Genomic DNA, 266,453 nt, shown 5'->3' with positions numbered 1-266,453 from the left:
ACTAGCAGTTATGTGTTACGTGTCGGTGGTGAGTTAGCAGAAATTTTATCTTTTCTTGTTACTTTTCCATGCTTTCCCAGTCTTCAGCAATATGTGTTACTTTTATATTTAATTCATGGCTGTGTCTCCAGAGCCTAGAAGAGTAACTGGCACATCATAGCAGCTCAAGAATATTTGCTGAATGAATGAATGCTTTTGTGTACAAACCCTCAAAATACTCTCTGAGCTAATTTTCATTCCCCTTGCTCACCTCACTCTAGCCACTTAAACTTCCTTGCCATTTCTCAAACATGCCAGGTACACTTCGCTCTTGTAGTTTCCTTTATAGGAAGCTGGCCCCTGCCTCCATCCAAATGGTCCCCTCTCCCTCCCTTATGATCTCTCCTCAAATATTAGCTTATCAGAGAGAATTTTAGTAACCATCTATGTCAAATGGAAACCATCTACCTAAACACCATCTCCTTTACCTTGGTTTTTTTTCTTCAAATCAATCATCATCATCTGGGACAGTTCTGTCCACCAAGTGTGTCTGATTTTCTTGAACATACAGTATGATTGCACCTCCTTATCTTTCGAATTTAGGTGTGGCCGTGTGACTTGCTTTGGCCAGTGAAATGTGAGAAAAAGTGCCGTGTGTGAGTTTCAGGCATAAGCTTTAAGAGCCAGTGTACAATGCATCACTTTTTCTTCTCCCTCTCCCACAAAGACAAGCCATACTCTAGACGGTGACTCTCCAGGCAGTCTGGGTCCCAGAGTGAAGCTGCACAGAGCACAGCCCCCAGCTGACCCGCAAGGAACATGCAGTGTAAGTGAGAAACAAACTTTGTTGTTTTAAGCCACTGAAATATTGGGTTGTTTATTGCCACAAAATAACCTACCCTATCCTGACACATTCTCTGACATATTGCATATTTATCTGGTTACTATCTCCCCTTCCTCATCTCTAGACTATAATCTCTAAGATGGTAGAACTCTATATGTTAACTGCTACATATCCAGCGCCTGAAACAGTGCCTGGCACGTGGTAGGTATTCCATATTTTTTGGTTGACCTAATGAATGATCAATTGATCACACCAACTGAAATAGGAAGATTCAACAATGGCAGGGAAGCTAAGTCTGGCCTTATCTACAAAAACATTCATTCTGCCTGATCTGAATGTGAACAAAATTGTTCCTGATTCAAGATCAGAAGTGTGGCTGCTTATCTCACCGGACACAGTTTGAAAGCACGAATTGCCTATGGGTACATAACATAGCTAGTCTTGAAAGCACAGAAAGTAGCTGAAGTTACAACACAAATGCAAATCTGGCATGCTGCTGAGGGGACTCGGTGACAATCCATAAATAAAAAACATTAACAATGTTTGTGTCCACGCTGAATGCTGATGTGGTTTCCTTTCCCTGTGTGGACATTAGCATTTGAAATGAACTGAGCTTCAGAGGTCTGGGATTTTATCTGTCTTTATCATAAATTGGTGTATGAGCTCCTCTAAGGACTTTTGCAAAAGCTGTGTGTGCTTTTATGAGCTGCTTTCTTTTCACGTGCTTCCTCCTGGTATGCCTGAATTTGGATGGGGATAATGCATTTCCTGTATCATGTGGCACAGTACAAGGAAACTCATTGTGCCCCTACAGAGGAAGAGTACATCTGTAAGTAGTTTTTAAGAGTGTACTGACGGATCTTGTTAGGGTGACTTATTCTCCCGGTTCCATTTGGTTGATGAAGTGGATCACGTGACAGATGTGCATAATGCACTGCTTCACTTGCTGCCAGTGGGAAGCTCAACCTATAAACTGCGAAATCTCACGGAATCATTGAGGGCATAGTAAGCTGATCACATAAGAGAGAAGCTGGCCTCATTTTGAGTTGTCATTTCTTACTGCCACATACAATGCATCAGTGTTACTAGACACTTTTGCATTTGCTTTCCTCCTACCCTCCCCCCCACAAAGTAACTGCCTTTCCAGTGTGTTCCTAATTCACACTGGAAAGGCAGTTATTTCTGCATGTAATTCCCCAAAGAGCAAACATTATTAAGATGTGCAAGTAATCATCCATTAAATGCACTTGCAAGGAGTCTTTATGTTTTGTCATAAAAAAAAGAAACATATATTACATCAGAGAATAGGATTATTGGTTTTTTGCCTCTTTCCCATCTCTTTTCCTCTCACCCCTTCTATATTTCTTTTCTTTCTCTGTTCCATTAGCTTATGTATTTCTTTTTATACTCATTGGTAATTTTCTAATGACTACAGTCATAAGGGATATAATTTGTCTCCCATTTTGCATGGGTGGTATGGAACAGTGATGTCCAACCTAAAAAACACAAGTTGACAAACCTATTCCAGGAGTGGTCCAACTTGCAGATCACTCAGGCCACTTCTGGGTCACTAAAGAACAGATAATGAATGAGAAATAAAAAGGAATAATACAAACCCTAGTCCTAGATATGATAATTTGAATAATGATGAAAAAGGCTACAAGTCAGTTTAATCCACTTCTACCATGGAGCTTCAATACTTACTCAGCGCCATGCTAGGCACCGTGGGAACACTGCAGAGGCAGCCACATCGCCCTTGACATGTCAAGCAAGTGAATAAATGATGGCATATGATGACATATCCACATGCCACAACAGCTGCACAGATAATACAGCTTCAGGTGTGAAGAAGCCTGAGAAGGAAGATCTTAGTAAGAACTTAAATTGTCAGGAAAGGCTTTGGGCAGGAGGCAGAAGCTGAGCTAGACCTTGAGGGGCAGGTAGGTTTCAGATGCTGCCAAAAGAGCAAAATACTGTGTTAAAGAGGTCAGTGTGCGGGACATCTTGATTGAATTCAGCTGTTTGGGGCAATGCACTTCACAGCCCCAGTTTCCCAACTAAACCATACATGTCAGTCACACAGGTCATCTAAGGTACATTTTTTGAAATATTCATCAGATGTTAGGATAAGGCAATTAATCACAACATAAAGTGCCAAAACATCACACCTGTATGCCTTATTTATTTATTTATTTATTTATTTATTTATTTATTTATTTATTTGAGATACAGTCTCACTCTGTTGCCCTGAGTAGAGTGCTGTGGCATCAGCCTAGCTCACAGCAACCTCAAACTCCTGGGTTCAAGCAATCCTCCTGTCTCAGCCTCCCGAGTAGCTGGGACTACAGGCGCATGCCACAACGCCTGGCTCATTTTTCTATTTTTAGTAGAGACAAGGTCTCACTCTTGCTCAGGCTGGTCTCAAACTCCTGAGCTCATGCAATCCTCCCGCCTCGGCCTCCCAGAGTGCTAGCTGTATGCTTTAAATTGATTATTAAGACAGTAGAATTATTTTTCTTATATACCAGTGAGTGTCATGGATTAAATGCTCCTGAATTTAAGGAAAATAGAAAATATAATCTGGGACATCAGAGATTAATCTTCTAATAGCAAACAGATAGTTCATGGAACTTCTTTTGGAGACTTTAAAATATGTCCGATTTGGTTTCAGTGAGTCTAGTGGATTTTCTTTTGTAGACAGAAAGCTGACACTGGGGCACTATAGAGAGCCCGCCGGTACCTCGGCATCCTCTTGACTCTGATGCTGGCTGGCAGCCTCTGGTGAAAAATCCCTGGCTCTTTTCTGCAGAGAAAGTGCAAGGCCTGGCAGCAACTGTTCAGTTCACACAGAGATGGGAGTGACTTGTTCTCGGGGTCAGCAGGGGTGGAGGTGAGAGGCAGCTCAAGGCCAAGTATTTGACTTCCTGACCCTTCCAGGAAAGTATAGCACTCTCTAATTTATTCCTAATTGGAATACTGGGCTGTGGTTTTCCTGGCCATGAGATGTGCTCTTTTAACTATTTCCTCTCAAAAGACTTTTGTTAGATTTGATGTAGTATTTTCAATACCAAAATAGCTACCACATAAAACTTATTACCCAAAATATCTTGTATTCCTTTTTCACATACTTCAGTAATGTGGTTTCTGAGGTCTTGAGCCTGGGGCTATGAGTTCTTTTGATGGTGAAGGGTTGGAAGAAAATATTAAATAGAGTTCATGAAAAATAGAAACACTTTTGGATCGTCTTCCTTATTCTGAATGCCATGAATACTTGAATGTAGGTGCACAAACACAGGGTATACATGTGCACAAACACACACATTCTCACACATCACCTATTTTACTGAAAAATATCATGATAGAAAATTTTATTATTTTAGTTTAAGTCCTGATTGTAGTCCTTCAATGATGAGCACTTGAGAGGCATACGTTTGCAAGTAGTTGAAGGTACAGCTAAGTGGTGTGCCTGAAACCTAAAATTTGATGAGTTGATGATTGTACTAGGAGAGGATTTTCCCTTAGTGTTTTCACTTCCAAACTCTGCTACCCTCACTTCCTGCAGGGACTAAAATCATGGCAGATACTACTCAAAAATAAGAACTCTTGAGGGACTCTGGAAAATCAGCATGCAAAAGGCAGTTGGCCCTGGAAGCCAAGGACTCTTGGCTACAGCAGTCAAATGTTAAAGTCCCAGGACAGTAAAAGGAATCTAGTTAACTATATTTTAAAATGTCTATTGTTTCAGCCTTAGCATTAGTGAAATCAAAAGAAATGAATTAATGATTTTGCTTTTAGAGCCTTTATTTAAATGAAATGTTTTTGTTAGTGTTCCTAAAAGATGATGAAAACTAGATGCTGAAATTCAGATGTCATCTGAAAATGACTTGTAATATTAATAATTATATTTGTTAAACTGAGCATCCCTGATATTGTATGCTATATGAATCAACTTCCATTATTCTTTAATGACTTTTTATAATTATTTTGTTTAAAACTTTGCCAGTTTGACTTATGTTCACCTTGCTGTGTAATGTTTTAAAGGGCATTTCATTTAATAGCAGAGGAAAATGATAAATTATAGATGCCAAATCATACAGTAGTGATTTAGATAATACTAAAGTTGTAGGCAATAAAATAAAAAATTTCTCAAGCAACCTTTATGTTAACAGTAAAAAAGTCATAGCTGTTTGCATAATTAAAGAGACACATCAACATACTTGTTAATGTGCTAATCTGAGGGCTTTAAAAGTTTTGAAATCATATAGCAAAACACTGGGAATTTTTATCAGTTTAAATGAAGAAGTTCTGTATTTATGAATGAGTATGAAGTAATTTTAAGCGTGCTCTAGAAATGAAGATATCAAGAAAGAAAAAAAAAAAAAACCCATCTCAGTCTCTTAAGCATTTGGAGAGTCAGACAATGAGGTGGTTAAGAGTTTTCCTAGGTCTCAATTCTGCCCAAGTCCTTCCTAGCTGTGTGATTGCAGGCAAGTTACTTAACCTCTTTGGCCTCTGTTGCCTCAGCTGTAATATGGGAAATATAGTCATGAGGTTATTGTGAGGATTACAAATAAAGCATTTAAAATCTAACAGAGTAAGCACTCAATAAAAATGGGTTACATAATATCTTATCACTTCTCTGCCCAAAACTCTCTGGTGGCTTCCTCTTCTTACTCTGAGGGAAAGCCTGAGTCCTTACAGTGTCCTGCAAGGCCCTATACAACCAGCCTCTGTTTTCTCTCTGAGCTGATCTCAGACCACCTTCCCTCTCTCTCTCGGCTCTGGTACTCTGGCCTCCTTCCTGGCTATTCCTCAGACACACCAGGCAATATGTTCAATAGCCTCTGCATCTAACCACAGGACAATGCTGGGGTAAGAAGAAATCAGCCAGTCCAACCTCCACTATAAACATGGAGACTAAAGCCTAGAAGGGCTATGCGACTTGTCCAAGGTCACAAAACTGGGACCAGAACCCTAGTTTTCTTAGTTCCTTAGTTCTTCATTATACTGCACTTCCTCCCTTGTGTTTGTGCAGAGGGGTACTGTGCAGAGGTATGTGTGTTGAAGGTGCTTTAAAAAAAAAAGCCATCTGGTAAAAGTTGGTAAGCAATACAGGAGCCAGTGAAGACTGCAGGTGGGAAAGGATAGCAATAGTTCAGGAAATAAATAGGAATCACTTTAATGAGGTTGGTAGTAGCCAAAATGGGGAGGAAAGTGTCAAAGGCACAAAACATTATGATAATGGACTTGATAGGACTCATAACTGATTTAGGGAGATGAGTTGAGGGATAAGGGAAGGAAAGTCAAACTGGAAGCAAGAGCAAGTGTGGTGGAGTGGTTAAGACAGATCGCATGTTTGTCGTATGACCTTTCATTCATTCAGTCAATATTTATTGAATACCAGCATGGGTCAAGCCCTGTTCTAGGCAGTTTGGCTATAAAATAGACAAAGATTCCTTTTCTTCTGGAGTGTATATTCTTAACCTTGTGTATGTCTTAACCTTGCTAAGCCTCAGTTTCCTCATAAATAAAATGGATAGAATAGAATCCATTCATAAAGCTGTTGTGAGGATTAAGTACTCAACGAATATTAGAGATCATTATGCCCAAATTTGAGTCTGGGATTCTAGGATAAAAGGGATATTAACAGAAACTGTGAAGTTGGAAATATAAGATAGTCTTGAGGCAAGATTCAGTCAGTGTGAGTGTATTGCGTTATTAGTGCTTTATCACCCCAAGTTTCTAGTAACATGTATGACCAAGATTGTTACAGAATTTGGTCTGTATGGTTACCTTGGGGAACAGTGATCTGGAGTCACCTATGTGCCCTGATGTCCTTTAAATGAATAAGTGGAGACTGTAATCATATATCCCAGATTCATGAGTTTGACCCATGCAAGGGAGGCATGAGAGGCCTGCATGGAATGGAAGGGCAGTTACTCTGTGCTACTGGATCTGGGCTCTGGGTCACTATGCGAGAGCCTTGGGGGAACAGGGAATGAGGTGCTTTGTGGCTGGTCAGCAGGCAAAGATGGAAATCTAATTACTCTCTGAAATAAATTATGAATTGCTACTGTTGGAGCTTAAGACTGTACAACAAGCAACCTTCAAGGGGCTGAAAAAAGTGCAATTCAAGACCGGAGGCTGAGAAGAGACTGCTGAACAGAAACCAGCACTCTAGTCTACGGCAGTACCTAGGCCATCAGGACAGAGAGAGATTTGGGGGGTGCCCACCAACTCTGCATAGGTACAGATGGGAAAGCAACCTAAACAGCCAACAAAATCTAAGAATACCAGGTTACCAAGAACTACATGTTTAGCTACCAGTAGTTCTCAAAGTGTGGTCCCTGGACCAGCAGCATCAGCATTACCTGGGAACTTGTTAGAAATGCAAATTCTTAGGCCCCATCCCAGACCTACTCCCAGAATCTCCAAAGGTGGGGTTCAGCAGTCTGTGTTTTCCCAACCAATCAGATGATTCCCCGATGTGTGCTAAACTGAGACAGACTGTTGGGCTAAGAAATAACTTTCTAGCTAGAGGCCTCCAGCCTCCATTGCCCCCCTCCTAATATGTATCTCTCTTGAGGCAGCCAGGCACATCTTATATTTACATATTTTGTTTGTTTGTTTTTTAATAAGGCTCTGTGAGTTGGAGAAATGATCATTAGTAAGGTCCTGTAGGGGCCTGAGTCAGTGAAAATCCTGAACTTTATTCCTTCACTCAAGTTCTGGCAAGAAGGTGGCATATAAATATCCCAGAAGATTTCTCAATATTTTCATGTTCATTAGCAAGATATTTCTGATTTTTCAGTCTTTTCTGCAGGAGTGTGAACAGCATTGAATATGCAATGTAAATTAAAGGAATTATGGACAATAATAATAACAGTAGCTATAATCAAACACTATGTCATAGGCACAGTGCTGTGATTTACATGACTTAATCTTTTAACAACCCTATGCTAAACTCTTATTATCCCATTTTACGGATGAAAATATTGAGGCTCAGACAGGCTAAGTTATTGTCCAAGGTCAAATACCACTAAATAGTAAACCTAGAGTTGAGCCTAGTCATTTTGACTCCAGAGCCAAAGTTTTAATCACTATGCCATTGGTCCTCAACATTAGAATCAGAGGGGAAGTGTTCAAAAAATATTCATGCCTGGCTGGGTCCCACCCCCAGAGATTCTAACTTAATTGGTCTGGAGTGGGGCCCAGGCAGGGATACTTTGTAGAAGCATCCAGGAGATGCTACTGCAGCCAGTTTGAGAAACAGTCCAATACACAATATAGTCTCTATGCTTAAGTATATTATCCAAGGTCAACTGCTAGTAAGTAGTGGAGCTGGGTTGTGGATTCAGATCTGCATGGGTCCCAAGTTTGGTTCATTCATCATCAATATCTTGACCACTACTTTCACAATTTCCACTCCAGCACCACATAACATTTGAGGGAGATTCACAACTTTCACAGCACTTTCAAAGACAGAAAAATAAAGATTCTCCAGACAGTGGATCTTATGAAAAGTGTTGCTTTCAAGAAATATTTTCATGAAATAATCTAATGTCCTTTTTTGTTTTTTTTTAAGGGTTGGCCTCTGGAAAGTATTCCAAGTATAATGGCCAAATATCTACCTTTCCTATGAGCTTAGAAACTGAAGTGGTTCTTCAGGGCAAACAAAAAACCTTTTCATCTAAAATTTTAATTGAGACCAATTTCAGTGCCCTGGGAATTAGTTCCAATGTTTGGCTCAGGTTTTCTGGCACCGAGCACTGGGCCCTGGCCTCAGGCCTGCATGGGTCACCTTACAGCTGCACCTCAGGGCTACTTGCCAAGAATCTGGTTTCATGGCAGCACTACACTATGGCTTAACACCAGAACATTGAGCCTGGATACCCAACCTGGCTGAAAGCAATTCATATGACTGCAACTCTATCTAGCAAACAACTTGGAGGAGCCATCTCATGTGGCATTGCAGCACCCTCTGACATTTCTGGGAGAAAAATAGGACTGGTTTTCATTAGTTTGTCTAGGAGTGGATATGGGTGTTTCTCAAGGTTTAATTTATAGCTAAAAAGTTATAGATTGACATAACTATTACATAAGAGAGGAAACACGCGTCACTTCTGTTGGTAGCCAAGTTTGTAGCAGCTCTTTCAAAAAAAGAGAAGGCTAGAGACCAGCTATCCTGGCTCAAGTACCAGAGAGCTCAGGATTTGAAATCTGGTCTTCCCACTAACCAGGTGGGGTGTTTGGGAAAATAACTTAATCTTATTGTGCCTTAGTTTCCTCATATATAAAATAAGGTTTGGGCTCATGAAATGAATCCTAAATCTCAGTCTTAAAATTTTATTATATGCATGCATATATATTTATAATTTTCCTATTTTGATGTAACCACTTAAAACTCACCCTCTTATCAGAGAAATGTAAATTTCTAAAAATCTGAGGTTGACATTAAAGATGGAACTTAAGAACAAAGAATTACAGAGTTTTAGCTGTAAGAGGCTATTTAGATAATTTAGTCCACCTTCCTCATTTTATCTTCTTCCCTCTTCTTCTTCACTTTCCTTTCTTCTGTTACTGTCCAGCCGGGTTGTATTGCCTGCTGTTCAAAAGAAAGCCAACACACTGAGACAGCAAGGGTTGCAGCAGAGAAAGAGTTTAATATTGCAGGGCACCAAGTGAGAAAATGGGAGAAACCTCTCAAATCCATCTCCCTGAGAATTTGGAGGCTAAGGTTTTTAAAGGTAGTTTGGTGGACAAAGGGCTAGGGAACTGGGTCTGCTGATTGGCTGGGGATGAACTCATAGGGTTGGGAAGCAGAAATTGTGTTCGTGCACTAAGACCGTTCTTGCATACACGGTTGCAGGACTTGTTAAGTCAGTTCCCAGGTGTGGCCACTGGTCTAGTTGGTGTCAGTTGGTCACCCCGAATGCAGAGTCTGGATGATTTCTCAAAGACCAGTCTTAGGTTTTACAATAGCAATGTTATCTGTAGAAGCAATTAGGGAAGCCACAAATCTTATGCTCTTATGCTAGTCAAGGATATGACTCCTAAGCAGTAAGCAATTACAGGAAGGCAGGCTAGGCAACAATGGTTGGTTATTTTTTTAACTATGCCTATACCTTTGCAGAGTTCAGGCCCCTACCATAGTTTCTACCTTGCAACCCTTTATTAATTTTATAAAGGGTGATTTCACTTCCTTTCTTCAACAAATATTTTCTGTGTACATGAAGCATTAAATTAAGTGCTAAGGACTAAGACTGAGTTCTTAGCCTTAAAGAACTTCCAATACAGTAGAGACAGACAAGTAAACAGGTAATTAAAATACAATGAAGTAAGTGCTACAAGAGAGGGGAGCATAGGGTGCAATGGAAGACAGAGGCCAGTCTGGGGCTGGGGGCTGGGGGTCAGGAAAGAGTTCCTGGCAGAAGGACACCTAAGCTGAGGCCAGGGGACAGAGGGCACCTTCCTAGGCAGAAAGGCATCATCAGAGGTCACAGAGGGACCTCTGGAGCAGGAAGGATTGCCCAAGGGCATGCAACTGGCCAGTGGCAGAGCTGGCAGTAGAACAAAGCTCAAGGCCCTCACTCTAAAATCACAGGCTCAGTTGAATGTCAATGACATGAATTAAAAGTTTTTGTTTTTATTTTTTGGTGCAGGTGAAATATCACAGCCCCTGTCTTTGCTGCCACCAACTTAATTAAGACTTGGGGCTCATTCCTGGGCTCCAGTGCCTTCAGCAGTAACCCACCAACACAGCACAACCGCACCACAGGCTTGTCATCTGAGAAGCACCACCGTCAGTCTACTCTAGGGATGGGGATCTTTCAGTTCCTGAGTGGCATGGATGAATAAAGATCCTGACTCTAATTGGCTTAGGAGACAAGTTTTTGTTAGTGATGACTCAGTTATAGGACATAATGAGATGATTGTCTTCAAACATTTGAAGGATAGGATTAGATCTAGTCTGTGTACATTGGAAGAGAAGAATAAGAATGAAATGGATATATAAGTTACAGGTAAGTATATTTTACCTAAATAAGAACTCAAGGCTGGTTGTATTGGTAAGTAATGTGTATGCCTATACCAAAAATATTTAAAACAAAGGGAAAATGACCACTTCACTGGGCTGGTACAAAGGGGATGGATTCATGCCTCAAATAAGATTTGGATTGTAGAGAACTGATCAAATCCTTCCAGCTCAGAGCTTCTGTGATTCTATATTTTCATAGTTGAACTGAGGTCTAATTGCTCTCATTTCTCATCAATTCTTCACGAAGTATTCAGTTCTGGTTAATTAGCATTTCAAGCGCATTATTTTTACATTTCTAAGCAAAGATACACTTATTGTATATTGTGATATTTAAGGAGACAATTTAGTGAGGTTTTTTTTTCACATAATGCATTAATATACTTACTGCTAGGTAGCAAAACTGCTGTGCTTATGTGAGAAAATGGGCAGTTTGGCACGTACACATGTGTACACAGTACACTCATATACCCAATCTGGCACACACATATTGCCTGTGTTTACCAGCATCTATCCTCGCACACACCCAAAGGAATTTCATAAATTCTTCTTTTTCTTTCTTTCATCTTTTTTTTTTCAGACAGGGTCTCACTCTGTTGCCAGGGTGCTAGAGTGCAGTGGCATCATCATAGTTCACTGCAACCTTAAACTCCTGGGCTCCAGCAATCCTCCTGCCTCAGCCTCCCAAGTAGCTGAGACTACAGACATGCGCCACCACACCTGGCTAATTTTTGTATGTTTTTGTAAAGACAGGGTCTCACTACATTGCTCAGGCTGGTCTTGAACTCCTGACATCAAGCAATCCTCCCACTTCAGCCTCCCAAAGTGCTAGGATTACAGGCATGAACCGCCACGCCCACCCTCACCTCTGTTTTTTATTGTGGAAACTGTACTGCTGAAATATCTGTTCCATTTGTGTAAAGATATGGAGGGAGTGAAGGGAAAGTATAGTCAGTAAAATTGAAGATATTACTGGAAGTTCTGGCAGGTACAATTTAGATTTTGTAAACTCCCAATTATTTTTGGAGAGCAACAGTAAAAGATGATTTATATTGTTTTGTAAGCCAGACTACTTTGTTGCCAACATAGTAAAATAAAATATATAACTTCTTTTTACCTGCTCTCTATGCTTGGTGCATGTAATATATTTGTTATAAATCAAATATATTATATAATACTTTGTTTTAAATTAGTATTTGGAAAATATATTACCTGAAGCCTAAAATATGTATGTTTTAAAACAATATAATACCTTTTTAAAAAAGAGAGAAAAAATGGAAGCCTATTTTCTGAGTGTACAAAATCAAACATTAAAAGGACCAGTCAAAATGAGCTGGCTCTTCCTTAAAACTCATGGAACATAAATTCCTTTAACATATTGTGCAAAGGAACGTATCCTGCACTATCTTCTATATTCTACCTTAGAGAGAAGGTTATGCTCAACTATACTTTTTTAAAGAAAAGTATCCCATAGCTGTGGTTATAACAGTTTATTGTGCACTGAGAGAAATGCTGGGGGTGGCTCAGCGAGCCCCTAAGCACTTTGTGGAAAGTTATGGCAACTGCCTCTGGGATAGTTGTTTACTATCCTTTGTGCATAGGATGAATAAAACATTTTTCTCCAGGTAACTCTGTGAAGGGCTTCTCCTCAAAGAGTCATAATCATCTGGCCTTTGCATGTAAATGTAAAATTATAGTTTTATATTGTACGGACATGGTAGAGAGCACTACCAAAAACAAGCAGAACCTGTGGAGGCAGCAGCAAGAAGCTATGTGTTAGTTAATAGACTTTTTTTTCCCCTTCCAGTTTTGTTTCATAAGATACAAATGTTTTCAGGAATGATCTTTTTACCATAAAGAGTGGTAAAAGCAAGGGGACCCCAGGAAAAATGTCCTGAAATCACTGCAGGGACAGAGCCAGAACCCAGGTGGGGCACTGAGCAGAAGAGGGCAGTGGGCCATTTTGAAAGGAAGAAAAGGACAACTAGGAGCAGAGGATGGGGACAAAGTCTGCAAAGCAGGAGAGCAGATGACATAGAAGATGCCACAGCTGCTTGCTACAGCTGCTCTAATAGTCTCCTCTGCTTCAGAGTGGGGCAAATGTGTTTAGAAATGAAAGGCAAGAGGGAATAAGAAAACCGTACCTTCCATTTCTAACCAACTGGAATGTAATCTTCACAAAGCTCATCCTGTTCTTATAAGGTCATTATTTTTAGGCTTCAAATATAGGCAAATTAACTAGCAAACCTATTTGCTTCTTAGCCGCAAGCACAATTGGGAACTCCCAAATTACTGGCAGCACGTTGTAATTTCTAAGGCAACTTCTTTTTTTTTTTTTTTTTTGAGACAGAGTCTCGCTCTGTTGCCCGGGCTAGAGTGAGTGCCATGGCGTCAGCCTAGCTCACAGCAACCTCAAACTCCTGGGCTTAAGCGATCTTCCTGCCTCAGCCTCCCGAGTAGCTGGGACTACAGGCATGCGCCACCATGCCCGGCTAATTTTTTCTATATATATTTTTTAATTGGCCAGATAATTTCTTTCTATTTTTAGTAGAGACGGGGTCTCGCTCTTGCTCAGGCTGGTCTCGAACTCCTGACCTCGAGCGATCCACCCGCCTCGGCCTCCCAGAGTGCTAGGATTACAGGCGTGAGCCACCACGCCCGGCCTCTAAGGCAACTTCTAAAGGCAAACTTGTAGTTGGAGCCTTGAACGTTAGAAATGGTACCAATTTAGTAATATGATAGTTTATGGCCCTGCCCACTGTTTCTGAACTCATAAGATGGTTTGTCACTTGTAACCTCAATGTTTATAATGCTTTAGGCCATATGATGGCTCTGGGTCATTATTTCTTGCTTTAAACTCAACACAAATAAGGGTAGTTGATCCATCCACTCTGAGATGATTTCCAGGAACTCTGAACCCTATTGAACTCTGTACTGTCCTAATGATTGGCACTGGTTGACTTGAAATCCTACCTTGAGGAAATAAATACGTGGTTGGGGAGAGGAAAGGCAGGAACAGGCCAACTCCACTGATCCCATGTTTTCTTCAGGATCCACAGGCATCCTAAACAGTATGGTTTTCAGCTCCTTGAGAGCAGAGAGCATTTATGATTAGACAAAAGATGTTCTTCAAATATATCAGAAAAGGGGAGGAAGAAAGTTAACAGTAATTGCATAGTTACTGGGCTGTTTTATAGATTAACAAATAAAATGGACTCAAAGATTTAGTAATTTGGATGGGCACGGTGGCTCTCGCCTATAATCTTAGCACTTTTTGGGAGGCCAAAGCAGGAGGATTGCTTGAAGCCAGAAGTTCAAGAACAGCCTAAGCAACATAGCGAGATCCCTATCTCTAGAAAAAACAGGAAAATTAGCCTGATGTGGTGGCATGTACCGGGAGTCCCAGCTACTTGGGAAGCTGAGGCAGGAGGATCATTTCAGCCCAGGAGTTTGAGGTTGCAGTGAGCTATGATGAAGTCACTGCACTCTAGCCCAGGCAACAGAGTTAGACCCTGTCTCAAGAATAAAAAAAAGATTTAGTAATTTGCCTAAAGTCACACTGGAAAGTCAGACTTCAAATAAATGTTTATGAGACTTCAAAGCTTCTTTCTACTACTACAAGATGGCACGGGGGTCTCAGAATTCTATAGAGCTTTTTCCTCTTAAGGTTTATAAAATGCGGACAGAGAATACATATTTCACTGATTCAGAAACGTTTAAGCGATTTCCTAGGCTATGTGTCTTCAGAGGGCACTCTTCTGCAGACTCCCGTTAGCCACTTAGAACCACTTAGGCTTGCTCCAAGGCCTCCCACTAGGCCTCAGTGAAGGCTTAAGGCTAACAGCTGCAAGATCTCCCAGCTCATTTAGGCATGACAAAACTTTGAATGAAGAATCAGGAAGAGGCAGTGGCCCAGAATATGTTGTGGTCTGAGCAGCCTTAAGGATAACAAACACACTACTTAAATGCAAACTACTAGGTTCTGTAGAGATGTATTCTTACAAGCATGCTTAGAGAACTGAGATAATTTCACTGAGCAATTCAACTAACAGAATAATAATGCTGGCCCTCAGTATGAAGACGGATTGATAATCTGACCCCACTGTATCCACTCATAACGTATATTCCATTACTACCCCAAATCTGTCTGTTCCAGAGGTGATCTCTCCTCCTTTTTTCCACATGCTTCCCTCATTCCTGCCTTCACACCCCAGATGATGTTGAATCCTCTGTCTAAAATGCCTTTACTTCTTTCTATCCACCAAACCCTACCCCACCCTCCAAGGCCCATATCAAAACCCTCCTTTTCTACATCAAGTTTGCCTTGGTAACTCCAGTCACTAGTGGTCTCTAAAATCCTAACCACCCATAACAATGTCTCTACTCAACATTTTCATATTTATTTTCAACTTAGAACTTGGCTATGACCTCTGTAAATATTCATGATCTCATCTTTGTAAATTCCCCTAGTCACCAAACTGCAAGCACTTCGAAGGCAGAGGCTCCACTGATGCACTAAAATGACTGGCAAAGAGAGAGCACTATACCAGTGTTTCCTAGCCCCAAATCGATTATTTTTTTTTTTTTTTCCACTTTGGGTTAAACTAGATGAGAGCTGAGGAACACTGTCCTTTGGTATTCAACTAAGTTGCTCAAATCCCATTTCTTTGTGCAGGGGGGCCCTATATTCCTTCCTCATTATTTGGGGACTTTGGGAGGGTGTGGGGATGGTTTATAATTTTCCTAGTCACCTCTAGGTCCAACGTCTTACTTTTGTAGCCTTAGTTCAATGACTAGAAGGAGCATATTGCTATTCTTTTTTTTTTTTTAAGGTCTTCATTTTATTGAAAACATAATCCAGCAATGGAAGCAAGAGAAACATGAAGTAAAGTGACTTGCCCACCCTCGTCATACAGGGGCAGTGGCAGAACTGGTATCACGACTCTTACCTCTTCTGTCAGCCCTAAAATAAACTGTTATTTTTGGCAGCAATGGAAAGTTAGAGTGTCATTCACTAAGGAGACAGGACCAACACAGAGGCTGGCTTTTTGTTGCATTTGCTCAAGCAAGCTCTGTGGGTCTTGCTTCCTGACTGTCTTGCTTCACTCCACAATCTCTTTTCATGGTCCATCCGCGGTCCTACATTTAACCACACACGTCAGTCAGAGGTCTAGGGCTTTATTACAAATGGAGTTGACTACTGGGCAGACCCCTCTCCGATCTTTCTTTTGTACCCTCTTCCCTCCCAACACATCCCTCCAGGGGAGGTCAGTAAGCCATTATGGAAGAGTTGAAAAGGGCCAATGCTTTCCCCAAAGTCCTCTAAAACAACCTCTGTAGTCCTTATGGCTCCAGCTGAGAATCTCCTGGTGAAAAAGGTAAGAAATTCAGCTCTCATCTTCAAGGTCCTTCATGTCTACATCCTGGGGGGATTTGTCTTCTTTTGCCGTTTGGGCTGTGCTTCACTAGTTCTGGCTGGCTTTGAAGGAGCTTCCACTTCCATGGCTGCCTTCTCTTTCTGGGCCAGCCGGATCTGCTGGAGGAGTTTCCTGCGCTTCTTCCCCGAAAGAGTAACGTTGGCCCGCGCATGGGACGCCCGCTTCTTGAGGTGGTGCCGCGCGATCAGCCCCTCGTCTATCACAGCCCCAACCACCTGGTGCTTCGGTCGCCGCTCCCGGTTCAGCACCCGCCGGCGCTTGAACAGCTTTTTCTTCAGTCCCGTCGGGGCCGGTTGATCTTTCCCCCAGGAGCCCCCACGGTCTCCGCATATTGCTATTCTTGAGCCAACATCTCCCAGACAGGGAACTTGGCTCCTTTTTCTGCTTCAGTAAAATGGGCTGAAGCAGGAGTGAAAGCCACTTTAGGGGAAAAGCCAGAAGTGAGGCATGTGTGTCCTCAGTCTTCAAATATTAAAACTTAGCTACGAGTACTATTTGTTTTGAAGTTTCAGAAGAATTCTTTGTATTAATTAATCCTTTATTACATAGAGTAGAATGCTGGAAACTTACTTAGAATTTTCTTTTGCATTTTTTAAGTGACTGATTTATTACTTGTGCCGTAACAAAGGAATGAATGAAAGCTGCTTCTTTATTTCTCATGTATGACAGCCTAGCAACTGCTAATTAAACATAGACTTTTCAAGTTAGTCATAATTTTACCTTAAATAGATATTACTCTTTGGTCCAAACTGGATGTTTCTTCTTTTTGAGAGGGGCAGTGTAATGTAGCAGATAAGAGTATGGCTTCTAGAGTCAGACTGCATGGCTTCAAATCCTGTTCTACCACTTACTGGTAATGTGACCCTGGATAGACTACTTAACCTCTGAGTAACAAAAGGGGGCAAGACTAGTACCTAGCCTCATATAGATTAAATATGTGTAAAGTGTTTTGAACGGTGTCTCACACATAGGAAACAGTCAATAAAGGTTAGGGACTCCTTTATTTTCACACGGTTTATGCGATATATGCATTGTTATGGGCTGAATTATGCCCTCCCCAAATTCATGTGTTGAAGCCCTAATCCCTAGTACATCAGAACATGATTGTATTTGGAGGTAAGGCCTTTAAAGACATAATTAAGCTGAAATGGGGTTGTTAGGGTGAGGCTTAATCCAATAGGAGTGGTGTCTATGTAAGAAGAAGAAATTAGGACTCATACAACCCAGACAGAAGGACAACCATATGAAGGCACAGCAAGAAGACAGCTGCCCTAGTCTGCTCAGGCTGCTATAACAAAATGCCACAGAGTGGCTTATAAAAAACAAACATTAATTTCTCACAGTTCTGAAGGCTGGGAAGCCCAATATCAAAGTGCTGGCAGATTCTACGTCTGCTGAGGACCTGTTTCCTCAGATAGCTCCTTCTTGGTGTCTCCTCACATGGTGGAAAGGGTGAGGGGTCTCTCTGGGGCCTCTTTTATAAGGGAACAAATCTACTCATTAGGGCTTTGGCCTCAGGACATAATCATTTCCCAAAGGTCCCACTTCCTAATATCATCACCCTGGGGTTAGGATTTCAACATATGAATTTTGGGGGGACATAAACATTCAGACCATAGTAGCAGTCATCTGCAAGCTAAGAAGAGAGGCCTCAGGAAAAAAAAAAACCTAAACCCGTCAACATCTTCATCTTGGACTTCTGGCCTCCAGAATTGTGAGAAAGTAATTTTCTGTTGTTTAAGCCACCCAGTTTGTGGTACTTTGTTATGGTAGCCCTAGCAAACTAATACATGCATCGAAATTAAATATGCCCAGAAAAAAATAAGTATGGTTAAAAACTAATGATTTGTCATTATATTCTCTGACAGCATTAAATTAGTGGGATATCTCTAAGAGGTTTTAATTTTTGTGAGGCTGAAATCATAGTGGTTAAAAGCACTGTGCTGTACAGTAGTCTGGTTCTATCATTTCTTAGCTATGTAACTTGAGGCAACTAAAGCCTGAAGACATATATAAGGAATGTATATGCTCCAGTACTTCATGTGTGTAGCACAATGCCCCACACATAAAATGGTTAATAAAATTCTGTCTGTCTAGCTATCTATCTAAATGTCTTCTGATGGGGGATGTGGGTGGTGGAGTAACATTTTCTCAGCACCTAACATTTCCTGCCTTTTTTTTTTCAACCAGATAAGGAAGCTGAGGCCCATAGAAATTGATTTTGCCAAGGTTATACTTAGAGTATGGTGGAGCTGGGCTTCACAGGCAGGTCTGTCTAACTCAAAGACTCATTGTCATCCCACTATAACACATTACCTTTCCCATTAATCTTCTAAAACCTATAGGTTCTAGTATGCTGTTGACAGTACTCACCCAATACTTCCTTCCTAACACATACATGTATTTTATGGGTAAGGGGTCACAGAGGCCAGGACATTAGAAAATTAAATATCATTTTCAAAGGGTCTTCCCACAAAAGAAAGAAAAACAAACAGGAAAAAAACAAAATAAAACAAAGCGCAAACATTAAAAAGAGGTAATTCTAGCTTTGGAAATTCTGCAGACCTGTAATGAAGATAGCCATGGCATAAGTGATTTATATTCTCACACTGCAGTGTCCTGATTTGAACCAACAGACTACAGTTTCTAAAGGATTATAACTTGTGCAGCTATTGGACAAACCCCAATATCTAATTTTAGCACAAAATTGCTCCTGCCATATTTAATTCTAGTTAAATAAGCAAAGTGTGTTCTCAATTTAATTCCCAATATCAATTGCTAAATGATAGCTTTCTATTTCATTTTATAACTTTCCTACACCCCAAGTAAAGAATCACAGAACAGCTACCTGTGAAGTTATTTTAAAATATCCTAACAAGGCATTTTTCCAAGTAGTTTCTTTAACAAAATAAACAAACAAAAACCCAATAAGATAGTCATTTCTGGAATCATCTGGTCTTTATTAAATTACCTCCCAGAAAATGTCTAATTCCTTCATGTGAGCCATTAACTTCCATATTTATTTCCTTTTTGTTAAAAACAGAGTGGCTCTAAAACAGGATGATACTATCTTGATACCAGTTTTTAAATGTCTCAAAAGAATGGTCATATACGTATTTCTACCACTTCACATAAAAACAAAAGACCAAAGCTGAGTGATAGGAATGTATTTTCTATGTAGAGCTAAGACAGTTATTGTGAACTACTTTGCTCCAGCAAGTATTTTTGCTACTTCACTAGTTTTATACTCTGACAGCAGCTTGGTTTGTATGAGATTTGGATATTTGGGTTTGAAATATGAAATGCTCTACATTCATAAACTCTAATCCAGTAGAAATATTTAAAATGCCTACTGTAGAATACAATGCAAGTCTGCAACACAGTTAATTGGATTGTTATTGGCAACAGAATTGAAGCACAAAAGACTGAAAATTGTTTTTAGAAATCTTTGTATCTAAAAGAATATAGATAGAACATAATTTGAGGCAAATAAACAAGGAAGTAGGAAAGCTTTTCTTGCTCCTCTTGTGCAAGTTCAGGAGTAGTAACTCTCTGGAAAGGCTCAAAAGTTATTACAAAAGGTCTGCAAATCCACACATTCTCCACGAACATACTGAGAGTTGCATAAAGAAAGGACCCTCATCTTCTAAAAGGTTGGAAACCATTGCCCTAGCCCCCTTTGACTTTGTTCCTTCAGCCTCTTCAGGAATGGAGGAATAAGAAAAGGATAACAGGCAGAAGTGGAGGTGGGGAGGATGGTAAAGCCCTGTCTGATACCATTCTCATAAACCAGAAGATGTAGGATGAAGTAAAGCTGGGATGCTATTTCTCCCTCTTCTATTCTAATTCAAGTACTGAGTTATGCTGCCTCCAAAGAAAGAATGAAACCACTATGTGGAAAATGACTACATTTCATCTGAATTTGTGTGATTTGAGATCCTTCAAAATGACTAGGAGGGCTGGGAGGGTTTCTGAATAAAGCAGGCTGTTAAATTACATTATTTCCCAAACCAAGACAATAACAAATTGAAAAAGAATCAGTAGAATTTCCAGTCAAATTGACATAGTGAATTCATGCTTCAACTCATCCTGTATGCTCTAAACACATGGTAATGATAGATAAAATTAAAAAACAGAAAACCAAAAGGCCATTGCTGGACTCAAAAAACAAAACTAACATCTTTGTGGACTAGAAACACAATACAGAGCTGGGCTAGAGCTGCACAGCCTATCAGGGTCTGGATCTTGAAGCAGCTAGTGGCAACTGGAAATTCAGCTCTTATGGAATACATGGGCTAAAATGCCACAATAGAAACCAAAGCCAGTCACGTTACTGGAAGCCAGAAACTGGGGCAGCACTAAGGTGACCACCCATCCTGGTTTTTCCAGGACTCCCTTTCTGTTTCAGCTCTAAAAATCCCGAGTCCTAAGAAACCCTCTAGTTCCAACCAAATAACAATGATTTGTCACTATTTTCTCCAGCCCCATGAAAGGAGACTGAATAAAACTGCTGCTGATACTGCCTGGGGCTGCACATTTATGGGAAGCTTTGGACCCAGGAAGACAAAAAAAGAAAAAAAAGAAAACATCACTACAGCAACTGAGAAAACAGCTGGCTTAGTTACTGAATTGGCCATATTCCCAATATCAATAAGGAACAGCAACCCTCTAAAGCCATTTTAAGAACTGGTTCTGGACTGGGGTGTAGAATGGAGATAAGGCAAAATGGAAATATTCATCAAACTTGGAGATGGGCCGGGGGGGTGGTGGCTCACACCTATAATCCTAGCACTTTGGGAGGACAAGGCAGGAGGATTGCTTGAGCCCAGGAGTTTGAGATCAGCCTGGGTAACATAGCAAGACCCAGTCTCTATAAAAAATTTTTAAAAATTAGCGGGTTGTAGTAGTGTGCGTCCGTAGGCCCAGCTAATCAGGACACTGAGACAGGAGGATTGCTTGAACCTAGGAGTTTCAGGCTGCTGTGATCTATGATCTTGCTATTGCACTCCAGCCTGGGCCGCAGAGCAAGACTCTCTCTCTTAAAAAAAAAAAAATAATAAAATAAAAAAATCCCCAAACTTGGAGATGGGGTAAGAAAGGATAACAAAAATATCTCCACTCAAAATTACTGCACAAATCAAAATCCTGAAACACATAAAGAAGTTAATGCTAAAAAAGACAATCAATGATGGAATAATTGGTATGGGATTAGCTCTCCTGCTATTAAGAAATGATAAAAATAGACAAAATATATAAAACAACTATTTTGAGAAGTTGAACAACAAGCAGTGTAGGACTGTGATCCCTGGGAGAAAGAAAACAAATGAGCTGAGTTCCACAACTGTCCTAGCTTTCTGTCTGGAGGCACTCTGTGGATTGATATATAAAGAGGGAGAGACTAAGCAGAGCACAGTGGTTTTGCTGAGCTTAGGGAGGTGACTGCAATTTGAGAAACAGTATCAGAGAGGTAAAAGCTGTGAAGAGACAGAGCTCCAGAAATCTGCATAAGGGTCATCTTGAGTCTTTGCTTGAATACTAAGATGCACATGCATAAGGTGGGACTCCATAAGGCCAGGCAAAGAACAACTACTGGGAGAAGAACAACTGAGAGAGAAAGAGCTACTACGGAGCTGAGACCTGAGCAACACTTTCATGGGGCTGGGAAGCATCTGAGTTACAACCAGTGGAAAGAACTCTTGAACCTGTGGGTGCTGAGAGACAGTCATCCATGGCAATTCTACATGTCTTATAACAACTTTTGTTCCAGATTATCTTTCCAAGGCCAGCAGCCTTTGGAAGGTATAGTGTCACCCTCTAGGACAGAGGGCAGATTTGTTTCCTGACCAGGATAGTAAAGAGAATGGCTCCTTCATGATGAAGTTTGGCAGATTGACTAGCAGTTATCTTACAACACTAGAGGTTTTCTAAGTTCAGGGCTCTTCAGATGTGACACAGTTCTACTGCATGTGCAACATTCACCTGGACTCACTCTACATTATCCCCATGGGGTTTGGAGAACAAGGGAAATAAGTGAGAATATGAAGAAGCCTATGCTATCTGCTATGCTGTGAACAATAAGGTCCTTTGTTTCTAACCTACGAGTATCATATCTTCTGACAGCATCTCTCAAACTGTGGCAAGCTCATTTGCTGGCTTACAAGTAGAGTAAAATCTCAGACCCTGAGTAGCTCCTGACTTGACAGAGGAGCATTTAATAGAGACCTCAAAAGGGCTATACTATAAAAGTATGGCTAAAGTAGTCCTAGAGTAAAGAATTCTTTAGAACAAGAGTTGGCAACTCCAACCTACAGACCAAATGCAATTCACAGACCGGTTTTGTATGGCTTTCAAGCAAAAAATATTTTTTACATTTTCAAAGGGTTTTAAAAAACAAATATGCAAAAAAGACTATAGAGCCTAAAATACTATCTGCTCCTTTAAAGAAAAACTTTTCTTCTGCTTTAGAACCATCTTAACAACACATAAAAACAAGCTTGAAAACATCAACCGATCTTCAAGTAAATTAACTACCTGCTGGGACAAACACTCTTGGAAGAAAGATAAGAAAATGCAGACACACAACTAAAAACATGGTAATCACAATGTTCAACACCAATAAAAAATAATCAGACATATAAAGAAGCAAGAAAACATAACATATAACCAGGATAAAAATCAATCAGTAGAAATAGACTCAAAATTGACAGAGATGATTCAATTAATAGAATAGGACTTTAAAATAGCTATTATAAATATATTCAGGGTGTAATAGAAAATATGAAATGATTTGGAAACAACCAGGTATCTCAGCAGAGACAATAAAAGTTTTTTAAAAAGAATTATATACAACTTCTAGAGCTAAAAAATACATTATCTGCAATAAAAATTTCACTGGATGGGCTTAATAACAAATGATTAGACACTACAGAGCATCAGTGAACCTGAAAAATGGGCAATGGAAATTATACAACCTGAAGCACAGAGAAGAAAAAAAGAAAACAGAGCCCCAGTGACCTGTGGGACGTCATCGAGGAGGTCAACATATGTGCAATTCAGAAGAAGAGAGAAAGAGTGGCACAGGGAAAAAACATTTGAAGAAATAATGGTAGGAATGTTCTGAGATTTGATGAGACCTATAAATTCACAGATCCAAAAACTCAATGAACTCCTAGTGAAATAAACACAGGATCACCACACCAAGGTACATTATAATTAAATTGTTGAAAACCAATAATAAAGAGAAAATTCTAAAAGCAGCTAGAGGGAAAAAAGACATATTACATGTAAGAGAACAAAGATAAGAATAACTGCTGATTTTTCATCAGAAACAAAGCAAACCAGAAAGACAAATATAAGACAAACAAACAAAAACCTATCAAATTAGAATTCTTTATTCAGAAAAATAATCTTCAAAAATGAAAGCAATAGAAAGAAGCTTTCAGAGAAACAAAAGTCAGAGAATTTGTCACCAGCCGAACTAGACTACAAGAAACTGTAAAGTAAATTCTTTAGGCCGATGAAAATAATACCAGATTGAAAATCAAATACATACAAAGAAATGAGCATTGAAAATGGTATATATGTGGGTCAATAGGAAATACTTTTTTGTCATTTCTTAATTTCTTTAAAAGATAATTGTTTAAAACAAAAATAATTACAATGTATTATGTGTATATAAAATATATATGGAAGTAAAATATCTGACAATAACACAAAGGATAGGAGGACAGAAATAGAAGTATACTGTTGTAAAGTATAATATTATTTCAAGGTAGACTGGATAAGTTAAAGATGCATGTTGTAAACCCTAGAGTAGCTATTAAACAAACTACAACAAAGAGGCACAACTAATAAACAATAAAGAAAATAAAGTAATTTAAAAATATCCCAAAAGAAGGCAGGAAAAGAAGAAAGAAGAACAGAGGAGACAAATAGAAAATAAATAGCAAGATGACAGGCCTAAACCCAACATATCAATAATTACATTGGCTGTCAATGGACTAAGCATACCAATTAAAAGGTGAGAATTAAAAGGCAGAGATTGTCAGACTAAATAATAAAACAAGACATAACTGTACATAATCTACAAGAAATACACTTTAAACATAGAGATAGAGTAAAAGTAAAAAGGTGGGAAAAGATACACAATGTAAACAGTGGTCATAAGAAAACTGAAATGGCTATATTAATATTAGACAAAGTAGACTTTAGGTCAAAGAATATTAGCAGAAATAAAGAGGGACATGATGCTAAAAGGATCAATAATCAGGAAGATATAACAATTCTATCTATGTATGCACTTAATAAAGCTTCAAAATACAAGAAGTAAAAACTAATATAACTGAAGGGAGATATAAGCAAACTCACAATAATGGAGATTTCTTTGATTGATAAAGTGATAGGACAAGAAGACAGAAAATCAACAAAGATATAGAAGACTTCAATAACACTATCAACCAACTCAGCCTAGTTGACATTTATAGAACATTCTATCCGACAACTGCCAGATATACATTTTTTTTTAAGTGCACATGCAACATTCACCAAGAAAGACCATTTGCTGGGTCATTAAAAAGTCTCAAAAAATTTAAAAGAATTGAAATTACAAAAATACGGTTTATGGCCAGGTGCGGTGGCTCACGCCTGTAATCCTAGCACTCTGGGAGGCTGAGGCGAGAGGATCGCTCGAGGTCAAGAGTTCAAGACCAGCTTGAGCAAGAGTGAGACCCCATCTCTACTAAAAAGTAGAAAGAAATTAATCGGACAACTAAAAACATATAGAAAAAATTAGCTGGGCATGGTAGCACATGCCTGTAGTCCCAGCTACTCAGGAGGCTGAGGCAGTAGGATTGCTTGAGCCCAAGAGTTTAAGGGTGCTGTGAGCTAGGCTGATGCCATGCCACTCTAGCCTGGGCAACAGAGTGAGACTCTGCCTCAAAAAAAATATATATATATGGTTTATGACCATAAAATGAAATTAAATTAGAAATCAATAGAAAATATACCTGTAAAAGTCCCAAATATTTGGAAATTAAGCAATTGAAAAAAAAAAGCCCATCAGTCAAAGAAGAAATTATAAGGAAAGTTACAAGACAATGTTTTGAATGAATAATGAAAATACAACACATCAAAATTTGCACAATGCAGTTAAAGCAGTGCTCAGAGGGAAATTTATAGCAGATCATGTCTGAATAGGGACCATAAAGAAATAAGTATAAATATCTGAAGGTCTGAATTGAATTAAAATAACTTTTAATAGAAAGCTATTGAAATTATAAAAGTACAAAAAGTATTATAATACATACTTTTTTCAGGTTACAGTTCTCTTAAAATACACTTGAACCTTGGACAATGTGGGGGTTAGAGATGTACCACTCAAGCAGCCAAAAATCTGTATATAACTTTTGACTCCCCCCAAATTTAATTACTAGGAGCCTACTGTTGACCTGAAGCCTTATCAATGACATAAACAGTCAATTAACACATATTTTGTATTTTACAAAAAAGTGCTAGGCTTTCGCACCTGCTGGTGTAGTCACAGTGACAGCTTCATGAATTTCCTTTTCTTTTTTTTACAATGGTCCTTATGCTATATTCATTTATCTAGATATGGTGGGCAACTGCAGCGGCAGACCTCAATCTATGGTATCTATCGAGCAATTCAACTTTTTCTTATAATTTCATGACTTTTCTCTGCTTCTTGGGAGCACTTACAGTATCACTAGTGGCACTTTGTATGAGTCCCATGGGGTTATTCAAGGTTTATAGCATTGCACTAAACACAATAAAAAAATACTCAAGGACTGCGAGAGATCACTTTTTATTGCAATACACAATTTACTGGAGAGATGAACTGCTAGAGATGATGACATCACACTGCATTTTTAGTGGATACTCGCAACACTTGAGCTCACCCCAATAGCAATAGGAGGTGGCTACAAAATTATTACAGTAGTACTGTACACACTATTATATGCACTATAGTTAATTTCATGCAGTTATGGTTTAATACTGCATCTTTACATTGTTTAATTTCTCTCAAGTGCAAATGGCACCATGTATGGTCTGTAAGTGTTTGTGTAAGTTTTGATAAATTTTAACTTTTTATAATAGATTTATGTATATTTTATGGGAGTAAATGATAAAAATAGACTAGTATCTATGTATATTTTATGCATTCATGACATATCTTTTTCTTAATTTTTTTGCTATTTCTAGGCTGTGTGGTTTGTCCACAAGTTTTTTCAATTTGTTGAAAATCTCCAAAGAATTTTCCAATATATTTATTTGAACCTGTGCAGTTCAAACCCATGTGATTCAAGGGTCAACTGTATATAAGAGAAGAGTCCTACAATTCCTAGAAAGAGAAATGCCTATAGAGACCTAACTGAAGGTAAAACTATTTAAATTATGTCTATAAAAGAGAATTGGTGAAACAGATAAAAAAATTCAGCCTGTATGACTGATATTGCCAGGTCATTTTCTAGTTTTACTCTCATAAATTCGTTCTTTCAACACGTTTATTCAGTACTTACTATGTTGCAGGAATACACCAGTAATACATGAGTTGGGTAAAAAGGAAAAAAAAAATATCCCAACTATTCATGGATCTTACTTGGCGTAGGGGATTGGTGGTGGTGGTGGGGGGGGGGGTGTGACAGGCTATAAACAACAAATTAACAAGTAAAAATATATAGTATATCACAACATGGAGATAAGTACAATGGAGAAAAATAGAGCAGGGTAAATAGGGGGAGTTACAATTTTAAAGACTGGGCAGGAAAGGCCTCATTGATGATATCTGAGGAAAGATCAAAGGAATTTGAGGGAACAAGCCATGTGAAAACCTGGGGACAAGTGGTGGGAATGTGCCTGGGTTTTCTAAGGAAAATAAAGAAGTCAGTGTGGCTGGTGCAGGAAGAGACCAGGGAGAGGAGTAGGATATTAAGTTAGAGAGGTAAGAGGAGGTAGAGGGCAGGGAAAACCAGAGTTTTTGCAAGGACTTTAACTTTTACATTCAGTGAATGGGAAGCCTCTGGAGGGTTTTAAGCAAATGAGTGACAAGATCTTCTTGGATTTTAACAGAATCATTCTGGCGGTTGTGATGACACTAGATTGAAGGGGAACAGGGCTGAAAGGAAAGCAGCCAGGAGACTACTGAAAGAATCCCAGAGAGAGCTGACAGTTGCTCCCACGAAGGAGACTCCTTCAAATGGAAATGATCTGATAAAAAAGGTGGGAATGATGATGCAGGAGAGAGGAGAAAGTTGCAGAATCACTCTCTCTGAGTAGGGGAAGGGATGGGATCTAGTGTACAAGTTGCAGGGATATAAAGCTAGGAACGTTTCATTCATAGGAACAGGATGGAAGGCAGAGAATACAGGCACAGGGGACTGTATATGGTGGTGGTGGGTAGATGGTCAGTGGAAGTTTTCTGATTACTCCTATGTCTCAGGGAAATAGGAAGGGAGGGTTGAAAAGGAAGATGGGGGAGCAAGTATTGGTGGTGTGAGGAGAGGTTATGAAGCAGTGGATTAGGAGAGTAGGAGAGTAAATAGATTTGCCATGGTTGATCTTTTCAACCTAAGATACATTTGAAACAATTTTCTAATATTTTTCTCTTAAATCTATTGACACAAAGAAAGTATCAATTTGATGCGAGTAATTATCAATGTCTGTTCATCTTTATTACACATATATTACTCCGGCGAGATGGCAAATCCTGCCATCTAATAAAGATAGATATGTCTCAGAAATGTATAGCTAAATGTGGCCGGTTTGTAGCTTTCTTGTACATTCGCAGAGCCTCAAACAGTTTCTCTGTTTTAAATTCCTTCTTTGTTACAAGACTACCTTCAAAAAAGAATCAGTGCATTAAAAATTTAAATGCACTTATTATTACGTGTATTTCCCATTTACCCTAAGATTACTGCTGAAGTGAAAACTTCAAAGAGAAAATTAATATCGTAGAGGGGAGAATGCTTATTTTAAGAGGTTGGGATATTAGAAATGTTTTCAAAAATACCATGAAGCTTTCTAATGACTACATCACATAGAAAGCTTAGAAAAGTGGTGTTTTTTTCCATAGCCTGTAGGTATCATTTAATAAAATCATCTCAAATAAATAAGGGTGCAAGTTGTGTCATAAATGTGCTATACATCAAAATCTGATGAAGTGAAAAGGAGACTAATTATCATTTTATGTTTTTTCTATTGATGTAACTCAGGAAAATAGAAAAGTAATCATAGTGCTTTATAAGACATGAACAGTATGTTGATTCTCCTAAATCATCTTATTCCCTAAAACTTTGTATTTGAGAAAAAGTAAATGATACCTAAATTACATTATTGGACTACACTTACATGTATGTATTTTTCCAGAATCTAAACCATTTGTAAATGTCTCATGATCCAAAGTCTTCCTATTATGGAATATTTAGGGAGGTGTTCCAAGACAGGAATTTCCAGCACCCCACAACATGTTGATTCAAAGGACAGGTATCTTTACAACTGACACATTTTTAAAAATGTGTGTGTGTGTGTGTATGTGTATGATGGTAGATTAATATTTAAGAAAATTAGGCCACCTCCCATAAAAACTGTTCATGTATGGCAATGAGATGTTAAGAATAATCATTAGGCTGGATGGAGTGACTCATGCCTGTAATCCCAGCACTTCGGTAGGCCAAGGTGCGAGGATAGCTTGAACCCAGGAGTTTGAGTTTGCTGTGAGCTATGATGATGCCACTGCACTCTAGTCTGGGCAATAGAATGAAATCCTCTCTCTCTTTCTCTCTCTCTCTCTCTCACACAGACACACAGACACACACACACACACACACACACAATCCATTAGGAATATTCAAAACCAACCAAAGACTCAGTACACTGTATTTTTTAGTATGCATGAAGCAAAATTAACCAAACTAACTCACTGGTTCCTAGGAAACATTTAGGGGTCTAAAACTGTAGTTCTGATTCCTCTCAAAAACAGAGGAAAGCCATTAGAATTCTTAGGCAGAACTGTTTATTCTACTTGGTTCAAGTTTTGGTTTTGAATGGATTTAGGCAGTTTTTCACTCTCTGGACAAAGTCCATGCAGCCATTCTCAGGTAGGTCTGATCTTTTCCAAATCTAGATAATTAAAAAAATATCAGCTGAAAATGAATAATACAAATGTTCAAATTAGATCCAATCCATGATCAGGAGGGCTAGGAGTCTGCATGTGATGAGAGAGGCCTGTTTCTCTACAGGTTAAGAATGCCTACCAAAGAAACCTGGATCCCTTTACTAACATATTATAAATGGATCAAACATTATGGGATGGGGGCATATTTTAACTAAAATATGTTTTAAAGGGCCATTCATATTTTCAGCTGATTCTACCTCTTAAAGTAGTAAGAATTTTCATAATCACATGCTTTATTATTTATCCTGAATTTGTCTTTTCATTCCTTCACAAAAGGGAAATATAACTCAAGAACAAATTTCAGTCATAATGCCTGTGGGATAAGATATTCCTGATGAATAAGTCTTTAAAAATAATAGCTAGAATAAGCTTTTTGTTTTATTCATAGCTTTTAATCATCTCAGCAATTCTTACCCCTCATTTGCACACATAATTGAAGGTTGGCTGTGCTACTGCTACACTCCAAATTTTATTCTGGTACCATCTGTACCATCAACCCTGTTCAAACATTCAAAGTGTCTCAGGTCTAAATCTCTGCTTTCCGGTAATAGAGGGTGTATCTATTTTGTGTGTGAAAAGAGAGGGGAGAGCTTGTCTCACACTGATTATTTAAATAAACAGTTAATCCTAAAGGCTTATTTGAGCAATTAATGTGAAACAGAAGCTATAAAACCTGGGGAAACTTAAAGCCAGCCCAAATAAGTCCTCTTGAGTGGAGCTAGCCTGATTCTTCTTTTAAGAAAATGGAGTCTGTGTTTGCCTCCACCTCTGTGTTGGAGGGCACTGCTGTCAGCATGCCTCGGGGGGTGTTGGCCCAATACAGTCATTCTTAGCTTCTTCAGGGTAGGCACCTGGCCTTACTCACTTACCTATCACCTAAGTACCTATCCTATACTTAAATATACTGTATTAAGTACTGAATACATCTTTGTCAGATTGATAAATAATTCTATAAGATGAGGGGTTTGAACATAATGACCTCAAATTTTCTTTCCAAATCAAAATTCTATGATTTCTATTTGTCTCAACCGCCACTTATAGATTTTTAGAACTCCTAGGAATGTTTATGTTAATATATAGAAGTTGTCAATTTGGTCATTAGCGGGGTGCTAATCCTTCTGCATTTTGTTGGTGATTTAAGACCTAGCATGAAGTTTATACAAGTAAAATCCTGTTAACAGTTATTCGAGACTAGTGCTGTCCAATAGCAATACATTCCAAGCCAAAAATACAAACCACAAATGTCATTTAAAATTTTCTAGTAACTACATTAGAAGAGTACAAATAAATGGGTAAAATTAATTTGAATATTCTATTTAACACAATATGTCCAAAAATGTCATTTCAATATGTAATCAATATAAAATAATGATTAAGATACTTGTATTCTTTTTAAAAAATCTTCAAAATACGGTGTGTACTCTATACTTATAGTACATTTCAATTTGGACCAGTGACATTTCAAGTGCTTAATAGCCTTATGTGGCGAGTTAGTGGCTGCTGTATTGACAACAGAGTTTTACAGCCTTGATGTTCAAAGTGTGGTACATGAACTAGCAGCATTGGAATCAAAAGGAAGTTTGTTAGAAATGCAAATCCTAGCCCAGCATCTGCACTGCACTGGAGTGCAGTGGCATCATCGTAGATCATTACAACCTCAAACTCCAGGGTTCAAGCGATCCACCTGCTTCAGTCTCCCAAGTAGTTGGGACTACAGGTGCACACTTCCATGTCCGGCTAATTTCTCTATTTTTTGTAGAGATGCGGTCTCGCTATGTTGCTCAGGCTGGTCTCGAACTCCTGACCTCAAGCAATCCTCCTGCCTCAGCCTCCCAAGTTGTTGGGATTATAGGTGTGAGCCACTGTGCCCAGCCTAGTCTTATAAATCTGCGGTCCCCAACCCCCTGCAGTCCCTGTTAGGAACCCAGCGCACAGGCTCCACACCTCTTCCACCCCCCACCCCCACCTTGTGGAAAAATTGTCTTCCATGAAACTTGGGAACAGGGTCGCACAGCAGGAGGTGAGAGGCGGGCCTGCAAGTGAAGCTTCATCTGTATTTACAACTGCTCCCCGTTGCTGGCATCACCGCCTGAGCTCTGCCTCCCCCACCCTAACCTGATGCCAAAAAGATTGGGGACTGCTGTTATAAATAATTCCAACAGCAACCTATAAACTAAGGTCTCCTTAAATCACTTCCCCAGATTCAGTCCTCTCCTTAGAGGTAATTGTCATTATGACTTTGAAGTATATTCTTTCAAATCTTGTTCTAGGCATTTAAATACAGTTATATAACCCACAGACAAACATGAACATACACACGTATATTTGTTTTGTTTTTAGAAAAACATCATTATATATTGTTTTGCAACTATAATACCTTTTCACTCACCAATATATCAGCTATGTCCTACCATTATTCAAAACACCAATTTTTTAATCTTTAGTATAGTTTTTTAAAAAGTATATTGAGTATACACAATATACTGTATATTGGGTATATACAGTAAAATTAACCTTTTTTAGCATTCAGTCCAATGAGTTTTGATGAATGTATAGTCATATAATCAGCACCACAATCAAGATACAGAACAGTTCCATGACTCTCAAAAATTTCCTTGTGCCCCATGGTAATTAAGAGGCACTTACTCCTTCTCCAGTAATCATTGATGTATTTTCTATCCCTATTGTTTTGCCTTTTCTAAAATGCTATTAACACATAAATGGTATCATGTATTTGCCTTTTGAGTCTGGCTTCTTAGCCTTATGCACTTGCAATTCATCTATATTGTTGCATATATTGGCAGTTTGGTCCTTTTTATTGCTTAGTAGTATTTTATTCTATGGATGTACATTGTATGATTATTGATCTATTTACCAGTTAAAGGACAATAGGCTTGTTTCCAGTTTTTGGTGATTAGGAATAAAGCTGCTATGAGAATTGACTTTCAGGTTTTTGAGTAAATATATAGGAGTGGGATTGGTATTAGAAAACATCTTTTTTAATGGCTGCACTATACTTCAGGACTTGAATGTATACATACATTAATGCATTAATTTAATCAATCAATATTGAATATTTACACTATATTGGACAATCAGAGTATAATGAACGTAGTATTGGTCATTGTTGGTCCTAATCCTCATGGAATTTGTTTTTAATCAAATCCCTATTAATAGACATATAAGTTATTTCCAATTCCCCTATCATAAACAATGAATTTTTTTACTTCAATTACCACGTGTCATCTGCTATCTCCCAGCAATTTTCCTAGGAGTTTTCGAGGTAAAAAAATGAGCAACTAGGCAGTAGTCTTGGTTGGAAGAGCTGCTTAACTCTAACTATGGCACTATGTTGAAAAGGGGGTGTCAGAATTTAGCTTCAGGAAACTCTTGCAGGTTTAATATGGGGAACGTGAGGTCATCCTTCATATTCCCAGGCCAGTCATTTTCAAAATTTAGTGTACATCAGAATCATCTAAAAGCCTTATTAAAACACAGATTTCTGGACTCCACTTCTGATTTAGTAGGTCTGGCATGGGGACCAAGAATTTGCTTTTCTTTTTTTTTTTTTTAAGAAACAGCGTCTTGCTCTGTCACCCAGACTTGAGTGCAATGGTGTGATCACAGCTCATTGCACTCTTGAACTCCTGGGGTCAAGCCTCAGTCTCCTGAGTGGCTAGGGCCATAGGTAAACACCATCACGCCCAGCTAATTTTTTAAAAATATTTTTTTGAAGAGATAGTGTGTTGCTATGTTGCCCAGGTTGGTCATGAACTCCTGACTTCAAGCAATTCTCCTGCCTCAGCCTTCCAAAGCACTGGAATTACAGGTGTGAGCCACATCGCTGGCCAAAATTTGCATTTTTAATGAAGTTCCCAGATGAAGTTAATGTTGCTAGTCCCAGGAACATACTTTGAGAACTGCCTTAAACTATTTCTGGCAGTTTTTGGCTTGATATCTTAAATTTGGAAACTCCTTCATCTCTTGTTAGGAATTTGGAGATAGATAAGTAGCTATTCTTGAAATTATTGGAGAAGTTATTGAAGCAGAAGAAACACTTGTGGGCCAGGGACGAGTCTGTAGGATCACCTGACAACTCCAGTTCTTCAAGATCTTATTTTCACTTCTCTTGAGTTATTGTCTTCAGGAAGGTTCTTCCTTGAGTTGCGTTAGTTGGCAGGGGAGCTTGTCCTCTGGCACTCTCAGCACCACCAGTAGCAGGGAAGGGCTTCCTGCTTGGAGGGTTCTATTGGTGTAGTGTCTTAATATCAAGTTCGAGAGTTACCTCCTCTGGGTTAGAGGTGGCACAGGAGCCTATGAAAGTTCCAGGGCATTCACCTGAGACTTCAGAAGGGCTAGAGGGAACATGCTTACCCTGGACTTGGGGGTGAAGGGAGAGTCTTGGGGACATGAACTAGCTGCAGGGGCCAGGTTCCTCAGGAGAAGAACCAGAGTTGCTTAGAGTTGTTGGTGAGTGTAAAGCTAACTGTAGTAAAGGCTTTTTGGTTTCCTTCCCTTAGCTAGTTTGGTGGGCAGGTTCAATTGAGGGATCCTTTGTTTCACTTCACCTGATAGCAGGTGTAAAACCAGTTTCAGCATTCACTAGCTCCACCACTAACTAGTTCTTAGGAAATTTCCTCATCTGTAAAATGAGGACAACACCCCTACCTCTCAGGGTTATTGTGAGGATGAATATAGTAACATATGTAAAGCATCTAGTTAGAATGGTACTTGACACACAGTAGGCCCCTCTTTATCTAATTGGAGCATGGATTCATGGGGGAAGCTGTGCTACACCATGCCGTGGGACCTTTAGTCTACTCATCATAAAGTATCCCTGATTTTTTTTGTATATAAGGGTGCTGGCATTATTCCCTCTGGAAAATGAAGCTAGCTGGCTTTGCGGGGGCCTGCTGTTAAGTCACTCACAAGCATACACATTCTTTGGAAGGTGTGTAAGACTACAGCCTACAGCAGCTGACAGGTTAACGGCCATGCCATGCTAGCATTTGAAGATCTAGGATGACAATTCACAATGTGGAACTTGTTTTTAGAACTAGAAGGAACAGGGCTGACTTATTTCAACCATTCATTTCACAGATTATCCTGGGAGGTTAAGTGACCTGCTCAGGGCCACAGAACATTGTAATTTTTAGGGTTCCTATGAGCTGGACTTATTTTCAGCCAATCCACTCTTCCTAAATCTTGCCCGCTTTACTCTGTCCATAAAGCACTTGATCTAATTACCCTTTTTGTTTTATATATATGTACCGAATGAGGAGAAATTCATGAACACAGTTCTGTGGCTCCAAAGTCTTGCTCAGAAAAAGATTTTAGAAGAGTAGGAATTTAAGGTCAATTTGGAAGAGCAAGAATTTAGGTTGGCGTGACAGAAGCAGTGGAGCTTATTTTTCTGTTTCACTGCTTCCATCTGTCATTACCAGATACTCTAAAAGGTTATACTACTTACAGGTTCACTATGAGCGTTATTTCAACAACCTGATTTTAGCTTGTTGGCTGTTTAGTATCTATGTTTATATTCCAATTTTATATTTTACCAGTCAGGAATCTTTTCTTGTCTTAGGCATGCTTTAGCCACTGCAAATGATTTTTTCCCTATGTCAGAAACTTACTCAAAGAAGAAAATAATCAGAGGCCTACTTCTGAAAAAGTCTGTAAAACATCAACTTTAGATACATCATAGCGCATTTGTTTTCTATAGGAAGGTTTCTCGTTTTTTTTTTTTTTTTGAAAGGCCTTTAAAACAAAGGCACAAAAACAAACTACTAGCAGAGGAAGTGGTAAATAATTTGAGAATGGTATGTACAGAGTACACTCTGAGTTCATGCTACATTTGCTGACAGCTACGGACTCTTCACAACAAGATACCTATTACAGGACAGCTTGACTCCTCAACTCTGACTAGGACAGAATAATTTCAGAATGATATGTACAGCGTATACTCCTGTCCCCCCGCCCCCCACTGTCTTCTCTGAGTTCTTGCTACTTTTCCTGAGGGAGCTAAGGACACATCACAGACATAATCCCTATGACAAGACAGCTTGACTCCCCATTCCCTCATCCCCCTTTCTTAGCAGAAGGGAAGATGGGTGGTGGTGTTCCTTAGTATTCCAATTGCAAAGGAGGCATTTTCTCATTGAAATGATGTTAAAATGGTGGGTAGGTTTCCGTAAGTATGAATTAGGTAAGTTACTGAGAGCTGGCCTGAAAAGCTAATAGTTATTTTCAGATTATATGAAAAACACATTTGTAGATCCAAAAATTGGATGACCACCAACAAGCTCTTGAAATACAATCCAGAAGGGCATTGTGGCTCATGCCTGTAATCTAAGCGTCTTGGGAGGCCGAGACAGGAAGATTGCTTGAGGCCAGGAATTAAATACCAAGCTAAACAAAATAGTGAGACCCTGTCTTTTGAAAAAAAAAAATATATATGTACATATATAAAAAAAAAATTAGCCAGGCATGATGGCACGCACCTACAGTCCCAGCTACTTGGGAGGCTGAGGCAGGAGGATCACTTAAGCCCAGAAATTCAAGGTTACAGTGACCTATGATCATGCCACTGTACTTTAGCCTGGGTAACAGAGGAAAACTCTGTCTCAAACAAACAAACAAACAAACAAAAACCCAAAACAATCTGTCATAGGTTAGGAAATGATTGGATATTTTTATAATTTTGATTTACACAAATTCTTTCAAGTATGCATTAAGCAGCAAGCATTTTGAGTTCCTGAACATCTGTTGCATCAACAATCACAGTACTTGTACTATTACTAAAAGTTCAAACATAACTTGGGGGTTCATCATACTATGTGCTTTACTTTTATAAACGTTTAAAAATTTTCATACGATTATTTAAAAAATCCCTTCAAACATAAATTTCACAAATTCCCAAAAAATCAACCTAGGTCAAAATTGGCTGGCAATGTAAGGACCCCTAATAAGAAGTAAAAACTAGAATTTTGAATTGCATCTACAATATAGACAGCAAACCAGCTATCAAAATGTTGAAAAAATTAGAAATATTATATCTATTTTGGATATTCCAAAATCTCACATCACTGTTGTTTCCAATTAAGAGTGTCTTTCAAACTTAAATCTAAGACCTGAAACTATGAAACTACCAAAAGACAACATTGGGGAAACACTTCAGGACATTAGTCTGGACAAGGACTTCCTGAGTAATACCCCCAAAGCACAGGAAACCAAAACAAAATTGGACAAATGAGATCACATGTCAAGTTAAAAAGTTTCTGCACAGCAAAGAAAACAATCAACAAAGCAAAGAGACAACCCATACAATGGGAGAAAATATTTGCAAACTACCCATCTGACAAGAGATTAATAACTAGAATATTTTATTTAAGGAGTTCCAACAACTCCATAGGAAAAAATCAAATAGTCCCATTAAAAAATGGGCAAAGGATCTGAATAGACATTTCTCAAAAGAAGACATACAAATGGCCAAGTATATGAAGAAATGCTCAATGTCATTACTCACCAGAGAAATGCAAATCAAAACTACAATGAGATATCATGTCACCCCAGTTAAAATGGCTTGTATCAAAAAGACAGGCAATATTGAATGCTGGCAAGGATGTAGAGAAAGGGGAATCCTTGTACACTGGTGGTGGGAATGTAAATTAGTGCAACCACTATGGAAAACAGTATAGAGATTCCTCAAAAAACTGAAAATAGAACTACCATATGACCCAGCAATCCCACTGCTGAGTATATGTCCAAAGGAGAGGAATTCAGTATATTGAAAAGATATCTGTACTCCCATGTTTATTGCAGCACTATTCACAATAGCCAAGATATGGAATCAACCTGTGTCCATCCAACAGATGAATGGATAAAGAAACTGTAATACATATACACCATGGTATATAGCCACATAGAAGAATGAAATCCTACCATTTGCAACAACATGAATGGAACTGGAGAACATTATGTTAAGTGAAATAAGCTAAGCACAGAAAGACAAATCTTGCATGTTCTCACTCATATGTGGGAGCTAAATATTAAAAACAATTGATCTCATGGAGACAGAGCAGAATGACAGTTACCAGAGGCTCAGAAGGATAGTGAGGTCTGGGGAGATAAAATAGGTCAAGGGGTACAAAAATATAGTTAATTAGATAGAATGAACAATATTTGATAGCACAACAAAGTGACTACAAACATAAGATAGGGTATACTTTAAAGTAACTAAAAGAGTGGAATTGGATTGTTCCTAACACAAAGAAATGTTAAATGCCTGAGGTGACAGATACCCCAATTACCCTGATTTGATTCACACTGTATGCCTGTATCAAAATATCACATGTATCTTATAAAGATATACAACTATTAATATTATATACCCATAATTACAAATAAAAAATATATATATTTTAAAAAGAATGTCTTTCAAATGCCTAGGTATGAAATTAAAAAATCAATATGCAACATAAAACTGAATTGAGGTAGATCTCCTTATTAAATTTGGCACAAATGAAGGATCTTTGTTAAGTTTCAGACGAGATTATTTTAGATTTTACTGTTCTAATCTTAACTCTGATATTTTATGATTTGATTCCACTACCAATTAGCACTTTCACAATCATACAAGCAAAATATATATTCTCAATTTTTCAAATAAAATGTCTCAATACTGACCATGTTTATATATTTCTATTTTGTTTTAAAGTATCTAAAAATCCATTGCAATTAATATATAAAGGAAAACTCACCTTTTAAAGCATCTCTTTTTAGTACATTTATCTCTTTAATATATAACTTAATAAACGTCTACTGGGCTTCCTAAGATATAATTTTATTAAATTCGGAGTTAAAACTTTTATTCTTTAAATATCTACAGTCAACTAATAAGTTTTCTATAACATAGTTTCATATCTTTTTAAACAAAATATCTTAAAAACCCACAATGGCATGATATAAAAGAAAGCAATAATTATAGTAGACAAAATAATAAATGAAATATGATATGCCTTCTGCTATGTACCTATGAGTTTTACAGAATAATCATTACAACAGATGTCCTTAGAGAACAAAGGAGAATGAGAAAGTATAAAGGTGGGGGGAGCCATGGAAGATATTTTCTGTTATCTTCTACTGTGTGGTCTTTCACTGCTCTATTCTTTAAACAGAAAAAGGTCTCCTCAAGGGCAAGTCCTGCTTCAAATGTCCCCTTACCCTCTTGACTACAGAATAATGTGTTTGTGTAGTGTATGATTACACCAGACAAGACTGTGAACACAAGTGATTTACTCAATGATCCTATTCTGCTTCCTTTTAAAGATAAAGAATGCATTTAAGTAGATTGTGTATGACAGTGAGGTTATTCCTTAGAAGGTTCCATTCAAACAGAGAACAATATTACCTTATTTTAAAATATTAAGAACACAGGCCATTTTCTTGTTTTTCATTTTCCTTCTGGACAATATCAATTAATACTTTCATTTATTTTAAAAGAAAAATATAACACAAGTAATTACTTTAAAATAGTTTAATTTTTCTTTATATAAGCAAAATGTCCAATAAAATATTCACTTCTCAAAAACCTTTATATGCAAATAACTTATAAAAATCTGTGTAAAATGAAAAGAAACAATTAAAAACAACATAATCACCACCACCACCACCACCACCACCACCACCACCACCACCGCTCCTAACAGGAGGGCATATCAAGGTGCGGATCTCATGAAAACAAGCTGCTCACATTCCCAGAACCACAACCCCCTGGGAGGAATCTTGTCTTCTTTAACTTGCTGGGTGGCAGAGCCCATAGGAATTATTCAAACTATGAAAATCCCAAAGCATGGTCACCTAGGGGGAAATGAGACAGATATGACTTGAGCATGATAATTATTTTCTTATAATAACAGTAAAGAAAACAACCTTAAATGGTAAAGGTTGTGTGAGCTTCAACTTCAACAGGTAAATAACTGTGTATTTACCAAACACAGCATTTGTTAGCTAAGGAGGAAAATATACAAATGTATACTTGCCATTTTTTCTTTAAAATAATATTCTCTAAGCACTCATATATATTGATTATAGATGTATTTAAGTGGTATTTAAAATAATAAAAATAGCAAACATTTGAGGGCATACCATGTACCAGAAATATTGTTCTAGGTATTTCACTTAACTTACTTCACTTAATCCCCACAATAACCCTATGAGGTAAAAACCATTATTATTCCTGTTGACAAAGCTCACAGAACTAGAAGTCAAAACCAAGTATCGTGCCTCTTGCTTTTAATTTAGCTCTAGTTCTGTAATGTGAAATTGGATTTTTAACCTCATTATCATATAGAAGTACTCCTTCAAGATTGTAAATTCTGAGTCTTTTCTCAGGGAACTTCCACCTCTCGGACTCACTGTGACTGCCAGACTCGCAGTCCCTCCCAATTCATCTTCTGGTTTCACCTGCTTTACTGAACACCCAGACCCTAGTCATTTCAATTATGCCCAAATCTCCTGACCAGGCCTCTCCTGCCGAAGTCAAATCAAGGCGGTCCCCTCTTCCAGCAATCTCTGTTATTGCTTCTTCCCAGCAGTAATTTAATCCAAGGAAAGTCATGCTGCCTGTTTTTAAGTGGGCCTTTACTACCGCTCAGCAATCCTTTCACTGACATTTCATAGTATCCATAGCAGCTATTCCAAACTTTTTCCAGGACTAAATCCACAAATGCACCTATTTATCCTTTTGTAGATTACCTTACCATGGATTTATTTAAAATGCACAGTAGGGTTGCCAGATAAAATATAGCATGCCCAGTTAAATTTGAATTTATAATAATCAAGGAATATTTTAGCATAAGTATTTCTCAAATATTGCATTTATAGAAATACCTAAATGGTATTTAAGATAATAAAAAAATAGCAAGCATACTGAGAGCCTACTAAATATTGCACGAGACATACTTAATACTAAAAAATTATTCATTGTTTACCTGAAATTCAAATTTAACTGGGCATTCTTTATTTTAATTTGCTAAGTCTAATCCAATCAAATTCCCTCTTCCCATTTCCAAAAGTGTCCTTCTTCTTTTCAAAGGTTAATTCTCTGACCTATGTTATTGACCTTCCTTCTTACTTTCCTTTCTTTCTCATTCTACAGATTGCTTCCCTTCTACTTTCAAGCATGCTCAAGTCATCTCTGCTATGTAACTAAGTGTCCCAATTCTAACCCCCCACCCCCATGAACCTATGCCCTTTGCCATGCCAGTTTGCAATTCTCTAAAGAGGTGAATTCTATTTCCCCACTCCATGAATAAGAGCTTGGCTGTGTAAACTGGTTTAGTTACTAGAATGAAGCAGAAGGGCCAGTGTCAGTTTGGAGTCTAGGTCTCAAGAGGTTTTGTGTGTTTCTGTTTGTCCTCTTCCATCTCCATGAGAAAGATATGCACAAGCAAGCCAGAAAGTCCCAGGAGGAAGATGACAGATAAGTGAAAAAGAGTACCGCCTAGAGCAAAGCTCCCAGTAGGCTTGCAGATGTATGGGAAAGCCCAGCTGAGAACAGCCAATCCTCAAACATGGGAGCTATAATAATAATTATTGTCTTAAGCCACTGTTTTAGAGGGTTCATTGTACAGCAAACGCTAATACAAACACCCACACTGAAAAACCTCATCTTGACTTTACTATTCCAACTTTCTTTTTTGTATTTCCAAACTGGTGCAAAAAGTATCCTTTATTTTTTGCATTTATTTCCTTGCCACTTATTCTTGTTATCTGTACCACTTGTCTTTTAATTGACACCAAAAACCTCCTAATGGTCAGTCCTATAGCCTTGGCACTGTCCTCATCCCTTGGCCTCCGCATGACACCTGACACTGTAGATCACTTACCACCACTGTCAAGTTTCTCCTCCTTTATTGTACTTCACTATTCTTTATTTCTTTGATTGCTCCATCTACTTCAAGGGCTCATCTTTCTTCCACTCTTCTGGGAGTTTATTCATTCTCCCAACAGAGACTATCATATATTTGACTTATACATTTTTATCTCTACCCCTAATCTCCCTTTCAAGCTCTAGCTTGGTTGGTTCTCAAACTATAATGTGCCTCAGAATCACTCAGAGGCCTTGTTAATATACAGATTGCTGGGGCCCTGACTCCCAGAGTTTTATATTCAGTAAATAAGTATGGCGTAGGCCCCAAGAATTAGCATTTCTAACAAGTTCTCAAGTGATGCTGATGCTGTATCAGTGACCACCCTTTGAGAACCACTCTTCTAGTTCCACACTTCCAACTATCTAGTAGTTTCCATCTGGTTATGCAAAGGTGCTTCAAACATCACATTCAATGTCAGTTAGGGTTTTTGATTGTAAGCCCTAGGAAGCAATTTGGGCTAACTGAAGCCAAACAAGAATTTACCAAGTAGCTCACAGAATTAATATGAAGGCTGCAGAACCATTCTCCAAATAAAAAAGGAATCAGAAAAGAGACTACTTGACAGTACGAGCATTACTGAAGAAGTAAACTGAGTGTTTCTTGTGTTTTTGAGACCCTCTGTTCAAGAGTCAGTTCCAAATGAGAGTCACCTACCCATCCCTTAGTTGTACCTGGGGAGTAATAGAAAAGATTATGGTGGAAGTAGCCCCAAGGACTCCTCTTCCCTTCATACTGTTTTAGTTCAGGCCCTCATAATGAAGCAGGTGGGGATTACTACTACAGCCTCTTAACTGGTCTTCTTGCCTCTAACATAACCTCCACATTCCAATTCATTCTCCACATCATCTTCACTTATCTCTTTAAGACACATGTCATTTTCTTCTTTGCTTTGTCTGGTGTAATATTCATGTCTTTTCTTGTTTTAAGTAATAAATTGCTTTTCTTTATATACAATTGGTTGAGATACTTTTGTCTCAGCTGACTCAAAAAATGCAAAAGTAGTTTTAGAGGTTAGAGAATATATCCCACCGTAAAATGAGGGCCTAATCCCCTAGTCATTAGGCAAGGGTCAGAAGTGGAGCATCAAAATTTTGCATAGAGACCTCTCTAGGAGCCTTTATGATATCAACGTCTCTCACTAGACTAAAAACTCCCTCATGGCAAGGATCTAGTCCTCATTGTATCCCCAGCACCCAGCACAGGGCTTCACACATAACAGATATTTAATGAAATGAATAAAGTCTTCATCTCCAGACCTGCCCTACTTTAACTGACTAGTCAGCAGTCCTTGTTTATTGCCTTTTATCTGTTTATCGTTTACCACCAAATCCTTCCTCTATACTTTGATAAATCAAGCCAATTATCATTTCCTGCTCAAAAACCTTCTGACTCTCAAAACATGCTCTAAACTCTTCAGTATTCAAAGCTTTCCATTACATGGTTCTAATCAATTTTTCTAAGCTTTCTTCTACTCCTCACTTATACTGTCAACCGGTCTGGATAAATAAGGTTTCTTTAACATAACTTAATTTTTCTGCTTTGGTTGGTTCCACTTTTTGGAACATTTTTCTCCCATGGTGTCTCCCCTACCCTACCTTCAAAGTTTAGTTAAGATGTCAGTTTTATCAGTCTTTTTATTATAAATCCATGACCTACCATTCCAGGTTCTTACTGGTAATATACAATCATACCCTGTGATCCTTAACTCTTGGTTAAGGATCTATTTGAAGCTTTTGTTAATTACTGTCCTGTTTGTACATATAACTTCATAATAGTTGACCACACACTATCTTAAATTATCATTATGTATTTATGTTGTTTATCCTAAAAGACTTTAAGAGCCTTAAGGAGCTTTCTGTAGCTAATTAATCTTCTGTATCTCCCAGAAACGTCTATAGTGCCTTACACGTAGTGGGTCATGAGTAAAATCTGTTGAACAGAAGTATAAATGGATGTTTACAATACAGAGCTAGTATCTGAGGACAGTACCCTTGAGGTAGCCAGCCAGTGGCTGTGCCAGGAATTTCTGAACTGCTGGAATCAGGGAGTATAAATCCTAGCAGCTTGGAATTGCAGAGTGAGTCTAAACCAAAGATGATCGGGTTGAGCAGAGATTCAAATACCAGGAAGCCAAACAAAAGCACCAAACAAAAAGGTCCAAAAGACCAAACCTGAGATGAAATGTAGAGCAAAGGGTATGGAACCAGGCAGACACACAGTAAAAGCAATAGCAGTTGAATAATAGGTTGATGAGGATCTGGAACCGTGGACATTTTAGAGGGCCTGTGCATAGATTTGACCAAAGTGAGTGGTTCTTTGGTAAAATGGAGTTGCCTAAGAATTACAAGTTAAGTCGGCACCCATTTCCATTTATCATCTCTAGCAAAGAAACACATACATGAAAATAAAAAATTTACAATAGCAAATATAGAGAAATTAAATAGAACCTGCTTTGAGAGGTAGATTTCATTTGAGCTCCATTTTCTTACTTCTGCTCTGTCATCTTAATTTGTTTCACACATTTGCACAGATTCACATGCAAGTTCTTTTTTTATTTTTTGAGATAGAGTCTCACTCTGTTGCCCAGGCTAGAGTGCTGTGTTATCAGCCTAGCTCACAGCAACCTCAAACTCCTGGGTTCAGGCAATCCTCTTGCCTCAGCCTCCCAAGTAGCTGGTACTACAGGCATACACCACCACACCTGGATAATTTTTTCTATTTTTGGTAGAGACTGGGTCTCACTCTTGCTCAGGCTGGTCTTGAACTCCTGAGCTCAAGTGATCCTCCTGGCTTGGCTTCCCAGAATGCTAGGATTGCAGGCACATACAAGTGCTAATGTATTTTTTTATTCCTTTATCTTATGGATAAAGAAAAACATATTTTAAGAGAGAGAATACCATAGCACCCAATACCAAATATAAAAACTCTTAACTTTTTTGCTATATTTTTTAGATTTTTAATCTACTGATCAGTAAAGCTACAATAAGAACACTGTACCTATTAACCACTGATTTTTCTATATCAACTGTTCATAGACTAGAAAGTTCTAAGAATATTTTACAAAGGCTAAAAAAAAGCTTAAAAATATTTTTTAAAACCCCTAATTATAAGAAGTACATATTTTATTAGTGAAAGCTCTAAAGAGTTTAATTCCTTTAGCTACCTTTCCCTATAAAACATTTGTTTGCCTGTCAGTCTATGAGGGTGGGTTGAGCAGCTCTCTGCAACACATAGTATTTTTTTATACTAATTAGCAGCAAGTATTGTGGCAGACTAATGTCCACATAAAAAGCACAGCAAAATTTACTACTTTAAATTCTTTTGTAAATGTGCAATAGTTATCTGCATGAATTGTAAAATAAATTTTGTTATTTTGAATTAAATTAAATGCTGAATAAAGTACAGTTCTGAAGCCTATATTCTTGATATTACTGACTCCCATACTAGTTTCTTTAAAAGTTAATATATTTGGCAAGCAACATAAAAGAATACAAAAATCACTTACCAAGGAACTAGGTGACCTGGATCTCACTTATCCTATGAGGTCTTGGGTAAATCATTTACTCTCTGAGTCTCAATTTCTTCATCATAAAATCTAAAGACTTGATTCTTGACAGGAAGACTGCATTGGAATTGTCTGGGGACATTCTGATTTGGTAGGTGTGAGAAGGGAGGGCCTGAGTAACTGTATCTTTACAATACCTCATCTGTGATTATGATGTATATTACTGGTTAAGAACCAAAGGTATAAATAATTTCTTGGGTCTTTGCAATTCTGAGTCTACTTTTTATGTCTAATCAATGGAATCTGAAAATTCCTACCTTTTATTATTACTCTTTACTTGTTGAACAAGTATATTTTAGGAAATAGAGAACCTGGCTCTAAATTATGAATAATAATTTGTAGTTATTGAGTACTTACCAGTCTAAGGTATTAATTCATTTAATATATATAATTCAATTCTCACAACAACACTGTGAGGTAGGTACTACCATTATCATCTATATATTACAGATGGGAAAAATGAGGCACAGAAATTTGCCCCAGTCATAGGGCAGGTATGAAGGGAAACTGGGTTGCAGAGCCTAAACTCCTAACCAGTATGCTACACTGCCATTCAGTGAATGACTGATGCATATAAATAGTAACCATCACTATTGCCCCCACCCAAGTAGTGCTGCTTTCCCTGCTACTACAGGGGAAAACAACAGTGTGTTTTTAGAAAATCTTTGGGATCAAAAATGAAGGAAGAGGGAAGCTGGGAAAGTCAAGAATAAAATGGCTCAAGGAACCTGGGCCTAAAGCCTCTGACTCTGAATTACAACAACTAGAGACTACTTAGATTTACAAAATCCTCTCTAAATAGGGTAATTATCCTTAGGAATGATTCTTCCTTCAGTTATTATTTTATCCCATAATGTCAAAGACATGTTCCTTTTGACTGATCAAATATTGATTTTGAAAAATATTAGAAATGTACCTTATCAGATGAACTGGACCCAAAACTGTAAAGTAAAACAGGAAAGTAAGCACAAAAAGCTAAGTTAGAGAGTCAGAGGATAATGATAATCAAATGATTTAGCCTATTAATTTTGAGTATACAACGGAGAATTTATCACACTATACTTCAGCATATATGAAGATATGAGGTTCAGATAGTAGAGACTAATAATACATTACAAGCTCTAACCTTCCCTTCCCAATAGTATTAGATGGGCTGTCAACTTGAGTGATGAATTCACTCAGGATGAGGGCAGGAGTTAAGATAAAGGAGGAAGACTGTAAGCCAGGTACCAAAGTCTTTAATAAGTCTTGAAAGACTTTGGATATGGTTAGTATAGGGGAGATGTTATAGAATGGAGATTCTTCCTCCTTCTCTATCAGCTTTCAGTCTGAAAACAGTTCATACAAATGCAAAGGTAAGCAGCTGCAAAAGAAAAATGAGTAACGCTTCTGTTCATTCATAAAACTAATCTTTGTTCCACTTTTCAGACTTGCCAAGAACCTCTGGTTCACATTTTCATCCTAAGGCTAGACTTTCTCTGCTAAAGAGGAATGGAGAACGAAATTACCTGCTAATTCAGGCAAGAAAAATCTCAGTTCTTGCTCTTGTAAATTTGTGAAGATAAATGTGTAAAAAAAAGAATTACTACTGAATTGCTCCAGTTCTCATTTGAAAACATCTGGTGAGACCACTGGTACAGTTTTCCACTACTCTTCTTTTTTTTTTTAAGTGAAAAAACACACATATACAAAGATTTTTTTATAATCTTGAAAGAACAGGGTGGCATGCTATTTCCTGACAGCTTTCCCCCTTTACATAAAGAACCTCCACTTTTAACAAGCTGAAAATTACTGTTACTGATGACTTCAAAATATCATTGTCTGCCTGAGAAAGTTGCATGTTTTGTCCAAGTCATACAGAAGTGAGAGAGACACCATTTGGACACCAAATGACACAGTGCACAGGGCAGGGGGAAATTATTTCTGCATTACCAACTATATGCCTGATACTGTGCAAGGAAAAAAAGAAATGTCAAGTATGATTCCTAATGTCAGGAAACTTACAACTTAATCGGTCAATTACATAATACTTGAGTCCAGAGCCATGTCTTACTTTTTTTTTAATTATCCACATCATCTAACATAGAACTTTATAAATATCAGTAAGTTAATACAAAGTTAAAATAACACAAAAGCTTAAAATTAAGTCATAAAATGCATGTTTAATACAGGTGACTGAATGAATACATAACAGTTGAGTTGGTGTCATTGTAATCTATCAAACTCAGCTACAAAAAATCTCACTCCTATTGTAATTTTTTTTTTTTAGACAGGGTCATGCTCTGTCACCCAGGTTGGAGTGCAGTGGTGCGATGATAGCTCACTGCAGCCTCAAACTCCTGGGCTCAAAGCAATCCTCTTGCCTCAGCCTCCTGACTGTAGGTGCATGCCACTATGCTCTGCTAATTTTTAAAAAAACTGGGGTCTTGCTATGTTATTCAGACTGGTCTAAACTCCTGGGCTCAAGTAATCCTCCTGCCTTGGCCTCCCAAAATGCTGGGATTACAGGCAGGAGCCACTGTGCCTGGCCCTATTCCAATTTTATAATATATTTTGAGTACACATAGTAACACAGAAAGGTCCTTCCTCCTACTCATTGAAATCTTTAGGAAAGAAAAGAGCCAGATCACATTTTCCTAGAGACAGGAATTAGAAGTCAGGCTTATCCTGTGCTAGGGCATCAAGGTGGCTGGGTTTCATCTGCATCCTTTCCCAAACAGCCAAGGAAACCAGCAATAACTAAAGCAGCAACTCTTTTAAGTATTCAAACCTACTGACCAATCTGTTATTGGAATTTTTCCCCCATGGTTTCTTTGATCTTATATATTGCTATCCTTCTATTCATTTTATTGAGTACCTATCATATCAGCAATGTGTTCCTCTCTGTTACTTTGCTGATTCCCTCATCACCTCCTCATTCTCTACACTACCACTCCTGCTCATCCCTTAGCTCTATTCTTCTTTCTATATATATCTTATCTTTCAGAAAGTGTGTTAGTTCTCTAAGGGTCCCATAACCTTTAGGCTAATATTTCCCAACCTACATATTCTACACATACATAAATGTTCAGTCCAAATGAAAGAGGCCAGAATGTCTGCAAGGTCTTAAACTTCCTGCTACTGCTACGTATCAGTAATGGGTCCTTCTTAGTCTTTCCTGTTGGTATCTCTTCCTCTAGGGAAGCATTAGGTTCTGAAAATTCCTAATGCTCTCAATCTGTATTTTCCCTCTATATACTATCCTTACACAAGTTCATCTCCCTCTATCAGTCATCAAACTTAAGAATGAATTTCTTTCTATTCATGCTCTTTCATGCTTTAGTTCTCAGAGTCTGTTGCCCTTAGTGTTATCCAGATAACTCCTCCTTCAAATTTTGTTTAAAGTCATTTTCCTCAGGGAAGCATTTATTCCTCTCCCTATACCAGATTTGGCAGTTCTGTGATGTGACTTCATTGCACCCTGTCCTTTTCCTTTGAAGTATTCATCATCTCAATGATCTGTTTAATGGCTGTCTTATCCACTAGACCATGGGTGAAATTCAGCCTGCTGCCTGTTTTTTTTTTTTTTTTTCCCCCTGAAACAGGGTCTTGCTCTGTTGCCTGGGCTAGAATGCAGTGCAATGATCACACCTCACTGCAACCTCAAATGCCTGGGCTTCAGTGACCCTCCTGTCTCAGCCTCCCAAGTAGCTGGACTATAGGCATGCACAACTATACCTGGTTAATTTTTCTATATTTTGTAGAGATGGGGTCTCGCTCCTGCTCAGGCTGGTCTTGAACCCTTGACCTCAAGCAATCCTCCTGCCTCCACCTCCCAAAGTGCTAGATTACAGGCGTGAACTACCACACCCAGTTCCCGCTGCCTGTTTTTTTAAATAGTTTTATTGGAACCCAGCTACACTCTTCTTTATGTATTGTCTATGCATGCTTTTATATCACAACAACAAAGTTGAGTAGTTGTGAGAGAGATAATATGGCCTGAGAAGCCTGAAATATTCACTATCTGTCTCTTTACAGGAGAAGTTTGCTGACCTCTATGCTAGCCTATAAGCCACATGAAGGCTGAAATCATGCCCATCATTTTCACTTCTATATTCTCAGCACCTAGCATACTGCCTGGCACATAAATTTTTTTTGACTAATTATATTTCAATCTCAAGCTTTAACCCATCTTGTCACAGTGATACAAATGATATCACATTAATGGGCCTGTCTTTACAACATAGCATTATAGTTGCTGCTTATCCAGATAATGATTGCAGTATTCTAGTCCAAGGGAAGAAACAGAAATTAATCAAATAATAGATAAATGGATTATTACAACCAGAGGTAAGTGCTATTGAAAAAGGGAACACAGTACAATTAGAGATGTAAGAGAGGACCACAATCAAATATAGAGAGTTTGGGAAGGCTTCCCTGAGGAAGTAACTTCTGAGCTGAAATCTTAAGAGTGAGTTAACTGGACAAAAAGAAATGGGGAAAGGAAGAGCAAGCCAGGCAGAATGAATATCACATGCAATTCTCTCTTCTGCAGAGAAGGATCACGGCATGTACCAGGAACTGGTGTTGTCAAATAATGAACCATAAAGTAAGTTCCTTGAAAATTTAAGGATAGGATCCAAAATGAAGCAAAGTTTTCAGCCTAAAAATACTCAGTGTGATATTTACAATAATGTAAAATTTGAACCATTGTATTCTTGGCCAACAGAGAGAAAATGATTAGGTAAACTATTATGTCCATAGCACAGCATATTCTGCATCCATTAAAATAATGTACATGAAGAGTTTTAATCTGCATGGGAAATGCTTCTGGTATAATACAAAGTGAAAAACTAGGACACTATTTCCACTATGTAATATATTCATACAAAGATTTTCTACAAAAAGATGGATTAGAATGTTAACTATGACTGCCTCTTGGTGGGACTGAATGCTCCACATTTTCTTTATGGTTTTCCATATTTTCTATGCTACGCATTTAAAACTTTTAAAATTGGAAAAATACATTTTATTGAGAAAATAAGGAAATATAAGGATAGATCTATATTTACACATCTGAGAATAGTCTTTCCTGGCCTCTGGAATGAGGATGTAGAATAAGGATCAAAATCCAGGCCGGGAGCAGTGGCTCACGCCTGTAATCCTAGCACTCTGGGAGGCCGAGGCGGCTGGATCGCTCAAGGTCAGGAGTTCGAGACCAGCCTGAGCAAGAGTGAGACCCCATCTCTACTAAAAAATAGAAACAAATTATCTGGCCAACTAAAAATACATATAGAAAAAATTAACCAGGCATGGTGGCACATGCCTGTAGTCCCAGCTACTCAGGAGCCTGAGGCAGTAGGATCGCTTAAGCCCAGGAGTTTGAGGTTGCTGTGAGCTAGGCTGATGCCACGGCACTCACTCTAGCCAGGGCAACAGAGCAAGACTCTGTCTCAAAAAAAAAATAATAAAATAAATAAAAAAATAAAAATAAAAAAATAAAAATAAAATCCAGGAGAGTCCAGTGTTAATAACAAAGATTACTAGTGAAAGTTTTCCTGTAATACGATTTAAGTTATGAATATAACAGTGGGGACTTTGGGGCCAGGGGAAACTACCCTGAGCTATGCTGCTCCAAACAGACACCTTGCTTCTGAGATTTTGTATCTTAATTATTTAAATTGGAAACTTAATCTATTCTTATTCTGTGTGTGTTTGGTCTCTTCCTGCCTATCTGTAATCCATTGAAAATACTCCAATATCAATTTTGGATATGTAATTTAAATGAGGGTCATGGAAAACTCAAGCATCAGTTCTAATATTACTCTGTTCTGAAAGTTTCTTTTATTTTTTCTTCCTCAAAACATCATCTTTAATTTATAGGCTCAATGGTCTCTCCCTTAATACTATTACTGCTAATTTACAGAAGTAGGAGAGTCATTTTAGAAAAGTTTTGCTTCTCTGAGTAACTGAGTAGATTAATTGGTTAAAAAGACAAGAACAGACCTAAAAAAAAAAATTGATCTTAATAAGTTGTGAATAGAATGGTGGCTACTAGAGATTGGTAAGGGTGGTGGGAAGGGGTAATGAAGAGATGTTGGTGAAGGGGTAATTCTGTTTAATAGAAGGAAGAAGTTCTGATGTTCAGTAGTACAACAGGGCAACTATAGTTGACAATAGTTTATTGTATTTCAGAATAGCTAGAAGTCTTCAAATGCTCCCAACATAAAGCAATGATGAATGTTTCAGGTGAACCTTGTCCCAGTTACCCTGATTTGATCATTGTATGTTGTGTGCTTGTATCAAGATGTAACATGTACTCCATGAATATGTACAATTATTATGTATCAATAAAAAAAATTTAAAAAAAAGACAAGACCAGAGAGATGATCTTTATTCAGGAAATTCATCTCTCACTATATGATTAATATGACTCCTTTTGGTTTAAACACAGAGAAATAAAATCCCATTCTTTTGGCCAAAAAATATTTTATTAATCATTTAGGCAATTAATATTTACGTGCCTACCTTGTACCCTGGCAGGTGCTATGGATAAACTGAGGAGATCTGCAAAAAGCCTTTTGGGACTGGGGAGAGTTGACAGCAATTGCCTTCAGAGTTTGCTATAACTTAGGGCTTCCAAATCCTTCTGGGAGCAGATATCTTTCTTTTCCATTGTGGTTTCATAAAGGCAAGAGACTGGATGAAGGACTGGGTAAAAATTTCCTTTAAGCTAGATCATGGTTTTTCAACATCTGCACTATTGACACGTTGTGTTGTGGGGCTGTCCTAGCATGGTAAGATGTTTAGCCACATCCCTGGCTTCTCACCTTGATACCAGTAAGCACACCCTCAGATGGGATAATCAAAAATGTCTCCAGACATTTTGCCAAATGTCCCCTAGGGCAGCAAAATCAGCCCTGGTTGAGGCCCACTGGACTAAATGCTTCAGACATTCGACCCCACAGTAGTTAAGAAAACTGAGTTCTGTGAGGGTAAAAGAAAGGGATAGTACAAAAAATAATTCAGTATGAATTTTACTCAATTTACCAGAAAACAAATAGAAGCAGCCAAATGACTGAATAAGGAAGACAATATTGTTAATCTTATGAAATCATTATGCCCTTCTAGCTATTCCCTAGATAAGAGATGAATGGAGGCCGAGCGCGGTGGCTCACGCCTGTAATCCTAACACTCTGGGAGGATTGCTCGAGATCAGGAGTTCAAGACCAGCTTGAGCAAGAGTGAGACCCTGTCTCTACTAAAAATAGAAAGAAATGATTTGGACAGCTAAAAATATACACAGAAAAAAATTAGCCGGGCATGGTGGCACATGCCTGTAGTCCCAGCTACTCAGGAGGCTGAGGCAGAAGGATTGCTTAGCCCAGGAGTTTGAGGTTGCTGTGCGCTAGGCTGACGCCATGGCACTCTAGCCCGGGCAACATAGCGAGACTCTGTCTCAAAAAAAAAAAAAAGAGAGATGAATGGGCAAACACTAACAAGATAGTCTGTTTCCTACGATAGAAATGACTTGTATTAATATAGAGATGCTATTCAGAAGATTCTTTACAGCTGTGCTCCCCAACCCCTGGGCAGTGGCCCAGTACTGGTCCATGATCTGTTAGGAAAACAGGTCACCACCTGAACTCTGCCTTCATCCTGACCCCCATGGAAAAATTGTCTTCCATGAAACCGGTTCCTGGTGCCAGAAAGGTTGGGGAACAACTGCTCTACAGCATAGGAGTAAAAGTAATAGTTAGGAAGCATGGGTTCTCACTAAATAGCTTCATTTACTTGGGCCTCAGCTTACTGATCTATAAAATCGAGGTGTGGTTGGAAGGCAGTAGAGAGGGTTGTAAATAGATTTTTAAATTTTTTAATTCAACAAATGTTGATGACTTATATTCTAGGCACTATCCTTGGAGCAAGTATATAAAAGATGAAAAGACAGTCTCCCTTCAAGGAGATAACAGTCTATTAGAATGACAACCAACCAACTATAATAACATAAACATTATAATAGAAGCATTACAAAGAGCAGAGGAAGCCTAGAAATAACACCTAATTTGCTTGAGGAAATTAAGGAAACCTTTAAAAGGAAGTGGCATTCGAGCTAAAACATAAAAGATAAATAAGAATTTTGCCAGGGGACAAGAAGGGGGAAAGTATTCCAGTTAGAAAGGTGAATGCATAGAGATTTGATGGTTTTGCAAAAAGAATGGCATGTTTAAGGAACTAGAAGTATGTCAGTGGTGCCAGAAGATAAATGGAAAAGGAGAGAAGAGATGAAGCCAAGTAGCTAAGCCAAACATGAAGTTGTATGCCATAAAAATTGTTTTTATACTATATACGATGATTTCAAATTAATGTTGGAGACAGATCACCCTTGCAGTTTTGTGGAAAATTGGTGAGGAATAAGCCAAGAGACCAATCAAGTGACTATTTCAATAGTCCACCTAAAGGTAGTGAAGGCCTACAAAAGGACAATAATTATGCAGACAGGAACGGGGAATATTCAGGAGACAGAATGGGCAGGACTTAAAATCTGAATGTTGAGGGGTTTATTGGAAATTTTGCTAAGCACTTTTTTTGGGCACTACTTCATTTAATCCTTATAATATACTTAATAGGAATGAAAAGCAGTTCAATTTGCTAAAAGCTAATTTGCCAAAGAATCAGTTTGCTACATTTACCAAATACTTGTTTTAGGGAATATTCATCCTGAATAGATTTAATAAATGTATTTTTAGTAAACTTACTTTTTTAATGAATTGGCTTTTGATGAAATGACTTAAAACCTAAGGTAAGTATACTATTATCCATATTTTGTTGAAGAGAAAACTGGTTCATAGAAACTGAGGTTCACAGTTAGCAAAGGCAAGGCCCAGGTCTATAGAGCTAGAGTTTTTAATCCCTACATGGTTTATAGTTTAAAGGAAACAATGATTTGGGAATCTTGTTTCAGCTGTAATATGCTACAATGTTAATATTCTTAAATCAAGAACTAAACCTAAACAAAAAATAGAGACACAATGAAACAAAGTTCAAAATCTCATATAATAAGAACAGTGCAACTTATTATGGCAGCATTCTTAGTTTTTCCCGGGGACTTATCCCCTCCTGCAGCCAACTCAGGAAGATAATGAAGGTAAGATGGTTCTTTTTGCCTAGGGTGGGGAACCTGTGACCTCTAGGCCACATGTGGCCCTGCAGATCCCCAAGTGCAGCCCCTCAACCAAATCCAAACTTCACGGAACAAATCTCTTTATTAAAAGGATTTGTTCTATAAAATTTGGATTCAGTCAAAAGGCTGCACTCAAGAAGCCAGAAAGAAGGACACATGTGGCCCCAAAGACAGGGGTTCTCCACTCTCTAATCACTGTGAAATTTTCATCCCAAATACTTGTTTCGTCACCAATGTAGGTGATATTATTTTTCTTACAATAAAGGAAAAACCATAATTCTGCTCTCCTGGGTATGAGAATTTGAAATCTTTCTAACTTAACTCTGTAGTGGTCATAGTTCTTAACTGCAAGCAGTGGAATCCATTCTAGTTGTTTAATGGAGAGCAGCAAGTCTTCTTTGGGGCCATTTAAAAATGTATGGGGCATTTTTGATTGTCACAGTGGCACATAGTGCTCAGGGGCCAGGGATGTTAAATGACCTGCACAATGAAGAACTGCTTCACCCAAAATGCCAGAAGTGTCTTGGAGAAACTCAGAGCTCCAAGTCAACTTCCCCGGTACATGACCTGTGTAATTACACTGGGCCCAGTGCTTGGTTTAACGGTCTGCAGTCACCATCTTGAAAACCTTAATACTTTTATGTTTAAATGTCTGTTTTGTAAGTGAAGTTCAGTGGTACAATAAAGCATACATGCAAGCAGAGGAGACTGTATGTTTCCTTTCTTCCTTGCCACCCCATTTGTATATGGTCTTATGATGCCTCATGAGCAAAGGATTCTGGTGGACCTATGAGTTAGAGGAACTCAAGACAGTAACAAAGTGAGTACAAGACAAGCATGTTACATCTATGACTGAGTTAGTGGAGGCACTGATAGTTCCAAAAGGCTGTGCTTTCCATTCAAACCAGAACTTGCTTCAGATACAGAAAGAAGGGAATGGCATCCTAAGAAACACAGGTGACCAAATCATATCCTTTCTTACTCATGTGTTAATTCCCTGAAAATGATGATACAGAATCAAAGGGAAAGGTAAGGCAATCCACAGCTCCCTTTCCTTTCCATTCTTCCTTGCTCATCAGTAAGCAGAAGATAGAGAATGTTGGCAGAATGTGCGCATATCAAGAAGGAAAATAAAAACAGTTGAGTTAGTTTTATGCAGAGTTTACACTGTTCTGACAGCACAAAATACATATGCATATACAAGCTATGAAATACGAATTGTGTAATTTTGGTGATTCCACATACAAGTGAAATGCTCTTATATTTGCATTTTAAAATGGCATCACACTATAAAGATGAATGGTAAAATTCATCCTAAGAATTAAAAAATTTTTCTTTACTTAGAATGACATTAAAAAGCAAATTTAAAAACACTATGACGGCTGGGCTTGGTGGCTCACGCCTGTAATCCTAGCACGCTGGGAGGCCGAGGTGGGTGGATCATTTGAGCTCAGGAGTTCGAGACCACCCTGAGCAAGAGTGAGACCCCATCTTTACTAAAAATAGAAAAGAAATTAGCTGGACAACTAAAAATATATATAGAAAAAATTAGCCGGGCATGGTGGCACATGCTTGTAGTCCCAGCTACTAGGGAGGCTGAGGCAGAAGGATTGCTTGAGCTCAGGAGTTTGAGGTTGCTGTGAGCTAGGCTGATGCCATGGCACTCTAGTCCGGGCAACAGAGTAAGACTCTGTCTCAAAAAAATAAAAAAATAAAAATAAAAACATTATGACAAGTGGAGGGAGACAAGGCAGAGGAAAGAAAAAGCTTTATATTTTAGGACAGGTAATGGCATATTCCCCTCTGCTTTCTGAACAAGGTGCCTGACATTTTCATTTTGCTCTGGGCCCCACAAATTATGTACCTGGCTGTGACTGGGCTAGTTTAAGCAGAAAGGAATTAAAGGATACTATTTAGCTCACAAATCTCTCAGAGGGCCAGAAAACCAGGCTTGAATGAACATAGCTAGAAACAACATGCAGGAAAAACCAAACCAGGAAGAATACCCAACCCATATCACAGGGCTATTCTAGCAGAAAACCATCCTAGCACCACCTGCCAGCCAGCACCTACAACTCCAGAAATGGATGCCAGAATTCCTTCCTAGCTACCCAAATAACCAGATACCTCCACCATGGTGTTTGCCACAAGATCCCATCTCTCTGAGTGCAGGTGAAGCAACATGTTGCTCACTGTCATGTCCATGTCTTGAGTGGGTGCATCTGATTGCTGAAAACCAGGTCATATGCTGAAGCCAGGTCCTGGTTATTAGCATTCTTTCCAATTCCACATTCAATGAAGTCACTCTGGTGGCTTAACATATCTGCATCATGAAAACTGGGCATGGTGGCCCAAGGCTGTAGTCCCAGCTACTTGGGAGGCTGACGTGGGAGGATCCCTTGAGCCCAGGAGTTCGAGGCCAGCCTGGGCAACAGTGAGACCTGGTCTCTAAAAAAAAAAAAAAGAAGAAGAAGAAGAGAAAAAAGAAAATTGCCTAATGCTACAAATCAGGGTTTCCCCCCTTCTCTAGCCATTGTCAAACATTTACTGATCACACTACTGATCTCATGCCAGTACTCTAGCTGCAAGGGAGTCTGGGAAATCTTTTTGATTTTCTAGCTTCTAAAGTACAGAAAAGCAAGATACAAAGGGTATGGATGAGTACTGAATAAACCATCTAATAGTATCCACCACAAAACTATGGTAGCCATTGCCTTTTGCTCTAGATTATAAATTGCTAACAGTTAGATGTTAGATGTTGAACAGTATTGGTATAGAAGGCTAGGCAGGCTTTTACTAAAGGCATGACATGATGAGTATACGTCAGTGAACTAGAAGAGATGATGTAATGTTAATTGATATGATTAAAATACATTTTTATGATGTTAAACTATAAACCTCATAACAATAGGGACCGTATCTGTTTTGTTTCTCACCATATCTCAAGTCACCTGGCAAAAAGTAGCCACTCAAACAAAAAAAGATGCTTTAAGGATATTAAGTACAGAGTTCAATTTTTGCATTTCTCATATTGTATGTAGGTAAGGCAATTCCAAGTGATTTTATTTTTTCAAGATGAGTTAGATTTCTGGATGTGGAAATTTTCTATGATATTTTCACATACATTATCTCACTTGAACCTTATAACATCCTTATAAGTTACAACAGGAATTACTATCCATTTCATAGATGATGAAATAAACTCCAAAAAATGAAAGTGATCTGTCCGAACTCAGCCAGTAAATGATGGGTTAAAATTCTCATTCTTTGACTCAAAATTCCAGAACTCTTTTTTACTTCAGGAAGAATATTATTTATAAAACACATTTGATAGTGGTTATTTAGGGGACTATTGTCAGGTTTTCAATTTGAGCATCAGCTTAAACTAAATTACATGCAATGAACACAACATTTTAAATTTCATGCTGCAAATGTTTTCTTCAGGAATGAAAATTCTTTCTTGGAATTATAGAAGGATTTGAATTGTTGCAACTGCCTTTTCTTAAATAATGTTGATTCAAGACGTAAAGGGAAAGAAACCGTCTTGTAGAAAAGCCAATCTGTTCATTTGAGGCTTTTACCATTTTCCAGTTTGATATAGTATAAATTAAATATCCCAGATATACTTGATTATAATACAGTACAAGGATTCTCAATTTTATATTTTTTAAGAATCATGGGAGTGGCAGGTAGGGTTGCTAGCAATACAGACTTCCAAGCCCCATCCCCCAAAATGTAATTCAGTAAGAGCCAAATATTAAAATTTAAAGAACACCCTAGGTTATCATAGAACACTATGAGAATCACCGGTATTGTGCATCTGACATTCGGCTTATACAAAATATTTATTTTACCAAAAATCATTTTAGCATGGTAGTTATATTTTTGAATCACTTCAAGAGCCTTCTAAAACTTCAAATCAATTTAAGAGATTTTGCATCTTTAAAATATTATCAGGTAATATCCTATATATTAGAAATCTTGCCATCTATATGTTTATAATCATGCTCTGAGGTTAAAAACTGCAGGCTCATTTACTGTGGTAATCAGTCTCAAATCCCTTGGAGCCTAAGTTCTTACTAGCATTTACATGTTAGGGAATTTATACACAGCTTCTTTCCAGTGACCTGTCCCTCTGGGACTTTTGATTTCCCAATTTGAAGATCCACAATGGTTCCAAACAAGGAGCTCTCACGCTTCAAATATATGGCACCTAGTAACTATTAAAATGCACCTGTATAATACATAAGCATGAAAGAATAATCTCTACTTTGGATAGGTTGCAAATGACTGCCAAGAGTCCCAATTCAGTGGCAAATTTCGAACTTGAACCCACGGTTTCTGCCTCCTGTAGCTTTAATTTTTTGTTGGGAAGAAACCCACAAGAATTAATTTTTAAGAGAAACCCTCTCGTTTTACAGATGAAGAAACTGAAGCCCAAAGAAACCAAATAATTTGTCCAAGGTCACGCCCAATATCAGTGACTAAGTCAAACAAAAAAACCACGGGTTCCAATTTAACCGCCAACCCAGCCGCATCTGTTATCGACCCTTTAAAAAAAAAAAATCCCTAACTGCACCGCTTCAACGAACCCTCTAGCTTTTTGAATAAAGTTGTTTTGTCTAATGCTCCTTCCCACACCCTTTTGCTTTTATGCCTTTGGGTAGTAAAACCCTTGCACAACGTGTTAGCGAATAACACTGGGAGTCCGTGTCTAACGCGGTGACTTTCACGGGCCTTTTTCTTTGGCTAAATTTTTCTGAGAGGCTCTTAATCTTACATTCCTCTGGGGGAGGAGGGGAGAAGAGGGAGGTCACTGGGAGCAGACAAGTCCTTACATGTACTTGCACGTGCCCGGGACGCAGCCTGGGGCCAAGGAGGAAACCAAGGAAGGGTATATTGGGGCGAGAGGGAAGGAAGAGGCGGGAGAAAAACACGGTGGTGGGAAATCCCTGTGCACTGGCTCTGCCAACCCCTGGCAAAGCTGAAAAGACCCGTGCGTGAATAAATCTCATTAAGTGGCCCAGCGTAGACACTGCGGTAGTGCAAGGGAGGGTGCGCGGAAGCTTGCGCGGCACGTTCAGGAGGGGGGAGAAAAACGTCGGGGCGGCCCTTTTATAGGCCGAAGCCCGCCCGCGCGCGCCCCCGCCCTCCGCCCCGCCCCCGGGCCACGCGCGGAGCCGCCGCGCTACCTGAGAAGGGCCGGCTGCATCCGCGCTCGGCCCCGCCCGTTCCGCCGCCCGCCCTCCCGTGAGGCCGCGGCGGCACGGGATCTGCGCCTTCCCTCCCTCCTCCCGCAGGCGAATTTTCTTACCTTGTGAAAAACCTTCTCCGCGCTGCCCCCGCCTCCTTTGCAGGATGTGAAATGGCGGTCGCCGAGGCAAGCGCGAGCACCGCAGCTCCGGCCAGTTCGCTTAGCCGCCAAAGCGGCCCCGAACACCGAAGCCCCCCCTTCCGCTAGTCCTTCTGAGCCCATCCATGATATCGGTGCTCCGCCGCCCCCTCCACTGCCCCTCACCCAGGTGGCCGTGCCCAGCGGCCGAGTCATCGATCCTTCGCGCGCGGCGCGGGCCCTGCTTTCCGCCAGCCTCCTCCCTCGCTGCGTGCCCAGGGGCGGGGGAGAAAACACCTCGGCCCCCGCCTGAGGTGTCCCGCCCGCGCGCTCGCCCGCTCTCTCCCTTCCCCGCCGTATCCCTCCCCCCAAGTACTCACAGCCCTCCCTTCGCCCCACACACACCCCTCCCCTCCCCCAGTGGTTGCGTCCGTGACATCATCATCATGGCAACAAGAGCTGCAGCCTGGGACCGAGGAGCCCGTGTGATTCCCGGCGGCGGCGGCAGTGGCGGCAGCACCAGCACCGACGAAAGCGCGAGGGCTTCTCTCCTGCTGCCCTTCGCCGGGTGCTCCTGAGGAGGAGGCGGCAGTAGCGCCTACCCCGCCCCGCCCGCCGCCGCTGCTCACGGAGTCTGTGTGTGAGGGGAGGGGGCGCCGCCGTCGCCGTGGGGCCGCCGCTGCTACTGCCGCTGCCGCTGCCAGGTCGCCAGTGAAGGGGAGGCAGTGGCGGCGGCGGCGAACATGTTTTCAGTGAGGATAGTGACTGCCGACTACTACATGGCCAGCCCGCTGCAGGGGCTGGATATCTGCCAATCCCCCCTCACCCAGGCCCCTGTCAAGAAGGTGCCGGTGGTGCGAGTCTTCGGAGCAACCCCGGCAGGTAAGCGGGCGCGGGCGGGAGCGGGAGCGGGAGCCGGCGGGGCGCCCGGGCCGCCCTCCCCGCCGCGCACACGCGCGCACGCCGCCGGCGCCGGCCGTCTCCGTGGATCGCTGCCGCGTCTTCCCTCCCCTCCGCCCTGCTCGCCTTTCCTCTCGTGCGTGACAAGAGGCGCAAAAATGTGGGTCCGCGCGAGCGCCGCGCCCCCCCCCCCCCGCGGGCGGGAGGCGGCGAGCGCCGAGTGTTTACAGTGCGAGCGGTGGCTGGGAGCTGCGGCGCACACGGGTCGCGAGCAGGGGGAGCGAGCGCCGCGGGCACCGCTCTGGCCCGGCAGGGCGGGCCGGGCGGCCGCGCCATGTCCATCCGTGGACGGGTTGGTAGGGCCGCGCGCTGAGGCCGGTCGCTGCTGGAACCCGGCACACCTCTTTGGTCTCCCAATTGCCTCTTTCTGGAAATGGCTTTAAGAGGAGAGGGGAAGTGTCAGCTCTGTTGTCAGTCGCTCTCCGTCGCCGCTTCTCACCCTAGCTCTCCTCTGCCCCTTCCGGAGATGCAGTGGGCTGAAGAGAGTGGCGCCTGGGGCCAGATAATCTTTCTCATTGAAGTGACCATGTGGCTCTGCTGTGAGTGCAGGTCGTGACTCCTTAGAGTTTAATGCCTCAGCGTCTGGGGACTGGGCAGCATCCTCAGGTGCAATGCTTTCAGGGAAATGTGCATCCATGCGTGCGTGTTTATGTTGCCCAACGAAAAAGATCATACTTGATAGGGAGAATTTATTAGGAATCACAGCCAAACTCAGCAATACCGACATTTTAAAATGCCCCTAGGCTGGGTTGTAGGATTGTGTTTTAAATACAGGTATATTAAAAAAAAAAACTATGTTGAAGAAGGGGTGGGGTGGAGAGAAAGCAGTGACAGAAGCTACGTTCTCAAAAACTCCTGGGGATTTACGATAATATAAATAAGATAGAGGCCAGATTGACACGACGTTTTAAAAATTGTTTTGCTTTTCTACATGCTTTGAACTGCTTACATGAAATAATGGAGCTGCCTCCTAGAAAAGGATGCTGTTACCTCTAGCTATGTATTGCCCTATGGGATTTTATCTAGCATTTCCCAGTTGATGCTCCTTGCCCTCATAACCATTCATCTTATTACTACAGTCAGATTCTGTGGACTACCAAGATAATAGCACTTTCCCAAACACAAGTACTCATTACAAGCAGTTATCTTTTAATGTGAATTCTCTTTGTTAAAAATGTCAGTGGCGTGAGATTTGGTAGCGTATTCCTTTTTAAAGTAGTGAAAAAGATTTTGATGATATGAACCTTGAAAGATAGGGAATTTGAGTGCTGTTAACAGTGTGTTTAAATTGTAGGACTTGAAAGTTTGGAGGCTGGAAAGAGAAGCAATAAAGTGTTCTGAAGGATAGGTTTTCTGCCCTTTTAAATGCAGTGTTGCTGTCTTTGTTTCTAATTGGAATTTCAGTGTAATATTCTGTTTGTTTTCACTTTGGATGCTGAGGAAGGATAAGATAGTGAAGTCGATATAGCTCTGTTGAGCCAGATTTCTGAATGATAAAGTGACATGCTAATAGGATATACTGTGGCATTTGTGTGTATTACAGCTTGTATGGTTTCAGTTACTTTCTACACATAGTTTTTTCCTCCTCCACACGAGTCATTAAATATGTAGTATCTCTGAGTGATTTTCAGGCTCTGTTTTATAGGAAAGTTTTGTTAGTGGAAATAAATGAATTTCACTATGAGCTAACAGCAGTTTTACTATGTGAGATAATATCCCTTAAAACAAAGAATATCATATGGTATACTTTTGTGTTTCTGAATATTTAAAAAAAGACACATTAACTATTTCACGATAAGAAATATTTATTTCTTTCCTCCTGGACATCTTACAATAGATTACCATCCCCTTCCTTATAAAATCTGTTTTTTTTGGCATGCACCTTGAAATGTATAGTGTAAATAAAAAAAGTAAGACTTTTTTGTACATACATTGAAAGATGTAAAACTTGATATAGAGGACCTTAAATTTCAAATTGTTAAGGATTATCAAACTAACTTTGCTGTATAGTTCACAGTTTCAAACAAAAATTTTTGTTTTAATAGAAAAAATTTGAAGTCATTGGCATATGTTTAGAGTTTACAGCTTTTATAAATCAAGCCAGCATTTTTACCATGTCAGAAATTCCCAGTGAATTAGTATTAATTAAATGTAAACAAAAACTACAGAATTATCTGCTTTTGAGTTCTCTCCCCAAAGAAAACTAGTCCAGACCATCCAGGAAAATAAAACTTGAAAATTATTAATATAAAAGAGAGGCCAGTCTGGCTTAGTAAAAGTCTGAATGCTAGAATTTTGAATGAAGATGGATTTATTTAAAAGAACAAACTATGTTTATATCTTTGCTAATAAGTAAAATAAGTTAATGAAAATTTGTAATAAACCTATGCTACTTAAAGTGCCATAAATATACTTATTTCATGTGTAGCAGTTAATTTTGGAAGTCCTTAATTCTTCTTCTTGGTTTGGAGAAAAGATGTTTTTAAACTGAGTTTGCTTTCTAGTGAGATCTTGAAAAACAGCAACTAAACACAATTTTTTCTCAAACCAAGTTGCCATTTCAGGATTATAAATTCTGAGCTGATTGGCCTAATACATTTTTACTAGTTCAGTTTTTCTATTATTGTATGAAAGTATTTTTCTGCTTTAGAAAACAGTCCAGTTGACTTTTGATGTGTTTTGAGGACATATCTTGAGAAATTTAAAAAATAAAGTGTTTGGAGTTTAAAAATGCACATATCTTGATTTGGTGAAATTTGAAAAGACATTAAGAAAGTGAAATATTCAAATTTGAATGTTAAGTCCTGACTGATTTAATCCCTTGCTGACTGAGGATATTGATTCTGAGAGAATTACTTAAATTTTCTTCATCTGAGTGATGGAATTATTTTTTTACAAAAAACAAAACCTCTTCTGCTTTTAACTCATTTTTAAAATGTCTCGAACATTGTTTTGACATAAATATGAATTGAGCAATATCATTTGTAGGAGAAATGGTTAATTTTTCCTTTCATATCAACATTTTGGCCACTTGTTTTAATGGAGGAAAGCAAGGTTATGAATAAAGTATAGGACAATGCTTTTTCACTTAAATTTGAGTATAGGTGTGACCAGTCAGAAAATTCTCTTGATGTACAATCCTGAGGCTTCATGGTAAGGAATCTCACTCAAGTGAACTTGGGAAGCTGTCCAGTTTCCACATCTCAAGTCTTGCTTTGTTGCTTGATGTAACTCACTTCATGCTGAGTTTAGACAGCTCTCGCAGTTTCCTCAGCACCAGGTTACACAGAATTATCCTTTCAAAGAGCTTCCCTGCTGAGATGCAGAGTAGAAGTAAATAGAAGAATGTGAGGTGTCCACCAAACAAGTAATTAAACAAAGTAGGCCGGACTGACTATAGAGGGAGCTGCTTGTCTTTCAGATTACTGTAAGAAACTCTGCCATGTTCCCCTTTTAAGTCTTCTTGCAGCTCGGTGAATATTTTGGTAGACTGTTACAGATGCTAACTGTTAAACATGAAATCAAGTCTTTCAACATAAGAAATTCATAATTCTGAAATGCTATGTAAGTATATATGGATGCTTATTCAAATTATAAATACATATTTCTATTCTTTATATTATAAAGTTAACTACAAGAAACTACCAGAGTAACCTCACTTTTTTTTTTTTTTGGTAAATTGGTGGATTATCACATAAATTTGAAATGAATATAATTTTGGAAACTGTAGCATTTGTCAACAACTCAGTTTACAAAAATTTCTCTAATAAAAGTCCAGTTCATAACCTATTTTTTAGTAAGCCATTTAAAAATACTTTAAGCTCACATAACACCTATTTAATTATTAGAGATTTTCAGGAGCACCTCAGAGATTTATTGACTCATCACAGACAAAATTGGTCACTTTATTTAGAAGGTATTTGAAGCCTGGAGTAACAAATTTTATTAGCTTTTTGTATTATATTTGATTAAAATCATAATCAGTTAATTAGAGGCTTAAGTAGGAGCCCTCTTAAATCTGTGGGCACAGTGGAATCTGGTAAGATGTGATTCAGTTCATTCATCAGACACTTAATGACAACTGCTATGTATGTCAAGTTATTTTTTAAGTGCCTTCTTTAAGAACAACTTTACCTTACAGAAGCTTACAGTGTAGTAGAGATGATAGGCATATAAACATAAGTCAGAGTATGATTAGACTATAGAAATGTGTGTAAGATATACCAGGGACTTAGAGGAGGACACGTTCAACGACCAGGCAAACGGGGGAGTCAGGGAAGGCTTCATGAAGGAAGTATGTGTTAAGTCATTTTAAAGGAATTTTTAAAGAACTTGAAAATTCTGATAGAGGAACAGATACAAGGTAATGACAAATGATGAAAACTGCTCTCTGCAGGGCAGCTTGGCAATGTATATCAGAGTCCTTGTAATGTTCTTTTTTGACCCAGTAATTCTAGTTTTAGGGATTTTAATCTATGAAGATAAATCTTTTGGTAAATCTAATTATCTTTTGAATCCATCTACTTCTTTTCATAATCCATTACCACCCTAGTGTAAGCTACTAGCATTTTTGGACAGATTACTACACTAGCCTCCTAATCTTGGTTTATCCCAGTCCATTCTGTCCCCTTCGAATCTGTTTTCTACATAGTAATCAGAGGGATCTTTTCAAAATGCAAACCTGATTACATTACCCTACTACTTGATATGCTTCAGTAGTTTTCTGTTGCATTTAGAATACGGATAAAACTCCATATCTTATGTGGTGGCATCTACCTGTCTTACAAGGTCTTGGCATAGTCTGGCCCCCCTACCTTTCTGTCCAGTCATGGCTTGAGCCATGTTCTTCTTGCCTTGCTCTTTGTGTTCCAGCCATATTGGCCTTATTTCAGTCCCTTATTCTTGCCATGCTCCCTCCCACAATGAGGGCTTTGTACCTGCTGTTCCCTCTGCCTAGAATGTTTTTCCTTTTCTGTCACCTAAATTCCAATTTATCTTTCCTTTAGGGAAGCCTTCCCTATCATAGACTCTCAAAGCACCATGAACTCTCCTTCATAGCACTTGATATAGTTGTAATTTTATGTATGTTGGAGATTAATGTCTGTTTTTTCCCAATAGATTGTAACCTCCAGAAATGCTTGTAATGTGTTTCTTTTTGCTCACCATTATAAAGTTAATGCTTACCACAGTTTTTGAAACTCAAGCATTTGTTGTAAGAGTTAATCAGTAGATGATAAGTCATCACAGAGAACAAACCCAAATGTCCAACAGTTGGGAAATGGTTGCATAAATTGGGCATTTCATATAGTGGGATATTTTGTGTTTAAAATCATGTCTTAGAGTAATATATAACATGGGAAAATGCTGTCAGTATACTATGTGAAAAAATCAGTATACAAAATAGTCACTTATTAAAAATGCAAAAAAGATACACCAAAGTGTAAGAGGAAAAAGGTTATCTCTGGAAGATATGTTTTTTATTTTTAAATTTGCTACAGAAAACTATAAAAGTATTGCTTTTATAATTTGAAAAAAAAACTATCCATGTATAAAATTAAGAAAAAACTGGTTTTCTAGATGTGGTTCAGAAGTACAGTAAAAAAGACATGAGATTTATAATGGGCTCCAAAATATCAACCAAAATGCATGACTGCGTGATGATAGTATTGAACTTGGTTATGTAAATTCCATTTAGGAACTGCAAGACAATTCTTATATTAAAGCAAGCCAGTAATTTCTGGTTTTGTTGTACTCATTTATATGCAAAGTGATTTTAATTTTAAAATGTTTTGAAAAGTAATATGGTTTTGGCACATAAAGCAGTAAAACAGAGTAAAGGCCAGAAATTAACTCAAATATGTATGAGAACTTAATATAGGTTGAGCATTCCTCATGTAAAAATTCAAAATCTGAAGTGCTCCACAATCCAAAACTTTTTGAGCAGTGACATGACACTGCAAGTGAAAATTTCACACCTGACCTCAGTGTGATGGGTTTTAGTCAAAACAGTGAAAACATTGTTTCATGCACAAAATTATTAAAAATTGTATAAAATTACCTTCATACTATGTGTATAAGGTATATATGAAACATAAATTAATTTCATGTTTAGACTTGGGTCTCATCTCCAAGATATCTCATTGTGTATTTGCAAATATTCCAGAATCTAAAAAAATCTGAAATCTAAAACATTTGTGGTCCCAAGAGTTTTGGATGAGGGATATTCAGCCTGTCTGTGAAGGTGGCCACCTTCACCTATCAGTAGGGAAAAGAAGAATTATTTGATAAACAGTGTTGGGATAGCCAGCTAGTTATCTGGAAAACTAAACAGTTGGCTTTCAGAGGAATCAAAGATTCAAATGTAAAACAAAAAACATAGTGTAATTATTTTTTATATAATCCAGGAATGGTGAAGGCCTTTCACAATATGAAACAGAACTGAAGCTAGATTGCTGAATTTTATGATATAAAGGGAAAATTTTGTATGGGAAAAAAACCACAAAATTAAAAGAGAAACAGAGTACTAAAACTTTTTGCACACTTCACAAAGGACTAATTTTTTTCTTAATATGCAAAGAGCTCCTAGAAAATAATCCAATAGCAAATGAGCAAAGAGAATTCATATGAAAAGATGTACAATTTTATTTATAATAAAGATGTAAATTAAAGCTACAGCATACTGTTTATCACCTATCAAGTTAGCAAAGATTGGTTGCATAGTATAACTTAAGAAGAGTGAGAAGAAGGGGAAATGGGCAACCTCATACATTGCTGGTGGGAATATAAAGTGTTCATGTTCTGTGGAAAGCAATTTGGAAATCGTTTTCAAAATTACAAATGCATATATATTTTGTTCTAGCAATTCCATTCTAGGGTTCTATTCTCTAGATTTTTGCATGTGTGTCAAAAATATGTGACTGTATTTGCAGCAGTATTATTTGTCATTGCAAAATATTGGAAACAGCATAAACATACATCAGTTGATATGTCTATTCAATGGAATACCAGACAGCCCTTAAAAATAATGAGGCAATACTATGTGTACTGCTATGGTGCCATGTCTAAGATAATGAGAGAAATAAAAACCAACCCCAAGATGTAAGACTCCATGTGCAGTATGCTCCTGTTTGTGTGGTTTAAATATATAAATGTAGGTAGCTACAGAATGTAATGTGTATGTACAGTTATGTCTAGAAGGATACACGAGAGTTTGGTGACAGTGATTGCCTCCAGTGAGTAGAACTAGTTTACATACAAGACAAAAATGGGTTAACTTTTTTTGGAATATACTGTTTGGTAATTTTTTAATATTTTTTTGCCACGTGCATGTAATATTCAGAGTTAATATTTTTAAGTCATGTTTACAGGAATTGGTAAGGAAGAAAAAAAAGGCCATAATAATTGTTGTAAACAGATATTTACTGCAATATGTGTTTAATTTTAGGTTTTGTTAGAGGTCTTCTAATTCAGAGCTTTCAGTTGATGTTACATGGCTCACTGGAGAGTAGCCATGTAGATGGGGACTGAAGAAAGGCTCTGGGGTTCCTGTAAACAGCAGGATGAGTGACAACCAGCAGTTACTGCTCCTTTTGATACTTCAAGTGCATTAAAGGAGGTGCTTTACTACTTAGAATCTACTTCAGCAACTAGCCGCAGTGTGCAGCTGCCTCTTGTGGGAAAGGGATCATGGAGCTGCTGTTGGAGTTTGCATTCAGGGTACCACCCAGTGCAAGGTGCAGCCCACTGGTGATGAGAGGACAGGGAAACAGGGGGGGTGCCCCTGGGGGGGGGGGCCAACTCCAGGCCTGAATCTCTGTATACATCTGTATTGAATCCTGCTTGCCAAGTGTGTTTGATGTGCCATTTTAGCTTGCTGTGACTGCTTGATAGTGCACGTGTATTCTTCAAAAATAAAGCTACCATTGTCATTTTGAAATGCTGCTCTTGATGTGAAAAAATTTGGATTGGAAATTCATTCATATTATGAATTTCAGCATTACGTATGTCAAAGAATATCTCTATGAATTTAAATTTTTCTTCTATAATTATATAAAGAAAATATGGTAATTTTTTTTCACCAGGCACCATGTAGATGCCTCCAGACGCCCTCCTGTTGTCCAGTGTGCTCAACAAATTTTATTTATGATGTGGAACAGGTTGGGAAGCAGCATTCTAGTCAAATCCACTCATTTTATATAAACTGAAATTTAGTTAGGCAGGCTCAGGGATTTGTCCATTATCCTATAGTTGGTTGGTATGGGGCTGGATCTGAAAATTGAGGATCTTGATGCTCAGCTCTCACTGCCTCACCCTGACCCCTCAAACCTGATGGAATATTGGAGGAAGGCATTCATGATAATTGAAAGATGAAAATATAGAACGTTGGAGGAATTATTAAAAGAACTGCACATAAATAGCTTAGAAATCTTTGAGGGCTTAATATGTCTAATGGTATTTAGAATCTTTTTGTAGAATATAATCAATTATAGTAGGATTTTTGTGATGGTTTTAGCTATATCCTTTAAGAAAAGGATAATAAATAAAAGTTAGACTATAGCAATCTAGGAATATAGGAATTTAGGACAGATGTAAACAAAAATTGATACTAAAATTATATGTATATAGTTTCTCCCAAAAAGCAGGGAGGGAATGTATGAGGCCTTTCAGGTCTCTGGTGTTATGATTAAATTTTCTCTTGCTTTTGGTTGGATTAAAATTTACTCAAAAATAATCTAAGTGAACAATGATTCAGGTTTTAAGTAGGTTGGGTTTAAGTAGGTTTCAGAGGATGTTGCCATTGGCCCTAGATATTTCAAAGAAATACTTAGAAACTTATAAAATGAGAAAAGGACTATGGTATGAGGTATATTACTTTGGTACCTGGCTACCATTTTAACACCATACTGGTACTAAAGGAGGAAATGATAGGATGTAAAGAACAGTGGACTTTGGATAAAATTGTTTTAATTTATAATTTCCATGTAAATAGAGATAAGGCAGGAGTGGGTGTCTTAGGCAATTAAAAAGAACTCTACCGTCCAAACATGATGTGGATGCATTTTGGAGACCAAAACAAATTATAAGTGAAATTAAGACTCTCTTAATGATAGTCTGTTTAACCTTTTGGTGTTTTTTTGTTTTGTTTTTGGTTTTTTGTTATTCCTTTTAAAGCTTTTCAGATCATCTGTTTTTTCCAGTTCTCTGTAGATTTTTAAAATATTTTTTAATGAAAACTATTTTGTTGCTTAATTAGTAGTATTGGTAAACTGGACTGTTTTCTGCAGCAGAAATTGAATATATGCCTAGCAAAGTAAATTTTGAGAAAAATGGGTAGTAATTGTCAGTGGAAAATTTAAACACTCCCCCTTTTTTGGCCAATTTAATTTTCTTTTTAGATGATAGTTTTCAGAAATACTAAGAATTTGAGGTCTATTTACTTGGGGACAGTTACTTAATTTTCTTTGGGTTTAGAAAGCATTTAGTATATTAAACTATTCAAATAATAAAAGAAAGTGTGTTACCTCAAAAATGCCTTGTGTGATATATAACAGTTCACAAGTTTTCTGTTTTCTTCTACTTATTACAATTACCAAGGAAATAAAACAAAAATTAAAAGAAATACCTTATTTTGCATATATATATTTACACTTAAAAGTAATTTATATATTAAATTAGGTTTTGTTTGAGATGGTGAAATGAAAGACTTTGTAAATAAGAATACATGTTGGTATGTGAAAGAATGTAAAGTTAAAACATGTTGGCATACTCCTAGTTTCTCAGAACAAGAAAATGACTAATCTAAATTTCATTTCAGAATAAAAACCAAGACAAGCCACATAAAAGCAACCTAAAAATTAAACTGTCATCATATTATTTGTTTTAAAACTATGGAATAATATATCTGAGGAAGATTTCTCTCAAAATTGTTTTTCTCAATTTCAAGTAAGTAATTTATTTTGGTTAATATATTGGGGGTGAGGGGTGGTGGGGGTGAGCCTTGGTATTGAAGTTGGTAAATCCTGCTCATCCTTAAAGTAACAACTCAAATATCAACCTCTTTAAAGCTTCTGTGACTCCTTTGCCCAGTCCCAAAAGATTATCTCCTTGGTTTTCCAAGTCCTGTCCCCCTTCCATATTCATGGTAAAAGACTTCTTACACTGAGTATTGTGTTCATCTTGTAAGAATAGTCACCTGGTGCTACCCTTGTGTGCTCCCTCCGCCATACCCCTCCACCCCACTGCTTTCTGCTGCTGAGAGACCCTGAACAAGTTATTTTACTTTTATGAGCCTTAATTTCCTCCTCTGTAAAATGAGTTTTAATAATTTCAGCCACACAGGATTATTATGATTGAATAAGATAACCAGCAAATATCTGGCATGTATAGTAACATGAATGTTACTTTCTTTACCCTTCTATCTCCAGAATCTTGCCACATTGCATACTCAGATATACTAAGCACTCTTTAAAATGTGTGAATTGAATTGAAATGAAAAATGGAATTTTTGTAGCATTTATTTATTCCTCACAGGACAAACTAACACACCTGAACATTGTGGTGTAAGGCTTTTTATAGTTGGTCAGTGACTCATATGTCTATGGGCTAGGCAATTACCTGTTTAAAATGCTTTTTAAAAATTTGGCTGTTTTATTTTTTATAAGTACCCCATCCAGGCCTGATTTTTTTTTAACTGTTGATGTGTGCATATATAGACAGAGAAGTGTCCATGCCTGATCTTGCCTTGAAAAATGGGCAGTGTTAAGCCGTTGATCAAGGAGTAACATCAGTTTTTCAGTGCTGTAGATTAGGTTAAGTACATTTCTTCTGAAAAGAGCATTATTTTCCAAAGCCTTATTTTCAGTAGTGCCTTCTTTTTTTAAAATATGATAGAACATGTTGAAAATATGTATGCCAGATGTCACAGTAAACGTGACATGTCAATAGGATTTATTACTCTTTTCTTGTTTTTGCCTTTTATAAATTTGTAACACACACACAAAAATTGAGGCCTTTGGTTTTTAAACCTATTTAGGATTGTGGAATGTGACCAAATGATTTATTATTGCCCAGAGGTTCAACTCTCTTCACCATGTATTTTCTACATTCATTCCCAGATTTTTTTGTTTTTTAATAGCATTGTCTATTAATTTTTTAATGAAATCATTAGAAAAGTATCCAAATTAATTATGTCTCACACCTTAGTTGATAATGCTTAGTGTTTTTAAAATAGAAGCTATGTTAAAAGACCTTAATTTTATGTCATTTTACTGATAGAGGTGGTAGACCATTTATTAAGGACTATGTGCTGTGTGTGATTTAATCTTTACAAGAGCTCTATAATATAGGTACTGTTACCCCCATTTTACAGTTGAGGAAATGAGGCATGTAGAGGTTAATTAACTTTTGCCTAAAGTTATACATGATATTTACCTCATAGCATGTGAAGATTAAATGAGAAAATGTGTGTTAGGCCAATATCTGCCTAAATAGAAAAAGCAGAGAAGTAAAATCTGAGATGAATGTTTCCTGACACTTCCAGCATTTGATAATAGCCATTATTAAAACGTGACGGTGACCATGAATATATTCTTATTCACAATTTTTTTGTGATAGTATACCCTGATACTCTGTATTGACTCATTTTTTTCTGAGCAATATTAATGTCTCCTCCCAAATTGATGTTCTCATTTGGATGGAATTATTTTGTGTATGTGTGTTTATGAGGTGATAATAGGACTTTACTATAATATCAATCTGATATGAAATATTTTTGTAAGTTTAGTGTAATTAAACAGTATTATATGAATATATTCTCATTACAAAATTTAAAAAACAGAACAGGTAAAGGAAATATTTTCTTTGATCACTAGTCCTATTTTCCTCCAGCTTCTATCAGCTTTTGCTATGTAACAAACGTCCCTAAAACTTTGGGCGATAAAACAATAGCCATTGCTAGCATACAATTCTGAGCCGGGCTCAGTTAAGCAATTCTGCTACTGCTTATGTCTGGGCTTGCTCATGTGGCTGCAGTCAGTGGGCAGATCAGCTGGGAGCTGGTTGGTCTAGGATAGCTTTACTCTTATGTCTGAAAATTGGTGCTTGTTATTGGTTGGGGTGATGGTGGGCCATGTGTCTCCAGTAGGCTAGCTATGGCTGTTTCACCTGGAGGCAGTAGTTGGGTTTACAGGAGCAACTAGTAAAGGCAAGCCCCATATATTTTCTGTTGTCTTATTGGCCAAAGCAAATCACATGGCCAAGTCTAGAGTTGGTGTGGGAGGGGATTCCTTAAGGGCATGTGGAATATAACCTAAGCACATCCTCTTGTATAGTACCTTAAATCATCTCTAGATTACTTATAATACCTAATACAATGTAAAGGCTATATAAATAGTTGTGATACTGTATTTAGGGAATAATAACAAGGGGAGAATCTGTACATGTTCAATACAGATGCAACTATCCATTTTTTTGCCATTAGTGCAAGAATCTCTTATATAACTGCTGCTGACTAATTTTTCAGGAAGCATTTGCCAGTGTGACATTGCCGCTTTTTTGAATAAGTAGTATTTATATAAGTAACTTATTCATCTATTCAGATAAATTTAGTTAATTCCTTGTTCTTGTTTTTATTCCATTCCCATCATCCTTCAGCATCATTCCTGATCCCATTCACTCAACAAATATTTACTGAGCCCCCACTAAGTGCACAGTAAGGTATCATGAGGTGAGTAGCAGATGAGGCAAGACCACTGTGTAAATCATCCAAGTTGCTTGAAGTTGCTTGTCTGCTTCATTATATGAACAGAATTCTGTAAAAGTAGAAAATTACAACACTTTTTTGAAAATGACCAACAACCCACATCAGGCTGAATATGTCTTATGTGCTGTATTTTTTAAACACCTTACAAGGATTTCTTCAAATGAGAAAAACTATAATACAGAGGTTGTTTTGATCTGTACTCCCACCAGCAATATGAGACTTTTTCCATGTCCTCACCAAGATTATATTCTCAAATATTTTAATCATTGCCAATCTAACAGATAAAAACATAGATCTCAGTGTAGTTTTAATTAAAATTTTTTTATTATGAGTGAGATTGTTTTTCCATGTGTTTGAGAGGCATTTATAGTATTTGTACTATTTGTTTATCTTTTACTCATTTTCCTGTTGAGAGTCTTGGTCTTTTGCTTATTGGTTCCAAGGAGCTCTTCATATATTAGGAAAATTAGTCTCTGTCTGTGAATTGAGTTCCAAATATTTTCCCCAGTTTATTCTTATGGTAAATACTTTTCATTTAGTGTTTTTTCATTTTGTAAAGAATTTTAAACTCTTAAATGAGGATTTTATTTTATTTTATTTTTATTTTATTTTATTTTTTTTTGAGACAGAGTCTCGCTCTGTTGCCCAGGCTAGAGTGAGTGCCGTGGCGTCAGCCTAGCTCACAGCAACCTCAAACTCCTGGGCTCAAGCGATCCTACTGCTTCAGCCTCCCGAGTAGCTGGGACTACAGGCATGTGCCACCATGCCCGGCTAATTTTTTGTATATATATTTTTAGCTGGCCAGATAATTTCTTTCTATTTTTAGTAGAGACGGGGTCTCACTCTTGCTCAGGCTGGTCTCAAACTCCTGACCTTGAGCAATCCACCCGCCTCGGCCTCCCAGAGTGCTAGGATTACAGGCGTGAGCCACTACGCCCGGCCCTTAAATGAGGATCTTAAATCACATTTAGATAAAGTTAGTTTTAAATATTAGGCAAAGGAGAGGAAGGAAAAGATCTTGGTATTATCACATCTTATTGAGAGAACTTACCTTTGAAAACTTTGACTTGGAAAGAAAAATTTCAAAGGATCCTATCTTTGATTTATTTTTCCTCCTGTAGGTTTGGTTCTATCATGAGACCCCTGCTTTTGACAGGTCAGTTCAAGTAGGATATCCTTTGGAGGGCTGTTTTTAGGTGATCAGATTGTATAGCATAGGTAGAAAATACTTTGTGTCACTTGGAATAAATTGTTAATAACATTACTTTGAGTTTTATCTATTTGTGTATGTGTGTGATGTGTACAAAACATACATATGTAGTTGTTGTGGTTCAGGCAGTGCTTTACTGTGTGTAAAGTCATCCCTCAGTAAAGTCATCCCTCAGCATCTGTGGGGATTCGTTGCAGGACCCCTTGAGGATACCGGCATCCACAGATGCTCAAAGTCCCTTGTATAAAATGGTGTGGCATTTGCATCTAACCTAAGCACATCCTCCTGTATAGTACCTTAAATCATCTCTAGATTATTTATAATACCTAATATAATGTAAATGCTATGTAAATAGTTGTGAATACTGTATTGTTTAGGTAATAATAAAAAGGAAAATCTGTACATGTTCAGTACCGAAGCAACTATCCATATTTTTTTTGAGTATTTTTGATCCACAGTTGGTTGAATCCACAGATGTAGAATCCATGGATATGGAGGGCTAGCTGTATAGTCCTTTGTCTATTCTGGCACAAGGATATGTTAGGGTGGCTAGATTAGGCTACCCAGTGGATCACATAAAAGAAAGACCAACAGAAGGCAGCCTTTTTTGAGAAAGCAGTAATGCTACCTACTACCCAAATAATATCCTAGATTTTTTTAATAATATTGTGGGGAAGCTATGAAGAGGTGGCAGAGGCATCTGTGAACCTCCTATGCAGCATCTGACATGAAAACTTTTTTTCCCCTTGACTTCTGTATAAAAAGGGATTAGAAAACTGCAAAGCTGGACAGATTAGCTTATTTTGAGTAATTTAATATACTTTTAAACATTTTTAAAGTTGCCAAACCCTTTTTTTCTTTTTTTTTTTTTTTCATTCATTTGTTTGAAATAGTCTTGCTCCAATGCTCCAGCTAGAGTGTGCAGTGGTGTCATCATAGTTCACTGCAGCCTCAAACTCCTGGCTTCTGGCAATCCTCCTGCCTCAGCCTCCTGAGTGGCTGGGACTCGGTACTTGCCACCATGCCTGGCTAATTTTTTTTTTTTTTTTGTAGAGATGGGTCTCACTTTTGCTCAGGCTGGTCTCAAACTCCAGACCTCAAGTGATCCTCCCACCTAGGCCTCCCAGAGTGCTAGGATTGCAGGTATGAGCTACCACATCCAGCCCCTTTCTTTGTATGTCATTTTACCCAGCAGCATCAAGAAAACCCAAATAGGAATCCTGAAGTGATTTCTTGTGGAGCATGGTAGAAAGCCAATTTTTGCCATGCTTTTTACACAGTTTTTCAGAGTTATTGAGGTATTCTTTAGGGTCTGTTTCATCATTAATGTCTTTATAAATGTTTCACTGAAAATTAAAAAGTTTCCCATTCCTTGATACCAAATTATTGATATACTATTATTTCCTTGATTCTTTTAAAAATTTTTTAACATTTCTGAGGTTGTAATATATCTCACAATGAGTATATTTAATACAGTAATTTTCCCTCCTGAAAAGCTGATATTAAACTGATGAGACATCTTACAATAGATGACTTCTTAAAGAAAATATGACATTTAAAAATTCTTCTATGTACTTATTTTTCTAAAAATCTAATCTGTCATGGAATGAGTTTGTTTCCCAAACAAACATTTTGTTCTTCATTTTTGCCTTGCATCTCTAATTGTTTTAATTTCATATATTTTGATGTTATGTTGTTTGGCACGTAAGCTTCATGAGTAATGTCTTTTATAGTTGTACTTTTCGAACTATTTGTGGTGAAGAATCAATTTTTGTTTTTTTTTCTAATACTTCTTTAAAGTACATTAAAAATAAATTACTAGAAAAATGAAATGAGAAAGAAAAACCAACAAGCAAAATATAAGCTCCACTTTTTAAATTATTCTATTTAGCAGGTGTAGTATTGCCCATCAGATTGCTATAAGAGTTTCTAAATGCTAGTTTTTAAGTTTTATACTTGTTGCAGACCTGTAACAAGTAGGCAGTTTCATAGATGACATTTGAGTAGCATTGTAGATATCTTTTTATCAATATGAAGTGACCGTTTATTTCCTCTTGAGTCCTACTTTTTGTTCCATGTCAAAATTATCATTCCTGTTTCCTGTCAGGATATATGATATAGGTCATTGCCTGCCACTAGTTTTAATTCTTCTATGTCACTTCCTTTTTTGGACCCATCTGAAGATCTTTATAGTCAGGGTCTTGCTCTGTCACCTAGGCTAGAGTACAGTGGCACAATCATAGCTCACTGCAGCCTCGAACTCCTGGGCTCAAGCAATCCTTCTGCCTCAGCCTCCTGAGTAGCAGGGACTATGGCGTGCACCACCATGCCCAGATAGTTTTTCTTATTTTTTGTAGAGATGGAGTCTGGCCACATTGCCCAGGCTGGTTTGGAACTCCTGGCCGCAAGCGATCCTCCCTCCTCAACCTCCCAAAGTGCTGGGATTACAGGCGTGAGCCACCACACCCAGCCCTGAAGATCTTTTTAATAGGGAGATTTTAAACAATAAAATTTTGTTCTAATGTTTGATTTTTTTTTTAACTGTTGTGATTTTATACTTTTAAAATAACTTTACTCTTTCCTTTAGTTTTTGGCTTTTGTAGCATAAACTCTCTTTCATGTGTTTTCTTTTTAACAAGCATACATACAAAAATCATTTTAAAAGTGTATGCATCAAATGTTCTACTTATAAAATACAGTAACAAAACAAAAATGTTATGTTCTTTTATGAATGTAAGAAATTTAGCTTAGTTTAGCTTTTCAACCCTCCCAGCTTTCTAAGCTAATGTGTAAGACTACTTATAAATATTGACTTTTTAAATTGTATCTGTTTTCTGTCAAATAAATTTTACCTTATGTATTAAATTTAAATAAAACAATTTGGTTCAGCTCTGTATTTTGTTATGGAGTACCATCACAAATGTTTTTACCTTACTGTTTATACCCATTCTTGAATTTTAGTTTTTATGATTGCCTTGAATAATGTTTTCAAGTACTATTTTTCAGGAGATATATATGTGGGTTAATTTTCTGAATCCTTGAGTATCTGAAAATGACTTTTTGTTGCGTGTACTTTTTTTTTTAAGAGACGGTCTCTGTTGTCTAGGTTGGAGTACAGTGGCACGATCATAGGTCACTGCAGCCTGGACCTCCTGGGCTCAGTCTTCCTGCCTCAGCCTCCTGAGTAGCTGGGACTATTAGGCATGTGCCACTATGCCTGGCTTGCATGCACATGTTAATGACAGTGTGGCTCAGTATGGTGTTCTTGTGTTCCAAGCTTTTCCCTTTAAAATTCTCGAAACATTATTCTAGTGTCTTTTAAATTTCACTAGGACAAGAAACTCCTTTTGATCTTGAGAGCAAGAGAGAGAAGTGCTTTTCATTTTGGGATGGTTCTGTTATACCTTTGCTTGTGGCTTCCATTCCATTTGTTGTGATTTTTTTTTTTTTTTTAAAGAAATACCTGTTACTTATAGATTGTATCACATTTTTTGTACCTGTTTTCCCTCTTTTGTTAAGTTTGTCCTTTCACATTCTTGGCAAACATTTTTATTTTCATCTTCTACATTACTGATGTATTTTTCTGCAATATTGATCTATTCTTTCTTATCTCTAGTGTGGATTTTAGTTTTGCTGTTCCTATGCCTTTCTTTCTTTCTTTCTTTCTTTTTTTTTTAAGTCTCTTAGCGTTCCATGATATCTTAGTCTGCATATAAGTCTTTTGTCTTTTTATTCCTTCCTGGCCATTTTAATTTATCTTCCCTTACAAAAGATGTTTCACAAAAACCTTATTTTCTTATATGTTATTGAGAACATACAGCAGATACTGTCTGCATTTCGTCTGTTTCTGAATGTAAGTGATCCCAGATTCTTTTCTTCAGCATTTTTAAAATGTTTTATTTATGCTGTTGAATGTCTATATAGGTCTCATCCCATGCTCACCTGTCTATGAAGAAGCTATTTATCCAGGTCTACTGTTTGCCAGTATGTATAGTATGGCAAGTCCACTTAGTCATCTTCAGTTTCCACATCTAAACTGATAGAACTGCCCTACCTAAAGAACTAGTGATTATGTACAACCCTCTTAGATGAAAACATTTTTCTAGTGTACCTCTACTGGATTGAGGTTTTTTCCCCTGTTATCACCGTACTGTTCTCTGACATGTGGACACTAACATATGGGTAATCTGAGACAGTATGGTGTTGTTTTTTTTTTTTACCAGAGCATTACATGAAAGCCTCAAGGTTGTAAAGGGCCTTAGGACTTTTAATGATTTAATCAGTGATGGGAGCTAACTTATTTATCTTTTTGGACACTAATTTAACATCGCAGGATGGAGAGAGCTATGCTCCATCAATTATGTTGATACTGGGTGTCATGTTTTTAGAACAGATGAAGAGGGGTATTAAGTCAGAGAATACAACCCTAAAGATCTTGGAAAGTTTTTGGTATGGGACTGGTTTCTGTTGGAGCAGACCATGTCTCCAAGGTAGAGAACAGAGTTTTACAGTAAATCTTTACTTAATGTGAAGGTTCTTGGAAACTGCAGCTGTAACCAAAACAACATATATAACAAACCAATTTTTTTCCATCAGTGTTACAATGAAAAGACATTGAACAGAACGACGTTATACTGTGTGTTGTTTTGCTTATAGTCTTAGTTTCCAAGAAGTGTTAAATAAGGATTTACTGTATATCTTAAATATTTTAGTGAAAAATAGGGAGAATGATTATTTTGCATTTCATTAATTCTAAGAAGTATATTCCTCCCCCACCATTTTTACATCTCAGTAATTGGGATATGTCTTACAATGAATGGTGTACCATATTTAATTGGAAGCACTTCTTTTTCTTAGCAGTACAAAAATTAATGATGTCTTTTAATCGTTGACATCTTAGATTCAATGAAATATGTTAATAGATATTTAGCTTAGTACAGTTGTAAATTTAATCTCATCTGTTGTGAGTAATTGAGTAAAGGGTTAGCCTTTCTTCTCTTTGGACAATTTTGGCCTTGCGTGAACTTCCTAGCTTTATTCACTTGGAAACCTGATAAGGTAGAATGTCAGTTGTGTAATCAAGCCGTATTGATTATAGTAAAAATAACTCATGATTAGTTTATTTGCATGTTGCATATGTAATTTACTATGAATGAACTGTGACTACCAGAGGGAGACTAGAGCTTTGGGCTTCCCTGAGTGTGATAACTGTTATAACTGAGCAAGTCTGTTGGACTGGAGGTATTGGTTGCTGTTTGGTACTTCTAAGCTATAGTAGCTACTGCACTGACCTTGTATTTTCATTCTCTTATACTTGACCTGCCACCCAAGGGGGCCAGAGAATGGTCTGTGAATTGTGGTGAGGACTCCTGCCTGACACTGCCCTGCTGGCATGTTAAGTGTAACCAGTGTCTAGTGTGGCCTATTTGGGTTGTGTGAGTCTCAATGTCTGCTTGAGCTCAGTGGGGTGTTTTATCTGTATTTTGTGGTTTTACTTATTTATTTTGTTTTTAATGTTTGCTGAATGAATCTGGATTTATTATTTATTCTTCATAAGAATTTTAAATTATAAAATATGTATACATCTCTATTAAGTAACATCAAATTGTCTTCCAAAGTGATTGTACCAACCTGCACTCCCACCAGCAGCGTATGAGAGTTCCTAATGTTCCACATCTTCACCAACATTTAGAATTGTCAGACTTCTTAAGTTTTAAATTAAGAATTACTTTAAAACGTAATTTAAAATATCTCATTGTGGATTTGTGTATTTTTCTCTCACTAGTGAGAGAGTGAATTTTTCCATGTGTTTATCGCTTGTTCTATCAAATACTGAGAGAAGAGTGTTGAAGTCTCCAACTTATAGATGTGTCTATTTCTCTTTCCATTCCTATCAGTATTTGCTTCATGTATCTTGAAGTTTTGTTATTAGATCCATACATATTTAAGATTATTAGGCCTTCTCGGTGAAATGACATCTTTATCTCTGGTAATATTACTTGATCTGAAGTCGTCTTTTTCTTTTATTAATATAGCGGCTTCAGCTTTCTTTTGATTAGTATTTATGTGGTATATCATGTCATGAACTTTGAAGTTAGCTTGCCATGAATTTCTTAGAGTCTGGCAATAGACCTGAGATTTCTGTCTTTCCGTTTTATTGCCTATTAATAAGGAATAACTGGGGAGATGGTTGCAAGCCAGATACTGGGAAGTAGGTTCAAAGACAGCTAACTCAACAGAGACCCATGGAGAATTGTCTCCCAATGTAGTTTTTCCATTCTTTTACTTTCAACCCATCTTTATATTTGAGATAGGTTTTTTATAGACAGCATACAGTTGGGCTTACTTGTTTATCCAGTGTGATAATCTCTGTCTTCTACTTAGTATGTTTACATTGTTCACATAGTTGGATTGAAATCTACCATCATGCTAGTTCTTTCTGTCTCTTCTTTTTTCCTCTTTAAGATTACTTGAATTTCTAAAAAATTATGCCATTTCTCTCTACTATTTGCTTTTTTATTTATACCTCTTTTTGAAATTATTTTAGTGGTTGCCGTAGAGTTTATAGTATATATCTGTAATTAATCACAGTCTTCCATCATGTAATAATACATAGCTTTATCTATACTTTAAGGACCTTAACAACTGTATACTTCCAATTCCTTCTCCTTGTCCATTGTGCTTTTGTTGTCATACATTTTATTTTGTATATGGTATCAGTTATGTGTTGCTTAACAATGGGAGAGGTACATTCTTGAGAAATTCATCGTTAGGTGATTTCATTGTTGTATGAAAATCATAGAATATACTTACACAAAGCTAGATGGTATAGCCTACTACACACGTAGGCTATATGGTATAGCCTCTTGTTTCTGGGCTACAAACCTGTATAGCATCTTACTATGCTGAATATGGTAGGCATTTGTAACACAGTAGTATTTGTGCTTCTCAGTACAACTAAACATAGAAAAGGTACAGTAAAAATATAGTATAAGAGATGAAAAATAGTACTACTGTATAGCTCACTTACCTTGAATGGAGCTTGCGAGACTGGAAGTTGCTGTGGGTGACTCAGTGAGTGAGTGGTGAGTGAATATAGAAGGCCTAAGAGATTAGAGTACGCTACTGGTAGACTTTATAAACATTGTATACTCAGGTTATACTGAATTTATAAAATTTTTCTTTCTCCAATAATAAATTAACCTTAGCTTACTGGAACTTTTACTTTGTTAACTTTTTAATATTTTTTAACTTTTGGACTCTTCTGTAGTAACACTTAGCCTAAAACACAAACACACTGTACAGCTATATAAAAATATTTTCTTAATATCCTTATTCTATAAGCTTTTCTGTATTTTAAAGTTTTTTTATTTTTATTTTTACTTTTAAACTTTTTGTTAAAAACTAAGATACAAACACACACATTAGCCTAGGCCTACATAAGGTCAGGATCATCTGTATCACTCTTTTACCTCTACATCTTGTTCCACTGGAAGTTCTTCAGGGTGAGGGTGCTTCACAGTTAACTTTCTTTTTTATATAAGTAGAAAGAGTACACTCTAAAATAATGATAAAAGGTATAGTATAGTAAGTACATAAACCAGTAGCATAGTTATTATCATCAAATATGTGTTGTACATAATTGTATGTGCTATACTCGTATACAACTGGCAGTACAGTAGGTTCGTTTATACTAGCATCACCACAGACACATGAGTAATGCATTGTGCTTTGATGTTAGGGCAGCTACAATGTCACTAGGCGATAGGAACTTTTTAGTTCCATTATAATCTTATGGAACCACAGTCATATATGCAGTCTGTGGTTGACTGAAACGTTGTTATGCAGTGCATGACTATATTTTTGCTTTAGACAGTTATCTTTTAGAGCAATTGCAAATAAGAAAAAATGAAGTTTTATATTTACTTTCATTTATACTATTTCTAGCATTGTTAATGTTTTTGTGTAGATACAGGTTTCTGTCTGGTATTACATTCCATCTGCCTGAAGAACTTCCTTTAACATTTCTTACAGGACAACTCTGCTGGTAATGAATTATCTGATTTTGTGTCTCTGAAAAAATATTCTTGCTGCCAGGCACAGTGGCTCACGCCTATAATCTTAGCACTTTGGGAGGCCGAGGGAGGATTGCTTGAAGCCAGGAGTTTGAAACAAGCCTTAGCAATATAGCAAGACCCTGTCTGTACAAAAAATACAAAAATTAACTGGGCATGGTGGCTGGTGCCTATAGTCAGGAGGCTGAGGCAAGAGGATCCCTTGAGCCCAAATATTTGAGGTTACAGTGAGCTATTAGGACTCCACCGCACTCTTCCCTGGGCAGTAGAGACCTTGTCTCCAAAAACAAAACAGAACAAAATTCTTGTTGAGTATAGAATTCTTTTTTTTTTTTAATCCAGCACTTAAAGATGTCACTCTATCGTTTGTTGTATGGCTTTTGCATATTTTTGCAATTTATCTTTGATCTTCTGTCTGTAGTATCCTTTTTTCTTTTTCTTTTTTGGGGGGGAGGGGGAGCTGTCTTTAAGATTTTCTCTATCTTTGGATGTGATGTACTTTATCTTTGAATACAATGTGTCTGTTTTGTTTGGTGTTCTCTGAGCTTCTTGGTTCTGTGGTTTGGCATCTTTTGTTTACTTTGGAAAATTCTCAGCCATTATTTGTTCATATATTTCTTTTGACCCATTCTCTCTTTCTGTGATTTCAGTTACATGTATGTTAGACCATTTGATAACTGTCCCGTGGCTCTTCAGATTATTAGTAAAATGTAAGTTTATAATAATTTTTGTCCCAATTAAAAGCAGTCTAATTAGATTTTGAGACCATGAAATATGGCCGAGGATTGTGGTTGTTATTGTGAAGATAGAATGTAATGTAATAATTCTAATGACTTAAGAACTAAGCTATGTTTTTACTTTTATTTATTTAGTTTTTGTTTTTTTGGAAGGATGGCAAAGTCACATGTTTTTAGTTTTATATACCAAAATATTTTCTTAATTTTCTATCTCTGTAAATCCCTTGTAAGTCATTGGATTTTCATTATGAATTATGTTCCAGTTATTATTGTACTATTATATATTTAACTTGAAATAAAGAATATGACATATTATCAAGTAGCTAGACCTAGATGTTTTTACTTTTCTCTCCTAGAACTTTGTAGAAATTAAATAGACATGAGATATAATACAGTTAAGATGTTAATAACGTTTTGTTTGTGTAGTGTGTTAATTTACCATTATAATTGTTGAGAAAGTCATTTGGAACTGTAAATGGGATGCCTTTTAAAGGAAAGATTTTTTTAATGCATAGAAGATTTAAAATCACTAAAATTAATGAATTGATGAGTGTAAATAAAAAAACTAAAACTTGGAAATTTTCAAAGTGTGGAAAAATCTTTGCGTAAATACAGATGCTATCAAAAATGATAAATGTGAGTTACCGAGTTTTCTTTTTAAATTGTATAGTAGTTGAGTAGAAAGGAGTGTTATCTCAAAAGGACAGCCAGATACGCCTCTGATTTTTTTCATTTACATCAATTGGGGTATATCAGATTTACTAAATAAAGATCTTTGGTTATGTCTGATTCAAGTATCTAAAAGTTTAATCATAAAAAACCTTACATTTGAAATCTGAAGCTTAATATTGTGGAATGGCTATTAGTATTTAAGAAAAAGTTGTTTGAGGGAACTGGTTATTATGAGTATTTTTATGTGATCTCTGCTTTACATAGTAGGATTCCTTGTTGTGATACATTATACTCTTTTACACAGAGCAAAGTGTTTTGTTTGACCGGTGTTTCAGTAGCTGGCAGAGTTTGATTCTCCAAAGTTGATGTTGGAGAATAGCCACATAAAAGGACAAGGAGCCAAATGCATGAAGCATTTGCTTTTTTGGCAGAAAGCCTCAGTATGTACAGATTCTTTTAAAAAATTGGACTAAACCTGATCGTAGACAGTTTCTTGTTGTATGTGTTAAATTCCCACTGCATCCCCAGCACACACTTGAGAACAGAAGGTCAAGCTTCTGTTGACAACTTTGACTCTGTCTGGCTCTACTTTTGCAGTTGTAGAACAGGAACAAAGAATTGTTTTTCCTCTGGTACAAAGGAAGACTATTTCTAAATTACTTAACTGTATAGTGGTGCATCGCTTAGTGACAGGGATGTGTTCTGAGAAATGTGTTGTAGGCATTTTGTTGTATGAACATCATATAGTGTACTTACACAAACCTAAATGGTATATTTATTTTTATTTATATATATTTTTATATAGAAAACCGAATGCTCCAGCACCATTACTGAATATCAGTCATTTCCCCTACTTGATCTGCCAATATCAATTGCCATATATGAGGTTTCTATATATGCTCTATTATCTTAAGGGACCACCATCATATGTGTGGTCCATGTGACTGAAACACCATTATGTGGTGCATGACTGTAATTGGAACACTGATTCTACACATCCACATGTATGTAAAAGAAAAGTGAAAATGCATTGCGCTCTTTTATCTTAATATGTTTTTCTCAGTAATTATTCTTTAATATATTATATAGCTTTGGTAAATACTTACTGAAGAGGAGTAATTATTTATTTGTATATAATCTTAAACAGATAATAACCCCTTAAATGTAGATTGTGGGCTTTCAGATTTATTCTCTGTCCATTTCACTTGTTACTGCTTTAATTGAGGTCTCATCATTTCTGCTTGGACCATCATAGAAACCTCTCAGCCTGCCTCTAACTTTACCTCTTTTCAAATTTAGCCGTTTATTGTCATTAGAGATCTTTCTAAAACCCAGATTTCATCTGAAGGTTGACATGCTGACAGTGATAACAGGAAAATAGGTAAAAAATTACCAATAACATCAGTGTTCAAAAATGAGGGGTAGTGACATCTATATTTTATGTATGCTGTCATCAAAAATCTTACTAAGGAAGAATGGAAGGAGAAAGTGTTTACTTTCATGACTAAATGAAGAATAGGCTTCAAAATAATTTGTACATTATGATTTCTCTTTTTAAAAATGTTTATAATGTAAACATGGAAAAAATGAAATATACCAGAATTTGAAGTATAGTAATAAATTAGTAAAGCAAAAATATAATTTATTCACATTATTCTCCTGCTTGAAGCCATCATTAGCTTTCTGTATTCTAGCAGTATGTCCCAAAATGTAGTCCAGGATATACCTGCCTTAGAATTGTATAGAGTTCTCATTGAAAATATATTCCTTGGAATTACATTATCTGACTTCACATTATACTACAGACCTGTAGTAACCAAAGCAGCCTGGTACTGCCATAAAAACAGACACGTAGACCAATGGAACAGAATAGAGAACCAAGAAATAAATCCACACATCTATAGGGAACTTATCTTCAACAAAGGTGCCAAGGACAGTCTGTCAATAAATGGTGCTGGGGGATGCCTTGGCTCACCTAGCTACTTGGGAGGCTAAGGCAGGAGGATTGCTTGAGGTCAGGAGTTTGAGACCAGCCTAGGCAACATAGTGAGGACCTGTCTCTAAAATAAATAAAAAATAAATAAATACAAATAAGTGGTGCTAGGAAAACTGGATATCCATATGCAAAGAATGAAACTAGACCATATAAAAAATCAAATCAAAATGGATTAAAAACTTAAATCTAAGACCTGAAACTATGAAACTACCAAAAGAAAACATTGGGGAAACACTTCAGGACATTGGTCTAGGCAAGGACTTCTTGAGTAATACCCCCAAAGCAAGGCAACAAAAGCAAAATTGGACAAATGGGATCATGTCAAGCTACAAAGCTTCTGCACAGCAAAGTAAACAGTCAACAAAGTGAAGAGACAACCCACAGAATGGGAGAAGATATTTGCAAACTATACATGTGACAAAGAATTAATAACTAAAATATACAAAGAGTTCCAACAACTTGATAGGAAAAATCAAATAATCCAATTAAAAATGGGCAAAGGATCTGAATAAACATTTCTTAAAAGAAGACATACAAATGGCCAAGTATGTGAAGAAATGGTCAACATCATTAGTTATCAGAGAAATGCAGATCAAAACCACAATGAGATAGTATCTCACCCCAGTTAAAATGGCTTTTATCAAAAAGACAGGCAATAACGAATCCTGGCGAGGATGTGGAGAAAGGGGAACCCTCATACACTGTTTGTGGGAATGTAAATTAGTGCAACCACTATCGAAAACAGTATAGAGAGGTTCCTCAAAAAACAAAAAATAAAACTACCACATGACCCAGCAATCCCACTGCTGGGTATATATCTAAAGGAGGCAAATTCAGAATATCAAAAAGATATCTGCACTCCCATGTTTATTGCAGCACTATTCACAGTAGCCAAGATATGGAACCAACCTAAGTGTTTATCAACAGATGAATAAAGAAATTGTGGTACATATACACAATGGAATATTATGTAGCCACAAAGAAGAATGAAACCCTGCTATTTGCTACAACATGGATGGAACTGGAGAACATTATATTCAGTGAAATAAGCCAAGCACAGAAAGACAAATCTTGCATGCTCTCACTCATATGTGGGAGCTAAATATTGAAAACAATTGATCTCATGGAGACAGAGAGTAGAATGACAGTTACCAGAGGCTGGAAAGGGTAGCAGGGAGCGGGACATAAAGGGGATGGTTAGTGGGTACAAAAATATAGTTGATTAAATAGAATGAACAATATTTGATAGCACAACAAAGTGACTATAATCAACAGTAAGATAGGGTGTGCTTTAAAATAACTGAAAGAGTGGAATTGGAATATTCCTAACACAAAGAAATGTTAAATGCCTGAGGTGCTGAATACCTCAATTACTTCAATTTAATTATTCACATACTATGTCTATATCAAAATATCACTGTACCTTATAAAGATATACAATTATTATGTACCCATAATAATTGAAAATATTTTTTCATGATCTGGCACATGGGCTACCTTTTTAGCCTAATCTTCTACTTCTTCCTCAAGCACTTTGCTCTTCAATATCAACTGCTTGCTCTTGCTCAGATGCATAGTTCATAGCTTTGCATATGCTGTTAGCTTGAAGAAAGCAGGCTCCTTGGCTGTTCTAGGTGTGCAGAGTGTCTGGCATAGTGTCATCCCTCATTAAATGTTTGAAAGAGTGAATGAATGTCATTCCATCCATAGGTGAATTCCTTTGTGCATTTGGTGAATCCTTTATGCTTCAAGATTGTCATGGGACAGCATCTCCATTGTGAAGCCTTTTGTGACTTAATCAGTCCTTTTTGCCACTGTTGTACTTTGTACCTCTGTGAAAACAGTTGTCACATTGACTTGCAAGTTTTTTACATGTGTTTGCTTGTTTTTAACTTGTCTAACTTCCCTCTTAGAGTGTGAATTTAATGAGGGCAGATCAGTATGCTGCCGGTCTTTGTGTCCTTAGTGCTTGTTACCTAGACATGCATTAAAAATTAGAAAAATCTCATGATAGAAGGACAAGTAGATGATTCCATTTATGAGACCCACAGTAGTCAAATTCATAGAGAAAGTAAGTAGAATAGTGGTTACTTGAGTCGGGGCAGGGGGAATGAATATTTATCGTTTAATGGGTGTAGAGTTTCAGTTTGGGATGATGGAAAAGTTCTGGAGGTGGATAGTGGTGATGGTTGTACAATGCCACTGAATCATACATGCGGAAAGGGTTAAAATGGTAAATTTTGTGTTAAGTATATTTTACCACAATTTTTAAAAAGACAAAAATTCGTGAAGACAGATAGGGACCATGACCTATTCACTCAGCTTTGTTCTCTACAGTTCCTAACACTGTTTCGTTATTAAATTGTATTTTCATTTGATATGGTAGAACTTGATTTTTAAAGATGTTTGAGACTAAATTGAATGTAAACCCATAGGAAATTCTGCTAAAAAAACCAATGGAATATATAAAGAAAAGGAGGAAACACAGCATATAACTTTTAAACATCACATATTTAAAGAAAATATTTTTGTGATATTATAAGTAGTAATTAAAATTAATAACTTAAGTTACTACCCCCTGTTACTAATTAGTATATAGTGGTAAAACAGGCTATGGCATCATGGGACCTCAAACTTAGGTCAAAAAGGCTTTTTTCCTGCATAGAATTGTCTTTCTATCCAAATCCAGGATGATTTGTAAGAAATATAACATTGAGTATATCCTTGAGTATCTATCCTAAGTGTTTTTATAGATCTCATTTGAGCTCCTAACATCTCCATGAAATGGAGATAACTATTTTCTTGAAATGGAAAGCATACTATTGGCTGCAGTCATTATAAACCCAGTCACTGTATACATGTACATTTGGACTTCTAATACAGTGGTTCTATGAGACTCTGTTTGCAAAAGAATTTCTTTGGGCACACTTTAAAAGGTAGATATGGAAACTTTTCACTTAGAGTATCTGATGGATTGGATCTGGGATGGTGCCCAGAAATAGTTGGTGCCTGTGATTTAGGTAGCCCTTATAACTTACTGTAAGAAATACTATTTTGATGAAACAGATATTTTAGACTGCTCAAGGTCTTTTTTAGCAGCAGATTATTCTCATTATTGGAATGGTTAAAATATAAGAATGGCATATTATTTCTCCTTTTGACTCCATCATTCCTATCAACTCCATGTTCATTCTTGCCAATGATCTCCAAATCTTAACTTTCCCACTAATTGCTATTTTCTGTCAGGTGTTGATACATCTTGGTGAGTGACAGGTAAGGTGAAGGACAAATATGTTCATTCCATTGTTCTTTTTCTTTAGTAAGTTTTATTAAGGTAAAATTTGCATACAATAAAATTAACCAGTTAGATGACCTATGACAAACATATGCAGTTGTGTAACCACCATCACCACGATCATGATATATAAAACATGTCTATATTACCCTAAAAAGTTCCGTTGTGCCCCTTTCAAGTCAAACCTCCCTACCCACCCCTGGTCCATAGCAACCACTGGTCTGCTATATCACTATAGTTTGCTTTTTTTTAGAATTTCCAATAAAGGAATCATACAGTATGTAGTAATTTGTGTGTTCATCCACATTGTTTTATGTATCAATAGTGGTTTGGTTTTTTTATTACTGAGTACCATTCACTAGGTGGTGGACATTTAGATTGTTTTCAGTCTGTGCTATTATAAATCTGCCATGAACATTCTTGTATTAATACAAATCTGTGTGTAATCATATATTTTCATTTCTCTTATAAATAAGAGTAGGATCATTGGGCCATATAGTAAATTTACTTCATAAGAAACTGCTAGACTCTTTTTTCCCAAAGTAGATATACCATTTTGCATTAGTTCTGGCAACATATGGAAGGTCCAGTTTCTTCACATCCTCTTCAGCATTTAGTCATATTGAATCTTTTTAAAATGTGTCCTTTTTAGTGGGAGTTTAATGATACCTCGTTGTGGTTTTAATTTTCATTTCCCTAAGGACTAAGAATACTGAATGTCTTTTATGTGTGTATTTGTCATTCATATATCTTCTTTGGTGAAGTATCTATTCAATTGTTTTTTTAAAATTTGAGTTGTTTTCCTTATTGAGTTGAAAGAGTTCTTTATATATTCTGGACTCAAATCAGATATGTTTTGCAGGTATTTTCTCCCAATCTATAGCTTGCCTTTTTATTTTTCTAGTGGTATATTTTGAAGAGTAATAGTTTTTGGTTTTCTTTTTTGAAACAGCATCTTGCTCTGTTGCCCAGGCGAGAGTGCTGTGGCATGATCATAGCTCGTTGCAGCCTCAAACTCCTGGCTCAAGCGATCCTCCTGCCTCAGCTTCCTGAGTAGCTAGGGCTACAGGCATGCACCACCATGCCCAGCTAAATCTTTTTGTTTTTTATAGAGATGAGTTCTCACTATATTGCCCAGGGTGGTCTCAAACTCCCAGCCTCAAGTGATCCTTCCATCTTGGCCTCCCAAAGTGCTAAGATTGCAGGCGTGAGCCACCATGCCCAGCCTGAAGAGTAAACATTTTTAATTATGAGGCAGTCCAATTTATCATTTTTTAAATGATTCATACTTTTTCTGTGACTTAAGAAATCTTTGCCTAACCTAAAATCTTAAATATTTTCTCCTATGTTTTCTTATAGAAGTTTTATGCTCTCTGTTCTTAATAGATTGTAGTTTAAAATATTTGGAATTCTAAATTATCATTAGGAACCTCTTTTAAAAAGTATTAATGGAGATTATTTTGGTCAGATTCTTCCTAGCTTTGAGATAGTTTTATAAAACTTCCCTCTAGTATTTGCCCCCAAATTTGGTTTAAATATGAGCCGAGTATCAGTAGAAGCCAACACAGAACTATTTTGTTCCCTAGAATATTAATTTCTGACTTCTGGTAATCATTGGTATTTGTCCAGGGATAGGCACCCTTTCAGTCATTTTCTGAGTTACCAGTGTGGCCATAGGTTCTGTGTGAATCAAACCTGAGGGGAGTATGAATGAAACAGAATGCCTTTTATTAGGGAATTTACAGCCCAGGAGAAGTTAGAAAGTGACAAATTTGCATAAATATGAGTGGTAAAACCAGTTAAAATGTTTATTAACTCAATTTGCAATATATTGGACCACATAATAAACTTGTAAGATTTTCTGAACTAGACCTGACTCTGCTGTGGCTTTTCCTCCCTTGTAATTCCATTAGTTGGTCATGCTCCATTTTTTTCCCTGTGGCCTCTGGAGATCTGGCTCCTTACATTTAGAACTTTCCATAATGAGAAACTACTTAATAGGTATGATGTATGTTACTCAAACGTTGAATACCCTAAAAGCCCAGACTTGACCACTACACAATCTAGGCATGTAACAAAATTACACATGTATCCCATAAATTTATACAAAAAGAAAAAGAAAGAACTTTCCTAATTCTCAGCTCCGATCCAGTGCATCTCTTTATTGTTCATGTAGAACTGTGAACCTGTAATGTTATATATGGGAATTCTTCATGATTCTGTCTTATCACCCATGTGGAATAAATTTAATAAATAGCTTCTCTGTTCCTCTTGTGAGCAAACAGGCATAGTTCTTAGGTAATATCTCATTCTATTCTTCTACATAACACAGGCTGGTTGGTTGTCTTTCCCAGCCAAAACAACATAAGTACTAGCTTGGACAGAAGCAGATAGAAGAACCCAAGTTTCTCAAACCAGACATTAGAGCAATTTACAAAACAATTTCTGTCTACTCACTAATTTTTTTTTTTTATGATCCCAATGTACTATTTCTTTCCTCTTCTCCATAGTCTATAATAGTTTACTCTTATGTACCATTTTAAGCCCATACTTTCCTACCTTTTCTTTTTCTTTTTTGGCATCATATCTAACACTTATCCTCCACTGCAGGGACTTAAATTACATCTATACAAGTTTGCTTTAAGTTATCACATAGGTTACTAATGTTCTGTCATTTTTTTCCAGGCTTCTTTCTGTGCTTCAGTTTGGATGTTTTCTACTGCTGTGTCTTGAAGTTTATTAATCTTTAAATCTGGCATTTCTGATATGTTCTTTAATTCTACCTATTGTGTTTTTCATCTTTTTTTAAATTTTGGTCACGTGCCATTTTTTAAAATTTCAAAGTATTATGGGAGTAAAAATATTTTTGGTACGTGGATTGCTTTTGTAATGCTTGAGTCAAGGTTAAAAATGTGCCCATCACCCAGATAGTGTTCATTGTACCCATTAGGTAGGTTTTTGTCCATACTCTTCTCTCCCCCCCACAACTTGATTTCTGTTGAGTTATAGTTCCCTCTATGTACATGTGTGCTCATCAGTTAGTTTCAGTTCAGTAGTGAGTACATGTAGTGTTTGGTTTTCCATTCTTTAGATACTTAGGATAATGGTCTACAGTTCCATCCAAATTGTTGCAAAAGGCATCAAGTCATCCTTCTTCATGGCTGTGTAGTATTCTGTGGTATACATATACCACATTTTGTTAATCCACTCATGAATTCATGGGCATTTGGGTTGATTCCACGTCTTTGCAATTGTGAATTGTGCTACAATAAACATTCAAGTGCAGGCGTCTTTTTGATAAAATGACTTCTTTTCCTTTGGGTAAATACCCAGTAGTGAGATTGCTGGATCAAATGGTAGGTCTACTTTTAGTTCTTGGAGGAATCTCCATACTGTTTTCCATAGAGGTTGTACTAACTTGCAGTTCTACCAACAGTATATAAGCATTCCTTTCTCTCTGCATCCATGCCAGCATCTAGTTTTTGGATTTTTTGATAAAAGCCATTCTGACTGGGATAAGGTGATAGATATCTCATTGTGGTTTTAATTTGCATTTCCCTGATGATTAATTACATTGAGCATTTTTTCATCTGTTTATTGGCCATTTGTCTATCTTGTTTTGAGAAGCTTCTGTTCATGTCTTTTGCCCACTTTTTAATGGGATTGTTTAATTTTTTTTTTTTCTTGCTGATTTGCTTCAGTTCTTTGTAGGTTCTGGTTATTAGTCTTTTATCAGTTGTATAGCTTGTGAATATTTTCTCCCATTCTGTAGGTTGTCTGTTTGCTCTGTTAATTATTTCCTTGGCTGTGCAGAAGCTTTTTAATTTAATTAAGTCCCATTTATTTATTTTTGTTGTTGCTGTGATTGCCCTTGGTGTCTTCTTCATAAATTCCTTGCCTAGGCCGATATCTAGAAGAGTTTTCCCAATATTTTCTTCTAGAATTCTTATGGTTTCATGCCTTACATTTAAGTCCTTTATCCATCTTGAATTAATTTCTGTGAGTGGTGAGAGATAGGGATCCTGTTTCATTTTTCTGCATGTGGCTATCCAGTTTTCCCAGCATCATTTATTGAATAGGGCTTCTTTTCCCCAATGTATATTGTTCTCTGCTTTGTCAAAGATCAGTGGGCTATATGTAGATGGTTTTATATATGGATTTTCTGTTCTGTTCCATTGGTCTGTCTCTATTTTTATGCCAATACTATGCTGTTTTGGTTACTATATCCTTGTAGTATAGTTTGAAATCTGGTAATGTGATGCCCCCTGATTTGTTTCTTTTGCTTAAGATTGCTTTGGCTATTCAGTTTCTTTTCTGGTTCCAAACAAAGCATAGAATTATTTTTCTAGATCTGTGAAATATGATGTTGGTATTTTGATGAGGATTACATTGAATCTGTAAGCCACTTTGGGTAGTATGGACATTTTAACAATGTTGATTCTACCAATCCATGAGCATGATGTCTTTGTCCACTCGTTTGTATCATCTGAGATTTCTCTCCTCAGTGTTTCATAGTTTTCTTTGTAGAAATCTTTCCCCTCCTTTGTTAAGTATGTTCCCAGGTATTTTATTTTCTTTGTAGCAATTGTCAGTGGTATTGAGTCTTTGATTTGACTCTCAGCTTGACTGTTGTTGGTGTATAGGAATGGTCCTGATTTGTGTACACTGATTTTGTAACCTGAGACTTAGTTGAATTTATTTATCAATTCCAGGAGTCTCTTGGTGGAGTCTTTGGGGTTTTCTAGATATCAGATCGTATCATATGCAAAAAGTGATAGTTTGACTTCCTCTTTCCTCGTTTGGATACCCTTAATTTCTTTCTCTTGTCTGATTGCTCTGGCTAGGACTTCTAGCACTATGTTGAATAGAATTGGTGACAGTGGGCATCCTTGACTTGTTCCAGTTCTTAGTGGGAATGCCTTCAACTTTTCCCCATTCTGTATGATACTGGCTATGAGTTTGTCATGTATGGCTTTTATAATTTTAAGATATGTTTCTTCTGTGCCTAGTTTGTTGAGGGTTTTTGTCATGAAAAAGTGCTGAATTTTGTCAAATGCTTTTTCTGCATCTAGTGAGCTGATCATATATTTGTTTTTGCTTTTGTTTATGTGGTGAATCATATTTATTGATTTACATATGTTGAACCATCCTTGCACCCCTGGGATGAAGCCTCTTGGTCATGGTGAATTTTTTTTTAATGTGCTGTTGAATTTGTTTTGCTAGTATTTTATTGAGGATTTTTGCATCTATTTTCATAAGGGATATTGATCCGTAGTTTTCTTCTTTTGTTGTGTTCTTTCCTGCCTTTGGTATCAAGGTGATACGGGCTTCATAGAATGAGTTGGGGAAGATTGCCTAATTCTTGATGTTATGGAATAATTTCTGCAGAATAGGTACCAACTCTTCTTTGTAGGCTTGATAAAATTCGGCTGTGAATCTATCTGGTCCAGAGTTTTTTTTTTCTTGGAAGATTTATTATTGCTGCTTCAATTTCATTGCTCGTTATTGGTCTGTTCAGGAATTCTTTCTTCCTGATTGAGTCATGGGAGGTTGTGTGTTTCCAGAAATTTGTCCATTTCCTCTACATTTTTGAGTTTGTGTGCATAGAGATGTTCCTAGTATGCACAGATGGTATTTTGTATTTCTGTGGTAGTTGTAATATCTCCTTTTTCATTTCTGATTGAGTTTATTTGAGTCCTTTCTCTTCCATTCCTGGTTAATCTAGTAAAAGTTCTATCGATTTTGTATTTTTTATCTGAAACATGTATTTTTCATCCCTAATGAGATGAAAATGCTGATTTATGTTCTTTTTATATTGTCCACATCTCTGCTTACCATGTTTAAGCATCCCTCTACCTTTGAACGTATAGATTATAGTTACAATAACTATTTTGATATCTTTGTTTACTAATTCTATCATCTGTATCATTTCCTGGCTTATTTCTGTTGCTGCTTTTTGTTCTCATTATGGGTCATATTTTCTTGATTCTTTTCATGCCTGGTAAATTTTCATTGGTACCAGACACTGTGTATTTTACCTTGTTTCTGGGTTTGTTTGTTTTTGTGTGTGTGTGTGTGTGTGTGTGTGTGTGTTTAGAAATATTCTTGAGCTTTATTCTGGGGTGTTAAATTATTTGGAAATAGTTTAATATTTTCAAGGCTTATTTTTATGCTTAGTTGGGTGGGAGCAGAGCAAACTTTATCTAGGACCAATTTTGCCTCATGACTAAGCCAATAACCCTATGGTTTTTCTACTCAGTGTCTTAACAAAATATGTGGTCTTTTCTTTCTAGATGAAACAAAAATTATTCCTGCTACTGTGCAAACCCCTGGGATTGTTCCCCATGGCCCCTTTTAGTTGCTTCTTTTTCTCCTTCAGGTAGATTCCTTACAAGCATGGGCTGATATTTTCAGTAAGGACTTGAGGGGAATCCTCTGCAGATTTACTCCACTCTGTCCCTTTGCAATTATCTCCTTTCTGGTACTCTAGTAGGCAAATTCTAACAAGTTGACTTCTCAAGTTTATATTCTCAACTCAGGGAGATTGCCAGGCTCCACCTGGGTTTCTTCTCCCTCTGCTCCCTGGAAGCTCAAGCAGGGAAATGTTGGAGGGGATTCACGTTGTTTGGTTCCATTCCTTCCGGGATTACTGTCCTATGCTGCCCAGTGTCAATGTGTAAAAATCATTGTTTCATGTATTTTTTTAGTTGTTTCAGGTGTTTGTATGTGGGAGGGGGTGCCAGTCCATTCCCTATTACTCCATCTAGACTATAAGCCCTCTCTACTCATTTTTTAAAGATTTAGCTCAAGCATTAAGTCCTCTCCAAAATGTTTCATGTTCCATATTCTAGTCAGGAATTCCTTGTTTGCAAAGAACACAGGCTCTTTCAAAAAAAGCTCTAATATAAAGGGGGATTTATTACAATATAGAGAAATCTCACAGATCTTCATTGCTTGAGGTACAAACTGGACTTCTCTTCCATTTTCTTCACTGTGTACCAGTTTCCTCCACTGGGTTCTTTCCATTTGTCTTTGGCTCTCACTTGGAAGGTACTAACACTGGCCTTAACTCAGCATGACCTTTCATTTCTCATCCTTATCCCAGATCGTCAGATTGCTTATTTATGTGAATAGCCCTGAGGAGCCAGAAAATTAATGTTAATATTGAGTGAGCAGGGTTCAATACTGCCATGACAGTGCTTCTTGATTAATAATACAATTAGAATAAGAATTTTTAAGCCAGGCATGTTGCCTTATGCCTGTAATCCTAGCATTCTGGGAGGCCGAGGTGGGAGGATCACTTTTGAGGTCAGGAGTTGGAGACTAGCCTGCACAAGAGCAAGACCCCATCTCTACTAAAAATATAAAAAATAAGTTGGGTGTAGTGGTGCACACCTGTGCTCCCAGCTACTTGGGAGGCTGAGCCAGGAGGACCACTTGAGCCCAGGAGTTTGATGTTCCAGTGAGCTATGATCACTTCACTGCACTCTAGCCTGGATGACAGAGTGAGAGTCTGTCTGGGAAAAAAAAAAAAAATTTTTTTTTAATTAAAAGAAAAATTTTAAAGTAAGATTTTGTTTTGAGAAATATCAACCTTTAAATTCTAATTTAGGAAGTTAGAGTGTCAAATAATACTCAGTAAACACGGTGTTTATACCAAGGTAGCACAGACATTTTACTTAAGTTTTTTGATTATTAAATAATATGATTCACCTTATAAACATTTATAGACCTTTACATACCAGGCCCTGTCCAAGGCAGGAGGGGTACAAAGGAGCTTACAGTCTAAAAGAGGGGTTGACAAACTGCAGCCTGGGAACCAAAGGCAGCCCGGCCACCTGTTTTTGTAAGTAATGTTTTATTGGATGACAGCCCCTCCCATTTATTATGTATCATATCTGACTGTTTTCATGCTTCAGCAGGAGGTGAGCAGTTGCAGCAGAGAGACTCTGTGACTCACAGAGCCTAAAATATTTGGTATTTGTCTGTTACAGAAAATGTTTACCAACCTCTGACATAAGGTGAATTTTTAAAAACATGAAAATGTTAATTTCTTTTTGCAGTGTTAAGATCTTCTTTAATTAGGTCTTAGACTTTGACCAAAATAGTTACAAAGAGATTAAATTACTTTCCCAGAATCCTGGTATTAGATTAGAAGTTCTTGATTTCGTTGTCTCATTAAGACCATAGGATTGTTTTGTCTCTCAGTTAATTTCTGGTTAGTGTTAGTGAGATTGCATCTTTCTCTGTAAGGATTTTGTAATAGCAAGCATTTGAAAGTTAGATTTGAGATCTCTCACACAAGGGCATCTGGGTTTACTGGTGATTCAGAACACATGTGGTATGATATTTGGCAAGAGGCTAAAGGATAAGCGTTGCACCCACCCATGTAACAGTCTTTTGCAAACCGTCAACTGTGTTCTGGAATTTTAGTAATAAACACAGATTATTTCCCTTAAGTGTGTTTTTAAAAATTAATATGTTTTAGAATAGTAGCTATAGTTGAAAATTAACTCTTTCAAATGCAAAAATTAAACACAGAAGCTCAAGAAATACCATCTGAATCTAAATGTGCTTGTGAGGTTAGTAATCAGTATATAGTTCCTCTGTCTTCATGGTTGTCATTAGTTAAGAAGTCTTATACACATTTACATGAAGTTATTCATCCTTCAAGTTTCGCTACTATAAAAAGAGTAGATTTATTATTCATTTTTAATATGTGCCTATCTCTTTAAAATGCCGTAGCCACTAATCTCAGTATCAAATACTAGATTCTCCTATGGCTTCACAGTAGGAGATTTCTACTGAAGGAAATCTAAGGAAGAAAAAGTAGTGAGTCCCTGTGATTTGGGAGTTCTTATAACTAAGGTAATCATTCATTTTAGTTTGCATGGGATGTTCCTAATTTACACTAGCATAGTTATTAATTGTGTCCCCCTTTAATCTCAAGAATCCCAGTTTAACCAACAAATCATATGGTCACTCAATTTATCTGTAATCACATTTACCATTTAGCATCTGGGTTTGCTTAAATTTAGCATTTAACCAACCTTAGCATTTATTTTGATTGTTAATTGTTAAATCTCACAGGAGGTGGTGAATTAATGATTATAGACAGCACAGTTGTTAAAGTGAAACTTAACTCGTACACAGACCCATCTGATAGTAAGAGCCTAGATTATATATGTCTCTACAGCACAAAATCATTTGAATCCCCACTGCTAAAAATGAACTTTTTGTGTGGCGTGACTTCCTCTGTCTCCACTCTTCTTTTCTAGTCTTATTTCCCATTTTTCTGTCTCTTTACCGTGAACCCTATATTTCAGCCCCACTCATATGCTTAGAGTTTCCTGAATATATTCTATACTTTTTTCTAGCTCCCATACCTTTGCTTAAACTGTTCAATTTTTTTCCTACTCTACCTTTTCCAGTCTTCTTTTCCTATGTCTGTTAAAATTCCCACCCATCCTTTAAAAACCAGAGCAAATATCACTTCTTATGAAGCCTTTCCTGCCACGCTGCTTCTGATTAATTTCTGTTTTCTCTGGGCTCCCTAAGCATTTTGTTTCCATCTCTGTTATATCGTGTAGTGTAACTTAGTGCCCCAACCCCATCCCTAGTTCTTTAAAGGCGGAGACTATTTAATTCATTTTTTAATCCACATTACCTATATAAAGCCTTGCACATACTTAGGTTTTGAGTAAAAATATATGGTGGACTGCTGGTATATTTCCCTAATTTCTTAAGAACAGCTAAGCCAGAAAATATTTTAAAATTTTCTTTGTAAGCTTTGTAAGAATAACTTTAATATGCCAATTTCTGAATTTATTTAATAATTTTCACTTTCTTTATCTTATCTGCATTCTTAACATTTTTTTCTTCAGATATATTCTTAATGACACTTTAATTTGGCCCAAAAGTTTTTGTTGAAAATCATGAGATGATTAGTTGCTTGACTCCTTGGGTTAATTCTCTGGGTTAATCATTGCCTTCTATAAATTTTCCTCACTTTGGCCACCATATTTCTGGGAAAGAAGTAGGATAAAAGGTATTGAATTCTCTTTGCCAGTTGAGGAAAGTATACCTTAAATATTAGCCTGCTTTATAAAGTTTTTCTAATGGCAAAAAGGAAAAATGAGCAGATGATATTGTAGCCCTGGCATTTTTTTCTTTCAAGTAAGTCCATTTCATTAAACTTGAAATAGGGGAACCCTGCAAGTAGCCCTTTAGGCATATTATCTTGGCTATATCAAAAAGTTTTGTTTGGGGTAAAAGCAGAAGTTCACAGGAATTTTCAGAACCTCACACCTAAAGGTAAAGCCAAATTCTAAATAGCAGCCTTTGCCATAGCTGTTGATAATCAGACCATCATTTGTCCTTGATGTAGCAACTGGCGCTTGGGAAATTTTGTTACAAAATTCTATTCAGTGCTCTGATGACATCTTAAACTTTTAGCTTTCTTCACTCAGAATAATAATTGGCATTTTATTCCCATAAATTATAAGCTAAGGATTATGACTTGTAAGTGAACTAGGATAAATCAGTTGATCTCATCCTACCTCATTTGTGTTATAGACTAAGTTCTTGGGTCATGATGTGTATGATAGATTAAGTCTAAAGTTAATGTGTTCTTACATTAGGAGAATTAGGACCTTGGCTCAAAGGGTATACTCACTTACCTGATTGGTTATGGGAACGTTTCAAATTAATATAGCATCTTCAGATGTCCAGCATTTCCCAGGTAGATACTTTGTATTTCATTGTGTCCTTGTGAGATAGGTGGTCTTTTATTAGGTTAATTAGGTATGAAATGTCCAGTTTCCTTAAGTACTAAGTTAGCTGATACCTCTGACTTTTTACTTTGACACTTCTTGTTTTATTTTTATTGTGAAGGTACATCTTAATTCTTTCAAACACACAGTTTGGCTTGTGATTATCTTTCAAATTTTTTTTAGAGCAATTTTTGTGAAACCATGGGTAAGTCAAAAATGCATGTTATTTTCAAATACGAGTTGTGTCATAGAACCAATGTAGCGCAGACAGCTCGAAATATCAATAAGATATCTAGGTAGCATGTGGCTAATGAACGCACAGTACACTGATGGTTTAAGAAGTTCTGTTCTGGTGATTTTAATCTTGAAAATGACCCACGTGGGCAACCTGAGACCAAGGGGGATAATGATGAGCTGAAAGCTGTAGTGGAAGTGAATCCATCTCAACCTATGCGTGAATTAACAACAAGGTTTGACTTGACTATTCCAACAATATTGGACCATTTAAAATAAATTGACAAGGTAAAGAAGTTGGATAGATGGGTATTGCGTGAATTAAACAAGCGTCAGAAGAGAAATCATCTCCAAGCTTGCCTTTCTTTGCTGTCATGACATAAAGGCGAACTATTTCTACACCACGTTGTTACGTGTGATGAAAAATGGGTTCTTCTTGACAATCGCAAGCGTTTGGCACAATGGTTGGATAAAGATGAAGTGCCAAAACACAATCCAAAATTGAATATTCATCAAAAAAAGGTAATGGTGTCTGTTTGGTGGTCCACCGCTGGTATTATCCACTATAGCTTCATGAATCTTGGTCAGTTGATTACAGCAGTTGTCTACTGCAACCAGTTAGACGAAATGATGAGAATGCTTGCGATTAAGCAGCCAAGATTGGTCAACAGAGACATGACAGTCCTCTTGCAAGACAGCGTTCGACCACATGTTGTGCAAACAATGCTGCTCAAACTGTAGAGGCTGGACTTGGAAACTCTCTGTAATCTACTGTATTCACCAGACCTTGCACCAATTAACTACCACTTTTTCCAGACTTTGGACCACTTCTTGCAAGGAAAAATATTAAATTCCCAACAAGCTGTGGAAAACACCTTTCACAATTTCATTGCCACTCACTAATGACCTAACAGAATACCTCGGACCTTTGGAAACCTGTTAAAGGGGAGGCTTACCTTGGGATGTACATCAAATATAATAGATACATAGATTTTCTTTTTGCCTCTGAGGAAGATACATCAAATTCTTCCAGTTCCTTCAGCTTCAGAAGTTCATCTAGATTGGGCTGAGGGGTAGGGTATGCATGTGTGGCGAGGTGGGGAAAGTGGGGGGAGAGTCCAGCTAAATGACGATTTCACTTACTGTTCCTTTACTTTTGTCCCTTCAGTTTTATTGTGCTGACTTGGGAACACCTTGAATGGTGCCACTACAGGCTTTCATCATGGGGAAAAGTGGTAGTACGTTTGATAGTACAGAATAGTTCTCATCCTTAGCTCAGAATAACTAAGTTAACTGTGTTCTGGAAAGGAACATAAAGATTATGGGTTGAAGAACTGCCTTTTATATTTTAAGAGGAGATGGTGTCTTAGTCCATTTTGTGCTCCTGTAATAGAATACCTGAGACTGGGTAATTTATAAAGAACAGAGATTTTATTTCTTATAGTTTCAGAGGCTGGGAAGCCAAAGTTTGGAGGGTCCACATCTGATAAGGGCCTTCTTACTGCATCATCACATGGTGGAAGGTGGAGAAAAGGGCGAGAGAGCAAGCAAGAGAGGGCTGAACTTGCTTTTTATTGATATGGCTAGGCTGAGGGTTTTCCATATCCTTCCATTTTGCTTCTGTTTTAATTATATATTTCATGTTTAAATTATTTTTCTTCCATCTTACTATATGCAGTTAAAAGTAGCAACATAGTTCCTTCAATATTTTGGTTAGAAAATTTCTTCCACCAGATATCCTAGTTCATTGCTCTTAAATTTTGCTCTCCATAATGCCCTAGGGCAGGGAAACAACTCATCCATGTTCTTTGCCAGTTTATAAAATGGGTGGCCTTTACTCCAGTTTTCAATAAGATATTTCTCACTTACATCTGAGACCTCATCAGAATGGTCTTTACTGTCCATATGTCTATCAACATTCTGATCACAACCACTTAAGTAATCTCTCAGAAGTTCCAGACTTTACCTACAAATCTTTTCTTGTGGGCCCTCACTAGAATTGCCCTTAACACTTTGTTCATGAAAGTTGCCCTTAACGCTTCATTCTTGACAATCTAGGCTATTTCTAGCCTGTTCCTCCAAATTCTTCTAGTCTCTACCCCCTACCCAGTTCCAAAAGTCACTTCCACATTTTCAGGTATTTGTTATAGCAGTAGTGCCAGTTCTCAGTACCCATTTTCTGTCTTAGTCTGTTTTGTGCTGCTATAACAGAATACCACAAACTGAGTAATTTATGAAGAATAGAGGTTTATTTGGCTCGGGGTTCTAGAGGCTGGGAAGTCCAAGATTGAGAAGCTGCATCTGGTGAGGGCCAGATGTGTCATAATATGACAGAAGGTATCACATGGCAAGAGTGTGGATGAGAGAACAAGAGGAAGGAAGTCGAACTCATACTATTATCAGGAACCCACTCCCACGATAACAGCATTAATCTATTCATGAGGGCAAAATTAGCCCTTGTGACCTAATCACCCATTAAAGGTCCCATCTCTCAACACCATTGCATTGGGGATAAATTTTCAACACATAAACTTTGTGAGGCATATTCAAACCATAGCAGATAGATTGGTAGGTTTTCTAAATAGAGGATTAGATATGGATGATTTGACAGACTTGAGGAGACTTGGAAGGCTAAAAGTTTTCTATGAATGCTAAATTTAGGGAGTATTCTTCTTGACAGTTTATAAGGTTAAACAGGAGAAATTGATAAATACATAAATTATTTTTGTGTAACAGAATATATAGGGTAAATGCTTGGGAGACATCATTTGAGAAATGCCAGGTAAATTTGGAATTGGCATTAGCGAAAGTAAGGATTAGAAAGGACCATGGATTATGGAAAGTCTGTGTTATTAAAACTGTACAAATACTCTTACAGATTTTTAAATGTTTGCATTAAATTCAGTTACTTTGTAATTTTGAATGTTTTTCCCTGTCCTTTTAAGAATTCATTATATAGTATCACAGTGGTTATTTTAAAAAATATTAATATATCCATGATGTGACTATAAATAGAATACTTCTTTATAAATTACTAATTTTATTCAATAAAAAATATATCCCTGGAGGATTTTTTTAAAGCTTGTTTGAAGTGGGGTGAGAGAGTGGGAGGGTATGATGGGAGGTTATTTGGTGGGTACAATGTGCCATTGGTCCAGTCATGGATGCACTGAAGGCTCTGACTTCACCACAGTACAATTTATTAATATCAAAATAGCAAAATTGCACACATACTCTCCCATATATATATGAATAAAAAACAAATAAATAAAAATAACTTGTTTGGAGTGGTGTTTTGGTGTAATGAAAAGAACACTAGACTTACGCTTCAAGAGCTTGAGGATCTTCTAGTCCTGACTCTCATCGACTTAACTGTGTGACTGTAGGTACTCTCAATCTCTTATCTCATATATAAAATGAGTGGTGGGGAAGGGCTTCCAGTAGTTAAATATTTGCTGTGCACAATTTTCCTAATTGTAATTTATGTATCCATTCTTTTCATTGATAAACATCTATGTTATCCCCCCTTTCTACATTTTTGTAATAGAAAATAATACTGCAGTGAATGTTCTTGGACAAGTCTCAAGGACATATGCCTAGGACCATAATTTCTGGGTCATGGTGTATATACTTCTGAACTGTATTTGATAGTGCCAAATTGCTCCTAAGAATAATTAGACTTCCATCAGGACAATGAAAGCTCCTATTTCAATACTTCCTTACAAACATTTGGCACTATTAGTTTTTAAAAATTTTTGTCGACAAAATGGTATCTCTTTATTTTAATTCATATTTTCTCAGTAAGCAGCAAGGTTGATCATCTTTTACTATACTATTGGTAATTTTTTTCCTTTTTTGTGGAAATCGTCCCATCATATTCTTTTGTCTCTTTTTCTTTGGAGTTATGTTATTCATTCGTAAGAGTTCTTTATATGTTCTAGGTACTCGATCATTTGCTGGTTAAATGCATTGGAAACATCTCTTCCTAGTCTGTGTTTTTCTTTTTACTTAGTTTATGATATTTTTGGCCATTTTAATTTAAACAAAGTCATGATTTTTTCTTTTGTGGTTATGCTTTTTATGCCTCTTTTTAAAATTCTCTTCTAGACTGATGCCTTAAAAATATTCTTTTATATAGTTTTTACCCTTAGATTTGAATCCATCTGGGTTTGTTTCTTCGACAGTGTGATATTGGAAATTTTTGAAGGCCTCTGTACATGGTAGATTTCCAGGTCAGTCACAATTACTGTATACTTTGTTCACTCACTGTTATCTGTCCATATTTTACACAGGGAATGGAATACGAATAATGATGGGTACTGTTTTCTGTTTGGTTTGGAGTACTTAAAATCAATTCTCAGTGATATTAGAGCTTTGGGAAATAGCTTTTTATAAAACAGTTAAGAATTCCTGGCCTGTACTACACATTAAGGTCGTATATCAGGCTGAAAGAAAACACTGAAGATAGTCTTTTACAAATTCCCTCATAAAATGAATAAGTGAACAGTCTTTGGCTGAATGCTAAGCTGTGTATGGACAGGTTGAAACTCTACGAGGCCAGGCAGAGATTTCCAGGGAAAGAACAACAGTTGGAAAGCTTAAGTTAAACAACTACCAGAGTTTGCAGAGTTCTGCGAAATATGCAAACTTTGTCCATTCAGAGTATTGGGACCTTTTTGAATACTCCAGGCATTCAGTAGAAACCCCAGAAAAGCCACACCTTAGGAGTAGGGTTAATGTAGTTCTAGAGTAAAAGTTTTTCTGGACCTGCATTAACCAAACCTAAAAATGAGGCTGAAAACAATTAGGTTGATCTGCAAGTAAATTAGTTGCCTGCTGGAACAAAGCTTAACACTCTTGAAAGAAAAAGACAATTAAATCCACATACAAGCAGGTATCCACAATGCCTAGTGTACATTTAAAAATTACTAGATATATAAAGAATTAGGAAAATGTAATTTATAAGTAAGAGAAAAATCTATCAATAAAAACAGACCCAGAAATGAAGTATGTGACAAAATTCACTGAAGAGGACTTCAAAACAGGCATTGTAAGTATGTTCAATAATTTAAATGAAAACACAATAAAACCTATAAACAACACAAACCCTAAACAGGACATGCACATGCATACACATGCACCAAGGCACATCATGATCAAATTCTTAGAAACCAGTAATAAAAAATTTTTAAAGTAGCCAAGAAAAATTTCTCAAACTGCATACAGAGCAACAATCATAAGAATTACTGATGACTTCTTATCAGAAATAAAACAAGTCATTTCTAAAAGAAAACTCTAGAATTTATATTCAGCTAAAATATACTTCAAAAATTAGGGAAAAATAAACACATTTTTGAACAAAAGCTGTAAGAATTCATCATAAGCAGATTTGAACTATGAGAAATATTAAGGATGCTCTTCAGGCTAAAGGAAAAGGATACTGTATGGAAACTCAGATCTGCACAAAGAAATGGAGAACTCCAGAAATGGTAAATATGTAGGTAAATATAAAGTACTTATTTTTTTCTTAACTTCTTGAAAAGATAATTGTTTAAAGCAAAAATAATGCCAGTGGATTATGGAGCTTGTAGCATGTAGAGGTAAACTTTACGGGAACGAAAACCACAAAAGATGGGGAGGAATGGAAGCATATTATAAATCCTATAACAACCAGTAAAAGAGGTATAGGTAAGACAAATAATAAGATAAAATTGAATCTAAAATTTTTCAGGCCAAAAGAAAGGAGGTTAAGAAGAAAAATGAACAAAGAATAAACAGGAAAAATAGAAAACAAAATAGCAAGATAATCCTAAACCCAACCACTTAAATAATTACATTAGATTTAAATAGACTGATTATTCTAATTTAAAAATCAAAGCACAGCTATATGCATCTTATAAGAATCCCATTAAATATAAGGATAAAGACAGTTTAAAAGTAAAACAGTGGAGAAATGTATATCATGCAAGAAGTCATAAGAACACTAGAGTAGCTAAATATTAAAGTAGACTTCATGGTAAGAAGTATTATCAGAATTAGAGGGACATTTCAAAATGATAAAAAGTTAAGATGAAAAAGGCATAAAAGAGCTTCAAAAAACTTGATGAAACACTGACAAGAAGGGAGAAACAAAGAACCATAAATCCAGCATTATAGTTGAAGACTTCAACACTGCTCTTTCAGTATTCAGTAAAACAGGTAGATCGAAAATCAATAAGGATATGAAACACTTGAACAACACTGTAAGCCAACTCAGTCTAATTCACATATATAGAACCCTACACCTAATAACCTCATAATATACACTATTTTCAAGGTCACATGGAACATTCACTGAGATAGACTATATACTGACCGTAAAATAAGTTTCAGTAAATAGAAGGATTGGAATCATACAGGTTATGGTTCCTCACCACAATGGAATTAAATTAAAAGCCATAAACAAAAATATATCTATTTACATATTTAGAAATTAGATAATAGTCTTAAATAATCTTTGGGTCCAGAGAAATGAGAACATATTCTGAACAAACGGTGAAAACACAGCATATCAAAATTTATATGATACAGCAGAAGTAATATTTAAAGGGAATTTATAATTAAAAGCCAATGTTAGAAAAGCTTTAAAAAACCATTGGTCTAAGCTTTCACTTTAAGGAGTTAGAAAAAGAAGCATAAATTAAATCCAAAGTATAAGGAAACAGGTTAAAAGTAATGATGTAGAAAATGGACAAGCAATAGAGTTAAAGCAAGGAAATCAAAAGTCGTTCTTTGGAAAGATTAATACAATTGATAAACTGACAGTCCCCTACTCCTACCACCTTTCTTCATGGTACCAGCCAGTGCAATAAGACAACAAAAATAAGGATTCAGATTGGAAAGGGAGAAGTATTAATAGAAATGTTCATTTGCAAACAAGATAATCATCTGCATAGAAAACCCTATGAAATCTTAAAAGCAGAAAAACCAAGCAAGAACCTACCAGATAAAATAAGTGAATTTAGCAAAGTTACAAGAAACAATATTCAAAAATCAATTTTATTTTTATACAATAACAACAAACAACTAGAAAATGAAATTTTAAAAGTACCATTTATAGTAACACGGGAAAGTATAAAAGACTTAGGGATAAATTTAACAGAATATGTGCAAGATGTGTATTCTGAAAAACATAACATTGCTGAGAGAAAATAAAGAAGACGTACATAAATGGAGAAAGGTACTTTATTCATGGATTAGAAGTATCAATATTGTTAATATGCCAGTTCTTAAATTGTAGATTCAATGTCGTTCTGATCAAGATACCACAAAGTGTTTTGGTAGCATTTGACAGATTCTGACATTTGTGGAAATGCAATGGACCTAGAATAGTGAGAATAGTTTTGAAAAGGAATAGCAAAGTAGGGCTTGATATACCTGGTTTTAAGACTTACTATAAAACTACAAATCAAGACCCCATGGATTTAGCATAATGACAGCCAAATAAATGAATCGAACAGAATTGAAAGTCCAGAACTAGATCCTCAGTTAAATGACTAATTGATTGTTTTTAAACAAAGGAACCAAAGCAATTCATTAAAAGGAAGGGAAGTCTTTAAAACAAATAGTTTTGAACACTTGAATATTTATATGAGTCTAAAAATAATTTTCAACAAACAACTTGTCCCAGTCACAAAACTTAGATCTGCATCATAGACCTAAATGTAAAAGCTTAAACTATAAAGCTTCTAGAAGAAAACAAAGAGAATAGGTGTAGGGGTGAGAGGAAAGATAGAGGCAGTGATTTCTTAAGACCAGGAAAAATTTAACCATTAAAAAATTAATAAAAGTGACATCATCAAAATTAAGAACTGCTCATCAAAAAATATTAAGAAAATGAATAGGTAATTTGAATAGGTAATTCAGAATTGGGGAGATAATATTCCCAAAACACATTTAACAAAAGACTTGTGTCTACATATATAAGTAACTCTACAATTTATTAATAGTAATAAAAAGACAACCCAATAAAATAAATCAGCAAAAGACTTTATAGGCATTTCACCAGGGAAGATATACAAATATCCAATATCCAATGGAAAAGTGTTCAACATAATTTGGTCATAAGGGAAATGCAAATTAAAACCACAGTGAGATAACACTATGCGGCCACTAAAATGACTACAATCAAAAAGGCTGACAACACCAAAGATTAGCATGAATGTGATGGTGCACCTGAAACTTTCATGCATTGCTGGTGGGAGTATAAATTGAAACAATCATTTGGAAAATTTGAATGGAAGTTTCTCATGAATTTAAACATAAAACCCAGTGATTCCACTCACACAAGGGAATTTTTTGGGTGATGGAAATACTTTATAGCTTGATAAAGATATACACATTTACCAAATTAATCAAGGTATGGTTAGTATCTGTGCATTTCACTGTAAGGAAATTTTACCACCCTTCTCCCTACAGAAAAGAAGAAACAAATTTTGATTTCTAGTTAGTAGCTATGCTTTTCTCAGTGGTAGGGATTAGTAATTCTGAAACTACTTTTTGTGTATTCTAGGCTTGTGCAAATGAGTACATATATCTAGCATAACGGGAGCCATATTTGTCACTGTTAAACAAAAGGGAGATACGGAAATGGAGATGATGAGAATGTCTTTGGGTTGTTGGTTGGAATTGGAGGTATCCTTATGAACTCATAGTTTTTCATATAGAGAGAGAAGGATAAATACAGAAATAAATATAGGGGTGTGTGTTTATATAAATGTGTAAATTTTCTAGTTCTGTGTACCTAGAGGTCATAGAAGTAATGACATCCCCATGGCAATTAGCGTGATTAGCGTCGAGATGCTGATTTCTAAATAGCATTCTCCACTAAAAGGAACCAAGACTCCCTTGAGAAATTGCTGACTACATGGCAGGGGCAGAGAAAGTACAAGATGAACCTGGAACATCTTACTGTTCCAGAAAATAAGGAAGAAATTGAACAATGATGGAATATATCAAAAGAACAGAGGAATTCCCAAAGTTTTGGCCCACACATGTAAAGAATTGGAAGGTGTGATTCATGTCCTCACAACAAGAAAAAAGCTTAGCATTCTGAAAAGCAATAACTCTTCTTATTTCCATCAGAAAATTGAGGTCACAGGGTAAACTAATTCCCCCCTAGTGAAACAGGCAAATACAGAGAATTACAGCTTACCAGGAGCAGAAGGCAGTGGAGCCAGAAGCTGATAGGAAAACTTAAACTGTAACTAATGAATTGGAAACTCATACGTGTGCATTAGTTTTACGGTTAAAAACTCCTGGGGAGCCCAGTCTTAGAAGGATTCCCTCTCTTTTGTGAATTTTCTGCCAGGAGCCCTAGCAAGTTCACACAGTGAAGACTTGAAGAAAAAAAATACTCTCAAGCCCCTGACAAAGGGGTGGGAATAGTAATCATTCTGAAATGTGCCAGAGTATTTTGTTCTCCACCTACCCACAAGAGAGGCTACCAGAGCCTAACCAACTTGGGGAAAGGGAAATATCTAACTCCAGACCCATCTAGCCTTCCTGTTTCACCTAAGGGGTGGAGAAACCTGAAAAGCACCTAAGAAGGTCACAGCCCATGGGCATAGGCCCACTTAAAGACTAAAACCTAATCATAGAACTATAACATATCATCTCCCCCTACATCAGTAGGCTCTTCTCTTCCCCCATATCAACAGGCTCCTGTATAATAACAACATTATAGTTGAAAGAACTTCAAGGCATATACTCACTCTATTTAAATAGTTTCTGGGGAAACCTCAGAACAATAAGAGACAAAAAGAAGGATGTTAAAAGAAATGTAGTTTCTAATACCTATAGCTACAGCAAACGATAAATATAACAGTCTTAACTCTTAGCTAGATGTGACAGAGATTTTAGAATTGTTAGATTGGGAATTTAAAATAATGAGTAATATGGTAAGGGCTGTAATGAAGAAAGCAGACAATATACAAGAACCAGATGGGTAATGTAAGCATAGGAATTGAAATTATAAATATCAAAAGGAAATGCTAGAAATTAAAAAAAAACTAGTAGAAATGAAGACTACCTTTGATGGGCTCATCAGAAGGAGAAGAGCAAAAGAAATATTTGAAGCAATAGTGGCTGAGAATTTGCCAAAATTAATGACAGACGCTAACCACAGATCCAGGAAGCTCAGAGAAAACCAAACAGGATTTTCAAGAAGTACACCTAGTCATATCATATTCAACCTACAGGAAACCAAAGACACAGAGAAAATCTTGAAAGAAACCAGAGCAGGGAAAAATACCCACCTTACCTATACTGGAAGAAGGATAAGAATTACAACAGCCTTCTCTTCACAAACCAAGCAAAAAGACAGGGGAGTGAACTGTTTAAAGTGTTGGAATGAAAGGAAAAGGCCACCAGCCTAGAATTCTGTGTACAGTGAAATTATCCTTCAAAAGTGAAGGAGAAATAAACTTTCTCAGACAAATAAAAGTTGAGAGAATCCCTGTTGCCTTGCAAGAATGTTAAAAGAAGTTCTCCAGAGAAAAATAAAATGATATAGAAATGATCAATAAAATGATAATAAAATGATCAGAAACTCAGATCTACATAAAGAAACAAAGAGTGTTAGAGAAGGAATAAGTGAAGGTAAAATAAAAACATTTATTTTCTTATTGATAGTTAATTGTTCAAAATAATAGAACACATTCAGTGATTATACTTTATGGATACATGAAATTAATGACTGCAATGTTATAAGGGACAGGAGGAAGGAATTTGAAAACACTGTTATGAAGTACCTGCACTACCTGTGAAGTAGTATAGTATTATTTGATTTCTAGTTTTATTCTATTGTCAGAAAAGATACTTGGTGTGATTTCTACTTTATTGAATTTGTTCAGACTTGTTTTGTGCCCTAAGATATGGTCTATTCTGGAGAATGTTCCATGTGCTGATAAAAAGAATGTGTATGCTTCAGCAGTTGAGTGAAATGTTCTCTAATTGTTAGTTAGGCTTATTAGATCTAGTATGTAATTTAACTCTACTGTTTCTTTTTTTTTTTTTTTTTTTTTTTTGAGACAGAGTCTCACTCTGTTGCCCGGGTTGGAGTGAGTGCCGTGGCGTCAGCCTAGCTCACAGCAACCTCAGACTCCTGGGCTTAAGCGATCCTACTGCCTCAGCCTCCCGAGTAGCTGGGACTACAGACATGTGCCACCATGCCCGGCTAATTTTTTTCTATATATATTTTTAGTTGGCCAGATAATTTCTTTCTATTTTTAGTAGAGACGGGGTCTCACTCTTGCTCAGGCTGGTCTCGAACTCCTGACCTCGAGCGATCCAGCCGCCTCGGCCTCCCAGAGTGCTAGGATTACAGGCGTGAGCCACCGCGCCCGGCCTAACTCTACTGTTTCTTTGTTGATTTTCTGTCTAGATGCTCTGCCCATTCCTGAGAGTAGTGTGAAAGTCCTTCACCATTATTTCATTGCAGTTTATCTCTCCTTTTAGATCTATTAATGTTTGCTTTATATACTTGGGAGCTACAGTGTTGAGTACATACATATTTATAATTGTTATATCCTCTTACCAAATTGACCCTTTGTTCATTATATAATGACCACTTTTGCCTCTTTTTGTAGTTTTTGACTTGTAGTCTATTTTATCTAATATAAGTATAGCTGCTTCTGGTTTTGTTTGTTTTGTTTCTAGTTGCATGGAATTTCTTTTCCACATCTTTACTTTCACCCATTGTGTGTGTCTTTATAGGTAAAGCGGGTTTCTTGTAGGCAGCATATATAGTGTTGGGTCTCATTTCTTTATCCATTCAGATACTTTATGCCTTTGAATTGGAGAATTTAGTCCATTTATATTCAGTGTTATTATTGATAAGTAAGGACTTAACTACTGCCATTTTGTTTGTTTTCTGGTTTTGTAACTCCTCTCTCCTTTTCTTACTGTCTTCTTTAGTGGTTAGGTGATTTTCTCTAATAATATGTTTTAATTCATCACTTTTCATTTTTAGTGAGTCTGTTATAGGTTTTTGCATTGTAGTTGCAATGGGGCTTACATAAAACATAGATGTAACAAGTTACTTTAAGAAAATGACAACTTAGAACACAAAGAAAAGACCAGAAACAAAGAAAAATGAAACAAAAAAAAACCCTCTACACTTTAACTCCACTTCCTCTCATGTTGACTTTGTTTTCTCAATTTACATATTTTTATATTGCCTATCTCTTAACAAATTGCTGTATTATTTCTTTGATAGATTTGTCTTCTGGGCTTCATATTAGAGTTACAAGTAATTGCATACCACCATTACATTATTAAGAGTATCCTTGGTTTGTCTGTGCGCTTTATTTTACCAGTGGGTTTTATACTCTCATGTGCTTTCTTTTTGCATATTAGTGTTCTTTTCTTTCAGATGAAAGAACTCCCTTTAGCATTTCTTGTAAGATAGATCTGGTGATAGTGAATTCTTTCAGCTTTTGTCTTTCTGCGAAAGACTTTATCTTTCCTTTTCATTTGAAGGACAGCTTTGCTGGATACAGTATTCTTGGAAAGCAGGGTGGTTTTTTAGGTTTTTTTTCTCCAACACTTTGAAAATGTCTTCCCACTCCCTGCCGGCCTACATGGTTTCCATTGAGTAGTCTGTTGCCAGACAAATTGAAGCTCCTTTATATATTATTTTCTTTGGTATTTTCTTCTTTTCTCTTGCTGCTTTTAGGATTCTTGCTTTGTCTTTGACTTTGAGAGTTTGATTATTATATGCCTTGGGGCAGTCTTATTTGGGATAATCGATCTCTGATGGTTCTCTGATCTTCTTATGCCTAGATATTTGTCTCTTAAGTTTTCTGTTGTTAATTCTTTGAAGAAGCTTTCTACCCCTTGCTCTTGTTCAACTCCCTCTGAAACACAGTAATTATAATATTTGGTCTTTTTGGGTAATTTTCTATATTTCATAGGTAGTCTTCATTCTTTTTCATTCTTTTTTCTTTTTCTCCACTGATTGTGTATTTTTAAGTGGCCTATATTTGAACTCACTGATTCTTACCTCTGTTTGATCCTTTCTGCTATTGAGAGCCTCTAATGAATTTTTCAGTTCAGCCAATGTATTTCTCAGTTCTAAGATGTGGGGGTGTTTTTTTCCCCCAATCTCTTTGTTACATTTCTCTCACAAATTTCTGAATTACTTTTCTGTGTTGTCTTGTAGCTCACTCACTGAATTTCATAAAAGTGCTGTTGTGATTTCTTTTTTTTTTTTTTTTTTGAGACAGAGTCTCACTTTGTTGCCCGGGCTAGAGTGAGTGCCGTGGCATCAGCCTAGCTCACAGCAACCTCAGACCCCTGGGCTTAAGCGATCCTACTGCCTCAGCCTCCCGAGTAGCTGGGACTACAGGCATGAGCCACCATGCCCGGCTAATTTTTTTGTATATATGTTTTTAGTTGGCCAGATAATTTCTTTCTATTTTTTTAGTAGAGACAGGGTCTCACTCTTGCTCAGGCTGGTCTCGAACTCCTGACCTCGAGCGATCCACCCGCCTCGGCCTCCCAGAGCTAGGATTACAGGCGTGAGCCACCGCGCCCGGCCTGATTTCTTGACCAGAAAGTTCACATGTCACTGTCTCATTAGGGTCAGTCACTAGTTTTTTGCTTTGTCCATTTAAGGAAGTCATGGTTCCCTGTTTTCTGTTGTTTCTTGTAAATGTACATCTGTGTCTTTGCATTGAAGGATTTGTTATTTATTCCAGTCTTCTCTGTCCAGCTTGTTTTGGTTTTTATTGGATATATTTGCTTAGAGATTCTTTGATATTTCCCAGTTGATTTTCTTTTTTTAATCTAGTAGGTCACTGCCTCCTTTGTGGCACTAGATGGCACCTTAAGCCTAGGTTTGTCTTGGTTCTAGTAAACAGAGAGCCATGCCTCCTGAATGGGGGAGGTCCTAAAGGGGGTATCCTGGTAGTGTGGGAAGTCTGGTTAGAGGTTCTTGCCCAGGGGACCTGTGGAGGGAACCTCCTACAGCATGGTGCTGCTGAACAGCCACTCCAATTCAGTGCCTCTTTTGGCCAAGTTACAGACTAGAATTTTCAGGGCTGGGGATGGTAGTCCCATATCCCCCCTTTGTCTCTGGCTGTACCCAGGGATATTCCTCCCTTTTGGCACTCTCAATGCTTCCCATAGGTTGGTACAGGGATGCGTCTCCTGCCAGGGAATGTAAGATGGTGGGGAAGTTGGTTGTCCACCTTAATGTCATTTTTTTCTGCAGTAGAAACTGTGAGTCAGGGGGCAGTTTTCTGCATGCTGGTGGTGGACAGATTTGGAGGAGGAGCATTGTAAATATGCAAGTCTTATTCTCTTAGCATCTGCTGAGAGTTTTTTCACTTGTCCTGTGGTCTTGGGAACCATCTTCTGATATTTGAGTTCTGTGATATTGTTGATGATGATCTTGGTACTATAGATTTGTTGTTGGTTTTCTGTTGGAGGGAAGGAAGCTAGCTTGCTTCTATGCTTCCATTTTGGAACTGGAAATCTCCACCCATTTTTAAATTGGGTTGTCTTTTTATTAATGTATTATAAGACTTGTTTATGTTAGATATAAGACCCTTACTAGATATATGATTTGCAGATACTTTCATCCATTCTTTGGGTTGTGTTTTCACTTTCTTGTAGATATGTAAAAGTTTAAGGTCCTTTAGTATTCAGCTGCCATAAGGTATGTTTGAATAATTTACTAGACTTGCATATAATGTTAATTACCCTCTATATTTTATTTGTTTTTGAGAGTAAATTAAGGCATTATATACAAATTTGATCAGACAGTAAGTTTATTTTGATTAACTATGAAAATCATTGCTTCAGTTTGTCTGAGATGAATTTTCAAATCATAATCAGAATATTCATTTTACTTTGAGACCTTGGTTTATTTACCTTTCAGTTGAAATACTGCAAGCCTGACCAGTGTGGCTAAAATATCTGAAACTAAAAAGTATTTGTTTTATAAGCCAGAATTTTATTTTTAGCTAAGGTTAATAAACACTAGTTATTTTTATGACATTTAAGCTGAAAGGTGAAGAATTTCTTAGAGATTCAAGCTTAAAAGCATTGTTAACACTTTAATTTTTCAAGACTAGGCTTTTTAGGCTGGGTGAGTGGCTCACGCCTATAATCCTAGCACTCTGGGAGGCCGAGGCAGGTGGATTGTTTGAGCTCAGGAGTTCAAGACCAGCCTGAGCAAGAGCAAGACCCCATCTCTACTAAAAAAAAAAAAAAAAAGAAGAAAGAAAGCAATTAGCTGGACAACTAAAAATATATAGAAAAAATTAGCCGGGCATGGTGGCACATGCCTGTAGTCCCAGTTACTCGGGAGGCTGAGGCAGGAGGCTCACTTGAGCCCAGGAGTTTGAGGTTGCTGTGAGCTAGGCTGAAGCCATGGCACTCTAGCTCAGGCAACAGAGTGAGACTCTGTCTCAAAAAAAAAAAAAAAAAAAAAAAAATACTAGGCTTTTTAGAAAAAGACCATGGTATAACATGGTGTGGGCCTTTTGAGCAATACCCATACTGAGTTTCATAGTCATTGAAAATCAGAGGAATTACTGACTTACTTTTTAAAATATTATAATTGCAAATTGAATTACATGTGAACTTTGGATACATCATTTCATCAGATTCTTGACATATTAATCATAAAAGAATCATGTTAATCATAAAATTAATGCTTGTTTTCTGTGTTACTGTTAATTATGGAAAGTTGGGTTTTTTACATATTGACTGCCACACTAGAAGTTCTCTGACATCAACTGTGAGTGTTCTATAGTTCAATTCAATTCTGACACTAGTACGAATGCATGCCCCATTAGGTAAAGGCAATACTACTCTCACTTCAGACACCAACCACAAATGGAATCTCCAGGCTATCTGTACTTCTGCCTGTCCAGCTACAAATTTGGGGGTTTGCTAAACTACCATCCCCTCAGGTGTGATAAATTGCTAGAGTGATCATAAAACTCAGGAAAGTACTGTACTTACAGTATATTATAGAGGATTCAAGTGAACATTCAGTGAAGTGGTACATGAGCAACCTCTTGAGCTAAGGAGCCTCTCTGCTCCATGGAGTCTGGGTGTGCCATCCTCCCAGTACATTGATAGGTTCACCAACTAGGAAGCTTTCTAAAACCTTTTTCAGGAGTTCTTACCAAAGTTTCACTACAAAACCATGGTTGATTGATTTGCCTTGGTGACTGATCTAAATCTTGAACTCCTCTCCCCTCTCGTAGGCAGGGTAATTGGGTTGAAAGTTCCAACCCTGTAATCACATGGTTGGTTCCTCTGACAACCCGCCCCTGTATAGAAGCTATCTAAAAACTTGACCAAGAGCCACATCATTAAGCCAAGCGTGGTGGTGCGTGCCTATCATACCAGCTACTTGTGAGGCTGAGGCAGGAGGATCGCTTTAGACCAGGAGTTTAACACAAACTTGGGCAATACGGCACTCTTCTCGCTCAGGAAATTCCAAGGGTTTTAGAACCTTTGTGCCAGGAACTGGGGATAAAGATCAAAAATATATTTTTTTATTATACCACACATACTTATCCAACATGTGTCGAACACCAGGCTCTCTGCTAGGATTGCAGATAGGATAAATAAGAAGACATGATGCATGTATATAGGAAACTGTAGGTGGGTAAACACAGTGAAGTTGCTTCTGACGTAGGTCTGAAGCCAAGGTATAAAATTAAACCCTCATAGGCAGAATTTCCCTTGCAAACCTCTTAAATTTTACCTTAATAAAGTGGGAGGGAAATATGGATTTTTTTCCCTTAGATCCACGTGTTACCTAGTAATAGCCAATGTCCTAAATCCTTCAAGAATCCAAAATCATTTAGTAGAAGGTTTCAAAATACCAGAACTTTCACTAATTTTATAAAAACATTCCTAAAAGTATCTTTTATGTGGAACTCCGTGGAGTATAGTAGAAAAGTCTTTGTACTAAAGTCACAGGTTTTTTTTAACTAGTCCACTGACTAGATGTTGAATAAAAGCTGAGTCTCTAGTACCAGCTACCTACCTCTGGACTTCTTTTATGAGAGAGAAGCCACTAATTTTAGGGTGTTTTCTCAAGGCTGAACTTAATCTTAACTGATGGGGGTTAGAGTAGATTAGTTTATCTCTATGGACTTTACAGCTATGTGGGGTGGAGCTGGCAGAGGGAAATAAATGGAAATGGTCTGTATCTTGTCAAACTAAAGCAATGCTATTACAGAACTACAAATTTTACAGTAATAAAAGACATACTGTTGTCAAAAAGAAATTGACTTTTGTATTCATTTTTACACATTTTTCTTTCCTCACTTAACTTTTGGGTTTCTTATCTTGTTTCTTATTATTTTTCATGACACTTATTCTATGTTAGAGCTGTTAGTGCCATGGCAAGAATTCTTTGTGTTGTGGTTGCTCTTCAGAAGGTTGTTCTTGAGGAAGGGTGGTGAATAAGTCACTGAGCCATCCATACTTGCAGGAGTACCAGAGAGAGAGGTATGTCTGTGTTGATGTGTGATTACAAATTTGGATGGGACTTCAGGTTATTCAGCATAGGAAAGTACAATAAACTGGGGACTCCACTCAACCCTGTGCACCCCTGTCCTTCTGTAACTCTGATTGAAGTTACCTTAGTTGTATCAAAGTCCTTCTTTTTTCATGGATTTGTTTCTTTGAATATTCAGAGGCTTTCATACCATTCCTTTTTTCTTTAAGCATTTTTCTATTTTGCTGAGGGTTCTTTCGTTCATTTAACTAATGTTTATTAAACACATACTGTGTGTTTTATGTGAGTGCTGGGGATATTATATCCATTTGAACACAGTATCAGCTCCCAAAGAATTTGCCATCAAATGGGAGAGTCAGATAAGGAAACAGGCAATCACAATACAAGATAAGAACTGAGGGATTAAAGATCAAGGAAGACAACATGAACTTTTTGGTTTTTTAAATTGAATCAACATGTTTACGCAAAAAGAGCGCTGGTTTTTTATTTTATCTGTTTTCAAATTCTGATTTAGTTGCTTGATAGCCGTGTGACTGGGGAAATTAACCTATAATACTTACAAAGTTGTTCTAAGTTTTAGAAATAACTACGTATATCCCAAAATTGTAATTCTGAAGCCTGTAAAAAGGAAAATAGTTTTTCTGGCCTATAATTCACAGGAGATGTGAAAAGTGGATATAAAATTATTTTTAAAGAAATACAAAAAAACCCAAAACAAAAATATTTATTTTTAAGATACTTTGTGAACACTCTGCCCATATTAGTAGAAATCACATTTTATAATTGTTTCTTGTAAAATTCACCCAAAATTTCATTATTAAAGATAATTGACTATAAAACTAATATTTTAAGAACTTACAATATTGCTTGTAAAATTTGTTGTACTAGTAATTCTGTAATCACTGGTCTTGAATTTATTTGCCAATTTACGAGGGAGTACTTCTGTCTTCCTACCTCCTTCACTCTGGAGTTCAGCACACCAGCTGCTCTTAATCAAATTGTAGTTTATGTCCAGAAGGGTAATCGTTATAACCTTTATTCATAAGAAGTTTAAAAAAGTATTTCAGTAAATCATCAGTAAATTGATTAAATATATTTTCTTAAGATTCACTCATTGATACAGTTTGCATTTTCTCTATTTAAAGAATTTAAAAACTGCACTATTTGGGAAATACCAAATTGTATTTGGAAATGAAATAGCCAAAGAATTTGCTTTTAACTGAAAATAATTTTTTTTCATTCCTTTGAATTAAATAGTATAACTGCTTCTAAAAATAGAAACTGAAATTGGTATAACAGCAATACAATTTGTAATTCTTCAGAAGTGTGACAGTAGGTAGAGTTGGTAATTCAAATCAGAATATTACAGTCTGGAGGACACAAATCTTATTCCATTATGTGACTGATCTTTCTAATTTTGCTATACTTTATGTAATAACTATTCCAGATTTATTTGTTAATTCCGTTATAACTGTACCTTAAAAATAAGACAAGCTAATGTTATTCCTTATAAAAAGTGTTAACATAAGATATCAACTAAATATAGAAATAGTTTCTACATATTTTATATAAATCATTCTAAATCATAAATGGGAAAAAATAATCAAACTAATAGTTACTTTCCTACCAAAAGGAAAGGCCCACTGAATTAGAGTGAGAAGGGAAAAGGGGTGGGAAGAAGCCTGAGGATTGCGCTGGCAGGAACAGCACAGTGATAGTGAGTGACAGCATGAGAAAAATGCATGTGTTCTTCCATCACTGCTGTTCTCTCTGTTTGAATTAGACAAATGGCACATACCCAGGGGGAACTAGGGATAATGCTCTGAAGACAGGAACCACTTCCATACAGCCCTGCCAGATTCATGAAAGTAGTGGTGCATCTACTTTGTTGCTATTGTTATTACTTAACCTTGTCATGGATACATTACTGTTCTACAACACTTCTTTTGTGGGTTTTCACTCATATTACTTTCTTTATCATGGCTAAGCTGAATTGTCTGTTGGCAAGTCAGCACCATTTACCCCTTCTGTACCTGACTGATAAATTGGCTTCCGGAGAAGTTTGCATGCTTATTTTTTTCCCTCTCATTGTATCTCCCCCTGTGGCACTCCACCAAATATAAAATTGAGATATCCAGAAGTCTATTACAACTGATCTATAGGGGTTTTGTTTTGATTCAGTTTTGTCTGGGTTTTGTGTTTTGTTTCGGTTTGGTTTTTTTCCCAATAGCAAAATTTCATTTTTACCTTCCTTCCCACCCCCAATAGCAAGATTCCACACACTGAAAAGGAATTGCTTTTACCTTCTCCTTTCTCCCAGAGCTGCCTCTGTCTTAGGGAAGTCTCTTGTTTGAAAACATTAATGTTAAGTAAAGCATTCATTTTATTTAGTAAACTTTCAATGAATTTTTGTAAGCTTCCTAACACTGCTAAGTGGTATTATAGGGTGTTTCAGTGAAGTATGTAAAGCTAGTTGGATTGTGAGTGTAAAACAGTCAAAATTATTTTCATTGAAACTACTGTTTAAATCATACTACAATGCTCATATTTACAAAATGCTTCCAAATGTTCTGTTGTAAAATGTAGTTAATACAGGTAACTTTAACTGTGGGTTAATTTTCTTCAACTCGTACCTTAGATAAGATGTGTTGGCATTAGAACATTTAAATGACTTTCATTCTGAGCTTTGTATTGTTAAAATGTGTCTCAAGACTAAACTTTGTAATGTGTTACATTTTAGGTCAGAAGACATGTCTTCATCTACATGGCATCTTTCCTTACCTCTATGTGCCATACGATGGTTATGGACAGCAACCAGAAAGCTATCTTTCTCAGATGGCATTCAGTATCGACAGAGCACTTAATGTGGCTTTAGGCAATCCATCTTCCACTGCTCAGCATGTGTTCAAAGTGTCATTAGTATCAGGAATGTAAGTATATGATAATATATTTTAAAATTTCTGTTTATATTTCTATTGCTATTCTACTTAGAGGAAAACATATCTGATTGAAATATACTCTGTTCATATTTCTTTTTCTTACAGTCTAATGGAACACTGAATTTCTTGCTGTTAACTTTCTAAAGTAAATTTTGATTGCAGTGAAAAATAGAGATGGTCAACAGTGATTTTTGTTTTAACATCTTCCATTTCTTTGCTTCCTAGAACAGTAGAAATTCATGTAATTCATTCAGCGAATATTTATTAAGTACCTTTGCTGTGCTAAGCATTGTTCTAGGTGCTTGGAATACATTGCCAAACAAAACAAAACAAAGATCCCTGCCCCCATGAAGTTTACATTCTAGTGGCGGGAAACAGATAATAGCCCATACATATAACATGAAATAAATTTACTTATTTGCCATATGATAATTAGTGCTATAGAAGAGAAGAAGATGTAGAGCAGGATAAGAAGGCTCAATAGTGTGGGGTAATCAGGGAAGGTCTCCTGGTAAATGACATTTGAGCAAAGACCTTAAGGAGGTAAGGGAGTAGGAACAGAATGGAGGCCAGGTGGCTGGAATGGAGGGAGTATAGGAGAGTAGGATGAAATGAGGTTAGACAGATACGAGAGAATGGAAGTCATGAAGGCCCATGGTTCTCAAACTATGGTTTCCATACTTTGGTTTCCAGTATAACCAACATTAACTTTACCTGGTTTGACAGCGATGAGAATGTACCTCTCAAATCTCCAAATACAGGGAGTATGATTGAATGGCCTCAGCTACTGCATGCTGCAATCCAACCCATCACTCCAAAGCAGCTGAAGCTGCTTTCCATAGGTTATTCTTACCCAATGACCGAGCATGACAAGGATCCTAAGGCAGGTCTGTTCGTGAGAGATTCTTGAAAACTTTCCAAACTATATTGGTATACTTTACTTAAAATTGTACTGCAATAGAAGACACTTCCATGAATCCTCCATTCCTTTCTCCTTTGCTTGGGATCAGGTCTGGTGACTGTTCCAGCCTCTTCTGGCTCCCTCCTCATTTTCTCTCACAGGTGTTTCCCCTAATAAATTTCTTGTACATTTGGCATTCACTTCTCAGAGGACTTAAATACATTTTTGGGTCCCACCTCAGACCTACTGAATCAGAAACTGGTAATAGGGCCCAGCAATTTGTGTTTTAATAAGACTTTCTGATGATTCTGGTGTATGCTAAAGTTTAGAAATCATTGCAATAGGCTATTCTAAGGACTTTGACTTTTACTCTAAGCTATTGTATGATTTTGAGCAGCCAATGTCTGACTTGAACTTAAAAAGTTTACTTTAGCGACTGTGTTAAGAGTAGATTAGAGGCCTGGTATGGTATCTCACACCTGTAATCCTAGCACTCTGGGAGGGCAAAGTGGGTATTGCTTGAGCTCAGAAATTCAAGACCAGCCTGAGCAAGAGCAAAAAACCTCATCTCTACAAAAAATAGAAAAATTAGCCGGATGTGGTGACACGCACCTATAGTCCCAGCTACTCGGGAGGCTGAGGCAGGAGGGTTGCTTGAGCTGAGGAGTTTGAGGTTACAGTGAGATATCATGATGCCACTGTGTGCTAGCTGGGGCGACAGAGCGAGACTTTGTCTCTTTAAGAAAAAAAAAAAAGAATAGATTGCAGGGGGACAATGGTAGAAGCAGGAAGTGCACTAGGACACTGTTTCATTAGTCTGTATAAGAAATATGGTGGCTTGAACTAGGGGAGTAGGAGGGAAGTAAAGGTGTGAAGTGCTCAACTTCTGGGTCTATTCTGAAGGTTGAGTCAACAAGATTTGCTGTCAGATTATATGAGAGTTGTCAGAGAATCAAGGATGCCTATAAAATTTTGAGTTTGTGCTTCTAATAGGATGGAAGGTGCAAATGGAGCAGACAAGTTTTTATTTATGTCTGCATGAAATCCATGTAGAGACCTTAAATTTGTCTGCTTTCCTCTACCTTAATCTAGGCTTTCCTCTGGACCACTACAGTACCCTTTTGATTGAATTTCCTTTTTCTATTCTTGTCTCACTCCAGAGCAGCAAAAGTACTCTTTCTTATACTGTAAATTTTAAAATCATTTAAAATCCTTGAGTGGCTTCATAGTGTTCATAGAATAAAATTTAAACTTCTAAGCACACTTTATGTGATCTGACCCCTGTCTACATCTGTAACTTTGTTTACTATGTTCCATCCAGAAACAGTGGTCTTTGAGTTGCTCTGATATGCCAAACTTTTTCCTACCTAAATTCTTTATACATGCAATTTCCTTTTCTGAGTGATACACTCTTTTCCAATCCTTCAAATCATTGACCTCTTCAGAGTTTTCTTTGACTATCTCACTTAAAATAAGGTATTTTAAGTGCGGTATTATTATTATTCTGTGTCAGCCCAGTCTTTGTTTCCTTTAGGACTTAATATAGTTTACAATTATTTTAATTTTGTTTATTTACTAAATTTTTATATTTTTCTCCCACTAGCATGTACATATGCTCCATGAGAAAAAGGACCATGTTTGTCTTGTTTATCATTATATCCCTAGCACTTCGTATGGTGTGTTGGGCACTTAATAGGTACAGCTCAATAACTATTTGGTTGAATAAATGAATGAGGTGAAAGTTCACACTCATCCTATGACAGCAATAATTATGTTAGAGATAATCATGGACTTTATCTTCTAATTTTTTTATTCTTGACAGTTTCCAAGAACTTTCCTAAACATACTCTCATTTTAAAGTTGGATCTCCAGACGGCCCAGTGAAATAATCACCAATCTTTCTATATTTTTTGGTATGTGTTTGTTAAAGGCATCTCCACATTCTGGAGAGAAATTTACTTAGAAATCTGGACACATGAGGGTAAAAGATGAGCTGTTCAATCTAATTTTTGGTTGCCAATCTCTTTTTTCTTCTAATTAAAAAAATTTTTTTTCTTACCTAAATCCCTTTTTTCCTTATGATCCATTCTACCTTCTCTGATTCCTTTACTCCTTCAATTTTTACTACTTCTTTAAAGTGAATAAGGTGGTATTATATCTAGCTACCGAATTAAAATTTGTACAAGGTTTAACTCTGTTCTCCCTAGCCTTTCACTGTTTTGTGGCTGGGTTAAGAGATAAGACCATGACCTCAGGCCAATTTTGGGGATTCCTTGCAACTCAGCTATCATGATTCTAGACAACATCCTATAAAGAGAGTCTCGGTTCATCAGAATTAATTAGCTGAGATTTTTCACCATCCATGCTTATTTTCCTCCCCATTGATATATTAAAAAACTAACTCTAAATATGAGATATATTTTAAGCATTAAACATCTACTTGCAAACTCTCCTCTGTTTTACTTTTTTCCTCCCAAAGTGTCTCTCTGATGAGGAATTTTGTTGGCAAAATCAACTAAAGCCAATACCAGGAGATAAGGGTTGCAGGTAAAATTACATGGAGTCTTTCTTGGCCAAAAGCAGAAACCTGAATGTATAGAATTTCTATGCTATACTTTAGGGCAATAGATATGAAAACAGAATCCCAGATTTTAATATCCCAGAGGTTTAGTAGTTAAGACTTACAATTGTGTTCTAAAACTATGAAATTCTAATTGTAAAATATTGTTTTTTTAACACTCCTAAAGGTTGTTTACAAAACCAGAGCAAAGATAACATAGACCCACAAATGCAGATTTAATTCTTTTTTTTTAATTTATTTATCTGGCTAAAGATAACCCATGTCTCCAGACAGAGAGCTACATTTATATATATGAAAAATGCCACACCAGGAGGGAGGGCTATAAATAGAGTTGAATTTTGCCAATGAGAGAGAATGAGATCATTTATATAATGTGTCTTTCTTTCACCCCTTCCTTCCTGGCAACAAAATGGGGCAAATAGCAGCAAACTAGATAGGAAGTGGTAAGTGTTATAAAAAAGTAAAAAAGTGGGCTGGGCGCGGTGGCTCACACCTGTAATCCTAGCACTGGGAGGCCGCGGCAGGTGGATCGCTCCAGGTCAGGAGTTGGAGACCAGCCTGAGCAAGAGTGAGACCCTGTCTCTACTGAAAATAGAAATTATCTGGCCAACTAAAAATATATATAGAAAAAATTAGCTGGGCATAGTGGTACATGCCTGTAGTCCCAGCTACTCAGGAGCCTGAGGCAGTAGGATCGCTTAAGCCCAGGAGTTTGAGGTTGCTGTGAGCTAGGCTGACGCCACGGCACTCACTCTAGCCTGGGTAACAAAGTAAGACTCTGTCTCAAAAAAAAAAAAAAAAAAAAGTGAAGGGTAAGAGTGATGGTCAGAGAAGGCTTTTCTGAGGAGGAAAATTAAGCAGAGATCTGAATGAAGATTATTAAAAGCAAGCTACGCAAAAGTTCACAGCAGAGCTTTCCAGGCAGAGGGAATAGAAAGCTACAAGGGGTCAAGTTAGAAGGGCTGAAAGATTAAGAATGGCCAGAAGAAAAGAGAATAGTGGTCTGACGTAAGATTGGAGTGAGAGGCAAGGATGAGATGATGAACCTTTTAGACCTTGGTAAATAGTTGGATTTTTAAACAGAAGTTTCTTTCTAGCAATCATACCATTGGCTTGAAACAACTTTTTAAAAAGTTGTTTAAATATACCCCAAATAATGACTCTACTACCAAATTAGTCCTTTATTTGGTATCCTCCATTCAGACAGTACAGAGAGAGATGGTGTCCTATTGAGAGTAAATTCTGTCTAGTGCCAGTCAAAAGGGGACAATATTTTTAAAATGAAGAGTTATTGGGTTTATTTAACCATTTTTTAATTCTTTTTTTTTTTTCAAGTAAAGTAGGACACAGATAACCACTTATTTTTTATTTATTTATTTTTTTGAGACAAGGTCTTACTCTGTCACCCAGGCTTGACCATTTATTTACAGACCAACTGTAGGCAGATACAAAGCCTTTTATTTCATCTACAAATTCATATATTTATATATTAGATATCATATATAATCTATTTTTATATATGTTTCTAATTACATCATCTTTGAAAACGGTGGTCTGTATATTAGAGGTGGTAGTGTGGTTTCAGATACTCCTAAAAATGAGAGCCCAGCTTATTTCATCTTGCATTGAGGATTTCTTTTCCTGTCTTGTGGTCTTTGCTTCTCCCTTTCTTCATTCCAGATGGTGCCCTGAGAAAAAACCCAACCACAGCATAATTAGGGTCCATAAGAAAGTCCGTGGTCTTTTTCAATCTCTAAAGTTTCTGTCTACACAGTTTTCACAGGCTACACTTGATATGGATATGTGTTAAAGGCTTATTCATATCAATTGCTGAAATGTGTGCTATGTGTCTGTGCATATAAAATACATAAACCATCTCTGCCTACTGAACTTGTAAAACTAATAATAAACAGAGCTGCATAAGGAAAGTAATATAAGTGTTGGTGAAGAACTTCGGTTTTTGACAGAAAAAATGTCCTTAAGAGTAAAGAGAAAAGAGGCACTTAAAGAGTCATGATAATTGAGATTAAGGTATAAGTGGTTTGCTGCTCCTTTTTGTCTGTAGTTTTTTCAAAGTGGTATTATTTTAGCATTTTTTAAAAGCTTCAGTATTAACCTGTGGTAGGTTTAATTGAAAGGATCTTGGTTTATTTTAATTGTTTGGGTTTTGGATAATATTAAATATAAATAAGATTGAATTCAGCCTGCTGAGCCAGGCAACATGTTGCATTATTTCATCCCTAAATGATGAAAATAATTTGAAATTTTTTTTTATATTTCAGGCCTTTTTATGGTTACCATGAGAAGGAAAGACACTTTATGAAGATCTATCTTTACAATCCTGCAATGGTGAAAAGGTACAAAGATAAATGAAACCAATGTGAATAACTATCACCTAAGTATTTTAGTAATAAATACTTAAGAAAAATCTAGAAGAAAGGCCTCTATAGTTTGTAGCATTATTAAAGAAAGAGACCATAAAATATAGATGAATATGTATAGAGAGAAACCCATGGCTTGGATTCTAGGAAGGATATTTTAGAGGTGGAGGCCCCCAACTGCTTCTTTCCAGTCTTAGATTTAGAAAGTTTGTAGAAATAGGTATGGAGAGATGATGGCTGCCGTGCATGATGTTAGTGCCCTGCTGGCCAGACGAGATGTTTAGTACTAAGAGAAACTTGCTCTTTAGTTTCAAAACAAGGAGAAATGTGTGAGAGTAGGGCCAGGGTGAGAGGGCTTCTGAGATCTCAGAATCCTTTTGACTTTTTACTAGATGTTAATCGAAATTTTATATCCTGGGTTTTTTTATTTGTTTTGATTTTGGTTATTTTTTCCTTTCCTCAGTCAGTCTCTAGCCCTCTAGCTTATTCTCTGAATCATCCTGGAGCCCAGGTTATTGAGGGCAGGAAGGACACATACATAGAAGATTTTATTCAAACTTTAAAATTCAAAACAAGGATTTTCACTGTATATAGTGACTAACTAGGGTAAAAGTGGCCTTGGAGGAGTGCTGAGTATTGTTTTTTTTTTTTGGGAGGTCCTCTCTGCCAGGAGGTACTGGGTTCCAAAAAGTAACATTTTGGGAAAACACAAATTGTATGTTTCCCCATAATGAATTAAGGTATAACTACCAAAATAAGAGGTGCACTCTGGATTAAACCAATTAGCACTTCACTGACTCTCAGCCCTAATCCCATTGGTTATTCCCTTCTCTGAGTAATCAGTGAAAACTAATTTTCCTATAGCTGGCCCCTGAATCTACCCAAAATCACTTCTGTTATGTAGTGTACCAAAATAACTTTCCAGAATAGGCACTTACAGACAGTGATGTTTCTTCTTATAGCAGTTCCCTTCTCCTCACACCTTCTTATATTCATGAAATACAAAAGAGCAATCCCTATGGACTCTTAACCCTCTCTCTCACATGTACAAATTGGTAAGAGAGTAAACGTTGGTCATTTTTTCCTTTCTCAAGTTGTACTGGAGTGGGAGCCATGACTAAAAGTTGTGTTATGTCTTTTGTTAATATAAATAACCTATAAATTATAATTCTACTTAAGTGTAGATATAATCCATTTTTTCCTTGCAACTGTAGCAACTGGATGCTTATTAAACGATTCTCAACAAGTTTATATAGTCAACTTATGACAGTGTCCGTCTAAAATCCCTAATTTATTAATGGATTCATTTTTTTTTTTTAATTTCTTTTTTTTTTTTTTTTTTGGAGATAGCGTCTTACTCTGTTGCCCGGGCTAGGGTGCCGTGGCATCAGCCTAGCTCACAGCAACCCCAAACTCCTGGGCTTAAGTAATCCTTCTGCCTCAGCCTCCTGAGTAGCTGGGACTATAGGCATGTGCCACCATGCCCAGCTAATTTTTTTTCTATATATATTTTTAGCTGTCCAGATAATTTCTTTCTATTTTTTAGTAGAGACAGGGTCTCGCTCGTGGCTGACGCTGGCGTCGAACTCCTGACCTTGAGCAATCCTCCCGCCTCGGCCTCCCGGAGTGCTAGGATTATAGGCATGAGCCACCTTGCCTGGCCCCATTTATTCATTTTTTATAAATACTTATAAAGTACCTACATTATTTGATACTCTGTGAAGTTGCTTAATAGATACAGTGAGCAAAGTTTGCATGGTTCCTGCCCTCAGGTAACTTATAGCAAGTAGGGGAGACAGACAGTAAACAAGAAACCCAAACATATAAACAAAAATTGTCATACATGCTATGAAAAAAAAGAATAGGAGTTGAATAAAAGAAATACTTTCTCCTTTTTTGTTATTTTTTATTATACTGTTACACGTTCATCATTTGCATTATAATATTTAACTAATATTTAGTGTAGTGGTTAAGATCCTTGACTCTGAAACCAAATTGCCTACATTCAAGATCTGGCTCTGCTACTTACTAGCCAGGTAACTTTAGGCAAGATATTTAATCTCTCTGTGCCTTAGCTTCCTCATCTTTAAATAGGGTTGCTGTTGGTACCCGTTGTTTTGATGATTAAATGTGTTGATATCTGTAAATCACTTAGAACAGTGCTTGGCATATTTTAATTGCAGTGTAAGTATTGGCTGTAGTATACATGTAAAACGTTAAAAGTGCAACTTCTGGACCTCACCCTTACTCCTAACTCTCTTTCCTAGAGACAGTCACTTTCAGGGTTTGGTATATGTCCTTCTATTTTTAATACATACATAGTTTCATATATGCACATACTCTCTTTTTAAAATTTCCATATAATGTTGGTATTACACTAGGATGTAATCTCCGTAATAGCAAAGATTTTTGTCTGCTGTGTTCACTGTTGTATCTGCAGAGCTTGCAGTAGTGCTTGGCACATAGTAGTCAATAACTATTTGTTGAATGAATGAATGAACACTATACATATCATTTGGGGACTAGCCTCTTGATTCCTCTACTTACTTACTTATTTCCTGTAATCTTTACTTCCATTCTTCTTAAACTACCTACTCTCTTGACTATTCCTTGGAACTTGTCCTACCTCTGAGATTTTAAATGCAAATATCTTGGGTTTTGACTGCAATCTTCTTTCTTTAAATAATTTTTGAGGTATAATTTACATGACACAAAATACACATATTAAGTGTGTATAATTCAAGGATTTTTAGTAAATTTACTGAGTTGTGTACCTATCACTTATAATTAAGTTTTAGAACCTTTTCATGGCTTCAATAAGATCCTTTATGTATGGTTTTTGTTTCTTTTTTACCCTGTCCCTGAGTTATCCTACTCTACCTGTTTTTAGGCTTCAAACCCCTTGGCCCCAGTATTACTGCCCCATTTTGTAGACTTCTCTCTCGATTCCATCTTATATTCCATTCTTTATCTGCCCTTCTGTCTGCCAGGTAAAACCATCAATTCTAAATTAATCCATTTATGTATTTCTCTCTACTACGCCCTAATTTCTGATTACTGCAAGATAAAAAACAGTCACAGATTGGTGCCACCATAAATTCATGGTCTTCAACTTCTTCTGGACCCTTCCCTGCCTTCCTTTACTTCTCCTTTTGTCTGATTAATTATCTCCTTACCATCTCCAACGTCTCAAATGTTAAGTTTCTACTGAGCTCTTGCCTTCTTAATTTAAAGAGAAAATAGGCCGGGCGCGGTGGCTCACGCCTGTAATCCTAGCCCTCTGGGAGGCCAAGGTGGGTCGATTGCTCGAGGTCAGGAGTTCGAGACCAGCCTGAGCAAGACCCCGTCTCTACTAAAAATAGAAATAAAAATTATCTGGACAACTAAAAATATATATAGAAAAAATTAACTGGGCATGGTGGCGCATGCCTGTAGTCCCAGCTACTCGGGAGGCTGAGGCAGTAGGATTGCTTAAGCCCAGAAGTTTGAGGTTGCTGTGAGCTAGGCTGACGCCACAGCACTCACTCTAGCCCGGGCAACAAAGTGAGACTCTGTCTCAAAAAAAAAAAAAAAAAGAAAAAGAAAATAAAACCCATCATTCCAGAACAGTGGTTTTCAAAGTATGAACTGGGAATTTCTAAAACCCTTTCAGGGGATCTCTGTGGTCAAAATTATCCATGTACTAAGATGTGATTTGCCTTTTTCATTGTGTTCACTGATAGTAAGTTAAACTGCTAGCACCTTGTATGAAATCAAAGTAATGGCATCAAACTAATAATCATTGTATTTTCTACCACTTAGCACTTACCACCAAAAAAAGAAAAAAGCCAGTTTTACTTAAGAGTATACCTGAAGACATGGTAAAAAGAAACTTAATTTTATTGAATCTTGACCCTTGGGTATACATCTTTGTAATATTTATGTGACAAAATGAAAGTAAGTGTGAACACATCTGTGTGCTGAAGTACTATCATTGTCTCAAGGAAAGAAGCTCTTACATAATTGCTTTTAGTTGCAAGCTGAGCTAGCTACCTTTATTTTTTTTTATGGGACACCATTTTTATTTGAAAGAATAACTGATAAAGTTCTAGTGATTTGTATATTTGGCAGATACATTCTTGAAAATGAACAAAGTGAGACTGTCAGTTCAAGGATAAGAACTCAAAGTATTTTGTTGCCAGTTAAAAAATTTGAGCTTTCAAGCAAACATTAGGATTTTGGAAAACTTTGTTTGCTACTGTGAACTTAAAAGTTCTTTCTAGTACAGAAAGATTTTTCTGATGAGATAGATGATGACAACAAAGATGATTTTCATATTGTTTAATGAACATTTAAAAGATCTATATAACTTAGTGGATTCATATTTTCTAAATGACCAGTGCAAGACCTAAATCATCATGCATGGGTAAAAAATATTCAAAGTGCAAGATAGACCATATAGATTTTAATGTGATCAGAGTATAAAAAGTTCATTGATTTGGTTTTAGATTGTACATTGCAACTGAGAAAGTGCACTTTCTTGAATAAATTGCACAGAGTATTGGCAATTATCTGAAAAGTCCTTTAAATTATTCTTCCTTTTTCCAGATACATATATATGTGAGGCTAGATTTTCTTCATATGCTTCAACCTAAGCAATATATTGCAACAGATTGCAGATGCAAATGTGATAATCCAGCTGTCTTCTGTTAAAACAGAGATTTGCAAACATATAAAACAATGCTTTTTTTCTCACTAAGTTGTTTTTGTTTTGGAAAATATAGGGTTTTTCCCCATAAATATGTTATTTATGGTAACATACGATGAGTTTATTGTTATTTTAAAATTATTTAAAAAGACTTTTACTTTTCTAATGTGGTAAATATCAATAGATAAAAACTGTATAAACAAAAGCTCTTTAGTGTTCTTAATAATTTTTAAGAATGAAAAAGGGTCCTGGAACCAAAAATTTTGAGAACCACTGAAATAAAGCTCTCTTAATTTCCTATCAAAGGCTCTTAGACTGTATTCACATCCATCCTCTGCTTCTCCCTGCCTATTTAGTGAAAGAGATTTCCTTCTCTCACCTCCAAGGCTCAAGATCCATCTTCTTTGACCTTTTCGAGGACCTCTTCCATCTATCAGTTATCCCCATCTTCCTCTCCTGCACCGTTTAAATATTAATAAGACTCACACAGATTCATGTTCACAGACATGCCATTCTCCTTGAAGGATTTATACTTTGTGTACTCAATTTCTTACTTCCCATTCACTCTTTAACTTATTCCAATATGGTTCTACCCCAACCATTCCGCTGAAATTGCTTTCACTAATAACCTCTGTGTTGCTAACTCCAATGTTTTGTCCATACCTTTTGACCTGACGGTAATGCTTATGATGCCTTAAAGCAATCTTAATGTTGGCTGCTGTGATATAAACCTTCTTTAGTCTTCCTCATACCTATCTGATCATTTGTGTTTCTGCCATTTTGTTGGTTCCTCTTTTAACATCTGTGGTTATTTCTTAGTGTTCTGTGTTAGACTTTCATCTTTTCCCTCTATACTTTCTCCTCTCTCTGTAGCCTTATCTACTCCTGTGGTTTGGTTTGGTTTTGTTGTTTTTGTTAATCTTTATGCATTTGACTCCCAAATGTATATCAATAGCCTAAATTTCCCTCTAGAGCTCTTAATCAGTATTTCAAACCATTTGCTGTATAAATAGAATAGCATACCATGCTTAAGAGTTAGGGCTCACAAGTCAGAGAAAATTTGTTTTGAATCTTCCACTTTTTATTTGTGTGAGTCTTGGTGACTTTTTAAATCTAAGACTCAATTTCTTTATTTGCAAAATGGGGATGATAGGAACACAGGTTTGTAATGAGGATTACTTGAGATTAAGCATTTAAAATACTTAGCACAGTATCCAGTATATAGCGTTCAAAAATATGTTAACTACCTCTGCTGTATTAATTAGATTATTCTTCATCTTTATTATCATTCATTTCTAATATTATCATAGAAATCTGCCTTGATACCCTACTATATGTAAACTCCAGTATACGTATATATAAGGATAAAGCTGAGTTTATCCTTATTCCCCCTCCCAAGAAACTCCAAACAAACCTATTTCTATTACAACCCTTCCTATTTCAATAAATAGCACCACCAACCAGCTGCTTAAGCAGGAAATCTGGGCATCAATTCTCAACTCCTGTTCTACCTCACTCTCCATATCTAGTCAGTCATCAAGGCCCATCCATTTTATCCCTTTAATGTCTCCTGAATGAATACATTTCCATGATCTTTGTTACAACTACCATCATCTTAGTTTTTCAACATTAGCCTCCTTACTCCCTACCTATAGTCTTGTGCATTCTCTACTAATCTGGTCATATGACTTTTCTGGTACTCACTTCTCAGGCAAATTCCACCACCCTTCAGATGTCTTAATAATAGGCTCTGAATGATCTCACTTCTCGTTACTTCTCTAGCCCCACATCTCACCACAGCCTCTGACACTAGGTCACAGTCTTACTCAGTGGTTTCAGTTCCTAAATAAGCTGTGTTTTCTCATGACTTTTTACATGTGCAATTTTATTTACATAAAATACTCTTCCCTCGCTTCAGAAAAAAAGTAATTAATACCTCTAGTTCATCATTCAGTCTCCTGTTTAGAGACTTCCTCGAAAAAGGCTTTGCAGAAACTACCTCTGCACCCATGTCTGATTCTAGATGTTTAATGTACTTTTGCATAGTACTTATTATGCTGTATATAATTGTCTTATTGTTTATATTCCCCATCATGAAGGGGAAAAAAAAAACCTCAGGAAAGAAAAATATTAAAATGGTAATGGTTACTCTGGGGGGATTATGAGTAATATTTCCTTTTCCTTTTTTGAATTTTTATTTAATCTTTTCACAATTTTTTCTGTCATTTTTAAAGAAAAATCTCATATTTTAAAAACCTTTCTTAACATTTTGATTTTTTAAATATAATTATTAAATTCATTTAAGACAAATATTCTTTATCCATGAAGTTTTTTGTCATTCAAAATATGCTGCTTACTTTAAAACTTGATTTAAGCTTTTAATTACTAACCAAATACAAATTTCCACTAAAACTGAAATACAAATTTGTGCACTAATATGTGTTTTCTTCTCTATATTTGTGTAATCATTGTTTCATTTAACATTTTAGGGAACATAATTTTATGATATAACTTTTTTTTTCTGATTTAGGATATGTGAACTTTTGCAAAGTGGAGCCATAATGAATAAATTTTACCAGCCTCATGAAGCGCATATTCCCTACCTCCTACAGCTCTTCATTGACTACAATCTTTATGGAATGAATTTAATAAATCTGGCTGCTGTCAAGTTCCGAAAAGCAAGAAGGAAAAGTAAGGTTAATTTTCAAGTTCAAATTAAGCTTCGAAACCAGTGTTATATAATCGGTGATTTATAACATAAGTATGTATTTAGAAAGTAAATGTTATGTGAATAAAGTATAAAAAAGAACATATATGCAGAGTGGGCTTAGAGATTATCAGGAAAAGCATCTCGGGAAAAATTTGGGAGAGAGCACCTTTATGAAGATATAATTCACATATCATATTATTTACTCATTTAAATAGGAAAATTTGATGGCTTTTAGTAAACAGGCATACCTTGGAGGTATTGTGGGTTCACTTCCAGATCAGATCACCTTTACATTGCTCAGAAATTGATATGTATTATGATTTTTTTTAACCTCAAACTTTGTTACTTTTCATATTTTAGGTATAGTATATGATATATTAATAAAATTTCAAAAATCTCTATAGTTGTTACAGCCACATTACTTTTAGTCACTTTCCAGGTGATGTGAATAGCTATAGGTTAGCAGAGATGTTGGTCCCTCAGCGTTCCTGCCATTACCACAAATATAGAACATTTCATCACCTCTGAAAGAAACCCTGTACCTGTTAGCAATCACCCCCAAGCTTCCCATGCCTTCTACCCCTAAGCAACCACTAATCTACTTTCTGTCACTGTATATTGCCCAATCCTGCACGTTTCATATAAGTGGAATCATATAATAATATGTGGGTTTTTTTCCTACTTAGCATAATGTTGTTAAGGCTCAGCAGTGTTGTAGCATGTATCAGTATTTCATTCCTTTTTATGGCCAAATAACCTGTCATTGTGTGGGTATACTACATTTTGTTTATACCTTCATCAGTGGATGGACATTTTGGGTTGTTTCCATCTTTTGGCTATTATAAACAATGCTGCTATCAACATTCATGTACATGGCAACTGAATGCAACATGTTACCCTAGATTGGATCCTGGAACAGAAAGAGGATATTAGTGGAAAACTGGTGAAATTTAAATAAAATGTGTGGTTTATTTAAAAGTGATCTTCCAGTGTCAGTTTCTTTGTTTTGACAAATGTACCATGGTAGTATAAAATGTTGGCAACGAGGGAAACCAGGTGACCCCTATGTGGAAACTCTGTATTATCCTTGGAACTTTTCTGTAAATCTAAAATTATTCCAAACTAAAAATGTTACTGAGGGAAAAATGCCATTTTTATTTTGGAATAATTTTAGATTATTCCAAGTCATCACTGTCGAGTATAGCTGAGAAGTTTAATAAAGAATGAGGAATGGAAAAGTTTCTAGAGTATGTACAGTAGGAAGAGGAGGTAATTTTCACAAAGGTTTTTTTCCAATAGGTGAAAAAGCACAAGAATAATTTCAATTTGCAAAACCCAAAAACTATTTTATTTATAACATTGTTAGAATGGCAATTAGGGATTTTTTTCCAAAATATGGAATGCTTTTAAAAATTTGAAGGCAATATAATGTGAAATTTATCTGGTGGAAATTAAAAGCAGGGAAATTACAGTAGGATGAAGTAAAAATTGACATTTTAATTCACCATAGGATTAGCCCCCAGTTTTTTGTTTTTGCTTGGTGTAAGATGAAAGGTTATATTGAAGTCATGGAAGGAATAGATCAGTAATTTCTTGTGTTTTATTTTTTCATGTTATCTCAGACATATTAAACTGACAGTAAAGTTCTTGTGGTAAATAAATATATGTATTGCCAGGCTCAGTGTTATATACCTGTAGTCCCAGCTACTTGGGAGGCTGAGGTGGGAGGATCACTTGAGCCCAGGAGTTCGAGACCAGCCTAGGCAACACAGTGAAACCACATATCAAAAAAAAAAGAAAAAAAGTGTGTATTTTATATATATATATATATATATATATATATATATGCCTGCATAACTTAACATTTTATCTTATAAGATGAGTTAATGTAATACGTAATGTTATTGGAGTCTTACTTTTGAAAGTGGAATACATTAAAATTGAAAAAGATTTATAAATTTCAATATTATGTGTGCATATACAATTTTGTCTCAGTGTTCAGTTATATAATCAGTTTTCAAATGAAATGGTGGTAATTATTATAGTTGTCAAACTGTATAAAAGTACTTAAATGGACCAGATATTTTGAGCACCACAGAGGCATTTTATATTTTAACCTTTATAGATGAAAAGAAATTATTTGTATATATGATGTATATTATAAATATATATTTAAATTAGGGAGTTTTCATGTTCTTTAGGGAAATATGCTAAAACAGTACATATGTAGGTAAAATTTTATATGATTGGTAACTCTGAATCAGTAAACTTGTATGGAGTCTTTAGTTACATAAATTTATTTGAAAATATTATTTATGTTGTAATTTACAACTTGGAGGGTAATTTGTTATAAATGCCCTATCCATACTGTGGCAATGCCTTTTAAAAATTCTACATGTGTATAAGACCAGTTGCATGTTTTGGCTTGTGTTTTCTTAAAATAGCAAAGATGGTAATACCGTATCTCATTCTAATTATACCATTTTGTGACTGAACTAACCAAACAAGAAAATTAAAGTATTAGATTTAGCTGGAGAGAATTGTGAATTTAATGTCTTTCTTAATGTTAGGATTCTTTTTGATGCCACTCATTCAACTTTCTCTTATTAGAAAATTTAATAAGAAATCACAACAAAGGTGCTAAAATTTATAGACTACTTCCAAAGCATGACACCAGGACTCAGTTTCTCAAACTGGGACATCTGAGCAGACATGTGTGTAGTCTCTCTTCTTCAACTTCAGGTCAAACTATTAATATATTTGCATTTGACCCAACTTACTGCTCACTGTTACTGCCATTACTTCTAGAATGCAGTGTATATTTTCTTTTTGTTTAGTAATTAGTATTAAAGTATGTTTTGAATTTCATGCGGAATTTCCCTAGAATTTTAGTTGAGGCTCATGGAGTACCTTAGGAATTTACATTAAAGTCTATAAAAATTTATAATTCTTCTTTTTTTTGTAAATAAGATGTTAAGCCTACCTACCACAATAGCACATTTAAATGTATCCTACTTTTTCTACTGTAAAGTATTGTAGCCATTTTCCCTTATGTCCCTATATCACAAATTTTTTTTCTCCTCTTACTTTGGAACCATTAGTCTCTCAACTGTGTATATGTATTCCTGTGTGCATATGAATGTTTAGGACACAGTTTTAGTAACTAGTCATATAGGTTACACATTATTTTACTTCAAGGGTAATTAGAGACTGTACTTTCAGGGATCATTTCTATAGTTTATTACTAGAGAAGTTTCTCTAAATGTGTAGAACATAGGGAGGATATAACAATTTTATGTGTATATGTCATTAAATATGAAATGTCCAATTTCAAATCAAAGGTATAGTTTATTATATCTCAAACAAGAAGCAATACAATTAATCAAAGTATGTACCTAAACTATCAACACAGTTCTGTCATCTTAATGGTAGCTTGCTCATGCCAGCAGCGAAGAAGCCTAGAGTGCGAGTGGTGATGAAATTGCGAAAGGCATTTTCCACAGCTTGTTGAGAATTGAATATTTTTCCTGGGAAGAAGTGGTCCAAAGCCTGGAAGAAGTGGTAATCGGTTGGTGCAAGATCTGGTGAATACGGTGGATGACAGAGAGTTTCTAAGTCCAGCTTCTGTAGCTTGAGCAGCAGCATTGTTCTTTGTAACATGTGGTCTTGCAAGAGGATTGGCCTGTCTCTACTGACCAATCTCGGCTGCTTAATCACAAGCATCCTCACCATTTTGTCCAATTGATTGTGACAGACATCCACTGTAATCAATTAACCAGGTTTCATGAAGCTGTAGTGGATAATACCGGCACTGGACCACCAGACAGCATTAGCTTTTTTTGATGAATATTCGGTTTGGCCCTTCCTGTTTATCCAACCATTGTGCCGAACGCTTGCAATTGTCAGAAAGGATCCATTTTTCATTGCACGTAACAATACAGTGTAGAAATGGTTCACCTTTATGTTGTGACAGCAAAGAAAGGCAAGCTTTGAGACGATTTCTCTTCTGATGCTTGTTTAATTTATGTGGTACCCGTCTATCCAGCTTCTTTCTTTATCTTGCCCATTTGTTTAAAATGGTCCAATATTGTTGGAATAGTCATGTCAAACCTTGCTGATAATTCACTTATAGGTTGAGATGGATTTGCTTCCACTACAGCTTTCAGTTCATCATTATCCACCTTGGGCTCAGGTCACCCACATAGCTCATGTTCAAGATTAAAATCGACAGAATAGAACTTCTCAAACCATCGACATACAATGTGTTCATTAGCCACATCCTTCCCAAACATTAATATTTCAAACTGTCTACGCTGAGTTGGTTCCACGACAGAACTCACATTCAAAAATAACATGAATTTTTGACTTATCCATGGTTTCACAAAAATTGCTTGAAAAATTTTTTTGAAAGATAATCACAAGCCAAAACGTGCGTTTGAAAGAATGAGGATGTACTTTCACAATAAAAAAAAATAGTGTCAAAGTGAAATGTCAGAGAAATCAACTGGCAACCTTAGTACTTAAGGAAATCAGACATTCCATACTTTAAAACCTAACATATATATATCCAATATATAAACCAATATTATTAGATCTAAAGGGAGAGATAGACTCCAATACAGTCAATACAGTGATAGTTGGGGATTTCAACACCTCACTTTCAGGATTGGACAAATCATCTAGACAGAAAATCAGCAAAGAAACACTGGATTTAAACTGCTCTTTAGGCCGGGCGCGGTGGCTCACGCCTGTAATCCTAGCACTCTGGGAGACCGAGGCGAGTGGATCGCTCGAGGTCAGGAGTTCGAGACCAGCCTGAGCAAGAGCGAGACCCCATCTCTACTAAAAATAGAAAGAAATGATCTGGCCAACTAAAAATATATAGAAAAAAAATTAGCCGGGCATGGTGGCACATGCCTGTAGTCCCAGCTCCTCTGGAGGCTGAGGCAGTAGGATCGCTTAAGCCCAGGAGTTTGAGGTTGCTGTGAGCTAGGCTGACGCCACGGCACTCACTATAACCGGGCAACAGAGCGAGACTCTGTCTCAAAAAAAAATAAAAAAAAATAAACTGCTCTTTAGACCAAATGGACTTAATACACATTTATAGAACATTTTGTCCAATAGCTGCAAAATGCACATTCTTCTCATCAGCACATGGAACATTCTCGAGGTTAGACCATATCTTAGCCCACAAAACAAGTCTTCACAAATTTTTAAAAATCGAAATTATATCAAGTATATTTTCAGACCACAAAGGAATAAAACCAGAAATCAACAAGAGGAACTTTGGAAACTACAAATACATGGAAATTAAACAACATGCTCCTCCTGAATCTTCACTGGGTTAATGAAGAAATTAAGGAAATTTAAAAATTTCTCAAAACCAACGAAAATGGAAACAACATACCAAAACCTATGGGATACAGCAAAAGCAGTGCTAAGAGAGATGTTTATAGCACTAAGCACCTACATCAAAAAAGTAGAAAGGTTTCAAATAAACAAGGTAATGATTCACTTCAAGGAACTAGGAAAGCAAGAACAAATCAACCCTAAAATTAGTAGTAGGAAAGAAATAGTAAAAATCAGAACAGAACTAAACAAAACAGTGACTGAAAAAACAATATAAAGAATCAATAAAACGGGAGGCTGAGGCAGTAGGATTGCCTGAGCCCAGGAGTTTGAGGTTGCTGTGAGCTGGGCTGGCGCCACGGCACTCACTCTGGCCCAGGCAACAAAGTGAGACTCTGTCTCAAAAAAAAAAAAAGAATCAATAAAACAAAAAGTTGTTTTTTCCAAAAGATAAATAAAATCAGTAAACCACTAACTAGACTAACTGAGAAAAAAAAGAGAAGACTCAAACAAAATCAGAAACAAAAAATGAGACATTACAACTGATGCTATAGAAATATTATAGAAAGAATCATCCAAGACTGTTATGAACAACTATACGCTAAAAAATTGGAAAACCTATAGGAAATGGGTAAATTCCTGGACACGTGCAACCTACCAAGAGATTGATCCAGGAAGAAATAGAAAACACAAACAGATCAATAACAAGTAATGAGATTGATTCAGTGATAAAAAGTCTCATAAAGAAAAACTCAGGGATAGATGGCTTTACGGCTGAATTCTACCAAACTTATAAAGAAGAACTAGCAATAATTCTTCAGCTATTTCAGAAATTTGAAGAGGAGGGAATTGTTCCTAACCCATAGGCCAGCATTACCCTGATAATAAAACCAAACAAGGATACAACAAAAAAAAGACTATAGGCCAATATCCCTGGTAAACATAGATAGCACAAATCCTCAACAAAACACTAGCAAGCCATATCCAACAGCACATTAAAAAAAAAATACACTATGAGCAAGTGGGATTTATCCCAGGGAATTAAGGACAAAAACCGTATGATCATTTCAGTCAATGCAGAAAAAGCATTTGATAAAGTTCAACATTCCTTCATGATAAAAACTCTCCAGAAATTAGGTATAGAAGGAACATACTTCAACATAATAAAGGGCATATATGACAAACCCACAGCTAACATCATATTGAATGGGGAAAAGCTGAAAACCTTTTGTCTAAGAACTGGAATAAGACAAGGATGCCCACTATCACCACTTCTATTAAACATAGTACTGGAAGTCCTAGCAAGAGCAATCAGGCATAAAAAGCATTCACACTGGAAAAGAGGAAGTCAAATTGTCTCTCTGCAGATGACATGATCTTGTAGATAGAAAAACCTAAAGACACCACCAAAAAACTATTAGAACTGATAAATGAATTCAATAAAGTTGCAAAATACAAAATCAACATAAAAAAATCAGTGGCATTTCTATACACCAATAAGGAACTAGCTGAAAAGAAACCAAGAAAGCAATCTCACAATAGCTATGAAATTTTAAAATTCCTAGGAATAAATTTAACCAAGGAAGTGAAAGGTCTACACAAGGAAAAACTACAAAACACTGATGAAAGAAATTGAAGAGGACACAAACAAATGGAAAGATCACGTGATTATGGATTGGAAGAATTAACACTGCTAAAATGACCGTACTACCCAAAACATTTTACAGATTCAGTGCAGTCCTTAACAAAATACCAATGATGTTCTTCACAAAAATAGAAAAAACAATCCTAAAATTCATATGGAACTACAAAAGAACCCAAATAGCTAAGGTAATCCTGAGCAAAAAGAACAAAGCTGGAGGCATACTACCCGACTTTAAAATATGCTACAAAGCTGTAGTAATCAAAACATCATGATATTGGTATAAAAACAGGCATATCAATGAAACAGAACAGAGAAGCCAGAAATAAAAACATGTATTTTCAGCCAACTGATTTTTAACAAAGATTCCAAGAATGTATATACAGAGAAGGACACCCTTTTCAATAAATGAGGCCAGGAAAACTGGATATCCATATACAGAAGAATGAAATTAGACCCCTGCCTCTCACCATGTACAAAAATCAAGCCAAGATTGATTAAAGACTTAAATGCAAGAACTGAAACTATAAAACTACTAGAAAAATAAACATAGAGGAAAACCTCCAAAGACATTGGTCTAGGCAAAGATTTTATGGCCAAGACCTCAAAAGCACAGGCAACAAAAGGAAAAATAGACCAATGGGACTATATTACACTAAAAAGTGTCTGCACAGCAAAGGAAACAATCCAAAGAATGAAGAGACAACCTATTGAATGGGAAAAAATACTTGCAAATTCATATGATAAAGGACTAATATCCAAAATAAACAAGGAACTCAACTCAGCAGGAAAATGAGCCACTGTATCCAGCTACTTGAGAGGTTGACATAGGAGGATTGTTTGAGTCCAGGAGTTCAAGTCCAGCTTGGGCAACGTAGACCCCATCTTAAAAAAAGTTGAGCTGGGCATGGTGGCTCACACCCATGGATCCTAGCACTTTACGAGGCCGCAAGAGGATTGCTTGAGGCCAGGAGTTTGAGCCTGGTATGCGAGATCCCCTGCTTTCTACAAAAAATTTTAAAATAGCTGAGTGTGGTGGCGTGTACCTGTAGTCCCAGTTACTTAGGAAGCTGAGGCAGGAGGATTACTTGAGCCCAGGAATTCCAGTTGCAGTGGACTATGATCATGCGAGTGCACTCCAGCGTGCACAGCAGTGTGAGACCCTAGCTCTATAGATAAATAAGTTAGTTGATCTCGTAGAGGTAGACAGTAGAATGACAGTCACCAGAGGCTGGGAAGGGTGTGAGAATGGGGGAGGGTTGAAGAGAGGTTGGTTAATGGGTACAAACACAGTTAGATAGAAGAAATAAGTTCTAGTGTTCGATAGCGCAGTAGGGTAACTATACTTAATAACAATATATTGTATATTTCAAAATAACTGGAAGAGAAGATTTGAAATGTTCCCAACACAAGGAAATGATAAATGGTTGCAGTGATGGATATTCTGAATACCCTTATTTGATCATTACACATTATCTGCATGGATCAAAATACTACATATACCCCATAAATTTGTATAAATATTATATATATCAATTAAAGGGGATCTAAAATTTATGAGTAATCAAATTTAAAAGAATGTTTACTTTCTTAACAAAGGTAATTACATGTAAATTTAAAGTAGAATTTATTTTTACCTTTTTATTCCTAGGTGACACATTGCATGCAACTGGATCATGCAAGAATCGGTTATCAGGAAATTCTCTTGGTGGTACTTTATTTCGGTGGGAAGAAAATGAAATACCAAGGTTAGTTAATACTACAAAGGAAATGAAGATTTTACATATATCCTAATTGTGATCAGAAATCGGTGATTACCATAATTAAATTTTAACCTTTTATCATATTGAATCTTTTTAATCTGTAAGTTTATCAAAAAAAAGCAAATCTCAACATTAGTATATTACATGGAATAAAAGATTTAAAAAACAGAGCATGAAAATATACCTAGTTATTACCTAATTAATAAAAGGAATCTGGGGTAAATTTTATATTTCTCTTTAACATTCATCTTCATCATGTATTCTAAATTGATATCCTATTACCTGTCAAGTAAAAAAAAATCATTTTTAATAAAATAGCAATTCAAACTGAAATGCAAATATTTTTAATAAAAATAACCCCTCAAATTTCTAAATGTTAAATATTTATGTAAAAAAAGTATGACATGCTGTGTTTATGAATAATATGTAATTTCTTTTAATTGTTTTATTATTGATTACACTTTTTTTGGAGGTAATACATTCCAAGTGCTAAGATTTCCCTGTCCGTAGTAGATATGTAATCAGCCCTATCTAAATTATCAATCAAGGCAAGCGTGGTGGTACTACATGCTAGTAGTCCTAGCTACTCAGAAGGCTGAGGCAGGAGGATCGCTTGAGCCAAGGTGTTTGAGGTTGCAGTGAGCTATGATGATGCCACTGCACTTTAGCCCCAGCAACAGAGCGAGACCCTGTCTCAAAAATAAATAAATAAATAATCAATAGCTTAATCTACATAGAACTCAGGGATTTCTGTCTTATACCACACAACATTGCTCAAGCTTTCTTGATCCTTTTGTGATCAGTTGAACATTCACAGGGTGGTTATGATTTTCCTCTTTTTACTATTGCTATCACCTAATGCTTTTGAAGTAGTTAATTTTTATGAAGAATGCAAGTTGGAAAAAGTATTTAGTTAAATGATATTATTTTTTATTTTATAATAAGTAAATATTAATTTATTAATCAATTGAAGATAAACTATCATTAAAATGTTTGTTCAGAGCTTAATCTATATAGTTTCAGATCCCAATCCCTAATACGTATTTGACAGAACTTCCCAAGTAATTGTAAAATTACTTGGGCCTTTTGATACCTAAAATTAAGAAAGAATCTCATTAAATAATGATGTAAATATTTTTATAACTGGAATATTATATCAGAATGAGTCTTTGAAGACTTCATAATGACTTATATTACCTCTTTATTCTGCCTATTAGCAGGCATCAGGACATTTTTAATACACATGTACTTCTTAGTTCTTTCACAGATACAGTGAAATTGTTTTTACAATCATGTTGAAGTGGTATTAAGTTTAGAAAGAATATAATTTACCACATCAATTTCAAGTTCTAATCAATCCAGAGCAAAGTGACAGACAAGCTCTTTGCTTTTTCTTTTGTTTTTTAAACCTGTTACATAGTCCCTTTATCTTAACTCTCTAAAGTTGGAACAAATCAATTTGACCCAAGAATTTTTACCTCCTTACTAGATCCCCTAGTTTTCAAAGTTCTACATTTAATAGCCTTTTTTTTGCATTATCAATTAAATCAAAGTTTATTTGTCATTTGAAGCCATTTTGTAACAAGCATCTTTCTGGTTAGGTCATATGAGTGTAGTAAAGCTTCACTAATTAGGAGTAAATTTAGGAAAACTTTATGTATTATAACAAAATATTTGAATTTTAGAATGTTTAGAATCCTTAAAGAACCCCATTTTATTACGTTTAAGAGTTGTACAAATTATAAGGTAAGATGAATAGTCAAACATGAAATTAGGTTATTTAGAATTAGAATGTATAATAAATATAGGATAGCTGTATATGTATATTTTATCTCAGATTATGTTGTATTTTTGTCATGCTTATATTAAAATCTATAATTTCATCACATATAAATAACAGATAATGTTAAAAAATTTTATCATAAATTGGTACTGTCCAAAATTTTGTTAGTTTCATTTCTATCCCCAATGCCTGCACCTTCTCCTGGGTGCCTTTTTTTAAACAAAGAAATGTTTTATATTTCTTCACAAACATTACAAGGGCCATAGCAAATAGCACAAAAGCCATAGTGAGATGAGGTTGCTGAGTCAGCAGCTCTAGTAACCTTACTTGCTAGCTCAGTGTAAATTATTGTGTGTCAGGGACATTCAGGGTCATTTGCCTGAGTGTTAAATCCATGGAAGTCGAGAATCTACAGCAGTAATCTCAACCCTGGCTACCTATCAGAATTACCTGGAGAAGTTTTTTAAATTATAGCCATGTGAGCTATACCCTCAGTGATTCTGATTAGTAGATTTCTTATGTTAAGCTATGAACAGAAGTGTTCAGAGAGGCACAATTGTCTAATTAACACTGTATTGCTTATCTTTCATAACTAAATGAATGATCTACATGTATCTGCTGACGCACATTTTTTACTCACACTTTTTGTATCTACTAAAACCAATTGTTATTTTTTTATATTTTTTTTACCAGCGGGGTCTCACTCTGCTGCCCAGACTGGAGTGCGGTAGCATGACCATAGCTCACTATAGCCTTGAACTCCTGGGCTCAAGCAATCCTACTGCCATAGCCTCCTGAATAGCTAGAACTACAGGTGCACACCACCATGCCCAGCTAATTTTTCTTATTTTTTTGTAGAGACAAGGTCTCACTTTGTTGCCCAGGCTGGTCTCAAACTCCTGGCCTCAAGTGATCCTGCCACCATGGCCTCCAAGGAACTACAGGTGTGAGCCACCACACCTGGCCAAATTGTAATTCTGAAAACTATTTCCTTTCCCTAGGAACACCTTCTGTTCTGAATGTCTGAAGTAGTTTTTTAATAAGGGCAAGAAAAAGATGTAAATTTCTACTGTGAGATTATATTTTTTGATATTATTGTTTCCCTCCTTTGTCACAAATATGCTACTCCTGGAATAGTTATTCTTGATATTTACAATATAATTATATCAAATTACAAAACTTTTTAGTATAAGAAGAAAACTATTGATCATAAACTATTTTATCTGGCACTTCAATTCATGACAAAACGGTTTTGTTAAATTATATAAGTGAAGAGGATAATCTATATCGAGAATTATTTTTTCTAAAAGTCAATGGGATATATTGTGATAGGTTGGCTAATATGTCCCTTCTCTGTCAGTGGTAAAAGGATATGTGTATATGAGTAGCTACATGTATACACATATTTATTTGAATTGTAAAAATTCTGTGGTTCAACAAATTTCTAATGTTCCATCAGAATTTCCCTAGGGATAGATAGTGGAAAATGAGATTTTTCTAATATGTTTCTCTTAAAACATTAAAAAATGTTTCAAATAAAAATGTTAATGAAAGATGCTATCACCTGTTTTCAAGTAAAATTATTGATATCCCCTTTCATTTGGTGTCCATTTTAGTATGAGATTTAGATTTTAGAATGTGTAAACTTGGATCCGTACTAGATATTATCTGTTCATTCTGTCAAGTAGGAAAAATTATGTGATGTCTTCCTAATCTTCTCCTTTGTGGCTCTATTGAAAAAGAATGCTTTTGATTCAAAGAGCATCAGTGGGAAACAACCCTTTTTAGTTCTTACAAAAATTATACTTGGGAGGTCAAGGTGGGAGGATTGCTTGAGCCCAGGAGTCCAGCCTTGGTGACATAGCGAAATTCTATTAAAAAAGAGAAAAATTAATGACCTTGTAGTGGCCTTACTTTTCCTAGCCATGATCCCACTGTTGAACATTCATGTGGTTTATTATTCTCTAGTTATGAAGACTTTTAAAGCCTTCCTCAGCTCAGCAATAGTTGAGGGCAGAAAGAACAGTGGGTATCACTTGCCCACGTTTTAGTATGCTCACCTTCCCTTAGCTCTTGTTGCATGCTCTCTCCTCATTTTTTGATCACTGAAGATGTCTCTAGGCAACTGATTTTAGATGTGTATGGTTTTTGACGCATCCCTTTACTATCCTATTCCATTCTGCCCTGGGTATGACCACATGCTAAAACATTGTATATGGCTTATATATAAAATATAATGAACCAAAATATGGAAATATACTGCAAAAGGATCTCAATAGGGTTATCAGTATAATAGGTTTTGTATTTTCATCCTATTTTTCATTCATATGTACATACACAGAATCAATTATGTCAAATAATTGTGAATTAAGTTACTATCATCAGGTGTTCTGGTTATGTTTCAGCTGAACATAAAATATTGTATAAGAAAAGTCTTATAAAATTTGCTGTAACACAATTATTGTGTTTTTTGATATCTTTTTATTACAGCTCTTTGATACTGGAAGGTGTTGAACCACAGAGTACATGTGAATTAGAAGTGGATGCTGTAGCTGCTGACATCTTAAATCGGCTAGACATTGAAGGTACATACACAATTATTCATAATATATGCTTTTATTTTTTAAAAATTAATGACCAAAGTAGAGTGGAAAAAGTAGGGAAGAAAACATTACTAGAGAACTAAGATATTATAAAAGGTCAATGCAAGATATTATGAAGATTGTTTCTATACTTCTGATGACGCATTTTTTCATTTACATTTTCATTCGTATGAGTAAGTTTGCATAGATATGAAACTAAAGTAAGTGTAACACTACATAGAATTAGCCAATATAAAGTAATTTAATATACTCTGCCTTTTGATTTTTTAATTTTCGGATTATATACCAGGGAGGGGAGTCATGTCTATTGACTATCCTCAAATGTTTGATATTCACTTGCTGGGTTTGGGAACCAGTAGGAAGAAAACTAAAAAAGGAATAACATAAGAAATTTAGGTTGGGATAGTTTGTCCATTTTATTACACAAAGAAGTTAATTGTTTTTTTAAAGGCAATATTTTTTAAAGAAAAGTTTAGATTTTTTTTTTTTAAGCAAGTATTTTTCACCTTGACCCTTGTGGTATTGAGGTATTGTTGTGATTACAGCTCAAATTGGTGCAAACCCTGGTCTACAGGCCATATGGGAAGATGAAAAACAACGGCGAAGAAACAGAAACGAAACCTCTCAAATTAGTCAACCTGAATCACAAGGTATAAACCGAGTAGCACTCTGATGATTTTTCTGAACTAAATATTTTAATGAAAAAGTTTAAGCCATTGAGTTTTTCCCGTTACATTAGAGTTTACTTTTCAAATTACCTGTAAATTTTCAGTGTATTTTTCCTGTTGTCATTGCTGTACAACCACTTGTTATTTATCTTTACAGCTATCTCCAAAGTGTAACCTATTGTCTCTCTCTCTTCCATGAGAAATTGACATCTTCACTGTCCTTGGTTTTCAGTACACCTTGTCCTCTTGCTCCATTTTTTTGTTCCTTTTTCATCCCCTAGTATGTTCTATTCTTCTGTATTTCCATATGAGCTATAGAGAACTCACAGAAGATCATGAATCCCAACTTAGAAACACCATTTAGTTCATTATGCTTTGAAAATGTAGCCCATGAAATACTGCCCCTAAATTTTTTTCTGGGTATGTTATATAAACTCTCACTTTGTTCATTATAAACAGCTCTGAAAAAAATACTCATTTATTATTAAATGCTGCTGCATTCAAAAAGAATTTGAGGGAGCTTAAATAATACCAAGGACACAACAAAATTTTAAAAATAAAAGTAAAAGAATAAGAGACATAATTCAGAAGGCAAATATATTTGAAATATAACAGTAAACCTGTACTAAGTCCAATTAAAATTTCAAATTTTTCTTATTACTGTCTTGGACACTAGAAATGTTTTGATAAATTTTGACTGCCTTTTAAAATTGAAATATTTTAAGGGGAAAATTTCTATTTTCAGGGTATATGATATATTTATAGGTAGAGAACAATGATTTTCTGTTTTAGATTTAGGTTGTTATAGAACTTAATCTCGAACTAACTTTAAGTGTCTAATTTATAACTTAAGTAACAACCATTTCTCTTTTGTTTGATTCTGTAATATGACTACATTTGGGTGGTGTTACATGTGTCCAAAGAAAGATAGGAAATTGCTACTGTTTTAAAAGCTACTTTAGGAGAAAGGAAAATATTTTATTCATTTGCTGTCTACATTTTTTAATATTTTTTAATGCACTTTTAAAATTCAAAGATCGCAGGTTTGTGCCAGCAACAGAAAGTGAAAAAAAATTTCAGAAGAGACTTCAGGAAATTCTCAAACAGAATGATTTCTCTGTGTAAGTGATTATTTATTATAGATCTCAGAACTAATTTTATTGCTTTGTTATGTAGTTTGTTATAAAGGATATGTTTTAATTAAGCAGAACATTATCAGGATCTGTGGACTACAGTGATGGATCCCAGGATTTCTCAGCTGAGTTAACATTGCACTCTGAGGTTCTGTCTCCTGAAATGCTCCAGTGTACACCAGCCAATATGATAGAAGTCCACAAAGACACAGAGTTGAACAAAGGTAAGATTTCCTTTTCAAGTATACAGAAAATACTACAACAAACATCTGTGTATTTAGCATTGTAGTATTAATACTTGGTTGAGTTTACTAGGGTTTTTTCCCCTAAGAAATACATTATGGATATAGCAAAAATCCCTCCCATTCTATCACCTTTTCTACATCTCTAAAGATAAGCACTATCTTGAAGTTGGCGCAAGCTGTTACCATATGTTATTTTGTATTTTCTTATATTTGTATGTCTACCATAATACTATTGTTTGTAAGTTTTAAATTTTACATAAATGGGCAAGGCACAGTGGCTCAAACCTGTAATCCTAGCACTTTGGGAAGCTGAAGAAGGAGGATCGCTTGAGGTCAGGAGTTCAAGACTAGCCTGAACAAGAGCGAGATCCCGTCTCTACAAAAAATAGAAAAATTAGCTGGGTGTGATGGGGCATGCCTGTAGTCCCAGCTACTTGGGAGGCTGGGGCAGGAGGATTGCTCGAGCCTAGGAGTTGTGGGTTGTAATGAGCTATGATGATGCCACTGCACTCTAGCCTTGACAACAGAGTGAGACCTTGTCTTAAAAAAAAAAAAAAAGAAAGAAAAGAAAATTTTACATAAATGACATCCTACTTCGCATAGATTAAGCAACCTGCTTTTTTCATTCAACATTATATTTTTTATTTATTTATTTATTTATTTATTTTTTTATTTCAGCTCTTCATGGGGGTACAAAAGCTCAGGTTACATACATTGTCCGTGTCCCGCCCATCCCCCTGAGTCAGAGCCTCAGGCGTGTCCATTCTCCAGACAGTGCGCCTGGCATTCACCAAGTAGTCATACCTCCATCCCCTCCCCCCCCACCTCCCCGAGTCAGCACCTTCAAGCATGACCATTCCCCAGATGGTGCGCAATGCACTAATCATGTAGGCATACATCCATCCCCTTCCCCCACCCCCTCAACATTATATTTTTAAGCAACTTAACTCTGATATAATTTATGTAACAAAATTCACTCATTTTAAGTATATCATTTAATAATTTATAGTAAATTTACAAAGTTGTGCAGACATTTTCACAATCCCACTTTAGAACATTTCCACCAGCCCAAAGAATCCCTTCTGTTCGTTTGCAATTATGCCTGTTTCCACCTCTAAACCCAAGTAACCAGTAACCTTCTTTTCTCTCTACATTTGCCTTGTCCTTTGGATCCTGTATATTATATAAATGAAAGCATACAATATATAGATTTTTGTGTCTGGCTTCTTTCACTTAGCATAATACTTTCAAGGTTTATCCATTTGTAGTATCTATCAGTATTTCATTCTTTTTCATTGCTGAATGGTATTCCATTGTATACCACATTTTGTTAATTCATTCATCAGTTGATAGGTATTTGAATTGTCTTCACTTTTGCCTGTTAGTAATGATGCTACTATAAACAGTAAAACATGAATTTTAGTATAAATACCCTAAAGAGTTATAAAATAATGGAAATAGTAGCAAATGAAACCAGTTTGAGAATAAATTTAACTATGAAGATTACCTTTGCAGAGCAAAAAAAAAAAAATAATGCTGCTGTGAACATTTGAGTACAAGTCTTTGTATGGGTATATGTTTTCATTTCTCTTGAGTAGATACCACGGAGTGGAATTAATTAAATTTAATTAAAACTTTCAAGCTATTTCCCAAAGTGGCAACACTGTTTTACATTTCCACCAGCAATATGTGAGGGTTTCTGTGGCTCCATGGCTTTACTAACACTTGTTATTATCTGTCTCTTAACTTTGAAAATGTTCATTCATTTTAGCTGCTGATTAGTGTTCCATTTTAAGACTAAACAGTTTTTTCTGTTTCTCTATTTTACAAGTATTAAATGGTTTTCACTTTTGCACTTAATGCTGTCTCTGTTTCCTTATGGCTGTGTGCAGGAGTTTCTTTACAGAACACATACAGAAAAGTAAATTGCTGGATGTTAGAGTGTATGCATTATACTCTCCTTAGATAGCATCTGTTCTAACAGTTTTTCTGTAATGCAGTTTAGCTTATACATGATTGGTAAATAAGAGAATAATGAAAGTTTTACTCAGAAGTCACATTGCTTCATATGCAATTTTTCTAGGTAAGGGGAGCCTCAACAACATTTGATAGTATCAAATAATAGATATAAAAAATTTTGCCACTGTGATTCTTTGAAATGGTATCTCTGTATTTAAATCTGTATTTCCTGATTATGTGTGAATTTGAGAATCTTTAAAGGCCATTTGGATTTCTCCATTTGAGAATTGTTTATTTATCTTCCTTGCTCATTTTCTATAAAGTCACTAGTCTTTTTCTTACTGATTTCAAGTTCCTCATATTTCCTAGGTATTAAGCTTTTATCAATTACATTTACTGTAGAGATACTTTCTCTCCATCTAGACTTGTCCTGTAGAAATCTTCAGAAAAATATTAGATTCTTTTCCCCTCTTTTTTAAAAATTTATTTTTATTTTTAGCGTTTTACATGTCTTCAGTTTTAATGTTGAGTTTACCAATATTCCGTTATGGTTTGGTTTTTGTACCTGGCTTTTGGGTCCTGCCCTACCCTGATATAATGAAAATTTTCTCTTAAGTATTCACCCTAAGACTTGTGTGCTTACAATTTGTTTTTTCACGTTTAGGTCTTTAATTCATCTGAAATTTTACTTTTATAAATAGGATTTAATTGTATCTAGTTAGCTAGCTAGTTGTGCAGACATACTTATTAAATAGGGTTTTCTTCAACACTGAATTCCCCCATCTCTGTCATTTTCCCCTATGTTAATATCACACTATTTTGATTATTGTTGTTTTATAAGATCTAGTCAGGGCAAATCTTTCCTTATTCCACTCCAAAATTGTCTTGTCTACTCTTGATCCTTTAAAAAAGCTCTCCCATGAGTTAATTTTACAATCAGATTGTTTTGTTTCTGTGAAGAACGCTGTTGGGATTTTATTGGGAATTCATTGAATCTATAGATTGGTTTGAGAACACTTTTTGTCTTTCTGTATCAAATTGTCTCATCTACGAACATGATATATTTCTCATTTTGTTTGGTTTTTCATGTCCTTCAATAAAGTTTTTAAATTTCTTTGTGAAATTATTGTGTATCTTGTATTATATATATTCCAAGCACTTTATAATTGTTACAGTTATTAAGTTTTATCTTTAAAAAATTACATCTTCTGTTTGCTAGTATTTAGGAACTTCACTGACCTTTGAGTCATGTTTTTTGTCATCTTGTATCCAACAACTTTTATAAGTGCTAATAGTTTAGATGTATTTTCCCTTGGATTTTTATTATCTGCAAATAGCTATTTTATTTTATTACTTCCTTTCTTGTGTTAATACTTTTTTTCCATATCTTAATGTACTGCCTCAAAATTCTAGGATAATGTTAAGTATAAATGTTAATAGTCTTTCTCCTCACTTTCTCCTCACTTCTATATTTCATTAATTATGAAATTTACTACAGATAGTAGATATACTTTAATCATGTTAATATCCCTTTTAGTTCTTGTTTGCTAAGAAATTTGTTGTTTTTAATGTCATGAGTGTATATTAAATTTTACCAAATGTACTTTTATTCTTTTACTTTTAATGTGATGGGTTACATTAAAACAATTTTTATTTTCTAATGTTAAACTACCCTTGCACTGGTGAAATAAACCTTTCTTGGTCTCAGTGTGTGTTTTTTTAAGCATTGCTATATATACTTTGCTAATATTTTATTTAGAATTCCAGCTTTTTTTAATAATTGAGAAAGATCCATACTTTTCTCCATTAAATGAGTTGTGGAGCTTTTTTTCTTTTTCAACTCTCTTTTTAAGAATTTGTATTAGATGGGAATAATCTGTTTCTTAAAGATTTGATAGATCTCATCTGTAAAATCATCTAGACTTAGTACAGTTTTGTGTGGTTAGATTTTGTGTGTTCAAGAGTGGAGGGTAAAGGGGGTGGATTTAAACTACTAGGTTAATTTCCATAGTTGTTATGTGTCTACTCAAGATTTCTATTTCTGCCTGAGTCATGTTTTATGTCATATTTTTTCCTAAGGAATTATCCATTTTACCTGATTTTTCCATATTTTTGTTATAAAGTTGTTCATAGTATTATTTTAACATCTTTGATTTTCCCTTTGGCACTCCTCGTTTTATTCCTAAGATAATTTTTTTTTTTTTTTTTGAGACAGTCTCACCACTTCACCCTGGGTAGACTGCAGTGATGTCATCATAGCTCACCGCAACCTCCAACTCCGGGGCTCAAACAATCTTCCTGCCTCAGCCTCCTGAGTAGCTGGGAGTACAGGCGCATGCCACTGTGCCTGGCTAATTTTTCTATTTTTTGTAGAGGTGGGGTCTCGCTCTTGCTCAGGCTGGTCTTGAACTCCTGAGCTCAACCAGTCCTCCTGTCTCAGCCTCTCAGAGTGCTAGGATTACAGGCGTGAGCCACCGAGACCAGCCCCTAATATAATTCACTTATGCTTTCTCTATAATTTGTTTTGATCATCTTTGCCAGTCTTGTCTATTTTATTATTAGTTTTAGAGAACCGGCTTGTTTTATTGATCCTCTCAATTGTTTTTTGTTTTAGGATAAGCTATTTTTCTAGTTTTTTGTTCGTTCATTTGTTTTGATTAAACACTCCTCATTAACCCAGCTATGTCCTAGGATGTATTACCTGAAAAGTATTTCTTCCTGAAGATTTTAACTCTCTTTTAAAAGCTTGAAAGCATTTATTCTTAAGTCTGATTTAATATATCTGAAACAGGAAAACAGAAATGTTTTCCCGTTCCTCTCATGTAACTACCTGCAATTTTTTGGCATGTAGTCATTTTATCTCCTAATACTATGTGCTTTCTATTCTGTCTTTCCTATATGACTGGATTGTAATATGGGATTCATTTTATCTTTGTTCTTAAAATTATATAATCCCTCTGTGTATTAGACCTGCTATAAAAATCACATGTTGAAAGACTAATATTTTTAGATAATGAATTGAAAGCTTTCTGAGAAATATAAAATTAATGGAAAATGAATTTATTTGTTTTTGAACCATAGAGAATAAAGAGTTTTATTATTCAAATAAGATAGTTTGTACTTTTTTCCCCTTTGCATATTTTAATATGCAGTGATTTTTAACAGAGTAATGTAACTATCTACACATACTAGGTAGGATTGGAGAGGCTATAGAAATTATAAATGTCTGGTGTTACAGTAGATTCAGAGTTTGTTTTATTTTGTTTTTATTAATCCATGTGACTGCTTAGATATCTCTGTGGCTTTTTATTAAATTTTATTACGTTTTTATTTAGAATATATCATTAACACTTCGAAATTTTGAATAGGTTTATGTTGTGATACTTCCTAATTTACACAGATTTTAAGCAATGAATTTCAGATTTAGGCCACTGCTTTAATGTTTTTGTATTCTTTGTCATCTTAAGGTCACGTTAGACACAAAGTGGAGGAAGCCCTTATTAATGAAGAAGCAATTTTGAACCTCATGGAAAATAGTCAGACTTTTCAGCCTTTAACCCAAAGACTGAGTGAGTCACCAGTTTTCAGTAAGTAACAGTGCTACTATAAATATTCAGGATTTTAAATCAGTGAATGTGTGTGTTGTGAGAGGGGGTATTTTTTTCTTTGATTTGAAGACATTAATGTTGAATGTTAAATAAATACTATATATAAAAATGAAACCTTGCATTAAATTAAGTAGCTTTGTTTTTTTGTTTTCTACACAGCTTTTTCTAAAAAACAATTGTGAAAGAATAATTTTTTAAAATTTTACTTTGCTTGGGGGAAAGCCATATTGCTTTAGAGGAAAAATGCACTTATTTTGAATTAATATTCTCCAAAGTTAAGCACATTAATAAAACACTATAATTGGTTCTTTTTTGGCAAGTATCAGAAATCTCACTGGACAATTCCTTTCAAGCCATGTTTTTTTAAGAGACAGAGTCTCACTTTGTCGTCTAGGCTGAAGTACAGTGGCATGAGATAGCTCACTGCAGCCTTGAACTCCTGGGCTCAAGTGATCCTCCTGCCTCAGCTTCCCCGGTACCTGGGACTACAGACATGTACCACCACAGCTAGCTACTTTTTTTTTTTAAGAGACAGGGTCTTGCTATATTGCCCAGGCTAATCTCGAACTCCTGGCTTCAAGTGATCCTCCCACCTCAGCCTTCTGAGTCACTGGAATTGCAGGCGTGAGCTATTGTGCCCAGCATCAGGCCATTAATTTTTGGCTAGCTTAGCACATGACAGTTATTTCTGAATGTTTTTGCATCACCCTAAATACATTCTCCTTAGCATCATAAACCATTTACAAGATTTCTTTTCAATAATTTAACCTAACTTACTGACATCTTTTATAGAAACTTATTTGATATTTTGTTGTATAAAGTGAGTTATTGTTAAGCTTCATGCCTCTTGTTTTGCTTGAGGTAGTGATTTTATGTTTCTTTCCTTTCTCACTTTCTATTTTTCATTTTTATAGCACCAAATATAATCACAGCTCAATGTAATGTCCTCTCTATATTATTTACATTTTCATCTGAATGGAACATAAATTGACTGATTGTGAACAATACCGAAGCTATTGTTCACACTCATATTTCAAAAACATTTTTAACAGGGGTAGGGAACTTTTTCTTCTTTTTCTTTTTATTGTACATATTATGGGATACATAGTGATGTTTCAGTGCATATAATGTGTGGTGATCAGATCAGGGTCATTAACATGTCCATCCACTCTTGGGCTCAAGGGAACCTCCCACTTCAGTCTCCCAAGTAGCTAGGACTGTAGGTGTATGCCACCGCATCTGTTTTTTCTTTTTTAAATGAGTGGCCACATGCAGAAAGAAGTCACCCTAAGAACACATTAAAAAATTAACTTTAGGTTTACAATCTAAAATGTTCTATTTCTCCATTTGAATAAGTCAATATATATACCAATGTATTTAAATTATATTCTGGTTATAAAAAGTAAACAGTTAAGAGAGGGACATAGAAAAGTTAAGGAATTTAAAAAGAGGAGAGTTAGAGAAGCATATACCTATTCCATTGCATTACACAAATATATCATTAGCAGATACAATTCCACCTTGCCCAAGGTTATGAAAAAGCAATCTCAATGTTATCAAAAATCTGAGAAGAAAATATCTATAATCCATTTGCTACTACTTTTTTTTTTTAAAGTATGAGGCAGAAAAAAACTAATTCTAGGTTTAAGAAATGGATCATTGCCAAAATGGCTCTTATAAGCAAATATTTTCATTTTGTATTACATTTGGTAGCATGACTGAACCAATTTCTTTCATGTCAACAAAGAAAACCTAAAACTTGATATTTTAGTGAATGAGGAATGTATTACCTTATTTACAGAGAAAATGGTTGTGTAGTAGATTATAACAAATCTCCATCTCCCTAATCTTTTTTAAAAATAATAGCTTTATTGAGGTATAATTCACATACCATAAAATTTACCTTTTATTGGCTGGGCACGGTGGCTCATGCCTATAATCCTAGCACTCTGGGAAGCCGAGGCAGGTGGATCATTTGAGCTTAAGAGTTAGAAACCAGCCTGAGCAAGAGCGAGACCCTGTCTCTACTAAAAAAATAGAAAGAAATTAGCTGGACAACTAAAAGTATATAGAAAAAATTAGCCGGGCATGATGGCGCAGGTCTGTAGTCCCAGCTACTCAGGAGGCTGAGGCAGAAGGATTGCTTGAGCCCAGGAGTTTGAGGTTGCTGTGAGCTAGGCTGATGCCACGGCACTCTGGCCTGGGCAACAGAGTGAGACTCTGTCTCAAAAAAAAAAAATAAATAAATAAATAAATAAATAAATTTACCTTTTATTATATACAGTGCAGTGATTTTTAGCATATTCATGGAGTTTTACAACCATTACCACTATCTGATTTTAGAACATTTTCATCACCCCAAAAAGAGACCCTGAATCCATTAGCATTCACTCCCCAGTCTTCCTCCCAGCCCCTGGCAACCACTAATTTATTTTCTCTTTTGCTGGATTTACCTGTTTGGGACATTTCATATAAATGGAGTCATATAATATATAGCCTTTTGTATCTGGCTGCTTTGATTTAGCATAATGTTTTCAAAGTTCGTCCATGTTGTAGCATGTATCAGTACTTCATTTCTTTTTCTTGCTGAATAATATTCCATCATATGGATAGTATACATTTTTTTAGTTCATCAGTTCTTGGGTATTTGGGTTGTTTCTGCTTTCTGGGCTATTATGAATAATGCTACTATCATTATTCATGCATAGGTTTTTGTGTGGACATATGTTTTCTGTTCTCTTGGATATATATGTGAAAGTGGCATGGCTGGATTATATGATAACTCTGTTTAACATTTTGAGGAACAACCAATGGCTACACCATTTTGTAATATGACCAGCCATGTATGAGAATTCCAATTTCTTCACATCCTTGTCAACACTTGATATTATCTGTCTTTTTGATTTTAGCAATCCTAACATGTATGAAGTGGTTTTATATGTATAGTATAACACTGTTGACCACTTTCAAAGCTCTCTTGTATTTTCCCACTACAGATTTCATTTGACTATTCTGTGAACTAAGTAAAGCTTAAGTGTGGGATAAGATGTTTACATGTATAATTTTTAAGGTACTTCCTTAGCATTAATTCATATATTTATTATATGTTTTATATTTATTTTTAATACTTTTGACCATGTTTCATTTACTGCTCCTCAAGGTTAAGTGTGTACTAAGATCTTATCTTGTTAAAATGCAAATTCCTGTCAGGTGCAATGGCATGCACCTATAGTCCCAGCTACACTGGAGGCTGAGGTAGAAGAATTGCTTGAGCCCAGGAGCTCAAGGCCAGCCTGGGCAACATAGCAAGACCCCAATACGTAAAATAAATGAATCAATACAAGAAAATGTAAATTTCTGAGTCCTGTCCTAGAAATTCTGATTCACTACCTGTATGATGGGGTCTGAGAATCTTATTTTTAATGATTGCACTAAATTATTCTAATGCAGATGATCCAAGGATCACACTCTGATGGGAGAGCTACATGACCACCTGAACCTTTACACCGACTGTATTCTTTTAGCATCTGCCAGTGTCTATGATGTTGTTATTTTATAATTGATCCAATAATTGAACTGTTGGATTATTTAAAAATTTTAAGTTACTTGTTAGTGACTGCTTCACTTATTTTATGGTAGACAATAGTCCTGATGAGGCTCTGGTACATCTTCTTGCTGGTTTGGAAAATGATGGATATCAGGGGGAAAGAAATAGGATGCCATCACCATGTCACTCCTTTGGAAATAATAAATATCCCCAAAATAGTGATGATGAAGAAAATGAACCACAGATTGAAAAAGAGGAAATGGAGCTTAGTTTGGTGATGTCCCAGAGATGGGACAGCAATATTGAAGAACATTGTGCCAAAAAGAGGTAACTTTTTAATTATTTCAGGTATTTTAATAACTTTCTTTTGTCGTTATTGTTCTTTAATCAGAAATTATTTCCTTGTAGACTAAATTGATTTCTTTTAAATCTCTTTTAAGTAGTGGTCTGTTTTTCATATGGCATATATTTTGTATTCTAAGCAAAATAAAGTGTTCTTACATTTAAAAAGATTAACCTAACTTTTAGGAGTCATCTGTTTATCTATGTAGTGAGAGTGATAAATGGGGCAAAATCAAAGTGGCTGCTTATCTCAGAACTTGAAAAAAAGAATGGCTTTGATAGTTACATTGTTGTGAATTGGAGCAACAAGATGCAGAGTCAGCTGAAGATGAGGAATTGCTTCCAGGTCTGATTATGCTGAAGGAATTAGATATTAAAAATTAATAAATAAAAGAGTCTCAGAAGCAAACACTGGTATTCTGTGTTGTTTCTCAAATGATGAAGATGGCACTGTGGTTTTCTAAGTCAGTCTTAGTGAACTTGAGTGATTTGATTCTGCCCCTGAGCTGTATGCTCCGTGTATAGAAAAAAATAAAGCCTCTGAACCTGAAAGACTGAGTATCCTTCTCCTTTAAATTTTGTAGGCTATCCTAAAACTTTTTTAAAGCCTATGTTTGAAATCTTCAACCCAAAACCATTACTGAAAGGTGAAAGGGTAATCTATAAATTCAGTATTCATTTGTATAAAAAATAGGTTTTTATTTTTCTACTTAATCAGGATATGAGAATCTTCAGACATGATGTTCTATTGTGCTCTCTGACACAGTCTCTACTATAATAACAGACACAGTTTGTCCCATGATTAAATTCATGCTTGTGTGTTCATTGACTAAACCAATTCTGTGAAAACCATTGCCAGTTTAACCTTGGTTAAAAAAATTTAACATATATTAGAGAGAGATTGAATAGTAGAAACATATTGTCTAGAAAAGAAATTATTAATTCTACTGTGTATAGTCGGTGCTATATTCCACCTAAGCACTATATTTTAAGTATACTAAGAAGTAAAGGAAAGGGAAAGGAGAGGAAGAAAACTAGAAGGATCTATGAACACTGTTACTTTTGAAAAACATTTGAATAGATAATGTTTGGTTTAATTAGAGGAGTTATGAGACAGGTAATAAATGTCTTCATATATTTTAAAGATTATCATGTGAAAAATGGCATAGACCTGTTCTGTATGGCTGCAGAGAACAAAAGCAGGAATACTGTATGGAAGTTGAAAAGAAAGATTTTGTGTAATGTAGGAAGACAGTTAATAACAATTAGAGTCATTAACAATGGAAAGATTACCCTAGAAGACAGCAAGCCCCTATACAGAGAATGTAAAAGCAGAGATTGTGTCAGGTCTGTTAAAAATAGGATTTTTGCATTGGGTAGCAAGTTGGACTAAATGACCTCTGATATCTCTTTTCAGATCTTAAGGGAGTGATTTTATGACAAATTGTGATTTGGAAAGGCTTAATGGAGAAACTGTTCCATTATAATACAGGGATATTATTTTCAAGTTTTTGAGACCTGAGAAAGAAAAAATTACATATGGATAGAAAGTTTGCCTGTCCAGATAAAAGGGAAAGTGTAAAATTAGTATCAATATGAGATGAAACTTAAGAGACTATCTATCTGGACATCACCGTCCATCTGAATTTCTCAATAACCATACTTTGTAGTCACTGTCAGATTGACTCAATACCTTTACTACTTCCTAGCCCCTCTCTGATCCCTGATATTTTCTCTTCAGTCCCAACCTAAATGCCTCCTCACTCATCTTTTTGTTCTTGTTTTTTCCAATTGAGAATGTAGTGATTGTATATTTATTGAGACTTATTAAAATATGCTAGACCTTTTTAGAGATTACTGAGTTCTCACTCAAGCTATATGTGTACATCTGAGGATAGAATGAAAGGGATAATATTAGAAAGAACATGATTAGATATGATAATCCAGAATATTATGGAGCTATAAATGCAGGAATTATGGTGTTTTCTAGCTCACATAAAAGGGATTATAAAGTCTATTTATAATAACTTATTGCAGGTATTATAGTAAGACATATTAATAAAGCATAGTAAATCGTTTTCTTTTTAAAGTTACAATTTTCAGATCTTTTTTAGCATTTTACTATTATAGAGTCAAATTAGACAAATCACTTACATCTGAGATGCTCTTTTCTAATGATTATACCCACTGATGAATTTTAATATTCTTTAGATCACTGTGCAGAAATACCCACAGAAGTTCAACTGAAGATGAAGACTCGTCTTCAGAAGAAGAAATGGAATGGAGTGATAACAGTTTGCTTCTAGCCAATCTTTCTATACCTCAGTTAGATGGAACTGCAGATGAAAATAGTGGTAAGTAAACTACTGTGAGCTTTGGTTATTTAGGGGCTAAAAATATATTTGATTTTGAAACTATAGCCACACTTCCTATATAGTTAGCTAAGTGAGGCTATAGTGATACTTCTTTTGAAAGAATCTAGATATATATGATTCTTTCTCATTTCTAAGAGGATATATAACATTTGTTGATCACTGGTTTCAAGCTTCATTATCAGTTTATCATGTTAACATTTAAGTAGCATAAGAAACTGTAAGAAATACGCTCATTTTATTTGAAGTGATAATGTAAAGAAGCATATTATTTTATAAAAAAATTTTAAGGTGACAGTATTTTTCCCTTATTTCCCTAAAGGCACTGAATATTAATATAATCTATTTATGATCAAAGGAATATGTATTTTAAATAATTATAACTAACTCTTAATTATTTAGGTTATTATCTTAATGGTAGGAGTGACCTTTTTGTTAAGATAACCATTTCAAACACACAAACTTAACTTCATATAATACCTTTCATAGTGATAGTATCTTAGTATGGGAAAATATTTCAAAAATTAAAAAAGAGTAGAATGAAATAAATTCATTTTTCCCTCATTCCAGACAATCCATTGAACAACGAAAATTCCAGAACCCACTCTTCTGTGATTGCAACGAGCAAGCTATCAGTAAAACCCTCCATCTTTCACAAAGATGCTGCTACGTTAGAACCCCCCTCATCTGCTAAGATTACCTTTCAGTGTAAACACACAAGTGCCCTTTCTTCCCATGTTTTGAACAAGGAAGATTTAATTGAAGACCTTTCACAGCCAAACAACATAGAAAAAGGTCTAGATAATTCAGTCACTTCTTTTACAAATGAAAGCACTTACTCTATGAAATACCCTGGATCTTTAAGCAGTACTGTTCATTCAGAAAATTCTCATAAAGAGAGTAATAAGAAAGATATCCTCCCAGTATCTTCCTGTGAAACTAGTATTTTTGATTATGATGAAGATATTCCATCTGTTACAAGACAAGTACCAAGTAGAAAGTATACAAACATTAGAAAGATTGAAAAGGATGCCCCTTTTATACATATGCACCGTCACCCTAATGAGAATACATTGGGCAAAAACTCTTTCAACTTTCCTGACTTAAGTCATCCAAAAAATAAACTATCCTCTGAAGGAAATGAAAAAGGAAACAGCACAGCTTTAAACAGTTTATTCCCTTCACCATTTACTGAAAATTGTGAATTGCTATCTTGCTCAGGGGAGAATAGAACTATGGTACATTCTCTTAGTAGCATTGCTGATGAAAGTGGACTAAATAAACTTAAAATTAGGTATGAAGAATTTCAAGAACATAAAACAGAAAAACCAAGCCTCAGCCAGCAAGCAGCACATTATATGTTTTTTCCCAGTGTTGTTCTTTCTAATTGTCTCACTAGACCACAGAAACTATCTCCTGTCACATATAAACTACAACCTGGCAATAAACCATCCCGGTTAAAACTGAGTAAAAAGAAACTTGTAGGTCATCAGGAGCCTTCTACCAAAAGTAATGAGACTAGATCCACAAAAGATAATTGTATACAAAATAATCCTTGTAATAATCATCCTGAGAAGGATAATATATTGGCCAGTGATTTAATTAAAAGCACTCGTGGAGCTTTTGAAAATAAAACACCTACAGATGGTTTGATAGACTGTCATTTTGGAGATGGAACCTTAGAAACTGAGCAGTCCTTTGGACTGTATGGAAATAAATACACACTTAGAGCCAAACGCAAGGTAAATTATGAGACTGAAGATAGTGAGTCAAGTTTTGTAACACACAACACAAAAATTAGCCTACCTCATCCTATGGAAATTGGTGACAGTTTAGATGGAACTCTGAAATCTCGAAAACGAAGAAAAATGTCTAAAAAGCTTCCCCCTGTCATCATAAAGTATATTATTATTAACAGATTTAGAGGGAGAAAAAATATGCTTGTGAAGCTAGGAAAAATAGACTCTAAAGAAAAACAAGTAACATTAACAGAGGAAAAAATAGAACTATATAAAAAGCTTGCACCTTTGAAGGATTTTTGGCCAAAAGTTCCTGACTCCCCTGCAACCAAATATCCCATTTATCCACTAACACCAAAGAAAAGTCACAGAAGAAAATCAAAACATAAGTCTGCTAAGAAAAAAACTGGTAAGCAACAAAGGACAAATAGTGAAAATATTAAAAGAACTTTGTCTTTCAGAAAAAAACGGTCACATGCTATTCTTTCTCCTCCCTCACCATCTTACAATGCTGAAACCGAAGACTGTGACTTGAATTATAGTGATGTTATGTCTAAACTAGGTTTTCTTTCTGAAAGAAGCACAAGTCCCATAAATTCCTCTCCACCTCGCTGCTGGTCTCCCACAGATCCAAGAGCTGAAGAAATTATGGCTGCTGCAGAAAAGGAAGCAATGCTTTTTAAGGGTCCTAATGCATATAATAGTAAGACTGTTAATTCTCGTATAGGAAAAAATAGTCGAGCGAAAGCACAGGTTAAGAAATCAAAAGCAAAGCTTATTAATCCCTCTGTAGTTACTAAGAAAAGGAACAAACGAAATCAGACAAATAAACTAGTAGATGATGGAAAAAAGAAACCAAGAGCAAAACAGAAACAAAAAACAAATGAGAAAGGTACATCAAGAAAGCACATAACACTTAAGGATGAAAAAATAAAATCTCAGTCTGGTGCTGAAGTTAAGTTTGTGCTAAAACACCAGAATGTGTCTGAGCTTACAAACAGTTCTGGAGGCTCTCTACTTTTTAAACAGAAAGATGCACCACTAACAGGCTCTGCTGTAGATCATCCTCTTTCTGCTCCCCTACCCACTGGAATTAATGCACAACAGAAGTTATCTGGCTGCTTTTCTTTCTTAGAAAGCAAGAAGTCTATAGATTTGCAGACATTCCCCAGTTCACGAGATGATTTGCATCCATCAATTGTCTGTAATTCCGTAGGACATGGAATCTCAAAAATTAATGTTCAAAGATCTCATAATCAAAGTGCTATGTTCACCCTAAAAGAATCAGCCTTGATTCAAAAAAATATATTTGACCTTTCCAACCATTTGTCTCAGGTAGCACAGAATACACAGATATCTTCGGGTATAATGTCTCCAAAGACAGAAGATAATTCAAACATACAAAAAAACCATTTGTCATCTATTGGAAAGTTAAATGAATATCGCAATTCCATAGAATCAAAGCCGGACCAGGCATATGCTCGTAATTTTTTGCATTGCAAAGATAGTCAGCAGCAGATTGTGTGCAAGGCAGAACAGTCAAAGCGCAGTGAAACTTGTTCTCCAGGAAATGCAGCTTCAGAGGAAAGCCAAATACCTAATAATTGCTTTGTAACTTCCTTAAGAAGTCCAATCAAACAAACAGCTTGGGAGCAAAAACAAAGGGGCTTTATTATAGATATGTCAAATTTTAAACCTGAAAGGGTAAAACAAAGGTCATTGTCAGAAGCAATTTCACAAACCAAAGCACTTTCTCAGTGTAAAAATCGAAATGTGTCAACACATTCGGCATTTGGTGAAGGACAGTCTGGACTGGCAGTTCTAAAAGAATTGTTACAAAAAAGACAGCAGAAAGCACAAAATGCAGATATGCAAGACCCATTACCTAATAAAAATCAACCAAACAAAAATATTTCTGATTCTCTTGAACATAACAAAGCAAATAAACGGACACGATCAGTAACATCTCCAAGAAAACCTCGAACTCCCAGAAGTACAAAACCTAAAGAAAAAATTCCCAAACTTCTAAAAGTAGACTCTCTAAATTTACAAAACTCTGGCCAGTTGGATAACTGTCCATCAGATAGTCCCATCTTTTTTTCAGATCCAGGTTTTGAAAGTTGTTATTCACTTGAAGATAGCTTATCTCCTGAACATAATTATAATTTTGATATTAACACAATAGGTCAGACTGGATTTTGTAGCCTTTATTCTGGAAGTCAGTTTGTCCCAGCTGATCAGAATTTGCCTCAAAAGTTCTTAAGTGATGCCGTTCAGGATCTTTTTCCAGGACAAGCTATAGAAAAAAATGAGTTTTTAAGTCATGACAACCAGAAGTGTGATGAAGATAAGCATCATGTCTCAGACTCAGCCTCATGGATTAGATCTGGTACTTTAAGTCCTGAACTTTTTGAGAAATCATCCATAGACAGCAATGAGAATCATCGGCACAACCAGTGGAAAACTAGCTTTCATCCTCTTAAAACTCGGTCTAATTCAATAATGGATTCTTTCTGTGTTCAGCAGGCAGAGGCCTGTCTAAATGAAAAATCCAGATTGAATAGGAGTTCAGTAAGCAAAGAAGTTTTTCTTAGCCTCCCACAGCCAAGCAATTCAGACTGGATTCAAGGTCACACCAGAAAAGAAATGGGACAGTCTCTTGACTCAGTTAATACCTCTTTTACTACAATACTCTCCTCCCCTGATGGTGAACTTGTGGAGGTGGCCTCTGAAGATTTAGAATTGTATGTTTCAAGAAACAATGATATGTTGACACCAACTCCTGATAGTTCACCAAGGTCTACCAGCTCTCCCTCACAATCAAAAAATGGCAGTTTCACCCCTCGAACTGCTCACATTCTAAAACCACTTATGTCCCCACCAAGTAGGGAAGAAATTATGGCAACTTTGTTGGATCATGACCTTTCTGAAACTGTTTACCAGGAACCATTTTGCAGTAATCCTTCTGATGTACCAGAAAAGCCCAGGTAATCAGAATTTTTTTCCCTTGGGTCACTCTAAATAATTGTAATGTATATAATATTTGATACCTGACTACTAGTTTTCTGTCTGTGACACTGTATTTGTAAGTATATCATTGTGAAAACTATTCGTAATTACAGACTTTATTAAGAAAATTCACAAACTAAATGGATGGTTGCTCCTGGAGAAATTTATTTAAGTTGATGAGTATTGGACTTGGGTCTACTGTTATTTAGTACCATGTCTCCATTAAGGATTAGAGGTGCTCACTCTAATTAGATGCAAGATTAAGAAGGATGTCATGATACTTTAAAAGTATTACAATGATCATCTTAAAAATAGTGTTTTTTAAATGTTAAACTTCATTTTTTAAAAAGTGTTTGAAAATGACATACATATGCATTTAAGTACTCCTATGATATGTCTCTAAATGAAGATTATGTTTTAAGTTGTTTCTACTATAAACCTCTTTCTTTCCATGTGGTTTCAACATCTTGAGTCATATTGTTAGTATTGTTAGTTTATGAAGTTATTAGGGGTGCAAATGGACTTTGGTTTCCCTTACCTCCTTTCTTTTAAGCATCTTTTCAGAGAATTGATAGACAGACACACACACACACACGCACAGCAAATAGTAAAACGGGAATCAGTACTAGTTTATCAGTAGTTGAGTAGTTGTGCTGTACCACCTTCATCACCAAGTTAGGGTATATCTGATAAGAGCTAAATTGGAGAACATAGCTTAATCCAGGAGGTTTAAATGATGGTTCTTGTTCCTGCCCATGTGTCTGTGATCTTTTATACTTAACCAGTTACAGAGAGAGGCAGTTCATATCAACTGTCCAGTCAGAAGCAGAAGGGGATGACTGAGACTGCTAAGGCAATCCCTGCTTTAGTCTAAATCATGGAAAGAAGAGCAGAAGCAACACTGACCTGGAGCAATACCATGTTCCTAACTCCAGTGGGTGGTTGGGTGGGTGGGAGATACAATATGGATACATGTCATTTATCATTTGTTCAAGCCTATAGAACATAGCAAGCCAAGAGTGAACCCAAATGTAAACTGTGGACTTTGAGTGATTATGATGTGTCAAAGAAGGTTCATCATTTGTAACACATGTACCATTCTGGTGAGGGATGGTGATAATTGGCTATGCATGTGTGGGGGCACACAAATGAGAAATCTGCATACCTTTCTTTCAGTTTTCCTGTGAACCTACAACTGCTTTAAAAAAATGTCTTTTTTAAAAAATTAAATCCAGAAAATCCCACAATGAATGTCAGGCTTTTACTCAACAGATTAGTAATAATTTCTGTAGGAGTCCATTTTAAGAAAGGAGTGAAAATGTGAGATGATGGATATATTAATTTGTTTCACTATAATAACCATTTTACTATATCTATAACCATATACACATATATGTATCTCATAACATCGTATTATATACCTTACATATACATAATAAAATTTATTTTTTAAAAAGGGGGTGAGAAAAGGTGACCAGATATGTAGAGCAGAAATTCCCTCCTATAGCGACTTAAACTGAAGGGCAGAAACACTGTCCCCTGCTTCCTAGCACACAGTTTTGTTTTGTTTTGCTTAGAACCCACATAGGACTCTTATTCTTTATTTCCGTGCTAGAATATTTACAGTCTGTTCCTTAGACATTAGTTTCCATTATTTTGGGGACTTTGACTTTATTAGTAGTTATTATGGTATATTTTTTAACCAAACTATTTTTTTCTACCTCGGCCTTACATATTTTCTATTAGCAATAATCGCGCCTCGGATAAACCTCATTGGCTACGATACTGCCACTGCGCAAAGCTACATATTTTCTAAATTTTTAGTTAGCAAACTTGTGTGCTAGTCATTAACTTTGTGTTGTTATTGGTTGTTATTGTCCAACTTTGACACTTCTCCTGCAGCTAAAATAAAAGGACAATGATCATTTTCAAAAAACTATTTTAAAAATATGAAACTATGTATTCAATATAGAGCATTCAGGAAGTATAAAAGAAGAAATAAAAATCACACCATTTCTCTACCTGGTAACAGCCTCCATAATATTTTGATGTGTTTTCTGTTTTCTTAGTTTTTTTTTTTTCAATGTTTAAAATGTATAGTTTTTACTTCATTTTGTTCTATGAAGTGTGACCTTGCTACAGTCACAGTATTGTATCCACATTATTCACTTAACATTATATGATATTATAAACATTTTTCAAATTTATGAGATTCTTGAAGCATTATTTTAATGGCTGCATAATATTCTATCATGTGTATATTATTGGAAAGAAAAATTGTGTACTGTTTTGTTGCTAGATAAATTATGTAATTAGTATGTAATTGGTAATTATTTTGGAGTTTTCCCTTATAGCTCTAGAAGTAGCATTACTGAAAACTTTAAGGCTTTTGATATATATTATGAATTTTTCCCAGTGAGGTGTAGCAATTACCATACTGCTGATAATGTGCAGGAAAGCTGAATTTATCACACCTCACCAATTCATTATCATTATTCTTGGCTTCTGTATCATTAGTATTAGAGTTGGGTTTGATCACATAGTATGTGTACTCATTTCCTACAACAGAAATAATTCTGTTTTTAATTTTTCACATAACCAAGGAGTGGGAACAGGGAAGGTGCTGGATGCTGGTTACAGAGTTAATAGGAGGGGCCAAAATCTTCCATATAAAGAGGACAAGGAACTGTGGTAAACCTGATGTTCCTCCTTCAGCTCCAGTTCAGAAAACATGAATCCAGTTAATTGAGTTTTGATGACCATGACATTTGGGGAATTATGCCTTAAGGAGAAGTGATTGAAAAAACTATCTTCATATCTGTAATAGAATTATCACGAGGAATAAAAAGTAGACTTATTTTATGTTGCTGCAGTAGGCAGAAATAGTATGAATGGATTAGAGAAAGAGGTTTCACTTAATATTTATAACTATTGGAAACTAAACCAGACTGTCTTTTAACTAGTGATTCCCCACATATACATATGTTAGTAGCATTTAAGGTATGCATCCTGTGGACTCTACCAACTCCTAAGTTCTTATGTTAGTGTTAAACCCTGCCATGTAAAGGGAACAAAGAATTAGGGTAATTTACCTCAATTGTGTGTGATTTTTTAATGTTTGAGAGCACTTGGGGGTGGGGTACAAAGACTCATTTAAATTGACTGGTTTTGCTAAATTACTATAGATACTAGAGAATATAGGAAGAAGTAGTAGGTAAAATCCAGGGATATAATCTTTAAATTGATGTTAGTCATATACCTGTGAGGAAAAGCATATTGAGACTAAAAATAGAAGATACCTGCCTAAAATGGGGGTGGGAGGGGCACTATGGGGAGAAAGAGATGGGCATTTTTAAGACTCCAAAGTGGACTTTAAAAATCTCTAGGACAGGGAATTAAATATTTTAGAAATTGCTCTCTGAGACAAAACAGTTGTCCTAAAATATGTCATTTATAGGGAGATTGGTGGACGGCTCCTCATGGTGGAAACTCGACTTCCAAATGATCTGGCTGAGTTTGAGGGAGACTTTTCCTTGGAAGGACTTCGTCTGTGGAAAACAGCATTCTCAGCAATGACTCAAAATCCAAGACCAGGGTCACCCCTTCGCAATGGCCAAGGAATTGTCAATAAAGGATCAAGTGATAGCCATAAAATGGTTGAAGATAAAAAAATTGTGATTATGCCTTGCAAATGTGCCCCAAGTCGACAACTGGTTCAAGTGTGGCTTCAAGCCAAAGAAGAATATGAACGTTCCAAGAAACTGCCTAAAATTGAGCCAACTGGAGTAAAATCTGCTGAGAACTTTAGCTCTTCAGTTAACCTAGATGACAAATCTGTAATGCCTCCAAACGTAGATGTAAGTCCACATATACTCCCCACTACGGCACATACCGAGGAAGATGTTGATACTTCTCAGATTGTTTTACAAGTACCAACCACAGGATGCAGTCAAACTGCAAGTGAAAATCAGATGCTACCACCAGTTGCCTCTGCAAATGATCCTGAGAAAGATGAAGATGATGATGATAACTATTATGTTAGTTATAGTCCTCCTGGTTCTCCAGGAATTCCCCCTTGGCAACAAGCAACATCCCCAGATTCCAGAACATTAAATGGAGATGATAGACCCTTGTCACCAGTAGAGGATCTACATTCTTTGGCTGTTGAGAATTTCTTAAAGCCAATAAAAAATACTATACAGAAGAGCCCCTGCAGTGAGCCTCAGGAACATCTAGTGCTATCTCCAATTAATGCTAGGGCAAGAAGAGGGAAATGTGAATCACTTTGCCTTCATAGTACACCAATCATACAGAGAAAACTGGAAAGCCTTCCTGAAGTAACTGACCTTAGCCCTTTATCAACAGGTAAGTACATAGATAATGGAAAGTTTTCATAATTGTTCTTCAAAGATAGAAATGAAGACATTAGACTGTGCAATGAAAAATCTGAGCTTTTAAGTGTAGTTAAGCCTCAGCAAATAAAAAGTTGTTATTTTGTCATGTCTTGGAAAGTCATCATGTGGACACTTCTTCATCTTTCTGCTGTGAAATCTACTTATTTTGCTTCCATCCTATCTTCCTGCCTTCTAGGAAAAGGTAAGAGTCTTCAGAAGCCTTACCTTCTTCTCAGCTTGATTTTTCCCATTAGCTTTTACACATACCCAAGCCTCTGGCACCTTTTAAAATAGAAATAAAAACCTCCCTTGACCTCAGATCTCCAGCCAAATTCTTTCTCCTCTGCTTCAAAGCCAAATTTCTTAAAACAGTTTCTCTGGTTTAACAGCTACATTTAGTTGACTTCTATTTATTTCTTAGCACACTGAATTCTGCCCCCCCCCCTCATTCCACCATTATGGCTCTTGTATAGATTCCCAATAAACTTCTTGTAGCTAAAGCCATTGGGTATTCTTTTAGTCTTAGCATATGTCCTCTAAGAAGCCATTTGACCATACCTTCCTTCTTGGAGCTTCTTCTCGCCTTGGCTTTCCTCCTCTTTTTTTCTTCCAACTTGCTTTTCTTTGAGGCTCTTCTCACTATTGTCATTTATTATCTAAATGTTGGAGTTCATTAAGGCTTGGGCTTAAGCCTTTTTTATTTTTCCCCGAATGATCTAATATCCTACCCACAGGATTGTTACAGATAACTCACAGATTTTAATTTCAAGTTCAGAACTTTATTTTAAGCTCCAGAACACTATATCCAGCTGCCTATGCTGGATATACTTGAGCATTATATTTGAATGCTCAGTGGTACTTCAAAACCAATGTTTTTAAAACCAACTCATGATCTCACTGTACACATTGACCACCACCTCCCCAACACATTCATATACATATATACATTCCCACACATAGAAATCCATCTGTTCTTATTTCAGTGAATAGTGCCTCTGTTTCTCAGTCAGTTACACAAGTCAGAAACATAGAATGTATTTTTAACACATACCTGATTCCCTCACTACCCACCCTGGTTTCCAATCCATTGCCAAGTCCTATCACTTGTTTATCTCCTAACCAACCCAAATCTGTCTACTTCATTCTACCTCTACCACCACAACCTTAAGCCAAGCTGTCATCATCTCTTGCCTGGGCTCCTGCACTAGCCATCTTATGTACTGTTAGTAATTCCCAGGTTTTTTGCGCAGTAATCAAGGAAAACCCTCACTGTTTCTAGTTAATTACTTTATTCAGAATGCAGTTCAAAGAAGTTTATCCATGACTAGATAAACATTCCCAATTATATTCCCCATTGTTGTACTTACTCCAGTTATAATTCTGTTTTTCCATGTTTTTGATGAATGTCTGATTTTCTGTCTAGATCCCATGAAGGCAGACACTATGTCTTTTCCCTCTCATCATAGATACTTGATAAATAAGTGAATAAATGAATTAAATAATACCCTAGGGTAATGACTAAGGTATCAAACTTGGTAATTAAAACCTAAGAGTATTTATTTTAAAATACAAAGTTTAAAGGTTACTTTGATGGAGAGCAGAGGCTTGAATTAGTTTCATTTTTAAATTATGAAGTTTTGGAGGAATTCATAGGATAGTACTCACAAGCGGTACTTAAATATTGAGAACAATAAAAGTTTTTTTTAAAAAAAGGTAATTTTGATACACATTAAATATGAAATTTTTTTCTACAGAACCAAAAACCCAGAAGTTGAGTAATAAGAAAGGAAGTAATACTGACTCTCTCAGAAGAGTACTCTTAACACAAGCAAAGGTAACTATACTAAACATTTTTAAAACTCAGTGGAAGATCCAGTCTTATTCTTAGATTTCAGTTACATAATTGATAACTTTGTCTCAATTTAAAAATTTTTATTACTGATATTTTTGCATCATTATTTACTTATCTTTGAGACAACAAGAAATTGCCTATTTTTTTTTAGTTTTTTTTTTTGTTGTTGGGATCTAAAAGATTCTTATGTGTAAATACAAATATTACAGAGAAAGTGAATATGATAGCCAAAATGTGGATTATGAGGATACAAATACATTAACTGATTACTGGCAAAATCAGAACAATCCAATGACAGCAGAGCTCAAGTAAGTGATTTTTGATCCCACCAAAAATATATCCTTTTTCTTGGTTTATTACTTTTTTCCCAAATATAACCTTATTAATTTTTACTAAGTAGCAAAGGAGAGCATTATTTACTACTGAAACTCTGAAAAGTCATAAATGTCTTTATTCAAATACTAAAAATATGACAATACTTAGAAGTAAATGGTTATGTGAAAAAAGTATGCATTTGACATGTATCCTTGGAAATATATGATGATAGAAATCACATCCATATTGCCCACTTCTCAGAAATATCATTAACTATATAAAATATATTTTGGTATTTCTATTTTGAGACTATACTTTTTAAACTTTCATTTACAAAACAGTATTATTGAATTACAAGCTATATATATATTAAAAGCAAGCACTGTACCAGTGTGTTGTAAATGTAAGTCAACACTTTGGTGAAAACAGTTTATGGATTTAGAAATCAGAAAAAATATTTTTTAAGAAATGAAAAGATTCTGTTTTTTCTATACTCATGAATATTATCTACATTGTTTAATTTACCTTTCAGACACATGTTGTATTAGAGTAAAATATAAATTCAGAATTTTAAATCTTTAACAAACTTTAGCTAAAGAAGTTGCAAATATATTGATTGCCTGCTTTTCTTACTTCCAAGAAAGGTCAAGATAAATGTCCATGTGGTATAAATGTCAATTCTCTCAAGACTATTTTCAGTATTTGGGGCTTGTAAACTCAGAGATCAACATATGGTTTGCTTATAGATTATATCAGATATTTCTACATATGTCCAGTTCTGGTATCTTGAATTACTAGCATGAAAAGAATGTTAATTAAACATCATTTCTCCTTGAACTTAAAGAGATGATATTAGTTTTATCATTTATTACTAAACACATAAAGCATATTTTCTAAGTGGGAATAAGTAATCAAAAGATTGGTCATTTATCTTTTTCTGGCTATGTGTGTTCTTTTTGATAGAATCAATTTGCAGCAGTAAATACCCCAAAGAAAGAAACTTCTCAGATTGATGGACCATCTTTAAACAATACTTATGGTTTCAAAGTCAGCATACAAAACTTACAGGAGGCAAAAGCTTTACATGAGGTAAAACTGCAACAGTAAGGACATATAACTGTGTTTGACTCTTATTCTGTTAAAAAAAAATGAAATTTTTTAATGAGGGAGGAATGCATTGAATTCTATTTGGATTAATCTTCATTTTGTTCTTCTATTTCTTAACTATTTTATATATTTATATTTAATAGAAAAACTTTTAAAGCGTCTAAAAGTTGCTGAGACTACTTTGTGGTTTCACAAACCTTATAACTGAAATTCAGCTTATAAACGGTAAAGTTAGAAAAGATTCTGAACCATTAGAAGTCTATATTTTGTTATTTGGGGATTGTCATATTAGGATGTTATGTCGTATCCCAGATGTGATATTTACTTGTATTTTCTCTTTGATTAACTCAGTGGATTAGAGCTTGTTACAGAAGAATATAGATTCATTCATTCTTGTAATCTCTATATAATCCAGTCATCTTCACAGTGTAGATTCTATGCCAAAGAGTGGGACTCTGTCTTGCAGAAATGTACATCAGTCACAGTGTGGATTGGAAAGAATATGTGAATGGGTCACTATAAACTTATTTGTATGCAGAATGCAAACTTAGAGCACATATCTGACTGGCAATAAGGTGGAAATTGGAGTACATTTTTATTGTCTATATTTATGCTGTCATTATGGTAGCTACTAGCAACATGGTTACTTAGAACTTAAAATTTGGCTATACAACTCAGATCCTGAACCTTAAATTATGCCTAATTTTTATTAACTAATATTCATTGGAAAACTTTTAAGCATGTTTGGAACAACTTTAGGTATGTAAAAGTATTTTTTAACTGTAAATTTTATATCTAAACATAGATCAGTGTATTTCCATAGAAAATTTAGCATGCACATTGAGATGTGCCATAAATGTAAGATACATAACTGATTTCAAAGACTTAGTGGGAAAAATAATGTAAAATATCTCAGGAATTTTTATATGATTTCATGTTGAAATATTATTGATATACATTGGATTAAATAAAAATGTTTTTCATCCAAATGCAGTGGCTCACACCTGTAATCCCAGCACTTTGGGAGGCTGAGGTGGGACAATCGCTTGAGGCCAGGAGTTCAAGACCAGCCTGGGCAACATAGCGAGCGGGACCTCTTCTCTAAAAAAAAAAAAAATTTAAATATTAGCCGGGTATGGGGTGGCACACGCTTGTAGTCCTGGCTACTCAGGAGGCTGAGGCAAGAGGATCACTTGAGTCCAGGAGTTCAAGGTTGCAGTGAGCTATGATCACACCACTGTACTCCAGCCTGGCTGACAGAGACCCTGTCTCTTAAAAAAAAAAAAAAAAAAAAAAGTTTTTAAATTCATTTAAACTATTTTTGTTTTTTTTCATGTGGTTACTAGAAATTTTTAAATTACATGTGGCTTTCATTATATTAAAATATAAATATATATTAATATTAGTATTGGACAATGCTAGTTTATATAGTTGTTTTATGTCTTTGCCCTTAAAGCAAAGAATTCATAACCACCTTTAAGTTGTAATTTGATTTTTTAGTTTGCTTTTTTGTTCTCAAGTCAGTTCTGTCATAAACTGTTCTAAGGATTGTATTAACCTAAACTGCAAGAAAAATTTTAATATTAATATTGATCTCATTTTTACCCTAAATTTGAACTGAGAATTATATTTTTTTAGAATTAGATTGGAACATAGTCTTACTCCCTCATTTACTCATTTGTTTCATTTTTCTCATTTAATAGCATTCCTTTAGTCCCTATTTTGTACCCGGGACTATACTAACCCCCAAAGCCCAGATAAATTAAGTGATAAACTCAGGAATATATGTCTTATGAAATGTATACCCGAAATCGGAAAATAAAAATACATTGTCAAAAATATTTATTAAGTAAATGTGATAGATCTTAGCAAAAAGACGTCTTATATTTGATTATTCTCTTATTTGAAAAATGTAATTTTCTACATTTTCTGGGTAACCCCATTTCAGAATCACAGGCCCTCTTGAAGTCAAATTCACTCAGGAGGTCTGGGTGTTGCTGACAGCTTTTTCCTCCTGACACAGGCTTTCCTCATCTCAAGCACATAACAGCCTCCTGGTGGTCAAAACGGGGAATGAACCCAAAAAAATCTGCATGATTCTCTCCCTTTTTTTTTAAGGATATTGTGCCCATGGCATTCTTTCCCTCTATTTCCTTTACCCTGGGATAATCTCTCTTTCTTCTGCATATCGATATTCAATGCCCAAGAGAAGGGTTGTAATTTTTGCCCCCCTTTCTTATCTCCCTCCTACCTAGTCACACTCACTACATCTCTCTCACCATCTCTTTATATAGAATAGTTTGCTTTAAAAAATACCCGTAAGCATAGTAATGCATTTATATCAAGGAATAGAAAAGCAATATTTGGCTTTGTAAATAAATAAATAAATTTCCAAGACTCTTTTGACCTGAAATTGTCTTCACAGTCTTCTCTCTAGTCTTTCCACATATTCATCCTTTTCTAATTAAACTGAATGTTATGTTTTGTTTGGGTTTGTGGGAGAAATTTTCCATTTAAAATTTTTGCATTTACTAAATTTGTATATGCTAATTGTTAAAAATTAAGTTCTAAAGAATATGCATTTAAAAGTGAAAGCTCTTTGCCTTAGCTCCTGATTTCATTTGGTTTGATATTTTTTAATATTAATATTTTTTAAATAGAAACAGCAATGTATATTTCTGAGAAAAGTGGTAGATTTGTATTTGTTTTATTTCTTAAGTCTTATACAAACATAACTAATGTTCTTTATATTTTAAAAATTAATGACAAAATTAATGATGAACACATGCAGTATTGCATGTTCATGGGAAAATTCAGTCAGGACAAAAGATTTACAATGAAAAATAAGCTTCTCTGTCACCTCAGGCTAGAAGTTTCATTCTGCAAAGGCAATAAGTAGTTCTACTTTCTTTATGTCTCTTTGCAGAAATTTTTTATTCATGTACTTGCATTTCTTGCATATATAAAAGCATAATGTACTCAGTGGTTCCATTTACCCCAATGTAGTATAATGACCTTTCCACATTAGGTCATATAGATCTGGCTCATTCTTTTGAAAATTTTAAAAGTTACAGAGTATTGCATTATTTGTAGCCTTTATGGATACCACGTAATTTATGTAACCAGTCCCCAACAGGTAAACATTTAGGTTTTTTCCAGTCTTTGCTATTGTAATCTTGCATGAACATCCTTGTGCATTTATTTTGGCTACATGGATGAGTATATCTGTGGGATAAAAGATTCTTAGGAGTAGAATTGCTAGATGAAAGGATATGTCCATTTTTAATTTTAATAGATACTTCCACCAAAGATATTTACCAAATTCTACTCCCATCACTAGTAAGAGCCTTGCATTTACATTTCTTCAATAGTTTGCATGCAAGATAAATACAAAACCTAAATTTTGTTAAATTTAGGTGATCTGAATAAATACCAATATTGTAACAGTAGTCTACTATTTTCCATTGCAAAGTATATGTATGTGGTAAAATGATGGGGTATAATTCCAGCTATAATCATGAATTCAATCTATATTTTGTTTTTCTTAGAGTTTCTACCTACTTTATCTTGATTTTAGGAAGAAAACTAAGGATTACAATTCAGAAGAGTTTTTTTTTTTTATGTTTATTTCTTCCTGTATCACAGGATGTCAAGTAAAGGAAGAGTTTTTATTAGCATAGGAAAATAAGTGTGAAAAGCAAATATTAATTTTTTTGCATTATTGGTCAAAGAGAAAGTGTACATGAGTAAAAATCTGGCTATTGTATAGTTGATACCATAACAGGTTCCCCAGGAAAAACTATAATTAAAAACTACCTTGTGTATGCAAAAGTCTAAGTTTAAGTAGCCCTCAAGTAGTAGCAAATTAATAAGTAGGAACTTTAAAAAAAGCCTCTCTTTTTAGTTAAAACTATAGTTTAGTTAAACAGCATAAAGAGTAAAAAGTGGCCAGGCACTGTGGCTCATGCCTGTAATACTAGCACTTTGGGAGGCCAAGGTAGGAGGATTGCTTGAGGCCAGGAATTTGGGACCAGCCTGAGCAAGAGCAAGACCCCTGTCTCTGCCAAAGAAATAGAAAAATTAGCTGGGTGTGGTGGCGTGTGCCTGTAGTCCCAGCTACTCAGGAGGCTGAGTCAAGAGGATTGCTTGAGCCCAGTAGTTCAAAGTTGCAGTGAGCTAATGATGATGCCACTGCACTCTAGTGTGGGTGACTGAGCGAAACTCTGTCTCAAAAAAAATAAATAAGAGTAAAAAGTTGACAGACTTTAGTTTCAGTGTACAACCACTTAGATTAGTCATCTTGTTTCTCAAACCAGAATTGACAGAATTGAGAGGCACTATAAATTTTATTAAATAGACAAAAAGTTTTAAGTGTTGTTATTGAGAAATTAGAGCACAAGCATATTTTCTGAAATAAAAACATGAATTGATTTAATCTAATCTTGGAAGTAAAAATCTTTAATCTGTAGAGTGTTAAATTGTGACTTTGTCATTTTTGGCCATATTTTCTGTAGTTTTACAGACATATTTCTTTAGACTCTTAGTGAAACATACTGCTTTGTGTGTGTCTTCAAAAAAAAATTTTAAGGCATAATTTTTATTTCCATTTATAGATACAAAATCTTACCCTAATCAGTGTGGAGTTACATGCTCGAACGAGACGAGACTTAGAACCAGATCCTGAATTTGACCCAATCTGTGCTCTGTTCTACTGCATCTCATCTGACACTCTACTACCAGATACAGAAAAAACAGAACTCACAGGTGTAATAGTGATTGATAAAGACAAGACCGTTTCCAGTCAAGGTATTGTTAATTTTTATTAATGATATACTTGCCCATCCTAGGATCAACTTTTTGACAGGGAGAATTTCTGTGCTGGAAATCTAATCCAAGCAAGCTTAAGAATTCCTTCCTAAATGTTTGCAAAGGTTGGGGTGTAGCGGATTGTATATAACTGTGTCCTAGATTCATTATTCTTTCTTGAATTATTGTCAGAAGTCAGTAGCAGCCAGGTGTGGTGGCACAAAGCTTTAGTCCTAGCTACTCTGAGACTGAGGCAGAAGGATCACACTTGAGCCTGGGAGTTCAGGGCTATGGTGTACAATGATCATGCCTGTGAATAGCCACAACACTCTAGCCTGGACAACATAGTGAAACCCTGTCTCTATTTTTTAAAAAAAGTCAGAAGCAGTACAATATAAAGATCTTAATAAAAGTTCTAAATAGCATATATAATATGTTCTAAGTATTATTTTATAAACTATTGTTAATAAGGAATCAAATGATTAGATTGGATGTATAGTCTTCCTTATATATGCTTATGCAAATATTTTGCTACTAATATAGGGTTTCTCTTTAAGAAGTTACTACTGTGACTAAGTTAATGGTTTATATGAGTCTTTTAAGATATATTCTCACTTTGTTTATATCTCTTTCTAAATACATATACTTTTGGTTCAGAGGTTCTTCATACAGTATACTGTGTAAGGCATTTTATAAAACATCATGTCATCTGTAGCTTTAAGTGGTAGCCATTACAAATGAACTCAGTCTACGGAGGAGGAAATCTTAGCACAGAATAAAACCATATAAGAATTTGCAATTTAATAAGTGGTGTGCTTGGTTGAGCTGGCCCATACCACCAGCTCACAAAAACAATTATTGAATTTTCATGAATTTTTTGAACTAGTCGATGTCACTTTGGTAGTTTGAAATCAGCCTTTGGGGGAGAGGGTCTTTAGGTCATGAAATAGGAAAGCACTAAAAATCAGGGCCTTTTTTTTTCCTGGAGAAGTGATTGTTAAACATTTTTCAGCATAACATTGATTAAAAAATTCTCTACTAAGCAAAGCTCTTCCAATTAAAAAGAGTAAAGACAGAAACAAAGTAATAATTCTTCATGGGTGATGTTATTATCTAGGGAGTTTTGTGAATGCAGACTTATTAGGAGAATAACTGAAAATACAAAATCTGAATTTCTAGTTGTATATTAAACGAGGAAATCTTTTAAGAAATTTTTCAAGAAATTGAATTAATTATGTTCTTACTTTGAGGAATGCTTTCTTAATTAGAAATATTTCAGTAGCACAATTTCATTTAAAAGTAAGGGATATTACTTCTATATTATATAGTATTATTATATAATGTACAATTATATAAAGTAAACAATAAACGGTTTGTTTGTTTCTTAGATATCAGATATCAGACCCCATTACTTATTAGATCTGGAATTACAGGACTAGAAGTTACCTATGCTGCTGATGAGAAGGCACTTTTCCAAGAAATTGCAAATATAATAAAGAGGTATCGTTTTGTATTTTCTAATTTTGCCAGTTTTTGTTCAGAGCATCTTTTCATGCTATTGCAGATAATAAAAGTGAAGGTAGGAAAGAAGAAGGGAATCCCCTCCTGTGGTCCTTGAAAGTAGAAAGTTATTCCTGGAAAGATTTTGCACTTACCTGCCCCCACCATCACCATTTCCATCAGATAAGGGATAGAAAAGCAGAATGTATTCTATTCTCAAAATTGAGGGGCCAGTGAAAGAGAAATATTTGCTTAGCTGCTAACTTCCCAGTTGGATTTTAGGATGGTTTTTCTATGGTGCTGAAATAATGGGAAATTGTACTAAAGTTAAATCATATTATTCATTAAATAGGTTTCTACCTTGGGAGCCAGCCACCATTTCAATATCGTTCTTTTTTTCTTTTTTTTTTTTCCTTTCTGAGTTCTAAACAAGCCAATATTTCCAAAAAGCTTTCAGATGCAATCTGTTCATAAATTTAGCACTATCTGGCACAGAATCTTGCGCACACAGTTGCTCAAAAATCTCTTTTGACCATTTGGTAATTAGTCTTGAGGTTGATAGTAGATTCTTGTCAACGTTTATGGAAAGGATCTTTTTAAAACAAAAATATTTTAATTTAAAAATAAAAAAATGGGTCGTTTACATTTTTGCAAGACTGTAACTCTTGGTAGCCATGGACTTTCTTATTAAATGCTTCACTTTCTAGGAACTTAAGTTTTCTTCCCATTACTGGGTTTAGGTTTTTAAATACTTAAAACTGTCTAGAAAATACTCTTTGGATCCTGGTGTACAGATAACAGCTATCCTTGAGCATGTTGTTACCCTCACCCATTTCTGTTCTGCCTATGTAGTTGAACTCTGTCCTGTAAAAACTGAACTAATATTCTGTATTAAAGATCAAGATGATATTCTACAGACTTATTGGATTGAATCCCAGATAGGTTAACACAAACCATTTTGAAAATTAGAAAACCAGAACATGTGCTTTCTACAAAACAAAATTAAGTGACAGAGCATCAAAAATGTTATGCTACTACGCACTACTCTATGGAGGAAAAAAGAGGAAAGTATTTTTACTATTTGTAGAACTGTGACTGGATAGATTCCCATTCCATTTGAGTCTTGTCATTGTCAGTCCTACCTAGTCTTCTCGCAGTGGTTGTTATCAACATGTCAGATACTTTCAGTGCCCACACTTATTTCTCCAAACAGCTTAGCAAAAGGAAGATGTAAAAGTTTCAGTCAATACCGTTTTGTGTACCATCACATATCTGATAATGTCCCTGGGCTGTGTATGCTTGTCTTCTTTTTAGATGTATTCAACAATAGGATTGCCTGCTGATTGAGAATTTTGCCAATCATTTGCAAGTATAGTAACTTTCTTAAATGTCTATAAAATAAAGCGTCATTAAGGAAAATGAGGTAAAGTAAATAAAACTATTAAAAAAGAAGAAAAATGCCTAAATATCACCATTTCAATTCTGTACCCCCTTTATATATTGGTCCAAGCAACCCTCCAAGAAGATTATTTCATTCTTTGAGTACCTACTTAACACAGGCTTTGGAGTCAGCCAGCACTGTATTTTTGTCTTGAGCAAGTTGTTTATCTTTCTAAGCTTTGCTTTCCTCATCTGTAAAATGGGTAAATAATGCCAGTAAAACTCTTAGCCTGGTGCCTTGTATATAGTTAGCACTTAAATGTTAACTGCTGTGCTAGGTGCCAAATATAAATAAAATGCAACTTAAGAGTTTTATTGTACTTATTTTTCTTTCTTTTTTTTTTTTCTGGATTTCTAATCTTTTTTTTTTTTTTTTTTTTTTTTTTTATTTCAGCTCTTCATGGGGGTACAAAAGCTCAGGTTATATACATTCTTAATATTTACTTCCTCAGGTTGCCAACACAAAAAGTAATGTAATGTTAAACAAGTAAAACCAAATCCATCATCTTCTTGTCACAATCATTTTTCTCTTTCTATATTTCCTCGGACTATTAATTTTACATTTTACCTAGTCCCCCTAACTTAAATATAAGCTATGATTCTTCCCTTTTCCTCTTCCTTATATCTGATTACATTTACATTACATCCTATCCATTTAACCTCGAATTATTTTTCAAGATCATTCCTTCCCCTCCATGCCCATTGCTACTGCCCTAGTTAGAGTACCCTAATCTCTCATCTGTATGAATGTTAGTGGGTTATTTAAAATATTAATTGTGAAGTAGCTTTTTCTACCTAAGCAAATAAAACCATTTTCCTATTTCTGCTGCTTCCATCTTATCCAGTTTTGTTTTTTCCTTACCACTAATCCCATCTACCCAACCTTGTTCTTTCTGTAACTTTGAGACACCTGACAGAGTGAATAAAACTCCCTTGAAATTGAAGAACAAATCATCAAGACTTTGTTACTGTCACGAAGTACTTTCACAGAAGAAAAATGGAATCCTTTGGTTTTTGAACTTGAAACAGATGTTTTATGTGCTTTAAGAGTCTCTTAAGAATGGCCTCCAGGTCAAAAAAATAAATATATGTAATATATCTGAAAAACATTGAAGCAACTGTACAGTTCTTCTAAAGAAAAAAAAATCTGTGAAATAAATCTATTAAGAGAAGCACAGGGGTAACTTTTTGTTGTTTTTTTCAGCAGTCATTTCTGAGCAGTAGCAGTTTGTAAAAATAGACAACATTTTTATTGAGACAAAATGATTTTCAAAACATTATCAGAAAATGAGTATACTTAGTCAACTCAGTTGCCACAACAGAACAGATAGTTAACTAGAATAATAATTCTTGCTGTAACAAGATGGTGCATGAATGAGAAAGATTCAGATGAAGAAATTAGAAGAATTATCTTTGTAGGAGTTATAAACTCCTTTTATAGTTCATAAGCATGATTGGGTTTTCACACTCACGTGTGAGATGTTCCTACTTCAAACCTTGTTATGACATTGGCATATTACCCATCTGACATTAAATGAATGAATGAATGAATGAATAAAGTTGTAATAAGAGGGCTCTGTAATTATCTGGAATCCTCTTCATGTTGTTACTGTGTTTAGAAATATATGTGATAGCAGCTCCAGGAATCTTCCAAATTCTTCTCTTAAGATCAAGATCAACTATGGCCACATTGTAATGCCTGTTTTGAGTCACTGAGTACCTAAGCAGTCAAGTGTGTGTGTTCTTTTGTGTGTGTATGGGAATCTGTCAGATCTCTGATTTCCTGAGGATCCTTAGAGCCACTTGATACTTCTGCTCCAGTTTCTCCAATTTAGCCGTTAGACAGTTTTAAACGGAGATGTACTGGATAAGTAGATAGTCCATCTTCACTCTAAGAAGAGTTTAACTTTATTGGAAGAGATGAAGTTGGTATCAACAAAGATGTGGTAAGGTTTTGAGTGCTATGTTGGAAGACTAAGCAAGAAGGGTGTTGGGATACTTCTGTTTCTTTGAGTACCTTGAGATTTTTCTGGACTTCCTTTGTGCATATTCACCTCATTGTTGCTCATTGCCTTGCTTTCTCTTGCTTCCCTATGCTCATGCCACAGTGCTGCTCTTTATTCCAGAATTACCAGTCCTGTCTCTCCCAAGAAGACACTTTTTTATAGGGTGAAGAGGTGCATTTGGCTGTTCTATTAATTTAATAAGCATTTATTAAATTAAACCGTTTTCTTAGAAATTGCAACCATATTTGTATAGAGAAAAACACATGGATAATATGTCTGTTATCTTTTTCTCCTAACAAGTTTGAAGTCTGCTCTGCAAGTCTGTGGTAAAGCAGTAGGTCATGAGCAGATCACCAGATATTAAAATTTATATTATAGAATGTACTTTCATAGGGCCTTTAGAGAATAAGATAAAAAGGATGCTGTCACAGAAGTTTGAACCCAGTTCTTTTGACATCAGCCACTTAAATACTCCAGGATTAAAAATCAGAAACATTCTTGTGACATTCTAATTTTTATTAACTAAGTAAAAACTAAAGTCTTTGAACACTCATTTTAAAAAAGTAGCTATAGAAGTATAAGATATTAGCATATCAGTTCTAAAAGTAGATCTCATGATCTGCCTATGATCCATTGTTATACCATAGACTTGTAGAATAGCCATAGATAGGTTATATCAGTAAATCCATGTAATCCAATACTATAGACCTTAGCTGAGGCTTAGGGTGTTAAGTGATATAATCTGGGCAGGCTGCACGTTGCACAATTCAGAGTGACTTCATGAGTAGTTATGTAAAACCCAGCTTTTTAAATTTTGTGGCATTTCATTCTACCTTTGGGCTTTTATAAAGAATGCAATGATCAGAGTAATTTGGAGCTTCTAATTGATAGAGCAACTGTAGTTTTTGCTCTCAAAACTTATGACTATAATCAGTTCCTCTCTTCCCCTTACAATTTTTCCTTTAAAGTAAATCTTCATGTTTATTTTCTCTTATACTATAACCAAACATTCCTCCATGGTGGTCACAACATGGAGGTTCTAACAAGAGCCACAAAGAGACTCCTGAGTTGGGTGCAGATTGTCAGTTCAGTTTTACCAATGCAACTCTGTGACCACAATGAGCACATTTTTCTCCTAAATTCCCTACGTTAATCTCACCTCTGCTAATATTTCATTCTTTCATTAAGCCAAATCACCTTCCTAAGTTTAGAGGACAAACTTATCATTACTTAGACCTTATTTCATGTGAGGACCAAATCATTACTAAAATTAAATGAGAAAAGGAAGGTATTATCATTTTCTTTCTCAGTATTAAAACTGTTTAAGGACAGTATAGATTAGAAGGGTAGAGAAGTGGCAATAGAATGACCTGGGACATCTTTTTCAAAGACCAACACATGCCCTCACACTTCACCTTGCCATACCCATTTCACTGGTAATCGTTTGCCTCTCACCCAATTTCCATCAGCCTCTTTCTCAAGTCATATCAAACAAATACACAGTCTAAGTAAAAACTACACCCCCTTTACAAAAGTAGTTTCAAGTCAAGTATTCTGGCCGAGCGCAGTGGCTTGCCCCTATAATCCCAGCACTTTGGGAGACCAAGATGGGAGTATCTCTTGAGCCCAGGAGTTTGAGACCAGCCTGGGAAACATATCAGGAACTTGTCTCTACCAAAAAAAAAAAATGAAAAAATTGGCCAGGCATGGCAGCATGCGCCTATACTCCCAACTACTCGGGAGGTTGAGGCAAGAGGATGGCTTGAGCCTGCAGTGAGCTATGATGACGACACTGCACTCTAGCCCAGGCAACAGAGCAAGACCTTTTCTCAAAAAATAAAAAAAATTTTTAAATCAAGTATTCTAACCACCTATCCCTTCCTATGTAAAAATTCTATAGGTACTACTGTATCATCCCTTCCCCATCTGAGAACCATTATAGAATATAGATTTTTATTTTTGTACTTTCTATCATGAAGAAACAATTCCTCTGGTTAAAGGTTCAGATGTTTGGTACTTGTTTAATTTTTTCGTTCCTTCTTTAGGTATGATCCTGATATTCTGCTAGGATATGAAATTCAGATGCATTCCTGGGGCTATCTTTTACAAAGGGCTGCTGCTTTAAGTGTTGACTTATGTCAGATGATCTCTCGGGTACCAGGTATGTAGTATTATGAATGTTTTGTGGTTCAGATACAGAGCAAATTAATCTCATTGCTATATATACTGTTAGTATATTTGTTGAGTTTTAAAATTTCAATCTTTTGCTCAGATAGGCATCTTTTTAATAATCATATATTCCATTTCTATTTTACTTCCTTTATCTGGCACCTTATCACACATTTTTCTGTATTATGAGATAATCTTCATAATCATTATGAAGGTACCTAACACTTCTTTGACTTGATGTACCATAATTTTATTCTATTTGTCCGATTCTTATTTTTTATCTATTTGGTTGATGAAGAAGGATAGGATAGGTTACAGAATACTAACTAATAGTTAACTAACCCTTGATTTTTATTTGGGCATCAGGCTAAATAATATCATGAGTTTTAAAGGCTATTCCCAAAAATTTGATTATAATTGAAAAGGGGGAGTAATACTATTCATATCCAAATTATTTAGAGTTTATAATTCATTTTTAAAATTAGGTTTTCTGTATAACCATAGGATTTTTAATAAACTTGTTTCAAAGTCTCCCCACAAGTCCAACTAGAACAAAGTAACGTATACTTTGGGAGGCAGAAAGATCAAATATAAAATTGATAAAATTAATCAAGAGACCACCTGGGAGAGCTTATTACTTCAATAAAATGTCTTATAGTTGGTAAGTTTAAAGGGAAAGTTGGAAGCTGGAAGATTCAAGGACAGTAAATATTTTGAGCTTTACAAAAGATTGGAATAAAAAGGCACAGGTACTTTAACCAAGTTTGTTTTTTCATTGCATGCATTTTTTGTGGCTTCTGGATCCTTCACATGATAGGAACAATGGTATATCTCAATGTTTCCAACGTCTCTTTTGGGATAGGTTTTTGAATATTCAGTGGTGGCATCAGGTACATTTGTTAATTAATTGTAACAGGTAAGACATACGACTCTGGATCAGAAGAGTGAAGGAAAAGCTCAAGTCCTTTCAGAATCACTGCTGAAACTATTTTTTATGAAGCACCATGGTACAATAGAAAGGATACAGTTAGAGTGGCAGTAAAAAAGCACAGATTCTGGAAAAAGACTGCCTAGGTTCAGATCCTGGCTGTGCCACTATCTAGCTATGTGATATCAAGCAAGTTACTTAACCTATCCTTGCCTCAGTTTATTCATCTGTAAAGCAGGGATAATAATAGAATTTATCTCATAGGGCGATTGTGACATAAACATTATATGTGTTTGGTAAATGGAAAAAAATCAACTTTTAAACATTATCTCTTCAAAAAAGAAAGTGAGTTAGGTGGATGGGTGTACATGTTCTTTGGAGTAAGATAATCCAGGTTTAGAATACTAGTTCTCTAAATATATGATCTAGGGTAATTCATAATATTTCCGAGTAGGATTTTCTGTAATACAAAATGAAAATTATACTAACTTAGAGTGGTTGTATTAAAATAAAAGAAATGATGTTCCAAGAAATAAAGTTCCTAGAACGTAATAGTCATTTAGTATATAGTAAATATTTTTATTATTCTAGAGCTTCTAATCATAAACATTCACATATACCTAGTGTTATGTAGTTGAGAAACACATTTTAATTTCTATTCCAGGTAAAATCACCTCCTAAGAAACTAGATTCACAAGTCTATTTGCTATGAGGAACTCTTCATCTAATTCTTTATACACAGTTAAGAGAATTTCATCCTGAATATGAACATCATAATGGGTATCAACAAATTTTCAGGGAATTGGTTAGGTTAAAAACTCTACCAATTTTTCCAAGAAATGACCAGTTTAACACTGGACCTTTTCCATGCTAATATCAAAGAAATGTAGCATTAGGTGTTAATAAAAATAGCACCAGGTTGGGCACAGTGCCATGTACCTGTAGCTCCAGCCACTCTGGAAGGCAAAGTGGGAGGATCAGTTGAACCCAGGAGTTCCCGGCTGCAGTGTGCACCATGATCATGCCTGTAAATAGCCAATGTACCCCAGCCCAGACAACATAATGAGACCCCCATCTCTTAAAAAAGCACCAGAAATTACCAAATTTAAAGAAATAGGGTTTATTATTTAAATATATATAGAGAGAGAGAGAGACAGAGACAGAGACAGAGGGAAAGGGAGGGAGAGATTTCAGGTATATTTATTTTATAGAATTTTCATAATTTTAGAAAGAAAATTTGTTTTTTTAGTCAAAATAATGATTATTCTCTAAGTCTAATATAAAATAGACTGAATTACATTTCACCTTTAATCTTCATCTTTAATTTTTATTCTCATTTTCTTTGGCATAATTTGATTGGAAATTTGTTATCTGTGAGCCCTGATACAATCTCTATTCATTTCTATAGATGACAAAATTGAGAACAGATTTGCAGCTGAAAGAGATGAGTATGGATCAGATACAATGAGTGAGATAAATATCGTTGGCCGAATTACACTGAATCTTTGGAGAATCATGAGAAATGAGGTGAGGTGCTTTATCTAAAATTTTGTTTGGAAATAAGAGATTAGATCAATATAGTGATTTAATTATTGTATTGTCAGACAATATTTCCTGTAAAAAAAATTATTAAGAGTATTAGGGCCAGAAGCAGTGGCTCACGCCTGTAATCCTAGCACTCTGGGAGGCCGAGGCGGGTGGATCCTTTGAGCTCAGGAGTTCGAGACCAGCCTGAGCAAGAGCGAGACCCCATCTCTACTAAAAATAGAAAGAAATTAGCTGGACAACTAAAAATATGTAGAAAAAGTTAGCCTGGCATGGTGGTGCATGCCTGTAGTCCCAGCTACTCGGGAGGCTGAGGCAGAAGGATCGCTTGAGCCCAGGAGTTTGAGGTTGCTGTGAGCTAGGCTGAAGCCACGGCACTCTAGCCCGGGCAACAGAGTGAGACTCTGTCTCAAAAAAAAAAAAAGTATTAGTATGACTTACTGTGTAATTTATGCTTTTTTGTGAACTACTTCAGTAGAGTTACAAAATAATAAAAATGCAAATCTGTAGAGGTATTAGACTTAAATGTTATCAATGAATTTTAATTTTTTTCTATTGGTGTCTAAGGTAGCAATAGCTAGACTAGTCTTTGGCAATAATAAAATACTCTGTTATATGTATTGAATATTACATAATTTCATCATTTTTTGCACTTAAATCATTTTGCACATAAGGCCAGATGAATTCAGCTTGGCCTTGTTGATTTATTAAAGTAAGAAAAATTTAGTCTAGACATAAGAAGGAGCTTCCCAAACTAAGGATATTAATATTATGTTGTGTCAGATTAATAAGATAAATTGGAGAGATAATACTTGGAAGTAGTTAATAATTGAGGCTTTGGGGGCCGAAATAAGGATTTTTGGTAGAGTAATTTCAATAAACTATCCCAGTAATTTGCAATCACTTAGAGAAATAAAATTATTTCACATAAAAAAATGTAAGATAGGATTTTTCTAGATAATATTGACATCCTTGCAGTTAGTTGATTTCTCTTACTGAAATGTGAAAAGATACCACTGTAAATCGGTCTGTCCTTAGATTTGGACTTTGGATAATTTAGCTAAAATGTTTATATTTAGAAGAAAGTTCATTCATCAATTGTTTTTCCTCTTTGAAACTACTTTCTCATTATACACTGTATATTATATACTCATTATTCACTATGAACTTTCTGGCTTTTCTGGATTTATATAAACATTTGACTTTCCAGGTATGCCCTATGCAATTCTTTTGGGTACTATTGCATGGTAATTGTATCACATAAGGAAATATGTTCTTTATATTTCCTCTCTGTACCATGAGCCTGAAGTTCTGAAATACTCACATTTCATCTAATTTGAAAATGCACAATATTTGAAGATAATTTTATCCTGTGTGTTCTTAAAATATTATAAGAGCACAAGAGTCCCCAGTGACTTCAAAATAATTCCTAGCAGTGCAGCATAGGATATGGAAGGTACAGAAATTGTGGTGTATTTGGTGTGTCTATTTTATTATATATTTCAAATAACAGTATGATATTGCCTGAGATGAATACATAAATTAAGAACATAAACACAAAAAATAAATTACTGAATCTTGATCCTCAGGGGTTTTTTCATCTCTGAATACTCAAAAGGCCACAGTAGCAACTCCACTATTAGCTTGAAATGATACATTAGAGAGTAAATATTTTTTCAAAGTTTAGGGCCTTCTCTAGTCCTCACTGAAAATTCAGGGCCAAAGATTTTCTCTTAATTCTAGGCTGAGTATGTAGCATCTCTTATCTTTATTTGTAAATGTGAGGAGCAACTATGAGGAAGTTAAAAGTTGGATAATTTACCTATTTTTAAAAATTTGTTTTTTAATGTGCAGGTACTAGTTTTCATTCTGCTACTTTACTTTGAACATAGAATTCCTGTCGTTTCCTCTCGACTTTGAATCCTGAGTGACAAACACAATGCCTCTTAAATTTTAGTAATGCTTATTTATATTTGTTGACTACTTAAATGAGAATAAATGACTCTTTCCCAGAAAATTATACTTAGAGGCCTTCTGGATATCTTATTATTTATTATATTATATACAGTATATATCTTATTATTATACTTAATGTAGGCCTTTCAAGAATTTGCCAAGTGGACTGGAAACAGACTTAATTCATTTCAGGAAATATTTATTGAGTGCCATCTCTTGTGCACTAGTGGAGGGGCCTGGGTTTAGATAAAGTAGGAGTACAGCTAGTTCCTCTGTTGTTAATAGGTAGGAGGCAGAATATATGGCTGTGATGTTGGTAAGTGGGCATATGTGGCAGTGAGAATCCGTAGAAGTTCTCTTGTGATTGCTTCAGTTTGCTCAGTAAACCAGGAATCACTGCTGTCAGCTGAGAGACAACTGTGGAGAGGCTTTGGAGGTTTGAGGAAGGAATAATATAGAATAGTTTGAGGAAGGAAGAGTGTGGAATAGGGCCGGGCGTGGTGGCTTACACCTGTAATCCTAGCACTCTGGGAGGCCGAGGCGGGTGGATCGCTCGAGGTCAGGAGTTCGAGACCACCCTGAGCGAGACCCCCATCTCTACTAAAAATAGAAATAAATTATATGGACAACTAAAAATATATATAGAAAAAATTAGATGGAAATGGTGGCGCATGCCTGTAGTCCCAGCTACTCGGGAGGCTGAGGCAGTAGGATCGCTTAAGCCCAGGAGTTTGAGGTTGCTGTGAGCGAGGCTGACGCCACGGCACTCACTCTAGCCAGGGCAACAAAGTGACACTCTGTCTCAAAAACAAAAAAACAAAAAAAAAAGTTTGGAATAGTTATCTAGAAAATTTTGAGAGTGAATGTTAAGAAAATATAGTATAAACACTGGCATTAAGAGCCCATTTGAGATTTGCATCAGGAAATTAAAGTGATACTTGCCAGCTATGTTCAGATTCACACATGGAAGTGTACAGTAACAGAGGGTTAGATTTGACCACAGCTCACAAGCAAAAGGTTATGGCTTTGCTTTAAAAAAAAGCAGCACAGGCTGGGCGCAGTGGCTGACACCTGTAGTCCTAGCACTTTGGGAGGCTGAGGCGGGAGGATCATTTGAGGTCAGGAGTTCGAGCCCAGCCTGAGCAAGAGCAAGACACCATCTCTACTAAAAATAGAAAAAAAAATTAGCTGGGCGTGGTGCATGCCTGTAGTCCCAGCTACTCAGGAGTCTGAGGCAGGATTGCTTGAGCCCAGGAGTTTAAGGTTTCTGTGTGCTAGGCTGACGCCATGGCACTCTAGCCCAGGCAACAGAGCAAGACTGTCTCAAAAAATAAATAAATAAATAAAAAGCAGCAGCAGCAGGAAAGGGACAAAGAAATGAAGAGTATGTGCAAGGATAGTAATTACCATGATTGATTATGGAATTTAAACTCAATAAGGAGCAAAGAGAGGTTGAGGCACTGAAGGAAGTAAGGTGGAAGGACAGGAGATGGTGGTCAGAGAATAGGATGCATGAGATTATAGAGGAGGTATGATTATTGGTAATAATAGATCCTGGGGTATGATCATGGGAGTCGGTGGCTAAGGTGTGGGCTGGAGGACAAAAATCATTGGAAAAAAAGAATTCAAGGAGTAGCTTTGTTTTCTTCCTACATAATTATTATGCTTACGTATAAAATTTGGGGCTAACAATAGTCTAAAAATTTAAATAGGTATGGTGCCATTCACTTCCAGAATTTAGAACTGCAGAGGAGAAATCTAAGGTTCTGTGAATTATATTTTTGATTATTGCTTCTATCCCTTTTGTGTTAGGCTTTCCATTAGGAACCTATTTATCTATATGTTAATTCTCTATTCTCTTTTCTCCATATCTTCCTTCTTATCATTTTCATCTTTTTGTCCTCTTTTATGTGCATTCTGAGAGAGACATTTAGGTTTACTTTCTAAATTGATTACTAACTTGAATTTTAGTAGAACTGTTCTGCTTTTTACTGCTTTCAACATAGGTTTTCGTCCTGCGTTATGGTGATTTTATAATCCTTCTTCATCTAATCTTGTAGCCTTTTTGCCTCATCCTGTTGCCTTTTTTACCTTTTCACAATTTATGAGAGGCACGCATGCACGCATGTGTGTGTAAGTACATACATGCTGTGAAGTATGCTACATTCTGGTGCTATTCTTCTGGAGATCAACAGAAATTGTATAATAAATTAAGACCAGTTTGAGTCACTGCACTGAGATAAGGTTAACATTCAATCCCCATTTTGTACTCCCTGGATTGTAGAGTGAAAAAGAAAATAATTTAATAATTTAAAATTATAATGTAATATACAAATGTGAAGTGCTTTTTGAACTATTCCTCAGAATCTCAAGCTGACCTAAGAATGGGGACTGCTGATTCCTTAATTTCTATTTTGCACTGAAATACCTGCCATCATCTAGATTGCTTTTGTCTTGTAGTTATTTCTAAGAGATCATCTAGCTAGAAATACATTTTATTAACTTGGGCCCTTTTTCAGTATTCTTTTTCCATTAACATAGCTTTTACCTATATATTCTGAAGATGGGGAGACATTTCTGTCATTTTAATCTTCTGCTTTTGGAATGAAATTAAGTGACTCTATAATGTCTGTGTATTGGGTGCTAGTAACTAACATAATTCTTGGGAGGAGGATGAATTCTTGCCTTTAACTAGATAACTCATCCTCGAATCTGTGGAATCTCATTAATCATCATGTCATCAAGAACCAAAAAGTAAGTATGGAAAGAACAAAAATTAACTTGCTTAACAGTGCTTCTGTCAATATATTTGTTAGCATAGAGTATTAAAAAAAGTGATCAGATCTGGGATCTCTTAAGTATTACATGACCAAGTTGAAGCTCATCAAGTCTGTTTTTTTCCAGTTATATATTAATTTGTTATGAACATTTCTGTCCAGTAGGCTATACATAGTTTGGAAGACAAATCATTTTTACAAGTAGCTTTCAAATGTACTACGAAAAGTTTAAAGTGATACTGGGATATTTTAGAACCAAAAATGCCACATAAATATTATTATAATGGTGTCTTGTCCTTTTTTTTTTTCTTTTTAGGTGGCTCTAACTAACTACACCTTTGAAAATGTGGGCTTTCATGTTCTTCATCAGCGTTTTCCCCTCTTTACCTTTCGGGTCTTGTCAGATTGGTTTGATAACAAGACAGATCTATACAGGTAATGTTTTGTAATTCTGAAGAGGATAATATCTCTTAAAATCAACATTACTGAGGTATAATTTTTATACAATAAAATACACACACATAAGGTACTGTTCGATGACTTTGGAAAATGCATTCACCCTGTAACCACTACCTCAGTCAAAATAAAGAACATATCTAACACCCAGAAAATTCCCTTGTACAGCTTTGCAGTCAACCTACCTATACCCACCCTAATCATCAAGATAAGTACTATAATAATTGGACTTCTATAATATTACTGTGAATTAGTTTTGCCAGTTCTAGAACTTCATATAAATAGATACCATAATATACTCCTTTGTTCTGACTTCTTTGAAGAAACTCAGCATAATGTTTTTTGAGATTTAACCATGTTTGCATAAACCAGTAGTTTGTTCATTTTTATTATTAAATAGTAGTCAGTTATATGAATATACCACAATTTACCCATTCACTGTTGATGGAAATTTGGTTTGTTCCTAGTTTGAGGCAATTATAAATGAAACTGTAATAAAGATTTGTATGAGCATACATTTTAATTTCTCTTAGGAGTGGAATTGCTGGGTCACATGGCTAGTGTGAGTTAACATTTTAAGAAACTGTCAATTTGTTTTCTTTGGCAATTTTTCTATTGCAAGTCTACTGGCAAAAAATTCTCTCAGCCCTTGTTTATCTGAAAATATCTTTATTTTGTCCTTATTTTTGAATGATATTTTCACTGTCTCATTCTAGTGTTGAGATTTGGTTTGGTTTTGTTTTTTGTTTTTTTCTTTCACCACTCTAAAGATTTTATTCCCTTTTCTTCTAGCCTGTGTTGTTTCTGATGAGAAGTCAACACTCATTCTCATTTTTCTAGTGCATACAATTCATTTGTTTTTCAGTTATTAATAGGTTTAATGAGTGTTTGACTGCTGTTGCTAGATTTATAATGGAGGCAGGGGGGAGTTTCTTAGTTCTCCTGGTCCAGCCTGTCTTTGCATATTCCTATTCTTCTGGGGCTCAGAGATGAGGCCTGCTCAGCATTCCTGGGCTTCCCATGGTGGCAATAGACATCTGTTTTATACCACTGCAAGGTCCTGGGCCCAAGCAGGTTTCATGACCCTCCCCCAGGGCAGGTGACTTTTTCTTCTGCTCCTTCCTCAGCAGTAGTGTTCCTTTACCTAGGATCTTTGACAGGAAGGTTTCCTGCCCCTTTCCCAGTGATAGATGGTTGTTGCTTATTTCTTAGTTCAAGGCCTATGGTTGGTACGGAGAGTACACCAGGCCCAAGGTGTTTCCTAAGCCCCTCCAACTTGATAGGACTCAATCTCCAAACTTCCCCCTCTCCATGCATATTATCAGCACTTGGTTTTGTCTAGAGAGTAGGCCTTACTGTAAGGCAGAGGACTCCTAAGGCATGGGTTTTCTGGGCTCTGAGCTGGATGCCAAGATTGTTAACAAGGGATTAATGAGGTCTCTTCACTCTGGAATTGCTAGGCCTCCAATCCCAACACTATCTGACTAGTTCTGCCCAAACTCAGCCCCCAAGCAGCTGCTCTCTAGTAAGCCTAATGTAGTTTCATCCTGCTCAATTTTTTTTTTTTTTTTTTTTTTTGAGACAGAGTCTCGCTCTGTTGCCCAGGTAGAGTGCTGTGGCGTCAGCCTAGCTCACAGCAACCTCAAAGTCCTGGGCTCAAGTGATCCTCCTGCCTCAGCCTCCCGAGTAGCTGGGACTACAGGCACGCGCCACCATGCCCAGCTCATTTTTTCTATATATTTTTAGTTGTCCAGCTAATTGTTTTCTATTTTTTTAGTAGAGATGGGGACTCGCTCTTACTCAGGCTGGTCTCGAACTCCTGAGCTCAAAGGATCCACCCACCTCGGCCTCCCAGAGTGCTAGGACTACAGACGTGAGCCACTGCGCCCAGCTTCATCTTGCTCATTTCCAACATAGCCCTGGACCAATCATTCACAGGGAATCCCACCCGTACTGACGCCCCAACTCCTGCCAACACGCAGATCCATTAGCTCTGGTGCCCCATCCCATAGATTCTAGCTGTGAGCTATCTGAACTCTAATCTCTTCCTCTTTGTCTTAGTTTGACATCTATGCTCTGCTAAGACTCGAGAGTCCTGCACTATGTCTAGAAAATTGTCTCCACATTGAGCTGGGATTCACCTCATGAGTCTTCCTTCTCTAAAGGAGCAGCCCCAAAATAATTACCGTACCTCTTTTATCCAGGCAGGAAGGCTAGTCTATTACCAGTTACGCCACCATAGCCAAAAGTGAAAGTTCTTGCCACTACTTTTCTCTAAGTTAAAGGTAAAATAATAGTAATAAGCCAAGAAAAAAGCTGTATAAAGAACAAAGTCCTGAAATTAATGTCTGATTTTTGAATGAGTGAATCTCTGCTTACTGAGTTGTAAGGCTGTGTGGTGGTTAGGATGGAAAAGGTATAGTTTTAAAAACAATTTGATAATATTTGGGGAAATTGCTTTCTGAACATGTCATCTCATCTTCCAATCCTTTTTGGGGACTCTCAGAAAAATGAACTGAAATCACTGAATGCACTGAGCTTATGATCAAAGCCTTTACATAAATAGAAGCTTAGGAAAATATCAATAAATAAGACAAAAATTGGTAATAAACTTAACATTGAAAACTACATTCAGAGATTTGTTTATAAGCCCTAGAATGCTCTAAATGCATGTTTTACTGCCTCCAATTAGGTATTATCTAGGATAATAAGTAATTCTGGTTTTGCCACTTAAATTTAAGCAAATTCTTACCAAGAAAGTATGACTTACTTTTTTAAGGATGGTTTTGATTTGTATTTGCTTTCTACAGTATTTTAAGGAAATATACATATATATATATTTTATAAATTGACTCAGAATGAGAAGAACTTGCTAATCAAGGATTTCTTGTGTTAAATCTGTTTGTAAAGCACAAGGGCAACCTAATTAATTTTTTTCCTTTTTTTTTTTTATTTTTATAAACCCAGATTTTGATCTCCTGGAAGCCCCTAGTTTATATAAATGAGCAATATTCCCAAAATTTTATTGTTTGGGGCTTAGAACATATTTTTCCATAAAACAATCCTTTATGTATTATGATTAGATTCCCAAATCAGCCTATAAAACCTTTCCTAATCTCTAACATTACTGATCTGGAAAACTTGTAATATCAGCCTGATTTCATCTGTCATCCAAGGAATAGTTAATAAATACTATTCTAGTTTCTGAGGTAGGAGCTATGTCCTGGAAGCAGAGGATTATATACCTGAAGAAGATAATACAAGAAGTTTTCTTCTCCATTTTCTGGCTATAGAGCCAATCCACAGCAAAAAATCAGAATAAGTGAGTTTTGTATTTGGAATTCTGCTATTTCGTTTTTTTGTCACCTTCACCCCAGATGACCTATCTTGAAAAGTACCTTCTACTTCAGGATGCTCTAAAGTTCTCCAATTTCAGCACTATCAAGGCCTGTCCTGAATAGCTCATGCTTCATATTTCCCTTCTTCCACTCCAAGTCAAAACTTGTGTTTGCTTATTACCCTTGAGTTTGACAAAGTGTTAGGACAATGGCATGATTCTTTAACAATTAAAAAAAAACTAACAAAAGTCAACTTCATCATGTTATTTTTTAAAAGACCACAATTACACATTCTCTTTTTATAAGACGTGGTTAGCCAGATAGGACTAGAAAGTAGGAATAAAGGAGATCGTATTTCAGAAAGATTACTTTTTAATTTAAAAAGCCCACTTTTTAAATACTTTAAAAAAAATCAGCCACTCAAAGTATTTTTTATATTCATGCCTATATGTGAGTAGATCTAGATCAGAAAATAGCAGTTATTGTCCACTAGATAAATTGTACAAACTAAAACGTCCTTTGTTAAACTAACCTTTAGTTATGAAAGATAAAATGCATTTAATTTATTTATATTACTTGGTTACCAGTCAGTAGGGAGGAATACATTAATATCATGTGAATGAATAAGCAGTGGGTCTACTTTCTTTGTAAAGAAATGAATAATTTGCTGTAATACTAGAAATCTAATAAGACAGTTAACTCATTTATAATGTGTAATCTTGTTTTCTTTTGATCATGTTGTCACAGCTTAATCTATTTGTTGTAATTTATTTGGCCAGAAGCTTAGGTTCTGGTGAAGTAGGTTTGTAACCATGGACAAATTAACCTCACAGTAATCCTCAATTTCCCTATCCATAATGTAGGGATGTTAATACATTCCACCTCATGGAGTGAAGTAAGAATTAAACAAGATAGTATAAAATCTTTAGCACACAAAAGGCTCTCAACAAGTGTTAATTAATTGGTATATCTTCTTTTTAGGATAGAGAATTAGATACTATAGTACTTTAAAGGGACTGATTTGATCTACATATAATGAATTATTTCAGATTTGTATTTGGCAAATCTGTATTGTCGAGGGGGTTATGTTAATGCTCTCAAACAAAAAAATGCAGATTAAAATGTGATGACATTTTTTTTACCAGTCACACTAGTAATAACTTAAAAAATTATAATCCTCATTATTGACAAAGATACAAGAAAACAAGCACTTTATCACCGCTAGTAAGAATGTAAATTATTAAAACCTTTCTGGAAAGCAGTGTGCTGTTATGTATTGAAAACTTTAACCAAATCTAGGAGTTTATCTTAAGGAAATATCTAAGCATCTGTACAAAGACTTAGCTATAAAAATGTTCATCATAGCATTGCTTATAGTAATAAAAGATACTCGAGCCCATGCTCAGTGGTTCATGCCTATAATCCCAGCACTGTGGGAGGCTAAGGTGGGAGAAACGCTTGAGGCCAGGAGTTCTAGACCAGCCTGAGCAACATAGGCAAGACCCTATCTCTACAAAAAACTTTTTTAATTATCCAGTAGTGGTGGTGCATACCTGTAGTCCCAGCTGTTCAGGAGACTGAGGGGGGAGAATCGCTTGAGCCCAGGGGTTCAAGGTTATAGTGAACTGTGATCATGTCACTGTACTCTACCCTAGATGACAGAGTGAGACCTAGTCTCTTAAAAAAAAAGATTCAGTAACAGGGTTTTGATTGAATAAATTATAGTTATATACTAGTATATTTGATAGCTACAAAAAATATATAAATGTGGAGAAATAGTCCCAATATATTAAGTTAAAAATGTAAGTTTTGAAACAGTATTTCTGTTTACTTTGTAGAATATTTTTTCCCAAAATAAATCCTGCATCCTTTAGTCATCACCCTTCAGCATTCCATCCCTCCTGTCACCCCCTCAGACTCCACCAATCCTAGCTCCCTGCCTTAGACACCACTAGATTAGCGGCCTATTCTGGACATTTCATATAAATGGAATCATACAATATGTAATCTTTTGTGACTGGCTTCTTTTAGCATAATGTTGTCCAGGTTTATCTATGTTATAGCATGGTTCAGTACTTCATTTTCTTTTATTGCTGAATATTCTGTTGTATGGATATATACCACATTTATTCCTTCATCAGTTGATGGGGATTTATGTTGTTTCCATATTTTTTGCTATTATTAATGCTGTAGTGAACATTCGTATACAACTTTTTGTGTAGACATCTCTTTTCATTCCTCTTGGATATATACCTAGGAGTAGAATTTTTGGTGGATTTTATAATAACTCTATGTTTAACAATTTGAGGAACTGCCAAACTGTTTTCCAAACAACTGCACTATTTTACATTCCCATTAGCAGTGTATGAGGGTCCCACTTTCTCCACATTCTTGCTAACACTTGTTATTATCTATCTTTTTGATTATAGGTTGATTTTTTTTTCTTCCTTCATGTTTATTTTCTATTTTTCTATATGCATTGGTCATGTATCAAAGGAAAAAGTTTTTAAACTTTGTATTAAACAATTATGCAACTATATTGTTCTAAAAGCCATATAATTAAAGGTTTTAATATATTTGAATCTTAATATTTCTATAAATGAATAAATTTTATTCTTCTTAATATACCCTTAGGTTACTTTTGTAGTGTAATAACACAATATTAAATCAAAATTCTTTTTATGGATTTCATGAGGGTTTTGGTTTTGTTGTTTGCTTGTTTGTTTTCTTAACAAAACAGGTAGAGTATGGTTAATTTTTTAAAGGTTTAAACCAAGGAACAAAACCTTTATGTATTTCACAAAAAATACTGATTTGATATATGTTTACCCCATGTATTGTCTCATAAAAATTATTTTCCCTTTTTTGTCATGTTTGGAAAAAAAACAAAAAAGTAAAAACAAAATAAAATTGTTTTTCTGATTTTTCTAATGTCACCAAATTACTGGGTTTTTTTCTTATGATAAGACAGTGCATGCTTTTATTTTAGTCTTGTATTTACAGTGATAACCCAGAACCTTCATGTTCTTTAAAAACCTATAGATATGATAAATAATTAGACATCTAAGAGGGAATGTTAATTTTCTTATAATAAGAACAGAACAGCATCAAGCAAAATGTTGAAAATAATTGTCCTTAGTCTTAACTCCTGTTTTAAATTTTGCATATTTTTATTGGCTTTTATGCCCTTGAAATACCTGAAATTTTCTAATGTTTAACTCCTTAACATACTTTGCTTAAAAACTTATATCATGACTCTCTTCTTAAGTAACCTCACTCTTAATATGTAGGTGTTTGGTAGAAAACAGTACTAGTTTCAAATGTCTGAATTTTTCCCTGATGTTCATAGTGTGGATTCTTTTCTAACAGGTGGAAAATGGTTGATCACTATGTTAGCCGTGTCCGTGGAAATCTCCAAATGTTAGAACAACTGGACCTGATTGGGAAAACCAGTGAAATGGCTAGACTCTTTGGCATTCAGTTTTTACATGTACTGACAAGGGGTTCACAGGTGGGAAATCAATTTTCTTGCTCACTTGAAAGTTCTATGTGAGTGATACATTTACTTTCCAGATGTTTGAAGTGGTTTGAGTTTTAAAACTTTCTGTCTGGTACCAGCTAATCAATAGCTTGGTAATCAAATCTTGTTGTTTTATTTTCTGGAAAAGCTTTAATTTCACTCTAACACCTATTATTTTCTTTCCCTACTAACTTTTTGGCCACTGCCAAGTTTTTCATGGTATTAAGAAATTAAATGTCCATCCTCTTGAGAATATTAAATTCCTAGATATTGTTAGTGTGATTAGAAACACCCCATAGAGGTCAAATTTGGAAAGACAGACAGAATTAGATCTCTTCATTTTAAAATAGAGCTATACCGTAATAAGCAGATATAGGACAGACAGCTGTACAGTTTGACAATTTCATTTAAAAAGTTGGTAAATAATCTTTTAGAAATTTATTTGGGAAAATTAGAGAACGAAAAAGCTGCCAGAAGACAGCTGTATGACAGTGTATGAAAATCCCAATTTGTTGTTGAAGAAGCAACAAAGAAAGTCTACCTTTCTTTTGTTTTACATTTCTAATTTTGGTTTCTTCCAACTTCCAATAGATAATTTTAATATAAAAATGAAGGATTTAGAAATCAATATAAGTGGGCTATATAGCTTTTTTTAATGTTAAAGAAAAATGGAGCCCGGGCACAGTGGCTCACGCCTGCAGTCCTAGCACTTTGGGAGGACAAGGCAGGAAGATCACTTGAGACCAGCCTTAGCAAGAGCGAGACCCTGTCTGTATAAAAAATAGAAAAATTAGCCGGGTGTGGTGGTCCCAGCTACTAGGGAGGCTGAGGCAGGAGGATTGCTTGAGCCCAGGAGTGTGAGGTTGCAGTGAGCTATGATCACGCCACTGCACTCTAGCCAAGGCGACAGAGTGAGACCCTGTCTCAAAAAAAAAAAAAGAGAAAGAAAAGAAAAATGGGACCTTAGAAACCATTTAATTCATATCTTTTTAAATAATTTCCCAAGGATATGAGAGATTTTTGCCAAATGCCTTGCTGAAAATTAAGTCATTCAACAAATATTTATTTGAAAGCCTGTAGTTTTTTAAGCACTGTGCTAATATCAGGTATGTTATATTAAATCACTCAGGTTCTTTAACCTGATAAAATCCTTAATTTTAATTATTTTCATTACCTAAGTAAATATAGCAAAAATAGAGTTCTAACTACTTTTTCATTATCTGTTTGTTTATTTGATTTTATTGATTATAAGCTCTTTATTAATACCCACAAGTTTTAAAACTTTCTGAGCTGGTTTATAATAAAAGGCAAAGATACCTTAAAACCCTATACCCAAACCCATCTGCTTAATAATGGTTATTATAAACAATTGGTAATTGCTTGATTCAGTTTTGCCAGGGACCAGTAATAAGCTGATTACTTTTTAATTCTGGAATCCTTTTGTTTCTTTCTTTAAAAAACTGTAATGACATTTATCTATCTCAAGCCTTCTGACAGCTTTTTCATTCTCTAATTTTCCCAAATTTCTAGAAGATTATTTACCAACTTTTTAAATGAAATTGTCAAACTGTACAACTGTCTGTCCTATATCTGCTTATTATGGTATAGCTGTGTTTTAAAATAAAGAGAGACCTAATTGTATCTGTCTTTCCAAATTGGACTTACAAGTTATTTGATATATTTTGTAGTTTTTACAAAAGTTATAAGAAAAGAATTTACATATGTCCCCGTCAGCACCTGAAAGCTGACTAATTCCCTGTAATTGTACTGTAAGAAAAAGTCGTGCAGCCTTATTCTGAAAAGCAAAACATCCCCACATGATTATCATATATTCAAATGACCAATATATTTATATTTAAACTGTGTTTCTTCTCCTCACTTCTCTCTCCCTGCCTGCAGTATCGTGTGGAATCAATGATGTTGCGTATTGCTAAACCAATGAACTATATTCCTGTAACACCTAGTGTTCAGCAAAGATCCCAAATGAGAGCCCCGCAATGTGTTCCCCTAATTATGGAGCCTGAATCCCGCTTCTATAGCAACTCTGTTCTTGTTTTGGATTTCCAGTCACTTTATCCTTCTATTGTGATTGCATACAACTACTGTTTTTCTACCTGCCTTGGCCATGTGGAGAACTTAGGAAAGTAAGGTTTTTTCATATTTACTATTATGTAGTTGTATTTTGTACTCCTTATTAAAATTAGACAAACTTTCTCTGAATGTCTCTTTGTACTTGACACTTTCCTTATGAGCAGGATGAATGGGCTGTAGCCCAGCTAATCCATTCATTGTATTCTTAATAATTGACATGGGTTAATTCAGCTTTATGGATAGATGACTCCTTTGAAGAGGATTGTGAATAGATCAGCCTTCTAACTATCCATTTCACTCTCCATGTGTAGCTATGGCCTCTTTTAAAATGAAAGTTATTTTAATTGTTGATGTAAATCACCTTTCAGTGGAACAGTTTGAGGATAATGATCTTACAACTCCAGATATCATCTCCTCTTGACTTTTCTTAGAAATAGTCTATCATTTTTAAAAATTTAAATTAAATTTTAGGTTTTATTAATTCATGTAAATTCAATTTTATAAGCTGAATAAGAATAGCATTTTAAATTCTCAAAGGAGTAGATATTTTTCTTGAATTGTAAGAAATTCAGAGTCTTCCTTTATAATGATTTTTCTATATTTGAGACCAAGTATTGGTTTTAGTATATACTATACTCCTTCTTAGAAAGCATGTGTGGAAATTGTATTGTTAATACTATCTTTTTATTAAGAATAGGCATTTGGAAAATTTACAAGATTTACAGTCTTTTTATATAAGGTTTAAATTTTTCTTAAAGTAACTTATAAGTTAATCATATGTTAAGTTGAAATTTTGTATTTCGGTATAGATTTTACTCATAAATTTTAGGATAGTGCCATTTAAGAAATGTTTCTTTTAATTGTGAATATTTGAAGAACTATTTTTTGGTAATGAGGCAAGGAGACATTTTACTGAGTACATGAGTTCATGTTTAGATGTTTGAAAATGAATTTTTAATGGAATTAGAAATATTCCTAAAATTGCCTAAAATCTGTATTCCATGATTTGAGAAAGTTTTGCTAAATCTTTTCTTTCTTAACAGGTATGATGAGTTCAAATTTGGCTGTACCTCTCTAAGAGTACCTCCAGATTTACTTTACCAAATTAGGCATGATATCACAGTGTCCCCCAATGGAGTAGCTTTTGTCAAGGTAATACTCTCTTGTAATGAAAGGTACCAAATGTGGCTTAACTTTAGGAGAGCTAATAATAGTTTAGATATTGGCAGTGCATAGTAGAAAACAAAAACTTCAAGTGTGCTTGATATTTTATCTCAGCAAGTCACAGATATAAGAATTGTCTAAGAAATCACTTACGGAAAAAACCAAATTGTTTCATTTTGCTTGATTTTGGTTTAAAATCTTCCATTTGTTAAACTTAATGAAATATTGAAAGAAATAAATGTACAAGTGTATCTTCTGCCCTCTATTAAAATCTGGCAGACTTAAATAGCAATTTGATGACTAAAAGATGTTACCAACAAAGATTTAAATTGCTTTAATGTATAGATGCTACTGATTGTCCTCCTACATTATTTTACATTAAATGGAGATTGTCTTAAAATTAATGATACTCTAATGTTTATTGATTGCATTTTTATAAGCATTTTTAAGAAGATACCCAAACCAATAATAGGATCCCGTTTTTCTCTCCCTTATCTCCCCTCAAAAGAGAATGAGGAAAATTTCATAAATTAAAGACAAAATAAGAGAGATCTAGGAGAAGATTATATTGCCTCTCATTGGCCATCTTTATTTCTTATTTCTTTCTTTGCTGTTTTCTTAGCAGTGAGTCTCTACTAGAATCATAAGATGGTAGAGTGGACCCCACCAGTCCTCAAATTCATTCTGGTGTACTTAGCAAAAGTAGCATCATTCTCTGCCAGTAAGAGGGAATGCTAAACTAAAATTAGCAATTTAGATGAGGAAAATTTTTGCCAAAAAGTTCATGATGTATTTTTTTTTTTTTTTTTTTGAAAACTTTAGGGTGCAGTATTTCCAGGGACTGATGTAGGTGAGATCTACTTGGAGACATGAAAATTGATTTTTTTTAATTTTTACTAAATGTGTCCCTACATAAACATCAGTTTTCACATCACATAGAGTCTACATATTTGGTCCTTGTTCCTTTTATATTATGTCTTAAAACATTATGGCTGCTTCAAAATGTACACCAAATGAATTAGAGGTTAGAATATATTCTCATTGTCACATATATAGAAGCTTATTATATTCTCTCCCCTTAACAGCTTTTTAAAAACTTGCATCTACATTTTGACCCAATGTGTAAAGCTTAATAAAAATAAGATTTTTTAATATTCAGGTGTGTGATTATCCTATACCTGAGGCTTTAATTGTCAGATATGACATGTATTACCTTGCACGTGTCTGTGAATCATCATCAAAGTTAATACTGTGTTGTGGTTTTCATTCCTACTGGAGTTCTCATAAATTCTCCCTAGTCTTGATTAATACAAATGATTTTTTTTTTGGCATCAACAAATTTTATCACCTCACTATTCATCCCCTCTTCCAGATTGCTAATAAATATAGGCCGGAGGGGATGGCTTAGTGGTCTAAGCATCAGATTTGAAATACCTAGAGTCCCTGGAACTACAGGTTTGAATGTCAGCAGAGTCAACCCAGCTCATCATTCTTCCAAGGTAGATAAATGGAGTTCCATGCAGATTACTGTGTGGGGTCATTAGGATGAGATCTTTAAAAACTGAGGTTGGTTATGAGTGATGCAAGTCCCGTGTGTCTTTTTGAAAGAATGGGGGTTTCTATCAAAGTTTTGAACAAAATTTCCCTCTGAACTTGTTGGATGGGTCATTTATACACTAGTTGACATCCTCCTCCCTGGAGGTCTCTGAACTCACATAGTAGTGCTCCATTAGATGTATAAACATTACAGGAAACTTTCAGGAGAAAAATCCTCTTCCAAAGAAATAAAATGTGATGATTTTTATATCGATGGCCACTAGTACTGTGGTCACTCTATTGTTAGCATGTTTTAATTCATGACAGTTGGCCATTATTATACTTTGTGCTTCTTTCTTAATTATCTAGATCTAAAATGTTTGAGGGATTTTAAACATTCTTTTTTTCTTTATGATAGCCTTCAGTAAGAAAGGGTGTGCTACCAAGAATGCTTGAAGAAATTTTGAAGACTAGATTTATGGTGAAGCAGTCAATGAAGGCTTACAAGCAAGACAGAGTCCTGTCACGAATGCTCGATGCACGTCAGCTAGGACTTAAGCTGATAGCAAATGTCACATTTGGCTATACATCTGCTAATTTTTCTGGGAGAATGCCATGCATTGAGGCAAGTGATACAAATCTGTAGTTTTTTCCAAAGAGACTAAAGTATAGCCGGGTGTGGTGTGGCATGCGCCTGTAGTCCCAGCTACTTAGGAGGCTGAGGCAGAAGGATTGCTTGAGCCCAGGAGTTTGAGTTCAGCCTGGGCAATACAGCAAGACCCCATCTCTAAGGAAAAAAAAAAATAACAGAGACTAAAGCAGCATTAAATGAATGGCTGTTCATTAAAGCATTTCCTTTTGTTTTGAAACTTTAAAGGGTTTCACTTCCATGACATAGGATGATTTTTTCTCAAACCAAGCCTATGTACATACATATTCTTAGAGATTTGTTGGGTTCCTCGATGAGAACTTTGTGTCTTTATTTCAATGATTATTTTAGAAATCAGCATACACATATTTCTGCATAATCTAGATGACCATATTGTAACCATCTATTAGCATGAGATTTCATTGCCACCTTTATAGCAGGGTTTACAACAACCTTGGTACTAAATAATTCCTTTTATGTATTGATAGAGATCTGATTATAGTTAGGTGGGCTTGTCCAAATGTTACAATCACTCCATATTTACTAGTGTACCGGTAGATATAAAGTAAAACCTTTCATTGGCAGTGATCAGTAACAATTGAAAGACACTTTTCATAGAACAAGACTAACTTCTTATTTTCTAAATTAAAGTGTTTATTTGACGTGAATACAACATACTATGACAGAGCAATATGATAATTTACTACTAGTGATTAAGAAAAGGACAGAGTAGACTTGTTATATTAATGATCTTTTCATGCGAAGTGAAAGCCAAAGGACATTGTGGTATACCATAATTAGTATTAGTTCAATAAGACAAAAGCAGAGGAAGGCCAAGGTCTCCACATGGCTCACAGTAAGCAAAGTGAACTCCAAAAATTTGTAAAAGGTAGTAGTAAGTGGTATATTTACATTGAGAACAGCAAAATACCATCTAAAATGAAAATACACTATTATTAACTTGAATATTTTGGTATAGTAATATACTTTTGTTTACACTGGGTAAATACTTTGGTTTTATAGTTGTATTGGCTATAAACAATAAGTTACTAGGTTTATGTTTGTATATTTTTAGGTAATATAAAAAATACTTTGTCAGTCCTGGAGGTTCATATCATTACTCACATTTGAAAAACTCTTATCTATATGATCTAGTAGAAAAATATGGAAATGATTTTATTACTAATGTAGAACCAAGATATCTTTTCTTGAGCCGTTTCTATAGTTCCCTAATTTCTTCCTGGCCTTTCAATTTTAAAATTGTTTATTAATGTATTTTGGTAATAAAAAGATACAGAAATAATACTTTAAATATACATATATGTATTCTAACCTTAGAATAACCAGAATTTGAAGGGTCTTGAACAGTGGAAGTTTAGGACTAGAATTCTACCAGGAAGTACTTTGCTACTTATCATGGTGAAGTCAGACTACCAAGCAACATCTGCCTCCTTGAACCTGGTCTTCTCAGATATTCTGAGGTTAATGACTGCAGGTGTGCCTTTGGCACCTCATTATATGTCAGCTTCACAACAGTACAGTGTTGTGTTAACCTCTTGTGAAATCATCAGTGGGAAAAGCAGCAACCATCACAGGAAGAGCCTCTAGTGAATAAGTGAAAAGCTAGTACCAATTTTGTAAAAATGGAAGCTATCAGCCACATTTTTAAAAAAGAGATCTGATTATAGTTAGGTTGGTTTGTCCAAATGTCAGAATAAACAACAATCATTTCATATTTACTAGAGATCTCTCAAATAGATTACTGACTGGTCATGTGCTTTCCTAGAGTGAACACACAATCAAAAAAGTACTAGATCTGGGCTATCATAGAGAAAGGCAAGACTTTGTAAGCAAGAATTTCTATAAGGAAAATATGGAGAATAAATAATGTAGCTAATGGTTATAGGTTAATGTCTCTGTCTCAGTTGGACATTGTCACTGATTTATTTGATAAATTAAAATTTTGTATGTTCACATTTTTCTCCTAAACTATTTGATTGTTAATATTTATGATAAAGATAAATATATAACAGTTTTTTCAACTGACTGCACTTTATTCCTTTTTGTTTATCTCTTTTCAGAGAATTAATTTTCACTTTAAATATTTTTCTTATTATGACTTTTGAGGATCTCCCAACAATTGCCTAAATTGTAAAATCATTATTTTCCTCTTTTTAAATTATCTTAGCACTAATGGAGTAGTGCTTTTCAAATTAGGAACCATGGCACAAAGGAACACAATCAGTGAATTTAATTACTGCCCCTCCCCCTTCCCCCTCCTCCTAGAATCCTTCATACTGCATGGTTTTCAGGGGTAACTGCAAGAGTTCTGACTCTTCCAGGGGCAACTTAAATAGGTCAGAGTAAGCAACATTATGCAGACATTTAAGATCCGTATGTGTATGTACTTAATTGAAAGTGTATATCTCAAAAGCATATTTGACTTTGACATTAGGATGGTTTATCCATCCAGCTGTTTGTCCTCACATATTTAAAAGTTTACCTTGTTTGAAAGTGGCAGCAGGTGACAGATTGAATATTTTATTCAACTTGAATTTCAATTAGATAATGTGATTTTTTAAATGTATTAAGTCATAGCTCACATTCTCAGGGTTTTCTAATGCACTCAAGGCCTCAACAGAATTCATGATTTTAATTAAAAACCCAAATTAAGTTTCTACTCCAGTAAGAATCAAATGTAGCTGTGTACCTTGTAAAAAGTCCGATTCATTGTTCTTCCTGATACACTTAAAGGCAAGTCTGAATATTAATTGGTTCTTTGTTTTAAATTCTTTATCTCATTTTCTTCTTGAGTACTTGTAGAAAGAATGAAGATACTGTTTACTATTTTGTTTTCTTTTTTACATTCTTGTTTCATTTCTAGAAATATTAATAGTAATTTTAAGTATTATATGTTAAAGTCTACTGACTTATACTGAGCTATGTTAAGAAATTATTTCCAATGTGTTTGTACCAACAGGTTGGTGATAGTATTGTTCACAAAGCCAGAGAGACCTTGGAACGAGCTATTAAGCTGGTGAATGACACCAAGAAATGGGGTGCTAGGGTTGTATATGGCGATACTGACAGGTAACGGATTTTTGATTTTGTGGTTTGCATTTCTTCAGATCTTCGTTTCAATGTTTGAAATGACTTAAGGGTAATCCTTCCTAATAACAGAGTTGTTCTACCTAAGTCCTTTCTAGTCCTTATAATTTCATGGTTAAGTGTTAACACAGTTCCTGATTTACCAGATATGGTCTTAAGAGACAGAAAGGGTAAGTGTCCTGAGTCACAAACTGTAAAGATTCCCATGACATTACTCCAGGTAGCTCTTGGCCAAAGAGATAATAATCTGTAAACAAACTGTATACACAGAAGTCTAGTCTGTTTGATTTCAGAGGGTTCATAGACTTCCCCAAGCCTATTATTCATGGATTGGCAAAGAATGGGACTGCATTTGAATCCTAAATTAATAACACCAGCCTGCTTGCTTCCTTGCTTGCTCTGATATTTTTCAGTTCTTGGTTATTTATGTAACATCTTGTTTGTAGGGCTTACTGAAATTCTTCTAGAATATAGGTATTATGCTAATTTCTTAGGGTCTGAAATTTTTTTCATGTTGAGGGCTTAGAGCCACAGTGTGATCATGCTAAGAGCACTTGCCTCAAGACCTCTGATCACTTTACAGTCCAACAGCGCAATTAGCAGATGATGCTTCCAATCATTAAAATAGTTTGTAAAAAATCTTTGAACAGCATTTAATCTTCTTCATTTCTTTAAAATGTACATATAGTCAGCATAATCATTTTAATTCTGAATGAGACCTTATCTCATATAGCAGCTGTTTCATTACCAGCAGATGAGGACAGTTTCAAATTATGAAGGCTCTAATTATCCATATATCTATACTGTTCCTCATCAAAAGCCACTCCTGAGTTTGGCTTTCGGTATTTCACTGTTATATGAAACTACTTCTGGGTTTTCTAGCAAAATAAAAGTTACTAAAATATAATTCTGCACTTTGTTAGCAGAATTCCTTACAAAATACTTAGGGAAGAGGAGAAAGTTAAACATTTAAATTATTGATTTTAATTTAGGGGCTGTACATGTCAGTGTTGACAACACTCAGAAGTCTGCATGATTCTGACTATAATTATGTTGTATACCTTTTAAGATCTTTAAGAATTCAAGCAAACAAAACATAAACTCACAGAATGTCAGGCTGGAAGAGGACTTTGATATTATTAGGCCAGCAGTTTTCAGCTGTTGGGAGGAACCTTACACCTCAGGTGGTGCTTAAAAACAAATTCCCCTAGGATAAGAAATTTAGGCCGGCATGGTGGCTCACGCCTATAATCCTAGCACTCTGGGAGGCCGAGGCGAGTGGATCGCTCAAGGTCAGGAGTTCGAGACCAGCCTGAGCAAGAGCAAGACCCCGTCTCTACTGAAAATAGAAAGAAATTAGCTGGCCAACTAAAATATATATAGAAAAAATTAGCCGGGCATGGTGGCGCGTGCCGGGCATGGTGGCCCAGCTACTTGGGAAGCTGAGGCAGTAGGATCGCTTAAGCCCAGGAGTTTGAGGTTGCTGTGAGCTAGGCTGACGCCAGGGCAACAAAGCGACACTCTGTCTCAAAAAAAAAAAAAAAAGGAAAAGAAAAAGAAATTTGTGTGAGATCACCCAACTAGTCAATAATGGAGCCACGAATTCAGTGTTTTGATTCCTAGCTGTTGCTTTCTGTTTTCATACTTCACAGGTATTTTGTGATTCCAATCAAAGGAAATTTATTTGCAATGTCATTAGAACTTTTGATCACCATTCACTACCTAATCCATTTAAAAAATGTTTTTTGAAATCTGTAAGAAGGCAGCTCACCCTAGGGCTTGCATTCTCAACTGTAAGAGTATCGCCCTTGCAGAGTACAAATAGGTTCTTGGGGGGCAAAAAAAATCTGGATACATTAGTTTTTGGCACTACAGAGCTCAACCGTACTCAACAATATTTTATTCCTTACTAATTAATTTCTCTTGTTAAATTTAATTTTTTTCCTTGAAGAGTAGTAATGATAAAAGGTTCAGAAATACTGCTCTTAGGGATGATAGGTAATACTTGGTGGAGTGAAAAGAAATTCCCAACTAAGAGTGAGGAGATCTGGATTCCTTTTCTATTTTAATAGCTGTCTTAGTTGACTACATGGCCATTAATAAGTCAGCCTCTCTGAGGCTCAGTTTCCTCCTCTTCAGAGTGAAGGAAATCTGATAGAGGATGGTAAATGACCATTGCTTTTCTCCGATTTCAACATTAGTGATTTTATGAATCTTGGGGTCTAGCTAAGGAAAATCAGTTACCAAAGCATCAAAATGGCTCTGTTAGAAGGGTGTTTTTCTTCTAAAGCAGTTGTTTATTATTGTCCATTTAGAAAATATAATAAATAAATACACTGTATTTCTTTATATTACAGTGGTCCAAACAATTATTTTATGTAATAATGGTTCTCAATCATATTTATCCCACCCCAATGGGATATGACCTACTCCCCTCAGTGATTAAAGCTCTTTATAATAGTATAATAATTCTAGCGCAGGATAGGAAAGGATGTTTGATAAGACACATACTTCCAAGGCAGCAGAGAAGTGGTAGTGAGCTAGAATCAGAATCTCTTTGGAAATTCACCTGAGTATAATTAAGAAAAGCCTCCTTGGTGATTCTAATATCCTTGCTCAGTGCCTCTTTGTATGAAAATCTTTGTTCTAAATGTGTACGTTGGACTTCTCAAGCCAAAGATGAATGTTATTTAAGTACATTAAAAGCACCAGTGACAGACAAATAGAAACTCATTTTAAAACAGTCATCTTTCTCTTTGTAGGGTAGTCACCTCCATTCTGTTAAGTGACCAAAAACTTCCGTTAACCCTGGCCAGCTCTCTTGAAGCTTAACTTCAAGTCAAACTGGGCAAAAAAACATAGATGGACTCAAATAAACTCACTAACACTACTGGGTAAAATCTCAAATACAGCCCCTGTAATAATAACTTTTAAGATGTAAAGTATATATGCGTTTAATGCTTTGTCAGTTTTATTGAGTTAGGATTTTTAACAAAAAAGTGCACAATATATAATTCAGTATAGAAATGTACAGACCCAAGTAACCAAGCCACTACACTAGTCAAGAAACAGAACATTTTTGTCACCCTAAAAAGTTCTCTTACTCCCCTTGCAGTCAATCCCTCACCCTCACTCCCCACCCCAGGCAACCACTTGTCTGATTTCTATTACTGTAGCTTAGTTTTGCCTGTTCCAGAACCTTATGGAAATATGTATATGTACACTTTAGATTTTAAAATATTTGTATTCATGATTGCATCTGAACATTTTAAGAATAATAATCTTTCATAAAAACAGTTTGGCAGTTACATATGAAGTTCAGTATACCCTTAGCATATAACCCAGCAGTTCCACTCCTTGATGTTTACTTGAGAGAAATGAGAACCTATGTCCACACAAATACGAGAACATGAATCTTCATTGAAGCTTTATTTATAATAGTGAAAAACTGCAAACAATCCAAATGTACATTAGTGGGTGATTGGATAAGCAAATTTGGTATATCCGTACAATGGAATACTACTCAACAATAAAAAAACAGTACTGTTACTGCAGTACCACTGATGAATCTCAAAATATGCTGAATGAAAGAAGCCAGATATAAAAGGTACATAGTTCTATTTATATAAAATTCTTGAAAAAAAATTAATCTATAGTAATAGAAAGCAAAGCATGTATTGAGCCTAGTGCCAGGAATAAAAATTATTATTAAGGAGTACAAGGGACCTTTTGGAGGTGATGAAAATGTTATATATCTTGATTCTTGTGGTGATTACACAAGTGTATGAGTTTGCTAGAGCTGCCATAAGAAAATATCACAGACTTGTCACAATCTGTAAGGTAAAGCCCAAGGTCAAGGTGTTGGCAGGTTTGGTTTCTCCTGTGGCCTCTCTCCTTGGCTTGCAGATGGCTGCCTTCTCACTGTGTCCTCACATGGTCTGGCCTCTGTGTTTGCACATCCCTGGTGTCTCTTTGAGTATCCAAAGTTCTTCTTCTTATAAGGACACCAGTCAGATTGGATTAGGGCCTGCCCTAACAGCCTCATTTTAACTTAATCACCTTTTCAAAGGCCCCATCTCCAAATAATAGTCACATTTCCACTATTCAGTGTCTTTCCACTAAAATTATAAATGACGATGAACTCTATAATCTTTTTTTTTTTTTTTTTTTTTTGAGACAGAGTCTCGCTTTGTTGCCTAGGCTAGAGTGAGTGCCGTGGCATCAGCCTAGCTCACAGCAACCTCAAACTCCTGGGCTTAAGCGATCCTACTGCCTCAGCCTCCCGAGTAGCTGGGACTATAGGCATGCAGCACCATGCCCGGCTAATTTTTTCTATATATATTTTTAGTTGGCCAGATAATTTCTTTCTATTTTTAGTAGAGATGGGGTCTCGCTCTTGCTGGTCTCGAACTCCTGACCTCGAGCGATCCACCCGCCTCTGCCTCCCAGAGTGCTAGGATTACAGGCATGAGCCACCGCGCCCGGCCTATAATCTCTCTTAAATATTATCTTTATTAGCCATTATTTGTGTTGGTGCTCAGATTGTAGTATATAATGAAATGTAAAGTGCTATTATAAAGTTAACTGGATTATATTAGAAAAATGTCTAATACTTTTATTAGTTATTTTTGAATATTTTTTATATTGGTATTTTTTTATCCATAGTAGAAATCCATCCCTCTTGACCTGCATACATTGCTGGTGGGATTATACATCAGAAATGCCTTCTGGAAGTCAGTTTGATGCTATCTTTCAAAATACATTTTTAGTGTACACCATTTGCCCAGAAATTTTCACTTCTAGGAATTTGTTCTAAGTATACAGTTAAAGGTGTGCCAAATAATTATTTTATATGACATAGTAGCAAAAAATTAAAACCACCTAAATTTTCATTGGCAGGGGTTTGGTTACATTATAATATATCCATACATTGAAATACAGTGTAATTATAAAAATAATGTAAAAGAACACAGTGACATGGGAAAATGTTCACATTTTACCATTAAATGCAAGGAGAAAGTTACCAAACAATATGATCTGTTATAGCAAATGAGAAAAGATTTTTAGATATATACATAAAATGTTTGTACTGTCTTTTTTCTGAATGGTAGGATTATAGATGGCTATTTTCTTCTTTGCGCCTTCTTGTGTTTTCTAACTACACTTCAGTGAACATATATTACAAAAAATATATGTCTCTTTTTTAAGTTGGATGGTTCTGGAAAGAAACTTCCTCCTATAGCACAAGTAAATTTTCCATTTCTATATAATCACATATTCTCTTATTTTATGATGGATTTAACTGTGTACCAACAAAGCATTAAACGTCTGGGGATAATCTCGGACCTTCTTGGTAGCTGTAATATCTGCGCTGCTCTGGTGTGTGTAGCTAAGCTAGAAAAATTGGGTCTAAAAAGATCTGTAACAAGGTGTATACCAGGAGTACATAAGGGAAGTGTGATAAAACAGGAAATCTTAGATAGGAAGCAACTTAATAAGGAGGAATAAGGGGTGGGGGAAGGGTTTTCTCTGGTACTAGACAGAGTCTTAGCCAAGAAAGTTACTCTTGATGAATTTTTTTGTAGTAACAATTTCATTACCCTTCTTTATTTTTAATCCCCTTAGTATGTTCGTGCTACTGAAAGGAGCCACTAAGGAGCAGTCTTTTAAGATTGGTCAGGAAATTGCTGAAGCTGTGACTGCTACCAATCCTAAACCAGTGAAATTGAAGTTTGAAAAGGTAAGAAGAATGTAGTACTAATAATCACATAAAATTCACACATCTTCTAGAGATTTCTGACTTGTTCAGTACATTTTCAGAATCAGTTTACAGTTCTGTAAAAGTGTTAAATTTTAAATATTTTCTCTTAGCTCTACATGATTTTCTCAAATTTTTTAGTAATATCTTTATGTAAGGAAATGAAAAAGTTGTTTCAGTTACTGTTGCTGTGTAACAGACCACCCAAAACTTAATGATGTAATACAACCAGCATTTTATTCTGCTCACAGATTGTATGGCTCAGGAATTCAGGTGCAGGGATGGCTTGTCTCTGCTCTACAATGTCTAGGTCCTGAGCTAAGAAGACTTAAAGGCTGGGGTAACCCCGCTAACAGCTGAGGGCTGAAATCATCTGAAGCTTGCTTACTCTCAGGTCTAGCAGTTGACACTGGCTGCAGGTTGGGACATCAGCTGGAACACCTGCACATGGCCTTTCCCTGGGACTGCTTGTTCTTTGTCATAGAGTGATGGCTGGGTTTTAGAAGTGAACGTCCCAAACAAAAACCAACAAAAGCTGCTTTGCTTTTTATGACCCAGTCTTAAAGTCACACAATGTCACAAACCTCTCCAGATTTAAGGGGAGAGAACATAGACCTCATCTATTAATGGGAAGAATGGCAGTGTCACATGGTAAGAAGACTGTACTGTGTAGGTTGGGAGATACTCTTTCTTTGCAAAATACCGTCTACCCCTGGACTTTTGACTCTTTTCACTTTTAGGTACCAAATATGTATTTACTGATTTCTATATAAAAGATACTGAACCCAGGAGCTGTGTGGAATACAAAGACACATAAGACATAGTCCTGCTCTCTAAGAGCCAGTAATCTAAAAGGAAAGATAAGTAATGTATATAATTGATTTCTTTTATTGTAAACTTAAATTCTTATGAGAGTAGTCTCCCCTAAGCACTGTAAGAGCAAAAAGAAAAGGAGGAATTATGTCCTCTTGGGCTGGACAGGGAGACTCCATGTAGGAGTTAACATTGAACTGTGTCTTCAGAAATGGTTAGAATTTCAGTAGGCAGCCATGGGGCTGCAGTCACTCTGCGAGAAAATAGCACACAGAAGGATATGGAGTGGGAAAAGCACATTATAGAAATACAGAGTAGCGAGAGATAAATCTGAAAAAATAAAGTTGAGACCAGACTATAGAGTGTCTTAAAGGCCAAGCTAAAGTGTTTAAACTTTATTTAGTAAAGATTATTGTCTTAGTCTGTTTGTGCTACTATAACAATACCACAGACTGGTTATTTATAAAGAACAGAAATTTATTTCTCACAGTTCTGCAGACTGGGAAGTCCAAGATCAAGGAGCTAGCGTCTGGTGTCTGATGAGGGCCTTCTTGCTTCGTCCTCACATGGCAGAAGTTAGAAAGGCAAAAAGGGATGAACTCCCTCCTTCAACCCCATTTATAAGGGTGCCTAATCCCATTCCTGAGGGGAGGAGCCCTCATGACATAATTACCTCTTAGAGGCCTCACCTTTTAAAGATACTATCACATTGGCAATACCTGAGTTTTGGAGGGAATACATTTAAAACATAGCAATTATAAAGCAAGAAAGTGACATGATTGGAGCTGTTTGGGGAGGATTGACCTTGCAGTGGTGTACAAGATGAACTGGGGAGAGGAGGATCTCAAGACAGAATGCTTCTTGCAACCTATATAGTGTGAACTAGTGAAATGACAATAGGGTAAATAAAGAAAGGGCATTTCAAGAGATACTAAAGAAAGAAGGATGGGCAAGAATTAGAAGTGATTGACTTAGGAGGGCAGGTATGGAAAGGATAAAAGAAGGAGAAAAGATTCAAAGATGACTCCCAAATATTTATTATATGCCTACTCTGAAGTAAGAATTGTGCCAACAGAGATTCAGAGAGGACTCAGTTATGGTTTCTGTCCTGAAGAATGAACATTCTAATAGAGGCAGAGAGAGGAGAGAAAAATTAGAGAACACAGTGAGTGCAATTGTAGAAATATGTATGCTCAACCCATGCTGTGAAGTGAAAAACATAGTGTGCTTGGAGAATAACACCATACACAAAAATTTACCTGAAACACATCACAGACCTAAACATAAAAGCAAAACTGTAAAACTTCTCAAAGAAATTATAAACATTTAAGAATTATGATCCATATGTTCATGATGAATATTGATCTGTAGTTTTGTCTTTGGTTTGGGGACAGGAAAAGTCTACCCTCATAAAATAGTTGGAAATATTATACCCCTCTTCTATTATCTGAAAGAAAAAATGTGTAAGATTGGTACAATTATTTCTTCCTTACATGGTTGATAGAATTCACCAGTAAAGCCATCTGGACCCAGAATTTTATTAGGGGGAAGGTTTTGTTTTGTTTTGTTTTGTTTGAAGAGATAGGGTCTCACTTTGTTCTTCAGTCTGGAGTGCAGTGGTTATTCACAGACATGATCGTAGCACTGTAGCCTTGAACTTCTGGGCTGAAGCGATCCTCCCACCTCAGCACCACAGGTAACTGGGATTATAGGCATGTGCCATCTCACCCAGAAGGGGAAAGGTTTTTAGTTACAAATTAAACATCTTTACTAGATACGGCATCATTCAGGTTTTCTTTCATGTTAGTTGTTTTTTTTTTTAATAATCAGATTCTTAGCATGTTAGTTTTAATAACTTTTGGTTGTCAAGAAATTGCCCATTGGTCTGAATTGTTCATATTTTCTTATTGTGATTTTAATATCTGTAGAATCTTTAGTGACATCCTCCTTTCATTTATGATATGGATAACTTATTTTTTTTATTTTTTTCCTTGTTCATTCTAGCTAGGGGTTTATCAGTTTATTGAACCTTTTGAACTTTTTTTCCCCACTCTATTATTCCTTCCTTCTATTTACTTTGGGCTTGGTTTGCTTTGCTTTTCCTGTCTTCCTAATTTGGAAGCTTGATTGATTTTGAACAAATCGTTTTTGATATAAGCATTTAAAGATATAAATTTCCTTCTAAACACTGCTTTAGCTACAAATTTTGATATCTGTGTTTTCATTATTCATTAGCTTTAATGAGAATAACCCATAGGTTACTTAGAAGTGTGTTAATATTTAGGGATATTCCAGTAATCTTTTTATTATTTCTAGTTTAATTGCATCGTGATCAAAGAACATACTCTATGATTTCAGTGCATTTAAGTTTATTGAAATTTGTTGTTTGGTCTAACGTATAGTCTTAGTGAATGTTTCATGTAACCTTGAAAAACCATGTGTATTCTGGTTATTGGGTAGAATGTTCTATAAATGTCACTTAGATTAAGTTAATTGATAGTGTTGATAGTGAAGACTTCCATGTTCTTACTGATTTTCTGTCAAATACTAAGAGAGAGGTGCTAAAGTCTCCAACTATAAACATGGATTTACCTGTTTCTTCCTTTTAGTTTTGTCAGTTTGTTTCACGTTTTTTCAAAGTTTCCTTATTAGATGCACACACATTTATCTTTGATAATAGTACTTGTCTTGAAATCTACTTTTTTCTGAAACTACTATAGCTGCTCTAGCTTTCTTTGGATTAACATTAGCATGTACAGTCATGCATCACTTAACAATGGGGATACATTCTGAGAAATGCCTCGTTAGGCAATTTCACTATTGTGCCAACATTATAGAGTGTACTTACATAAACCTAGATGGTATAGCCTACTACACACCTAGACTCTAACGTATAGCCTATTGCTCCTAGGCTACAAACCTGTACAAACATGTTAATGTACTGCATACTGTAGGCAACTATAACACAATGGGTAGGTATTTATGTGTCTAAACACAGAAAAAAATACAGTAAAAATATGTTTTTATAATCTTATGGGACCATCGTCGTATATACAGTCTGCTGTCATTGACCAAAACATTGTTATGCAGCCCATAACTGTACATCTTTTTCCATTTTTAATTTTTAAGCTTTCTATATCCTTATGTTTAAAGTGAATTTCTAATAGGTAGCTTATAGTTTGGTCTTTTTTATCCAGTCTGATCCTTTCTGCCTTCTAATTGGGGTGTTTAGGGCATTTACATTTAATGTGATTATTGATAAAGCTTGGGCACTTTACAGTGTCTACATATTTCAAAACAACATGTCCATGATAAACATATACAATTTTTGTCAGTATAAAAAATATTTTAAGAGGCCAGTGCTCATGTCTGTAATCCTAGAGCTCTGGAAGGCTAAGGCAAGAAGATCGCTTGAGCTCAGGAGTTCGAGACCAGCCTGAGCAAGACCCCATCTCTACTTAAAATAGAAAAATTAGCCAGGCATCAGGGCATGCACCTGTAGTCTCAGCTACTCGGAAGGCTAAGACAGGAGGATCCCTTGAGCCTAGGAGTTTGAGGTTGTGGAAAGCTACGATGATGCCACTGCACTCTACCCAAGGCGACAGAGCGAGACTGTCATTCATTTATAAATAAATAAATCTGGGGGGCGGGGAGGAAAGGCTTGAGGGCAGGGGAAAGGACCAAATTGGTAACATTCAAACAAAGACACGTCCAGGAATTCCATTTCAAGGAATTCAGTCTACAGATTAATTCATGTAAAGTTGTTTGCTGGAACTCTACTTGTAATTCCAAAAGACTGAAAACATCCAAATGACCCATAGTAGGTAACTGTTTACATAAATTATGATACCCCCCCCAAAATGGACTACTATGTAGCTATAAAACAAAATGAGCTTTCTCTACTGGGATGGAATGCTCTCCAAATAAATCACTAAATTAAGCAAAGTGCCAAGTGGTATATATGATAAGCTACTATTGGGGGGGAAAGAAGGGTGTGTAAGTGCATGTATTTGTGTAGAATATTTCTGGAATGATACACAGGAAACCAATAATACAATGCCTCTAAGGAACAGGAAGTGGAAGCTAAGGGACTTACAACTGTATATTCTCATAATTTTTTGTACCATATGTAGGTGTTACTTATAATTTTTTCAATTGTTTAAGGAGATATTATTGATGACTTTTGAGAGAACAGTGTCAGTTGAGGTAGGAACAAAATTGGTAGTACAAGAAAGAATGATAATTCATTTTGTGTGCTTTTACCTTCAGGTGGTATATCATGAATTTGTTGGGCCCTAAGTCATATTTAGAATTTTTTTATAATTGACATTTGACTAAAGAGAGTAGAAAGACATTAAAATGTTCACAGTGGGTAAAAATGATTATTAAGAGGCATTTTGTTAATTTCACCACAGGTATATTTGCCCTGTGTTTTACAAACAAAAAAGAGGTATGTGGGTTACATGTATGAAACACTGGATCAAAAGGACCCGATATTTGATGCAAAAGGAATAGAAACAGTTAGAAGAGATTCCTGCCCTGCTGTTTCCAAGGTAAGTTTTATCTATCTTATCCTCATCTGTAAAAAATAAGTAGCCAAAGAATCTGGTGAAAATGTAGCTATAGGAGAAAATATATGAACTTTGAGAATTTTATTTCTAATGAAAACAATTTATTTGATTTTAGTCCTTAGTTTCTGACTTCTTCCCATACCTTATGTTTTATCAAAATTGCTAAAAAGCAACACATGAACTTCATAAGAGTTTCCTGCCTATCACCTGGAGATGATAATATGATATGTTATCATATAAGAATTCCCATTAGGGAGCAAGATAAATAAAAGAAACAACAGAGATTTCATAAATAACATAATCCATCCCAGATTAACTGAATTTTCATTTGCTTGGGTTATCAAATATGAATTAGGAAGATTTCCAAATGGTAGTGCTATAAATTACCCAAATTTCTCAACCATAGTAATTTTAACCATAGCATTTTATATTTTTCTTTATTCAGGCCCAGACTCTTTCTATAGCAAACCAAAAATAAATGGCATAAATGGTAATAGCATTCTGTACACTGAGTTTTATGTGACAGCATTGAAAGCATAATGGATTGACACTTGTCAGTACACTAGGTCAATATATAATGTTATCTATAAAATATGTGAATTGGAGATATTTTTCAGTACTAGTTTCTGGAAGAGATGTCACCCAATACATTCTTTCTCTGCAGGCAAAATTGTACCTAAACTACGTTTAGCTTATTGAATAAATATGCATAGGTTCCAGTATTCAGAATAAAATACAGAACTTTCACCTAAAAGTAATTTAAATTCAATCCTCTGTATGAATCCACTGCATGTTGGTCATGTCCTAGTAGAATTATTTCCAACACAGAAAATTGTCACAATTATTTATCAACACTATAGAAGGCTAATTTTGATGTGACTGCTTGGTGATCTTTAAAGCTCTCTCTGTCCTTCCTATAACTGAATCAGGTTCTTTCTATAATGGTAAATATAAAACAGTACATGAAATCATGTTTAGTTTCTTGTGCCTATGTAAGAAAAACTTAAATGTTTTATGTAGCTCATCACATAGCAAGTGTTTCATCTGCATATCATTCTAATATTATTTTCCTCAAATGACATGATAGTTTCTTTTCTTTTTAGAAATAGAAAGCTATATGAAGTCTCAAACTTTTTCCAATTTCTAATATTTTTATTATCTAATCATTGTAAGTAACAGATTATTTCAGTAGGTCTGCAGGTATATAATGAAAGTATAACGGTGAAACATACTAGGGGATATTTTATCTTTATGTGCATATCTTTTTTATTTTCAGATACTTGAGCGTTCTCTAAAGCTGCTATTTGAAACAAGAGATATAAGTCTAATTAAACAGTATGTTCAGCGACAATGTATGAAGCTTCTGGAAGGAAAGGCCAGCATACAAGATTTTATCTTTGCCAAGGAATACAGAGGAAGCTTTTCTTATAAACCAGGAGCTTGTGTGCCAGCCCTTGAACTTACAAGGTAATGATACCCTCAGTACCTAGCCAGTGTAGTCCTGGGATTCAGCACAGGCGTAGAGTAAATGAAAAGACACCTAGTCTGCAGGCACAGACATAGTTGTTTACCTGCCTACATGAAGCCTTACTGAAGGTTAACGAATGCACCCTCATACTTGGTAAGTGCTAAAGAGGAAATCCTCTTCTGGGCTTTCCTTGGGAAACTTAATGCAGTGAAATTGTAATCTGATACAGAGCTTGATTCATTTGTTTTTGCCACATCAAAATCACTAGGTGGTCCTTAAAATTGATGATATATCAAAGTACTTAAGCTGGTATCATTCTGGAATCAGACAGTTTAACTAGTTAAATTTTTTCTTAACCTTCATTGTTAGATTTACGATAGTTCTTACTCTTAAGGGATAAAAAAAGAAAATCTTAAGCTTGTTGATATCTGCCAACTCATACTATTTTCCAGGTATTAGTGATTTATAGGGTAATTTTTAAACTCTTATAGCATGTCCACTTGATGCCAGCTAAGTGAAATACATGTAGTTCTCCAAGAAGTAGTAACTCCAATTTGGTTCAAGTACCCTCTGTATATTTTTCATGGTTTTATTATCGCTTAATTCTGATTTAATTTGCTGGAAAGATGCCTTATATGATAGTCTTTGAGTGTGCATTTTATTTGCTTAAATAGGAAGATGCTTACTTATGACCGGCGCTCTGAGCCTCGAGTTGGGGAGCGAGTGCCATACGTCATCATTTATGGGACCCCTGGAGTACCACTTATCCAGCTGGTAAGGCGCCCAGTGGAAGTCCTGCAGGACCCGACTCTGAGATTGAATGCCACTTACTATATCACCAAGCAAATCCTTCCACCCCTGGCAAGAATCTTCTCACTTATTGGTATTGATGTCTTCAGCTGGTATCATGAATTACCAAGGGTAAGCTTGCCAAGTAGTACGTGTGCTCTAGCTATAGAGAGATTTCACTTCAAATTTCCAGTAGAACTAAAGATTTTATTTATGTGCTATGAAAGACAGAACAGATCCTCTATTTATCCTAAACTGGCAAAGATACCACACTCTTCTAGTTTCCTAAAAGCTTTTAAGTTTTCTACACCTTTCTGGCTTCTATCAGGATGGCCAAATTATAGAAATGTTAAAATTCCACAGTTATTTCAATGGTAAATACTTAGCCACAAAATCATTCAGAATAAACCAGCTAATAGGATTTTTTCCTTCAAAATGGATGTTTAAGAAATGTATAGGATTTAGGCCAGGCGCAGTGGCTCACGCCTGTAATCCTAGCACTCTGAGAGGCTGAGGCGGGTGGATTGTTTGAACCCAGGAGTTCAAGACCAGCCTGCGCAAGAGTGAGGCCCCATCTCTACTAAAAAATAGAAAGAAATTATATGGACAGCTAAAAATATATAGAAAAAATTAGCCGGGCATGGTGGCACATGCCTGTAGTCCCAGCTACTTGGGAGGCTGAGGCAGTTGGATTGCTTGAGCCCAGGAGTTCAAGGTTGCTGTGAGCTAGGCTGATGCCACAGCACTCTAGCCTGGGCAACAGAGTAAGACTCTGTCTCAAAAAAAAAAAAAAAAGAAAGAAATGTATAGGATTTTGTATCTAGACACAGTCCTGAAGAAACCAGACTAAAGAAATACTGTAATGTTAAAATATAATATGATTACAAACGGTCCCCAACTTATGATGGTTTAACTTAAAATTTTTCGACTTTACAATGGTGCAAAAGTGATACACATTCAGTAGAAACCATACTTCAAGTCCCCGTACAACATTCAATAAATTACATGACATAATCAATATTATAAAATAGGCTTTGTGTTATTTTGCCCAATTATAGACTAATATAAGTGTTCTGAGCACATATCCTGGCTCTAGGCCAGGAAACTCAGATTTTTTAATTACTATTTTTCATTTCATCACCAGCAAGAATGTTAAACCAATGACACTTGTAAGAGGCTAACCTAATAACTCTTATGCAAAATGATTTATAAGATAACCAGGGAGAATATTGCAAGGGTATAATGTGGGTTTTTTGTTTTGTTGAGACAGAGTCTCGCTCTGTTGCCCTAGCTAGGGTGCAGTGGCATGATTATAGCCCACAGCAACCTCAAACTCCTGGGCTCAAGTGATCCTCCCTGCCTCACCCTCCCAAGTAGCTGGGACTACAGGTGTGCACCAGCACACCCAGCTAATTTTTCTATTTTTTCTAGAGATAGGGATCTCACTCTTGCTCAGGCTGGTCTCAAACTGCTGAGCTCAAGCAGTCCTCCTACCTCGTCCTCCCAAAGTGCTAGGATCATAGGTATGAGCCACCACGCCCTGATAATGTTATTTTAATGTAAAAAAGAATACCAGAAGACAGATCTCTGAAACCAATATTAACTTCAAATGAAGAATTCTTAGATGACATGTATCTAAATTTGAAATGCTCCATTCTGATGCAAGTATGGGGTGGAGGGGGGGAAATGAAATGCTCCAGGTTTACTTTTGCTTGAATTTTGCACCCTACTGCCTACCAAGTTGTTTTAACCTTCCACTTGCTTTGTTTCCATGGCCCAACTTAAACAGTATCCACTCTCAACCTGGATTTCTTTCGTTATCTTCTATGTGAATGGCAGACCTTTTTTTTTCCCCCTAAAAGAAAAAAACCAGTATGTTTGATGATATTAAGATCAAAGTTCCATGCTTTCATGGAACTTACATCATTTCTGAGGTCCCAGTGTAGAACAGTGTCTGGCACATAGTAGCTACTCAGCATTTGTTGAATGAATGAATGAATGAATGAATGCCTGAGTAAACCTGTAATTAGCATGAAAAAGCAGTTCTGCTATGAAACTGGTTCAGACTTATTTGTGAATTGATGTTTTTATAGATCCAGAAAGCCACCAGCTCCTCTCGAAATGAAATTGAAGGGCGGAAAGGCACCATTTCACAATACTTCACTACCTTGCACTGTCCTGTGTGCGATGACCTGACTCAGCACGGCATCTGCAATAAATGTAGGAGCCAACCTCAGCACGTTGCAGTCATCCTCAACCAAGAGATTCGAGAGCTGGAACGTAAACAGGAGCAACTCGTAAAGGTATGGCTTTGTTTGATAGACTTGGAATCCCAAGCAATCTGATTTTTCGGGGAGATATAGTCAACTTTTGAGTTATGGTATGAGATATGAAACTGGTGTGAAAAGTGAAATGAAGATTCTGAACTGGTAAACTTCTCAAAATCTCAAAAATATAATTAATCTAAACTATTTCAAATGGCTAAATTTGGTTTATAATTTATTTTGTTTTTATGGAATAGATACATTGTGTTTATTAAAAGCTAGAACTAGACTAGAATGGCCATCCACGCAGTTTCTTTTATAATACATGTTAGTCATCCCTAATCCAAAATCGAAAATACTCCAGTGTCTGAAACTTTTTGAATGCAAATATGATGCTCATTGGAATGTTTTGGAATTTCATATTAGGGATGCTCAACCTGTAGGTATAATGCAAATATCCCAAAATCCAAAACAGTTCTGGTCCCAAGCATTTCAGATAAGGGATATTCAACCTGTGGTATTAAAAAAGAAGAAGAGGCCGGGCGCGGTGGCTCACGCCTATAATCCTAGCACTCTGGGAGGCTGAGGCGGGTGGATCACTCGAGGTCAGGAGTTCGAGACCAGCCTCAGCAAGAGCGAGACCCCGTCTCTACTAAAAAATAGAAATTATCTGGCCAACTAAAAATATATATTTAAAAAAATTAGCCGGGCATGGTGGCGCATGCCTGTAGTCCCAGTTACTCGGGAGGCTGAGGCAGTAGAATCGCTTAAGCCCAGGAGTTTGAGGTTGCTGTGAGCTAGGCTGATGCCACGGCACTCTCTCTAGCCCAGGCAACACAGCAAGACTCTGTCTCAAAAAAAAAAAAAAAAAAAGAAGAAGAAAAGTCTTAATTTCTCTATCAGTGCTTACCATTCTTTAAAAAATGTAGCTGTCTTAGATAATTTCTAATAAACTTGGAAAGGTTGCAATTCTGTGAGTCTAGATAGAAAATTAATAGTTAACGTGATTGAGTCTTAACTGTACACCAGAGACTGTTCTAGGTGCTCGTACAGGTGAGTAAATTGACACAGAGAGGTTAGGTCATTTGCATGTTATGCTAATAAGAGGCCGAGCTGGGATATAGACAGAAAATGCAAAGACATTTTCAAGTATGGGAATTATAGCGGAAATAAATGACAAACATCTCTTGAAGTAAGTTGAAGAATGATATATAAAGAATAATTCTCTCCCCGCCGCCTCCCCCACCCCACCCCCGATAAAAATCAAACTCATCAGCATGGTTTGCAAGTCCTTCTCCCTTCTGGCCCTGCCTGCTACCTGTCTGTCACCATTCCTTGCTTTTCTCCCTGTCACACTCTATTTCCACCTGTACGATACTGACCTTCTAAAAATGTCCATGAATGCCCCTTGATCTCCCACCTCCTGGACTTTAAACACCCTGCTTCCTCTGCCAAGAATGCTGCCCTCTACCCACCCCCTGCATCATCTCAGAGGAATCAGCTTAAACCCCTAGACCAGGTGAAACCTTCCCTGCAGTGGGCTCCTGCCATAACCTCCTCTGCTTTACTGCGATTGTGTGTGTGTCTGTTTTCCCCGCTAAATAGCAAGTGGGCCCTGCCCTTTTTTCACCATTGAGTCTACCGTGCCTAGTATAGAGTTCAGCCCACCGTGGTGGTCTGTAAATATTTTTTGAATGAATTAACAATCATGCTTAATGTATAAATTTAAAAAAGCCATCACTGGAATTATTACCAACCAGCTTTCAGCCATTTTGTGCTAGTTTTGTGGTTCCAGTCAGTATAACCACTGAAGTCACTGGGTGCTCCCAGCTTCTGTTTATTCTATAAGCCGTTGTCCCAGTGGCAGCAAGTTGGATCCTAGTAATCTGTAGAAATTTTCATAAAGCAGAAATTACTGGAGATGTAATGAGAAATAGAAACATATTAAAACAAGAGATTTTGATATATCTCTATCAGTCCAAGACCAGTCAAATGATCAGAAATAAGTACAATTGTGGAAGATCTAAACATTATAAGGTCGATATTAGGATTATATATCAAACTCTAACCCATTACACTTCTCTAGTATAATGTTTATTATTTAAAGGTTATTTAAGAATAAATGCTTAACATTTATGGAATGTTTAAAAATTGACCACAACTTAGTCTATAAAGAAAACCTCAATAAATTTCAAAAAGTACGAATATTACAAATGACATGATTGATATGATGCTATAAAAAAAATTAGTAAGTAATTATAAACTGAGAAAACAAAATGATCTTTCCACTTGGAAATTCTAACATGCCGTATTAAGCAAAATGAAAACAATTACATATAGAATTCTAGATGGCCATAGCAAATCTCAGAGAAAAATTCATCACCTTAAACACTTAATATGAAAGAATGAAGACGAATTAGGCATCTGACTGAAATTTTTTTTAAAAATAAGAAAACCAAAGGATAGCAAAAAGAAGGAATCTAAAGATTAAAGTAGATATTTTTTAAATATCTGCCTCCTTATGAGCTAAAAAGTAGGTGTCTAGGTTGTGGTGGCTAAAGTTTTAAATATAAGCCTCAATCAGGCTATAATGCACAGGGTTTAAATAACCAGTAAAGGATCTTGAAACTAAACATAGAGTTAAATTTAGTGAGTCAAGTAATTCCATCCAGGCTTATTTATGAGACAAGCACAGAGAGCTTAAATATTTATCAGTTTGTCCTGGCACCTAAATGTAGCTGCAGTTCATAGAACTGTAATACAGAAATTCTATATTTGGGAATAGATTTGAGTCTCTTGGCAGAGATATAATTAGCAAAGCCTTCATAGAACAGTATTCTCTGTCTTCATGTAACATACTGAAGCACAGGTTTCTAAGCAGTTTGCTTGTGGCAGTATCATAATGTTAGATACAGTAACCAGTGTAACTCAGAAAAATGTGTCCTTCGGTTGGTTGACTGGAAGATACTGGGGCAAAGAACAAAAATTCACTGCCTGTAAGCTGCCACCTTCAAAACAGAAGCCCTTTGATATAGATCAAACAATTCATTAGAGCATATTTCATTTTCTCTTAAAAGATAATCTGGAATAGTTGCTGCTATTTGGTATCCCCTTTTTAGTGTTTTTCTTGTTTTGTAATCTTTTTAAAACCATATTGTATATGTGACTTGAGCCCTTTAAGTATTGTTTAAAATCTGATCATTGCATAAAACATAAAAATGCTTCTTCTCTTTTTAAAAAGTACCTTACGATTTATTATTTTCTTTAAGATCAAACCTTATACATCAGGATCACTTTGGAGCCTTAAAATGTACAGATTCTTAGGCTCTCATCCCCAGAGATTCTTTTTTTCTCAGTATATATTTTTTACTGAGGTTTAATTTATATAAAGCGTCAACTTTAGATGTACAGTTCTCAGTGTTTTGATGAATTTATTCCCCCAGGTAACTCCCACCCTAATTAAGACATGAAACATTTCCATCACCCCAGTAAATTTTTGTGCCTCTATTTAATTCTTTCCACATTGGCAGCCACTAATCTTTTTGCCACAACAGATGAGTTTTCCCTGCTTTAGGAATTCATATCTTTTGCACCACATAATGTTTCTGAAATCAATCTCTGTTGTGGTGTGTATCTCTAATATGCTCTTGAATGGGAATCATTACATGTGACCTTTTATGTCTAGTGTCTCTCCCTACTTTGTAGAAGTGAATAGCCAAAAACATTAGAACTGAAGCATGGAGAACCAACCTGGGATTCCAAAATGGGATAGAGGCAATAAATGTTCATTAGGATCTTGGCAGCAGCCAAGGAAGACATCTATAGGGACCTTAACATTGGGGTATAAGCTGAGTTGGTACGAGGGTGCCTGGTGACCTGCATAAATGAGGGCTACAGGATAGGCATTGTTGGGGGATCTGGGTTGTTTGTCAATATTTCTCTGGCAGGGACTGGTTTTGATTCCACCCTAAGGTATCTGCGGCTGTTGAGCTTCTTGTTTTTGCTGAATATTCTTGCATTTTGCTTTCTTGAGTTTTGCTTTGTGGTTCCTGAACCAAACCTGCAGTGCTGTCGGATGTATGTCAATTTTTGAGGCCGTCTCTTTCTGAAGGCTGGGGTTTGGGTATATGGGTTTTTATTGAACAAGATGTTCAAAGATTCCAGTTGCTTCTCAGTGAACATGGTTTTTCTGTGTGGATGCATCTGGTGCTTGCCTGCAGGGAGCTCCTCCGAGGCTGACATCTTCTGATCCAGATGTGCTCCTGTGATCAGATCCAGTGATAAGAACTCATCCGCAGAAATTCTGATTCATTGGTCTGGGATGGGGCTCAGGCATTAGTTTATTTTTAAGCTCATTGTTAACCATGGTTGAGAACCACTGGTCTAGACCTCTACTTTCAAATGTGTATCATTTGATTTTTCTCATACTGATATGAAATAAGAAAATAACTTTTTTTATGATTGGCATATAAAAAGATAATCTAATTTAATAATACTGTTTGTAGTTCATTAAAAAGACAGTATTTGGTAATTGGATAGTTTATTGTGTGGATTTTAATATAATAGGATTCTGTTGTAAATGAAAATTGATCTTAGGAATGAAATGAATTCTTGGGAAAATTTGAACTCTGTTTTGTGATATATCCTTTAGAAATGTCTCAACATAGGGTAGGCTAGAGCTTCTAAGAGATGAAAATTAATGAAACTTTCTGTAATGTATTACATGTCATATGTCTGCTGATAATCTGTGGTAGGTCAGAAAGGAGGGATTATAAAACTTTGTTGTTTACACACATATATATAAAAACTTTCCTATTTTTTTATATATGTCTCTTATGCTTTCAGATATGCAAGAACTGTGCAGGTTGCTTTGATCGACACATCCCATGTGTTTCTCTGAACTGCCCAGTACTTTTCAAACTCTCCCGAGTAAATAGAGAATTATCCAAGGCACCATATCTCCGGCAGTTACTAGACCAGTTTTAGATTGTCAATATCACAGAGTTCCAGGTGCTATTTTTTTCAGTGTTCACCACTAAACTGTTGTGCATGGTGCTTTTTCAACTTTCATCGAGTCAAGGATGGTCATTGTCTGTCTATTATCTGAAGACTATGAAGACTTTTATGCTAACTGAATTAAAAATTGTACTTGTTGATCTGAATAGCTCACTTCTTATTACAACAATGTATAAATTCCTCATTCTTTCACCTTTTTAACATTGTTTTATAATGCAGGTGTTGGATTTGCTCCAGTATGTGTACCATCTTGTAAATCCATTTGAGTAGATCATGTTTACTTCCCTGTGGAAGGAGCACTGAAAACCTCTTAAAGAAAAACCATTCGTGTGTTTTCCTTGAACTGTATCAGGACGTGTTACTTAGAGATATCCATTCACTTTATAATTTTGACTGCAAAATATTTTGTAAATACACTTTTTTACTTTTCAAACAACTGAGTAAAATAATGTGCAATGAATTTTATACAAATGATTTTCAAGTTGTTTGGTATATTTCCTCTAGGTTTTGCTTGACTCAAAGTAGATCGTTATTTTGATCAAACTGTGCAAATAGTACCATGTGTAGCATTTTGAAACATTATTTTCTAAAAACCGCTGTCTTGCTTTAGCTATTAATGGGGCATTGTGAGGAACTGTGCAAAGACATTTTTGTTACAAACCTGTGGGCCTGTTGCAATACTTTAAAAATAAAAAATTTTATTCCATTTTTGCTTGTTTTGTATAGACATTTCTATTGCTTCTAAATATGCTTAAAATATTTTCTTTCCTTATGTACTGTACAGTTAATCTTATTTGCCATCATCTTGAACACAAAATGTGTATTTAGAATATTTGTATAACTGTATAAAATGAAAAAGGAACTATGTGGTCAGTGCATTGTTTTTTAAACTGGAAATCATTTTGTTTTAAAAGTTAATAATGGAAACCATATTAAAATTGAGTAAAATATGAAATATAGCTGTGACTTCATCTTTCTTATAAGCTTACATTAGTTATATCTGACCCTTTCTGAATTTTAATGAAGTAAATTTATTCTTACATCCTGATTGATGTTGTATTATAATTCCCTTACCAAAATTTTAGGGTTTTAAAAAAAAAAGAGTCTTAAGAAAATTGTAGCCCTCATCCTTAGAGAGTTCTAAGAATGTACTTGTTAGTAGATCTTCAGTGTTCATTCTCATTTAAGTATAATCAATCTTGGGGCTAGGACTTCTCAGAGAGAAAGCAAAAACTATAATATTACTTTTTAAAAACTTAAATGCCAATTTTATATGCCTTTTTTCAATTAAAAACTCTTATTTTAATATAAATAGCTCATCTGGTCATTACCAGAACTAGGTCTTCCATTGCCAGACAATATACTTCCAAATACTGGGAGGACTAGTTTTCTGAAAATTATTATATGGTAAATGTGGAATCAAAGAGGTACACATCCTGTCCCTGAGCATATTTCTCTCAAGTCCTGCTAAAACATAGTAAGTCCTTGCTTCTGGGTATCTTTTTTGTTTGGGATGCTGGGCCTAGTCCTGAGAATTAGAGTTTTCTTACCCTGGCATGGTTGGACATTGATGAAGTAGTCTCTGTTACTTTCCAAGTTCTGTGCTGTCAGGACTTCTGGTTCCATCATCTCTTTCACATCACAGTAACACCACAATATTTTCAACAGAATAACCATTCTTAACCTCATTATAATTGGACACAGCCATATTAACAAATGGTTTTCAACACAAGTGCCAAAAACTAGCTCAGTTTTAGATGCTTAGTATATCTCTAGTTCCCTTTTCTGCAATGTAGTACCTCTTTTGTAACTATCCTTAGAGTCTGTAGCTCAACTGCCTTTTAGTGAGATCCATTTACTGTTTCAATAACTCACCTGGGAGGGTGCTGAAATTTGGACCTATTTTACCAAGAAATTTTTTGTAAGGCGCTTCCATTATTTCATTATTATTTTCCCTCCCTTTTAGATATTGGCTATTAATAAAGTCTTGTCTTTTACTCAGATCACAAAAAAAAAAAAAAATCCCTTTTTTTAGTAATGCTGAAGAAACAGTTTCATTCTTTAGGATGTTCTCATTTATATGAAAAAGAACCAGAAACTTAGAGACATCAAATAATTTCATTAAACGTTCCCTTAATGTTTAATGAATTAAACTAAATATTAATGTTTGTTAACATTACAGTTGTTTTTAAGATTGTTTTCTCTCGTTCTTCCTACTTCCCACTCAAGACTTTCTCTTGACAAACCATGTATTAATAATATTCAATTTTATATGGACGCAACATATTGTCTATGAAGAAGGCCAATAAATTGGGCAAAAATAAATAAAAATGTGAAGAGAAAGCGTTAAGGATATGAAGAATTCTTAGAGGAAGTGGGCCTGTGAGGTCATCCTTTCAGTAAGCGTAGCAGGAGCCGGCACCCAGCGAGCTCGTGGACTCCATCCTGCCCCACTGATTGTCATAGGTCACATCCTCATTAGTCTCAGATGATGCACATCAGCTGCCATCAGGCACATGACCCTGATGAGCTCTATCAGAACTATATTTTACACTAGTAAAGTCTTGTAGCTGTGAAGTCTTGATTCTCCACCTACTCTATTTCATTTTCATAACAGCCAAAGTACAGGGATATTCCCGTAAGGCCTATCAAATAAGCTTTTAGATTGACTTCTCAGTTTCAGAAAAGTATTTCTTAAACTATTAATATATTTAATTTTATAAAGTAAAAATAAACCCACCTATAAATGACATTGTTGGGGCTCTGCCATCAACAGAGGGAAGTGGGAGAAGACGGCCGTGCATAAGCAGCTATTTTTAGGCTGGGGATTTCAGATCTCTCTCAGCGAACCCTGCACCCCTTGGGAGGACAGTCGGCACACATGCTCAACTTATTTTTATCTCCATAATACCTTGCCTCTTTCTCCTGATGTGATGAGAATTGTTACCTTTAACCATTTGGGTTTTATAATAGTGAATAAAATCCAATACCATTAATGCCCCAGTTGTGCTTAATAAATAGGTTTGTACAGGGAAATAGTCATGGATTTATGTCTGGAATTTGGGATCCAAGGAGGAATTCATGAGACACACACCACCTAATCCACTGCTTCTCTACCTCACTTCCCCACCCTCACCAGTAGCTTTGTTTGGCACTTTGGCCAATCTCCAAGAGTGGTTTACAAACCACAATGCCTTCTTACAGAGAAAGTAGGGAGAAGAGAGTGTGACCAGGAAGACAGATGAAAGTATCTTTTAATCAAAATACCATCTTACTGCCGCCTGTAAGTCTACCTGTCTTCCTACTGATGCCACCACAGATGGCTTTTGTTGGCAGGAAGGACAGATGGTTTCAGGAAAGGAATGATGGGATAGGAGTAAGGAGCCTCCATCCTCTGTGTTTTCTCATGACCACTAATGGGAAATGCAACCCTTCAGGAAAGAAACTCATTTGGTCATAGATATTAAGAAGTTTTAAAATAGTCACAATCTTTGAAAACTGAGGATAATGCCACCTGCCCCCAATTACCTGATAGAGGCTTTGTGCATATGAATGTGAGTGAATGCAAAAATAGTTACACATTTTAAGTATTATTCAATAAATATTTAGTGAGCACCAAAGATGTGCCTGGCATTTTGCCCATCTAGAGATACTGAGGCAACCCCCTGCCCTCACATATTTCACAAGCTATTGGGAAAGATACGTAAGTAAATTGACACTGGTTTCAAGATGATGAAATAAAGATGTTTTTGCCACCGCCGCCTCTATTGGAAGAATCCAAAATTGAGAAAGCAAACTTGGTCATTGTTAGACAACTCCAGAAAAGCTTAGAACAGAAGGCCCAGGTGGGAACTGATTGTTTAAAGGAGCCGTTAGACCTCACAGGCCACCTGAACTCCACACATTAAGGTGACCACATCCTGTCCCCCCCACCACCACCACACACAGTTGACTGTAGTTTTATTTTTATTTTGTTTTTTAAGAGAGAGGGGTCTTGCTCTGTTGCCCAGGCTGGAGTGCAGTGGTGTGATCATAGCTCACTGCAGCCTCCCACTGCCCAGGCTCAAACAATCCTCCCCTCAGCTTTCTGAGTAGATGGGACTACATGCACACACCACCACACCAGGCTAATTAAGTTTTTTTGTAGATGGGACTACATGCACACACCACCACACCAGGCTAATTAAGTTTTTTTGTAGAAACCAGGTCCCACAATGTTGCCCAGGCTGGTTTCACACTCCTGGCCTCAAGCAATCCTCCCATCTCAGCCTCCCAAAGTGCTACGATTACAGATGTGAGCCACTGTGCCAAGCCTCTAAATTTATGGAGAAAGAGAAAAAAAGAGGCACTGAACTTGGGGACACTGGGCACTGAGGAGAGCAGAATGAGGTGCAGCACTGAGAACAGGGAGATGAACTGGAAGTCTGCATCCTCAACAGTGAAGTGAGACCTTCAAACCCACCCTCTGCCAAGGGCAAAACACCACAGCCGGTATATGCTCCTGTTATCACTATGAGCTGCTTTGACTCGCAATAAATTACAGTTGATAATTTCTGCCAACATTTGATATCAACCTCTCTATTAGACTCTAAAAATCATGAGGTCAGAGATCATGTCTGATTTGCCCCCCAACATAACCCAGCACCAGTACAATGCCTGGAACTTGATACATAAAGCATGATACCTGGGCACCTTGGATAGGTCAAAAATATTGATTAAAGGGAATGTTAGGGGCCAGGCACGGTGGCTCACACCTGTAATCTTAGCACTTAAGGTGGCCAAGGTGGGAAGATCTTCTCTTGAGGTCAGGAGTTTGAGACCAGCCTGAGCAAGCGTGAGACCCCAAAGATGGCAGATGAGAAAAACCACCAACCAGAGTGTCTCTGTAAGAAAGATAGATTTTAGAAGAAAGTGAAAAAAAAAAAATAAACAGGCAGACAAACATAGATCAGATGAGGGTCGGAAGGAAGGGTGCCTGAAACTACAGGAGACTCCATGGAAAGAAGTTGCAGAGGAGAACTGGAAGGAGAAAGGCCCTCAAGAGGCTTGGAGACCAGCAACAAGGGTAGGTGGAGTGGTTAAATTTCCCCTCCCTTGCATCTCAGACTGCTGGTGGGCTCCCGAGCTGCTGGAGAGACCTGCCGACACCAGCCTGAGATGGCTGACGCCAGTGAACGGTGGGCCTCTTGCGGACAGGGCACCTCCCGGCCCACAGATCTGAGCCTATCGGCAGGTGGCATATCGCTTCATTCTCCCCTTCTCCTTCCCTACCTGCAGCTCCCAAGAGATACAATTCAACCACCACCCAGAGGCATCTGCAGGGAACGGGACCTTTCCTTTTGGGGCCCTACAGTGAACTGAGGGGTACTCAGACTATGTGCTCCCTACCCACCCGCCCTCCCAGGTGCTACTTGCCTAGTGACTCCAGGAGAGTGGGGCAAATCCCAGGTGGAGAGACATTGATCCAGCTTGGGCACCCTGTGGGTGACTTGAAACCAGCACTCTTCTCCCTGGCACGGTCAGGGATTGATCTCCAGGGCCCAGGGGACAGGCCTGCAGACCAGATTCCATATACCCAGGTCTTGATCGCATTGCCCAGGGGCACTGGAGGGATATTTGTGAACGACCCTACTGAGGTGTGTGCCTTCAACCTCCTCCCATGGGAAGGCCGTGCGCCCAGCCCAGGCTGCGATCCTGGGCAGGGACCCTCCCGGCCCACATGACAGCCAGGAGAGGTCCACTGGCTGGAGGTCCTGCCTACTGGCAGAGACCTAACCGTGAAATAGGGGAGGGTGGAAGGGAGCAAGGCCAGCTCCAGACTGCAGGTCTCAGACAGCCTCAACCCCACACACAGACTTTTATGCTGAGTGGGGCCATTTCAGCCCCTCCCTGACAGCTTTTCCCAGAAGTAGAGAACAGGCCTTTGACCGCTGCTAACAGCATTTGTGGAGCTTAAGGGCAGGCTCACCCAATCCAGCTCTGCCCAGACTCACTCCCCCACCTGCCCCCACTGAGGTGGAGAATAAGGACACACCTGGAAGTCCCAGGGCCCCACCCACCACCTGAGGCACTGGAGTGCTTCTCCAGAGGAAGAAGAGCTGGTTACAGGACCCAAAAACAACACTGCAGCCTGCCCCTCCCAGCAAGCGCCACCTACTGACAGGGAGGTCAATTTACACACCCTTTTACTGCATCTACTGAGTCATCATACAACATGTGGTCAAATCTCACCCACAAACACCACCTGCTGGCTCAGGGACTAAACTGGGCATGTCATTATCCAAAGGAAAATCTAAAGGTAAGAAGCAACGGCTGATCCAGATGGGAAGTGAAAGAACTCTGAAAATATGAAGAATCAAACAGAAAGCACACCTCCAAAGGGGAACACCAGCTCTCTAGCAATGGATATCAACCAAATTCAGAACACTTAAATGACAGAAGAATTTCGAACACGGATTGTAAGAAAACTCAATATATGCAAGAGAAAATGGATAATCAACACAAAGAAATCACAAAAAAAATCCACTAAAAAAATTGAGATATTAAAGAAAAATCAAACAGAACTTCTGGAAATGAAGAATTTATTCAAGGAATTACAAAACACAGTGGAAAGCCTCTAGAACAGGGTAGAACAAACAGAAGAAAGAATCTCAGGGATTGAAGATAACACCTTTCAATTAAATAAGTCAGTCACAGAGATAGAGCAGAGAAATAAGAGAAAGAGCAAAGCGTACAAGAAATGTGGGATTATGTGAAGAGGGCTAACGTGAGAATCATAGGCATCCCTGAGGGTGAAGAATAAAATACACAAGGGCTGGATAAGCTATTTGAGGATATAATAGAGAAAAATTTCCCAGACCTTGCTAAAAATCTAGATATGCAGTTACAAGAAGCTCAAAGGACTCCTGGGAGATTCTTCACAAACAGGAAGACACCATGACACACAGTCTTCAGATTGATCAAAATAACCCACCAAAGAAGCCCTCCTACAAGCTGTAAGGTGAAAGAAGCAGGTAACCTACAAAGGAAAACCCAGCAGAATAACGGCAGACTTCTCAACTGGAACCTTACAAGCAAGAAGAGACTGGGGACCCATTCTCACTCTTCTCAAACAGAATAATGCCCAGCCTAGAATCTTGTACCCTGCAAAACTAAGTTTCATATACGAAGGAGAAATAAAGACCTTCTCAGATAAGCATAGACTGAGGGAATTCATCAAGACAAGACCTGCCCTCCAGGAAGTACTCAAAACAGTGTTACACACAGATCGGCACAATAAATACTCACCAATGTAAAATCATCCAAAAGCTAAAGGTCAAAGGCCAGATACTACAATGGCTCAAGAGAGAAAACAAAGCAACAAAGTTCAACTCAACAGGATGAACACTAATCTTCCCCACTTATCAATTCTCTCAATAAATGTGAATGGTTTAAACTGCCCACTAAAGAGACATAGGCTGGCCGAATGGATAAATATACGTAAGCCAAGTATATGCTGTCTTCAGGAAACACACCTAACCCGCAAGGATGCATTCAGACTCAAGGTGAAGGTATGGAAAACAACATTTCAAGCAAACAGAAGCCAAAAGAAAGCTGGCATCCAGTTCTGATTTCAGATAACTTAGTCTTCAAATCAACAAAAGTAATGAAAGGCAAAGATGGTCACTATATAATGGTGAAGGGTACAATTCAACAAGAAGACATAACAATTCTAAATACTTACGCACCTAACTCAGGTACACCCAGATTCATAAAGCAAATCCTACTTGATCTAAATAAAATGATAAACAGCAACACCATAATAACCGGAGACTTCAACACCTCTCTTACAGAGTAAGACAGATCCTCCAAACAGAAAATAAACAAAGAAATAATGAACTTCAACAGAACCCTAGAAAAAATGGGCCTGACTGAAATTTACAGGACATTCTATCAAAAACCACTGAATATACATTCCTTTCATCAGCTTATGGGACATTCTCTAAGATTGACCATATCCTAGGCCACAAAGCATGTCTCAAAAAAATTTTCAAAAATAGAAATTATACCATGCATCTTCTCAGACCACAGTGGAATAAAATTAGAAATCAACTCCAACAGAAACTCTCATCTCTACACAAAGTCATGGAAACTAAACAACCTTCTCATGAACGATTATTGCGTTAAGGAGGAAATCAAGATAGAAATCAAAAGATTCTTTGAACTAAATGATAAAGGAGACATAAGTTATCAAAATCTGTGGGACACAGCTAAAGCAGTCCTGAGAGGAAAATGTATATCTATAAATGCCTACATCCAAAAGACAGAGAAGGAAGGAATCCTCCCCAACATGTTTTATAAAGCCAACATCACCCTGATACCAAAACCAGGAAAGGATGCAACAAAAAAAAAAAAACTACAGACCAATATCCCTTATGGATACAGATGCAAAAATTCTCAGCAAAAACCTAGCAAACTGAATTCAGGTGCTTATCAAAAAAATAAAATCCGTCACAACCAAGTGGGCTTCATCCCAGAGATGCAGGGATGGTTCAACATACACAGATCCATAAATGTAATTCACCACATAAATAGAAGCAAAAACAAAAACCATATGATCCTCTCAATAGACAAAGAAAAAGCATTTGACAAAATTCAATACCCTTTTATGATAAGAACACTTAACAAAACAGGCATAGACAGGACTTACCTAAAAATGATACAAGCCATATATGACAAACCATAGCCAACATTATACTGAGTGGGGAAAAATTGAAAGCATTCCCACTTAGAACTGGAACCAGACAAGGTTGCTGCTTCTATTCAACATATCACCGCTTCTATTCAACATAGTGCTGGAAGTCCTAGCCAGAGCAATCAGACAAGAGAAGGAAATCAAGGGCATCCAAATGGGGGCAGACAAGGTCAAACTATCATTCTTTGCTGATGATATGATCTTATATCTAGAAAACCCCAAGGATTCTGCCATGAGACTACTGAAATTGATAAACAAATTCAGCAAAGCCTCAGGTTACAAAATCAATGTACAGAAATCAGTAGCATTTCTATACGCTAACAACAGTCAAACTGAGAACCAAATCAAAGACTAAATACCCTTCATAATAGCAACAAAGAAAATAAAATACCTAGGAATATATTTAACTCAGGAGAACTACAAAACACTAGGAAGGAAATAGAAGAGGACATAAACTGATGGAAAACCATACCATGTTCATAGGTCGGCAGAATCAACATTGTTAAAATGTCTATACTACCCAAAGTGATCTACAGATTCAATGCAATCCCTATTAAAATACCAATATCATTTTTCACAGATCTAGAAAAAATAATTCTACGCTTCGTATGTAACCAGAAAAGACCTCATATAGCAAAAGTAATCTTAAGCAAAAAGAACAAATTGGGAGGCATCAATTTACCAGACTTCAAGCTATACTACAAGGCTATAGTAACTAAAACAGCATGGTACTGGCACAAGAATAGAGACATAGACCAATGGAACAGAACTAAAAACCCAGATATAAACCATCCTCGGCCAGATGTGGTGGCCCACACCTGTAATCTTAGCACTCTGGGAGGGCAAGGCGGGTAGATTGTTTGAGCTCAGGAGTTCAAGACCAGCCTGAGCAAGAGCGAGAGCCCATCTCTACTAAAAATAGAAAGAAATTAGCTGGACAACTAAAAATATACAGAAAAAAATTAGCAGGGCACAGTGGCGCATGCCTGTAGTCCCAGCTACTCAGGAGGCTGAGGCAGAAGGATTGCTTGAGCCCAGGACTTTGAGGTTGCTGTGAGCTAGGCTAACGCCACGGCACTCTAGTCCAGTCAACAGAGTGAGACTCTGTCTCAAACAAAAATAAAAAAAAATAAAAAAATAAAAAAACCATCCTCATATAGCCATCTCATCTTTGACAAGCAGACAAAAAAATACACTGGGGAAAAGAATCCTAATTCAATAAATGGTGCTGGGAAAATTGGATAGCCACATGTAGAAGAGTGAAAGAGGATCCACACCTTTCACCTGTCACAAAAATCAACTCATGGTAGATAGCAGACTTAAACCTAAGGCATGAAACTGTAAGAATTCTAGAAGAAAATGTTGGAAAAACTCTTATAGACATTGGCATAGGCAAAGAATTTATGAAGAAGACCCCAAAGGCAATCACAGCAACAACAAAAATAAATAAATGGGACCTGATCAAATTAAAAAGCTTCTGCACAGCCAAGGAAACTATCATGAGGGCAAACAGACAACCTACAGAATGGGAGAAAATATTCACCTGTTATACATCTGATAAAGGGCTGATAACTAGAATTTATATAGACTCAGGAAAATCAGCAAGAAAAAAATCAGCAAACAGCCCTATCAAAAAGTGGGCAAAGGACATGAACAGCAACTTTTCAAAGATAGACTAGGCCGGGCGCAGTAGCTCACACCTGTAATCCTAGCACTCTGGGAGGCCAAGGTGGGTGGATTGTTTGAGCTCAGGAGTTCAAGACCAGCCTGAGCAAGAGCAAGACCCTATCTCTACTGAAAAAATACAAAGAAATTAGCTGGACAACTAAAAATATATAGAAAAAATTAGCCGGGCATGGTGGTGCATGCCTGTAGTCCCAGCTACTTGGGAGGCTGAGGCAGAAGGATTGCTTGAGCCCAGGAGTGTGAGGTTGCTGTGAGCTAGACTGATGCCATGGCACTCTAGACTGGGCAACAGAGTGAGACTCTGTCTCAAAAAGAAGAAAGAAAGAAAAAAAGAAGATAGACTAATGGCCAACAAACATGAAAAAACATGCTCAACATCTCTAATCATCAGAGAAGTGCAAATCAAAACCACAATGAGATATCACTTATGTCCAGTGAGAATGGCCTTTATCAAAAAGCCCCAAAACAATAAATGTTGGCATGGATGTGGAGAGACAGGAACACTCAAACACTGCTGATGGGACTGCGAACTAGTACAACCTCTGTGGAAACTAATATGGAGATACCTCAAAGAGCTACAAGTAGAACTACCATTTGATCCAGCAATCCCATTACTGGGCATCTACCCAAAAGAACAAAAGACATTCCCCAAAAAAGACATCTGCACTAGAATGTTTATAGCAGCATAATTCACAATTGCAAAGATGTGGAAACAACCTAAGTGTCCATCAATCCATGAGTGGACTAATAAAATGTGGTATATGTATACCATGGAGTTCTACTCAGCCACAAAAAACAATGGTGATATAGCACCTCTTATATTATCCTGGATAGAGCTGGAACCCACTCAACTAAGTGAAGTATATCACAAGAATGCAAAAACAAGCATCACATGTACTCACCATCAAATTGGTTTTAACTGATGAACACTTAAATGCACATATAGTAACAACATTCACTGGGTGTCAGGCAGGTGGGAGAGGGGAGGAGGGGATGGGTATATTCACACCTAATGGGTACACCGGAGCGCACCATCTGGGGGAGAAACACGCTTGAAACTCTGACTCGGGTGGGGCAAAGGCAATATACATAACCTAAACATTTGTACCCCCATAATATGCTGAAATAAAAATAAATTTTTTTAAAAGAATCTTAAAAAAAAAAGAGAGAGACCCGGTTTCTACAAAAAAATAGAAAAATTAGCCGGGCATCATGGCATGTGTCTGTAGTCCCAGCTACTCAGGAGGCTGACACAGGAGGACTGCTTGAACCCAGGAGTTTGAGGTTGCAGTGAGCTATGATGACACCACTACACCCTAGCCCAGGTGACAGAGTAAGACCCTGTCTCAAAAAAAAAGGGGGAGGGGAATGTTAGGGATTATATCTATATGAAAGTTTAGATTTAAAAAAAAATATGCTCTTCTTTTATATGTACTGATACCAATAATCCATGTTTAAAAATAACTATAAAGCAGAGGTAATATGTATGTTAATTAGCTCAATTTAGCCATTGCACAATGTATACATATTTCAAAACATCATGTCCATGATAAATATATGTAATTTTTGTCCATTGATTTAAAAATAACATAGAAATATAAATACATTTTTGTATATACACAGATATCTCTGGAAGATGCACAAAACTGTGTTCTTTTGTTTCTCTCTCATTCTTTCATTGTTGGTGGGTTCCAGTGTATCCTGGCTACTTGACTGGGCCTGAGGGAGTCCTTCCTCTGGTGCCTGAGCAGAGAGCTCCCCAGACAGACGTGTGAGCGCCCAGCTGCACATCCTACGAACTTGCCGGGGCAACCAAGTGTCCCCATGGCCCATGGTCTCCTTAGCTCACTTAGGGTATCCCTGGCTTCCCCAGCCATAACAATTATAAAAATTAGCACTTCCCTTTTGTGGACGGTCTCTTTTACTAAAATCATTAGTATTATCCTCTGGTTAGAACTCTGCATTTTGTGGCTGTTTTGTTTTTTCTTTGGTTGAGTGCCTTGGAAATAATAATAGTATTAGCAGTTAGTATTTATTGTGTCTTTAGTATGTGTATTAGTCTGCAAGGGCCGCCATAACAAAGTACCACAGACTGAGTGGCTTTAACAGCAGAAACCTATTTTCTCACAATTTTGGAGTCTAGAAGTCCAAGATCAAGGTGTTGGCAGAATTGGTTTCTTCTGAGGCCTGTCTCTTTCACTTTTATATGGCCATTGTCCCCCTAGGTTTTCCCACGGTCTTCTCTCTGTGCCTGTCTGCATCCAAATTTCCTCCTCTTATAAGGATACCAGTCCTATCTGGATTAGGGCTCACCCCAGTAACGTCATTTTACCTTAATTGCCCCTTTGAAGACTCTATCTCCAAATACAGTCACATTCTGTGGTACTTGGGAATTAAGCCTTCAACATACGAATTTGGAGGGGGGGACAAAATTCAGCCCATAACAATATGTATTAAGCAGCATGCTAAGTGCTTTACAAATATCTCATTTAAATCTCACAACTAATTACATGAAAAAAACTGAACACAGAGAGATTAAATAATAAGATTAAGGTAGTAGGTGGTAAAGTCAGAATTCGAATCCAGGCAGACACTACACTACTACATTACATACGGGCTTTCTTCATGCATTTTACTGGATCCTTGAAAGTTTCCCAAAGGAGGGAGAATGAAGTGGCTCTATAGTGAGCAAACAGAAAAACACCATTCCTCAAACCAGTGGGAGGTAGCAGAGCGCCCCCAGCCAGTCCTCAAGTCTGTCTTTGTGAAGCACAGTCTACTACCACATCCTTATGCTACACCCCTCGCAGAGGGTGGCGTGGTCAGAAGTCGGCCCCTAAGTCTACTCTCACGCCTAACCAAATCCACAGAGATGAAGTAGGAGTAGAATGAGAGGCCGATCCCCTTCCTCATGGAAAGCATCAGGGACCCTTATACATGACACAGTTATTCTTAGGAGCTTGAAATCCAGTGCTTTCCTGCCTAGCAGCAAGGCTGCTACAGTTCTGTACTTAGGAGGAGCCGGAAAAGGCCAAGGTTTGCCCAGAGTCTCTGGCATGAGGTAAAAATACAAAAAAAAACCCTGCCCAGAGCAGAGTGCATAGCTGTAAACTCAGGTCACTGAAAGCAGATATGGCAGCAAACAAGGACACCTGGAGTGTCATTAATTATAACTGCTTAGATAAGACAAGGGAGACTGTGGCCACGTCGTTTCTCTCACCTTAAACACTGCCACTTTTAAAAATATTTTTTCCCAAGACTCATAAAGTATAATGGGGGGCGAAGTGGTTGTTGTCCACCTGAATCATGTTGTAAGTTAGAATCATTTAACCAGGTTATCACTACAGTTGTTTGAAACAAGTTAAAAATAGGGCCGTGATCACCAAGTGTAGGCTTTCAGCTGGCTGGGCCCTGTGGGGAAGGGAGGCAGAAGCATCCCAGTTTCTGCCTGACAAGCAATTTTGAAAACCTCCTTTCCATTCTAAAACAGACGTATCTATAATCATCTCAATTAGGAAATTATTATTCAAGTAAAATATTTACTAACACATCCAGCTAGTAACAGCTTCTTTGGTGGATTGGTAAGTTGAGAATTAGATCATAAATTTCTTGAGAGACGCTGAAGGGCTAAAGATGTTAGATGTCATCAAATAAGGTAGATGTCATTTCCAAAACATTTGTGAAGTGCAAATACTATTCACATTTTAGGAACCCAATACAACCATTGCATAAATTTTGGAACACTCATAATCTAAAATCTGAAAATATTCTTGACTAATTTCTGAAGGAGAGATGCCAAATTCACTTTTAAACATCAATGAAACACTGGCATAAAAACAGAGACATAGGCCAATGTAACAGAATAGAGAACCCAGAAATAAATCCACATATTTACAGCCAAGTCATTTTTGACAAAGAAGATACATTGTTGAAAGGACAGTCTCTTCAAAACATGGTGCTGGGAAAACTGGATATCCATGTGCACACAAATGAAACTAGACCCTTATCTCTCACCATATACAAAAATCAAATCAAAATAGATTAAAGACTTAAATTTAAGACCTAAAACTATGAAACTACTAGAAGAAATCATTGCAGAAATGCTGCAGGACATTGGTCTAGGCAAAGATTTTTTGGGTAAGACCTCAAAACTACAGGCAACAAAAGCAAAACTTGACAAATGGAATTATATCAAGCTAAAAAGCTTCTGCAAAACAAAGAAAACAATCAACAAAGTGAGGAGACAGCCTATAGAATGGGAGAAAATATTTGCAAACTATCTATCCAACAAGGAATTAATAACCAGAATATATAAAGAACTCAAACAATAGCAAAAAACCCACAAATAATCTGATTTAAAAAATGGCAAAAGATATGAATAGACATTTCTCAAAAGAAGACATACAAAAGGCCAACAGGCATATGAAAAATGCCAACATCACTAATCATCAGGGAAATGCAAGTCAAAACCACAATGAGATCTCATCCCACACCAGCTAGAACGTCTATTATCAAAACGACAGAAAATAACAGACGCTGGCTGGGGTGTGGAGAAAAGGGAACCCTCATATGCTGTTGGTGGAAAACAGTATGGAGGTTACTCAAAAAACTAAAAATAGAACTACCATATGATGGAGCTGGGTATAGATCCAAAAGAAAGGAAATCAGTATATTGAAGAGGTATCTGCACTCCCATGTTTATTGCAGCACTATTCACAATAGCCAAGATACAGAGTCAACTTAAGTGTCCTTCAACAGATGAATCTACAAAGAAAATGTGATATATATACACAATTGAATACTACTTCAGCCAAAAAGAAGAATAAAATTCTGTCATTTGCAGCAACATGGATGAAATTAGAGGACATTATGTTAAGTGAAATAAGCCAGGAACAAAAAGATAAGTATTGCATGTTCTCACTCATATGTAAGAACTAAAAAAAAAAAAAAAAAGAATTGATCTCATGGAGGTAGTGAGTAGAACGGTGGTTACCAGAGGCTGGGAAGGGTGTGGGTGGGGAGATGGAGAGAGGTTGGTTAATGGGTACGAAAATACAGTTAGAAGGAATAAGTTCTAGTGTTTGATAGCACAGTAGGGTAACTATAGGTAATAACAATATATTATATATTTCAAAATAGCCAAAAGATTTGAAATGTTCCCAACACAAAGAAATGATAAATGTTCGAGGTGATAGATACCCCAATTACACTGATTTGATCATTATACAGTATATGTATCAAAACATCATATATCATATAAATATGTACAACTATTAGGTATCAATTTAAAAAATCAATGAAACAACTAATTAGACACGTGTCTTATCTTAAAACATCAGTATTTATATCAATATTTTATTCAAACAAGTTTTTATATTATACAAACCCATGAAAACAGTGAGTAGTATTAAACTCAGATGTAATAAACCTATAAGATCAACACCACCACTTTAAGCCCTCAAAATCAAAATTGATAGGTGAAAATCTGTCTAGAAGGGCAACTTCCAAAAGGTCCAGGCTTGATTTTATTTTTGGAAAGACGTCAAACAGTATTAATTATCCCCTTTAATTGACTAAGCAGTAGCGAAGGTAACAGAAAACAGATCTCTTCATCTCTGGTTTTTGTTCAAGAAAATGCACAGAATTTCAAGCATCTACAAAAGCAGCATGACTTTAATCAAGCTGTAAATTAGCCTAAGAACACCACTGTGACTAGTAGAGGTTCCAGTTTTCTGCAATGATAAAAGCAGTGGTTCTCAACCTTAGCTACACTACAATTACTGGGGGGTACATTTTAAAAATATTAATACTCAGGGTCTACTCTGGACCAAGTGAACTGCTATGTAAGTGAACACAGTGGGCATCAGTAGTTTTTAAACGCTGCCAGGTGATTCTAACAGCAGCCAGGGTTAAAAACCACTGGAGCAAAGGCTTATCACTTGTTCAAAGGACAAGAATATATTCTGCAATCATGTTTTTCCCTTGGTCCTTTTTCCTCCTGGAGCTTATGGATTACGAAGGGTACAGAACTAAAATGTCACTTTGCCCTGCCTCAGTGTAATTAAGAACTTCCTGTATCACCATCAGGAAAGAAAGACTTTGCACCTTGAGATAAAACAAAAATGATAGGGTCATCTCACTGCTTCTGATCTGAAAAACAATAAAATGTTTCCCTTAAACCTGGACTTCCTTATCAATTCTATCCTTCGTTTTTGCTGTACTGTATCTGAAGATTTGTCATGATCTTTGTCAACATAATTATGTGAGGCAGTTGCTGTTTTTCCACCATGAATAGATTAACACAAACTCAGAAACCTTGGCAGTTTATTTTTTCCTTCAGATACTTGTGTATTTTATTTGGCAACCTATTCCTTCTCTTGCTCTCTTTGCAGGTAATCTTTTCCTCTTCTAAATGCTTCTGTCTCTGAGAATTTCTTCAACAAGGATAAAGGCCCAAAGGGTACTTGGTCACCAAGTGGATACTCTCGTAGGGGCAGAGTTCTTTCTAAGTGATAGGAGAAGGGCTTCAAAATGAGAACATGCTCAGTTAGCCCACGGGTGTTTAGAGCCGTAACCCAAGATCCAGTTCAAACATAAATGTGTTTTCTTGGCTGTACTGAACAAATCCCAAAGTTGACGTCAGCCTTCTTTGCTGTAGGCTAACAAAGCCTTCTTAAGTATATTAGTCTCAACCACACTGTGCTGAGTAATTGTTACAGAACTCTAAATCAAAATGACTCCAAAGCCCATATGGAAAGTACTAGAAATGAGCAAACACAAACACACACCAAGTAACCAAGAGCTCACCTACTTTACTTTCGGGATCTGGGTAAACCAATTACATAAGTTTTACTGACTCTTCAGCTAATAGAAATTTTGTCGTAGCAGATCTTAAAACAGAAAAACATAAGCTTGGTGAAGGCGAGGATATCATCTAGCTTGTCCTATTATATTGGCAGCCCCTGATTACTGAATACAGTAAATGCTCAGTAAATATCTATGAGATGACTGAAATGCATGAATTTGGAAAGTTTGCTGGTCCACAGAGATAAGAGTTATAATAATATCTCTTGCAAACTGGGAATCCTCTTAGAGCTCACTCAAATATAAATACTACCCTATTAGAACAAAGCTTTTTTTTTTTTGGTAAAATCAAATAGTCCACTAACCTTGCCTAATAGGCCCTTCCAAAAAACTTGATGGCCTTATTGCTAATTGTACCCAACATTTAAAGAACACCAATTCTTCTGAAATTCTTCCAGAAAATTAAAGAGGAGGGAATTCCAATTCTTCTGAAATTCTTCCAGAAACTTAAAGAGGAGGGAATTGTTCCTAACTTATTCTATGAGGCCAGGATTACCCTGATATGAAAATTAGACAAGGATATAACAAAAAAAGAAAACCATAGGCCAATATCCCTGATGAACATAGATGCAAAACTTCTCAACAAAATACTAGTGAACCAAATTCAGCAGCACATTAAAAAGATCATTCACCATGCATGATAAGTAGAAGTTATCCCAGGGATGCAAGGATGGTTCAACATATGCAAATCAATAAACATGATACATCACATCCATAGAATAAAAGACAAAAACCATATGATCATCTCAATAGATGCCAAAAAAAATTTGATAAAATTCAACATCCCTTCATGATAAAAACCCTCAGCAAACTAGGTATAGGAGAGCATACCTCAACACAGTAAAGACCATATATGGCAAACCCATAGCTAATATTATGCTGAACAGGGAAAAGCTGAGAATTGGAACAAGACAAGGATATACACTCTTATCACTCTTATTTAACACAGTATTGGCAGTCCTAGCCAGAGAAATTAGGCAAGATAATGAAATAAAGGGCACCCAAACTGGAAAGAAGGAAGTCAAACTGTGTCTGTATGCAGACGACATGATCTTATGCATAGAAAACTCTAAAATGCTCCACAAAAAAACCTCTTAGAACTGACAAATTCAGTAAAGTTGCAGGAAGAATTAATATACAAAAATAAGTAGTGTTTCTATACAACAATGACCAAGGAACAAAGATATCAAGAAAGTACTCCCATTTACAATAGCTACCAAAAACAAAACAAAACAAAACAAAACCCTACCCTGGGCAATTATCGAGACCTGATCTACAAAAAATTAATTTTAAAAAATTAGCTGGGCAGCCGGGCACAGTGGTTCATGCCTGTAATCCTAGCACTCTGGGAGGCCGAGGCAGGAGGATCGCTTGAGGTCAGGAGTAGAGACCAGACTCAGCAAGAGCAAGACCCCATCTCTACTAAAAATAGAAAAAATTAGCCAGGCATTGTGGCAAGTTCCTGTAATCCCAGCTACTTGGGAGGCTGAGGCAGGAGGATTGCTTGAGCCCAGGAGTCTGAGGTTGCTGTGAACTAGGCTGATGCCATGGCACTCTAGCCTGGGCAACAGAGTGAGACTCTGTCTCAAAAAAAAAAAAAAATTAGCTGGGCATGGTGGTCCCAGCTACTTGAGAGGCTGAGACAGGAGGATTGCATGAGACCAGGAGTTGGAGGCTGCAATGAGCTATGATGATACACTCTAACCTAGACAACAGAGTGAGACCCTGCCTTTAAAAAAAAAAAAAAAACCTAAAAATAAATTTAACCAAAGAGGTGAAAGATTTCCACAAGGCAAAACTACAAAACATTGATGAAAGAAATTGAAGAGGACACAAAAAACTAGAAAGACATCCCACATCCCATGTTCATGAATTAGACGATTATAAAAATGACATTACCAAAAGCAATCCACAAATTCAATGCAATCAATCCCTATCAAAATACCAATGACATTCTTCATAAAAATAGAAAAAATATTCATACAATTCATAAGGAACCACAAAAGACCCCCAAAAGCCAAAGCAATTCAGAGCAAAAAGAACAAAGCTGAAGGCATCACACTATCTGACTTCAAAATATACTACAAAGTAATAGCAACCAAAACAGCATAGTACACACATAAAAACAGACACAGGAAGATAACAGAGAACCCAGAAATAACTCCATATATTAACAACCAAGTCATTTTTGACAAAGATGCCAAGAACATTCAGTGGGAAAGGACAGTATCTTCAATAAACGGTGCTGGGAAAACTAAATATCCATGTGCATAAAAATGAAACTAGACCCTTATCTCTCACTATATACAAAAACCAAATCAAAATGGATTAAAGACTTAAATGTAAGACCTGAAATTATGAAACTACTAGAAGAAAACATTGGTCTGGGCAAACATTTTTGGGGTAAGCCCTAAAAGCACAGGCAACAAAAGCAAAAATTGACAAATGGGATATACGTAGCAAAGGAAACAATCAACAGAGTAGAGAGACAACCTACAGAATAGGAGAAAATATTTGCAAACCATCCATCAGACAAGGGATTCATAACCAGAATATATAAGGAACTCAAGCAACATTTTTTTTTTTTTTTTTTTTTTTTTTTGAGACAGAGTCTCCCTTTGTTGCCCGGGCTAGAGTGAGTGCCGTGGCATCAGCCTGGCTTTCAGCAACCTCAAACTCCTGGGCTTAAGCGATCCTACTGCCTCAGCCTCCTGGGTAGCTGGGACTACAGACATGCACCACCATGCCCGGCTAATTTTTTCTATATATATTTTTGTTGGCCAGATAATTTCTTTCTATTTTTAGTAGAGACGGGGTCTCACTCTTGCTCAGGCTGGTCTCGAACTCCTGACCTTGAACAATCCACCTGCCTTGGCCTGCCAGAGTGCTAGGATTACAGGCGTGAGCCATCGCGCCCGGCCAGGAACTCAAGCAACTTAATAGCAAAAAAACAAATAATCTCACTAAGAAATTAAAAGTGCCCTTTATAAAATTCATAAAGGGCCACAAGGTGGGAACTATGGTAGGAAAATACACATATAACCAGCTATTGTTCCCTAGCTTGCTTTCCTATAATTGCTTACTACTCGGAGTCACATAGCTGATGGTCATAAAAATTCTTAGTTTTCCTCATTGCTCCCATAGATAATGTCACTCTTGTGAAACCTAAGGCCAGTTTTTTATCTATCTTCCAGGCCCTGCATTCCAGTAGAATGGCTGACCCACCCAGACCAGTGGCCCATATCAGGGAACTGACTCAACTAGTATTGGGACTCCCACCAAAGAACTGACTCAGCAAACAAGACAATTTCTACACCCTATTTTTCTGCCCAAACCTAGCCAATTAGGAGACCCATTTACCTAACCTTTTGCCCACCAAACTATCTTTAAAAACCCTTTCTCCTAAATTTTCAGGGAGATGGATTTAAGAACTTCCATCTCCACAAATGGTGCCTGGAATATTAGACTCTTTCTCTGCTATAACCCCTGCTGTCTCAATGCACTGGCTTCCTCTCAAGCAGTGAGCAATGAACCTGGTATGGTTATAACAAAATGGGTTAATAAGCCAGGCATGATGGTACATCTGTCATCCTAGTTATTCAGGAGGCTGAGGTGGGAGGATTGCTTGAGGCCCAGAGTTTGAGGCTGCAGTGCACTATGATTGTACTTGTGCCTGTGAATAACCACTACACTCCAGCCTGGGTAACATACCAGGACTTTGTCTCTTAAAAAACAAAAAAAGGCAAATGATTTGAATAGACATTTCTTGAGAGAAGGCAAAAAAATAGCCAACAGGCATATGAAAAAATGCTCAACGACGTCACTAATCATTAGGGAAATGCAAATCAAAACCACAATGAGACATCACCAACTCACCCCAGTTAAAATGGCTATTATCAAAAAGACAAAAAATAACAGATGCTGGCCAGGATGTAGAGAAAAAGGACCGCTAGTACTCTCTTGGTAGGAATGTAAATTAGTTCAACTACTGTGGAAAACAGTATGGAGGTTCCTCAAAAAACTAAAAATAGATCTAGCATCAGAGCCAGCAATCTTACTGCTCGGTATATACCCAAAAAAAGGGAAATTATTAACAGTATACCGAGGAGATGTGCACACTTCTATGTTTATTGCGACACTATTCACAATAGCCAAGATATGGAATCAACCTAAGTGTCCTTCATTGGATAAATGAACAACAAAAAAAAAATGTGGTCTATAAACATAATACTATTCAGCCATAAAAAATAATGAAACCCTGTCATTTGCAGCAACAGATGGAACTGGAAGTCATTACACTAAACGAAATAAACCAGGCACAGAAAGACAAGTATCACATGTTCTCATTCATGTGGAAGGTAATAAAATTGATTGCATGAAGGTAGAGAGTAGAATAATGGTTACCAGAGGCTGGTGGAAGGGGCAGGGTACAAGGTTACGAGGAATAAATTCCAGTGTTTGACAGCACAGCAGGGTGACTATAGTTAAGAATTTATTGTATACTTCAAAATACCTAGAAGATTTGGAATAGTCCAACATAAAGAAATGATAAATGTCTGAGGTGATCAATGTCCTCATTACCCTGATTTGATCATTACACATTGTATGTATGTATTTAATATCAAAATACCACCTGTATGTCATAAATATGTACAATTATGTATCAATTTTTTTTTTTTTGAGACAGAGTCTCACTCTGTTGCCTGGGCTAGAGTGCCATGGAGTCAGCCTAGCTCACAGCAACCACAAACTCCTAGGCTCAAGCAATCCTCCTGCCTCGGCCTCCCAAGTAGCTGGGACTACAGGCATGCGCCACCATGCCTGGCTAATTTTTTTTTCATGTATATATATTTTTGGTTGTCCAGCTAATTTCTTTCTATTTTTTTAGTAGAGGTGGGGTCTCACTCTTGCTCAGGCTGGTCTTGAACTCCTGAGCTCAAACAATCCGCCCGCCTCGGCCTCCCAGAGAGCTAGGATTACAGGCGTGAGCCACCATGCCTGGACCCTAATTTTAAAAATAAAATTTAAAAAACAAAAAAACAAAATAACTCCAGGAAAGAAACGTTGGAAAATTCTTTTTGAATGTAAAAACTTAATCTTATAAAATTTTAAATCTTTAAATATGAAACTATTTACACCTAAATAAAGTTCCAACTGAAGTTCAACCTACCTCAAATGCCAACTGATAACCAAGGTCACTGGCCTCAGTTTGCTTCTTTACATGTAAGAAGCCAAAACTTCCTCTTTCAGACCAGTAAACACTGCAGTCTACGATCCTGACCTATTAAGAACAAGACTTTCCTTAACAGCCATGACAATTTATATTATGCCATTATATTATGCCATATATTATGACAAGGGATCAACTGCAACCTTTCTGATTCTAGATGATTGCTAATTTCTAGTACAACAGGAAATAAATTCTTCCTGTGTTTGATGCCTTGTTCCTCCCACTAGACCTGTACTATTCAATATGACAGCCACTAGTCAATGTGCATATTTAAACTATCACTTAAAATAAATTAAAAATTCATTTTGTGTCATACTTGTCATATTTTATGGGCTAAATTCACCAAATGTAGCCAGTGGTACTACTGGGCAGTGAAGATGTAGAACATTTCCATCATCCCAGAAAGTTCTATCAGACAGTACATTGGCTCTCCACATCCACAGATTCAACCAACCATGGACTGGAAATGTAGTTTGGCCTACAATGGTTGCATCTGTACTGAACATGTTTATACTTTTCTTCTTGTCAGTACTCCCTAATCAGCATTTACATTGTAAATCTAGAGATGATCAAAAGTATATGCAAGGATGTGCACAGGTTATGTGCAAATACTAGGCCATTTTATATGAGACTTGAGCATCCTGAGTCTGATATCCACCGGGGGTCCTGGAACCAATCCCCTCCCCATCAGAGAACTACACTGCATTAGAGGGTAAACTCCATAAGGGCAGGAACCCTCTCACGTTTTCACCAGTTGTATATGCTTAGCACCTCTCATAGAAAGTGCCAAACAGGAGGTTATCAGCAAACATGTTGAATAAATGATCAACAGTCAATGTGGTAAATGGAGAGAACTGAAAAGAACTGTCCTAGAGTCCTAGAGGATGTGTATGCAGAGTGTGTGTGTGTGTGCGCACGTGCACACAAAGAGAGGGTGCAGGGGGACTGTAGACTCCCAGAGATGGACGGGAATCAGATTTAGGGAAAAGCTAAAACAAACAAAACTCCCAAAAGTAGGAAAGAATTCTATACACCCAAAAAGTGGACCCTGCTAACCCAAAGTGTGGTCGGTGGGCCAGGGCACTGCATCCTTTAAGAACTTGTTAGAATTTGTATTTTCGAGGCAATTCTAATGCACATTAAAGTACAAGAAGCACCAATCCAGGTCTCTACCCTTTTAGATTGTATAAGCTTCCCTTGCTCAGAGAATTTTAAAGAAACACTATGTACAACTGCATATGAATCTTTAATAATCTCAACAAAATTTTCAGTTAAAAAGGAACATTTTTAAACACATGTTGAATCATACCTTAATCTTTTCCATATCCCTTCCCTACCGCCTCTAACCCCAATCTACCCCCACAGCATAGAAAAACATCATACACAAATAATATCCGTGGGTCACATACACACACATATATCGCTATAAGTAAAACATGTGGCACTTACCAAACAGACAGAGCATACCAAAAGAACATATCTACTTACATTAAGAATTTTAAGCTCTATTTTAGTAATAACTTTTAAGTAGCAGGAGTGCACCATTCATTGCTATACTAAACCAAAAGTTCCTGTTATGGAGTGTTTGATGCTCTCAAAATGTCCCTGAACTTTACTCAAACTAAAATTTACCTATTTCCCTCATACTAAGCTGCATTTAAACAGGTTAAAAGTACAGTGATAAAGAACATAAAATAAAATGTCAAGGTAAAAAAGGCATAACTCTGAGTTCACTCATCCAGTGCCCCACCAACAAAAAAATTCGCCCATATGAGATTTGTTGGCCTGGCCTACAGGGCATGTTCCAACCCCACACTAGTGCACTCAATGGGCTGTACCTATAATCACTCTCAGTGGCTGACAGTTCCCCCAGCTGACAGTTTTTAGCTCTTTTGAGAATTCTGATTTTTGCAGGTACCTGAGGGTGGTGAACATACCCTAAGGTGACCCCCAACGAGTCAAATCCCTGTTCTAGCCTCTCCCCTTGAGTTTGGTGGAACCCACGACTTACTTCTAACTAACAGAATATGGCAAACGTGAGGAGATGTCATCCCCATAATTACATTATGTTATATAAGCTCCAGGTTAGCAGACTAGGGTAAGAGAGTCTCCGGTTGGCTCTGAAGAAGCTGCCATGTTGTGAGAGGATCTACGAAAGGGCCACGTGGCAAGGAATGGTGGGACGCCTCCAGGAGCCGAGAGCGGTGCCCAGCTGACAGCAAGAAACGGGGATCCCAGTCTACAACAGCAAGGAACTGAATACAAGTGCATGGCCCTGGCAGAGGACCCCACGCTCCAGAAAAGAATGCACCCCTATCTGATTGCAGTGACTGCAGCCAGTGAGACACTGAGTAGAGGACTCAGTTAAGTTATGCCCAGATTCCTAATACACAGGAACCGCGAGATAAATGCTGCTTGAAGCAACTGAATTTGTGGTAATGTGTTGGCAACAGAAAACTTGGGTATTGGTTACTTACATATCAGCACACACTACCTAAGAACCAATCATTAGGATGAATGCTAATTCTTAGAATTATACTCAGTCTTTTCCTTCCAATATGGAAATACATTATCAAGCTTCAACAATGTCTATGATTTCATACATCCATTCACATTTTGGTTTATGGAGCCCCAGTGAATTTTCCACTGTGGATTTTGAAATTTTCTACCATATTCATATTATCATCCCTTTCTCCCCGAGCTGCATCTTCTAACCTCTAAAACTGCTACTGCCTAAATTCCAACAAACTGCGAAAAAATAATAAATGGAATAGAAGTAATTTCCAAGTTCTAGCTAAGGGAAAAGTACAGTATAAAAAGTGTAAGAGGGGGCCAGGTGCAGTGGCTCACGCCTGTAATCCTAAGATTTGGGGAGGCCAAGGTGAGAGGCTTGCTTGACACCAGGAGTTCAAGACCAGCCTGGGCAACATAGTGAGACCTCGACTCTACAAACAAATTTTTTAAAATTAGCCAGAGTGGTAGCACAGAGCTATAGTCTTAGCTACACAGGAGGCTGAGGCAGGAGGATCACCTGAGCCCAGGAGTTCGAGGCTGGAGTGAGCTATGATCATGCCATTGCACTCCAGCCTGGGTGACAGAGCAAGACCCTATCTCTAAAAAATAAAAATAAAAAGAGCAAGAGGTTTTTTTACCATTAATTTCTCCACCAGTCCTCTCCAAGGCTATTAGGTTACTAACATGAACCAATGTTGTGGCAGGCATATAAGGTGAATGGGCAGTGGTCAAGAAAGGCGCTATATTACTCTTAAAACAAAACAAAGACAAATCAATGGAAATTAGATAAGACAATGCAGACATACTCCAATCAGGTAGAAATTAGATGTCATTTAGTATAAAACTTGGGAAGAAGTAAACCAAATCTGTCATTAGTTGTAGTCATTTTTCAAAGGATAGTCCAAGCCAGTCTTGCCATACTCATATAAAGTACCCTTTCTAATCTTGACTGCCAGGACACCACATCATCTTCTAATCTTTACTTTGGTTCCCCAAGAATTTCAAACTCAGGAAGGAGGAGCCCCCTATGGGTGACACAAGTATTCCAATCACTGGAAAAGACTGTGTCTCATTGTAAATTAAACTTGCGGTCTGGTTCACAGTGCTTACGATAGGAATACCACCCAAACCTGATGAGGAGCAAATCTTGGAACAGTAAGGCTCAAACCAGCCTCTGTCAAAAAGACCTCAGAGGACCCCATCTACATCCCTACCACTAATGTAGTAACTCTGAAACAGCTTTTAAAATCAGAATATAGTGTCTCCAAATCCCATTTGAACATAATCAGAGAGAAAATTAGCATATAAAAATAACTTTTCTTTTTAAAATGTCCGTAAAGATAGCATAATCTCCATAATTGAATGAATTACTGTATTTCACTGAATCTAAGACACTGACTGTAAAACACATTATTTTATACATGCGTATAGGAAAAAACTGTCAATTAAACTTTGTCACAATGTTAAATGATCACTGATTGTAAGACACATCCTGATTTCAGAGATGTTAAAAGTGTGGGCGAAAACAGTATAACTCAGAATTGATGAAATGCGGTACTAAAAAATGTGTTCTTCACAACACATGAAGTATTAAACATTATGTACATTAAATTGACATGTATTCGCAATCAGTAGCACATTCTTAAAGCTATCTATCATTTCTGTTTCACTTCTCATTTGAAATGAGGAACGGGCTGGCACTTGTATTAATTTCTAGCAGACATCTTGCACAAACTTTAAAACTTATGGATTCCCAATCTGGAAATCGTCTCATTTTCATTTCGAGAATCAGGCGGCGAGATAAACAAGGCCTATGTTAAATGACTGAGTGCAGAGCCAGAAGGCAAAGTCAAGGCTTGAAGCCAGGTCTCTTGGCTATTCTGTGTTCTCTTCACAGGAATCAGAGATCAAATGGGTCATTAGCATTCTTTGGTCCAACCCCACAGATAAGGTAAAGCAATAAATAAAAATATCTGTCCATTTCCAAAGATGCTCTTTTATGAAACTACTCTCAACTTTCCTGGCAGAATACTGACACCTAGAAATTTTTTCAGCAAATCAATTCAACTCCTACATGGTTTTGTTCTATCAGAATGATACCCAACTTCTCAAAAACAAATGCTTTCTTCGTATGCTCTGAGGGATGAAGACCATAAATTATTACCTAAACAGCCACATACCAAACATTAGCCTCATAACAAGATCCTACTGTACGAGACCGTTTGAATATTTATGGAAGCCTCTGCGAATTACAGAACATTTCAAAACTTTTTAGCATTTGTTATAAGCAGACACAGAAATTTCGATCCCCAAAGCATGTTGAAAGTCTGCTGATGCTCTGCTTTGACTGGCCTCTTTAGAAGTGGTGATTATTCAAGGATGTCAGCAAGTAATCCATCTTCTCTAATCGTTAGTCCCTTTTGTCCTGGTTTCTGGCAAGGTGCTTCACAGGGGAATTGCCAGTATCAACGAGAGACGACTCAAACACCAGTGCATTTGAGAGGGACTGGCTGGAGACTTCAGCTGTGGGCTCCATCAGAATATTTCTAGATGTCTCTATCACAGCATGCCTCATTGTATCATTCATTTCAATCACTTCAAAATCCATTTCATTCCATTTTTCTGCATCCTCCTCTTCATTCTCATCCTCATAGTCATTTAGCCCCGAGCTAGAGAGCAAAGCTTTCTGGTCCTCACTCTTTCTATTTTCTTTTCGCTGGCGATCAAGAGGTGAAGTGGCTAATTTATACAGCACAGGAAATAAAATACCAGTGGCTATTGATGCCCCCAAAGAGGTATACAGAACTACCGGCAAATCAGGATATTTTCCTTGAAGAATTCCAATTACTGCAGGAATAGCCATTTCTCCCAGGGCAGCACCGACTACAAAAAATGCTGCGGCTTTGCCATGGATGGTTGTGTACTGCTCAATCCAAGAAACACCACTGGGAAATGTGGTTGCCATTGAGGCCCCATACACTGAAGTTGCTATCCAGAGACAAATTGGGCTCTTGTCAAAAAGCACCAGAAATAAAGATGAAGTCAGGCTGCCAATGTTGCTCAACACAATCAGGGTTCCAGGTTGTAAACATGTAGCAAAAAAGATGGCCAGGCCCCTGCAGGCCGCGAAGGTGCCCCAGAAGATGGAGTTCAAGCCAGCCGCTTCACTCTCTCTCATGCCAGCATGGGTGGTTGCAAATGAGAAAACGTAAGAGCCATATGTTACCTCAGCTCCAACATAAAAGAAGAAGAACACGAAAAGGAGACAAAGGAGAGCGTTGTGATACTTAGCTCTACGAAATGTCTGAACAGATGCTTTTGCTTTTTCCCGCTTTGAGTATTTCTTTAAAAACAGAGCAAAAAAAAGGATAGAGACCACTAAAATATAGGTACCAATAATAGCATAAGCCCACAGTAAATTCATATCAACAGGTATTCCAAACAGAGATTCTGAGTCAGCTTCAGATGATCGGTTGAGTGTAGGATGGTGATAGTCAAACTCTGTGTGGTTTTCAGCAGGCACTGCCGTACCCAATGCCAGTTTAGCTAGCAGTGGAGCCAAAAAGGCACCCAAGGCAAAACAGAAGTGTAAGGCCTGCATATGTGGGGCTCCTTTGTCCCCCCAGAGAGCCAAGATAAGGACGTTACCACCTACCAATGAAAGATGGGGAAAATGATTTAAGTTAAACATAGTAACTTAGTTAAAAAAAAACAAAGAACAGTTTATTACTATCAGAAAGGGGAGGAGTCTATTTACATGGCAAAAGTATTAATATTCTAAGCTTCAAACACTGCAAGTAAGTCAATTTTATGAATAGCAAACTCTAACCCACTACCATTAGAGAACTCTTAAGCATTGTAATATCACATACTCAGAAATGGAATTCTACAAGCTAGTAGACCACTACCTCCTAGAGCCAGGCGCATTAGCAAGAGGCTTTTTATAATGCAGTTCTAGCACAAGACTGGGGAAGAAATATTTATATATTTATTTGCTTTTAAATATTTTAAATATATATTTAAAGGGCAAAATTTTACCATTAGATAGTGGTAAAATTACCAAAAGCTTTCTGAACTTACACTTGGTAGTCACTCGAGGAAAAGCATTTATTTATGTACAGAGCAGATGCAAAACAAATGTTCAAGAACCTGAACACTCCAGGATTCTGGTGTGCTCATTGCAAGAAACAAGGAGGCCTTTTAGCATCTCCACTTATTCTGTTCATACACGTACGAGGTGAAAGGGAAGATGCAGCACATCTTAAGCTATCTTTTTTTTCAACAGATATTTTCACATAAACATGTAATTCCACCCTGTAATTTCACAACCAAACTAAGCCGGAAGTATAATACTTCCCCAACATATCAAATAACAGTAGAGCAGAGAAGGGGGGCAGAAAGAGGATTTTAAGAGTAAACCTGTGTCATGTATGTTATCTAGTAGGTTTCAAAAGACGTGATGATACATGGAAAGGATCTACTGCAGGAGGACAGGAACTTTTGAGAGAGAAAAGAGCAGAAAAGAAAGAGAAAGAAAACAGTACACTGCTCTGGTTTCTCTTAGTTTGAAAGTCCGGGTACATTTAAAATTAGATGGCTGCTTCTATATTTTCTCAAATAATGGTTCCAGACTTGGTTTAACCTATTAAACCATCAATTCCTCCCATTTTACAATGATAAATGTTCTATCCCAAAATGAAAGCCCGCTTGCCTGCACTATAATTACCCACATGGGGCTCTTCCTATAAATCTACAATCCCTCATACAACAAAATTCTTTAGGTTCATTTCATAGCTGACTGCTCAGAAATAATCTCCCTAATTGGCAAGAAGAGTAGTTGCTAGAAAAGTGATTCACTCTGACTAAGTGACCCCATGACCAATTCCGTAGGACTGCATCATTTTAGGGGGAATTGCAAGGGATAGCTTAATGTTATCTGCTTTACTTATCCTAGTAGAAAGTGCCTACTCCCGGAGATGACACTAAAGAGCTCACTCACCTGTATCCAGAAGGCCAATTGAAGCACCAAAGACAGACATCATGACAATCAGTAATACTGCCGTCTTGCAGAAAGGAACAAGATAAAGACCAACGGTGGTCACCAACATTGACGCTCCTGAGAACAAAGGTAAAAAGTCAGCTATAAAAAACAATATTCATGCAGAGTCATGGATCACGTCAACATCATAAAAACTTCCAAAAATACAAAATAAGGTCAAATTAAAATTGGGTAACAATGAGTTGATGAGAGTTTCAGCTTCTACAAGTGGTTATTTCATTTAAATCTTATAATCTTTATAGATTATAACAAATTATTATAATATGAATACATTTCCAGCACTAATAAACTATAAATTATACCATAAGGCAAAGTTTTATAGCAAAAGAGACAAGCCAATAATTATTTATTTAAGTGTGTGACATTTAAGAACCTAAAGGGATTTTTAGACATGAGGTAAAAAAATAAAAAGGCAAAAATAAAATGCAATTACTGTAGTAGTTTGTAGTAAAAATTTATTAAATAAATTAATTTGGGGAGTAGGAAGCAAAATACAAGAAATACATTCTTTCAAGCCAGTCTGGAAACAAGAGGCATTACTTATTAATTCATTGACAATAACAAATTATTCTTGCTTCCAAAGGAATTTTATCACATTAATCTAAATTTTCTTTAAACATTTCAACTTATTCAAAAAAGAGTATGTTAAAAGCTTTGCCATCTATTTCCAGGGTGAGCTAGAGCAGTCTCAGGTTGTCATTGACATGGGACGGCAGGACAAAAACATAGCCTGTATCAGTTCATCCACCATCCCCTCTCCCTCTTCATTCCCAATATGGAGTCTAGACTGGGCAGGTAGGTTCAAGAAGCTCATTCTGATCGATGGTTGTCCCAGGAGATCTGCCCTATATTCTGATAAGGAAAGCGTTTTGGACAATCAGTATGTGTGATCCAGGAGTGGTGCCTAAATTATAGTAAAGGTAGGGAAGGCCAAGGATTGTTAACACACACTAGGGGCTGATCTAAGTTTCCAGAGCAGCCCAGCACAGGTTTCTTCTAACTGCCAAGGTGAGAGCAAGTACCAGGAAAACCCAGCTTCCATCCAGGACACCTGAACACTACCCATGTCAATTGTCAATCATCCTGCAGGCTAGTATTTTTTTCTTATTTAAAGACAAATTGTAAATTCATTAACAGTCATAAAGAGGCTAAATTCAGCATTTACTTACCCAAAAGTAAAAAATGATTCATTATGTCAAAAAGAACTCCACCAATCACAGAGCCACTCAAATATCCAAAGGCACGGCCCACAAAAATTAAAGACAGACTGCTGATATTTCGGTTCACATTTGTTGCCAAATCTTGAAACGTGGGTCCAAGTATAGCAACACTCATTCCCTAAAATTTAAAAAGACAAAAGCTTTTACTTACAACGATTAAAATAAAGTCTAACTATGTGGTAGCTTTTTCCACTATCAAAAACGGAGAAGGGGTGGCACATGAGGGTGGGATTACAATGTAATGCAGTAGAGGATAACTTTAAGTCCCCATAGTCAGGGAAAAGTCACAATGATGATACTAATACTGTACTAATAGAGGTACAGCTTCCTACTAATTTTCTAGTTGTGACAACTCTCAATTTTTAAAAAAATTCTTTAATTCTTCTGGCTTTCTGTTGCAATCCTGCTTCTTCTTTGAACAAAACCTTTAAAAGACTACTCTGTATTAAGTTAATAAATGTAACATTAAAACTATTCTTGAAATTTTTTTGTATCTTTTGAAATATACTACATGCACAAATAAAAATTTAGATGTTTAAAAATTTAATTATCAAAACATCACCTAGCACTCTGGGAGGCTGAGGCAGGCGGATCATTTGAGCTCAGGAGTTCCAGGCCAGCCTGAGCAAAAGTGAGACCCTGTCTTTACTAAAAATAGAAAGAAATTACATGGACAACTAAAAATATATATAGAAAAAATTAGCCAGGCATGGTGGCATATGCCTGTAGTCCCAGCTACCTGGGAGGCTGAGGCAGTAGGATTGCTTGAGCCCAGGAGTTTGAGGTTGCTGTGAGCTAGGCTGACACCACGGCACTCTAGCCCGGGCAACAGAGTAAGACTCTGTCTCAAAAAAAAAAAAAAAAAAAATCAAAATCTTATTCCCATTTTTTGATGCTGCCAAACAGCAATATTTGTGGATGCACACAGGGTCTTCCTTTGAACTACACATATAAAACTGCAGGAGATAAACAATTTAAACGTCTCAAAATCTACATTTTTCTTCAAAGAAAATCCCAAGCCATCCACAGTACAGTAAGACTTCCTTAGAAAATATTACATGCACATGTATCCAATAACTTTAACAATAAAATTGTACTCAAAGACAATGTAGTGTTAGCAAGAACTAAGGATTACAGTTGGCTTTCAAAGGAAATTCATTGCGCACTTAAAAATTGTTTCTAATCATTCTACATTTCAAAAATAATTAATTCTAACTGCACCGCTCTGCTCTAAACACATGGGTGTGCCCCCTGCCCAAGCAGGAGCAGTTCAAGACTAAGGAGCAGCGCGGGCACAGGCGCTGCAAGTGTCTAATCAAGCTAGTTCATGCCTCCCAACGACTTACAGCAGGAGCCGGCACGTAGTGAGGATTCACCAAGCTTCTGTAATAATTTCTTTCTTCGCCCTCAATCCCCAATCAAAATAAGAAACAACTGTAGTGAGACGCTAACTAGAAGTCACTCTTTTTAAGAGCACTCGCCCTCCCAACTCCCCAGGATCTCAATTATCGAGTGATAAAAGGAAGGTTTCCACAAATAGTGAATTGAGGGGCGGCCCAAGGGGTTGGCAAAAGGCGCTGTAGCTCTGCAGTTTGCTCCAAAAACAATAAAAATTAAAAAAAAATTTAAGGATCTGAAGGTTTGCTTTAAATAAGATCGTGGGCAGAATAAGAGGCATATTCCTGGCGCTTCCACTTAACTAGTTGTGTAATCTGGAAAACTCACTTTCCTCTCTGGGCCTATTTCCCTATCTGCAAAATTAATCAGAAATTCCAGAAATGCAGTTTTCTGTGTAACAATTTGGGGGTTGAGTAAGTGCGTGCGGAGAACAGCGCCTAAAAACCCGGGCAATCCCTCTTGCATCTCCCCATCCCTCAGAGGAGACGTAGGAAGGTTTTCTGGAGCCGAAAATCGTATTAGGAAAATCAGTTTTGCACTTGCCAATAACCCTCCAAGACTAGAATTGTGCCCATTTTCCAGAACACGAAACCGAGGCCCGGGCAGATTAAGTAACGCGCCCAAGGTCACACAGCTTGCAAGCAGCAAAGGCGAGACTCAAACTCCCAAGGCCACGTTCTCCGCAGGACGGCTGCTCATGCCCCAACCTGGGAGGGCTGCAGCCCCGACTCTCACCAATCCCAGGAAGGAGGCAAACAGGATCCCGGTGGTGAACCAGCGCAGCATGCTCCCGGCCCGGCCGCTCTGCCGGGAGACCGCCACTGCCTCCGGCTCATTCTCTGCGGGGGCCTCGGCCTGGATGAGCCGCTGCCCCGCAGCCGGGGCCCTGGCCCCACGGAGGTCCAGTTCCAACTCCAGCTTGGCGGCTCCGGAGAAGCGGTCTTGCTGCCGCCGGGCTTCTTAGCAGGACCACGGGAGCGCAGAGCGGAGCCCCGGCCCCGCCCCGCCAGGGAGACTGCACCTGCCGGAGCCACCTCCCCGGGGACAGCCCGGAGTCGGGGCCGGGAGGTTGAATTTCAACATGCGCTTGCTGCAGCGCGCCCTCCAGTTCGCACTGCGCCTGCGCCGGTCACATGGAGGAAATGTGGCCTCTCGCCAACCCGGACTGTTCTTCAAACAGGAAGTTGATGTGGTTGCCTAGGAGACTGGACGCCAGTCTCCAGCCTCAGCATCACACTCAGCTGAGCCCACAGAGACCAGCGGACGGGCGCCCCGTGGCGGAGCGAACTGAAGCTGCAGCCTGGGGGCTGATGAATCGTGAGATAAAATGGGGCCAGTTATGAGGAAATACAAGGTAGTGCCTCAGGCCCACTCCCGGGGTCTCCGGGAAGCGGAGGGAGCCCGAAGGACTGGCCCTTATACAACTTTCTAAAATCCCTGTCCTTGCTCCTTTGAGATCTGTCGAGGGATCGTTCGTCCTTCACTCCAAATATTTATTGAACCTCATGTGTTAAGCGTTCACGTGTATTATCTGAATCCTCACAGCACTCAAAATTCCCTGCTGTTCCCATGTTACAGATGGAAGGATTAAGTCATAGAGAGATAAGTAATAACTTGCCCAAGCCCAGTCATTGAATCAGTGGCCCTACATAAACAGTTTAACAGTAGCTCAAGAAAGAAATCTGGATCCAAAGTTGCGGTTTCAAACACACTCCTGCCCCAATTCCTGAAAATAATTCCATTGTGGTAAAAAAAAAAAAAAAGTGGAGCAGGGCATCGATTTGCAGAATCCTCTTTCCTTTTGCTCTTTAACAAAGCAGACCACAGCCTCAAGATGTTATGTAAATATTTTTATCATCTATCTAAAATGTTCCTTTCCACCTGATTACTCTCTCGCTCGTCCATTTAGGCTCCCAGACTACAAACCTTAATCTCATCATTACTTGCAACACATCTCCCCAGCCCCATCCATTTGGTCAGTAAGTGCTTCCCAATTTACCTCAGAAATGTCTCTTAAATCTAACTCTCCATTCCTGCTACCTTAGTTCTTGTTCTCCTCATTTCTTTCTAAGACTATTACAAAAGCTCTCTAATTGGCCAGGTGCGGTGGCTCACACCTGTAATCTTAGCACACTGGGAGGCTAAGGTGGGAGCATACATCGCTTGAGGCCAGGAGTTCAAGACCACCCTGAGCAAGAATGAGGCCCCATCTCTATAAAAAATAGAAAACTTAGTCCCAGCTACTTGGGAGGCTGAGGCAGGAGGATCACTTGCGCCCAAGAGTTTGAGGTTGCAGTGAGCTATGATGACACCAGTGCACTCTACCTAGGGTGACAGAGCAAGACTCTTGTCTCAAAAAACAAACAAACAAAAAAAAAACACCTCTCTAATTGATTTCTAAAACTCGTGTCTTGAAAAATTCAGCGGAGGTCTCTGGATCATCAAGGTGATGATGGTGATAGATAACAGGATCTTAAAAATTAGGGTCAGGAACTCAGGAGAGAGTTAGTAGTTTGAAAAAAAACATATATATATTTTTTAATTTTTTTCTTTTCTGAGATGGGGCTCATTCTGTCACCCAAGCTGGAGTACAGTTGCTCCATCATAGCTCACTGCAACCACAAACTCCTGGGTTCAAGCAATTCTTCTGCCTCACCCTCCAGAGTAGCTGGTACTACAGGTACATGTCTCTATGCCCAGCTAATTTTTCTTATTTCTTGTAGAGATAGGGTGTCACTATGGTGCCCAGCTGGTTTCAAATTCCTGACCTCAAGCAATCCTGCCTCAGCCTTCCAAAGTGCTGAGATTACAGGCATGAGACAACATGCCCAGTGTTGAGATTTATTTTATATTTAGTTGAAACAATATCTGTAAATTGATTATTGACTACAAGATTTGTGCTACAGTAGAATTAAAAACAACATGAACAGGCCAAGCATGGTGGCTCATGCCTACAATCGCAGCAGTTTGGGAGGCTGAGACAGGAAGATCACTTGAGGCCAGGAGTTTAAGACCTGCCTGGACAACATAGTGAGATACCTCCTACCCCTCCTACCCCCCAACCCCCATCCCCTCATCTCCCCTACCCGTCTCAACAAAAAAAAAATTAAAAATCAGCTGAGTGTGGTGGTGTATGCCTGTAGTCCTACCTACTTGAGAGGCAGAGGCAGGAGGATCCCTTGAGCCAAGAAGTTCAAGATTACAAGGAGCTATGATGGTGCCATTGCACTCCAGCCTGGGTGACAGAGTGAGATCATGTCTCAAAAAAAAAAAAAAACAGGTTGTCCTGAATCTTTTTCATGGGGCCTAAGCTTTTCTTCTTAGGGGTTCATCTTGTCAACAGAATCCATGTCCCAGTTCATCCAGGACAACATTCTTGGGGATCCCCCTTTCATGAGGATTCCCTTCTCTACACTTTCTCCTTACTGACTACGCAGGCCAGATTATCAGGCAGATGTGCCTTTCCATGCCTTCCATGTGCCAGCAGGGGAAGCCTCGGTCACAGTGCCCCCACTTCAGGTGGCTGGGTGATTCACATTGGATGAGATGTAGCCCCAGGTGGCGGGCCTTTGCCTTGGAATAAATGTGGTATTTCCTTTCAAAAAACAAAAATTAAAATAAAAAAATTAAAAACAAAAAGCCCAAGGGCTATGGGAACATGTAGAAGGGAGAGACTAATTCTCTAATTCCACTTGGTAGAGTTGTTAATGTTCCAAAGGAGATGACATTTCACCTGGGTCTTTGAAGGGTAAGTAGAATTTGCCATATGCAAAAGTGCATTTCAAATGAATAGCAACTGTTAGTGCCAATATATACAGAAATCAGAGGGCTCAGTGAGGCTATGCTAAATGCTGGGAAAACAGTGGGCACAAAAGAGATCTACAGTTCCTACCCTTATAGAGTTTATAGACTACTAGGGGAGACTGGTATTAAACAAATTATTGCACAAAAGTTATATAGTTTAATAACTGTGTTAAGTACAATGAAGGAAAGTAGAGAGGATATGATTTAAGAGAACCTATTGAGAAAAGAACAATAGCTTAGAGCAGTCTAAGAGTTATGTGAGGTATGCAAAATTTATCAGGCCCAGAGAGGTGAGTTTGGGACTTTAGTCACACCCACTCCCCCTCCCCCTCCCCCCATAGTCGGGGCAATTCTTCAAAGGCGTTTTATTCCTCACTAGCTGCCTTACCCCCCTTATCTTCATGTTCCTGGAATTTGCAATACAAAGAACAATGTATCCATAGCTTGTGTTATTTTAATACAAATTCTTGGTAAACAACTTAGGAATTACCTTTTCTTTTTTCTTAAAAACCCACCTATAACTACTTCTAATCAGAGTGTATACTCAGGGCACTTAAATCTATGTTCCCAGGTGGCCATCCTCAAGCTTTGGACTCTAATAATAAACTCCATACTTAATCATGTTTTCTAAATCTCACTATTTAAGGTTGACATTATTTTAGATTTTGGGGTCAGGAAAGGTCTCTTTGAGAAAAGTTTGGTGTGGTTGAAACAAAAGGTATATATATATAAAAGAATAGAAGATGATATGGGAAAGGTAGGTTAAGTCCAAATTGTAAACAGCTTTGTATGTTATTCAAAGGAGTTGGACTTGAGCAACCCACTTCTGTTGACATACTGAGATTTAATGAAACCAAAAATAATTTGCACTGGGTATGGTGGCCCACACTTGCAGTCTCAGATACTTGGGAGGCTGAGGTGAGAGGACTC

General features: G+C 36.5%; 2 protein-coding genes, 1 non-coding gene and 5 pseudogenes across 5 annotated transcripts; 4 read left to right on the top strand and 4 right to left on the bottom strand.

The window, feature by feature from the left end:
• Positions 1-16,014: 16,014 nt before the first annotated feature.
• LOC123632124 lies at positions 16,015-19,959 on the bottom strand (annotated as a pseudogene).
• A 26,190-nt stretch (positions 19,960-46,149) lies between these two features.
• LOC123632122 lies at positions 46,150-59,789 on the top strand (annotated as a pseudogene).
• Positions 59,790-59,914: 125 nt separating this feature from the next.
• REV3L (REV3 like, DNA directed polymerase zeta catalytic subunit) lies at positions 59,915-229,971 on the top strand. Of its 3 annotated transcripts, none has more exons than XM_045544191.1 (32): positions 59,915-60,358; positions 120,458-120,647; positions 126,421-126,495; positions 133,737-133,897; positions 142,559-142,655; positions 146,944-147,038; positions 147,602-147,706; positions 148,761-148,845; positions 148,933-149,081; positions 154,529-154,648; positions 158,309-158,543; positions 160,770-160,912; positions 161,501-165,656; positions 169,136-170,043; positions 171,827-171,906; positions 173,203-173,328; positions 177,960-178,152; positions 179,541-179,652; positions 185,144-185,259; positions 187,604-187,722; positions 192,790-192,908; positions 199,637-199,778; positions 201,687-201,931; positions 202,922-203,030; positions 204,997-205,203; positions 208,208-208,317; positions 213,961-214,075; positions 219,322-219,459; positions 220,754-220,944; positions 221,620-221,866; positions 223,828-224,037; positions 228,844-229,971. In XM_045544191.1, exons 1-32 carry the CDS (start codon positions 60,220-60,222, stop codon positions 228,982-228,984), a joined length of 9,378 nt encoding a protein of 3,125 aa, XP_045400147.1. In that variant the 5' UTR covers positions 59,915-60,219; the 3' UTR covers positions 228,985-229,971. The 3 variants fall into 3 exon arrangements, with proteins under 3 accessions (XP_045400147.1, XP_045400146.1, XP_045400148.1); XM_045544190.1 differs by lacking the exon at positions 59,915-60,358 and adding an exon at positions 96,809-97,027; XM_045544192.1 differs by lacking the exons at positions 59,915-60,358; positions 201,687-201,931; positions 204,997-205,203; ... (5 more) ...; positions 223,828-224,037; positions 228,844-229,971 and adding an exon at positions 96,809-97,027 and having other exon boundaries at positions 202,922-202,977.
• On the top strand, positions 137,123-137,196 carry LOC123633597 (annotated as a pseudogene).
• Positions 167,312-167,481, bottom strand: LOC123633618 (annotated as a pseudogene).
• Positions 182,522-182,622, top strand: LOC123633799. Its single transcript, XR_006733799.1, has one exon. It is a non-coding gene; the product is annotated as a small nucleolar RNA U13 (small nucleolar RNA).
• LOC123633172 lies at positions 227,650-228,240 on the bottom strand (annotated as a pseudogene).
• A 26,280-nt stretch (positions 229,972-256,251) lies between the features above and the next one.
• Positions 256,252-262,806, bottom strand: MFSD4B (major facilitator superfamily domain containing 4B). The gene is given in 5 exon segments (XM_045544193.1): positions 256,252-256,481; positions 256,483-257,693; positions 259,042-259,158; positions 260,271-260,439; positions 262,455-262,806. Coding segments are annotated over 5 exon segments (1,584 nt in total). The 5' UTR covers positions 262,506-262,806; the 3' UTR covers positions 256,252-256,445.
• Positions 262,807-266,453: the final 3,647 nt, after the last annotated feature.

This window comes from Lemur catta, chromosome 2 (genome assembly GCF_020740605.2).
Source record: "Lemur catta isolate mLemCat1 chromosome 2, mLemCat1.pri, whole genome shotgun sequence".
NCBI lineage: Eukaryota > Metazoa > Chordata > Mammalia > Primates > Lemuridae > Lemur > Lemur catta.
The sequence above is the reverse complement of the archived record's forward strand: the minus strand, read 5'-3'. Positions and strand labels throughout refer to the sequence as shown.

What these genes read in the sequence shown, in the direction of transcription:
- REV3L (XM_045544190.1), top strand. Translation starts at nt 96,886, where the DNA reads ATGATTCACCTTATAAACATTTATAGACCTTTACATACCAGGCCCTGT. An exon ending in CAGCCCGGCCACCTGTTTTT is followed by an intron (nt 97,028 to 120,457) that starts GTAAGTAATGTT and finishes GTTACATTTTAG; the next exon opens with GTCAGAAGACATGTCTTCAT. An exon ending in ATGGAGTAGCTTTTGTCAAG is followed by an intron (nt 203,031 to 204,996) that starts GTAATACTCTCT and finishes TCTTTATGATAG; the next exon opens with CCTTCAGTAAGAAAGGGTGT.